At 43.4% G+C, this 272,949-nt stretch overlaps 3 protein-coding genes across 19 annotated transcripts; 1 reads left to right on the forward strand and 2 right to left on the reverse strand.

The window, feature by feature from the left end:
* Positions 1-2,665: 2,665 nt before the first annotated feature.
* Positions 2,666-42,450, forward strand: exoc7 (exocyst complex component 7). Of its 13 annotated transcripts, XM_072558947.1 has the most exons (22): positions 2,666-2,796; positions 14,337-14,402; positions 16,498-16,682; positions 18,078-18,183; positions 19,814-20,036; positions 21,831-21,998; positions 22,261-22,272; positions 23,933-24,025; positions 25,023-25,091; positions 28,113-28,258; positions 29,277-29,429; positions 32,685-32,783; positions 33,354-33,416; positions 33,909-33,975; positions 34,683-34,721; positions 36,080-36,145; positions 38,975-39,095; positions 39,560-39,655; positions 40,262-40,325; positions 40,983-41,024; positions 41,701-41,834; positions 42,241-42,450. In XM_072558947.1, exons 1-22 carry the CDS (start codon positions 2,737-2,739, stop codon positions 42,341-42,343), a joined length of 2,175 nt encoding a protein of 724 aa, XP_072415048.1. In that variant the 5' UTR covers positions 2,666-2,736; the 3' UTR covers positions 42,344-42,450. The 13 variants fall into 13 exon arrangements, with proteins under 13 accessions (XP_072415048.1, XP_072415050.1, XP_072415052.1 ...); XM_072558949.1 differs by lacking the exon at positions 34,683-34,721; XM_072558951.1 differs by lacking the exon at positions 25,023-25,091.
* Positions 42,451-43,060: 610 nt separating this feature from the next.
* On the reverse strand, positions 43,061-188,063 carry LOC140464153 (uncharacterized). Of its 5 annotated transcripts, none has more exons than XM_072558944.1 (49): positions 187,873-188,063; positions 179,291-179,535; positions 177,521-177,910; positions 172,376-172,600; positions 159,126-159,542; positions 154,637-155,289; positions 154,117-154,248; positions 153,637-153,834; positions 152,821-152,961; positions 148,429-148,689; positions 146,690-146,864; positions 145,230-145,396; positions 144,213-144,341; positions 137,089-137,270; positions 136,777-136,976; positions 133,525-133,758; positions 123,048-123,154; positions 121,234-121,434; positions 115,518-115,638; positions 114,149-114,365; positions 112,840-112,987; positions 111,966-112,143; positions 109,976-110,153; positions 106,305-106,431; positions 105,019-105,138; positions 100,841-100,991; positions 98,932-99,044; positions 97,380-97,533; positions 95,208-95,456; positions 93,823-94,032; positions 92,814-92,992; positions 91,422-91,611; positions 90,715-90,857; positions 89,861-90,045; positions 88,323-88,597; positions 86,483-86,699; positions 85,696-85,864; positions 79,759-79,885; positions 77,825-77,896; positions 76,922-77,104; positions 69,916-70,166; positions 65,981-66,126; positions 63,248-63,335; positions 60,778-60,898; positions 59,659-59,796; positions 57,249-57,365; positions 47,323-47,421; positions 46,024-46,153; positions 43,061-44,100 (listed from the first exon to the last, which is right to left on the reverse strand). In XM_072558944.1, exons 2-49 carry the CDS (start codon positions 179,520-179,522, stop codon positions 43,515-43,517), a joined length of 9,426 nt encoding a protein of 3,141 aa, XP_072415045.1. In that variant the 5' UTR covers positions 179,523-179,535; positions 187,873-188,063; the 3' UTR covers positions 43,061-43,514. The 5 variants fall into 5 exon arrangements, with proteins under 5 accessions (XP_072415045.1, XP_072415044.1, XP_072415042.1 ...); XM_072558943.1 differs by having other exon boundaries at positions 179,291-179,620; XM_072558941.1 differs by lacking the exon at positions 187,873-188,063 and adding an exon at positions 187,457-187,832 and having other exon boundaries at positions 179,291-179,620.
* A 39,874-nt stretch (positions 188,064-227,937) lies between these two features.
* LOC140464156 (sulfotransferase 2B1-like) lies at positions 227,938-263,326 on the reverse strand. The gene is made up of 6 exons (XM_072558961.1): positions 262,944-263,326; positions 258,199-258,407; positions 245,556-245,682; positions 244,982-245,076; positions 241,371-241,551; positions 227,938-229,684 (listed from the first exon to the last, which is right to left on the reverse strand). Exons 1-6 carry the CDS (start codon positions 263,083-263,085, stop codon positions 229,575-229,577), a joined length of 864 nt encoding a protein of 287 aa, XP_072415062.1. The 5' UTR covers positions 263,086-263,326; the 3' UTR covers positions 227,938-229,574.
* Positions 263,327-272,949: the final 9,623 nt, after the last annotated feature.

Genomic DNA, 272,949 nt, shown 5'->3' on the forward strand with positions numbered 1-272,949 from the left:
TAAAGCTACATTACTGAAAGTCAATCGTGTCAGTCCAAAACGTTTGTCTGATTTGAAGTAGCATTGAGAAACATTATTAAGGTCCTGGGGAGAGCCTGTGTAAATCATTTCTCAGTTTATTCGTCTTTTGAAATTGAAGAAGTGAGTAAAGACACTTTTTTTTTTGGCGGGGCGCTCTTTGATAACAGATGGAAAATGTTTTTTGCTGAAAATGAGCAACTTTAGATTGAACAATGGATCCCAGACACATTAAGACATTGGTAATTGCTGGAGAAACTTAGCAGGTTTAGCATCATTTGCTGAGACAGAAACAGAGTTAGTGTTTGGAGTGCAATACATTTCTTCAGAACTGAAGTGAGGTGGAAATGTCATAGGTTTCACACTGTAGAAAATGCTGAACTAAACTGAAGGGAAAGCTTGAGGGCAAAGGAGTGTTCCAGTCATGCCCAAGTCAAGATGGGGGAACAGAACTTAAATTCTGATTAGACATTTTATAACTACTGGACTCTCCATTTTGACCTGTACTTTCTTCCATCGTCTGTCTCTTATTTTCATGTTTTTGTGTCAGTTGGAGATGACCTTTATTCTACGATTAACATCTATTCCAAAGCAATGCTTCATCGCATCCCCGTAACCATTACCACTTCCTTTCCTTTTTGTTCAATGACACTTTTGATTCCTCTCCTCTTACTTTCTTAACATTTCCTTTTGTTCCATTTGCCTTGCTCACTTTTCAATAGAATAATACACCTCAGACTTCTACCTCTTCTTGGTTTCAAACAAGAATTGGACTTGAAATGTTAAGATGAGTTTTCCCAGCATTTTCTGTTTTCATTTCAGATCTCTTGCACCCACAGTTTTTGCTATTACACCAGGTTGGGGATCTTGATTTATCAGCTGGTGTTTTTAAAAATTCAATGGCTTCAAAGAAATTTTGGATTCTTAGATGGTTCCTCACTTGCTTTATTTTCTGGATATTCATTTTGCATTCTTTCAGACTTGCTTTTGTGTCATTGTTGTATCTTTTTTGCCGACCACAATGAAATTCCTCCTGAGTTGTTAAGAATTCAGACCTCTTCCAATTCGGGCCTTTTGAGCTGCTAGTTATTTATTGCTTAACCATTGGTGCCTTCAATTGACAGGACTATATAAGTATTATGATGTAGAAGGAGAGCATTGATGCATTGTGTCTACATGGATACCTCAAATGAGCGTCATTAAGCGCTGATCTTTTTCCCCATATCCTTGCACATTATTTCGATCCAAATAATCATCCAAAAACCAACTGAATGCCTCACTTGAACCTGCATCGACCACACTTTCAGGTAGCGATGACCCTTTGGGTGAAAATCATTATTTCTTAGTTTGCATTTGCAGCAGTTGACTGGGCCTTAACCTCTGGAATTTTCTTCCTAAACTTCTCCATGTCCTTTGTGATGCTTGTTAAATTTTATCTTTTTGACTCAGCCTATGGTCATCAGCTGACTGAATACCTCCTTACGTGTGTCTCGGTGTCAACTGTCTGCCCTTTTTTAAACTGGGGAAATGGTCTGGAAGGTTACACTATGGTGGAGAGGCTATGCAGCTGCAAATTGCTGTTGTTGAATACACAACCAGCAGCTCAGCCTGACACCTAAAGAGGGGCTATGACACGAAACGTGCAGTGCTGCCTGGCTTTCTGTATTCTTCCAACCTCCTGCTTGGAAGACTGAGAGGGGATCTGATTGAAACGTATAGGATTATGAAAGGATTGGACACTCTGGCAGGAGGAAACATATTTCCGCTGATGGGGGAGTGCCGAACCAGAGGACACAACTTAAAAATACGGGGTAGACCATTTAGGACAGAGATGAGGAGAAACTACTTCACCCAGAGAGTGGTGGCTGTGTGGAATGCTCTGCCCCAGAGGGCAGTGATTAGATTAGATTACTTAGATTAGATTACTTACAGCGTGGAAACAGGCCCTTCGGCCCAACAAGTCCACACCGCCCCGCCGAAGCGTAACCCACCCATACCCCTACATCTACATCTACATCTACCCCTTACCTAACACTACGGGCAATTTAGCATGGCCAATTCACCTGACCTGCACATCTTTTGGACTGTGGGAGGAAACCGGAGCACCCGGAGGAAACCCACGCAGACACGGGGAGAATGTGCAAACTCCACACAGTCAGTCGCCTGAGGCGGGAATTGAACCCGGGTCTCTGGCGCTGTGAGGCAGCAGTGCTAACCACTGTGCCACCGTGCCGCCCACAGTGGAGACCCAGTCTCTGGATTCATTTAAGAAAGAGTTGGATAGAGCTCTCAAAGATAGTGGAGTCAAGGGTTATGGAGATAAGGCAGGAACAGGATACTGATTGGGAATGATCAGCCATGATCATATTGAATGGCGGTGCAGGCTCGAAGGGCTGAATGGCCTACTCCTGCATCTATTGTCTACTTTGCATTCCAGCATCTGCAGTATTTTTTTTGTCTGTAACCAAACAGGTGATTATTTGACAAATTACAAAAGAATTGAGACTCCAAAATAAAACGTCTGATGACTTGGGACAGTTTTTTTCATCCTCCAAACGTTTTCCAGCTGAGGGGGTCAATCCTGGAGCCTCTTCCCTCCCAGCTCCTCGTCTCCATGGCGACAGGCCCCGCCCCTTTCCCCGGGGACGGATGTGACGCGGGGGAAGTGAGGCCCAACAAGGCCAGGGGCCTGTCTGGAAGTGGGGAGGGGGGCCCGAGATGATTCCGACGGAGGACGCGTCGGCCAGGAAGAGGCACATCGAGGAGAAGCTGCAGCAGGTAAACGGCGGGAAGTGAGTGAACTGGCGGATTGTCCTCACATTTCCCCCCACAGTGTTAACACAGCTGTTACCCTCGTGAAGACCGGAGAGGGAGAGGGGAGAAGGGGAGGAGAGGAGAGGAGAGGGGAGGGGAGGAGGAGAGGGGAGGGGAGGAGGAGAGGGGAGGAGGGGAGGGAGGGGAGGAGGAGAGGGGAGGAGGGGAGGGGAGGGGAGGGGAGGAGGGGAGGGGAGGAGGAGAGGGGAGGAGGGGAGGGGAGGGGAGGGGAGGGGAGGGGAGGGGAGAGGAGGAGGGGGGAGGGGAGGGGAGGGGAGAGGAGGGGGGAGGGGAGAGGAGGGGGGAGGGGAGAGGAGGGGGAGGAGAGGAGGAGGGGGGAGGAGAGGAGGAGGGGGGAGGGGAGAGGAGGGGGGAGGAGAGGAGGAGGGGGGGAGGGGAGAGGAGGGGGGAGGGGAGAGGAGGGGGGAGGAGAGGAGGAGGGGGGAGGGGAGAGGAGGGGGGAGGAGAGGAGGAGGGGGGAGGGGAGAGGAGGAGAGGAGGAGGGGGGAGGGGAGAGGAGGGAGGAGGAGGGGGGAGGGGAGAGGAGGGGAGAGGAGGGGGGAGGAGAGGAGGGGAGAGGAGGGGGGAGGAGAGGAGGGGAGGGGAGGGGGGAGGGGAGGAGGGGAGGGGGGAGGAGAGGAGGGGAGGGGAGGGGGGAGGGGAGGAGGGGAGGGGGGAGGGGAGGAGGGGAGGGGAGGGGAGGGGAGGAGGGGAGAGGAGGGGAGGAGGGGAGAGGAGGGGGGAGGGGAGGGGAGGAGGGGAGAGGAGGGGGGAGGGGAGGGGAGGAGGGGAGAGGAGGGGAGGAGGGGAGAGGAGGGGGGAGGGGAGGGGAGGAGGGGAGAGGAGGGGGGAGGGGAGGAGGGGAGGAGGGGAGGGGAGGGGAGGAGGGGAGAGGAGGGGGGAGGGGAGGAGGGGAGGAGAGGAGGGGGGAGGGGAGGAGGGGAGGGGGGGAGGGGAGGAGGGGAGGAGGGGAGGGGAGAGGGGGGGAGGGAGGAGGGGGAGGGGGGGAGGGGAGAGGAGGAGAGAGGAGGAGAGGAGAGAGGAGGGGGGGGGAGGGGGGAGAGGGGGGAGAGGGGAGAGGGGGGAGGGGGGAGAGGAGAGGGGAGAGGGGGGAGGGGAGAGGGGGGAGGGGGGAGGGGGAGAGGAGAGGGGAGAGGGGGAGGGGAGAGGGGGGAGGGGAGGGGGGAGGGAGGGGGGAGGAGGGGGAGGGGGAGAGGGGGGAGGGGAGAGGGGGGAGGGGAGAGGGGAGAGGGAGAGGGGAGAGGGGGAGGGGAGAGGGGAGAGGGGAGAGGGGGGGAGGGGAGAGGGGGGAGGGGAGAGGGGAGAGGGGGGAGGGGGGAGGGGGGAGAGGAGAGGGGAGAGGGGGGAGGGGAGAGGGGGGAGGGGGGAGGGGGGAGAGGAGAGGGGAGAGGGGAGGGGAGAGGGGGGAGGGGAGAGGGGAGAGGGGAGAGGGGGGAGGGGAGAGGGGGAGGGGAGAGGGGGGGAGGGGAGGGGGGAGAGGGGAGGGGGGGAGGGGAGAGGGGGGAGGGGAGAGGGGGGAGGGGAGAGGGGGAGGGGAGAGGGGGGAGGGGAGGGGAGAGGGGGGAGGGGAGGGGAGAGGGGGAGGGGAGGGGAGAGGGGGGAGGGGAGGGGAGAGGGGGGAGGGGAGGGGGGGTGGGGAGGGGAGAGGGGGAGGGGAGAGGGGGGAGGGGAGGGGGGGAGAGGGGAGAGGGGGGAGGGGGAGGGGAGAGGGGGGAGGGGGAGGGGAGAGGGGGGAGGGGAGGGGAGAGGGGGGGAGGGGAGGGGGGAGAGGAGAGGGGAGGAGAGGGGAGAGGGGGAGGGGAGAGGGGGGAGGGGAGGGGGGAGAGGAGAGGGGAGAGGGGGTGGGGGGTGAGGAGAGGGGGAGAGGGGAGGGGAGGGGGGAGAGGAGAGGGGAGAGGGGGAGGGGGGAGAGGAGAGGGGGAGTGGGGAGGGGAGGGGGGAGAGGAGAGGAGGAGAGGAGAGGGGAGAGGAGAGGAGGAGGGGGGAGGGGAGAGGAGAGGAGGAGGGGGGAGGGGAGAGGAGAGGGGAGAGGAGAGGGGGAGAGGGAGAGGGGGAGAGGAGAGGGGGAGAGGAGAGGAGGAGGGGGGAGGGGAGAGGAGAGGGGGGAGAGGAGAGGGGGAGAGGAGAGGAGGAGGGGGGAGGGGAGAGGAGAGGGGGAGAGGAGAGGAGGAGAGGGGGAGAGGAGAGGAGGAGAGGGGAGGGGAGAGGGGAGGGGAGAGGGGAGGGGGAGGGGAGAGGAGAGGAGAGGAGGAGGGGAGAGGGGAGGAGGAGAGGGGAGAGGGGAGGAGGGGAGAGGGGAGAGGGGAGGAGAGGGGAGGGGGGAGGGGAGAGGGGGAGAGGAGAGGAGGAGAGGAGAGGGGAGAGGAGAGGAGAGGGAGAGGAGAGGGGGAGAGGAGAGGAGGAGGGGGGAGGGAGAGGAGAGGGGAGAGGAGAGGAGGGGAGAGGAGAGGGGGAGAGGAGGGGAGAGGAGGGGGAGAGGAGGGGAGAGGAGGAGAGGGGAGGGGAGAGGAGGAGAGGGGAGGGGTGAGGAGGGGGAGAGGAGGGGGAGAGGAGGAGAGGGGAGGGGAGAGGAGGAGAGGGGAGGGGAGAGGAGGGGGAGAGGAGGGGAGAGGAGGAGAGGGGAGGGGAGAGGAGGAGAGGGGAGGGGAGAGGGGAGGGGAGAGGAGGGAGAGGGGAGGGGAGAGGAGGAGAGGGGAGGGGAGGGGAGAGGGGGAGAGGGGAGGGGAGAGGAGGAGAGGGGAGGGGAGGGGAGAGGAGAGGAGGAGAGGGGAGAGGAGAGGAGGAGAGGGGAGAGGGGGAGGGGAGAGGGGGAGGGGGGAGGGGAGAGGAGAGGAGGAGAGGGGAGGGGAGAGGAGAGGAGGAGAGGGGAGAGGAGAGGGGGAGAGGGGAGAGGGGAGGGGAGAGGAGAGGAGGAGAGGGGAGGGGAGAGGAGAGGAGGAGAGGGGAGGGGAGAGGGGAGGGGAGAGGGGAGAGGAGAGGAGGAGAGGGGAGGGGAGAGGGGAGGGGAGAGGAGAGGAGGAGAGGGGAGGGGAGGGGAGAGGGGAGGGGAGAGGAGAGGAGGAGAGGGGAGGGGAGGGAGAGAGGAGGAGAGGGGAGGGGAGAGGGTGGAGAGGGGAGAGGAGGGGAGAGGGAGAGGAGAGGAGAGGAGGGAGGGGAGAGGGGAGGGGAGGAGAGGAGGGGAGAGGGGAGAGGGGGGGAGGGGAGAGGGGAGGGGAGAGGGAGAGGAGGGGAGGGGAGAGGGGAGGGGAGAGGGGAGGGGAGAGGAGAGGGGGAGAGGGGAGAGGGGGAGAGGGGAGAGGAGAGGAGGGGAGGGGAGAGGGGGAGAGGAGAGGAGGAGAGGGGAGGGGAAAGGGGAGGAGAGAAGGGGAGGAGAGGGGAGGGGAGAAGGAGGGGAGGGGAGGAGAGGGGAGGGGAGAAGGAGGGGAGGAGAGGGGAGGGGAGAAGGAGGGGAGGGGAGAAGGAGGGGAGAAGGAGGGGAGGGAGAAGGAGGGGGAAGGAGGGGAGGGGAGAAGGAGGGGAGGGGAGGAGAGGGGAGGGGAGAAGGAGGGGAGGGGAGGGGAGAAGGAGGGAGGAGAGGGGAGGGGAGAAGGAGGGGAGGAGAGGGGAGGGGAGAAGGAGGGGAGGAGAGGGGAGGGGAGAGAAGGAGGGGAGGGGAGAAGGAGGGGAGAGAAGGGGAGGGGAGAAGGGGAGAAGGGGGGGGAGGGGGAGGAGAGGAGAGCAGAGGAGAAGGGAGGAGAAGGGGAGGAGAGAGCAGAGGAGAAGGGGAGGAGAAGGGGAGGGGGAGGAGAAGAGGGAGGAGGGGGAGGGGAGGAGAGGGAGGGGAGAGGGGAGAGGAGGAGGAGAGAGGAGAGGGGGAGGAGAGGGAAGGGGAGAAGGGGAGGGGAGGAGAGGAGAGGGGGGGAGGGAGGAGAGGAAGAGGGGGGAGGGGAGGAGAGGAGAGGGGGGGAGGGGAGAGAGAGGAGAGGGGAGAGGAGGGGAGAAGGAGGGGAGGGGAGAAGGAGGGGGAGGGAGAAGGAGGGGAGGGGAGAAGGAGGGAGGGGAGGAGAGGGAGGGAGAGGGAGAAGGAGGGGAGGGGAGAAGGAGGGGGAGGGAGAGGGGAGGGAAGGGAGAGGGGAGGAAGGAGGGGGAGGGGAGGGGAGAAGGAGGGGAGGAGAGGGGAGGGGAGAAGAGGAGAGGGAGCAGAGAGAGGGAGGAGAGCAGAGGAGAAGGGGAGGAGAGCAGAGGAGAAGGGGAGGAGAGCAGAGGAGAAGGGGAGGAGAGCAGAGGAGAAGGGGAGGAGAGCAGAGGAGAAGGGGAGGAGAGCAGAGGAGAAGGGGAGGAGAGCAGAGGAGAAGGGGAGGAGAGCAGGGGAGAAGGGGAGGAGAGCAGGAGGAGAAGGGGAGGAGAGCAGGGGAGAAGGGGAGGAGAGCAGGGGAGAAGGGGAGGAGAGCAGGGGAGAAGGGGAGGAGAGCAGGGGAGAAGGGGAGGAGAGCAGGGGAGAAGGGGAGGAGAGCAGGGGAGAAGGGGAGGAGAGCAGGGGAGAAGGGGAGGAGAGCGGAGGAGAAGGGGAGGGGAGAGGAGGGGAGAGGAGAGGAGAGGGGAGGGGAGAAGGAGGAGAGGGGAGGGGAGAAGGAGGAGAGGGGAGGAGAGGGGAGGGGAGGAGAGGGGAGGAGAGGGGGGGGAGAGGAGACGGGAGGAGAGGAGAGGGGGGGAGAATGGAGAGAAGTTGGGGGGAAAAGTGTTTAATCGAGCGCTTGTGGAAGGTTTAAACTAATATGGTGGGGGTGGGAAACTTCTGTAAGGAGTCAGAGAAGGAGGGAGCAAGGTCAAAATCTAAAGGTAGAAAAGGCAATAAGAAAAGTAATAGACAGACAGAGAAACCAAGGACAAAATTCAGACAGGGCTACTGGTAACATAGTTAAAAATCACACAACACCAGGTTATAGTCCAGCAGGTTTAAATGGAAGCACACTAGTCCAACACTGGCATCTCCAAATCATTGATAATATATATTGGGAGAGAGAGACCATCTGTGTTTAAAAAGACAAGCTTAAAGGGTTTGTGCCTTAAGATGTGGAACAGTACTGTGGATGAACTAGTCGTGCAGTTAGATGTAAGTGGGTTAGGTATAATTATTATGGAGGCATAACTGCAGGGTGACCAGGGATGGGAACTGAATGCCCTGGGGTATTCAGTATTTGGGAAGGGCAAAGTCAAAAGTGTTGTGCTCAAAAGCTCAGCAGATCAGGCAGCATCTGAGGAGCAGGAGAATCGATGTTTTGAGCATAAGCCCTTCATCAGGATTCTCCTGCTCCTCGGATGCTGCCTGACCTGCCGTGCTTTTCCAGCACCTAACTCTGATCTCCAGCATCTGCAGTCCTCACTTTCTCCTTTAGGAAGGACAGGAAAAAGGTGGTGGAGTGGCATTGCTGGTTAAAGAGAAATTAACACAATACTGAGATAGAATATTAGCTCTGACAATGTGAAGTCTGTATGGGTAAGAGTTGAGAAATGCCAAGAGACAAAAAACATTAGTAGGTGTCATAACTGGACCCCTGAACTGTAGTAGTGATGTTGGAAATGGCATTAAACAGGAAATTAGAGATGCATGTGATCAGGAAATATAGGTGATTATGGGTGTTTTTAATCTGGACATTGGGCAAATCAAATTAAGCACAGTGCTACAGAGGAGTGTATATTAGATTAGATTACTTAGTGTGGAAACAGGCCTTTCAGCTCAACAAGTCTACCCCGACCCTCCAAAGAGTAACCCACCCAGGTCCATTCCCCTACACCTAACAACACTATGGGCAATATAGCATGGCCAGTTCACCTAACCTGCACATTTTTTGGACTGTGGGAGGCACCTGGAGGAAACTCGCGCGGACACCGGGAGAATGTGCAAACTTCACACAGACAGTTGCCTGAGGTGGGAATTGAACCTGGGTCTCTGGCACTGTGAGGCAGTAGTGCTAACCACTTTGCCACCGTGCTGCCCATATGGGATGGTTTTCTTGACCAATATGTGGAGGAACCAACTAGAGAGCATCTTAGACTGTGTACTGTGTAATGAGAAGGGAATCACTGCCAATCCAGCTGTGCGAGACCCCTTGAGAATGAGCAACTGTAACATGATAGGACTTTTATAACAGAGCGTTTAGAAAGCAGTGGCAGGATCAGACAGAGTTAGCGTGGATGTATGAAGGGAAAATCATGCTTGACAAATCTGTTGGAAGTCTACAAAGATGTATTGAGTAAAGTTGACAAGGGGAGACAGCTGATGTGGTATGTTGGGACTTTCAGAATGCATTTGAGAGTCCCGTATAAGAGATTATTGTGCAAGATCCAAGCACGTGAGATTGGGGAAAGTGTAATGTGATGAAGAGAGAACTGGTTGGCAGAGAGGAATTAATGGGTCCTTTTCAAATTTGCAGGTAGTAATTAGTGAGGTGCCACAGGGATTGGTGCTGGGATTCCAGCTATTCACAATATATATTAATGATTTGGGTGAGAGAACAAAATGTAACAACTCAAAAGTTTGCAGATGAAACCAAATTGGGTGGGAGGGTGAGCAGAAGAGTATGCAGAGATCCTTCAGCATGATCTGGACAGGTTGGGTGAGTGGGCAAATCATTGGCAGATGCAGTATAATTTGGAGAAATGTGAGGTTATTCACTTTGCAAGCAAAAACAAGAAGGTAGGTTATTGCCTGATTGGCTGTAAATTGGGAGAGGGGAGTGTGCAGTGGGACCTGGGTGTCTGTGTGTACTAGTCGCTGAAGGTAAGCATGCAGGTGCAGCAGGCGGTAAAGGTGGCAAATGATATGTTGTCCTTCATTGAAAAGTTTCGAGTACAGGAGCAAGGATGTGTTGTTGCAGTTATACAGGGCCTAGGTGAGGCCACATCTCGTGTAGTGTGTGCAGTTTTGGTCTCCTTTTCTGGGAAGGATGATCTTGCTCTCGAGGGAGTGCAGTGAAGGTTTACCGCGCTGATTCCGGGGATGGCGGATTGACATATGAGAAGAGATTAACTGACTAAGTTAGGATTGTTTTTGCTGCAGTTCAAACAAATTAAAACATGAGACAATGAGAGTCCAGAGACAGTGTATTCCTGTTAGGGTGAACGGAAAGGCTGGTAGATGTAGGGAATGCTGGATGACTAGAGAAATTGAGATTTTGGTTTAGAAAAAGAAGGAAGCATGTGTCAGGTATAGGCAGCAGAGATTGAATGAATCTGTAGAAGAATATAAACTTGAGAGAAAGTAGGAGTATACTTGAGAGAAATCAGGAGGGTGAAAAGGGAACATGAGATATCTTTGGCAAATATGTTAAGAACAAAAGGGAGAGAATAGGGCCCCTCAGATCAGCAAGGCAGCCTGTGTGTCGAACTGCAGGAGGTGGAGGAGATATTAAACGAGTATTTTGCATCCGTGTTTCTTATGGAGAAGGATATGTAAGATGCAGAATGTGGGGAAATAGATAGTGGCACCTTGAAAAATGTCCATATTACAGAGAAGGAGGTGCTGGATGTCTTAAAACACATAAAGGTGGATAAATCCCCAGGACCTGATCAGGCATATCCTAGAACTCTGTGGAAGGTGATTGCTGGGTCCCTTGTTGAGATATTTGTATCATCGATATTCACAGGTGAGGAACCAAAAGACTGGAGGTTGGCTAATGTGGTGCCACTGTTTAAGAAAGCTGGTAAGGAAAAGCCAGGGAATTATAGACAGGTGACCAAGTTGTTGGAGGGAATCCTGAGGGACAGGATTTACATGTATTTGGAAAGGCAAGGATTGATTAGCGTCAGCATGGCTTTATGCTTGGGAAATCATGTCTCACAACTTGACTGAGTTTTTTGAAGAAGTAACAAAGAAGATTGATGTGGGCAGAGTGGTGGACATTCAGTAAGACATTCAACAAGGTTCCCCATGGGAGACTGGTTAGCAAGGCTAGATCTCATGGAATATGGGGAGAACTAGCCATTTGGATACAGAACTGGATTGAAGATAGAAAGGGTGGTGGTAGAGGATTGCCTTTCAGACCAGTGGAGTGCCACAAGGATCGGTGCGAGGTCCACTGCTTTTTGTCATTTTTTAAAAAAAAAAAATTTTTCCACAAATTTACAAAAGAAAACTTAAAAAAAAGACCCAAGTATAAACATTGGTAATACAGTTTAAATCTTAGATTTTGATTATCATTTATTTATCAAACAAGAAAACAGAAATACCAAGAGAAAAAAAAAACGAAACTCAACTAACTACTCATCTAACTTACAACTAACCAGAGGGTATCATTAAAATTCTTACATTGATCAAGAGAGAAAAAAAAATCCAACGGATAACACATAAATTGAGCAGTGATATACGTGCTCGGAATGTGTTACATCAGATTACAACAAAACCTGTATTTATGCAAAACATCCCGAGCATAGAGCATTCACAAAAATAAAAGCTCTTTATTATATTGATCTGAATGTACTAAAAAAAAACCATTTCTAAAAAATATGAAACGTATTTAAATGGAGATCTTCCCCCTTATTCCCAGGGGGCATCACTTCCTTTCCAAAAAACCCATCGTAACCTCTCCCAACCAGTGCTCCACCCTTGACCCAGGCACCCCACGATAGGATAAAGAAAATTCAAGTATACTACTGAACTAGAACTAACAGCGAGTACTCTATCCCCCACCCACACCAACACCTGGATATATTTGGTAATGTTAATATCATATATGAACATATATGACTATAAAATTACAGTCTCAGCAAATAATAATTAAATATATTAATACAAAATAACGGGAAAACAACCCCGCTCCCAAGGACAAAGATAAAATAAATTAAGGTAGCCACCTTACCCTCCCATCTACATTAAGTAGACCCCCTGGCCTATATAATATATATATATATATATATTTATACACACTCGCACACAAATACGTCCTTCTTCTCACCCCCTGGAGATAATATTAAACAGTACGATAATGAAAGGAAAAAAAAAGTGGAGGTAGACTGAGGCGGGGGTAGGACAAAACAACATTAGTTAACTCTTATAGTTTGTCTAAGTGAGTCCAAAAGTTCCTTGGCCTTCTCCGGTGATCCGAAGTTAAACACGGACCCTTCATGGCAAAGCGTAGTGTAGCTGGGTAACGCAAAGAGTATTGAATGTTTAAATCCCTTAAACACTACTTTGCTTCATCAAACGTCTTCCTCTTTCGAACCAAAGCTGGGGAAAAGTCCTGAAATAACATAATCTTGGATCCTTTATGAGTCACAGCTTGTGGATCTTTCCCGAGATTTCTGGAGGCTTCCAAAAGCATCACCTTATAGCTCTGCAGCCGGGACAGGACCTGGCGGGGGTGCTGGTTCGAGCAGGGCCCATTCTACCCTTACCTGGCCTGATCCAGTCTTCAGATTCAATAATTGGAAACCACTGTTCAAGGAACCTTGTAAGCTGGCCGCCTTCTTCCCGTTCGGGATGGCCCAGCAAACGAATATTTTTTCGACGACCTCGAGAATAGAGGTCGTCAGTGTGGTTCTCTAGGGTCCGGACTTGCTGCTCGAGAGTCTGGACCTGATCTACGGCTGATGCTGCAATGGCCTCGGAGGTCGCGGCCTTTAGCTCCGCCCCTCCGACTCAGCATTCAATTTCTTCCATGTCTCGGCCGTGCTTTTGTAATGTGGCCGAGAGTGAATTCCACTGACTTCGGGACTCTTCTATGAACGCATCGATCTTTGCGTCGAGTTTGGAAATTATTTCCGCGAGGCTCGCCACCGTAGGTAAGTCCCTCAGGGCGGTTGCGGACACCTCTGCTGCAGCTGGGGAGGGGCTGCTGCCTGCTGAGAACTGCAGGCTGTTTTTCACCCTAGTCATTTTTACAGGAGACTGAACTGTATAAATTTAGTACTAAACCACTAATTCCATTAAATAAAACTATTTTTAGTTGATTTAGTGAGTGTGGTGGGGGAGGGTGGCCCACTTTGCCTAGGTCTTGGGAGGAACACTATAGACTCAGACTTGCTGAGTCACTGCCATCTTGGATCTCCTGCTTTTTGTCATTTATATAAATGATTTGGATGTGAACATAGGATTTATAGTTAGTAAGTTTGCAGATAACACCAAAATTGGAGGTGTCGTGGACAGCGAAGAAGGTTACCTCCAATTACAACGGGATCTTGATCAGATGGGCCACTGGGCCGAAGATTGGCAAATAGGATTTAATTTAGATAAGTCTGAGGTGCTGCATTTTGGAAAGGCAAATCAGAGCAGGACTTATACACTTCATGGTAAGGTCCTAGAGAGTGTTGCTGAACAAAGAGAGCTTGGAGTGCAGGTTCATACTTTCCTTGAAAGTGGAGTCAGAGATAGATCAGATAGTGAAGAAAGCAGTTGGTATGCTTTCTTTTATTGGTAAGAGCGTTGAGTGTAGGAGCAGAGAGATCATGTTGTGGTTGTGCAGGGCATTGGTTAGGCCACTTTTGGAATATTGCATGCAATTCTGTTCTATTGGAACGATATTGTGAAACTTGATATGGTTCAGACAAGAATTACAAGGATGTTGCCAGGGTTGCAGGATTTGAGCTGAAGGGAGAGGCTGAATGGGCTGGGGCTGTTTTCTCTGGAGTGTTGGAGGCTGAGGGGTGAGCTTTATAGAGGCTCATAAGTCATGAGGGGGGGATGGGTAGGGTAAATAAACACCATCTTTTCCCTGGGGTGGGGGAGTCCAGAACTAGAGGGCATAGGTTTAGGGTGAGAGGGGAAAGATATAAAAAGGACTGAAGGGACAACTTTTTCACACACAGGGTGATACGTGTATGGAATGAGCTGTCAGAGGAAGTGCTGGAGGCTGGTGCAATTGCAACATTTAAAAGGCATCTGGATGCGTGTATGAATAGGAAGGATTTAGAGGGATGTGGGCCAAGTGTTGCGATTAGATTAGGATATCTGGTTGGCATGGATGAGTTTAACCAAAGCGTCTGTTTCTATGCTGTACATCCCTGACTGTCTGAATGAGGGGGGGAATCTCAGAGCCTTATAAAATCCTAACAGGACACGACAGGCTAGATGCAGGGAGGATATTTCCGATAGTGGGTGTGTCCAGAACGACCTACATACGATGTAGACCCATAGCCTAGAGGTCACCAGTCTGAGGATTCGGACTAGACCATTTAGGACTGAGATGAGGAGGCATTTCTTCATCCAAAGAGTGGTGAGTCTGTGAAACTCATTACCATAGGAAATAGTTGATGCCAAAACATTGAACGTATTTAAGAGGCAGCTAGATATAGCAGTTGGAGTGAATGGGATCAGAGGTTATGGGGAGAAAGCAGGATTAGGCTATTGAGTTAGACCATCAACCAAGATCATAGTGAAGGGTGGAGCAGGCTTGAAGGGCCAAATGGCCGCCTCCTGCTCCGATCTTCTATGTTTCTATTGCATTTACCATTAATCTGGAAGTGAAATGTCATTGATTAGATGCACATTTTCAACTTTTCATAAACAGGAGCAAGAAACCTTGTCATTCATAAGAGAAAGCTTGGAAAAAAGTGACCAACTGACAAAAAATATGGTAAGTCAATGTTTTGTACATTTGGAGCAGCATTATGCTGGTAGTGTGGTCAGTGACAGGGGTTTGGTGAGCTGTTAGAAAAAGTATCAGTACACTACAGAATCTGATTTTGTCATACCTCATGTATATGTGTGCTAAATGGCAGTGCAACACACTGACACATAGCCATTTCATAAGGAGAATCTCATGTGTGATCCTGGATTATCAGCGATGATGGTGTGAGTATTGCTGTTTGTCAACCTCCTGGGATAAGAAAGAAACTGGGGTTTGTAGAATCAGCTGTTTCCCTTATCCATCTGGGTGATAGAGACCAAGTGTTTGGAAAGTGCTGTTGAAAGAGGCTTAGTAGGTTGTCATGGTACATCTTCTAGGTAGTAAGCACTGTTATTATGTATCGTTAGTGGAGACAGTCAAAGTTGAAGGTGATGAGCTGGAGTATGAGTCAAGCAGCTGCTTGGTCCTGGATGGTGTTGAGATTCTTGATTGGTTTTTGGACGTATTCATCCAAGCAAGTGGGGAGTGTGCCATCATACTCTTGCCTTGGGCCTAGTAAATGATGGGCAGGTTAGTAGAGGTGATGGCCTAGCAGTGTCATTGCTGGACTATTAAACAAGAGACCCAGGTATTGTTCAGGGAACCCAAACTTGACCCTGCTGTGGCAGAAGGTGGAATTTGAATTCAGTGAAACCTGGAACTGAGAATCTAATGATGACCATGAATCCATTGTTGATTGTTGGGAAAAACCCATCTGGTGTCCTTTAGGGAAGGAAACTGTCATCCTTACCTGGGCTGGCCTACACGTGATCTAGGCGAAAGTGGGTACTGCAGACGCTGGAGATTCCTGATGAAGGGCTTTTACCCGAAATGATGATTTTCGTGCTCCTCGGATGCTGCCTGACCTGCTGTGCTTTAATCTTGACTACATACGATCTCGACCCATAGCAAAGTGGTTGACTCTGGGCCATTCGGGATGGGCAATAAATGCTGCCTTAACCAGTAACTCCCTCATAGAATCCCAATCCCTAACTACTATTTGTGCCTACAGGCATGACATGGGTAGTCCAGTTCAGCCTCTGGTTAATGGGAATCCCTAGAATGTTGATACTTGTTTCATTGCGGTAATGATAAAGGGAGATGGCTAGATTGTATCTTAGTGGAGTGCTTTATATGTAAATTTTTTTCTATTTTATCATCTTTTTTTTGCATAATAAACTTCTGTTGTTAAAACTAGATCTGCAGGATTTTGCACTTGTTTCAGGGACCATCTCGTTAGATCATAACCTTTTTTGTTCACAAGCCAAATCTCAGTCTGTATGCTTGAAGTATTTGTTTAACGTGTAAGAGATCATAGTCTTAGCAGATCATAGGACTGCTGTCTCATCAGAGAGACACAACTAGTGGTGATTTAACCTGAGGGTCAGCACATTTTGGGCAAGGGGAACATTTGAGAAGGAGAGTTCTTCATGGTATCCTTAGCTGGTGTGGAAATTGAACTCAAAATGTTGACATCACGACATTGCAAACAAAGTTGTCCAGCCAACTGACTTAGCTGACAATAATATTTATCCAGCAAGTAGAACTGGAAGAAAGGAAGGCATAACTTGGGATGTCATGGCTGGAATTATTTATGATACCATCAGGAATGAGCTAGAATAAACAAAGGAAGCTGGAAAGTGAGGAGAAAGAAAATGAAGTGTAGTGGACATAGAGTTTAGAAAATGTGAAATTAAAAGGAGAAAAAAAAAGTAGGGAAATGGAGTTAATAAAACTCTTCACTCCTAAAAGATAGAGAACTTAGACAACTTGAGTTGGCCAAAGAACAGTTTCAAGAAAAGAGGGAGGGAGGGTGATTCTGATTATAACAGAGTGATGTGCTTGGTGCCTAACTTTACTGAGGTGTTTTATCTCATAGATTCACAGACATTTACAGTGCAGAATGAGGCTATTTAGCCTATTATGACCACCCCAATCAACAAAGATCTGACCAACTTACTCCCATTCTCCTGTACTGTTAGCAGATATGCTGTATCCTGAGGGGGGAACTGAGAGAGACACACTGTTGCGTAACAGTAAAATCTTTACTCCCCCATTCCAGGTTTCCATCCTTTCATCGTTTGAAAGCCGACTGATGCAGTTGGAGAATTCCATCATTCCAGTCCACAAGCAGACAGAAAATCTGCAGCGCCTGCAGGACAATGTGGAAAAAACACTGTCTTGTTTGGATCATGTCATCAGCTATTACCATGTGGCTAAGGATACAGAGAAGATCATCAAAGAAGGGTGAGCAGGTTTGGAGCGAGAAAGTCAATTTCATTCACTGACTGTTCATGTTAGTCAACAACAAGTCCTTTATTTGCATTGTGCCTTAAATATATTAAAACTTCATGTCTGTGAAGAGCTTGAAGTTTGGCACTTAGCCAATGAAGGAGAAATCACAGGCAGTATTAGGTTGCATTTTAAGAAGGGCTCTAATTGATTTTTCTGGGGGGTTGGTGAATTACAAATATGAGGGCTTAGACAGCAAAGAGACATAGCTGCCAGTACAGTGGAGGCTGTTTCTTCTCCACTTGCCCATTGTATAATTGTTTCTGCTTTTGTCCATTGCCTTGTTCCTCCGGTTCCTGGCACCTTACTTAATGCCAGTGGAGCATTCCCACAAGGACTTCAATTATCCAAGTGTATTTTTTTATTTCTTTCTCTCACTTACTCTTCATCCCCCCCACCCTGTTGAATGATAGAGTTTGGGGGTTAAACTGTGGGCTTTCTCTGAAGACCTGAGGTACAGCCCTTGGGTGTTCTGAAGCATTTAATTGGAAGTATCCTATTGGCAGTCATCTCTGAATTATTTGAAACAAAATGTTTAAACATCAGATGACAGGTTTTTCATCATATATGTTGACTTTCTGAATTATGCAGTTATCACCTATTTCCTGGTTCCAGTCCTGAGATACGAGACCTGATGAGATGTATTTAAACTGTTGCAGTCCCTTTTGAAGTTCTCAATAGAATAAAGGGTTTCCTTTCTTCAAGTTTCTATCAGTGCCCATTGTCCCCTATTTCAGCAGCTCTGAATATACCCTTTCTGGTTCTGCTAATTAAAATCTGCATTTCTAGGTGAGGTTTGCTGATTTGAAATGGGATATGCTGGTTTGAATTTAACAAAATACTTTTGTTAAACTCCCCCATGGTCACATTGGGTGGTTGCTGAAAATGAATCCAGTTAAGTTTCTGTCAACAGGTGAAGATAATCTGTCTGCAGCTTGACCTTGAAAGCTTTGTTAAAATTGTTCCTACACGGCACAGCTGAATCTAACTGTTACAGCCATAATTTGATTATTCATCTACGTTGTGATTTTACTTGTCGTATTGTTTCTATAACTGCGGTTTGATTTTACTATGCAGTGTACATCCCATATGACCAGAGATGGGGAGGGAAGAACTAACATCGGGCAAATAATGCTGAATTTATTATGGTCATTTTCTGTGATATAATGCAATGTAAACATCGCTTGCCAGCTATGCTAGACTTTTTGTTTTCTGTACCTTGACCTTTTCAGTAATTTAGCCTTCATATTAAATATGGGTATGTTTTTGAGGGAAGTAATATTTAATCTTTCCAAGTTGCAAGTTTTGTTTATCTAATTTCTCTCTATCTCTCTCCTGTTGTTTGATCAGGCCTGCTGGAAGGCTGGAGGAGTATCTGAACTGTATGGCAAAAATTCAGAAAGCAGTGGAATACTTTCAGGACAACAATCCAGACAGCCCTGAACTAAATCGGGTGGTAGGTTGAAGAGGCAATTGAGTGCGCAATAAGTTGCGGGGGGAGGTTTAGCTTTTATTTTTCTTGGCAAAAGTAGAATAAGCCACTGAGAGCCTGAATCTCAGACATTTGAAAGAGCTGACAGTTTGGATCATAGGAGTGGACTATGAAGCAGATTCTGTTAGCTGGTTACTTTTAAAGGAACTCTTTAAAATCTACAACCATCAAGACTGGTGCACCATCAGTCAGAGGTTGTTTGTAACTGTGGTCCTTGTAAGTGTTGACTGTGTTCAAGAAGATCCATTAGAACAGGCCTCTAAAAATGTGTCTTGAGGAATGAAGAAACTTGAAGGGGTTCAGAAAAGACTTAGAAGGATGTTGCCAGGCTTGGAGGATTTGAGCTATAGGGAGAGGCTGAATAGGCCAGGGCTGATTTCCCTGTAGTGTTGGAGGCTGGGGGGTGACCTTAATAGAGGTTTATAATATCATGAAGAGCATGGATAGGATAAATAGACAAGGTCTTTCCCCTGGGGTGGGGGAGTCCAGAACTAGAGGGCATAGGTTTAGGTTGAGAGGGGAAAGATACAAAAGAGACTTCAGGGGTAACTTTTTCACACAGAAGGTGGTGTATGGAATGTATGGAATGAGCTGCCAGAGGAAGTGGTGGAGTCGAGTACAATTACAGTATTTAAAAGGTGTCTGGATGGGTATATGAATAGGAAGAGTTTAGAGCGATTATGGGCCAAATGTTGGCAAATGGGACTAGATTAGGTTAGGATATCTGGTCGGCATGGATGAGTTGGACCGATGGGTATGTTTCCGTGCTGTACATCTCTGTGACTCTCTATGATTCTAATTGATTAATCTAATACCACATCTCTGTGGAGAGGGGAGTGATGTAGCAACTTGTGATTATGCAAAACGTGACTGTCAATTATTTCATGTGAAATTCCCCTTTTTATTTGAAGTATTATTTAGCTGTAAATTCCAGTTCTGATCTATGTTGCACAGGTAAAATCCTGTTGGCAATTCCTTTATTTTGGGGTCATTCAGTAAATTTGTAAATGGAATAATAATGTATGGTGCAATGCAGGATATAGTTCAAAACAAATAGGATTCCTTTCCTGCTTTCTGCTCTGGTAACTCCACTTACCAGTTTATCACCCTGATTGCTCAAAGCACCACATCTTTACTGGAGACTAAGTGGTAAATTTGAAACTGGATCAAGTTTTGCTGTACTACTACCTGCAGTTCATTAAGAAGGGGACAGTCACTATCTAAACATTCATGTGAAAATTGACCATTTACAGTGAGGTAGCACAACTAACAGCATGTGGGTGTATAATTATCAGGGCCTTCAGGAGAAAAGGGAGCCATGGTGATGCTCTGTATGACAGGAGCATCAGTTTGGATCAGATCTGGGAATAGCATGATTCCAACACTAAATGAGAACAACAGATTGTTGAAATCTTTATTGCTGCTGTCTTTCAACTGGATACTATATGGAAATAGGAAGCTACCATTTTTCCAAAGCAGTTGAGATCCTCTCTTTGAAAGAAATTATGTTGAGGGTCAAGTTTGGACATAGCAGAAAGATTAGATATCTTTCCCATTCTTTGAGAAATATTTAACTCTGGTTCATGTTTTGCAGAAATTTCTTTTTGAGAAAGGCAAGGAATCTTTAGAGTCAGAGTTCAGAAATCTCCTGACCCGCCATTGCAAAGCAGTGTCACCTGTTGTCATACTGGACCTGATTGCTGGAGATGATGAGATCGAGACCACGGATGATACGGCGCTGAATCTTCTCCCTGAAAATATCCAGCGGGATTTGATCTGCATTTCAATGTGGCTTGTTGAATATGGAAGGAATCTTGGTAAAACGTGTGACCTATCTGTTTAAAAAGATGTAAAGCTACACTGTGTCCAGCCTTTGATTTCTCTCTGCAGGTTTGAGAGATTATTGTCAACTATGTTAATATTTTCTGTGAATAGTATCAAGGTATCCATGTGTATAGCTCCCAGAAACTTGCCACCCAGGTTGATAGGGTTGTTAAGCAGGTGAACAGCTTTTATTGGTAGAGGGGTTGAGTTTCGAAGCCATGAGGTCATGTTGCAGCTGTACAAAACTCTGGTATGGCTGCTCTTGGAGTATTGCATACAGTCCTGGTTGCCGCATTTTAGGAAGGGTGTGGGAGTATTGGAAAGGGTGCAGAGGAGATTTACTGGATGTTGCCTGGTATGGAGGGAAGGCCTTATGAAGAAAGACTGAGGGACTTGAGGCTGTTTTCAATGGAGAGGGTTAAGACGTGACTTAATGGAGACATACAGGATGATCAGAGGATTAGAAAGGGTGAACAGTGAGTGCCTTTTTCCTTGGATGGTGATGGCTAGCACGAGAGGACATAGCTTTAAATTGAGGGGTGGTAGATATAGGACAAGTGTTAGAGGTAGGTTCTTTACTCAGAGTAGTAAGGGTGTGGAACACACTACCTGTAACACTAAGGTAAAAACAATGACTGCAGATGCTGGAAACCAGATTCTGGATTAGTGGTGCTGGAAGAGCACAGCAGTTCAGGCAGCATCCAAATAGCTTCCTGTAACACTAGTAGACTCGCCAACTTTACAGACATTTAAATGGTCATTGGTAAAACATATATGGATGATAATGGAATAGTATAGGTTAGATGGGCTTCAGATTGGTTTCACAGGACGGCACAACATCAAGGGCCAAAGGGCCTGTACTGCACTGTAATGTTCTAAGGAGTAAATAGTGGGATTGGTGAGGTTTGATAAGGTATTAAATGAGCACATTGTCAAATGGTGAATTAAGAAAAAAAGAATTCCAGTACAGAATCTAGACAGTCTCTAAATAATTCATAATCACTCTGAATTAATTGTAGTTACACAGTTGTAGTGTAATGAAAAATATTGCTGTCAGTGTTTTTGTTGGGTTATTGTTTCGTGGGCATTGGTATTCGCTGATACTTGTCTTCCCTCATAGTTGCTCTATGTGTCTAGTTAGGCACCTCCATTAGCCAGTTGTACAGTTTATCTTATTTATCTTATTTTCATGAAATCTTCCTCTCTCTACTGCTGTCTATTTTTTATCCTGTCACCAAGTCACCCGTTACTTACAAGTGCACTGCTTTCTTTTGGATTTTCTTTTCATTTCTCTCAATCATTCCTTAATCTTCTGTTAGTCTTTATCACAACACTGCATTTCTTCCTTTTTCTATAATTCAGAAGTAACTAATTGCTTGTAAACTATTCAGGTTCCCAGTGTTTTGTTTTGAGTGTAAGTTTTTCATTTTTGCAATTGATTGAGAAACCCCCTGAGCTGGTGCTGCTGATTGGTTTGTGTAATTCTAACCTATTGGCATCTCAAGAGCATTATATTACAGTATCCCTTCAGCCAAACCAACTTACTGAAATTCTAAATGATTTATTGTGTGTCAGTGGTTTCAATGCTTGTATGGGCTACTCAAGGAATGGAGGTGTTCAGGAGCCATTTATACCTGATTTTCAAATGGATAAATTTGTCAAAACATCATGTGGTACAGTAAATTTTATATTTACTTTCAGATGTTGAAAGTTGAACAAAGGATGGGGTTGATTAATTACTTTGAATCTCTGTTTCAGTTGTGACTTGTATGTGTTGTTCCTTGCAGATTTTATGAACGTGTACTACCAAATCCGCTCTAATCAGTTAGATCGCACAATCAAAGGTCTGAAGGAACATTTCCGCAAGAACAGTTCATCTTCTGGTGTATTATATTCTCCTGCCATTCAGAACAAAAGAAAAGATACCCCCAGTAAAAAGGCCATCAAGAGACCAGGTCAGAACCTTGCTGTCATTTTTAAACTGTTGATGACTTGACCCAGTGTGTTTCTGTACAATCAGACACATTTGTTATAGAAGGATGATCCTTAAGGAAAAGCCTTTTTAGTGATTCCTTTCTAAAATGAGAAGCTGCAACTGCCAACAATTTAAGATTTTTACTTTCCTCATTTTAAAAAAAAACTCTTGTTCTTTTATATGCCACAACTAACTTCTTTTTTTTCTTAAATTTTCATTTTGGTTATGTTGATGAATGACAGTCTTCATCCCAGGTAAACCATGCTTGTATTTGTGCCCTTTTAAGCCTCGCCAGTCTCTGCCTGATCGATTGTTGTGACCACTGACTGTGGCACATTTTAAACTTTATCATAGACAGAAAGTTTGCCAGTTTGTCTTATTAAAAGCTTGTGTCTTGTGCAAAATGCTGCTGTACCATCTTTAACATACTTGACCTGACTAATTTATGAAGTTTGACACCATTTGGAATATTTAAAAAAAGTCGGAAAACTTTGGAAAAGTGAAGTTGGTTCAGGGAACTTTCTTTTGAGGGTGTTTTTCCACAGTTAACTAACTGGATCAGTTAGTTGTCTGTTTATACCTTAATTCTTTAGGTTGACTAAACAATATTGATGATATCCACAGCTGTTTGTGTGTGTCCATTGTTGTGGTGTCAGTCCGCTGACTGTAGTTGACAAGTTAACATTTACTACCTGCCAGAGGGGAGATGGTGGCATAGTCTGAATACCACTGGACTGGTAATTCAGAGACCCAACCCTGACTTAAACCCACGTTGGTGTAATGGGTTCAAACCCCACCACAGCAGCCAATGAAATTTAAATGTATCAATCCGGAATATGTTTGAAATGTTTGATCATGGTGACCCTGACACAAGCATTGATTGTGTTAAATCCATCTGCATTACTAATGAAATTTGCCTCCCCCCTGTTCTATACTATATTAATCATTAGAAGTGTGTAGGTTTTAATCCTACAAGACAATGGGTGGCCCAGCGTCAATCCTCATCTTGTCTTTTCTGACACTTCACCATTCAACATTTAAGCTAGCTACCATGTGCCAAGGGGGAGCTAATTGACATCCATGATAATACTGAAACACAATTAAAAGAGGTTGAAAATCTGAAATTAAAAAAAATACTGTTAAAGGTTTATTGAGCATCTATGGGGAGAAAAGCAAAAATTAATGTGTAGGTCTTTGACCTTTCACCAGGACTCAGGATGTATCCCAAATGTGAAACATTAACTCGGTTTCAAGGAAAACAACATCTGTAAATTTCCAGCGCCATTTTATTCCATAATAATTACTCCTATCTTGGTTGTCAATATCTTGTTAGCCTAGGTAATGTTTGGAAATTGGCATTGTTTTCAATTGAATGTTGAAATGTAGTGGAAAGAGGAGAACATGCATTAGGAATGATTTTGAATCCCACTTCTAATTTGGACTCCGATATATCAAGGAGCTGAAATCTGCTCACCAACTCTTTTAAATTTCTCCAAAGTTTTCTTTCTTCAAAATATTTGACTAATTGGTGCCTGAATTCTTTGGGTGGGGAGTAGGTTTGACTACACAGGTTTGAATTTCCAGTCAGTAAATAATTAAATAGAATGTTTGTTTGTTTTTATGGTTGAAGCTTACTTTGGTTTATGGTACTCCGATAAAGACATTTTTTTATATGAAATAAAAGCTAGCATAATCTATTTAATATTGTTAAACTTGTCTAACTTTATATGATTTGTTCTGTTTAAGCTTTTTATGTGTCTATGATTTAAGCTTTTTGTCTTTGCTTTAATTTCTGTCTTGGTGTGAGATTTACTAGTAAATACTCTATGACATAGCGTGGTGTTGGTGGCAGGGATCTGGTGTTCCACACTGATTTGCCTAGGTCTTGTCTTTTCTGCATCACCGTGGTAACAGGCACAATTCGTAAGGCTCAGAACCTTCTGAAACAATATTCTCAGCATGGGCTGGATGGCAAAAAGGGTGTTTCTAATCTCGCTCCCACTGAAGGTAATCATTCCCTTGTCCCTGGGTGCACTACTTTTGGCTTTTTCTTGCAAAGTCTTGCTTTGTAATTAACCACATCTGTTTTCATAAAAGCATTCTAAATCTTTTGCACCTTCTGCACATCTTGCCTAATCTGTGCCTCTGGTAGACTTTAGATGGGAGTTTGAATCTTGAGAAATATTTTTGTGACATTCAGGCTTGATCAGAGGTCTATTCTTTGTCAAGTCCCATCCAGAATATGAAAGGACACATACAAGTGAATAGTGAGGATTCCATTGCAGTAGTAGTGGATGATATTCTAGAACTGAATATTGTCTATCATTAGCAGCAGAGGATATTGAAAAATTGCATACTTTTTTATTGGTTCTATAATATCGATTGTACCAAAAAAACCTAATCTTTCTCCATTCACATGGAGGAAGATTATGTTCCAATTCATATCTCCCAGCATTGCATACTAAACTGATGTAATGAGCGTGACCAGTTTACATAGACAGTATCCATTATAAATGTACTTTTTAAAAAAATGGACAGGGTGAAGTTTAAAATTGGCAACACCTTGTGTTGCACATATAGCTGATTGTCACTCCATACACTGTCCTGATTCACCTGAAGACTACTCTAGTTTTGACTACTGATTCAACAATACAGATCACCTCGTGCAGAAAGTGCAAGTTGTGCTTTTTGGTGTAATGAGTCACAATTCACAAAATATAAGTAGGTTAGAGAAAGATCTGAAATGTTGCAAACATTGTTCCTGATTTGAGATCCTTCTGACTAAGTCCTGTATGAATTTTTATATATGATTTGAAAATTAAAACTGCATCATTCTGACTATTTAAGATTAAAGAATTGGTTTGTTTAGATTATACTCCTTTCTAAAGTCTGTCAGTGCATTTGAGGGTTTTCCTTTCTCCGAGTTTCCATATATGCCCATAGTCCGTCCTTTCAGCAGCTTTAGATCAACTGCTTCTGTTTCTGCTAATTGACATCTGACCAGGTCATGATCACGAGTTGCGAGGTAAACATCTCTCAGATACGCTGAATGAGAAGCATGGGCCTGCTGTGGGTAAGTTGCATATTTCTTTAAGAACAAAAAAAAGCAAACCTCCTTTGACTTTTTTTTTGTTGAACTTTTAACAAAGTTACAATTTCTGGCATGAAAATCACTTTCAGTTTTAATTGCTGAGTAATTTACCAGTCATACATACCTTTTTTCAAGTCTTGTCTTCTCCCTCATCATCTCTACATCTCTTCATGGCTGCTCAACTCTACCCTCTCTTCCCGCTCTCATTGAGTGGTGAGTGAAGAGGTTTCAGACTCTCTTCAAATATGCTTTATTCAGCAGACTAAATAGTGCGTTTGACAATGGGCAAGGAGTGTGATTACGTCCTGCCCTTTTTTAGCCTGTCACCACCAAATCCGTCTTGAATGGGTACACTTTATACAATGAGCCAGTGAGAGGTTCAAGTCTCCTTCCATGCCAATGTTGCGAAGCATTTTGATGTCACTCTAGCAGCAGTATAAAGTCTAGTACTCTCCTAATACTGCATCATCGATTGCCTTGGTGTTGCAAGATGTGATTTCAGTAATGTGTGTCTGGGGGATGGGCTGAGGCTTGATGATGTTTCCCTGGGCTGGAGAAACAGTAATTGGATTTCTTCAACAGGTTCTTACTTGCATTAAATTGCAAACTTTCGGGTTCTGACAGAGATGGGATATTCACTGGCTGTTACATTGAACTGATTTCTCAGCAGTTACTCATCATGTCGTCAGTATTTTCGGATAATGCTGTTTCGGAACTAAAAAGTAACTCAAACAAAGCACAGTGACTGTATCTAAGAATGACTGTTAGTATAACCGATGGTGTTCTATAGGTCTAGGCAGTGTCATTACTTGTACTATTGTAGTGCTGGTATCAATTACGCAGAGGTTTAAACTGCAAAGGCTACTGTTTCATTTTTCTTTCTCACCTGCCTTCCTGATCTTCCTCCACTGTACCTAAGATTTTACATGTTACTGTTAGGGATGGTTGAGTGGTGTTTAGTGCTGTGTTCTTTCTACTTTAGCTGTAGGTTAATGGACATTGGGAAAAGCTGCTGCAGGTGGTGTTTAAAGATCTGTTTTTGGCCTTTTATTTAGCTACCAGTATTAGTATTTAATTGTTCAGATTATTTCTCAATTCTCCTGTTATTGTCCTGCTTGAGAGAATATGGCAGAGTCCCTAGAGTATATAAGTGCAGAGAGAGGTCATAAAAGATATTAGGGGAGACTCTGAGCGCTATGCATTAAGTCTGATTAAGCCAGGGTTGTGGAGCAGAGATGGTTAAGAATGGGATCCAGATGAGCTGTGTAAAATTAAGGGGCATTGTTAGGATGGACACTTTTTCCGTAAGTTCAGGTTAAGAGATAGAGGGCTCAGAGGAGGAATTGCTTCACTAGAGCGTCTGATAAGGCAGATGAATAATAAACTTAACATTTTAGGCAGTGTTTAGATAGTCACTCACATTACCATGACTTCTAGAGTAATGGACCGAGAGCTGGAAAATGGAATTAGTGTAGGTAAATCTTTGTTGATCTGCATAGACGTGCCAGGCCAAATTGTGGCCTTTTGTGTTGTAAATATGAGTCTATGAGAGAGAGCGGTAGGAATATAGAGTCATACAGCATGGAAACAGATCCTTTGGTCCAACCAGTCCACGTTGAACATAGTCCCAAAGTGAACTAGTCCCACTTGCCTCCTGCTGACCCATATCCCTCCAAACTTTTCCCATCCATGTACTTATCTAGTGTCTTTTAAACATTGTAACCATGCCCACATCCTCCACCACTTCCTCAGCAAGGTGATTCCGCATGTGAACCATCCTCTGTAAAAAAATTTTGCTCCTCATATCTTTTTTTTTTAAATCTCTTCTTTCTCACCTTTTAAAAATATGTTTCTTGGTCTTGAAATCTCCCATCCTAGGAAAAGACACCTTAGTATTAACCGTATTACATACCTACACAGATCATTAAGCTTACTATGATTTTTATAATTTCAGAGTAATCTATTTCCCACCCTTTCAACATCAATCACTGTCTAAACTATATTTTGCCCTTGACTGAACAGGATAATCAGAATTGGGTGGCAGGCTGGAATGGCAGTCTCTCACAATTCATGCTATAATGTGAGAGTGTATCCTGGAGTTCTTGGGACCTCTCTCCCTATAGAATTTGTTCTCTAAAAATGGATGACACACAAATCAAGGCCTTCACTGAGAACTAAATTCACTGGAATTTTGCTTCTGAACCAGTTGGAATTCCAGTGGGGAAATTGGATGCCATTTTCTAATGATGCATTCTCATTAGTGTATGCGGGGAGTCTCTCATCCTAAATGCGAGGATGAATACCAGAACTGAATTGTCTTAAGTGTGTGTGGTCTGAATTACTTAAGATGTCATTGCCAAATTGATGAAATACAAGTGCCAAAGGAGATTGGGAATGGGGAACATAAATGAATTCTGTTTTTTCTTCAATGCTGCAGCTGATTTTTGTTTTCAGTTTTCAAATTTTGTTCTTTCGTAATGTGTGACGTGTCACTGAAACCTTTATTGTCTTGTCAGGTTTTGACATCACAGTATGTTTGACTTTAAAGCTTGGCATTCATTTGAATTGTAATTTTTTCTGAACATGACCAGCAAATGCATATATAAGTTCCATTTGAAAAGTGACAAATCTCTTTGTAGGTTCGAGCTCTCTAATGTTTTACTGCTGTGCTCATTGGGTATTAGCAATTAGCATTTCAGCCAGCATTCCCAACTCTAGCTTTCCCTACTTCCTGGTTCCAGTTTCCCTTTCTCGAATCTATGGTATTCCAATGTGGGAGAGTACACTGAACATTTTATCTTTAAGTTTTCAATCTGTTCCCTTCCTCAGGAAAACAGTCCACCAGCAGATTGTCTTCCAGTACTGCCACTACCATCCAGCTCTGGCTAAAGGAATAGTGAGCAACATGGGAAGAGTAAATTCAATGGGCTGAATGTCAAATTTGCAATGGGAATAACTCTGCATTCTGTCTTCCTGGAATCTTACTTTGCCCTATTTTCTCAGGGAAGGAGGACATGTTGGACAGTGAGATTGACTCTTACATTCACTGCGTCAGTGCCTTTGTAAAATTGGCCCAAATAGAGTACCAGTTATTGATGGGCATCATTCCTGAGCATCACCAGAAGAAAACATTTGACTCATTAATACAGGTGGGATTCTATTATGTTGTTAATGCTGATTAATGCTTTTTCTCTATTCAATTGTTTTGTTTTTGTTTAAATTCTGGTAAACTGGCAGAATCTGTTGTTCCCTTGGAGTTTGACAATTTGCTTTAACTTCGCTTGTAAAAACTGAAGTATTTTATTGATTGAAGCCTCTGAGTTAGTGAGGTTTGATGTGACATGGGGTTTGTGTGAATGCATCCAGTGTCCCAGATGGTGCCAGCAGCTAACTGTTGGGTGAGGGGATTGTGTGTTACATCTGGGTGTGGTTTAACTGACTTCTTTACATTTTGTGCATTGCAGCTGCATATCCATGATTACACAGAACACAACTGAACTAATCATCCCCAAGCCATTAGTGGGGCCACCTCCCCACACTTTTTTTTTTGTTTTTAAACCTCTCGAACTTTTTACATGATGAACAGAAAGTTGACACTCAGCAAATGATCATGAACACTTTCTGTTTTAGGGATACTTATTAATAGACAGCTGTTGTTGCAAGACACCAGGGCAAAATCTTCTGCTTTTCTGAAAAATAGCAAAATGAGATCCTTGATCTCCTCCTGAGAGGGCAGAAGTCTGTGATTTAACATTTCATGTGAGACACAGCACTCCCTCCATAGTGCACTACAGTTTCTGGAGTGGGCCTTGAGCTAGTAATTTTCTGGCACTGATCCATGGCTGAGTGTGTCTGAGACAAATACAGAAATTGCTGATGAAGGGTCACGTGACCCGAAAAGTTAACTCTGATTTCTATGTACAGATGCTGCCCAGACGTGCTGAGCTCTTCCAGCCACTTCTGTTTTTGTTTCTGATTCACAGCATCTGCAGTTCTTTTCGGTTTTAACCCTTGGATGATGTTACTTTCTTCTCCTACAAAAGGATGTAGCTGTCCTGTAAACAATTTTTTTTTCCAAAGTAATAGCATCTGCCTGTGATTATGAAGGATGACCATTTTCTTTTTGAATATTGGAGCCTATCATCTGTCTATCTCTTCCTGTTACAGGAAGCCCTGGATGGCCTTATGGTAGAGGGAGAGAATATTGTCTCCACAGCACGCCGTGCTATTATGCGACATGATTATTCTGCTGTCTTAACCATATTCCCTATCCTTAAGCACCTCAAACAGATGAAGCAGGAGTTTGATCAGGTTTTGCAGGTAAGTACAGCAATCTTGTCAAAAGGCTCAAAGGTGTGAGGATGGAGGCGTTAAACTATAGTATAGGATTGGTGTCTGTGAGACAGGGTGGACATTTGCACATACCGTCCAATGGAGCATCAAGGTTATCTAGATTCCTGGTGGACAGGGAAAAACCAGAGGGGCCATGGTTTGGGCCTTACCCTTGCCACCTGGCTGCAGGTGGAATGGAACTTGGAACAGAGCAGCCAGCTGTAAGCTAACAATCAAGAACCTATCTATCTCTGTCTTAAATATTCTCAAAGACCTGGCCTCCACAGCCTTCTGTGACAATGAAGTCCGTGAATTCACCACACTCTGGCTGAAGAAGTTTTTCCTCATCTCTGTTTTAAAGGGTCTTCCCTTTACTGTAAGGCTATTCCCTCAGGTCCTAATCTCTCCTGTTAATGGAAACCTCTTCCCAATGCGTGCTCTGTGTCCAGGTCATCCAACATTCTGTATGTTTCAATTAGATCCCCCCCCCCCCTCATCCTTCTAAACTTCAACTCTAGACCCAGAGTCCTCATTCCTCGTATGATAAGCTTTTCAATCCTGGGATCATTCTCATGAATCTCTTCTGAACATGTTCCAGGATCAGTACATCCTTCCTGAGTTATGGGGCCCAAAATTGCTCACAATATTCTAAATGTGGCCTGACCAGATCTTTTAAAGCTTCATAAGTACATCCCTGCTTCTATATTCAAGTTCTCTCAAAATAAATGCCAACATTGTATTTGCCTTCCTAACTACTGACTCGATCTGCAAGTTTACCTTAAGAGAATCCTGGATTAGGATTCCCAAGTCTCTTTGCAGTTCAGATTTCTGAATTTTTTCCCCACTTAGAAAATAGTGTATGCCTCTATTCTTCCTAAAGTGCATGACCTCTCACTTTCCCACATTGAGTTCCATCTACCTCTTCTTTGCCCACTCAGCTCAGCTCCTCAATACTACCTGTTGTTTCACCGATCTTTGTACCATCTGCAAACCTGGTCAGAATGCCTTCCGTTCCTTCATCCAGATCGTGAATGTATAAAGTGAAAAGTTGTGGTCCCAACACAACCTTGCGGAACACCGCTTGTCACTGGCTGCCATCCTGAGAAGGACCCTTTCATTCCCATTCTGTTTTCTGCCAGACAGCCAAGCTTCTATCCATGCTAGCACCTTGCCTCTGACACCATGGGCCATTATCTTACTCAGCAGCCTCATATGCAGCACCTTGTCAAAGTCCTTCTTGAAGTTCAGGTAGTTAACATCCATTTGCTCTCCTTGGTCTAACCTGCTTGTTACTTCCTCAAAGAATTCTAGCAGATTTGTCAGGCATGATCTCCCCTTGATGAAACCATGCTGATGTTGCCCTATTTTACCATACACTTCCAAGTATTCAGAAATCTCCTCCTTTGCAACAGACTCCAATCTCACCAGTGGCCGAGGTCAGGCTAATCGGCCTGTAATTTCCCATCTTTTGCCTTACTCCATTCTTAAACAAGGATGGTGATTTTCCAGTCCTATGGGACCTTCCCTGACTTAGTGATTTTTCAGTAATTCCTGAAAGATCACCATTAATGCCTCCACTATTTCTTCACCTATTGCCCTTAGAGCTCTGGGGTGTAGTCCATCTGGTCCAAGTGATTTATCTACCTCCAGGCCATTCAGTTTTTCTAGCACCTTCTCCTTGGTGATAGCCAATACACTCAGCTCTGCCCCTGCCAACTATCTTGAATTTGTGGAATGTTACTTGTCCTTCCAAGTAAGTAATTGTTCAGCTCCTCTTCAGTTTCTTTGATCCCAACTACTATTTCTCCAGCATCATTTTCCAGCAGCCCAATGCCCACTTTTACTTTTTATATATCTCAAGAAACTCTTGCAATCTTTTTTTTTATATTACTGGCTAGCTTACCCTCGTATTTAATCTTCTCCCTCTTTATTTCTTTTTTTAGTTGTCCTCTGTTGATCTTTGTAAGCTTCCCACTGCCCTTTGCCATATTATATGCTTTCTCTTTTGTTTTTATGCTTTACCTGACTTCCCTTGTCAGCCTTAGTTGTCTCATCCATCCTTTAGTATGCTCATCTTTCATGGAGATGAATTTTTGCTGTGTCTTGAATTACTTCCAGAAACTCCTGCCATTTCTGTTCCACTGTCTTTCCTGCTCTGCTACTCTCCCAGTCAATTCTGGTCAGTTCCTCCCTCATGCCTCTGTAGTTACCTTTATTCAACTGTAATACTGTTACACCTGATTCCAGCTTCTTCCCCCTTAAATTGCAAATGAATGTTATGGTCACTCCTAAGGGTTCCTTCACGTTCAGCTCCCTGATCAAGTCTCCCTCATTGCACAACACTAAATCTAGAAGTGGGTTCCACAACAAGTTGCTCTAAAAAGCCATGTTGTAGACGTTCCACAAATTCCTTTTCTTGTGATCCACTAACAGCCTGATTTTCCCAATCCACCTGCATATCAAATTCCCCATGATGGCTGTAACCTTGTCTTTCTTTCTCCTGGTGTACCTTGTGCCCCTGTTTAGAGGCCTGCAGCTAACTCCCATTATGGTTTATTCACCTCTGTGACTCCTCAACTCTACCCACACCGATTTCTATATCATTTGACCAAACATCGTTTTTTTTTGTTATTGGTTTAATTTCATTTACGAACAAGGCAACCCCACCCCTTTCTGCTCACCTGCCTGTCTTTTCGATAGGATGTATATCCTTGGATATTTAGCTCCCAATCCTGATCCCCTTGCAACTATGTCTCTGTGATACCCACCATGTCATACCTCCCAATTTTGATCTGTGCCACAAGCTAATTTACTTTATTTCGTATACTGTATGCATTCTGATACATAGCTTCAGTTCCTCTTCTCATTGTTATCCCTCTATCTGGTGTGCTTAAGTTTGATTTCTAATCCTTATTAAACACTCTGTCCTATTTTGTGTTCTGGAGGCTTTAGTAACCTCTCCTGAATTCTCCTTTTTCCATACTTTTCCATGCAGAAGTAATGATCCCACACTTCTGATACAAAGATTGGACAGCCAATGCCATTTGACAGTAAATACTGTCCAACTGGATGTCACCTTATGCCCAGCAACCAGCTTCCAACCAGTAAAGTTGGTCAGCTTAGGAAATGTCACTCAGAATTACACTTATTCTTCAATTTTTGGAAGGGTCAGAATTGAGGCTGAAACCTTTTACAGACAAATGTGCTTCTACAGATATTTTTAGCGATAATTGTGTCACACAGGGTACAGCGGCCAGCACCAAGAATAAGCTACCAGTTCTCATTACCTCCATGGAAACCACAGGAGCAAAAGCTTTGGAAGAGTTTGCAGATAGTATTAAGGTAGGTGATGAATCAGTGAAGTTTCATTCTCTTCTATAAGTTCAGCAATGTTTTACAATCTGTTAATTGTTAGTAACTTCTAGACTGTCAATCCGCAGCTAACAATTGCTGAAATTCTTTATTAATGTATTCTCATTGTGTCATGCTATCAGCTTTTCTTGACTGCCTATTTCTTCATATCTCTAACCAGTGGGATGGTGGCATCATAAACGCTAACTGTTTCTAGGTTGTGTAAGAGACCCCAGGTGGGTTTTCTGACAATGGAATTGACATACAGGTCTAAAAGCAATACATTTAGGAGCTAATGACATTCTTGTGGAGACTGGGCTTGTACAATTATTTGTACAATTACCACAAAGCCATTTGAAATCAATCACCTTTTTAAAAGCAGTTTGTATCTTAATCTCTTGCTGTATTTTATCATCTTTTGTTTCTGGCTTAAAAACATTTCTGCCTCAGATCAAAAAAAAATTGTCTTTTTGTTTAAAGATCAAACCTTAAACTCTATCATTCTGTGAAAATCTAGTGGTTGTAAGCAGTGATGTAGTTTCATTTCTCCTCATTCTACAGAATGATCCAGATAAAGAGTATAATATGCCCAAAGATGGAACTGTCCATGAACTGACCAGTAATGTACGTTGGTATGGCATTAAAAGTTTTTATATTGTCTTTATTACGTATGCTATTCTTGGTGTTTGGTGAACATCTAAAATTTGTGATTTTGATAAGGCGATATGATAGAACACTTGCCAATTGTTCAGCTGTTAATGACACGAATTCAGCATACTGTTCAGCCAAGTTATTCTGTGCTGGGTTCATTCCTCCTATGGATGTGCTGCACTTGGAAGAAAGAATTATCCAGTGATAGTGATACAAACCCCCCTTGGATTTCTGCTGTTATCAACATCTATATGCCTCCTGGTATAAGTAGGTGGATCAAGTTGAGATACCTTGCCCTTACCTGAATAATCATGGCAGCCAGACGCTAAAAGGAAGCTTGAGCCCATGGAACCAAAGCCCATTGGGAAGCCACCTTCAGGGGAGTAGATGGAAGGGAAAGTGAAGTCATTCTGTGTTTGCTGTGCACTGTTGTGAGGCACTAACAGCCACTGATTTCTCCTGCAGGCGATATTATTCCTTCAACAGCTGCTGGATTTTCAGGAAACAGCAAGTGCCATGTTAGCATCACAGGGTGAGTGTGTTTAAAGTTTTTTTTGTGGGGTGGGGGTGTGGTGAGGAGGTTGGAGGAAATGCTAGGGGTGTTGCTATTTTTTCCCTGCGTCATATTTTAGCCATCCACTGTGTCCATTCAAATGAATGACTTTGGTCTAAAGGAGTATCATCCAGTCACCCACTTGGTGACTGTTGCTTCCCAAGCTGCAATCTACTGACCTGGGAAAAGGCAGAGTGATTCTCTCATTGTCTCTGCTTTCCAGTCAGTAACTGGACAGTTCTTGTCTAAAAAAACAGTAGCTGATGCTGATGAATTTCAGTTTTCTAAGAGCTGTATTTCGAGTGAAATTAAAATCATTGTAAAGATTAAAATCCTACCCTCTCCAAATGGCTTAAAAGTTGGGTTCGTAAAATTCTGTTTTTTGTTGCTAATCTTACTAGCGTATTGAATTATTTGTCATGTATTTATTTTAGAACCCAGTTTAAAATTAAACATTTTTGTTGCCTTTCAGCTTTTGTTGCTTTTTAACTTCAAGTATTGGTTTGTTCCTGACACCTCCCCTCCTGCTTGTATCTGTTCCCCAACCACGCTATTCTACCTGTTTACCACCCTGCTGGTACTCTCTGCTTGACCTCCCTGTCTTGCTTAACTTTACTCTCTCTGAATTAATGAAGTTTTAATCCTTTTCACTTTTACACTTCTCTTCGCTGTGCTGTCACCTGTAGTTCTGGGGGACACTTACAATATTCCTTTAGATCCCAGAGGTGAGTTGATGGAATTCCAATCTGTCCATGTCTGATATTTCCCATCAGTTTATATTTTATTGGAATCAATGTTGTTTTAAACTATGTCCATTGCCTCATTTGTTAAGCAGCTTGTTCTCTCTAATTTACCACCCATGTAAAGCTGGTTGTGGTGGCAAATGGCTCAAGGTTTGAGGAAGATTTAATGCATACATTTCTGCAAATTAGGGCACTTGTTCCCACATTGGGTAACTGCTTGCTTCTTTTTATGCTGTTACTGGGGATTAATTACTCGACAGTGTTTCCAGAAGGCTATTGGCATCTATAAAGTGTAACGTGGCCCTTACAATCAGGAGGATCCCAGGTTTGATTCCACACTGTGCTGTGACAGGCACTGGTATAAGGGAAGGTAAAGCAAGATTGATAGTTAAATGTTTCCTAGAAGGGTCTTTGGCTGCGTGGCCACAACCAGGGTTGGATATATCTGCCCCTCAACCACTTGTGAGCAATGTCAGTGAATCAATACCACCCGTCGAACTCTGTCCCAAAGGGGTCCAGTTCCGCCTGGGGAATGTGAAGTGAACACGCATTTCCTTGTATTGTGGATTGCTATTTTTAATGCTTTTCCTGAATTCTCCTATCTCTTCCTCTTGAAATTGTTGTGCTGCTCCTAACTGGTCACAGATTTGCAGAGTGGATTTTTAAAATTTGGAACCCTGAACACAGCTTTGGGTAGGGGACTTATTGTGTCATCAGGGAGTTAAACAGGATGGAGGGCACTCTTCCTTTCGCTGGGCTATTGTTCCATGTCAGCAAGTAGTCTTTATCAAAAAATGTTACAGTGGGGCAGCACGGTGGCTCAGTGGTTAGCACTGCTGCCTCACAGTGCCAGGGACCTGGGTTTGATTCCCGCCTTGGCAACTGTTTGGAGTTTGCATATTCCCTCTGTGTCTGCTCCAATTTCCTCCCATCTTCCAAAGACGTGCAGGTTAGGTAAATTGGCCATCCTAAATTGTCCATGATGTTCAGGGTGTGTTGATTTAGGTGCATTAGTCAGGTGTAAAATGTAGAGTAATAGGGTTGGGAAAGGGTGGGACGCTCTTTGGAGGGTTGGTGTGGACTTGTTGGGCCAAAGAGCCTGTTTCCGCACTGTAGGGATTCTAGGATCTTATAAGTTGGGTGCAGTATGTCCCTGTGTGATCTTGTCTAGAAAATTGCGTGTGTGTGTTGGATTTTATTTTTGGGTGGTGGCAGGACTAGAATGGAGGAATTACTTTAAGAGAAGATTTCATTAATGTTTTAAATCATCATCCAAACAAAATATGCTATCAGAATGCATTTTGATTTTATCACTAAAACTGGAAATGGTTGACTTGCAGAAACTGGTTCCTCTACCAGCACCTACAACTTTGAGTTCAGTAGGCGGCTTCTCAGCAACTACATCTGTAAGTATCGCTTTTACAGTGAGGTTTCTCTGCCTTTTGCTTAAGTGTTTGAAAGATTTAAATTGCCTGGTCCATTGTTACATTTTACCAGAAATTTGGGACCCATAAATTGATAATCTGAGAGGTGTGGAAGAGTTTGTTTTTGTGGATGAGGGTGTGTACATATAATGTGTGTGCCATCTGATAATGGAAGTTAATAAATCTTTTATAAAAATGCAGTAGCTCCAACAATTTATTATCTGGTACTTTTGACTTGTGGCCTGAAAGTTCAGGCCACATGTTCCTGTTAACTTATGCCTGTCGACCTAACTTGTAGAAACAAAGGCAGAATCATGTGTTGCTCATAATATCGTCAATGCACCTACTTTTGGAAAACATTGTTCCATAAATTTACCTTGAACAAAGCAATTTAATGCCATAAAGGAATTTCACATGAACGCATTTTGTCTGTTAGCTGTTATCACTGGAAAATATCTAGGCATGAGACTGTGGGAGTTTATCTTTTGTGCGAAGAAACAGTTTCGTGTAAAATCATTGTCTGTGTTATGATAAATTGTCATGTGCAGTTTTGCATGTTTTGGAAATGGAATAGTTTTTATTTCATAACATCTAATAGAATTTAAATTTTTAAGTAATTAAGATAAAATAACCTTGAATTTAAGATCAGTCTCCGTAATGGGATCACAAGTCTATTGTTGATTGCTGTACAAACCAATCTCGCTCACTCCTGTTCCTTAGGAAATCCAATCTGTGGTTCTTACCCAGCCTGGAAGATAGTGGGGGACTGCAGATGCTGGAGAGGTCTGAGTTGATTATGTGTGTCACTGGAAAAAGCGCAGCAAATCGGGCAGCATCTGAGGAGCAAGAGAGTCAACATTTCGGGCTTAACCCTTCATCAGGACTTGTGACACACCAACTCTTCTGCTTCAGTTGCTGCCTGATCTGTGGCTTTACCCAGCGCCACAAGTTATTGTCCCTTACCCAGTCTGGCCTACATACTATTTCAGATCCATATCAATGTGGTTGATGAGAAAGGTGCTCATATCCCATGAATGAATTGTTAAAAAAGCTGCTTTAAGTTTGGTATCAGATATGCTGTATGTTTCTCACTGTGTGCACCTAGGGTTTTGATTATACAAATAATGGAAACTTGTTTTCCCCCACCTAATCATAGGCAACCTATTTGTATACTTTTAATTGCTGGTTAAGTTTTTGAGTTAATGTTGAGGTATTAAGAAGCTATTTACATATCCTGTATGAAGTTTATTTCCTGGTCTTGTTGATTTTATTGTATTCTGCCCAAATTATGAAACTTCCAGTTAAGTTTTTTTGGGGAGGTGCTTTAGTGTGGAACCTTGATATTTCCACTTCCCACATTATTTGCATGACTCAGTGTATGAATCACGTTTATAATTTAAAATTTAGATTGCAAGTCTCCAGTAAAAGATTCAAGGGGTATTTTAGCATGAGTGTGTGGGATGCTAGTGCCTTTTAACTTTCAATTAGTGCTGAATTCTCAGCAGCTTCATGTCATACCTTGCCTCTGCTGCAGTGTGGGTTGGGACTGTCTTGGTTTGCTTTTGTCTTCTGCTTGGCCTGTTGTTTAATCTTAGTCATTGTTGATTCTGACTTCTCCAGTATCTGCAGCCCCCACTATCTCCCAGGCTGAGTAAGGACCACAGATTGTCTTTCCTAAGGAACAATAGTATATTGCACAACACCAAGGTGTTCTAAAGCTTGCTGCAGTCAGTCAAGTTTTTTTTAAATGTGTAGCCAATATTGTGATGGAGATTCGGAAAACTTCTACAAATAATGATGAGGGAGGTGGTGGGTGTACAGTTGTGCAGCATGCAGGGTCTCAGGGCTTCTCGGTGTTCGCAGTCTGAGGGATAAGATTTGTGGCTTTGGTTTTCAGGCAGCAAGGAGGCAGGGGAGTGATCTAGATGTTTCCTCTTTCTTTTGGCTGTTTCTTTTACTTCTGTTTGTAATCCTGTCTTTCGTATACTGAAATGGCACTGGCAGATGGTGACTTTGTACATTTTTCACTGCTCTTGTATTCCTGTACTCACCTACGTATCACAATAAATTCTCAATCTAAATCTGAAAATGACCAGAAAATCTTTTTTTTATCATATTGGTTGATGGATGTTTCGAATAGTGCTATGAAGTTTCATCTCTGTTTGAAAGGGCAGATGTAGCTTTTCTCTCATCTGAGGGAGAACCCCTTCCTACAGTGCAGCACTCCACTGGAAGTGTCAGTCAAGACAGTGTGCAGGTTTCTGTAGGAGATTTGAGCTCCTGTCTGATTCAGGCAAGTGTTTGATCCACTTGAGCTACAGTGAATAAACCGCTCTTCTGTATTAACCTGACTTTGGAATTTAATTGACAGTTTGTTGATCTCTGTTAAATCATATTGGAAAAGGTATTGTGGAAACAGAAGGTAATTCAGCCCCTTGAGTTGTGTTTCTTGCATTCTTACCAGATTTGATCTGTGCCTGTACACAACTTGCTCCCCATCGCTCCATCTCCCAGAGATCTTTCTTGTACAGCCATCTCTGGTTCTCAGGATTAAAAATAAATAATTTGTGGGCCACTGTTGTGCTGATGGCCAGCTGGGATGAGAGAACTGGCCACTACTGTTAGATAATCCTGCCAGGACATCCCCCTGAGCCTCGGTGAGTCACCAACTGAAAATGAAAAAGAGTACCAGTGGGAAGCAGTAGAGAATAAAGACCAATCTCCTGAGGATATGCAGATAATTTGTTTTCAATAGAAATTTATTTCTGTACCTTCTTACTCCAATTTTAATACACTTCCTTCTCTCACTAGGCAAAATACTTGGCAACCTGCAGCTGAACCTGCACAGCAAGGCTAAGGTTTATGAGGACACTGCTTTGGGTGCAGTCTTCCTTCTCAATAACTTTAATTACATCCTGAAATCCTTGGAGAAGTAAGTTTGTGGTAATTACGTCTGGTGTTCTCGGACTGGCAAATTTAAAGCTGCAGAAGTGAAACAGAAAACAAGAACTTTTTTCTATTTTTGCTCTTTCTCTACTAGTAGAATGTTTTTCTTTTGAAATATTTCCCTTTTTACCATCGTACAAAGCTGTAGCCAAAATCAGTTTGTGAGCTGCTGCTAAACCATGATCCTATTCTGCACTGACCGCTGTCTGAGCCCTCCATTCTGGACTTCAGGCCGTTGTCTTGGTTGTAATGCATTAGACTGGATGTGTTCAAATGCCTGGAGGCAATATTGTTGTATTTTATAACTTTTCTATGTTGTGAAAGTGTCTTTTTTTAAGTTCCCAGCAGGATATAGTTGAAGAAATTAGCAAAAATTGTAGATTGGTGCAATTGGTTACTGGTTAAAAGCTGAGGTCAACCAGATTCCTCACTTTCGGTATGTTTGTTCAGGTCTGAATTAATCCAACTTGTAGCAGTAACACAGAAGAATGCAGACAAGACTTACAAGGCGCACATTGATGAGCAGCTCCAAATTTACCAGCGCAGGTAATCTTGTGTTTTGTGCTCTTCTGTCCTCCCAACTCTCTGAAGACAATCACCGTTCTGTAGACACCAACAAATCTTCTGTACCTTTGTCCTTTTTCTCCACATCTACAGGTAACTTGACTGAAGACCCCACAATGAAGCTTGATTCTGTCCCCACTTAATGTTGTGAATACATTACTTAATATATCAGAGATTTGAACTAAAAATCTAGAGACATGAATTCTGAATCAATCAGGCTAGTGAAAAATTTAAATTGTTAATCTGGAATTAAAAACTATATTGATAATAGTCAGTATGTAACTGTTAATTGAGAGAAGGACCTTTTTTTTGTTTGACTCTCCTTTCAAAAAGGAAATCTGTCCTTTGTGATTTTTGAATGAATGTGGTTGATTCTGAAAGATGGATCTTGATGTGGAGGAGCTTGTGCTGTAAGAATAATGTTCCTGAAGTGTTGGCATCTGCAGGAACAATGGCAGAAATGTGGAGGGTGGTGTGGGAATGGCTAGGAACATTCACTTCTTTTTTTTTCCTTATGAAATAGAGGGAGAATGGTGCTAATTATATAGCAGGGAACTATCTGCTTAACATGTAATCCTATTTTTACAGTTGGTTAAAGGTCACATCACCCGTAAATGAGATTAACATGCCTGTCTTGCAGTCGACAACAAAAGTAAGTGTTCCTGATATTTGTTAAATTTGTGTGAAACACTCCTTCCTTGTGCAGCTTTGCTGGGCTCAGTTTCTATGTTAACCATATGCAGCAGTGTCCTTCCAGGAACTCCACCCTAAAACATAACCACACCCTTTCCTCCTGATTGCCCTGGGGAGCAGATCCACGGGTTGTGAGCACTGTCTGCTACCTTGTTAACTTGGCTGTAACTTACACACGGGGCTTGGTGAGTCTGCCCAGTAAACCTGATCATATCTTCAAATCATCTGCAAACTGACTAGGATCACTGTAACAATCACATGTGGGAGCCTTGGCTGACCTTTGGTTTGTACCTTTATCTTTTTTAGCTTGGGGAGGCCTTGCTGCATCTGAACATAAACACAAGAGTTAGCCCCGATCTTGTTTCACTGTTTTTAGATTGTGGCTGATTTGTATTCAAACTTCATTTACCCGCTTTGGCTCTGTCACCTTTTGAGATAACTAACTTCATGTAAATTTATAAGTTAAACCTGGGATTTTTCTGGTCTGTATGGCAAAGTAATGAATTTGAATCTTGCCTCAATTGTAGGTCATAGTAATCAGCAATTTCTTTTTAGCAGTAGCAGGACCTCTCTGGTGAGTTATTGGTGTAATCCATTTTATTTTATCTTTTTTCAGTTAAAAGATAAGGAAAGACAAGCAATTAAAGACCGATTTAAGGTAAGAGACAATTGATGTGTAAGAATTTCCTCGAATGTGATGGTCTCTTCCTAAATGCACCTACACACCTATACCTCTGCACACCTACAGGCATGTCCTAACCCCCTTTGTGAAGTTCCTCACCTTTCACTTATGTAAATACTCCTGGAAAGGTAAAGATAGTTACCCATTTCTTCTCAACTTTATTCTGCTGTAACTGACGGTGTCTCTTTGCAATTTAAACCTTTTATACCTGACCTGAATTGTTTGCAACTGAAAGGACAGTGCTCCCTGTGGTTCATCTGGGCAGGCTGCACCGTCTGTTTCTGGACTGACTGCAGGATCACAGTGGTGATAACTCGTGCCCATTCAGGCATTTTGAGCAGTTTTATGAAATGCTTACTTAATTGCAACTGGAAATCCCTCCCTCTCCCTCCCTCTCTCTCCCTCTCACATTTAATATTAGAACCACAAATATCTTGGGAATAAACTTGAAAAGTGTTAAAACACTGCAGCGAGTGAGAACACCATACTTCTTGAATGAGATGAACATGTGTTTTGATGATTGTAAAACTGCTGAGGAATGGGTCTGTCCAGGTTCAGCACTGGACAGGCTTGGACTCAGTTTTCTAAGACTGCTGCTTTGCTATGAGAAAGCATTAATTCATTTCAAAGACAACTGATTTCTGTTTTGAAGGCATTTAACGATGGGCTGGAAGAACTGTGCAAAATCCAAAAATCCTGGGCCATTCCAGACAAAGAGCAAAGGGATAAAATCAGACATGCACAGAAGGAAAATGTAACTGGGGTCTATAAGAACTTTTGGCAGAGGTAAGAATTGTTTGTTGCATGTAAGGATGAGGTAAAAATAATCCATTCATAAAAATCAGATCAGGAACAATTTGTGTCTGAGGTTGTGAAAAATGATAGATCGATGCAATCCATCTGTTTTCTGGATTCCACTGTTAGCATGATCCAATATCCATGGTGTTCAACACTGGAATTGTGTCCATAGCTAAAGTCTGTATACAAATACCCTTCTGGGGTAAACCGCTTGGGAATAGCTTTGAGTAGAGAATGAATACTTTGTGTTTGAGAGATGAATGCTAATATGAGTTCATGCTTCTGAAATGATGATATTACATTCAGAAACAAAGCCTCATTGCCAGCTTTGGCACATTTGTTCTTGTACAAAACTTATCATTGCTGACTTGTTAATTGTTCATTAACTCTGCAGGTATTCAAATGTTCCCTTTACCAAGAATACTGAAAAATATATAAAATACAGAGTGGAACAGGTTGAAGATATGATTGAGAAACTCTTTGATACTTCAGCTTGAAGTCTGTACATTGCTTTATTCTGAAAGATTCATTTGCCAATTATATATTGTGAGGCTGTGTTTAAAAAAAACTGTATCCAAGTTGTATTAAAGATATGAAACACTAATTTTTATTTGTTGCTTTTAGTGATTCCTTTTATCCCCAAATATTTTCATAACTCTTCCAGAATTATCTCCTCACTAATCTTTAGTTCTGGATTCCAGTTTTCACAGTCTGAGTTGAAATTGGGATGTATATAAATTTTCCTCTATCCCTGCAGCTATCTTTGAATTTGAGAATGTGGGTAGTTTGAAAATTTAGAATTTGGGTCTCAGTAAAAGTGAAGTACAAAGTGCTGGAAATACTCAGCGGGGCTGGTGGCATCTCTGGAGTGAAACCAAATTAACATTTTGGATCTGTGACCTTTTGTTAGAATTAAAGGGTCACTGCTTTGAAATGTTAACTTGTGCTCTACACAGATGCTGCCTTATGGGAGTTTTCATGTATAGTGCTTTATCTGTATAAGTAAACCTGGAGCTGTCCAATAACCATTGGTGAACCCACTATCCTTTACTTATTCTGGCACCCTTTTGATTCCACTATCTTCACTATGTGGCGATCTTAACTGCCCTTGAAGGATTCAAGCAAAGAGCATCTTCTCTGCAAGCCTTTCTTAGATACAGAATTATTTAAATCTTTTTACAGATAGAATAAATTAAATCAAAATAAGTTAAGTTCTAAAATCAGTTTGGTCTCTTGATTGCAGAGAGGTGGAGGACAAAGTAATTTTAGAAAATAATCATGTAGTAGACAAGATTTTCATAGTGAACATATACTCTTTTATGCATTATTTGCTTAGGGGATGCATTTGGAAATGTATAAAAGCATTGATAAAAAATTAAGTATAAAAAGGACTTCCCAAATTATCCCATTAGTGCAATCTTAAACCTCAACCTCTTTCTTATCAGCTCATAATGAATAAAAATAAAAAAATGATAGACACTCAGCAGCTAACAATTTAGGTGTAACCTTCAAATCCTAAGAAGAGCATCACCTGAAATATTACCACTTTCCATTGCTGCTGAATATTCCTAACATCTACAGTATTTTCTAATTGTTGACATTGCTAATTTTCATAAAATGCAAAAAAGCAATAAACTTGACTAATCACCTCTAAAAATAGCATAGCATTTACACAAACAGAAACAATTCAAGTTGTTTGGCATGCAAACACTGTGCCAAGTTCTTAATTCGACACAGCTGAACATTCTGAGAGTCCCCTGCCTTGTACACTCTGTACAAGTGATAACGATCTTTGACCTTTAATGCCAAGTCCACTTCTTGAGCTGAGAGTTGGACAAAGTTCTTCTCAGCTTTGATTGTAGATTTAACTTCAATGAAGGTCTCCACCTGCTCATCATTCATGGAGGTGAATATGACCTTGAAATCATAGGGCAGACCGCTCTCCCCATTCTCGTTTGCCCACATAATGTCCCTGGGTTTGTGCTGGCTGTCACTCTCCTTCCAGTGTATGAGGAATGCATGGACCAGGCGCTCCCCCCATTCTCCAATGGCATAATTCTCGACCTTATCCTCGTTGAACACTACTGTCTGTGGTTTTTCCATCATGCCATGTATCAGCAGCTCCTCCAAGACATCCTCATGTGGCAGCTGTTTTGTCCATACTGGAACATCAAGGGGAATGGGTGGGCAGGGTGTGTTCATATCTGCTCCACTGAAGTGGTTGTTCTTAGTTACAGATACCACTGGTTGTTGACTGCTCAACAGAAACAAAAATAATTATTGTAAAACATGAGACTCATTCCTGCTCCCATTTCTCCCTCACATACAGTGCTGCCCTTGTACTTCTGGATGGCAGTGGTTGGAAGTTTGCAAGGTGCTATCCAAGGATCTTTGATGCACTGCAGAAGTATCTTTGTGGATGTGGCACCAATTAAGAAAGCTACTTTACTGGTAGATACTGTTTAGCTTCTTGAGCATTGTATGAGCTGCAGTCATCCATTCAAGTGGGGGGTATTCCATCACACTCCCGACTTATACATGTGGATGATGGGCAGTTTCAAGGAAGGATTCCTTACCACTTGTAGCTACAGTATTTGTATGGCTATTCTAGTGCAATCAGATCCCTAAGTCCCATCTTAACCCCCAGGGTGATAGACAATATCACACTAAAGTGGCTTACCTCCGTTATGTAACTTAGTATTAAGTCACATCGTGCCTTCTCTTGCCACTCACATTATCACATTTTACCACAGATGTTGTTTCCTAACTCTAAGAATGTTGAACTTAACATTGTAACCATCAATGCAGTTGATGCTAATATATTTGACAACAGATCAAAACCGGAACCAAAAACCCCTTCTGGTTCCCTCCATATTGCAAAGTTGAGCAAAGATAATAGCTTTGAAAGCAACAGCAAAGCTGTCAGAGAATGACTGAACAAGGGAGATATGGAGGGGAGTAATTCTTCTAATGGGCTGAATGGATCTGACAATGGGCATAGTTTGCTTTTAACTACTTGTATAAATGTTAATATTTAAACACAGTCTGTATTAGGTATTTGTGAAACAGCAGCATACCTGGTATCCTTAATCTCTATCACTGCTTCATCTGCAACCTCTGTTATATTAGGAGGCATGTGCCTGCCTCAGAAACTTCAAGTACTCTAATTAAAAATGTCAATCTCTCTCTTCACAGAGATGAATTACTGTTTGCTCTGAGCTGATACCTGATCAGTAATGGCTCAGCTTGCCTTTGTATCATCACAGTGCTTGAAATTTTGATTTGCTCAGTTATTGGAATTTGATCCTCTGGACCTGTGCAATGTAATTAAGGGATTGGTCTGGAGCGTTTTTGAAATGGCAAGTACGCTTGCAAGTTTCTGTTTGCAACAAGGTCGGTAACCAGAAGATACTTATAATGGACAAAAGAGCCAGTGCAGTAATGAGTCTTTTTGGCACATGATCGAGAGTAGTCTAGAGGATTGATGCTGAGATGCTCTTTTCCTTGGCTGCCGAAATAAGAAATAGGAGTCACTGTCTTGGGATAAGTGGCCAATCATTTAGGATTGAGAGAAGGCATATCTTCACAGAACGTTGACCGTTAAGAATCTTCAGCCTGAGACTACTGTGAATGTTCAACACCTGAGATTAATAGGTTTTTGAGCACTAAGGGAATAGGAGTGGGTGGGGATGGGGAGAAAAAGACGTGGGGTTGACACAGAAGTTAACCCTCCATTTAATCAAATGGTAATGGAGACTCAAGAGACCATGAGATCAATGACTGATTTTTCCTTCCTTCAGTCAGCAAACTATTGTGATTTGAGATGTGCTGCCTGAGAAGGCAGTGGAAGCAGATTCAACAGTAACTTGCAAAAGTTCAACAACATGAAAAACCTTTGGCAGGATTATGGGCTAAGTGTGACGAATTGAATAGCTCTTCCAAGAACTGACAGAGGTATGATTGGCTATACAACGTTTTTCTGTGTTGCTAAGATCCTATGACCAAGACAGCAGTTCCTTGATTTCTACTAGTCATATTCTCATTTAGCCTCTGAAAGCAGGCTTTAGATAGCTTGCCAATATCAAATATTCCCCATGATGAGCATCGTTAGGACAGGTTTTGTGCTACACTCAAACCGTACTCTGATTTTTCTGACTTTCAACTTGCAGTATGATACCTTGTGTGGTCACTTGTAGTAACAGGGGGTTGTCCCGGCGTTTGGTTTGCAGTAGATTCTCGGCAAGGAGGCTTGGACTGATTTGAATCTGTCTTCCACTCTGAAATTGATGCTGGATCAGTGCATTCTGCTGAGGACAAACATATGATTAGGCCTTTAAAATCACTTTAAGAGGTAAACAAAATAGTCCTCGCTGCAGCAGGCATTTATCAATTACAAAGCTGGAACTAGTGACTGATGAATGCTTTTTCAAAAAAAAGCCTTTAAATTTTCTTTGTCTTCTTCTGTACCACCACTTTCCATCCATTACTCAGAATTCAGGCACTCTCCTAAATGAACATCTCATCACTGATCTGCCACCAGTGACGTTTTAACTCCAGGAATTAGAATCAGACTCTGATCTGACTTTTGACTTTCGTTTTGTTTTTGTTTGTATCCTTGAAAATAACTTATTTCTCGGGAAAAAATATTCAGCCTCAAGTTTGGTTTCTGCTTTCCATATTTCAGTTTTTTATTTTCCAAAGTTACAAGTAGATCAGTCATTTTAGGTTGAGGAAAAAAAGAATAATTTATTCTAATCTCTTCTGAATTACATTATTTTGTATGCAGTAAGTTTTTATTGGTGATGAAAATATAAGGGAGCAGATTTTCAATATGCCCCAGTTTGGAAACTGTCTATTGCCCGTTTCTCCACACACACACACACACACACACACACACACACACACACACACACACACACATTCTCTCAATGAAATTACGTTTTCTATTTAAACTGACAAGGGCATTCTTGACCACTGTCATCCCTCAACCAATACTGTTTATCCATTTTATGATGTTGCTTTTCCTTGGAGCTTGCTGTCCAAAAATTATTCTCTCTGTTTCCTATAATACAAATGACCAGTTCAGAAGTACTTAATTGGTTGTGAAGTACAAAGGGCTTTTCTAAAAAAAGTATTTTATAATGAAGTGCAAGTTATTCCTTTCCTCATTTTATTTGATGGAAACATAAGTGTCTTTGGCACCTAGAAATGGTTTCATGGTCACAACAGAATGAAGAAATTGAACTACAGGTCGTTCTGCTATAACGTGCATTTTGTCAATGCAACTTCTCTGTAACGCAATTGACAAATTGGGGATGCTGTTTCTAAAGTACAAACTTTTTAAATGTGTGTTGGCTGTAATGCAATTACATCGCCAACACTTTATGCGCTGTTTCTAAAGCGCTATTTTTCTATAACGAGGGGTTGCACAAGAACGCAGCATCGCTTTATAGAAGAAGTGACTGGTTTGACTTACCTTTGGGAACGTGTTGGCTCTGACTGTTCTGCAATTCCTGATGGTGAGGAGGTTCCCCAGTGGCCTTGGTGCTTGTGCTTAGAGTCCTATGTTGGTCACCTAGATGAAATAAACTTTTTATTCATCATGCAGTGTTGAAGCTTCCAGAAAATAAAATTTTAAACAGCTGGTTAAATGGAAATGGCATTCGAGAGATAATCTTGGATATTGGGATAACTAGATATAAATGACGGCTGGGGTTAAATTTCCCCATCACCATCATCTCAGTTTGTTATGGTGGAGGAATCATGATATATTGCAAGGAGCACGAGTTTGAATTTAAAATTAAGTTTAGCTTCTGTTTGCTACAATATAATAGTGACGACACCTTCTGTTGATTGTAGTGGAGAGGCTTGTGTGTTCCAATAATTCTTGGAATGGTGCATTTGCGAGCTTTATTCTCCTGCCAGGGCCACCAATGGCAGGAAAGATCAAACTGCACTCCAAAATATTCTTGATGGAAGAACAGGTGAAAGACAACTGTGCACCTGATTGACTATAGCACATCAAGGCTTGATACATCACAGAAACCTGACCACTAACCCAAGAAGACTGTATAGACAATGAAGGTGCCCCAAGTTTCCCACCTTAAAGTCTTGCACAGGCTTCCATCAGGTTCTCTTTGACAGGCCCAGTAGCAATGTAAAACTGGCAACAGGGACATGGCGGTGAATCCTGGTCAGAGGCAACAGATGCACAAAGGTCTAACAGCTGCACCCATTGCTGAGCTGAAAAAATGTTTGCCCCAAAAATAAGCTGTCCCACTTTATTGTGGCTGGGGAGCCAAACTCTGCGATCATGACCTTCAGCATCAAAGAAAGTAAGCATTATGTTTTGAAACTTCCAGAAAGAAGAGCTGCAAATCAGGTCATGCAAGCTATGAAGACCACAAATGCCTCATTTCCCTCAGTGACAACTGTACATTCCTAGAGATGTGCAGCTGAAGGAACAAGAGGGATACACCACTAATGGAAAAGCAGGGCAGACTTGTTCCTATATGCATGGAGTTGGTTTTGTTATGCACAGTATGTTCTTGGCACACTGTCAGAACTCCCCACTTGTATAAACCTAAGGCTCATTATCACCACCTCTTGCTCAGCCATAATCAACATGCATCATTAGTGTTAATGACCCAATCCTTGACTAGCATGAAGAGACTAAAAAAGCATTCCATTCTGACCTTGGTAGAAGTTGATGCCATCCCAAAAGGAAAGATCATATTTCTTGAGAGATTCCAACACCCAGCAAGGAACCATTGAGCAAAGACTGGATGGGAAAAACCGATTCAGATGATGTCCCTATCCTGACAGTGTGCTTAGCAGTGGCTTCATTATAACCTACAGCATCTTTCGACAGAAGGACAAACTGAAAACGAATATCCTAGATCAAAGCACGGACACCTGGATTATGTTATTGTTCAAGTCAAAGATATGAGTGAGGTATCACCAATCTCTGAGGGGACTAATGCCTGTTGGACAGGTGACAAACATCTAACTTGCACCGAGACACCACAAAACCCAAAAGTCACAAGAGAATGAAGATCAATGGCTCAGCCTAAAGGGGCCCAACTGAAGAGAAATTCAAAGTGCAGCTTATGACCAATCCAGAAAATCTTTATTTTAAAATGGAGTTAGGAATATAAAGTCAGCTGTACTAGACCCCTGTCCCCCATTGCATGGAAATGCTACCAGCACTGGTTAAATGAAAACAATGCAGGAATATGCAACCTTCTAGAACTAAGTTTGTATCCTTCACTCTCTTACGTAACAAGAATTTATTACCTTTGCCTTGAAAAATATTCAGGAAAACTGATACCCACTGTCTTTTCGAGGACAGAGTTCCAAAAACTCTCAATTCTCTAACAGAACTTTTTTTGCCTGATCTCACTTTCTTAATTTATTGAAAAATTTTTACTCTTTACAAAAAAAAGTTATAAAAATAGAAAAAACAGCAAAGTAGAAATAATACCACATTATTATATCGCAGCAATGTTAGCAATAAACTACCTCTGACTATTCAAGATACAATCGTCTCATATTTACTTAACTTAACCCAAGTTAAAATGACCTCAAATTAAATGAAATAGTATTAAATTAAATTACAATCCAGTAAAATTAAATTCTATTACACTTACTCTACTCCACTTGCCACACCTCCACTGAAGCTCCTGTCACGGGAGCAACAGTTATTATACCCGAATTTACTAGGCCTCCTTCCCCACTGAGGTCCCCGGACCACCACACACTGTCCTTGCGGCTATATAAAGGCCCTAATCAGTATCGCCGATAGGTCCATATCTATTTAATTTAGAAATGACTGCCATGTCTTTTAAAATTGGTCTGTCCATGGTGCACCATATTCGTCAAATAATCTTGTGGGACGTGCTCCATCACAAGTCTTGTGCCATCCTACAAGACTTGGAGGTTTTTCTGATATCCAGTTCATTAGAATGTTCTTACTCGCACAGTGTGTAAGAATGTTAAATAACCTCTTCCTGTGCTCACCCAGAGAGGGCAGGTCCGGTAGCCCCAAAAGAAGGGATACCGGGTCCTTCTCAACTTCAATTCCCAGGACCTTCTCCAGCTCATTCACTAATGGACCTCAATATCCGTGAATCTTGTAGCAGGACCAAAAGCAATGTGTGAGGGTGCCTATGCTGATTTTACATTTGGGACGTTATAGAGAAGTCCTTTCGTAAACTTTGCTAAACTCTGTAGTGCCATATGGGCCCTGTGAAGGATCTTCATTTGCATAACTTCTGCTTTATTACATATTGAAATTTTCTTTACGTTCCCCCATATATCCTCCCACGTTTCCGATGAGATTTCTTCACCTAACTCCTGATTCGAGATCCCATGTAGTCTCTCCATATCCCCCAAGATGCTCCCTCTCTGCAGATGCTTTCTGGTACTAACCGAGGGAGTGCCTCCACATTGAAGCACATTAGTGAATGAGCTGGAGAAGATCTTGGGAATTGAAGCTGACTTGTAGGGCTTAGCCAAGGGCGTGGTGGTCTTCTGTATATAATCCCTAACCTGGAAATATTGGAAAAGGTTTCTGTTAGGATTCCCGAGTTTCTGACTTAATTGATTGAAAGGCATCAAGACCTCTCCCTCGAATAATTCTCCCAAATAGGAGATGCCCTTACACTCCCATGCTCTAAAGCCGGAGTCCATTGACTCCGGTCTAAATCCTGGGGCTCCCACTGATGTGCTGAATGGTCAAGTCTTAAGCAAATTGCCCTCACCCGGCCGCATTATCTTTCATGCTTTCACCGTATTTAAGATAATTGGGCTCTCGCAGTGCTCAGCCACAGATCTCATCTTGTCCATAAACAGTAAGTTGATGAGGGGACATCTAGCCTGTGAGATCTCAACATCAAGCCATGTCAACCTAGAGTCCTTACGCACCCAGTCCCCCACATATAACAGCAGGGCACCTATTCGGTAGCTCTAGATCTGGGAGGTCCATCACCCACCCACACATCCTGCGAAAGCTGCAGCTTGGTAAATTTAATTAGGGAGCACCTATGGCACCACATAAAGGATCCAAGCCTACTGGTAAACCACTGCAGCACCTGTCTGGAGAACAACAATGACAGCATCCTCATAGGATATAATAACCGTGGAAGAATGTTCATTTTAATATGGTAGCCCCTCCCATGCTGCAAGTCCTGCTTTATTCTCTCAAACAACTGTACAAAGTTAGCTCTATACAGCTGACGGAAGGTAGAGGTAATAAAAGTTCCCAGGTAGAGAAAACCTTTCTGTGACCACTGAAAAGGAAAGTGCATTCCATCCTCCAGCTTCAGTACTTCCACCAATCCCCCATGGACATGACTTCTGACTTTGCAAAATTTATCCTGTATCCTGTAAAACTGCTGAATAATTTAACTTGTTGTGTTAATCAGGGGCATGGACTTTTCTGGGTTAGCCAAAACAGAAGGACATCATCCGTATAAAGAATAATTTTGTGTGTGACTATTCCTTTGGTGCGACTATTCCAGGGTCCTTTTGGATGGCCTCCATCAATGGCTCGATTACCAAGGTAAACAGCAGCAGTAAGAAGGGATATCCCTATCTGCTGCCTCACCCCACACTGAAATTGCTCAATTTGACACCATTCGTGATAACCACTGTCTTGGGGTGTCTATATAACACAGCCACCCATCTGGCGAAGGCTCCCCCAGACCAAAGCGATCTAGATTAGCAAAGAGACACGACCATTCCACCTGATCAAAAGCCTTTTCTGCAACCAGGGAGGCCACCAAACCCGGAATCAATTACCGTTGACATACTTGCACTATGTTCAATACCCTCCTGATATTATTGGAAGAGCTGCAGTCCTTGATAAACCCAGTCTGGTCCTCTTTTACAATAATGGGCAACACCTTTGATAAAATGTTGAAGTCTACGTTCAACAAGGAGGTAGGTCTGTACAATGCGCAATCCTCGGTGTCTTTCCCTCTCTTTAAAATAAGGGAGATATTGGCCTCCCTAAGAGAGAGCAGAAGCAGTCCTATCTATACGAATGACTATACACCTCCAGCAGTGGTTCAGCTAACGTGTGTACAAACTCCTTGTAAAACTCACTCGGGAACCCATCTTGACGAGGTATCTTGCCACCTTGGAGCTGCCTTACTGCCTCTTGCACCTCTTGTAGCGTCAGAGGTGCATTTAAAAGGGAGGGCTGATCTGCATTTATACTGGGGAGGTCCAGATTTTCAAAAAATAATTTCATTCTTGCTACTCCTTCCCCACAGCCCTCCAACTGGTTTAACCCTACACAGAATTCCCGAAATCTGGCATATTGGCTCTGGCAAATCTGGTAGGTGGCATATTGGCTCTGTCGTTAGTGCTGCAGCCTCACAGTGCCAGGGACCCATTTCGATCCCTGCCTCGGGCAACTGTCTGTGTGGAGTTTGCACATTCTCCCTGTGTCTGTGTGGGTTTCCTCCCACAGTCCAAAGATGTGCAGATTAGGTGAATTGGCCAAGGTAAAATTGCCCATAGTATTCAGGGATGTGTCGGTTAGGTGCATTAGTTTGAGGCAAATGTAGAGTAGTGGTAGAAATGGGTCTGGGTGGGTTGTTGTGGACTTGTTGGGCCGAAGGGCCTGTTCCCCTCATGTAGGGATTCTATGATTAATTTTTTTCAGCTCGCGAGTGATGTTGCCAGTTCCCTCCCTAATATACATAATGGACTGCAGAGCACTTTTCTTCCTAGCCAGGTAAACCCGGTATCTACCTGGTTTATCCCCATATTCAAACAGCCTTTGCTTTGCAAAGGAGATCCCTCTCTTCACCGTTTGTGTGAGCACTGAATCCAGACCAGCCCGGAGAGCCATACCCCATTGTAACTTAACCACGGATGGTCTGTTATAATATGCCGACTCGGCTGCCTTCAGCCGGGCCTCAAGCATCCGCTGCTGCTCTTCTCCCTGTCTCCTTCTCGTTGTCGAGTATGAAATAATTAGACCCCTTACATACGCCTTGGTGGTCTCCCAGAGCACCGATGGATTACTGACTATACCCCAATTGCTGTCCCAAAAAAGCCCTGAACTCCCTTGTAATGTACTGTACAAAGTTACCATCCCTCAGCAGAAACAGATCCATACGTCAGTGCCATGTGTCTATTCCACTATCCATGGTCTTATACTGCCGCACGGTCCGAAATAGTTATGTCCTAATCCGACAGGTCAACACCAACTCCAAACAAACTGACGGAACAAAGAACATATCAATTCTTGTGTGGGTTGGAGTAAAAGGTAAAATCCCTCCCAGTAGGGTGGCGACACTTCAACATACCCACTAGCTCCAACTCCTGACACAAGTCCACTAATTGTTTAGACTGCAGAGGTATACCCGACAGACCCCTTGGCTTCCTGCCTATCCCAGGGTCCACAAGACAATTAAAGTCTCCTCCTATAATTGTACAGTACACCTCAAAAGCCATTAATTTAGAGACTAGGCCAACTAAACATTTGAGAGGATGCGCCGGGAGACAGTAAACGTTCAGGATGCCACACTCGTCTCCGTGTACCAGAGCCTTGAGAATGGTGAACCATCCATGTTCATCCTTGATTTGATCTATCACCTGAAATGGGAGGTTCCTTCATACCAGTATGGTCACTCCTCTGCTTTTGGAATTGAAGGAGGTGAAGAATACCCTATCGTATGCCCCCTGCTGTAACTTCAGATGTTCCCTATCGGTTAAATATGTCTCTTGCAATAGAGTGACGTCAATTCCTTTGCTTCTTAAGATTTGAAATCACCTTTTTCCTTTTAATGAGGGAATGGCTCCCATTTATATTCCAGGTGCACCACCTGAACAGATTGCTAGCCATGACCGCACACTACAGTCTGTGGACCGCTGAAAGGAAGAAGCTCATTCAATGTCCAAGTGGAAAAACACGCACTTTATCAAATCTAAAAACTAGTCTACAAACAGTACTAAAACTAAGAAACTAACCACTACTCCTAACTTGAACAAATAAACATAAAAAACCACAAATCTCCTGAGATCTCCCGCCCTTGCCCACAGGGGGCATTCACTCCCAACCTTACAGCCGTCCTGGCACCTTCTAGTCAAGGCCACACCCCAAACCCAGTCAATAGAAAGAAAACATGTTATTTACACTCCTGCAGGTTAACACTGGACGCCCTCCCCTCCCCCTCCATATCTCAACCTCACACATTTTTACACCAAAGAAGTAACCACCTCTCACCCCGAAAAACAGAACAGTAAAATAACAGATAATTACCAAACGGATACAATATGAAACAAACCAGGTTTAAAGCAAAGGCCTCTTAGGCCCAAGACCATGAAAGGGAAAAGAACAAAGAAAGAGAAGATTAAAAAAAAATTATGCCATTGTCCGCAAGCATCTTTTCCGCTTTTCCCCCTCAGCCCAAGTCTATTATTTCAGCGAGTTCACAAATTCTTTTGCTTTTTCCGCCGAGTCGAAGTTATAGACAGATCCCCCATAATTCAAACGTAGCAGTGTTGGGCACATCAGAGAATATTGAATTTTTAAGTCTCTTAATTTTTTTCTTAACATCATCAAAAATCTTCCTCTTCTTAATTACGGCCCCAGAAAAGTCTTGAAAAAACATTATTCTCGAACCCTTATGAACTAGGGGCTGTGAGTCTCTTCCCAGTCTTCTGGATGTTTCTATTATTAACTGCTTTTCTTTATAGTGCTGGAGTCCCAAGAGGACCAGGCGAGGGCACTGATCTGACCCGGACCTGTGCATCGCGATCTGGTGGGCCCGCTCCACACTCACCCGGCCCGACTCGATCTCCAGCCCCCGCAACTCCGGGAGCCACTTCTCAAGGAACTCGGCCACATTCTCAACTTCTTCGCGCTCCGGAAGACCCACTACAAGTTTTTTTGCCAACCTAGATTTTCAACGTCATCAACCGAGTCCAGCAAGGCCTGAAGCTAGCCCTCCAAGGTTTGGATCCATTCCTCTGAAGTCTCCAACACCACGGTCCTTTGCTTGACCGTTTCCATGTGTGTCGATCCAATAATTGGATCTCCCACTCATGCTTTTTCAGCATGGCAGAGATTTGAACTAGCACCGTTGCGATTTTTCCACGGAGTTTCGTGAACTCTGAGGGTAGATGCTGCTGCTTCCCCGAGCTCAAAGGCGCCACCATGGGAGTCAAAGCAGCAGCTGCAGGTGTACCCGACACAATTGGGGAGTACCCTGTCTGCTGTGCTCCTCTTGCTCCCTTTCCCTTGTTTGCCTTCATTTCAACTCCAAATCCAAATTAAAATGCTTCTAGGTGTTCTGCCTGCTTTACACTGACAAATTTTTCTTAGTGGGGGCTAATGAGGTGGGTAGCACACCACCTTGCCTGGGGTATGGCACAGAGCCCAACACAGCAGACTTTTCAGACTGCCGCCATCTTGAATCTCCCCGATCGCACTTTAAAATGGCTGACTCCTGATTAAATTTCCCGTAAGAGGAACTACTCTCCTCCACATCTGCCCTGTCATTCCCTTCCACATTTTTATATGTTTCAAACAATGAATGGAGTGATTATTAAATGGCCTCTGGCACACACGCACACAGGGCAATGACGTTAGGACAATTGTGATCCACATGTGACTGTGCATGTGCTACTGATGTCACCACTGTGTGCACTAAATGTGTGACTGCTGCATGCTCAACCTGATGCTGCAACTCGAGGGAAACAGCCATTCCAACAGCCTAATCCATAAGAGATAGCTGGTCATGGGGTGGGGGGGGGGGATTAGTGGAAGCTTCAGGCCCTGGCTAAGAAAGTATTGCTTCAGGCTTAAACTCGAATGGGCAGCAACATCCGTCACTTAAAAATGACACAAACTTTATATTTGTGCATGTGCGCTCCTTGCATCACCTGGTGGTAATGTCTTATACAATTCCTAGCCTCCAATTCTTCAATGTTTTGAAGCCAGTTCTAGGATCATCTGCAGTCCAAAGACAAGTAAATAAAGTCCCCTTCATTCACAGAATATCCTTTCAAAGAAAAATGACAATGTGGGGAAGAACATTTCTAACAGCTCCTCGATCACGAATCTGGTGGCAGCTGATTCTCTCTGTGCTATTCTCCTAGTCCCTGCACTAGAATCCATGGGTGTACCACCATCACTGGATAAGCTGCAACAAGCATTTAAATGGATGTAAAGCAACAAAGCTGCAGCTCTGATGGTATTCTGGCTGCAGTCTTCAAAGCTGGTTAGTGTTTACTCAAAACATAACTCCACACACTTATCCTGTGCAGCTGGGAGAAGCAAGAATTCTGTCCTGACCTCAGGAATGCGACTACAAGAACCACCTTCAAGAAGGGAGATAAATCATGTTGTTGAAACTATTGAGGCATTGCTTTTCTCTCCGCAGCAGGGAAAATCCCAACACACATTCTTCTGCATCACCTACATATCGTGGCTGAGAAAATCCTGCCAGGGACACTGTTTGACACAAATCCAAAAATAAATTGTGCAGGATAACAGCTGAAATCCTTTACTGTGTTCATCAACCTGACCAAAGCATTTCATTCAGTAAATCACAACATTCTGTGCATTGTTCTCCTGAGAAGTGGATATCCAAGAAACTTTTTCACAATCCTGCAACTACTTTTTAATGATCTGACTGCAACTGTCTGGAGTAGAAGACCTGAAATGACGTTTTTTGGTAGAGCTTCTTTTGCAGTTTAGTGATATTGAGACAAGCCTGTGATTTCATATGTGAGTCATCAATATAAAATGCAAGTTCTAATGTTACCACACTGGTTCCCTTAGATAATATCCTAAGGCACTCACAGTGGAGGTATAAAACAAAATTTGACACTTAATCAAAACATTTGGACAAGTATCCAAAAGCTCCGTTGGAATAGACAAATTTTAGAGGAGGGTTTGCAGGTAGAGAGGACTTGGGGAAGGAATGCTTAAAATATATTTCTGTCAATGGTGGGAATGATTAAAACTGGCCATATGCAAGAAACCCAAAAAGAAGGAGCATAGAGATCTGAGAGCTGTGGGTTACAAAGAAGGTTACAGCAATGCAGAACGGTGAGTCCATGAAAACAAGGATAATAAAAATTTTAAAGATTGAGCTATTGCTGGACCGGCTGATAATGAGCAGAGGATGTGGGTTGTGGATTGTCCAAAACAAAGACAGATCCCTATACTGAGGGACCCAACTAATAAAGCGTTTAACAAGAAAATTCTGGAAGAAAACCCTGGGAAGGATTGTATAGCTGCAAAGATTTAGTGCTTTGAGTCATGATGCATAGTAATTGGAGAGACTGGGGGGGGGGGGAGGGGGCAGGGGGATGGGTGGGAGGTACTTGCTGTTGGATGCTGTGCTCTCTCCTGTGTTATCCTAAGCTAAGACTCACCAGTGTGTGGAGGAGGATGATGATGCTGTAGGTGGTTACTGTCAGCCATGTTACCAGTAGAGCCTGAAGGGGGTGCAGGAGGCGGCCACATTCTCATGACAGCTTCTGCAGCTTTACCTGAGCAAAGCAAACAATCATTAGCAGTCTAATAATCTCTCCCCGCATCCCCCGCACAAAAAACATCCACGTTTACATCCATACCAAGCTGTACAAGGTAGTTATATATAATCTGGTGACTGATTAGATGACAGAGAGGGTGATGAAGTTAGCACTGCACTAGGGGAATCCCAAGGGGCTGATGTACAAGTGAGTCAAAAATAGTGAGTGGAAGAGCACAGACATACACCTGCGGCTCCTCACTCACTGAGCTCCCAGTCTAGCTCTGAGTGCAGCTGGAGATGAGTCCCATTGGGAACAGAGATACTCAAGAGAGTGCAACGTACAGCAAGCAATAGGAAGATCCAGGTTATAATGTTCATTAGCTGAAATATAATTTCTTCACTAGAGCTCATTACTCAAAGTAAAGCGATTGCACCCCCCCCAGTCTCAGCAAGGTCTAGAATCAATGTCAAGTATCACTAGCGTATTGATACAGTGCTACTTTCACAAGTTCATAGTCAGTGACCATCAATATTTACTCTCAGCTGACCTTTGGGTATGGGCAGAGACAGAATATTTCAGTTTCTGACCTCACCAGGCTGATGTGAGGCTGTGCTGCTGGTAGTGTTGAGGGGATTTGTACAGGTTTGCCTTCAAGTCAAAATTAGCTAAATGGTTCAGAGTGGGAAAGGGCTCTTGTTGTTTTATCAGGGTTGGAGAAAGTTGTACCAGGAACCTCCTCTCCAAAGATCAATGTCATCTTTAAGTGGATAAAGTTAGTCTAGATTCGCAATTTCTGATAAAATGCCACATCCTGTCCTTCATCTCTACAGATGGTGATTGACCTTCCTGCTGTGTGTGTTTTTTTCAGTTCAGGTTTGCTATTTAATAGTTTACACTATTCCAACATTGTGGAAAGGAGAAATCAGATATGATTAAAAACCTTCCTGAGTAGAATCACAACCTGCAGGGTTTAAACTAAAACATCCTCACACAACACTCAGCAAATGCAGTTCTCACCTGTTCTGTATTTCATCATATTATTGGCATCTACTGAAACAGTAATAATGATAAATGCAACGTATTGCATTTTGGTACAACAAACACAGGCAGGTCTTGTACAATTAATGGTAGAGCCTTGGGTAGTGTTGTAGAACAGAAAGAGACTTAGGGATTCAGGCACTTAATTCCTTGAACAGTGCATCACATGTAGACTGGGTGATTAGAAAGCCTTATTGCTTTGAGCACAGGAGTTGCAAAGTCACGTTGAGGTTGTACAGAATGTTACTGAGACATCTTCTGGAATAGCATGTCCAGTTCTGACCACCAGTTATAGAAAGGATATTGTTAAGCTGGAATGGGTTCAGAAGTGATTTACCAGGATGTTGCTGGGTATGGAAGGTTTGAGTTATAGAGAAAGTTTGATAGACTGGAACTTTTTTCACTGGAGTATAGGATGTCGAGAGGTGACCTTACATAAGTTTTTAAAATAATAAGAGGTATAGATAGAGTTCATGGTAGTTGTCTTTTCCCTAGGGTGGGGATTTCAAGACTAGGGGGGGCACATTTTTAAGGTGAGAGGAGAGAGATTTAAAAAAAGACAAGGGGGCAAACCTTTTACAGAGGGTGGTTCGCGTGTGGAATGAACTTGCTGAGGAAGTGGTGGATGTGGGTACAGTTACAATGTTCAAAAGACATTTGGATAAGGACATGAATACGAAAGGTTTGGAGGGATAGGGGCCTGAAGCAGGTAAGTGGGACTCGTTTTAGATTATGTTCGGCATGGACTGGTTGGACTGAAAAGTCTGTTTCCATGCTCTATAACTTAATGAACCCAGTTTCTCTTCAGATCCTATCTGACTTATTTTCATTCCAAGCTTTTTTGTCTGTTTTGTTTTTAATTTATAACAGTTCTTTTTAAAATCATAGCACAGGAGATGCTTTGGCCCACTGAATGATCCTGTGCTGACACTTTTGAAAGTGCTATCTTAATTAGTTTTACTCCCTGAACTCCTTCCCCATAGCCCAGCGATGTTCCTTTTGCAAGATTTGTATCCAGTTGTCTTTTGAGAGTTACCATTTAAGGGGTTTCTGCTGCCCTTTCAGCATCACATTTCCAGATGTAACGCTCATTAAATTCAACTTTTAAAAATTCAGGATTGAAGTGACAATAAATTGGTTGAATTTCAATCTTACTATCTGTTACACAGCATTGAAACTCACTCCTATTACTCAGCACAAAACCAAGTTACTGCAGTTCCTAAACGGGACATCTTTCCCCTGCACCCATATGAACACAGGCATTTCTTACTGGATGTTCCATCAGTGTAATTATGAAGGGATGCTTTGGGAGGCCAGCTTGCCAGAGTCTTCTCTCCATCAGTTTTGTTGTCTTTGCCCTCCAGGATTTCTTTACTGTTTTCCTTTTTGTCTTGTATTGGAATCGGTGCTATGTATATGAAAAAAATTGGAGAAAGTAGTCACTCAGTATGTACAGTTTGCAAGTTTTCATGTTAACCTCACTCTGTATTACTGATTCATACAGCTGGGAAGCCTGACAAACAATTCCCAAACCTTTTCTGGCAATACACAACTCAAAATGGTGCAGAAACAGTCCAAGATCATTCACCCTAACGTTCTGTTGGTCAGCTCATTGCATGGTAAAGCAAAGACCCAAATTCACCAGACTGTTCAGTGGGTGCTATTGGTGATGAGGATGAACCCTCTATTCCCCGGTGTTTGAATATCCGTCTGGGTCAACCCGAAACAGCCCATGCAACACAAGTAGTTCGGAACATGGTATAATGGAGTGAGAAACAAGTTCATTTGTGTGTTTAATTTGAGATTGTAGGTGCAAAAGGCAGTTAACATTTAGAAGCATAGTGCTGCACCAGCAAGGAGGGAGAACAATCCTTCCTTGGAGCTGGAGTCACATATATCCCAGCAACGGTTGCAGGATGGAAAAAAAATTATTGAGCTAATTTCAATCCCCTCAGGATTCATTAGTAGGTCCATCCACATTTGCCTGGCAGCTGTGCCTGACGGTGCATTTATTAAGCACTTGCCTGACTGTACCCCATGTGGATTTCAACCATTTCCCTAACAATGTCTTTGTATCTGTGGGACCTGTTAAAGAGGTGTTTGAAAAAAAAACAAATATATTCAAAAGAGAATGCTCACATTCAAATTACACCTTTAATGTAAGGATATGAAAGTACTTACTGGAGCTTAATCTACAAAATAGATACCCAGTCAAAAGATTTGGGATTTGCTCCAGTGTAATGTCACCACTGTCAAGTTTTGGTTTACAGGTTATTAAAGTTGTTCAAATGGTCAGACTGAATGATTTCTAGCCTAACTTAAAGCAAAACCTAACTGCCTGTCCCTTCCCTTAAGACAGATTCCAAGATTACCAAGCACTAAACAGTACCTGGAAGTCGTGGTGGTTCTGGTCTGATCTCCAAAGCCTTGGGAACTTCCCATTTCTCTTCATCTTCTGGCAATTCTTCAACACCCTCCTTCTGTAAAAACTTTTGCAGCGCAGGTTCATCCTGGGGATAGGGAAAGATTTGAAAAGGATGATCATGCATTCCACATAGCAGTGTTCAAACAGCACAGTACCTCAGTGGTTAGCACTGCTGCCTCACAGTGCCTGAGATGTGGGTTCAATTCCAGCTTTGGGCAACTGTCTGTGTGGAGTCTGCACATCCTCCCTGTGTCTGTGTGGGTTTCCACCCACAGTCTAAAGGTGTGTATGTTAGGTGGATTGGCTCTGCTAAGTTGCCCATAGTGTTCAGTGATGTGTAGGTTAGTGCATTAGTCAGGTGTAAATGTAAAAAGTAATAGGGTAGGGGAAATGGGTCTGGGTGGGCTACTCTTTGGAGGGTCAGTGTGGACTTGTTGGGCTGAAGCGCCCGTTTCCACACTGGAGGGAATCTGAACTGTTTAACCCTATCACGGGAATCTGCCAGCAATTTTGATACAATTGCTGTGTCCATTTTAGCACAACCATTTGTGTACATCTGTATGAGATTATCATATTACACAATGAATTAGGTGCGTCATCAGATTCCTGGTGCATATTTCTGATGCAAGGTTATCATCCTGCAACTTTAGCTTTGTTCCTTTCTCTACTGATACCGCCTGATTTGCTGTGTATTTTCTAACACCTACAACATTTCGTTCTTGCTGCAAAAAGTAATTTTCTCTTTGTCCTATCTCACTGTTAATCTTTTTCAAGGCCTGAGACTTCATTTTTAAAAATTCACTCATGGGATGTGGGCATTGTTGGCTGGTCCAGCATTTACTACCTGTCCCCAGTTGCCCCTAGAGAAGGTGGGGGTGAGCTATCTTCTGGAATCGTTGCAATTCATGTGCCATTGAATTGGTCCATATTTCTTGGCAAAGTGCTGCAGTAGACTGCGTTCTATATGATTCCTAGGGGACTTCACAGGATAGATGCAGACTCTTACACACAATCACACTCACAGATCCTCTCTCATACACATGCTCTCTTTCAGACACACAAACACACACCCTCTCAAAGACATATACGTCATCACACACACACACACACACACACACACAGATGTATGGGGTGAATTTGCATTTGCAGATTTGTATTTGCAGTTATGTCCTATTTTGTTCAAAAAGCACACAATCTGTAGGCAGTCAGTCCATGTGACATTTTATAAATTCCACTTTGGAAATAGAACCAGTCTGACTCAAGACTGGGATACAGACAGACTCTAGCCTCACACCTTTAATGCATTGTTTGAGCTGAGATATCACCTTGTTTTAAAATAAAACCTTAAGTTATCTCTTGGAAGACGTTCTGTGATTTACATATTAATTAATCGAAACCTGCAAACCCATTCTAAGTGATTAAAGATTTAACAGCAATCTAGGTTTGTTCAATACATCACATCAGTTGTCTGACACCATGATCTTTTGCTATAAATTCTGTGTCCTATGATCCTGCCCCACTAGCTACTTGACAAAGGAGCAGCGCTCTGAAAGCTTGTACTTCCAAATAAACCTGATGGACTATAACCTAATGTTATGTGATTTTTAACGTTTTCCATTCTGGAAGAGAATAGGATCAGCAGCATAACTTCTGAATCAGGGGTCGCACATTTAAGATAGAGATGAGGGGAATTTCTTCTCTCAGAGGTTAACGAATCTATTGGAATTCTTCATTTGTCAAGGCTGCGTCACTATGTACATTCAAACCCGAGATTGATTCTATTATTGATGAAAAATCTAAGATCATGGGGCAAAAGGCAGGAAAGTGGACATGTGGACTATCAGATCAGCCATCATTTCACTGAATGGTGGATCAGACTTGATAGGCCAAATGGCTTGCTTTTGCTCCTATATGTTATGGCTGACCAGGAAACTCTGTCCCTTTTACCACCTGCCATCAGATGCCAAAGCTGATAGTCCTCCTGATTGGCCATGTTATGAATGAGCAATCATAACAAACAAGTCCTGGCAATGGGATTTGGAATTTCTTGCCCGTAGATAAGGCAATATAGCACAGGAGTCAATTTCCTCACTCAGGATACCATGTTTATCATTTACACAACAGGCTCTTCTGTCTACTTTAATTTCTCCATTTCAGAATAATTCCTTAAAAGTTTGTTCAAATCAATTAGCTAAATTCATGTTGTAGTCAAGGCACATGGAAGCTTCAGCCAGATGATCTTTGGCTTGTGGTTCTGGAAATTCTATTGAAAGCTGCACCAAGGCTAAACAAATTGCCCAGTTATTAGGAGACTTGATTCCAATCTGGGTAATAATAGTTTATAAAACTGTAGAGAGAACCTCCAGGTGCAGTTCAGATTTTTTTCAAATTCTTAAAGTTGTTCTAGACATTATCTGAACATAGAAATAAATACCTCAAAGTAGGAGATGAGACTCTGAAGGAAATGTTCAAGTTCCTTTTGAAGTCCTCTTCTCTCATCACTAAAGAACTTTACAAACTCCCTGCAAAGACAAACAGACAAACGAAAACAAGATGATGGAGAGAAATTAACAAAGTTGTGCATTTCAAAGACTAGACTTAACCTGTGATATGAGTTCATGATCACCTGCTACATCACTTACTTCTAATTGAAAGCCCAAAGTGTTTTCATACAATAGCTGGAGCTCTTGAGTGGAACTCTGAATTAAAGGGTATCCTGATATTTCAGTATGATGATGCAGAAGTACCACCATGTCTTTCAGATGGAACATTAACCAAGGTTCCATGTGACCTTTCAAGTGAATGTAAAGATCCCACGGTCCCAAAGAGGAGTAGGTGAGTTTTCCCTGGTTAAATTAGATTCCCTACAATATGGAAACAGGCCATTCAGCCCAACAAGTCCACACCGACCCTTTGAAGAGTAACCCACCAAGACCCATTCCCTACTCTATATTTACCCCTGACTAAGCATCTAACACTATGGGCAATTTTAGCATGGCCAATTCACCTGACCTGCACATCTTTGGACTGTGGGAGGAAACCGGAGCACCCGGAGGAAACCCACGGAGACATGGGGAGAATGTGCAAACTCTGGACAGATAGTCACCCAAGGCTGGCCAATATTTATGCCTCAATCAGCATCGTCAAAAAAAATCATGTCATTTGCAAATCTGTGGGAGCTTGCCTTGTGCAAATTCCCACATTACAACGGTGACTGCATTTTTCAAGAAAAATATCTTATTATCTGTGAAAGACTGAAACACTCTGAGGTGGTAACTAGCACTATGGAAAAACAAGTTTTACATTTCTTTCCCTTTGTGTTACATACAGACAGAGTGGTTTTAAAGGCATTTAGCATTCTTGCTTTTATTGCTCAGTCCTTTAAGTACATCTTTGGACTGTGGGAGGAAACCCACGCAGACACAGGGGGAATGTGCAAACTCCATACAGACTGTTGCCCGGGACCCTGGTGCTATGAGGCGGCAGTGTTGACCACTGAGCCACCATGCCACCCTAATGAAGGTGCCCAGCATGGGCAGAAGCAGGCATTCAATTGCATTTGCAACCTCTTCTATCCACAGGCTCAGAGGCCTAGTGTAGCTGACTCAGCCAGGATCCTTTAACTCAGTGCATGCTGGTGGTCGTGCTTGGGATGTTCTTGCGTCCTTATGTCATTTGCAGGGTCTGGGTGTTACTGACACAGCCTTTGAGGCTAATGAAGGTCTGGGGGGGGCACACAATAAGCATAACCAGCTTTGCTTCTTCCCACAAATATCTTGAATAACTTGGCCACCGGGCTGCGGAATAGCATATGGAATTTAACTTAGATAAATGCGAGGAGTTGCATTTTGGCAGATCAAACCAGGGCAGGACTTACAGAGTCAATGGTAGGGCCTTGGAGAGATCTAGGGGTACAGATTCATTGCTCCTTGAAAGTGGAGTCACAAGTAGAGAGGGTGGGGGTGAAGAAAGCTTTCAGGATGCTTGCTATCATAGGTCAGATCTTTGAGTATAGCAGTTGGGATGTCTTGTTGCAGCTGTACAAGGCATTGTTGAGGCCACATTTGGAGTACTGAATGCAGTTCTGATTGCCCTACTAGAGAAAGGATGCTATTTAACTCGAAAGAGTGCAGAAAAAAATTACTAGGATGCTACCTGGACTGGATGGTTTGAGTTATAAGGAGAGGTTGGTGAGGCTGAGATTTTTATTTCCTGAAGCATACAAGGCTGAGGAGTGACCTTATAGAGGCATATAAAATCATGAGAGGCATAGGTAAGGTAGTTAAGCAATAGCTTTTCCCTGTGGTAGGGGAGTCTAAAACTAGAGGGCATAGGTTTAAGGTGAGAGGGGAGAGATGCAAAAGGATCCACAGCAGCAACTTGTTCACACAGAGGGTGGTGAGTGTCTGGAACAAGCTGCCAGAGATAGTGGAGGAGGTGAGTCAATCTTGTCATTTAAGAAAACATTTAGATAGGTACATGGATGGGATAAGTGTGGAGGGATATGGACCAAACATAGATAAATGGGACTAGATTAATTGTGAAAACTGGGTGGTATGGACAAGTTGGGCCAAAAGGCCTGCTTCCATGCTGTAGACCTCTATGACTCAGCAGGAGTTGGGGAAGCCTTGTTGAGGTTGTACAGGACACTGGTAAGGGCTCTTCTGGAGTACTGTGTCCAGTTTTGGTCACCCAGTTATAGGAAGGATATTATTCAGCTGGAGAGGGTTCAGAAAAGATTTACCAGGGTGTTGCTGGGTTTGGGAGCTTTGAGTTATGAAGAAAGGCTGGATAGGCTGGGACGTTTCTCTAGGATGGGAGATTTCAAGACTAAAGGACACAGGAGAGAGATTTAAAAAAGACATGAGGGCAAATAATTTTTACACAGAGGGTGGTTTGTGTTTGGAATAAACTTCCAGAAGAAGTGATAGATGCAGGTACAATTACAATGTTTTAAAGACATTTTTGATAAGTACATGAATTTGGAGGGATTTGGGCCAGGAGCAAGCAGGTGGGACTAGTTCAGAATGAGATTTTGTTCAGCATGGACTGGTTGGACTGAAGGGCCTTTTCCCATTCTCTATGACTATAAAGTGACATCCCTCGAAACCTGAGAACAACTTAATTTGAAAAACTTGCTTGTAGTTAAAAGGAGAATGCTGTTTACCTGCAGATATCTATGCGTGAAGTGATGTGATCCTTCTGGATGTAGAATTCCTTACTGCCCTTTAAGTGACAAACTATATTCTCATTTTCATACACAATGGAATCATCCGGCAAAGTTAATTTATAATGGAGATACAGTTTATTGACCTGGAGAGGCAAATGAACATTAAGGAAAGTCAAACAGCAGTTTTGATTCTCAACTGTCCCTACCTCCTCTACCTGAACCTGCCCCCAACCCCATTTCACAACTACAGTAATAGGCCTGAGGAATTGAAGTAGCAACCTGGTTTCATGCCTCTACTTCCACAGGATATTCTTATTAACAAATCCTATTTCTGAAAATGCCTCTGAATCACTGAGCTCAAAATGGGATAATAAAGAGTGGGACAACTCCACACCCTGTGCACTCAGGTGTCAGTGTTGAGAGTTTAATATGGGTAGTTATTGTGTCCCTGTAGACCAATTTTAAAAAAATTCTGCTTAACTTTGCACTGAGGAAATCCTCTATATGTGGCTCAGTCTCAATTCCATGACCACTTCCTAAATCTGGGCCTGCCCAAATAGTTTCCTGGAGTCGTTGGGGAGTTATACATTAACTCTGAACTCTAAACTCTGATATAGTCACCATCCCTCAAATGATAGAAATCTTGAAGATAGCAGCAGTAGACCATTCAACCCCTCGAGCCTTCTTCACCATTCAATATGATCGCGGCTGATGATTGATCTCAATACCCTGAATGAATGCTCTCCCCCTCTGCCATTTAATATATGGGGAGGTGACGCCTACTGGTAACATCACCAGATCAATAATCCAGAACCCCAGGTAATGTTCAGGGGATCTGAGTTCAAATCCTGTATGGTAGATGGTGGAATTTGACTTCAATTAAAAAAGAAATCTAGAATTAAGATTCTAATGATGACCATGAAGCCATTGTCAGTCCACTAATGTCTTTTAGGGAAAGAATTTGCTGTCCTTACACAGGACTCCAATTCCAAAACAATGTGGTTGTCACTGACCTACCCTCTGGGCAATTAGGAATGTGAAATAAGTGCCAAATCAGTCAGTGATATCCACATCGTGTGAATGAATTTAAAAATTTTATCGGGAGAAGAATTCTAATTATCTAAATAAATCAATGGGCAAAGCTTAACAAATCTCTCTAACCTCGTTTGTAACTGAAAGTAAATTTGTCAAGAAAGTGTCACTTTCCCCTCAGTCATTTTCACATGCACTAGACTCTTACAGGTGATAAAGCCAAACGCAAAGACCATTAAACCTTCAACTACACATCAAATTCATCTCAATGAAAGACAAATAAACTCTTCCATTGTGCGGTTTTCAAATTTGTCTATCATAGCTTCTCTTCTCTGCTCAATAATATGGGATTCAGAATGAATTACCATTTGCTGCCATCTAGTGCAGCAAAAGTGCTGCTAACACCTCGTCTAACTTAGCTACTGATTCTTCCTGAGGGCAGGCAGGATGGGATTGTGTTGGGTCTGTAAGAGGAGAAATGTTGCCAAAGAAAACCATTCTTGGCACACTGTGAAACTTAACAGCAAAGCTTTAGCATCTGAAGTAAGCCATGTATGGAATAACTCAGGTGGACCAGAAAGCTTTAATGCACTCTACAGCGATGCACCTTGATCCATATTTCAGAACAGCAGTCTCTACTATTCAAAGTTAACGTAGAACATAGAACAGTACAGGGTCTTCAGCCCTCAATGTTGTGCCAACATTTTATCCTACTCCAAGATTGGACTAATCTACATACCCTTCATTGTACTATCTTCCATATGCCTATCCAAGAGTCGCTTAAATGTCTCTAATGTATTTGACTCTACTACCAGTGCTGGCAGCGCATTACACACACACACCACTCTCTGTATAAGTACTGTTATTCTGTAAATCATGAAGGACAGAATCGATTTAATGCAATATACTAGCACCACCTCAAAGCTAGGCTGAGACTGTTCAAACCCAACATGATTTTAAGTAACTGTTAAGTTTTTGACTATGTTAAAAGGTGCTATGTAAATCCTAATGGTTGCTGTTAAAGGTACAAAGAGGACAGAACTTGTATCGCATTAATATGATGGGCTGCACATGGCTGGGGAGGTTTGACAGCAAAGCTGCTGGTGCTTTTTGTAACTTCCCTTTGATGTTGACACGGCCTCAGGGTATAGGGCACATGTAGATTACTGTAGAAACCCGAAAATGTAAACTATCATTCAGGACTCTAATACAGGCTGCAGAGCGAATACTGCTCCCTCCACCACCCCCAGTGGACAGTTATTGAAATCAGTGAGAATTTCAACTTTCTCACTTCCACATCACCTTCAGAAATGGTCGAAAAAATTATATCTTGTTCAAATATATACATCTAGACTTTTTAAACAAAGTGTGATGAAAATTGTTAAGTGGTCCTGAAGAAATAATTTTATAATCAAGCTGTTAAACTGAATAGTGTTTGGATACTAATTTTCAATTTTTTTTAAAAAGAAAAGGTTTTCCAGTAGATTTTAACTTGTACCTTCACCCAAAGTGATGTCTCCAGTTTTTACTCTGTCTGGGTGAAAAAAGTCTCCAAGTTAAATATTCTGTACTTAACTGCAAATTTTTGTTTCCTGTTTGAGTGTCAAAAATTCTTTATTATGACTGTCTACTTGGACAGGCTAATGGTGTTACTGCAACTCCATAGGGGGGACTCGCCAGTAAGGAAGTTGTAATATCACTGCCCACTAACAGTGGTAGAAGTCTCACCAGGCAGTAACCTCTGGGCTAATATATCAACTTGGATCAGAAGGATTTCATTAAGAAATGATTGAGTTTGGGTCCAACGGTCTGTTTTTATCCAATGGGAAAACAAACAAAATTTGTCCAAAACACCAACTTATCAGAGGCGAATCAAATCGATCTAGAAAGGTGTCTGTAAATAGATTATGATATTAAAGTCCAACTTCAGATGTGTGGATGATTTAAATGTTGTGGAAATTTTCTTTCTACAGCTACAGAAATCTGACTGTCACGGATAATCACTTGAAATTCTATATTTTACATTATTTAAAAATAGAGGCAGCTAGCAGGCATTCAGGCTAAAACCATCAAAGAAAAATAAAATACAACGAATGCTGGAAATCTGAAACATGCACAGAAAATGCTGCAGAAACTCAGTCGGCATTTATGAGGAGAAAAACGGAGTTAATGATTTGAGACCAGTACAACCCTTCTTCAGAATTGCTGGACTTGAAATGTTAACTCTGTTTTGCTCTCCATAGATGTGCTGAGTTTCTCCGGTATTTTCTGTGTTTGTTTCAGGGCTAAACCACGATGTGTTCGGGAAACAGCTAGATTTACTACACCAGAAATGTTTCAGACAGATGGATTAATTCAATGGGAAATATTTCCACCAGTAAGTACAGAAGGAAAAGTACCACCACAAGGGGGTGCACTGGGGCCAGCTTGGTGAGTTGTTGGCACTACCACCTCAATCGGTCATGATTTGGAGATGCTAGTGTTGGACTGGGGTGTACAGTTAAAAATCACACAACACCAGGTTATAGTCCAACAGGTTTAATTGGAAGCACACTAGCTTTCGGAGTCTGAGTTTGAGTCTTCCAAGACTTCATTATATAATGAAGGTTGGTATGTTGAGGGACTGATGCATGGGCCACGTTTTGAAGAAAATGCTGGACTGTAGACTCCAACTGCCTGTTGATGTGAATGCAAAAGATCCCCTGGCATGGTTAAGAAAGGGAATTCTCCTTGGTCTTGGTCAGCATCGCCCTTCAGGGGCAGGTCACTAGCTGTTCAATAAGGGTGTCATTCCTGTTTATTTGGAAATTGTGAATTTATAAAAAAGGAACTTCTGTGCTGCATTATAAACATTACAAGTATCACTACATGCATAAAATTCTAATAAATAGAATATTTACCTGTATGAAAATCATTGACTTAAGCCTTGCAGCAACGTTGCCACTTTGTAGATCTTCATAAATATGACTGAAATCATCGTGGTGGAACAGCCATCTCTGGATGAATGGAACCAGTGAATGGATAAAGTTTTGGACCTTTGGACAGAGGACGTAATTCTCAGTCTGGGCTTCCACAGTGATGCAGCTGGAGAGTGGCTTCACCCCACAGATCTCAAAAAATAAGTTGCGATCGTCTTCATTAAATCGAAACTCTAATGAAAGATATGATTACATTTTACATAATGTAGACCCAAACACCATTAAAATGTTTAAAGGTATTTTTTTTCAAGTTATCTCCTAATGGTGCTGACGTTTGATTTAGAAGGCCCTCCGATACCCTCCTTCAAGGTGGGCCACAATAGACTATAAGCAAGGTACTACTCCATGAGGTGGACAATCCAAGCAGTTTTCCACATTTTTCAGCAGATTAAAAAAAACACAGAAAGAGGGAGCAGAAAGCCTGACAGGTTTTAGTTTTCCTTTCTGGTCCTAGTGGTGCTGAGAGGAACCCAATCATAGTTAAAACGAAGCTTTGTGGATAGAACTTAGGAATATTAAGGGGCAGTCACTTTACTGAGAGTGTATTATAGGCCCCCAAAGAGTCAGCAGGAAACAGAGAAGCAAATACTTACAGAGGTGTGTAAGAGGGGATTTCAAAGATAAATTGAGATAGTCATAGTTCAAAGTTTGTGAGAACATTTGTAGCTTGGGTGCTCGTTGTTGTGGTTCTGTTCGCTGAGCTGGGAATTTGTTGCAGACGTTTTGTCCCTTGTCTAGGTGACATCCTCAGTACTTGGCAGCCTCCTGTGAAGCACTTCTGTGATGTTTCCTCCGGTATTTATAGCAGTTAGCTGGAGGAAACATCACAGAAGCGCTTCACAGGAGGCTCCCAAGCACTGAGGATGTCACCTAGACAGGGGATGAAACGTCTGCAACACAAATTCCCAACTCGGCGAACAGAACCATAGTCATAGTGTTAAGGGTTTAGAGGGATTGGATTTCTTGGAATGTATCCTGTGGAGCTTTTGTATCAATACGCAGAAGGCCCAACAAGGGATAGTGCAGGGCTGGACCTCGTTCTGGGCAAAGAAGCCGAACAAGTGTTCGATGTGGCACTGGGGAGATATTGTAGCAATTGTGACCACAACATGGTATGGTTGAAATTTGTTATGCACAAGGGAAAATACAGCTTGCAAAAGTCAGTTTTGGATTGGGAGAAGACAGATTTTATTAAAATAAAGCAGGATCCGGCCACTGTTAACTGGGAACAGCTCCGTGTGGGTCAGACTACAGTGGAGCAATAGGCGCGCATCCAAAAAGGAGCTGGGGAGAGTACAGGTTAAACATGTACCCTCTGGGGAAGTGGAGGAGCAATAAGTCCAGGGAACCTTGGATGTCTAGGACAATTCAGGACTGGAGAAGGAAAAAGAGTAGAGCTTTTAGAAAGTCCAAAGGGAGCTGCAGCCCTAGAGAAATATATAAAGTCCAAGAAGGAACTTCAGAAAGCAATTAGAAGAGCAAAAGGAGGGGCGGGAAAAAGGACTTTTGAACAAGATTAGGGAGAACCCGAAGATATTTTATCAATGCATTAAAGGGAAGAGGTTAACCAAGGGAAGAATACGGCCCATTAGGGGCCGGGGGGAAACCTGTGTGTGAAGTTGCAGGATATTGGAAGGGTGTTGAATGACTAATACTGTTCAGTCTTCATGCTAGCAAAGGAAAACATAGGTACAGAATTCCAGAAAGGGGACTGTGAGGAACTTGCACAGTATGACATAGGATATGGGGATCTTGGAGGCTTTATCAGGCTTAAAATCAGATAAATCCCTTGCCCAGATGAATTGCATCCTAGAGTGCTGTGGGAGGTGAGGCAAGAAACTGCAGGGGCTCTGACACAAATTTTTAATTCCTCTGAGTCCATGGGGTGAGTGCCAGAGGACTGGGGCATGGCAAATGTGATTCCACTTTTTAAGAAAGGTGATAGAGAGGAATCAGGAAAGTACAGACTTTTGAGTCGCATTATCAGTGGCAGGGAAACTACTAGAGAAAATCCTGAAGGGCTGAAGTAATACCTACTTGGAAAGCATGGGTTAACTAAGGATAGTCAGTATGGATTTGTCAGAGGGAGGTCATGCCTAACAAACTTGCTCGAATTTTTCAAAAATGTGATCAAGTGTGTGGATGATGTAAGTTCAGTTGATGTAGTTTATATGGATTTTAGCAAAGCCTTTGATAAGATACCACATGGGAGACTGACTGAGAAGGGTAAAGTATGTGGAATTGAGGGAAACTTGGCGAGACGGACCAGAAACTGGCTTAGTCATAGGACACAAAGGGTAGTAGTATCAGGCTTTTCGAGTGCCTGGAGGCTGGTGTCCAGTGATGTACCACAAAGATCAGAAGGAGCATGAGGGGAAGCATGTCCCTTGACTGTGCAACCTACTTTGGTGCAGCTGAATGTTGGTGGAGTGGACTGAAGGCTTGAAGCAGAGTGGGTCAGTTGTTGGATTGAGGCTAGAAGTGGCCAGTCAGACCATGTGTTTGCTGAGCTGCTGCTACTATGTAATATCAATCTGAAATTCTTTAGCGGACTGTAATGTCAATTCTTTAACTATGTTATAACAACCTTACGTATAATTTATTTTTAAACACTGTAAGTAATGCTCCTACTTTTCCTTTCATTCCTCTATGGGTCCAAGATTTGTACCTTAATACTTGTACCTAAGATGGCACCATTAGAGGCAGCCATTGTAAAACCTTTTCACTGTGCTCCTGTATTGCAGTACCCATGGACAATGAAGGATATTCTATTCTATTATTGTTAGTAATATACATAAATGATATTGGTGAAAATGTGGGGAACGTTAAGCAAGTTTGCAGATGACACCATGATTGGTTGGGGTTAATAGTGAAGAAGATGGTTGTAGATTACAGGAAGATATGGATGGGCTGGTCAGATAGGCAGAGTAGTGGCAGATGGTATTTAACCCTGATCATTGGAAGGTGATGCACTTTGGATGAAGAAACAATATGAGGGAGTATTTAAAGAAAGACAGGACACTGGGTAGCTCAGAGGAACAGAGGGATCTTGGGGTAATTCACTGATCCCTTAAGTTGGCATATGGGACACTTGTCTTCACCAGTTGTGGCGTACAAGAGCAAGGAGGTAATGTTGGAGTTGTACAGAGCATTGATTAGGCCACCGCTGGAGTACTGTCTGCAGTTCTGGTCACCTCACTACAGGAAGGAGATGATAGCACTCGAGGGGGTACAGAGGAGGTTCACCAAGCTGTTGGATGGAAAAGTTGAGCTATAAGGAGATACTAGATAGGCTTGGATTGTTTTGTTTACAGCTGAGAAGGCTGAGGGAAGAACATGATTGAAGTGTATAAGATTATAAAGGTGTACGGTCAGGATGAATAGAGAGCACCTTTCCCCCTGGGTTGAGGGGTCAATCAATGAGAGGCCATCGCTTTATGGTAAAGGTCGGCAGATTCAGAGGGGATCTAGGAAAAAAAATGTTTTCACTCAATGGGCGGTGGGAATCTGAAGTGCACTGCCTGGGAAGGTATTGGAAACTGGAAACCTTACAACCTTAAAAAAAACATTGATACAAGCATTTGTAATATCATAACATTCAAGTATATGGGGACAAATGCAGGATTAACATGCCTTTAGTGGTAGTTATGTCAGTGCAGACTTGATGGGCCGAAGGGCCTTGTCAGCAGTGTATGATTCTATGACTGTGACTCTATAATGGTGATCAGCCAGTTCAGTAAACAGGAGGCCTGACGTTGAATCCGAGTCAAGAGTGTGTTGCTGAAAAAGCACAGCAAGTCAGGCAGCATCCAAGCAGCAGGAGAATTGACATTTTGGGCAAAAACCCTTCACTCTTGGGATCTTTCTTGTAAACCTCCTCTGGAATCCCCCCAGAGCCAGCACATCCTTCCTACATACGGAGCCCAAAACTGCTCACAATATTCCAAATGCAGTTTGAACCAGACCTTTATACAGCATTAGTAGTACATCCCTACTCTTGTATTCTAGCCTTCTTGAAATGAATACTAACATTGCTGAAGGGCTTTTGCCCAAAACATCGATTTTCCTGCTCCTTGATGCTGTCGTTTCTAGCACCACACTCTTGACTCTAATCTCCAGCATCTGCAGTACCCACTTTCGCCTATATTGTATCCTATGTGAGTTCTGACACATCAGGCAACACATTTACTCATTGGGTAAATTAGATACATTTTTTCCCTACAATAACATTTATAGATTCAAACTAATTGTGCCACATTTTAGCATGTAAACCCTCTATAAACTCATTCTTTACCCTGATCAGCTATGCCTTTGATAAGATTCCTGACCCCTTACGGTTAACATGCAGGTTCAGTTGGCAGTTAAAAAGGCAAATGCAGTGTTAGCATTCATTTCAAGAGGGCTAGAATACAAGATGAGGGATTTACTGTTTCAAGCTCTGGTCAAACTGCGTTTGGAATATTGTGAGCAGTTTTGTGCTCCGTACATAGGAAGGATGTGCTGGCTCTGTTGGGGGGTGGGGGGGGGGGGGGTGGGGGGGTCCAGAGGGAGTTTACAAGAAAGATCCAGGAATGAAGGAGCAGTTGAGGTGTTGAGTTTAGAAGGATGAGGGAGAGTTTCATCAAAACCTCCAGAATAATGAGAGGCCTGGATAGAGTAGATATGGAGAACTTGTTTCACTCATAGGACCCAAGGTCACAGCCTCAGAGTTATGACCCTTTAGAACTGAGGTAATGAGGGCAGCATAGTAGCTCATTGTCAGTTTCTCAGGGTCTGTTTCCATGCTGTATATCTCTATGACTCTATGTATAATACATAAAAGGCCTGGCAAGCATTGAGGAGAAAGTGAGGACTGCAGATGCTGGAGATCAGAGTCAAAAAGAGTGGTGCTGGAAAAGCACAGCAGGTCAGGCAGCATCCGAGGAGCAGGAGAGTTGATGTTTCGAGCATAAGCTCTTCATCAGGAATGTGGGGGGGGGGGGGGGGGGCAAGGTGGCTGAGAGATAAATGGGAGGGGGTGGGGCTGAGAGGATGGTAGCTAGGAATGTGATTCATGGATGAAGGCGGGAGCGGAGAGGTGGGATGGGAGATGGACAGGTAAGACTGTTCAAGAGGGCGGTGCCGAGTTGGAGGGCTGGATCTGGGATAAGGCGGGGGCGGGAGGGGAGATGAGGAAACTGGTGAAATCAACTTTGATCCCATATAGTTGGATGGTACCAAGGCAGAAGATGAGGTGTTCTTCCTCGAGGCATCGGGTGGCTAGGATTTGGCAGTGGAGGAGGCCCAGAACTTGCATGTCCTTGGTGGAGTGGGAGGGGGAGTTGTAATGTTCTACAAGTTGGCGTCCTGTCTCCCCAGTGTAGAGGAGACCACATCGAGAGCAACAGATGCAGGAGATGAGGTGTTTGGAGGTGCAGGAAGATCTCTGCCAGATGTGGAAGGATCCTTTGAGGCCTTGGATGGAGGTGGGGGGGTCACCATTTTAGGGAAGGTGCTTAGAGTGGAGGGTGGGTTGGTAGGGGGCATGGACCAAATGAGGGAGTCGCAGAGGGAATGGGTCTCTGCAGAATGCTGAAAGGGGTGGGAAGGGAAATATATCTCTGTTGGTGGGGTCTAACTGTAGGTAGCAGAAGTGGCGGACGATAACTCCATATATCCAGAGGTTGGTGGGTGGAAAGCGAGAACTGGGGGTTCTGTCCTTGTTGCTGTTGGAGGGGTAGGATTCAAGGATGGAGGGGTGGGAAGTGGAGGAGATTCTCCTGGAGGGCATTGTTGACTACATGGGAGGGGAAATTATGGTCCTTGAAGTAGGAGTCTATTTGGTCCTCCTGGGAGCAGATGCGGCAAAGGCGGAGGAATTGGGAATAAGGGATAGCATTTTTATAGTGGGGGGGGGTGTAGTCCAGGTAGCTGGGGGAGTCCGTGGGTTTGAAGTAGATGTCCTGTCGCAGAGATATTCTCTGAAATGTTTCACAAGTTGGCATCCTGTCTCCCCAATGGTAAGCATTGAACCAGTCTCAGATCAAGAAAATGAACCAGTAAACTCAATGTTCAATAAAACCTCACAAAGCTCTTGTCTTGTTTAGAACACTTTTGCCTGGACTTCTTTTACCATCCAAGACTTTTTAAACTCATTTTATTGACACATATTTCCCACATTTAATATGATTCTGACTAGAAATTTTAATGGTTTTGTTTTCACATCTGCAGATACCAGAAACAAAAAGGCAAATACCAACCACCTTGAAGAAGCAATATCAGGTATCAGGGTAGGAGAATGGATGGGTGGTACTTCCGCCACTTTCGCTACCTACAGTTAGACCCCACCAACAGAGAATGGGTGGGTGGGTGGCACGGTGGCACAGTGGTTAGCACTGCTGCCTCACAGCATCAGAGGCCCGGGTTCAATTCCCGCCTCAGGCGACTCTCTGTGTGGAGTTTGCACATTCTCCCCGTGTCTGCGTGGGTTTCCTCCGGGTGCTCCGGTTTCCTCCCACAGTCCGAAGATGAGCAGGTTAGCTGAATTGGTCATGCTAAATTGCCCGTGGTGTTAGGTGAAGGGGTAAATGTAGGGGAATGGGTCTGGGTGGGTTGCTCTTCGGAGGGTCGGTGTGGACTTGTTGGGCCGAAGGGCCTGTTTCCATACTGTAAGTAATCTAATCACAAAACTGTACAGACAGTGCCTTAGGCAGCATCATTTAGCAAAGTTTCACAAAATTACTACTTTCTAAAGTCCCTTTGTGTAAAGCATAACAACACTGTATGAAATGACATATTCCACAGCACCTACTGGGTCACTCCTAGCCATCACTGCTCTTTGAACATTCCCCACATGCCTCTTTATTATTTCTGCTTCCATAGGCCGACCAGGAAAGCTTCACAAATCTAGGCAGCAAAGATGGACATACAACAGTGTTAACAGTGTTACCTTGCTTTCTTTTGGTCTTGGAGTTTGGCAGATTCCTCTCCGCTGCAGGCAGATTGAGCAAACACAGAGAATGTGCTTTAAAAATTCGCTCCAGTTGCTTATTGTCTGGTATCATAGGGGAGCTGGCCAGAGACACCCAACGATTATCCTTGGCTGGAAAGACTTTCTCATCCTTTAACATTCCTAGTTACAGAGACAAGAAAATAAGTCATGATTTGGAGATACCGGTGTTGAACTGGGGTGTACAAAATTAAAAATCACACAACACCAGGTTATAGTCCAACAGGTTTATTTGGAAGCACGAGCTTTCAGAGCACTGCTCCCCCATCAGGTGGTTGTGGAGCAGTGCTGCAAAAGCTAGTGCTTCCAAATTAACTTGTTGGACTGTAACCCTGGTGTTGTGTGATTTTTAACTAAGAAAGTATTTATTAGAAAAAAAGAACATAAGTTTCAATGATACTCATATAGACACTGCAGTAAAAAATAAAATAACTAAGGTTATGGGGGTCAACATTCAATAATTCCCAAATATTCCACCGAGTGGTAGAATGTAAGGCCTTTATTGGTATCCTATAGTGACAGAGGGATTTCTTAATAAGTATCTGAATTAAAGGAAGCTCTTAAAAGGACAGATAACTCCCTTGCAAGGTTTTGCATTCTGTAGGTACCAAATCCAATTGTACTGCAATGAGAATTGTGGTTCCATGGCAAGCTTACTCAGCAAAAGCTGTCCAGTGGGGTTAACATAACCTTATCTGTATTGAGAGATGTGCTCTCCCTAAACATATTTGGTTCAAGCATATCACATTATATAACAATAAGAACAGAAAATTCTGGAACTACTTAACAGCTCCAGAAGCATCTGTGGAGAAAATTACACTCACAAACACACAATGCCCTTACCTTTAAGTGTCTGGCAATAAGGATACTGTAGCTCCCAGTTGTCATCATTATCATAAATCTTGCATTTCTCGGCTGGGGGGATCAAAACAAAAAAAAAATCAGACTATTGGCTTGGAGGATATTAGGTAGCTGTTTCCACACCTGCACTTTTCTTTGACTATCTCAATTCCCTGTCACCAGCCTCCTATGTTCCTATCTCTGTAATCGTGAGGCTTACTGCCCATGTCCTAACTTTCACCAAGTCCCGTGCTCACTGACTTACACTGACTCCCCATTCAGAAAAGTCTCTCTTAAAATTTATTTCCTTGTTTTTAAAACACAGATACCCCTTGCCTGAGCTGAGAGCTTCCTTCAGATGGCTTTGTTCAGATCACTGCTTTGCTGCTGTCAAAGCTGCTGTAAACTTTAAAACTTCATTAACTCTTCAGGGATTGAAAGAATTAGTGACAATTCTTCTTGGAATAAACAGTTTCCCCAAAATTAAAGGAATGGGGAGAAACTGCTGGATAACCTACTGCCTTGTGAAAAATGGGCAATTAAAATGCCCAAAGAAGCAATGTCCTGAGGTGAAGGGGTTAATTGCAAGAAAGTTGTTGCAGTAACAAGGAACAGGGAAGCTACTGATAAGTAGGCAAGCTACAGACTCAATGACTGAAGAAGTATAATCAATGTTGTGGATGAACAGATCTAAAGGATCATCAATAATTTCACAAGACAGAAATGCACTTCAGGATTCATCAGTAGCAGAACTCTAGGCAACCACATTGAACAAGGATTGAACCTTAGACATGCAGAGACAGACACTGTTGTTTGGAATCAGAACTGGGTAAGAGCAAAGTTGGGTTGTGAGGTTTAACTTACTTGAGGGGTTTTGTTTTGGTTGCTACATACAATAAGTGCTTCAGTATTTGATTGTCAATGAGATTTCTTCATAAGTAGCTGAATTAAAGGTAGCTTCTTAAAGAGAAAGATAACTACTTTGCAAGGTTTTGCATTCTGAAGGCACCAAATCCAATTGTGCTGCATCCATGGCAATCCGAGTCAAATAGCTACTCAGATATAGATATCTATCACTGTCACAACTAATCCTCCACATGTGCAAATACACAAAACGATCAAAGCAAGAGACCCTGAACCACATGTAGAAGTAGCAACCTTGGTCACTTACTCTCTCTTGCATCCCACCCCTGCCATCCATGAAAAGTGAAGTCAGATTTGTGCTCCATTATAGCACCAAGGAGGTCTTGTGGCACAGCAATAGTGCTCCTGCGTCAGAGCCAGTAGCTCTGAGTTCAAGTCCCACCCCAGCAATTAATGGCCAAGGCATGGCTCATAACACTGCCAAACAGGTCAAGTGTCAAAGTGCAAGTCATTCCAACAAATGCCAATGACGGGTGGCAAGGAGCAGGGAAATTTCTCAGCAGCCAAGTGATGGAAAGCAAATTGGAGCCTCCACCATCACTATTCATAGCACCAAGTAATAAAGATGTTGCACACTGCCATAGCAACTCTGATTCCTTGGGAGATAATTCACTCAGTTGGCTGGACAACTCGTGTACATCACATTGATGCTGCTGACACATCTCTTTAAAGCCTCTTCAGGGCCTCCTTAACTGAGAACCTCTCCAACCTCTCAGTGCAACATTGAATGGAAATAGGGATGTCGGTAAATTGGCCTTGTAACAATATTTGATGATGCACACTCACTGGCATAATGTATTCAGCTTGAAAATGCACAGAAACTGAGGAGAACTCTAACATCATGACAGCAAAAGTACAGGCCTTCGTATCCTAAAATGGTTAGAGTCGTCATTGCAGTACAATGTAAGGCAAAATACAATTTAAGATGTAAACCATGATAAATATTTTCATTAATGGTTGCGTGAGATCTCTCCTCTGTGAGAGAAAATTTGAGATTCCCCAAAAAAACTTACCTAGAACCGCATAAATCACAGACACATCCTGTAGGATATCACTGCTGGGAAACGATACCTTACTGCATATCAGCACAAGCAGACTCACATAGTGTTTCATAGCTGGTATTTTCTCAACATCTAGAGTCTGACAATTGAATAAATAAATCAAGTTACAAATCTAGACTCAACAGCAAATATCATGTAAACAAGTACCATACACTCAAGATTAAAATGCTATCATATTGAAACACACAACTGGGCATTTCTCCACTGTGGCATTCCTGGTCCTCTAGCGGAGAGCTCTGGAATGTGAATTATGATATGGTCACTTGGGACATTATTCTTTTAAACAAATGAATAAATAGATCATAACCACTACTCGCATTTTCTCTAACAGTAGGAAAAAGGAACAGTTATGCTGTTGCCATGTACCCCTCACCTCAGTGAAATATCTGATATGTTTCTTATCTGTTATCATTCCCTTAATCTTTTGCCTTCATCATGTTTTGTCACGGAGATCATTTTTTTGCCTTCCACCTTATTACAGACCATTTTCCATTGTTCTTTCTTCTGCATTTCTCTACCTGAATTTTCTTAAAAGCTGATAAATCCCGCAATTCTTCCAGTTGAAAAACCTGGGGTGGGGTCTTTTTGTTTAGAATATGATGACGGGTATAAGGTCTCGGCTCTGCCCTCTGCAACTGGATCATCAGCTGCCTGACTCACAGACCGCATTCAGTGAAGGTAGACAATTGCACCTCCTCCACAATAATACAGGCGGCATGGTAGCACAGTGGTTAGCACTGCTGCCTCACAGCGCCAGCAGACCCGGGTTCAATTTCCGCGACTGACTGTGGAGTTTGCACATTCTCCCCGTGTCTGTGTGGGTTTCCTCCGGGTGCTCCGGTTTCCTCCCACAGTCCAAAAATGTGCAGGTCAGGTGAATTGACCACGCTAAATAGGTGAAGGGGTAGTGTTAGGTGAAGGGGTAATTGTAGGGGAATGGGTCTGGGTGGGTTGCGCTTTGGCGGGTCGGTGTGGACTTGTTGGGCCGAAGGGTCTGTTTCCACACTGTAAGTAATCTAATCTAATCTTAAAAAACTCTCAACACTGGCACCCTGCAAGGATGTGTTCTTAGTCCCATACTGTACTCCCTGAACACCCATGACTGTGTAGTCAAATTCCGTATGAATGCCATCTACAAGTTTGCTGATAACACAACCGTTGCAGGCTGGATATCAAAAATGAGTCAGAATACAGGAAGGAGATAAGAGTGCTTGGTGTCAAGGTGCAACGATGACAATCTCTTAGTCTCAGCAAAAGAACTGAGCATTGACCTCAGGAAGAAAGGAGGAGGACACAGCCCTACCTACATCAACGGAGTGAGGTGGAGAGGGTCGAGAGCATCAAGTTCTAGGAGTGGTGATAACCAACAATCTCTCCTGGACCTCCTACATAGATGTGACAGTCAAGAAGGCACATCAATGCCATAGGCAGCTTAGGAAATTTGGCACATTCATACGGACTCTCGCCAACATTTAAGAGGTGTTTGGATGGGTATATGAATAGGAAGGGTTTGGAGGGATATGGGCTGGGTGCTGGCAGGTGGGACTAGATTGGGTTGGGATATCTGGTCAGCATGGATTGGTTGGACCGAAGGGTCTGTTTCCTTGCTGTACATGTCTATGACTCCATGACTTTAAGTGCTTATTTTAACTGATGCTTTGGGATCATTGAGGATGAAGATATTTGTGGAGGCTCCTCCTCTGGTGAATTGTTTGATTGTCCACCAACATTCATGACTGGATGTGGCAGGATTATAAGGCGGAGATTTGATGTGTAGATTGTGGAATGGATCGATCCTTTCTACATATGCTGTTTGGCAGGTACGTAGTCCTGTTTGACAGCTTCGCCAGGTTGACACCTCATCTTCAGGTATACCTGCTGCTGCTCCTGGCATGCCCTCCTGCACTCTCCACTGAACCAGGGTTGATCCCCTGGCTGGATGGTAATGGTTGATTGGGAGATATGCCTGGCCATGAGGTTACAGATTGTGCTGGAGTACAATTCTGCTTCTGTTGATGGCCCACAGTGTCTCATGGATGCCCAGCATTGCTAAACCTGCTTAAAGTCTGTCCCGTGTAGCACAGTGATAGTGCCACACAACACGATGGAAGTTATTCTCAATGTGAAGGTGGGATCTTGTCTTTACAAGGACTGTGCGGTGGTCACTCTTAATGATATTGTCATGGACAGATCTGCAGCTGGCAAATCATTGAGGATGAGGGCAAGTACGTTTTTCCCTCTTGTTGGTTCCCTCACCACCTGCTGCAGACCCAATCTAGCAGCGATGTCTTTTAGGACCTGACCAGCTCGATCAGTTGTCTGCTGTTGAGCCACTCTTGTTGGTGGACATTGAAATCCCCCACCCAGAGGACATTTGTGTCCTTGCCATCCTCAGAGCTTCTTCCAAGTGTTGCTCAACATAGAGGAGTCCCCAGTCATCAACCAAGGGAGGATGGTAAACAGTAATCACCAGGAGGTATCCTTGTCCATAATTAACTTGAAGCAATGAGACTCTGCGTGGTCCGGAGTCAATGTTGAAGACTCCTCGGGCACCTCCCTCCCAACTGTATCCCATTGTGCCATCACCTCTGCTGAGCCTGTCCTGCCAGTGGGACAGGACATTTCCAGGGATGGTGATGGTGGGTGTCTGGGACATTGTCAGGTATGATTCCACAAGTGTGACTATGTCAGACTGTTGTTTGACAGCTCTCCCAGTATTGGCACTAGCCCCCAGATGTTAGTGAGGAGGACTTCACAGGATTGACAGGGCTGTTTCTGCTATTGTCTTTTCTGGTGCCAAGGTCAGTGTCAGGTGGCCTGTCCAGTTTTACACAACAGAGTGCCTTGCAAGGCCATTTCAGAGGCCACATTGCTGTGCATCTAGTGTCACATGTGGATAAAAACAGTGGGTTTTCTTCCCTAAAGAACATAGTAGACTTTTAATTTCAGACTCAAATTCCAAATTCCACCAGCTCCCCATGCAGGGATTCAAACCAGGTCCTCAGAGTGTTACCTGGGTGTCTCTATTACCAACCCAGTAGTACAATACTCCCATACCATCTCCGCCCCTGAATCAGGTAGAGTAGAAAATGAATAGAGAAAGATCAGGACATGTCATCGGAAAGAGCTGGATCACAGAGGGTAAAGGTCAGTGGGACAGGTGCTGTGAGTGTGGGTTGTAAAGAGTCAGATCTGGGAGCAGGAACATTTGAGTGAGGAGCCCTGGTTTGGAGATCGATTGGTGGGAGAATTGGGGGTTGGAAACAATGATTTTGAAATTAGATGGTCATGAGTTCTTGTAGCATAAAATGATTTTGTGAGATAGTAACTGCTAGATTGTCATTAAAAAGTCAGGAAAGGAGCCTCAGATCTCCATCCAGTCTGAGCTACCTACATTTAACAAGCCATTGCTTTCTCAGGACAAGTAGGGATCAGCATTAAATGTGGCTCTGCTGGCGTGGCATACAAATACAATGTGAAATAGTCCAAAACTAAATGACTGCAAATGGAAATCTGAAATGAAATTAGTGTATACTGGAACCACTCGGTGAGATGGGCAACATCTGTCAAGAGAGAGGTTGATAGAAGAAATGGATGATATGTCCCAGCTAGGGAGGGTGACACAAGGGGCAGATAGTCAGGCAGATTGGTGCCTGGGAGATTGACACCTTAGATTAGATTAGATTAGATTAGATTACTTACAGTGTGGAAACAGGCCCTTCGGCCCAACAAGTCCACACCGCCCCGCCGAAGCGTAACCCACCCATACCCCTACCCCTACATCTACATCTACATCTACCCCTTACCTAACACTACGGGCAATTTAGCATGGCCAATTCACCTGACCTGCACATCTTTGGACTGTGGGAGGAAACCGGAGCACCCGGAGGAAACCCACGCAGACACGGGGAGAACGTGCAAACTCCACACAGTCAGTCGCCTGAGGCGGGAATTGAACCCGGGTCTCAGGCGCTGTGAGACAGCAGTGCTAACCACTGTGCCACCGTGCCGCCCACCTTTAGGGGAATTATGCTCTTTTACCTCAACTTTGAGGCTCTTGAGTACTCAGTTAAGAAACAACTTCAGGACATCTCTGCATCACTGTCAGAATGAACTCTGTAGTTAGCAGGTAAGGCAGCCATCCTGACTGGTAAAACAGAGGGGTATGTCTGCTGGGTTGAGGGGCAAGGGTGGTGGAATTGATCTGCCCCGCATTTGGGTGATAGGGGTGGAGTGTCAGTTCAAAGCATCTCCCCTGTCAATGTTTCCAAACACGCCTGTCCCCACAAGCCTCCTCCTGTTATCTGCCCCTTCAGAGGGGACTTCTACTCTCTTGTGCTTTGTGATCTTTAGCTTGCTTCTCCACCATCAGCCACAGATGCTGAGTCTGACAAAGTGACTGCTTAGCCTCTGACAAAGGCAGAATACCGCAGATGGTAGAAATCTGAAACAAACGTGACAGAATCTGAGAAAACTCAGCAGGTCCGACAGCATCTGTGGAGAGAGAAACAGTGTGAGTTCTGAAGAAGGGTCAGTGGAGTCAAAATCTTAACTCGGTTTCTCCCAACACTGATTGCTGTCAGAGCTGCTGAGCTTTTCCAGTGCTCTCTGTCTGTTTCAGAATGCTTGCTGTTTTTTGGCTGGTAGGGCTTCACTGTCTAGGCATTGACCACAATGGAACATCCACCCACCAGGTGACCACTGAAGAGCCTCTGAGGCACATGATCCAGTGGACTTTCCCAGGCATTGTGGTAGTGGGAAGGTGTCATAGAGATGTACAGCATAGAAACAGACCCTTTGGTCCAACTCGTCCATGCCGACCAGATATCCCAACCCAATCTAGTCCCACCTGCCAGCACCCGGCCCATGTCCCTCCAAACCCTTCATATTCATATACCCATCCATATACCCATCCTTTTAAATATTGCAATTGTACCAGCCTCCACCACTTCCTCTGGCAGCTCATTCCATACACATACCACCCTCTGTGTGAAAAAGTTGTCCCTTTGGTCTCTTTTGTATCTTTCCCCTCTCACCCTAAACCTATGCCCTCTACTTCTGGACTCCACCACCCCAGGGAAAAGACTTTGCCTATTTATCCTATCCATGCCCCTCACAATTTTGTAAACCTCTATAAGGTCACCCCTCAGCCTCTGACGCTCCAGGGAAAACAGCCCCAGCCTGTTCAGCGTCTCCCTGTAACTCAGATCCTCCAACTATGGCAACATCCTTGTAAATCTTTTCTGAACCCTTTCAAGTTTCACAACATCTTTCCGACAGGAAGGAGACCAGAATTGCACGCAATATTCCAACAATGGCCTTGGCACTATACGCACATATGCTCAGTAGCAGCAGTGTGCCCTACACACAAGGTGCACTGCAAAAATTCACCAAGGCTCCTTTGACAGCACCTTCCAAACCTATAACCACTTCCATCTTGGTATTTTATGGCAGTTACATGGGAACACCAACACCTGCAAGTTCCTTTCACCATCCTGACTTGGAAATCTATCGCTGTTCCTTCACTGTCGTAGAGTCAAGATCCTGAATCTCCCTTCCTAATGGCATTGTGGGTACACCTACACTGAATGAACTGCAGCAGTTCAAGATGCCAGCTCACTACCATCTTCCCAAGGGCAATAAGGGAAAAGCAACAAATGTTGGCCCACCCAGCAAACGCTGCATCCCACAAATATTAAAAAAAAGAGTAATAAGCCTGAAGCCTAAGATAAACAGCTTCATTCCTCACCGTGGCTTGGTCCTAAACACTCCATCACCTCCCCCCCCCGCCAACCACACACACAATAATTTACATACTCAAATTCCTTGGCCATAAAAAGTTTAGAAAAGGCAGTGAACATAAATTGTCATGCATGGTTTTAGACATACCTTCTGAAATAGATCTCTCATATCGTCCCATTGATGGTAGAAAGGTGCAAGCAGATGAGGTCCATTTGTGTCCTGAATTTGATATTTATATCGTTGGAACATTCTAGTTGGATCACTCCAAAATACATCCTTCAAATGGTAGAAATTTCCAGAACAAATCGGTTCAGTGCTTCAAAAGAAAGTTGACTATTTACTCCAAATTGCACAGCCAATTTCAAAATGCACCCACCAATATGTACACAGCAAGTTTTCACCTGCTTAGTGAGGAGATAATCTTCCAACAATTTATTTTTGCCGAGAGACAACTATTGCCCATAACATGAAGAACTTCCTCCAAATAATGAAATGGGATCTTTTACACGTAGCTGAGAATTAGTGGGATTTTGAATCAACATCGTATCTGAAAGACAGCACCTTCAACAGCATCCCCCCGACCGCAAGCGAGTGCACATATACGGGCGTGCGCACACACACACACACACACACACACACACACACACACACACACACACACACACACACACACACACACACACACACAGCTGTAATCTCCTCTAACATGGAGTAACCTTTGCGGGTCATCATGGATATTTCCAGTTGTGGCCAAGTGACTGGAAGAAGACAAGCAAAATCCAAACTGGAATTCAGTGCAATGTGAAAATTAAAGATAGCAACAGAAGCTTAATCTGAACAAAAGGCTCTCAGAATGCCAACATTTTAGCAACCTCCACATCCCCCTGGTAGTTTAACAAGACACACATTTGAAAACCAGTAGGGTTGTGGATACCTGCTGGGTACAAACACGGCTGGGAAATGTTTGAACAGTTCTGTCAGCTGACTCCCACTGCAGTTCCTTGCCAAGTAAGCGTAAACTCTGTGTATGTGCTCAGCTGATGTCTGAAATTCTGCACCTTCCAAATCACCAGATCCACTCGTAGGCGTCTTCACACACCACGATTTGAAGTGGTTGATCATCATGTCCACAGAAATGGAGGTTTTAATACCTGAGAAAAGTAGAGAATATTGAGACACTCCACAGGGCAGACAGCGTTATTGGAGCAGAAGAGCATCTTGTCTTTTTAAAAGAAAAACACTTAGTCATAACAATACATTTATACAGGTCATGTAAAATGGGGAAAAAAACAGAAAATGCTGCATGTGTCCTGTTGAGAGAGAAAGAGTTGACATTTCAGTTCACAGATCTGAAACATTAACTCTAGTTTTTCTCACTACAAATGTCACCAAAACTGAAGAATGTTTCTATCATTTTCTGTTTTTATTTGATTTGCAGCATCCACAACATGTTTGCCTTTGTAAAGTATGGATTAGGTTAGACAACATAATGAACGCTGCTCCATTGAAACAGAAATGATGTTAGATTCTATCCTGCAGGTCAGAAAAGACAAAATCTGAAATTCAGATACTGTTTGCTGATTCTTCAAGAAATATAGGCCAAGTTATTAGCAATAATTTGCTGAATTGGCCCATCTGGTTATTTATTAAGGATCAAAGTTGGATAAGTTTGTCAGTATGAGAAAGAACCACAGACATATGGATGTTGTACTATTTGAAAAGACCGAATGACTGTAATCTGACCGACAAACATGAACACTCGCCAATACTAGAATCATACCAATGACCCAGTAAATCACTGCATTGCCGAAGCTTTACACTAACCACTTACATCACACATCCTTTTCTTATATTTTTCCTCCCCATGGGATGTAGGTGTTTTTGGCAAGTTCAACATTCGTTGCACATCTTCGACTGAATTGAGTGGTTTGCTAGTGCCATTTCAGAGGGCTATAGACAGGCAACCACATTGCTGCGAATCACATGGAAACCCAACTAGATGAAGGCAGAAGACTTCCTTCCCTGAACAGTTTAACAATAATGTACCGTGGCTGTCGCTGTCACCATCAGAGATTTGGCTTTACATTCCAGATCTTTAACTGATTTTAAAAGCGACTGGCTGTCATGACGGGTTTTTAAAGCAACGTTCCCAGATTAGATACCAGACTAGTCTAGTAACATTACCATATCACCAACAGAGTATCAATAGTAGACAGATTACCACAGTTCCCAATAGGTGCATTGTTATTTTAAGGGTGCTTTCAGGTTGGATGCGTATGCAGTGAGCTTAGTTAACTGCACATTTAAAAAGATGGTCAGACTATGCTGATGAATATTACTCTACTAGAAATTTGGGATGGTTTTGACTGGGACTTTCATTACAAGGGGAAAAGTGACAGCAGATATAGTCCCGTTGCTATATCAATTAAGGAATTCCATTCACTTAACCCCACTATTCCCATTTTACCAGTCTTAAACATGCTGGGTTTTGGGAGAGGCCAACTCATGGAATTGGTTGGAAATGCTAATCGCCCAACTATGCTCACCGTTAACACAAAAGTGTACTTTCCAACAAGAATACTGAACACTGATCAGGGACTTGAATCTTGGATGAGTTTCTGCTAATACCCCCAGCTGAACGTCATCTAACACAAGTGGTTGATAGCTTTTAATTTGCACCCATCAGTTACACACTAATCAATCAGAAAAGGCTGACCACAACCCCTTTTCAAAGATTCTACATGGTTAGTCAAAGGTTTTTCATTTGCACTTACCAGTAAAAGCAGCAAATGTGCTCTTTTCAAGAAGATCGCAAGATACATAGCTGACGCGGTTGGCTAATAATTCCATTAAATTGTTTGATCTCAGGTACACCTCACTAGGACGTAGATATGCTGTACAAAATCCTGCGCCATCCTCAGCTGGACTGTCGGTGGGTAACCATGACAGAGTTGCAAGATACATTGCAAAAGAAGAATGAATTTCGTTCTTTAGGATTTTATCCTGGCTGTTCAAGAGTCTAGCTGTGCAGTACTGAGACAACCTGCAACTGCAATAGAGAATTAACAGAAGTTAACTTTGAGAATATTGAAAATAGTTCACTGTGGAAGCCAGACACGTTCCTCCCCAGTAGGAATTACATTTAGATTAGATTAGTGTGGAAACAGGCCCTTCAGCCCAACAAGTCCACACCGACCCGTAACCCACCCAGACCCATTCTCCTACATTTACCCCTACACAACAAACTTCGGACAATTTGGCATGGTCAATTCACCTAACCTGCACATTTTTGTACTGTGGGAGGAAATCGGAGCACCTGGAGGAAACCCACGCAGACACAGGGAGAATGTGCAAACTCCACACAGTTAGTCGCTTGAGGCGGGAATTGAACCTGGGTCTGCTGGCTCTGTGAGGCAGCAGTGCTAACCACTGTGCCGCCCACTGTAGAAAAGAGATTCTTATTCCTCTCTTAAGCCTTATACAACAGCCTGACTGTTCATTAGAACTTCCATGAAAACATAAGGAAGAAAACAGAGACTTCATAGGATAACAGTGATAACAGATGAGAAACTCCCACTACCCTCAATATACATAATCGCGATGAATGTTCTTATTCATCAACTTGATTCATACTAAGTGGAACTTGTTACATGAACAGATGAGGCAAATATTTTCAATGTACTTACGGGGAAGTGAGATCACTGCATGAGGGAAAAAAAGAGAAGGTTTGATGGGGTTAAAAGGAGCAGAACAAAGTCTACTGCCTGTTTCAGGGCCTCAGGCTCAATGCAATGATGTATTGCCTGAGTTAATGCACAAATAATTTCTGATTTTGGCATAGAAATGTAACTCCAGTCCTCAGTGGGTTAGCACAGAATGTTCACAGCAGCAGGAGGAGCAGAGTGTGTTATCCTTGTGACTCTATAATGACTGGCTCCAGCTAGGCATTGAGGAGAAGGAATTCCCAAAGAAGGGTGACACAATTTGACTTGGCATTTCACACCACCCCTTCTCCAGGAAACAGGTTAGAAACGGAAAGACAGCAGAGACAAAAACAGAAATTGCTGGAAATGCTCAGCAGGTCTGGCAGCATCTATGGACAGAAATCAAAGTTAATGTTGTGAGTCCAGTGACCCTTCCTCAGAACCTGTTGTTTGCTCAACGTCCTACAACCTTGGGTGGGATAAAAGGAGGAAGAGAAAAAGAGGAGAAAGGAAGAAGCAAGCAATGGGGGGAGGAGGAAAGAAGTCAATTTTAAAAAGAAATCGAAGTTTGATTTAAATATCAGGCAAATCACACACAGTTAACTTACCCAGAGTCCCAGTTTCTGTCAAAAAGTTTGAGCAGGTTAATCCTTTGTTGGAATTTCATTTGATCAGACAGAACCTCTGTAGTCAAGAGGGTGTGAAGCTCTTCACAGACATAATCTTCTACAATATATGTATTATCTGCTGTGCTGGGCCACAATTCACAGATTTGTGCCCATGGGCTAGATACCTACAAACACGTAAAAGAAAAATTACTTAAGCTGGAAATTTTTAAAATCCATCAATATAACGCAACTTTAGCCTACATTGCTGATAAGAATCCACTTTCCCAGCTCTTCATTGTAGCAATACTCAGGCCCCTTGCCTGTCAGTGCTACAGTTCAGGGGCCAGGACTGGGACCAACCAGGAGAAAATGAGGACTGCAGATGCTGGAGATCAGAGTTGAGAGAGTGGTGCTGGAAAAGCACAGCAGGTCAGGCAGCATCCGAGGAGCAGGAGAATCAACGTTTCGGGTATAAGCCCTTCATCAGGATGTCAGATAAAATTCAAGTCGAGTCTCCTGCTCCTCGGATGCTGACTGACCTGCTGTGCTTTTCCAGCCCCGCACTCCCGACTGGGACAAACCAGTCAATATATCACCAGGATACAGCTTTACCTACTCAGTCATCAAGGAAGAGCTGACGAAGATTGCAAAGGGGTAGCGACTCACAAACAACAGCAGGAACAGTCAAAATGGACTGGGTGGGATGAAGGGAAGTGGTTTGTGTGGAGCTCAAACATTGTCACAGATCAAATGGGCTGAACAACCTGTTTCTGTAAATACACACTGTGTGTAAACTCTGTCAAGTTTGGGTACATAGCACAATTAAAATAAGATTAATAATAAGTTTAACTAACCAGTTCCTGTTTTGTAAAGGTACGTTTTTTCTTTTGAAAAACAAACAAATCCTGAACACCAAGGGAACTGAAATACATCCTCCATCCTTCAGAATCATTATCTGTCCGCAGGTAGCATGAGTCCAACAGTACCCAGTCAACACCTGAACATGCAAAAATATAATTACAACACATTGCAGAAACATAAGAGTTTTATGTCAACTTGTCACCACCCCTCACACTGTACAGATTTTGTTTAATGTTAAATAATGTCTCAAGAGATTTGTGCCCAATTGGAATTCCATTGCAATCCCCAATGAGCTGGGCTGGTTTTGTAGCAGCATTGTCAGATACTGACCACAAGGAGGCACCAAGCACCTCTTCATGCTGGGAAAAGGAGAGAAAGCAATTCCACCTCTCTGCTGCTAGCATACAGCCACTTCATAAGTCACCTGCCTGTCCCCTCTAGACAGACTAGAGGCAGCAAACGGACCACAAGGGAGACAGAAATGCATCGATTATATGAAAGATTCATTTATAACGTACTCAGCGCTAAGCCTAACAAGTCAAATTCACTGTTAACCAACACTGAATACAGAATTAATTTTATTATTCTATCTGACAGTTCAGAATCAACCTTGCGTAATGGCACTTATTTGCTGTAACACATCCCAGTATCTGATATCTATTTATTGTCCCCATTCACACCTTCCCAAGTTTGTTTTTACCTGGAAGGTCCACCGGTAAATTAATGGCATTCTTGTAGTTACATGTAAAGTTGACATTAACGTGTGCTGGACAGACAAATCCCTTGTTGGTAAGCACTGGAATGTAGGGTCTAAACTGCTGTAGCTCATTATCCTGACAGTGCATTTTGAGGAAGATGCTGTAGCTGACCACAACACCTTGAGACTTCTCCTGAAAAAGTCAATGATAAAGAGGGGAGGAGAAAAAAAATACATAACGTGAACAATCTGGAGGTTAAAACCAACATCAGATTTTGGGGCCAATAACACCAAAACGACATTCACCCCATTTCAGTAAAGATATACACTGTGTGAAAACATCCCTCAGGCCCCTATGATCAATCATCCAAATTACTGTCAAAATTACATCAAAATTACTGTCAAACTAAATTACTTTCATGATTTAGTTTGTTTCCAAGAATATTAAAACAACATACTTAGCAGCACCTTTCAGGTAATAATTAATTGCTTCACAAAGAGCTTAGAAAGGAAATCCAAAACAATGACCACCAATGTGACCAAACTCAGGAGTTACTCAAAAGACCAGAACTGGAGGAGCAGAGTTATCGGAAGGTTACAGATATAGGGAGGGGTGAGATCATAGATTGATGTGAAATAAGGTTATTTTAAAATTGAGATGTTGCTTAGGGAGCCAAAATAGGTCAACAAGGTTTGGATACAGGCATCAAAAGCTTTTGTGGAGTTTGAGTTTCTGGGAGGTGAGGCAGGCCATGGCTGTAATTGAAAAGCCAGGTCCAGAGGTATCAAAAATCTGGATGTAGGTGCACCAAGACAGGGAAGACTTGGGTCATATCACAGAGGTGAAATTAGGCAGCCTTGGTATGAGACAATATGTAATCAGAATCATATCTTAGAGTCAAACACAATACGTAGTGTGTTAACAGGATTTTTCAGCTTCACAAGAAATGCCAAGGACTCAGCTCATAGTAGAGCAGAAGACAATGGTTAGCATTGCTGCCTCACAGCACCAGGAACCCGGGTTCGATTCCAACCTCGGGCGACTATTTGTGTGGGGTTTGCACTTTCTCTCTGTGTCTGCGTGGGTTTGCTCCAGGTGCTCTGGTTTCCTCCCAGAGTCGAAAGATGTGTAGGTTAGCTGGATTGGCCATGCTAAATAGCCTATAGTGTCCAGGGATGTGCAGGCGAGGTGGGTTAGCCATGGGGAATGCGAGGTTACAGGATGGTGGGTGTTTTAGTGGGATGCTCTTCAGAGGGTTGGTGTGGACTTGATGGGCCAAATGGCCTGCTTCCACACTGTATGGATTCAAGGTTCTTCATTCAGTGATGAAAATATGACTCGCACAGCAGACACTTCTGCACTAAATGTGACAGCGTTGAATTGGAAAAATTTACCTTCCATTTTTGCTCCTTCAAGGTGGGTAGAATGTACTCGAACATGACTTTGTCTGGTTTAAGATAATAAACATCCATCCCTTCCAGAAGTTTGCGAATCTGCGAGTTACCCAAATTGTCAAGGCAGGTAAGCACATTGGGATGGATGGTCTTTAGATCCCGATATAGCTCCTGAATACCTAATTAGAAAAACAGAGAGCTGTGATTAAGATCAATTTTAAATTACAGACCACCTCAAAAGGAATGCACAGTATTACAGAGAAGACAGGGATCGGTGATTCTGAACTTACAACTCAACCTTACTTTAAAAGCTGTTGCCAAGTTTAAATGCACTCTCAGCCCTGGGAAAACAGAATTTAGTATCCTCAGGAGAAAGTGAGGACTGCAGATGCTGGGGATCAGTGCTTAAAAATGTGTTGCTGGAAAAGCGCAGCAGGTCAGGCAGCATCCAAGGAGCAGGAGAATCGACGTTTCGGGCATAAGCCCTTCTTCAGGAATGAGGAGGGTGTGCCTCAGTTTGGTAGTTCTAGGGCTGTAACAATGATAGTACCATATGAGGCACTTCGGCACAAGGTGAAGTTGGCTGACAGCCAATAAATTCTAAAATACACCTCAGCCACCTTTTAAGAGGATAGGTAGCCTGCTATTAAGCTGATGGCAAGGGCATTAGTGTGAACTGCCGGGCCAACAGAATATGTTCTGCATTTAGCAGACGCCATTTGAAGTGGAACAGCAGAGATCCTCAGGCTTAGCAGGAAGGGGACAAGAACAACAATTAACCCTTTACTGCGCTCGGTACCCTGCATCAAACAGTTAACTAATGGGTGTCACCCATCCCATCAAACCACTCTGGAGTCCTTTGCTATGGCATGGGCAGGAGTGGATTGAGAGAAATTGCAAACAGCAGCAGAACAATGTCTTGGTAAAACCGAGCTCTCTAAAGTGATACTCCATTAAGCCATGTCTTGGCATTAGATCTTTAATTTGGAGCAACACAAGCCATCCTCACCTTGCACGCGGTTTACAAATTGTTCATTCTCTTCATCGTAAAGAGGGAAAAATATGGCTTGACCTTTGAGTGACACCATCCTTCCATCAGCAAGAGGAATGATTGGGACTGATTTCAGATCATCCAAGAGTTGTTCAGTATTCCCATATTCTTGATCGAGGCTGCGATAGTTACACACCAGCAATTTTGCAATCTTTTTCATGTCATCATCTGAATTGTAAAAGAAAAATTTAAATCTGAAGTAAAATCAGAGTCAAGATTTACATTCTTCCACCCTCCCAAAACCTGATTTATCCCACATCATGGAAGAGGAAAACAGCAACTTTATATAACCAAGCTACTTCTAAACTTCTTAATTCTTCCTCTTTGAATTTTACAGAACCTTGAAGCTAAGGAGCTTCTTAGGTTCCCCAATGAAATTTATTTTCCTCAAAAAATAGCCATAAGTTCGACACATTTAAATTTTCTGAACTTTACTTCCTAAATGTGAAAACTTGCTGGTGGCCTGCACTTGGGTCTTGGCTTTTCACAATGGCAAGAGGTTACGAGACTTGTTTCATTAGATTTGTACAGCTTATGTGAATGAGCTAATTAAACACAATAACCATGGTAAACTATCCAGTCAAGTCCACAGAGAAACCCTTGTATCCAAGTACTTTATGTTTTTTTTAAAAGTAACTGGCAATTTATGTAAAAAGTACAAATTTCCACAAGTTATAAAACTATAGAATCATCATAATATTTGTGGTCAGTAACAGAATTTCCTCAAATCAGTGACAAAAGAGTTCAGCACATCCAGGATCATCAAAGCTGATAAAGATTCCACATTTTTCTTTAATCATTCACTGGGGGCTAGTGGCAAGGCCAGCATCTGTACCGCATCCCTAACTGCCCTTCAGCTCAGAGGACAATTAAGAGTCAACTACATTGCTGATAACCTAGAGTCACATAGAGGCCAGGGCTGGTAAGGGCAGTAGACATCCTTCTCCAAATAGACATTAATGGACCAGTTGGGTTTTTCTTACACAACAATTAACGGTGTCATGCCAGCATTACAGAACTTAGCTTTACGTTCCACATTTATTTCAGTGAATTTTTTTTTCTCTAGAAGACAAAGGTGCTGGCCTGGCATTCCCTCCAGACATACACCTTTGACCGCAGATCCGTTGCAATGTGTCTGTGGAAGCATGGAAAAGTAACTGAGGTGCATGCCGCAAAGTATCTCAGCAAATTGAAGGCAGCCTGAAAATGTCAGTAATTCGCTACCACGCTGTGATTTGCTAGTTGATATTGAATATAGTACAATGCACTATTGTTTTGGAGCTACAACTTCTGAGTAACTTGTGAAAATACAGTGCAACTAATAAAAAGGACAGGTTTATTACCATCGAAAGCAGAGTTAGTCTGTGTAAGTTCCTTTGCAATGGCTTTGGTGATTGCAATAATATCAGCACTGCTGAGTTTGTGTATCCCCAGGGCAGAGACCAGGGCAGGGTTGAGTGCAGACTGAAGAACTGGGTTCAGGTAAGCCAGATTCAGGTGTTTCTGAAGGAGCTCTGGGGTGATCACTTCTCGTAACAAGGCATCATGTGTTATCGCCGTTTGAGAAGGTAATCTGTATTCAGTCTTGCCATCTGCAACGACAAAAATGGAGAACACGGTTAACTTAATAAATACAGAGAGTGGCAAGCAGCCAGTCACTGGTTCCCCAAACCATGTAATGTTTGTCATGAACCCTCTTGTATAGGTTTACGAGTGATGTTTTATATCTACCCATTAAGCAATAGGAATTAATTTCAGATTGAAGGCAGTGCCTTTATTAATAACATTAAATCAATAAGAAATGGATAAATCAGGGAACCACAATGGATCTCATTTTGCCTGTAAGAACTGTTTACAGCTGTTCCTAGTTTCTAATTATCGAGTGTGGGAGGGAAACAGGAGGGAGGAGGGTTGGAAAAAGAAATGGCTTCCATTAGCTGCAAAGTGAACTTTGACCTAGATAGTGTGCTCTGGTTTGCAGGATATTAACAAATCCATCAGTCCTAAAATCAAACATTTAAACAAGTCAGGCTGGTCAGATAGGCTGAACAGTGACAAATGGAATTCAATCCTGAAAAGTGCGAGGTGATGCATTTAGGGAAGATTAAAAAGGCAAGGGAGTACACGATAATGGCTGGACCCTAGGAAGGACAGAGGATCAGAGAGACCGTGCTCTGCATATCCATAAATCCTTCAAAGTAGAAAGGCAGGAGGATGAAGGTGGTTAAAGCAGCAATGGGATGCTTCCCTTTGTTAATCAGGGTATTGAATACAAGAGTGAACAAATTATAACGGAGCTGTACAGAACATCAGTTAGGCCACAGCTGAAGTACAATGTGCAGTCTGGTAACCATGTGATAGGCAAAGTCACCATTGTCCCAGACCCCCATAGTCCTATTCTCCCATTAGTGGGAGACGGCTGGTGGTGATTGAACCTCAAGAGTCATCACAACAACTCAGGCAGGGAGTGAGCATGAGAAGGCAGGACTTCATGATAATCTCGTGGTTGCCACACTATAGGAAGGATGTGACTACACTGCAGGGATGCAGAGGAGATTCACCACCGTGTTCCATGGACCGGAGTGATTCGGCTATGAAGTGAGACTAAAACAGAAACTGCTGGTGAAACTCAGTAGGTCCAGCAGTATCTGCAGAGAGAAAGCAGAGTCAATGTTTCCAGTCTAGTGGCACTTCTTCAGAACTGTTCTGACAAACCCATTTCTGATGCAGACTCACTGGAAGCGTTAACTCTGTTTTCTCTCCTCGGATACTGCCAGACCTGCTGAATTTCTCCAGTTATTTCTACTTTTGTTTCAGATTTCCATCATTTGCAGTTCTTTGTTTTATTCTAAATAGACTAGAGTTGTTTCCCTTTGAGCAGGGAAGGCTGAAGGTCAACTGATGGAGGTACACAAAGTTCTGAGGGACGTAGACAGGGTAGATAGGGAGAAACATTTCCCCTTAGTATATGTATCAACAATCACGGGGTACAGTTTTAAGTTAAGGGGCAGGAGGTTTAGAGGGGATTTGAGGGCAAAATATTTTCACCCAGAATGTGTCTGGGTACCTGGAATTCACTGCCTGAAAGAGTGGTGGAAGCAGGAACTCTCAAGATATTTAAGAACCGTTCTGATGAGCACTTTGTACAGTATACAAGGCTATACTCAAGTGCTGGAATGGCAGCAGAATAGATGGATATTTGGTGACTGGCACCAACACAATGGGCTGAAGGGCCTCTTTTCATGCTGTAAAAGCTCCGACTCTGAAGGATTTTCTAGAAAACAGCATTGCTATTTGTACCCGAGCTCTTTTCATCTTTCAAGTGTATTTATTCCAAATGTGGCATGAAGCGATATTTTTAATCCATTTCAGTCAGTTCACAAGGATCAGCTGCACAAATTAATTTTAAAAACCACTATTCAATCACACCGTTTCCATGGGAAGCTCTCCTTGAATCTTAATAAGGTATTAATTCAACGTACAGACTGAATATATGCATGAAGAAATCTCCCTACCTTTGTCTTCTATTGTGGGTAAACAGGTCTGTGCTTTAAGGAGCTGAATAATCTGCCCGGCAACAGGTTGAAAGAAATCTAAAATCTCATCCGGTAGTGGAAGAAACTGCAGAAATTGGCAGAGACCTTCTAGTCCTTTAAAATTCGGATGGTTCTGTTTAGAACATTAACAAAAAATGGTGTAACCACATTGGAACCAATCTAAGTTACCAGCAGAAATAAAATAAAAATCTTCTGGCGAATACTTATTCAATATACTTTAGTACACATGAATCAACATAACATCAGCCATTAAAAAGAATACACATTTAAATCCCACATACTTTCATTCATTAGCCCAAGGGCAGATCCACAAACACACCTAGAATCACCAAATCAAGTGAAATCCCTCTTAATCTGAAGATACCACCTTACAGAATCACACAACGTTATGGGACAGAGGGAAGCCATTCAGCCATGCACACGATCTCTCAGTATTTAACTCAATTTCCTGGTTTTTCCCTATAACACTGAACATTAATTTTTAAAATAGAAACATCAAACGCCCTCTTGAATATCTCAATTGAACACGCCAAAGGTTTCTCACCTCTTACAAAACAATTTCACTCATTGATTTTTCTTTGCAGGCTTGCACTTACAAAACTATACTGTGAGTTAATTTTAAAATATACCAAAATCAAAGATGATGTAACATTTTGTATAAAGGCATGATGAGAGATATAAATGTGCTTTAAGAAGTAATTGTATCTCAGTTTTAATTCATAAAGATTTAATTAATAAAAAAATTGATATATCTGGGTAATCAAGAGGAAGTGATTCAGATTTGAGTTTCCTTGTTAGTGCTCAATGTCAGTATCAGTTCAGGTAACATGTGTCTTCAGTTGTGCTTAACCAGGATAACACGATATTTCACAGCAGCCATATTTGTGGCTCCTCTTGGCTACATCCACTTCATGTGTAATTATGACAATCACTCCTGGGATAGAGAATCATACACAGTACTACTCCAGAAACTAAACAACAAAACATAAGTGGTACCATGGGAGTGCTGTGTTGTCAAATGTGCTGCCTTTCAGATGAGATAATGGACCAAGAGCAGGTCTACACACAGTTGGGTGATGCAAAAGATTCCATTGCATGAAGAGCAAGGAACCTCCTCCTGAGTCTTGGTCAAGAGTTAACTCTCAAACAACATCAGTATATTATCTGGTCATTATCACATGGTTGTGTATTTGCATAGAACCCTTCCAGAGAGCACATTACAGGTTATGAAATATCTTTGGGATGTCATGGAGGTTTCAGAAAGTGGATATAAGTGTAAAGTCTTTTGTTTGCATTGAATTTTATGACTACAAAAAAAAAACTAGACTTATACTAAACAAACACCACGTAGCCTGTCCCCCTGTAAAGGCATTGGACTAGTTTGGGCTAACTCAAACCTAGTACCATGAGTATCTATTTATTTTCAATATAAAGTTCATCAGTTTCAAATTTCAACATTTTAAGTCTAAACACTACGCTATTTAAAAAACCAAAAAAATTCAGTAATTACTTTGAATGTTTCCATCGCTTCCAGAAGCAACTGTGGGATTTCACAACGCAGCCACTGATTCCACAAACTGTCACGGTCAATATCTTCACGGGAGGAAGGAATATCAAAGTCACCTGGGATAAAGAAAGAGAAAGATTTTTCAAAGTTTTAAAAACCTTACAAGGCCAAACAATAGAAATTGGTGGAGCCAGTCACACTGTAGTCTCCAATCTGAAATCATTGATCACTCTGAATGATGAGATGGTCCCTCTTAGTTATGCAGACTCCTTTAGTAATTCACATCAGGCCACATGCACTTTAACAGACAGGATGCACAAGACAGAAAGAAAACTGGTCACATTAGGATAATGGTAAGTTATTCATTTTAGAGAAAAAGTATATTTTCTCTCCTCACCACCCTCAGCCTCCTGTATCACACTACAGCTAACCAGCCAGGCATAATACAAGCAGTATCTGAAAATAACCTAAAAACAACTCTGTCTCTAAGGCAGCTTGGAGTGGTCTAGGTTTCTCCATTGTGGAAACCAGTGTGGTATTACTTACAAATGGTAATAATGGTATTACTTACAAAGTACCAACTCTAAACACTAGCTTTAAAACAACTGATCAAAATCTAATCTAATTTGGAATTATAAACATTCTGTACTTGGTTATTAAAATCAGTTTTGGTTTATCTACTTGCATTTAGAAATAGAAACACCAATGTTTATGGAGTTGTTTAGGGATCAGTGATTTACAATCAATTTATGAGGATTCTCAGTCCCAAAACTTTCTTTTTTTGAGGCATTCCTTTCCAATCTTGGAAAATTGTCTCTTAAAACGTTCATTTCTGATGAAGGGCTTTTGCCTGAAACGTCTATTTTCCTGCTCCTTGGATGCTGCCTGACCTGCTGTGCTTTTCCAGCACCGCTCTAATCGAGACTCTGATCTCCAGCATCTGCAGTCCTCACTTTTGCCTCTTAAAATGTACTGTCAATGATACTATTATAGTTAATACTAGTTCAATCTGGGCATAGATTTATTTCACTGATTCAGTCTCTATGTACAGATATCACTTGAATCTGTTTCCTCCTCAACAATAGCAACAGTTAAAGATTTCACACCAATCACTGAAGGAATGTCTCAGTTGGTTACACAAAGTCAGATCACAGTTTCAGGACTTGAAAACAGTCTAGGCTGGAACCTCAATGCATTACTGAAACAACGCTGCATTATTGGAGATGGTAGATATTGACGAGATGTTAAACTGATCAGCTGAACATAAAGTATCTCATGACATGCTGGAGAAGCAGTAGGGGAATTATCCTGGCTAAGTCCCTCTGCACTGAAAACAGATTAATCAAGCATTCAGCTCACTAGCTATTTGTAGTCTGGATGTGTATAACAGTGATAGCATCTCAGATATAACTCACTGGCTGGGAAATACTTGTGTATTACCCATTAAAAGATTTTGTAAGCAAAAATGATTTAATTCTTTCCAAGCCACTTGCAAATGTAACCTGTCAGGGCTTTTAAAATGTGTTCCCTAGAGACAGATTGTGCTCACTTTTCCTGTAAGATAGACCTACAATAGAATTCAAATCTGGATTTGTATAAGCCAGTTTGAGACTTTAAAGATGTATCGATAAATTCACCAAGCCTTCGCTCTTGACGAGGAGGTCTATAGTGATATCTGGTTGGCATGGATGAGTTGAACCAAAGGGTCTGTTTCCATCTCTATGACTTTATGAATGAAGATCAAAAATAGAGATGTGAAACTAAAGTCTCTCCCTTTAGTTTTGGAATCTCTTTGAGTGTAGTATCAATGAATTTGCTCCATAAATTCTGTGGCATCTTAAATGGATGCTTTAGGAGACATGGGAAAACTCTGGCAGATAAGCCTTGGTAAAAATTAAAATGAAACAAATACCTTGTATTATAAAGCGGAAACCGAAGCTCCTGAGAGGTAAAAAGGCAAACACAGGCTGTTTCTCTGGCAGGCATCTAACAGCCAGTTTCTGCTTCTCTGTGTTAAGTTTGAAGGCAAGAGCCAACTCAGTCAGTTCCACATTGTCTTTAATCTGCAAACATACAAGATTCAATTTCAAAGCATTGAGAGATATTTCTATGTAAGTGTGTGAACAGGAAAGGTTTGGAGGCATAGGGGCCAGGAGCAGGCAGGTAGAACTAGTTTAGTTTGGGACTATGGTTGGCATAGACTGGTTGGACCGAAGGATCTGTTCCCATTCTGCATGACCCTGCTTCACTTTAAAATTGCTTCATTCAATAGGACTCTACAAACAGTATACTCTGCTTCCTCAGTCTTGTGTTCCAACAGGAAATGGACTCCATTACTGCACAGTAAGTTTCCAAATACTTCCCAGTTTTGACCCAAGCTGAAAGATCAGCTTCCAGATCTCCAAAGTCTTCCACTCTTTCCAGTGGGACAGATACTAACCTCTAACAAATATGAAGGTAGGCTAGCCAGTAATATTAGAAATAATAGTAAAAGTTTCTTTCAGTACATAAGAAACAAACGACAGGCAAAAGTAGACATTGGGCCACTTCAAACTGATGCAGGGAGCCTAGTGATGGGAGATAAGGAAATAGCAGGAGAACTTAACAAGTACTTTGCGTCAGTTTTCACAGTGGAAGACATGAGTAATATCCCAAAAATTAAAGGGTGTCACGGGGCTGAGTTGAGTATGGTTGCCATTACGAAAGAGATAGTGCTAGAAAAGTTAAAAAGTCTTAAAATTGATAAATCTCCTGGCCCCGATGGGATACACCCTAGAGTTCTGAGAGAGGTTGCTGAGGAAATAGCAGAGGCATTGGTTGAGATCTTTCAAGAGTCACTGGAGTCAGGAAAGGTCCCGGATGATTGGAAGATGGCTGTAGTAACCCCCTTGTTCAAGAAAGGATCAAGGCAAAAGATGGAAAATTATAGGCCAATCAGCTTAACCTCGGTTGTTGGTAAAATTCTAGAATCCATCATTAAGGATGAGGTTTCTAAATTCTTGGAAGAGCAGAGTCTGATTAGAACAAGTCAACATGGATTTAGTAAAGGGAGGTCATGCCTGACAAACCTGTTGGAATTTTTTGAAGAGGTAACAAGTAGGTTAGACCAGGGGAACCCAGTGGATGTGGTCTATCTGGACTTTCAAAAGGCCTTTGATAAGTTGCCACACGGGAGACTGCTGAGCAAGGTGAGGGCCCATGGTGTTCGAGGTGAGCTGCTGGGATGGATTGAGGATTGGCTATCTAACAGAAGGCAGAGAGTTGGGATAAAAGGTTCTTTTTCAGAATGGCAGCCGGTGACGAGCGGTGTCCCGCAGGGTTCGGTGCTGGGGCCACAGCTGTTCGCATTATATATTAATGATTTGGATGAGGGAACCGGGGGCATTCTAGCGAAGTTTGCCGATGATACAAAGTTAGGTAGACAGGCAGGTAGTACTGAGGAAGTGGGGAGGCTACAGAAGGATCTAGACAGGTTGGGAGAGTGGTCCAGGAAATGGCTGATGGAATTTAACGTGAGCAAGTGCGAGGTCTTGCACTTTGGCAAAAAGAATATAGGAATGGACTACTTTCTAAATGGTGAGAAACTTAATAAAGCCAAAGCACAAAGGGATCTGGGAGTGCTAGTCGAGGATTCTCTAAAGGTAAACATGCAGGTTGAGTCTGTGATTAAGAAAGCGAATGCAATGTTGTCTCTTATCTCAAGAGGGTTGGAATATAAAAGCAGAGATTTACTACTAAGACTTTATAAAGCTCTGGTTAGGCCCCATTTGGAGTACTGTGTCCAGTTTTGGTCCCCACACCTCAGGAAGGACATACTGGCACTGGAACGTGTCCAGCGGAGATTCACACGGATGATCCCTGGAATGACAGGTCTAGCATATGAGGAACGGCTGAGGATACTGGGATTGTATTCGTTGGAGTTTAGAAGATTAAGGGGAGATCTAATAGAGATGTACAAAATAATACATGGCTTTGAAAAGGTGGATGCTAGAAAATTGTTTCTGTTAGGCGAGGAGACTAGGACCCGTGGACACAGCCTTAGAATTAGAGGGGGTCATTTCAGAACGGAAATGCGGAGACATTTCTTCAGCCAGAGAGTGGTGGGCCTGTGGAATTCATTGCCACGGAGTGCAGTGGAAGCCGGGACGCTAAATGTCTTCAAGGCCGAGATTGATAGGTTCTTGTTGTCTAGAGGAATTAAGGGCTACGGGGAGAACGCTGGCAAGTGGAGCTGAAATGCGCATCAGCCATGATTGAATGGCGGAGTGGACTCGATGGGCCGAATGGCCTTACTTCCACTCCTATGTCTTATGGTCTTATGGTCTAACTGAACTTTGCCCAGGTAATAAAAACTGAGATTTCAAAATGCAGAGCATAAGATAGTGAAAGTAGATTTGAAACCACCATCTCCTACACTGTACATTTGCAAAATAATTATTTACAACTAATGCAATTAGCAAAATCTGTATACAGAGATAGGGCATTCCAGGATAGCCAGTAGTTAGGAGAAAGTGAGGACTACAGATGCTGGAGATCTGAGTCACAAAGTGTGGTGCTGGAAAAGCACAGATGGTCAGGCAGCATCTAGGAACAGGAGTCAATGTTTCAAGCATAAACCCTTCATCAGGAATCCTTGAAACATCGACTCTCTTGCTCCTCAGATACTACCTGACCGGCTGTGCTTTTCCAGCACCACACTCTTTGACTCTTACAGCCAATAGTTAACTGATCTGTTGGCACAGATTGCATTGCTTCTCATTGTCAAATGCAGAACCACAGCGTCCACCACCTTTTCCATACTACTGGTGCTAATAGATTTACTGGCTATGTGTGTTGGCCAAGTAAAACCAAAGGGTTAAATAAGAAGCACAGTTTTAAAAACCCACCAACTCCCCACTAAACAAGTGCCTTTGATATGTGTTGTCCGATTCTGGGCCCCACATCTCAGGAAGGACATGCTGGTACTGGAACATGCCGAGTGGAGATTCATATGGATGATCCCTGGAATGGTAGACCTAACATGTGATGAACAGCTGAGCATCTTGGGATTATATTCATTACAGTTTAGAAGATTGAGGGGAGATCTAATAGAAACTTACAAGATAATGCATAGCTTAGAAAGGGTGGATGCTGGGAAATTGTTTCCGTCAGGCAGGGATACTAGGACCCATGGGCACAGCCTTAAAATCAGAGGGGGTCAATTTAGAATGGAAATGAGGAGACATTTCTTCAGCCAGAGAGTGGTGGGCCTGTGGAATTCATTGCCACTGAGCGCAGTGGAGGCCGGGACATTAAATGTCTTCAAGCAGAGATTGATAAATTCTTGATCTCGCAAGGAATTAAGGGATACGGGGAGAGTGCGGGGAAGTGGAGTTGAAATGCCCATCAGCCATGATTAAATGACAGAGTGGACTCAATGGGCTAATTGGCCTGACTTCCGCAATTATGTCTTAAGGTGTTATCAGCTACAACCAGAATCTCATCACCAAGGTAAAAACACTGCTATCTGGCCCAACGTCAGATACATATAGACTACACCCCACCTTAATAAAAAGCAGGAAAGTAATGTTACAAAGTACTCCTCACAAAGAAGAGCGTCAATTCAAAGTTTGGGAGAAGATTTGTAGCTCAAATGTTGTTGTGGTTCTGTTCGCCGAGCTGGGAATTCGTGTTGCAGACGTTTCGTCCCCTGTCTAGGTGACATCCTCAGTGCTTGGGAGCCTCCTGTGAAGTGCTTCTGTGATCTTTCCTCCACCATTTGGAGGAACTGACAACCTGAAGTGGCAGATTCAAACCACTACAAATGCCGGAGGAAAGATCACAGAAGCGCTTCACAGGAGGCTCCCAAGCACTGAGGATGTCATCTAGACAGGGGACGAAACGTTTGCAACACAAATTCCCAGCTTGGTGAACAGAACCACAACAAAGAGCGTCAATTCTTTATTAGCTGTTATCACTGTACACAGATTTATTTAGGATGTCTGGTCAGCACGGATGAGTTGGACAGTAGGGTCTGTTTCCATGCTGTATATTTCTATGAATCCATGACATGGCAGGGCAGGTCAAATTGCTTAAATGTGAATAACTTGCCTTCCTTGCATCTAGAATCTTCTTGATCACCAGCCATCGATCAGTTCCAGTTTTATGTTTCACCTCCAGTATGTTATTGTTGAAATCTTGACGACTCACCCAGAGATCCTGGGCTTTTACCTGGTCAGAACACATTGTTTTTCAGCAAGGCATGGGTTAAGGGACTGGAAAAGCAAACTCAATGGGCTAATGGCTTATGCCTAATTCCTACATTTCTAGAAGGGAATTACGTTCATCAAACATATTAAACTTCTTTCAGGATGAAATGAACAGTGTGGGTGTTTAAGGTTAATGGGTTAAAGAATGGGTTAAAGAAAAAACAATTGATGGAATCCGAAAGACATTTGATAAGTGTCACATAAAACAGATACTGTGCAAGGTACCAGCCCATGCTCTTGGGGTTAGGACATTATATATATACTTAATTTGTTCATGGGATGAGGGCATCACTGGCTGGGCCAGCATTTGTAGCCCATCCCCAATTGCCCTGGAGGCAGTTAAAAAGTGTCTACATTGCTGTGAGTCTGTAGTTACATGTAGGCTAGATGTCGTGATGGTAGATTCCTTCACTGAAGAACATCAGTGGGCTCTTACAACTAACCAATTATATAATTGATTAGTGGTAAGAACCCACTGATATCTGGAATGAGTAGGTTGTCTTATGAGGAATAGTTGGACAGGCTAGGCTTGTTTCCACTGGAGTTTACACAAGTTTGGGGTTGAAACATCGAAGTGTATCAGATCCTGATGGCCTTGACAAGGTGGACATGGAAAGGATGGTTCCTCTTAGGAATCAGTCCTGAATGAGGGGAACTGTTTTCAAATGAGAGGTCAGAGTGTTTTTCACTTGGAGGTTGTGCAACTTTGGAACTGACTCTGTCAGGTGGTGGTGAATGCAGGGTTATTAAATATTTTTAAGACAGAGTTGTATTGATTCTTATTAGGCAGGAGAATCAAGTGTTCTTGGTTTTTAGGTGTTTTAAATTCCACATTCCCAAATACTGAACAGCTGCAATCTTATCAAATTGTGAAGCAGCCTGCTCCTGTCTTGTATTTTGCATGCAATGTGTTTTATGTGGCTTGTAATGAATGTGTTTTATATGTTTGTGTGTAAGGTGTTTTGGATTCAGTCACATTTATAGCAAAATCTTATCCATAACAAGCTCCACTTTAAAACTCTTACCGACCATGTCAATTGATAAAGAAATTGTCTCTACATTTATAGCCATTTACTGTCCTAAATTTATATTCACCAATAAATGTTGTACTGGCATTACACTGCTCACCTTGTTAATGACTGTAATGGAACGAAGTCTGTGGAGAAAAAGCAGCAACGATGGGTCTATGTCATGGAATAGATTCTGCGCTTGTTGGTTCTGTGACTTTAATGGCAGGACTATCTTTGTTGTCCATCTGAGGAATTAGAATTGTGCAAAAAAATCTCAATGAATCCAGAACATTGTTCAGTGTGTCACAACAGACAAACAGTCAGAAATTCTCTAATCTCCATTGTTAAGACAACAAGCAGACAGGCCAATAGTTCCCAGGCCTTTGTGAATGACCATAATCAGTCATGTGGAGATTTGCATATGGAGAGACTTCCCCTGCCTCTCTGCTGCCTCCCCCATCCAATGCAAACCTCAACCCAGGAACTAATCAGCTTCTGATTAGCGTCTTCCCAAAACAGCGCAACTCAAAATTCCCAATCTCCACTATGTGGTTTAAAGGATACAAAGCAACTCCCCCAACTCCAAGAGAACAATATCATGTTCAGACACTGTCTTTATGATAATTACACCTCAGTAAAATCTAGACGACTGAGTTATTTATTTCATTCTTTGTAGGGGATTGCTCTTCGGAGGGTGGGTGTGGATTGGATAGGCCAAAAGGCCTGCTTCCACACTGTAGGGATGCTATGAATGATTCGACTGAGAGATCATCGTATGCAGATTAGCTGCCACATTTCTTGCATTAAAACACTAATTCGACTGAACTACAAACTAATTAGTTGTAATGCACTCTGGGATATCCAGATCAATTTTCTTTATCTTGACTTTAATGAGATTTGGAACACTTTCTCTTGGTTGCATCAGAGATATCCTGTTTCCCAAATATTCCACAAACTCATTACTTTCATTCACTGTATGTTTTTCAATCTTTCTTCCTTAAGAATTGCCCTCCTTTTTTGGCTTTCCTGGATCCATCATGTGCAGCTTCCTCCTAATGTTGATCAAATCTGTCAACATCCTTGCTCAGGACATTGCTCATGAGTTTACAACAGTAACAACATAGCACTATAATTTATTCACCTGTACTAAATTATCTTCATTTTTCCTCATTAGCAGAGTTTAGAAGTTGATATCTTGGAGTCCTGACCATACACTTAACATTGAACAACTAAGTTCTTTTAACTTTCATCCATCCACAGTTTCCAAATTCCTGACATGTTACTAGAACTAGGGGTGATGATGTGGAGGTGTTTGGATTGGACTGGGGTTGACAAAGTTAAAAACCACCCAACACCAGGTTATAGTCCAACAGGTTTATTTGAAAGCACTAGCTTTTGGAGCACTGCTCCTTCATTAGGTAGCTCGTGGAGTAGGATCATATGACACAAAATTATAGCAAAAGATCAGTGTCATACACTGATGCGATATATTAAACAAATCTAGATTGCTGTTACATCTTTCATCGTTTAGAATCGGTTGCAGGTTTTGATTCATTAATATGTAAATCACAGAACTTTTTGCAAGTTATATTCCTGAGATTTATGAAAAATAGGTGACATCTCAGTTCAGACAATGCTTTAAAGGTATGAAGTTCGGGTCTGTATGTATTCCAATCTTGAGTCAAACTAGTTCTATTTCCAAAGTAGGAATTTATAAAATGTCACATGAATTTTAAAAAATATTGACTGCCTACAGATTGTGTACTTTTCAAACAAAATAGAACATATCTGCAAATACAATTCTACAAATGCAAATTCACCCCATGGACATATATGTGCCTGTGCACGAGTGAGAGAGAGGGAGAGAGAGAGGGAGAGAGTGCATGTGTGCTTATGTGTGTGAGAATGTGCATGTGCGCATGCACGTGAGAATTTGTGTGTGTGCACATGCGTGTTTGATAGAGTGTGTGTGTTGAGTGTGATGGAGTATATGCCCGCTTAGGGGGTGTATGCATGGGTGTAAGTGTGGGGGGATGTGTGTGTGTGCCTGAGATAGAGCATTTGCATGAGAGAGGGTCTGCATGAGTGTATGAGTATGTAAGAGTGTGTGTATGTGTGCATGCGTGTGAGTGCATGTGTGAAAGTGCATACTTTAATGGAGTCAGCTGTAGTGTGATATGAACACAAGGTCCCAGTTGAGACAGTCCTCATCCTTTGCTTGGCCACTCTGTGGTGTTACGTATCCTGAAGTCTGACTTGGAGGTCACCTGAAGATCCGAGGTCAAATGCTCCCAACCACTGAAGTGTTCCCCAACTGCGAGGGAACATCGCTGTCTGGCGATTGTTGCGCAGTGTCCAATCACCCGTTGTCGTAGCATCCGCTTGGTCTCGTCCTTGGGGCATCCTTGCCTGTAGCGTATCAGATAGACAACGTTGGCTAAGTCACATGAGTACCTACCACATACATGGTGGGTGGTGTCCCCATGTGTATTGGTGGTATCCATGTCGACACTCTAACATGTCTTGCAGTGGTTACCATGACAGGGCTGTATGGTGTTGTGGTTGATGTTGTCCTGAAGGTTGGGCCGTTTGCTGTGAACAACGGTCTGTTTAAGGTTTGATGATTGTTTAAAGGCAAGAAGTGGAAGCATAGGGAAGGTCTTGGCGAGATGCTCATCCTCATCGATAATGTGTTGCAGGCTGCAAAGAACATGGTGTGGTTTCTCTGCTCCTGGGAAGTACTGGACAACGAAGGAGACCTTATTGGTCACATCCCATGTCTCTCTCCTGAGGAGGTCAGTACAGTTACTCGCTGTGACACATCGGAACAAGCGATTGATGAGTTGAAACATCATACCCTGTTCTTATGAGGGCATCCTTCAGCACCTTCAGGTGTCTGTCTCATTCCTCCTCATCTGAACAGGTGCTGTGTATGTGTTGGGATTGTCCCTTACATGTACGCACACACACACACACACAAAGGTCTATGTGTGAATTTGCAGATACAGTCTCTTTTTGTTCAAAAAGTACACAATCTGTTGGCGGTCATTATTTTTTATAATCCATGAGACATTTTATAAATTCCTTCTTTGGAAACAGAACCGGTCTGACTCAAGATTGGAATACATACAGACTCGAACCTCACAGCTTTATCTGAGCTGAGATGTCACCTTTTCTTATATACCCTTAAACTACTTAGGAATATGACTTGAAAGAAATTCTGTGATTTACATATCAATGAATCAAAACCTGCAACCCATCATAACAAAAAAGACTTAACAGCAATCTAGATTTGTTCAATATATCGCATCAGAGTATGACACTCCAATGTTTTGCTATAAATTCTGTGTCATATGATCCTACTCCACTAGCGACCTGATGAAGGAGCAGCGCTCCAATAAACCTTTTGAACTTTAACCTGGTGTTGCGTGATTTAGAACTAGGGGCGTAGCCTCAAAATAAAGTGCAGCAGATTTGGAACGGAGTTGAGGGGGAACTTCTTCACCTAATGGTTGAGAGTCTGAAACAATCCCGACCCAGTGAAGCAGTTGAGGTTACCTCATTGAATGCTTTTAAGGCAAAGACAGATATATTTTTGAACAGTAAAGAAATTAAAGATTATAGTAAGTGGAGCTGAGCCCATGAAAAGATTGAATGGCAGAGCAGGCTTGAGGAGCCAGATGATCTACTCCTGCTCCTGGTTCTCATGTTCTCAAGCTGTTATTTAAGGGAAACAGATTTTTAAAAAAAATCACAACTGATCTTTGGATCCCAAGTAGTAAATATTACCTTATTTTCTCAGCTTCTGTTCCCATTAAGTTGACAGGCCTTGTATCATCAATCCAGTGAGGAAGGATGTATCCCATTGGACCACTATGCTTGTTAAAGCATATGTGAAAACCATTAGAGTGAATCTCTGGGGTGTCTGTGACTTTGAAAACAGATTTAAATCCGATACCTTTCTGACCTGAAGAAATAAAAATTAAAACAGGAACTTGTTCAGAGATCATTTCAATTGAGGGAGAATTACAGGGTAAACAAGTATAGATGGAATGTAACAAACAGATGACTGAGGTTAAACTGCTGTAGTCAGACTGAAATAAGTCATACCAGCTACATGTACCAGATGCGAACAATATTCCTGCAATTAAATGGAGGGCAAATAAACCAATCCCATTGTTTCTATCTATATAAGCGGGAAGACCAGAAAAACAAAAATTGAACACAATTATTCCGACAAAATACTGAATATAAAGGAATAGGTCACAAATATGTAAACTCGTCGCAATACAGGCCAACGCACTGTCTCAGTAAAAACCCTGAATCTGGGGTGGGTGGGAAACAGAATGATTTAGGACTTGGGGGAAAAACAAAAAAATGGTTCGTAAATTGGTTGATTCTTAGAACATAGAACATAGAACATTACAGCGCAGTACAGGCCCTTCGGCCCTCGATGTTGCGCCGATCAAAGCACCCCTAACCTACACTAAGCCACTATCCTGCATATACCTATCCAATGCCCGCTTAAATACCCATAAAGAGGGAGAGTCCACTACTGCTACTGGCAGGGCATTCCATGAACTTACGACTCGCTGAGTGAAGAACCTACCCCTAACATCAGTCCTATATCTACCCCCCCTTTTGTTAGTTATTTAACAAAAAGTTCAGTATTTGTGGACTAGATGCACATGAGTACTACATCAGTTCTTGTTCCTTGAAGAGCAGAATCATAGAACTGTACAATGTAGAAGAGGCCCTTCAGCTCATCAGGTCTGCACTGAGAAAATCTACACTAATTCCACAGTCCAGCACTTGGCCCCTAGCCTTGAATGTTAATGTATTTCAAGTGCTCATCTAAATATTTTCTAAAGGTTTGAGTTTCCTGCCTCAACTACCCTCCCAGGCAGTGCAATCCAGATTACCACCATTGTCTGGATGAACAAATGGTATGCTTGCCTTTATTGGTCAGTGCATCGAGTTGGGAGGTCATGTTGCAGCTATACAGGACGTTTGGAATACTGTGTGTAATTCTGGTCTCCCTCCTTTCAGAAGGATATTGTGAAATTTGAAAAGGTTCAGAAAAGGTTTACAAGGATGTTGCCAGGGTTGGAGGGTTTGAGCTACAGGGAGAGGCTGAACAGGCTGGGGCTGTTTTCCCTGGAGCGTCGGAGGCTGAGGGGTGACCTTATAGAGGTTTATAAAATCATGAGGAGCATAGACAAGATCATTTCCCTAGAGTGGGGGAGTCCAAAAGCAGAGGGCATAGGTTTAAGGTGAGAGGGGAAATATTTAAAAACAACCAGAGAGGCAACATTTTCATGCAGAGGGTGGTGCATGTATGGAACGTGCTACCAGAGGAAGTGGTGCAGGCTGGTACTACACTTAAAAGGCAGCTGGATGGGTATATTAATAGGAAGGGTTGAGAGGGATATGGGCCAAGTGTTGGCAAATGGGACTAGATTTATCTACAACATCTGGTCTGCATGGATGAGTTGGACCGAAAGGTCTGTTTCCGTGCTGTACATCTCTATGTCTCTAAAAAAAAAATTCCTCAAATCCTCTCCAAATATTCTGCCTTTCACCTTAGAACTATGCCCCTTCATTCAATCTTACTGCGCTTTGATTCTTCTTTAGTGCTTATTAACACCTATATTCAGCATTCCAACTGACTGTTTCATTAGCTGTGTGCAATGCATCATTTTGTATTTTTTGGTTTCGGCTGCATTCAAAACCATTTGCCAAACATCAGTCAGGACCACTCCAGTCCACAAGTTCCTACCTATGTAGCCATACTCATGTTTCCCTTTGGTACTGCAGCCAACATCACAAATTGCTCGGATATGCTTCTCCTGAAAACCACATTCGTTATTCAGGAGAATGATGCATTCCTTTTCCACCACAAACAGCAGGCTGGGAGAACCATCACTGGAAGGTGGGTAGCTGTTATCATCCGCATTCTAGGAAGAAATGGGAGACACAGTTGAAACGTTTTCATTCCAAAATACAGGTTGCTCTGTGTTAAACCAACATTACTTGTCAAAATTTAATCCAAAGCATGCGATTCAGAGCAAAATGCTGGATAATCTTTTGAGGGAATTATCAAGCAAGTGGGAATGTTATTTCAAACTGCTTTCTACGTACCTCCTGAGGATGATCACTATACAGAATAGAGACTTGGGAGACAGTTACTTAATCACAACCCTCATTCATGTGAATGTAATGACTGGAGTCAGCTGGATCTCTGACTATGAGATCCCTGGCTGGGGTTGTTGACTTGGTCCAACCGGAGGACCTTGGTTGACTGATATAAACAGGAGATTCAGATGGTCTCCTCATGATAGGGCCTGGCTCTGAATTGGCTGCTCACAGCCCATGTACTGTGCACAAATAAATGAAAGATGACTTGGTGATGGGATATTGGCCTCTGCACAGTTAATTCAGTGAGAGTGTGTTGTAGAAACATAGGGCAAAGGTGAGGTAGGAGTTGGTGGGGGCAAGGACAGTGACAGCTGAAATAGGGGAAGGCAGTAATTTTGAGAGATGAAATTTTAATTATTTACAGTTATTTTGGTAAGGAATAGTTCTTCTACAAATAAACATCAACTCTGGAGTGACTAAACAGGAAACCGACCAAGTGAACTGGTATATCTTACCTGTATCAATTCCAAGACAAAATGTGTATCTTTACTGTACAACTCTGTGGACAAGCGTTCAAGGCTTCTACCCAATCGATTCTGGTGAACTTCCATCAACTTCTTCCCCTCATCATTTAGTTCAATCCCAATGCCAAATTCATTTTTCCTAAGCAATGTGCATAAATAATTAAAATTACTCATTCATTAATTCAGTGCTTCAAAAGTCAGGACTTAAATCTGGGGATGAAACTGCAGCCCTAGAGTTTTTAACCCGTTATCACCTCACAAGGAATTAAGGGATACAGGGAGAGTGCGGGTAAGTGGCGCTGAAATGCCCATCAGCCATGATTGAACGGCAGAGTGGACTCAATGGGCCGAATGGCCTTACTTCCACTCCTATTTCTTATGGTCTAATAATTATTCAAGATTGAGAGGAAATTCTGAAAGGGACACAGATCCTATAACCTCTTGCTCCTAACTTGGAAGGATCTTGTGATATGTCTATGCAATGATCTCAGAGGGGTTGAGCTACGGCTCCATTTGTTCTGGAGTTTGAGGGGAGGGGATGAAGCAGAATAGAAACTTGGACACACAAGGAGATATGCAGAACGTCCCACAGAAGGAGAGAAGTAGATAAATGTCAAAGTGCTGTTTTGTTCAATGTCCCCACCACAGACACTGGTTTACCATTGAACATAACGGCTGACTTTAACATGGGAAATTATGTCAAAGAGGCAAAATCATCAATCGCCCACAACACATCATTCCTGTTGTAGTTTCCATTGACTTCAATTAGAAATTAAATTGGCGAGTGGCAATTTGGAGCTCATTGGTTACTCCCACTGGTTAGCTTGCTTTCAGTTGTACAGATCTCTTCATTTTGCCGATTATTCTGGGTACTGAAGTTTTGTCACTATAGAGCAGGCACATACAATAAGCTTTGTTGCTTGAGAGGCCGAACCAGAGGACACAGAATCTCTCATTTCAATTCACCGGCTTTAATTACTTTAACCAGGGCAGAGAATGGTGAGGAATTAGCTGATAAAGGTTTTTCAAACCTGGAAATTAAATATTTAGGGATATTTTAATCCGTTTTCTTTGCTATTGCCTCCATTCCCCGTTTCATTTAGACCCTTAAGTCTGCCTCCCTTAACATGGGGTTGGGACAAGGAATTGATTTCTCATTTGTGAGCTTTTTCTTTTGCCAACTTATCTCCTACCAAGTCCCACACACAGTCCTGAGCAGTAACTATCTTAAATTACAATCAATCCCACTTCTACAGCAGCACTCATAATTTTACTTTAGTGTCATCGAATACATACAGACCTGATGCTCTCAATGATGTTTCTGCATACACTCTCTTCCTCATTGGCAATGCCAGCTGAACATTGCTCCTTATTTGTTACATCACTCGAAGCTGGTGCAGCACTGTTTATGGTCATGATGTCACTGCTGTGGTCAGACACTTTCTCGTCACTTGGTGGTTGGTCACTCACTTCATCTGCAAGCACAAACTTCTCACTTTCCTGATCCACTTCATCATCTGTGAGGTTTAGAAAAAAAACACAAACCCAATTTAAGAATTGCAGTATGTTCTAGTCCTTCGTTGGCTGTTCTTTCAGCTCCCCCTCAAATTAGTCTGGGACGGGATTCTGCAGGTGGTTTGATGCCAATCATACAGATCTCACCGGGAAGAGGATAGGGTCACTACTACAGCCTGAAGCTGGGCATGAGCTGGCTATTTGACTTCTGCGTCACCACAGCCAAGTTCAATCCTACCTCCTGCTGACCTTTACACCTATTAGCTATCAGCTAGGAGACACTGAATAGTGATTAAATTGGGGCCTTTGTGGCACAATGGTAGTGCCCCAACCACTGAGCTAGGAAGCCTGGGTTTAAGTCTCACCTGCTCCAGAGGGTGTGTCATAACATCTCTGAACTAGTCGATTAGAAAACACCACTGAGTGCTCCAACTAATCTTGGAACACTTGAGGGAACTCTGGTTGAACACATTCAGGGATCTTGTGGTGGAGCAGTAGTGCCCCTACCTCTGACACAGGAGACCTGGGAAAAGCCAGAGGTGTGTATTACCATCTGTGAACAGGTTGATTAGAAAGTATGGACAATGATTAAATTGAGGCTTTTGTGGGTGCAATGGGAGTGTTCCTTCCAGCCCCAGAGGTGTGTAAGAACATCTCTGGTTAGAAAATATCCGGGCAATGATTAAGGGAACAGCACTCCCTTCTGGTGCAGGAATACTCAATCCAGTTGCACCAATACCACCCACATAAAAACCAGAAATAAACGTCACTTTACACTGGATGAGAGGAAAAGCCAATGCAATTTATATTTTATAAAAGAAAGAGACAATGTTAATTTGTTAACAGTACTTGGAATAAATAATAAATAACTTGGAAAAATAGTCTCACCATGGACTCCTAGTGGGACCCAAGGAACAAGGATGACTCAATTGAAATATGAGCCGGGCAAGATATCTACATAAAATAAAACTGACTGGCTGCCTTCTACCCAGGATTTGTTTTCGGCAGTATTTTCACTCCTAATGTTTATACAATGACTTCTGCTAGAAACTGTGCACGTTCAATGGTGTTCAGAGCTAAGCTTATGGTAGAACACAGTAATAAAATGTATGTTGCAATGCCTTCAGAAGACATAGCTTTAAAATGTGTCTTACCTGAACTGATTGATGCACTTTTGCATTCTGAATTAGACTCAGACTTGGCCACATCGGAATCTTCAGTTTCACTCAGGCCTGCAAGCGAAGACCCACTGCTCACCAATACAGAGTCCACTGCCTGCATCACAAATTACACTCTTCATTAGAATTCATTTTCGTTCTCCTAAAAGTGAGCCAAAATTCCTCTGCAACTTTGGTTGTATTTTCTGACACATGGCAATATTTTAAACTACCATGACCAAGAATGTTGGATGACTCTTATACAGTAAATCCACGATATGGGATATGCAATTAAAGGTCTCATCAATCTATCAAGGTTCAATACAGGCAATTAGCTCCATCGAACAATTTTTTCCAGTGATTCCACAGATCTTTAAAAAAATGGCTCCATTTCTGATCCCATCTTGCTGATAAGGAAGGGGGTAATGGGGTATGACCACATGAGGAAAATCCTAAATCAGCAGCAGAGTGAGCTGCTGTCAGCACTGAGTTCAAAATCAGGCCAAATTTTCACTACAACAGGCTTTAACCTGCAGGGTGGAAGTCAGCATTTTGACACTTGACACTATGTTTGAATTGGTAAAAACACCGCTGAAGCCAAACGCCAACTCGAGGACACCTCTTCCTCCTGCCCCATCTCCCAGACCATACAGAGCCTCATCACCTCAGGAGATCTCCCACCCACAGCTTCCAACCTCAGTGCAGGAACCCCGCACTGCCCGGTTCTACCTCCTTCCCAAGATCCACAAGCCTGACCACCCTGGCTGACCCATTGTCTCAGCATGCTCCTGCCCCACTGAACTCATCTCTACCTACCTCGACACTGTCCTATCCCCCCTAGTCCAGGAACTCCCCACATACGTTCAAGACACCACCCACGCCCTCCACCTCCTCCAAGACTTCCGTTTCCCCGGCCCCCAAAGCCTCATCTTCACCATGGATATCCAATCCCTCTACACTTCCATTCGCCATGACCAGGGCCTCCAGACGTTTTTTCCTCTCCAGACGTCCCCAACAGTACCCTTCCACCGACACTCTCATTCGTTTGGCCGAACTGGTCCTCACCCTTAACAATTTCTCCTTTGAATCCTCCCACTTCCTCCAGATCAAAGGGGTAGCCATGGGCACACGTATGGGCCCCAGCTATGCCTGTCTCTTTGTTGGCTACGTAGAGCAGTTGATCTTCCGTAATTACACCGGCTCCACTCCTCACCTCTTCCTCCGCTACATTGATGACTGCATTGGCGTCACCACGTGCTCCCGCGAGGAGGTTGAGCAATTCATCAATTTCACCAACACATTCCACCCTGACCTTAAATTTACCTGGACCATCTCTGACACCTCCCTCCCCTTCCTGGACCTCTCCATCTCCATTAATGACGACTGACTTGATACTGACTTTTATTTTTTACAAACCCACCGACTCCCACAGCTACCTGGATTACACCTCTTCCCACCCTACCTCTTGCAAAAATTCCCAATTCCTCCACCTCCGCTATATCTGCTTCCAGGAAGACCAGTTCCACCACAGAACACACTAGATGGCCTCCTTCTTTAAGAGACCGCAATTTCCCTTCCCACGTGGTTAAAGATGCCCTTCAACGCATCTCGTCCACATCTCGTACCTTCACCCTCAGACCCCACCCCTCCAACCGTAACATGGACAGAACGCCCCTGGTGCTCACCTTCCACCCTACCAACCTTCACATAAACCAAATCACCTGCCGACATTTCCGCCACCTCCAAAAAGACCCCACCACCAGGGATATATTTCCCTCCCCACCCCTTTCCACCTTCCGCAAAGACTGTTCCCTCCGTGACTACCTGGTCAGGTCCACGCCCCCCTACAACCTACCCTCCCATCCTGGCACTTTCCCCTGCCACCACAGGAACTGTAAAACCTGTTCCCACACCTCCTCCCTCACTCTATCCAAGGCCCTAAAGGAGCCTTCCACATCCAAAGTTTCACCTGCACATCCATTAATATCATTTATTGCATCCGTTGCTCCTGATGCGGTCTCCTCTACATTGGGGAGACTGGGCGCCTCCTACAGAGTGCTTTAGGGAACATCTCCGAGACACCCGCACCAATCAACCACACCGCCCTGTGGCACAATATTTCAACTCCCCCTCCCACTCTGCCGAGGACATGGAGGTCCTGGGCCTCCTTCGCTGCTCCCTCACCACCAGACGCCTGGAGGAAGAACACCTCACCGTCCGCCTCGGAACACTTCAACTCCAGGGCATCAATGTGGACTTCAACAGTTTCCTCATTTCCCCTTCCCCCACCTCACCCTAGTTCTAAACTTCCAGCTCAGTACTGTCCCCATGACTTGTCCGGACTTGTCCTGCCTGCCTATCTCCTTTTCCACCTATCCACTCCACCCTCTCCTCCCTGACCTATCACCTTCATCCCCTCCCCCACTCACCTATTGTACTCTATGCTACTTTCTCCCCACCCCCACCCTCCTCTAGCTTATCTCTCCACGCTTTAGGCTCTCTGCCTTTATTCCTGATGAAGGGCTTTTGCCCGAAACGTCGATTTCGCTGCTCCTTGGATGTTGCCTGAACTGCTGTGCTCTTCCGGCACCACTAATCTAGAACTATGTTTAAATTCATTGCCCTTTAAAAGTTGCCTATGTCATTGAGACTTGAAAATAATCTGTTCCAGCACTGTTTGTTGACATCACTCTAAGGACTATTGTTATTGTCATTTTTAAGATTTGGCTCCTTTATGATAATCTCATCAGGGGATTCTATGTTCAGTCTGATTAATAGCTCAAAGAGATTATTATTGAAAGATTAGTGATCTATGATGTGGGGTTATGAATACAAGTCTGTTTGTTTTTGTAAATAATGATTAATTTGAGGACTTAAACATTTTAAATAAGCTTTCATGAATGGCAATATTTAGTTTACATAATCAAAACGGTAATCAATATTTAAACCTATGCTTTTTTAACCTCAATAAGAATTCCCAAGGTCTGCACATGGTAATTACTGAGTGCATTAGTATGGAGGGTGCAAGGATATAAGGTTGGCATGAACAGGCATGGGAATTGGTGGTGTAACAGCTTGAGACCCTACTCAGCAAAACAACTGGGACAAATCCCAGAAAATCAAGATGGGCCTTTTAAGCAGCTTTTGCCTCAGCAGTCTTTTTGGCTGCCTCGAATCTGCAACTGGCTCAAACATACCTTCCTGCAAGGTAAATCGAGTCTGACAGACTGAGGCAGGAAGGTTTGCATATCAAACATCCAGCCCCTTGTCTCTGTTCATGTTGAATAACCTCTCTGCAAGATACACTCAAGATTCAGCCGACGGGCAGGTGAAACTTTATAAAGGGTTCTTCAGGAGTTACCAGCAACTGGCCTTAAGCCCAAAAATAGAGTGTCAATCAGGAGGACTGCTGTTCAACCAAGTATTTGGTGAATCTGTCAGGCAGTTACCCCCACTGTAGAATAGATTTCAGATACAATCAAGTGGTTCGTCATTAAAGAAGTCTCAAACTGAAGTCTGTAATGAGGGTTTGTTATTCAATAAAAATAATATCATGGAATCTTGCTGGAAATCAATTTTTTAAAACATTTTTGAAATACACAATAGTACAAAGAACATAGTACAATTCAGCACAGAAACGGTCCTCGATGTTGCGCCAACCTGTGAATTAGTCTAAGCCCACCCCCCTACACTATCCCATCATCATCCATGTACTCATCCAAGGACTGTTTAAATGCCCCTAATGTGGCTGAGTTAACTACACTGGCAGACAGGGCATTCCACGCCCTTACCACTCTCTGAGTTAAAGAACCTTCCTCTGACATTTGTCTTAAATCTATCACCACTTAATTTGTAGCTATGCCCCCTTGTACAAGCTGACATCATCATCCTCGGAAAAATACTCTCACTGTCCACACTATCTATAATCCTCTGACCATCTTGTATGTCTCTATCAAATCCCCTCTTAGCTGTTTTCTCTCCAATGAGAACAGACCCAAATCCCTCAGCCTTTCCTCATAAGAGCTTCCCTTCAGACCAGGCAACATCCTGGTAAATCTCCTCTGCACCTTTTCCAATGCTTCCACATCCTTCCTTTAATGGGGCGACCAGAACTGCACACAATATTCCAAGTGAGGCCACACTAGTGTTTTGTATAGTTGCAGCATGACATCCTAGCTACATAACTCAATACCTCTACCAATAAAATCAAACACACCTTCTCAACAACACTGTCAACCAGTGTGGCAACTTTCAGGGATCTATGTACATGGACTCCAAAATCCCTCTGCACATCCATAATACCAAGAATCTTTTCAATGACCAGTATTCTGCCTTCCTGTTATTCGTCCCAAAGTGAATAATCTCACATTTATCGGCATTGAACTTCATTTGCCACCTCTCAGCCCAATTCTGCAGTTTATCCAAATCCTCCTGCAACCTGCAACATTCTTCCACACTGTCCACTACTTCACGACTTTAGTGTCATCTGCAAATCTACTAACCCATCCACCTATGCCTGCGTCCAAGTCATTTATAAAAATGACTAACAGCAGTGGTCCGAAAACAGATCCTTGTGGCACACCACTAGTAACCAGACTCCAGGCTGAATATTTCCCATCAATCACCACTCGCTGCCTTCTTACAGAAAACTAGTTTCTAATCCAAACTGCTGAATCACTCTCAATCCCAAGCCTCCGCATTTTCTCCAACACCCTACCATGTAGAACCTTATCATGTACACCACGTCAACTGCCTTCCCTCATCCCCATGGTTGATCACCTTCTCAAAAAACTCCATCAGGTTTGAGAGACATGACCTGCCCTTGACGAAACCATGTTAACTATCTCCAATCAAACTGTTGCTTGCTAGATGATTATAAACCTTATCTCTTATAACCATTTCCAAAACTTTTCCTACAACAGAAGTAAGGCTCACTGGTCTATAATTACCTGAGTCATCTTTACTGCCCTCTTGAACAAGGGCAGAACATTTGCAATCCTCCAGTCCTCTGGTACTAAACCTGTAGACAATGACAACTCAAAGATCAAAGCCAAAGACTCCAATATCTCCTCCCTAGCTTCCGAGAGAATCCTCGGATAAATCCCATCCAGCCCAGGGAACTTGTCTACTTTCACTCCTTCGAGAATTGATAACACCACGTCCTTACTAAACTCGATCCTTTCTAGTCTAATATCCTGTATCTTATTCTTCTCCTCCACAATATTCTCCTTTTCCTGAGTGAAAACAGATGAGAAATATTCAATTAGCACCTCTCCAATTTCCACAGGGTCCACACATAACTTCCCACTTCTGTCTTTGATGGATCCTATTCCTATCCTAGTCATCCTTTTATCCCTCACATACCTCTAAAAAGCTTTAGGGTTCTTCTCTATATACCTGCTAAAGTCTGCTCATGTCCCCTCCTTGCTCTTCTTAACTCTCTTTAAATCCTTCTTGGCTAATCTGTAGCTGTCCATCGCCTCATCTGAACCATCACGTCTCAACATCACATAAGCCTCCTTCTTCCGCTTAACAAGATTTGCAGTTTCTCTTGTAAACCACGGTAGTAATCCATGAAGATCTGAAACATGACACATTTTCCTCTGGTTCCCTAAATCAGAATGGATTTCGCTTATATGCTAATCTATTTCTATCACTTTATTTTTAATTAAAAACATACAAGAATTCAGCCATTGACATTGCTAGGATTCACCTTTGTGGCTTTTGATGTAAGCTTTGAGAGTTTTGCTGGATCCAGTTTGATTTGATAGTCCTTCATCCATTCTGTGATGCCCAGAAGAATTCCCAGTTCATGTAATCGATTCAGATACCTGGAGGAGGATCTCGCTGCTTGAAGCAGAAGTTCTTTTGATTCAGATTGTCCAATCACTCTTGAAAATGGCTCCAGGAATATCTGCAATTTACAGTGTTTCCAGTATTTTATTGGCTACGCTTCAGATTCTATTTTCATTTTATAAACCTTTGACTGAATGAATTTCATAATTACAGATGATTAATATTATTATGTTATAAGCAGCAGTGCAGATAGAGAAATAGCTGCTTCTGACAAAGGCAGAAATCGTCTTGTGTAAAAGTGAAGCTAGAATAAAACTATTAAGATTCTAGTCTTCTCCTAATCGAAGGGGTTTGGAGAGATCTGTCTCCACCTTAAAAATGGCCTGCGTTTCTATCTGTTTTATCATTGCTGCCAAGGGAGCACAATGTGTTAGGTACGGAAGGGGTCATGTGTATGGTAAAGCCAACAGTGTCACAATTGTATGTGACAGGCAGCATAGACCAGTGGATCTTGACCTGTAATTTGAGCGGATCTTTACACATGATTGTTCGTACCTCGTTTTGAGACAAACTGACATAGCCTCCAGAAATGACTTTGATTGTTGCATCCACTATAAACATAATTTACCTTACGAACATTTTCAGTACAAGAGGAGTGAAAATTAAAACAATAAAGTTTTTAAAAAGTAGATATGAATCTCCACTTAATCTTTAACATCCCGCTTGCAGTACCTCATAAAAAAAAATATGAATCCTCCAAGGAGACTATTTCAATTTCAGTAATAAATAAAATCAAGGTCCATAGGACACAGATTCACCAGTACTAATTATCTCCTCTCTTTCACAAAAACAGGGAACAGAATAGTGAGGAGAAGCAAAGCTGGACTGACTTTCTGCCCATTAATGTGCTGATACAACATTATTGTCATAGGACATCAGCCATGATGTGGAGGTGCCAGTGTTGGACTGGGGTGGACAAACTCAGAAGTCACACTATACCAAGTTAGAGTCCAACAGGTATATTTAAAATCATAAGCTTTTGGGGCATTGTGATTTCAAATAAACCTGTTGGACTATAACCTGGCGTCGTGTGACTTCTGACTTAGGACATCAGTGAGGATGGAGGGGGGTAGGTGTGAGGGCAGTAGGTGGGGAATCATCATATCACAGCTCCACAAGTCTAATCAGAGTACAATCAAAATTACTACAGGTACTTCATTACATTGCCACTTTTTAAACTTTTTGCTTAAAGTTTATACAGGGCAGAAAAAAGCACAAAGCAAATAAATTTTGAGTGAATGAACTCCCACTAATTTCTCTCCAGCCAATGCAACAAAAACGGGCATGATGAGTGATTCCAAAGCTGGTCTTTAAGCCTTATGGCTGTGGTACTGAAGCACACAGAGCAGAGGATCTCAGGTTTGCTGCTCCTTGATTTACAAGGGGACAGCAAGAAGGATGTTATAACTAGTCTCAGCTGCAGAATCACTAACAATAAATGAGAACAGAAGCTGGCGATGTACTGTGGTCAAAAAACTATGCACACTCTCAATTTAGGCCTATGAAGACTGATCACTTGGGCATTTCGACAGATCTACTTTGCAAACATTACCATTCATGCAAACAATAAATGAATGTTGTACACAACAATTTACAATCAAAAGTTAATTATTGCATCAATTCTGTGATTTTACATTATTAAAGCATTACAAGCCAAGAACAGCAGGCTACCTTCTGTAGGAGCAATTTGCAGAGTCTCACTGGAATTCTGATTAAACAATCAAGAATGAAATTGGTGGATAGATGCGAAGTTAAACCTTCAGTTTTCAAGACGTTTGCTGTTAAATAAAAATACAAAACATGTTGGAGTTGAGAAAGTAAATAGCAGAAATCAATGTTGTAATCACATTCTGAAAACAAAGTCCTTTATACTTTCTCAAAATTACGTGAAGTCTATCTGCTGTTAAGTCAGCTTTTGCGCCATGAGTGAGGCAATAGCCTAGTGGTGTTATTACTAGACTGTTAATACAGAGACCCAGATAATGTTCGGAGGACCTGGGTATGAATCTCATTATGGCAGATGGTGGAAGCTGAATTCAAACAGTATCTGCAACTAAGAGTCTAATGGTGACCATGAATTCATTGCCAATTGTTGGAAAAATCCTAATATCCTTTAGGGAAAGAAGCTGCCATCTTTTACCTGGTCTGGCCTACGTGTGACTTCAGACTCACAGCAACATGGTTGACGCTTAACTGCCCTCTAGGCAATTAGGGGTGAGCAATAAATGCTGCCTACCCAGCGACACTCTCATCCCGTAAATTAATGAAGAAATATCAGTGGGTAGAAAGATTTGGATGCTCCCGACTTATGAACACTCATACTTAATGAGTGAGATCCCCTATTAATATTGGTTTTAAGAGTCTGACATGCAAACATTCGCTCATACTTAAGAGACGGCCATTTTAAATTGTAAAGTATCTTGTTCTGACTTGCATGCAAATCAACATTTTATGAAAGAAGCGATGAGTATGAAGACATATTTTGTTCAGAAACCAGAGACTATAAAGTGGTTCGGAATGCTCTGAGTTTTCTTAAGACAAGCGCATTTTAAAAAAGTTGTTGGCAAGGTGGTCATCTTTACTGGAGATTTGAGTATTTTTTTGCGGGTAGTTCGAAGACAAGATATCCAGCTAAGAATCTGTAACCTTTCAATATTAATCCTAAAACATGAAGATGGAAATGCAGAATTTCAACAATGTTGAGACAAGTATTGTACAAGTATTGTAAGTTCTGTTTCATCACAGCTTGAGTCAAAGGATTTACGTTTTGTTCCAGGACTTGCTCATAGATTCGTAGATAGTTTACAGCACAGCGGATGTTATTTGATCCATCAGGTCTATGCCTGTTACCTGTAAGGCAGAGTCAGCTAGTCTTTCTCCCCGCCCATTTACCAGTTCCGTTTTGAAGCTACACTTGAACATGCCTCTGCTGGATCCTCAGATGTTGCATTCTAGATACAAACCACTGGCTGCATTTTTAAGACGAAATATCTTCCTGCTGTTACCTTTGGTGATTTTGCCAATTACTTTAACAGATTGCCTTGAGTGTTTGGGGTTTTTGCCAATAGCAGTAGTTTCTCCCTATTAACTCTGTTTAGACACAGAGTTAAGATTCCTGTTCAGGAGTTGCAGACTATCAAAATAGGTGGGCATGAACTCTAAGTCTTCAAGCAGATCATTAAGCTGCAGTTTTGTTACATTCATATGATCCATGACATCCTTCCTAAAGTGTATACTTGGATCTGAACACTGTACTCTAGTTGATGTTCGTTATGGTTGATCATAACTTTGTTTTTGTACTTTCTGACTCTTTATAAAGCCAGCATCACCTATGCCTTATGAACGGCTTTCGCCACCCGCCCCGCCATCAGTAATACAATCCTGAAACAATACACTGCTTTCTTAATAGTTGGTATGTTGGAATGTTTTTTGAAACAGGTCTCTATTATAAGCACAGCATCATACTCTCACATAGCTACTTGCAACTTATTGACCACACACACACACACACAAAACTTGACTTAAACCTAACTATGTTCCCTCTTATTCTGAACGCAACAAATATCTTAATAATTCTTAGTCTAATACCATCTGTGTCACCCAACTTTTTATTTACTTTGTTTTTCCTTCTTCTTGTTATCTTCAAGTTCACAACCCTAATCAAATTAGATTAAACCTCCCTCAATAGCCTAAATAAACCAATCCCCAAAGGATATTTTCCCATAGCTGTTCAGATGCAAGCCGAGAGAAAGCTCCAAAATGGGTTCTACTGTCCCAGGAATCTAAAGCATCTCCAGCTATGTATTTGTTTTATCCAATCCTGATATTTCTACACTCAATGGTGTGTGACAATGGGAGTAACCATTACTGTCTCTCAGGTCCTGCTTGCTTATTTCTTTCTTAGCTCCCTAAAATCTGCCTTCGGAACGTCATATCTCTTTCTGCCAGTCATTGGAACCATGGCAAAACACAGCTACTGGTGGAGCACACTCTCCCCTTCAAATGCTTGGTACCCAAATTATTGAATTCTGCACAGTATTGGTTTCCCAGTCTTCCTTCTGCGCAGCTGTGCCATTGTGTAACTCATTTGATGATCCACTGTAATAATGAGAAAATGATGGATTGTCCAAATGTACACAACAAATCAAGGCTCCATTTCTCGTTCAAGCTAATGCTGAAGTTACTAAGGAATGGTCAGAAAAGAAAGAGCTTTCCCTGTACCCCAAACAAAACCACTAAGTAGGTGAGCCGATTATTCATTTGCTGGTGCACGCAAAATACGTGTCACATTTGCCTGTACATCAACAATCACTGTATTTCAAAGAAACCATGCTTTTGATGGGATGGGTTAGCTCAGTTGGCTGGACAGGTAGTTTGCGATACAGAGTGATGCCAACAGTGTGAGCTCAGTTTCCATAATTGCTGGGGTAACCATGAAGGTGTTTCCTTCTCAACCTCTGCCTTTTGCCTGAGACATGGTGGTCCTCAGGTTAAACTAGCACCAATTGTTTCTGTTGAATGAAAGAGCAGCTGTATGATTCACTGGGACTACAGCAAACTTACCTTTGTTTATAGAAATGTAAGTGCTGCTACTCTTCAAAAGTGAAATATCATTGGTCTGTATCAAACTTGTGGAATTTCATTTTGTAAATTAATTTTGTATGTTACATATAATTTCATTAATTCTGCTATAGCTCCTACATTTTGGAAGGTTGCAAAAAAAAACTCGACTGTTTAGGAAAGAAGGAAAAAAAACTACAGACCTGTTAGCCTGACATCTGCAGATAAAATACTAGAATCTATTATAGAGCATGTTATTACTAGATACTTTGAAAATAATTGCTTGCTTGGACAGAATCAACATATATTTACGAAGTGGAAAACCTGAGAGGTTTTGTGTTTGAGTTTCCAGTAAAGTGGATCAGGGGAAATCGATAAGTTATGGTGCATTTGGATTTTCAAATTTGATGGAAATCCACACAGGAGGTCAGTAAACAAAATCAAAGTGCATGAAATGGGGGTAGTATACTAGCATGGACTGAGGATTGGTTAAGAAACAAAGCAGAGAAAGCAAAAAGTAGGGGCAGTATGGTGGCTCAGTGGTTAGCACTACTGCCTCACAGTGCCAGGGATGCAGGTTCGACTTCTGCCTCGGGTGACTGTCTGTGTGGAGTTTGCCCATTCTCCCCATGCGTGCGTGGGTTTCCTCTGGTGCTCTGTTTCCTCCCACGGTCCAACAATGTACAGGTCAGATGAATTGGCCATGCTAAATTGCCCATAGTGTTAGGTGCATTAGTTAGAGGGAAATAGGTCTGGGTGAGTTACTCTTTGGAGGGTTGGTGTGGACTTGTTGGGCTGAATGGCCTGTTTCAACACTGTAGATAATCTAATCTAAAAGAAAACTCACAAATGTACTCAGGATTGGAACTTGTTCTTAACCTGGAGACTGCCTGTGCAACAGATTCTAGATGATTGACATTAGCATTTTGGAATGAAGATGCAGAGGGCTGCTGCATGAATTGTGAGGGAAGGTACAGTGCAGAGGAACATTCAGTCCCTTTATTCATCATCCAATTATTGCAACATAAAACTTAAATACACATCAAACCTCAACATACCAAAATCTCTTGGAAGCACAAAATTACTGTTGGAATGCAGTAACCTAAAGAACCTGCCGTTCTGTATCACAAACATTAACAGAAATTAGATGAAGGTGTTACGTTTGGGAGTAGTAGGAGCAGAATGGTGTCTAGGAGAATAGAGTCATAGAGTCATAGAGATGTCCAGCATGGAAACAGACCCTTTGGTCCAACCCGTCCATGCCGACCAGATATCCCAACCCTATTTAGTCCCACCTGCCAGCACCCAGCCCATAGCCCTCCAAACCCTTCCTATTCATATACCCATCCAAATGCCTCTTAAATGTTGCAATTGTACCAGCCTCCACCAGTTCCTCTGGCAGCTCATTCTATACATGTACCTACCTCTGTGTGTAAAAGGTGCCCCTTACGTCCCTTCTTTATCTTGCCCCTCTCACCCTAAACCTATGCCCTCTAGTTCTGGACTCCCCCACCCCAGGGAAAAAACTTTGTCTATTTATCCTATCCATGCCCCTCATAATTTCGTAAACCTCTACAAAGGTCACCCCTCAACCTCCGACGCTCAAGGGAAAACAGCCCCAGCCTGTTCAGCCTCTCCCTGTAGCTCAGATCCTCCAACCCTGGCAACATCCTTGTAAATCTTTTCTGAACCCTTTCAAGTGTCACAACATCTTTCCGATAGGAAGGAGACCAGAATTGCACGCAGTATTCCAACAGTGGCCTAACCAATGTCCTGTACAACTACAACATGACCTTCCAACTCCTGTACTCAACACTCTGACCAATAAAAGAAAGCATACCAAACGCATTCTTCACTGGGTAAAAACAAGGACTGCAGATGCTGGAAACCAGATTCTGGATTAGTGGTGCTGGAAGAGCACAGCAGTTCAGGCAGCATCCGAGGAGCAGTAAAATCGACGTTTCGGGCAAAAGCCCTTCATCAGGAATACAGGCAGAAGGGTGGAAAGATAAGTAGGAGGAGGGTGGGGGTGGGGAGAAAGTAGAATAGGGTACAATAGGTGAGTGGGGGAGGGGGTGGAGGTGATAATTCGGTGGGGGGGGGGGAGTGGAGTGGATAGGTAGAAAAGAAGATAGGCAGGTAGGACAAATTATGGGGACAGTGCTGAGCTAGAAGTTGGGAACTAGGGTGAGGTGGGGGAAGGGGAAATAAGGAAACTGCCTTCTTCACTATCCTATCTATCTGCGACGCCACTTTCAGGAGCTACGAACCTGCACTCCAAGGTCTCTTTGTTCAGCAACACTCCCTAGGACCTTACCATTAAGTGTATAAGTCCTGCCCTGATTTGCTTTCCCAAAATGCAGCACCTCACATTTATCTGAATTAAACTCCATCTGCCACTTCTCAGCCCATTGGCCCATCTGGCCAAGATCCAGTTGTAATCTGAGGTAACCCTCTTCGCTGTCCACTACACCTCCAATTTTGCTATCATCTGCAAACTTACTAACTGTACCTCTTATGCTCGCATCCAAAACATTTATGTAAATGACAAAAGGTAGAGGACCCAGCACCGATCCTTGTGGCCATTCCACTGGTCACAGGCCTCCAGTCTGAAAAACAACCCTCCACCACCACCACCCTCTGTCTTCTACCTTTGAGCCACTTCTGTATCCAAATGGCTAGTTCTCCCTTTAGTCCATGAGATCTAACCTTGCTAATCAGTCTCCCATGGGGAACCTTGTCGAACACCTCACTGAAGTCCATATTGATCACATCTACTGCTCTGCCCTCATCAATCCTCTTTGTTACTTCTTCAAAAAACTCAATCAAGTTTGGGAGACATGATTTCCCACGCACAAAGCCATGTTGACTATCCCTATTCAGTCCTTGCCTTTCCAAATACATGTACATCCTGTCCCTCAGGGTTCCCTCCAACAACTTGCCCACCACCGACGTCAGGCTAAGTGGTCTTTAGTTCCCTGGCTTGTCTTTACCACCCTTCTTAAACAGTGGCACCACGTTTGCCAACCTCCAGTCTTCCTGCACCTCACCTGTGACTATCGATGAATCAAATATCTCAGTAAGAGGCCCAGCAATCACTTCTCTAGCTTCCCACAGAGTTCTAGGGTACACCTGATCAGATCCTGGGGATTTATCCACCTTTAGCCATTTCAAGACATCCAGCACTTCTTCCTCTGTAATATGGACATTTTGCAAGGTGTCACCATCTATTTCGCTACTTTCTATATCTTCCATATCCTTTTCCACAGTAAATACTGATGCTAAATACTCGTTTAGTATCTTCCCCATTTTCTGCGACTCCACACAAAGGCTGCCTTGCTGATCTTTGAGGGGCCCTATTCTCTCCCTAGTTATCCTTTTGTCCTTAACCCTTTGGATTCTCCCTAACTCTATTTTTCAAAGCTATTTCATGTCCCCTTTTTGCCCTCCTGATTTCCCTCTTAAGTATACTCCTACTGCCTTTATACTCTAAGGATTCACTCGATCTATCCTGTCTATACCTTACACATGCTTCCTTCTTTTTCTGAACCAAACTCTCAATTTCTTTAGTCATCCAGCATTCCCTATACCTACCAGCTTTCCCTTTCACCCTGACAGGAATATACTTTCTTTGGACTCTCGTTATCTCATTTCTGAAGGCTTCCCATTTTCCAGCCGTCAAAATTGGCCTTTCTCCAATTTAGAACTTCCACTTTTAGATCTGGTCTATCCTTTTCCATCACTATTTAAAATGGAAAGCATCCATGAATAATACAGTTCAACATCGACTCAGTTTAATGTTTCATTCAATTCTCTGATGGCAAAGTCTGAAATCTCCAAGTTGTTTCTAGATCTAGGAGTTTCTAACCAATCAAATCCCAGACAAATTTATTTTCCTGAATGAAAAGTTTCCCATTTGCACATGTTGATTTCTCCTGCATCATGTCAGGACAAGACCAGATCTGTTGTAAAGTAAAATTCTACTGAAACGGACTTGCGTAGGTATATAATCCATAATTTCATAGGAGAAGACCATTCAGCCCTCAATCCATGTCCTCCATTCTATTATTCAATGGCTGATCTGTTACTCAACTCGACTTGCCCACCATTTCCCTCCAGCTCTTTCCAAGGATTCAAGCTACTGAGATCCTTTGTGGGCTGCTGCCATTTTGAGGGCAGATTTTCCAAATTGTCAGGTATAGTTTTTGGAGCTAAAGTGATCAATGGATATGGGGTGAAAACAAGAACACGGTACAGAGTTGAATGATCAGCCATGATCATACTGAATGGCAAAGCAGCCTCAAAGGGCTCAATGGCCTACTGCTATGCCTATTTTCTATATTTGTATGTTTTAATTGATCAGCAGAATTTGTACTGAAGAGCGGATTCTTATAATCAACATGGAAGAAAGCTTTTTGCTTTATTAGTCCAAGCTTGATTCAAAATTTGACAGTCAAACTTTATAAGTTGGTATAGCTGACATGGACTAGTAATCCAGAAGACTGCACATTCCTGCTTTGAGTCTTGTAGATTTTGGACAGGCTTTGGGAAGCCAGGAGATGAGTTACTTGCTACAGGATATGTCGTCTCAGAGCTACTTTTGTAGTCACAATACTGCACAGCTTGTCTAGTTCAGTTTCATATCAATGGTAACACCTAGGATGTTGATAATGGAGGATTTAGTGATAGTGATGCAATTGAATGTTAATGGGCAATGGTTAGATTCTCTTTTGTTGGAGATTGTATTTAGACCACCCAACCGATCACATTTAGACACGGAATGCTACAGTATCTTGAGGATGAACAATGTGCAATCATCAGTTCTGACTTTGTGATGGAGGGAAGGTCTTTGATGAAGCAGCTGAAACGGTTCGGACTAGGACACTATCCTGAGGAAATCCTGCAGAGGTCTCCTGGAGCTGAGTTGACTGACCTCCAATAGCCACAACCATCTTCCTTCAACAAATAAAGAGTTTTTTCCAAGTTCCATTCCAGTCTGTTTTTGCTAAAACTCATTCACACTCAGTTAAATGAGGGCTTAATGTCAAGGGGAGTCATTTGTGGAATTCAGCTCTTTTGCCAATGTTGGAACCAAGGCTGTATTGAGGTTGGGAGCTGAGTGACTCTGGTGGAACCCGACCTGGTCATTGCTGAGCAGGTGCTACTTGAGAGCACGTTTGCTGACACCTTCCATCACTTTACATACTAACAAAATCTGGAAATGAATTTGTAATGATGCCTTTGGAGCTATTGTTGATTGTTATAGAAAAAAAAATCTGTTTCACTAATGTCTGTTAGCAAAGGAAATCTGCCATCTCACCTGATCTGGTCTACGTGTGATAATAGACAATAGACAATAGATGCAGGAGTAGGCCATTCAGCCCTTCGAGCCTGCACTGCCATTCAATATGATCATGGCTGATCATTCCCAATCAGTATCCTGTTCCAGCCTTATCTCCATAACCCTTGTGATTCCAGACCCACAGCAATGAGGTTGACAAGCAAGCCACTCAGTTCAAGGACTTATTACAGCAGGGCATCAAATGCAGGGATAGTCACATCCAAATAAGAATTAAATATTTGATATCTTGCTTTGATAATGTGACCTTGAATTATAAATAGATTGTAAAGACTGTGTCTTTTTATTGTTGAGCTTTTTAAAATTGTGGACTGAAATGAGGAACAATTATTTTAGAAACCGATGTTTTAAACGATGGCTTCATGTTTTGAAAAACAAGTCACTGACCCTCATAGCAAGCAGTGTTTAATCAGCTGCTGGAACAAGCTGAAACTGAAGGAGCTGCAGAAGAATGGGAGCCGAGGAGTTCTATATTCAGATACAGCTGGGTGGCATCAAAAGTTCATTGGTCTATGGACTAGTGACCAATTACCAATGACAAAGGACTTTGCCTGCCAACACTGTTTCTCAGAAAAATTAACAGCTTGGACTGGGAACAAGATAGAGGAAGAGATTTGATCTAAGCAGCACAGGAGATGTGTCTCAATTCTGTACAGATTAAACCCATGTTAAAGCTCAAGAAAACCAGGTCATCTTTTCTTCAGCAGTTGGAATGAGTTGTTGCTTTCAACTGATACGTTGGAGACCTTTTAGTCCGTGATCGAGCAATCTCATGTCCCTTACAAACCCAAAGAAGTATCTGAAAAAAGACTGAAACGCAACATTCTAACCAGCATAAGAATTATCTCAGCATCCTGTGAATAGGAACCACTGAACACCCTCCCAGGTTTCCTTCAACCAAACCTATTTTTCCATGTGTGGTTAAGGAAATTAGCGTTCTAATTTGTAATGTTGGATGCTGACTGTTTATAACTGTTACCTCATTTGGTTACCTCATTCCGTTAGAGTCTCATTATTTGTAAGAAATAGCAATTCTTGTTCTGGACAGAAACCTGCCTTTATTGATCAGTGCATTGAATACAGGTGTTGGGAGTTCATGTTGCAGCTGCATAGGGCATCGGTTTGGCTACTTTTGAAATACAGCATCCAATTCTGGCGTTCTTCCTATTGGAAGGATGTTGTGAAACTTGAAAGGATTCAGAAAAGATTTATAATTATACTGCCAGGGTTGGAGAGTTTGAGCTATAGGGAGAGGCTGAATAGGCTGGGGCTGTTTTCCCTTAAGTGTTGGAGGTTGAGGGGTGACCTTCTAGATGTTTACAAAATCAAGAGGGGCCTGGATAGGGTGAATAGCCAAGGTCTTTACCCCAAAGTACCAGAGTCCAAAACCAGAGGGCACAGGATTAAGGTGAGAGGGAAGAGATTTAAAAAGGATCTAAGGGACAACTTTTTCACACAAAGTGAATGGAACGTGTATGGAATGAGCTGCCAGAGGAAGTGGTGGACACTGGTACAATGACAACATTTAAAAGGGATCTGGATGGGTATATGAATAGGTAGAGTTTAGAGGGATATGGGCCAAATTCTCATCCAAATGGAACATGATGAATTTAGGATATCTGGTTGGCATGGACGGGTTGGACAGAAGGGTTTGTTTCCGTGCTGTACATCTCTATGACTCTAAATCCTATCCACGCTTTGTCAGCCTAGATCTGAAAATCAAATAAATTGGGGAGTTTTGTGACTTATTTTAAAACCTTTAACTTTTGTGACAGCTCCGAGTCAAGCGGAGCTTTAATTTCAGCGCACTACCACAGTGAGACATGATAAAGTTTTGAATCATGCACTCCATTTCTAGCCTAAATGGAAATGTCTTCGGCACATGCTAGTTTTAAGCTTAATTTTGTTTAGCTCTGTTGTTACTCTGATTTTTTTTTAAACCCGTGGAAGTCAATGAATAGCCTGTATGTACTTTAGTAGGGCCATAAAGAAATGCGGGTGCGAGGAAAATATCACATGGCAACTATAAACCAAGAACATCTGAACTTGGGACATAACGTGGCACATCAGAGTTTGAAAGAAAATCATGTTCAGACTTACTTGCTCCTAAAGCAATCATCTTAATATGAGAAATGAGACAATACATCGGAAGTACTCAGTGTACATTGAACAGTTTATCGGCAGTAAAATTTTAAATTTGAGTGCGCTGCTGAACCAAAGCAACCTCACCTTCTAATCCTCCACACGCTGCCAGAGCAGTTTCCACATGATTAGCTAGTAATGCCAAGGGAGCATTCCTTAATCCATCTGCGACCACAATGGAAACCAAATGCCCTGCTGTCCCTACAGGGTCATGTAAGGTGACGGCTCGAGCAAAGAGTTCAGGGTTTGTTTCTGTGGTGAGTCGCAGCAGTACACCTGGTTTTATTTCTATGGCAACCAGGTCATTGAGCACAGCTGAACCTGCAAAAGAAAGTGCATTCTCAATGTCTTAGTTCCTAATTAGCTTCATGCGTAATTTACTTCCAAATGCAGTCACCATGCAGAGATACAACAACCATTTCATGCATGGTATGATCTGACTGTAGTGCAATGAATAAACAGTTAATTTGCTTTAAGTGCTGTTGGTGGAGAAGGACTTTGACTAGGGCAAAGGTAAATTGCCTCATTGATTCATAGAGTTAGAGAGCTTGGAAACACACCCTTCAGTCCAATTAGTCCATGCCAACCATGTTCCCAAACTAGTCTCACCTGCCTGCGTTTGGCCTATATACCTTCAAACGTTTCTTATTCATGTACTTATCCAAATGTCTTCTAAATGTTATAACTGTACCTGCATCCACCCACTTCCTCTGGCAGTTTGTTCCACACACGAATCAGCCTCTGCATAGAGAAGTGGTCCCTCATGTCTTTTTTAAAAACCTTCTCCACTCACTTTAAAACTATGCCCCCTAGTTTTGAACTCTCTTGCCCTAGGAAAAAGACCCTTAATATTCACCTTATCAATGCCCCTCACGATTTTATAAAAATCTATAAGGTCACTCCTCAATCCCCTGTGCTCCAGTGAAGAAAATCCCAGCCTATCCAGGCTAGTTTTATAACTCAAACCCTCCATTCCCGGCAACATTCCTGGTAAATCTTTTCTGAACCTTCTCCAATCTAATAATATTCTTCCTATGACAGGGCAACCAGAAAGGCACACAATATTTCAGAAGAGGCCTCACCAACATTCTGTACAACCTCAACATGACATTCAAACTGCTGGGAGAAAGTGAGGACTGCAGATGCTGGAGATCAGAGCTGAAAATGTGTTGCTGGAAAAGCGCAGCAGGTCAGGCAGCATCCAAGGAGCAGGAGAATCGACGTTTCGGGCATCAGCCCTTCTTCAGGATTCCTGAAGAAGGGCTTATGCCCGAAACGTTGATTCTCCTGTTCCTTGGATGCTGCCTGACCTGCTGCGCTTTTCCAGCAACACATTTTCAATTCAAACTGCTGTACTAAAAGGTCTAAGCATGAAGGCAAATGTGCTAAACACCTTCTTAACTGTGACATAAATTTCAAAGACTTATATACCTGAACTCCTAGATCTCTCTATTCTACAACACTCTCCAGGGCCCTATTGTTAACTGTATAAATCCTGCCCTTATTTGTTTTACTATAATGCCATACCCCACATTTATCCAAATTAAACTTCATCTGCGGTTCCCCAGTTCAGTGACCAATTCATCAACATCTGTTTCTAATCTTAGATGAACTTCTTCACTGCCCACTATATCACCAATGTTGGTGAAATCCACAAATATACTAACCCTGCTTTCTATATTCTCATCCAAATCATTTACATAAACAACAAACAAAAATGGATCTAGTACTGATCCCTTTGGAATACAGTTGGTCACAGGCCTCCAGTATGAAAAACAACCCTCCACCACCACCCTCCATCTCCTACTGTCAAGCCAACTTTGTATCCAATTGGCAAGCTCACCCTGAATCCCACGTGATCCAACTTTACGAATTAGCCTACCATGTGAAACTTTATCAAAGGCTTTACTGAAGTCCATGTAGACAACATTTACAGCTCTGCCCTCATCAATATTTTTGGTTATTTCCTCAAAACACTCAATCAGGTTTGTGAGATATGATTTCCCACGCACAAAGCCACGCTGACTATCCCTAATCAGACCTTCAGGTTAGTGCCACAGTAGCTTCAATGTCTGTGCCAAACAGTGGATAGGCAGACAGATTCTCAGTGCTTTAGATTCTTTCAGCAGGATACTGAATTCAAATTTGATTATATGCTGCATGATGTTGACAAGAAGTGCATAAAAAGACAAACTGGCATTACTATTTCCATTTTAAAGAAGAACTTTGCCAAAGATTAATCAAACAGAAAATAAATTATATCAATGGAATCATAAAAACAGAGACTGCAAGAAAGTTCATTGAACGCAATTAATCAAACCAAGATGACTGAAGCTTCTTAAAGATGTTAATACAGCTCACTAACAAACAGCAGAAATCTGCATTTCCTTCGCCAAAAACAAAATTCACATCAGTGAGAAAGCCAGTTTGTAGCAACCCAATCTTATACATGATGTGGAGGTGCCAGTGTTGGACTGGGGTGGACAAAGTTAAAAATCACACGACACCGGGTTATTGTCCAACAGGTTTATTTGGAAACAGTAGCTTTCAGAGCACTGCTCCTTCCGCAGGTAGCTAGTAGAGTAGGATCATAGGACACAGAATTTATAGAAAAAGATCATAGTGTCATACAACTGATGCGATATCTTGAACAAACCTAGATTGCTGTTAAGTCTTTCATCTTTTAGAATGGATTGCAGGTTTCGATTCATGGGCAACATGGTACCGTGAAATTACATGAGAATATGAAGGAGCCTGATGACTAAGCAACACGCGCTGAAGTCTCGGAGAACCAAGTTGGGCCTTCTAAACAGCCTGCTTTGGCAATACCCACTTCCAAACTGCCTCTGGAGGCAGCAAGCTTAAACTCGACCATGCTCCTGCCCCACAGCAAAATAGTGCATCAGGAGATTTTGCAACCAGCATCCTGCCTCCAAGATGAAAATTGCAAACTCAATTCCCTTCTCCCCAGATGCCGCCTGACCTTTCAGCTTTTTAAATGTTTTTCCAATCAGGAATAGCAAGATAAATAATATGACCTTGCAAGGAGTTTAGTGCGGATTAGAAAACTCCAGCATTGTGATATAAATTGATGCATTACCTCACAGCATTCACCCTTACTATAATTCCCCTTGCAACTGAAAAGAGTTGAGTTGTGAGCACCAATCGTTTTGACTATCAGGTATGCCCCAAACATCTAAGGGTACAATAATTCCTCAAAGAGAACATTAACATTTAGTCAAACAGAGATGGTGTTCTGGCTCAATGCTCACAATTATATCATAATCAGAAACAGAGAAAAACTGAATAGCTTTTAAATACAATTAAAGAAGTACCTACTTTCCAAACTAAGGTGAGCTGCTTTCTTGCCACAATGCCTTTTGATGAAGTCCTTGAGTGAGCCGTGCTGTGCTTCAAATATCGTTTCCCATTGTGACCATTCTGCAAGATCTTCCAACAAAGGAGCATTCAACAGACATGACAAAGCCTGTTCCTGACTCAGATCCCCAAGGAGCCCGACAGAACTGCTATTGCTATGACTTTAAAGACAAAATTATTATTTCTTTATTTATCAAAGCCAAATAATATTTCTTAAAGAAGAGGTCACAGCAATTCTTTGGGCACAATAAACTTCATTTCCCAGGACCTCACCTGAATTCTTCAAAAAATAGTGCAGTTTCATACAGCACCATGCTTTGTAGGTTGTTATGTTCAGTGTGTGACTTGGTTTGGTGTTGCACCATCTTCACTATACTGGACACTGTCCTGTATCCAAGTTCCTTGATAGCTCTCACACGAAACTGCTTACACAGTGCAACCTCGATTGCTGGAAACTGAAGTCAGAGAATGGATATGCCCATTAGATCCCGGACATAATAAACTGGCTCAAGGTGTTTCACGTGAGCAGTATAAAACAGTATTCGACAAGAGTCACACAAGTGGCATTAACCCAGATAGACAACTAGACTTGTAACCTCAGGATATGCCCAAATAGCATTAAGAAGTTAACTGCTAATGGTCACCACTAACCAGGCTATTCAGAAAACTTCAATATTTTGCACAATTTTATCAAGATTCAGATGGATAAGAATGGAAACCAGAAAATGAATAACAGAAAGCAAACATAAAAAGGACTAAAGACAAACTAATTTATGAAACAAATTACTGATTATAAATCTAACAAGAACCGTAACATTAAAAATCAGGGCCTGCCACTAAACTTCTGTTTGCCAAGATCAAAGTTGTCTTATAAAAAGTTCTCTTGCTAAAACTTCTCAAGTTAATGCATCACTTTGTGATTGGTGGGAGTGGGCGACTTCACCAAAGTGTACACTTGGGAATGACCAGCCATTAGAAGCCTCTGACATTTGGCCGACTTTCTCAAGAGCAGCAGAAGCACCAAAAACTTTTACATATGTTTATGCCATTTATAATGCATTTTTAACATTGTACAATGGCCCAAGGTGTTTTACAGAAGTATTTGAAACTAAGTTGTCACTGAGCAACATAAAGTGATAACAAAAGCTTGTTCCAACAGATTTTCAGCAGCGTCTTATAACACCTCATCTTCTGCCTGGGCAACCCAAAGCCTGGAGGATTCAACATTGAGTTCTCCAATTTTAAATAACCTCCCTTCCCATCACTTGACTCCCTTCCCAGCTCCTCCCCCTCCCACTGATCCTTCCTGGAAGCCACTAACTGGATTCATTCCTCCCATTGACCAACCAGGTCATACCCTCTACCCTCAGGTTGATTTTTTTTTGTTAACCCTCCTCTGACGTTAAATCTGTGCACCTGGTTATTGATCTCTCTTTTATCTGTGACCCTCATAATCTCGTATACCACTATCAGTTCCTCATTCAACCTTCACTGTTTCACAAAAAACCATTCCAGCCTATACAATCTTTCTGCATAGCTCAGACCCTCCAGTCAGGCAACATCCTCTTGCAACATGTATGTATGAAGTGAGGGAAGCCATTAGCGTCCCTCCTGATTACACTTGCAAGAAGTGCACCCATCTCCAGCTCCTCCAAGACCGTGTTAGGGAACTGGAGCTGGAGTTGGATGAACTGCGGATCATTCGGGAGGCAGAGGTGGTCATAGATCAGAGCTTTAGGGAAGTAGTTACTCCGAAAGTTATAGAGAGATGAGTGGACACTGAGGGGGAGTGGGAGGAAGCAGCCAGTGCAGGGACCCCCTGCGGTCATTCCCCTCAAGAACAAGTATACCGTTTTGGATACTTGTGGGGGGGATGACTTACCAGGGGTAAGCAACGAGGTTCAGGCCTCTGGCACGGAGCCTGTCCCCGTTGCTCAGAAGGGAAGGGTGGAGAAAGGTAGAGCGATAGTTATTGGGGACTCAATAGTGAGGGGCACAGATAGGCGGTTTTGCAGGGGCGACAGAGACTCACGATTGGTATGTTGCCTCCCAGGTGCAAGGGTACGTGATGTCTCTGATCGTGTTTTCCGGGTCCTCAAGGGGGAGGGAGGGCAGCCCAAGATCGTGGTCCACGTTGGCACCAACGACATAGGTAGGAAGAGGGGTGAGGATGTTAGACAGGCTTTCAGGGAGCTAGGTTGGAAGCTCAGAGCTAGAACGAACAGAGTCGTTGTCTCTGGTTTGTTACCCGTGCCACGTGATAGAGAGTCGAGGAATAGGGAGAGAGAAGAGTTAAATGCGTGGCTACAGGGATGGTGCAGGAGGGAGGGATTTCGGTACTTGGATAACTGGGGTTCTTTCTGAGGAAGGTGGGACCTCTATAAACAGGATGGTCTACACCTGAACCTGAGGGGCACCAGTATCCTTGGGGGGAGGTTTGCTAGTGCTCTTTGGGAGGGTTTAAACTAACTCTGCAGGGGCATGGGAACCTGGACTGTAGCTTTAGGGTACAGGACCTTGAGTGTAGGGAGGTTAGGAACATGGCATTGATCTCGAAGGAGGGTGCCTGTAAACAGGAAGGTGGCTTGAAGTGTGTATACTTCAATGCCAGAATAATAAGAAATAAGGTAGGTGAGCTTTCAGCGTGGGTTGGTACCTGGGACTTCGATGTTGTGGCCATTACAGAGACGTGGGTAGAACAGGGACAGGAATAGCTGTTGCAGGTTCCAGGGTTTAAATGTTTTGGTAGGGTCAGAGATGGGGGTAAAAGAGGGGGAGGTGTGGCATTGCTTGTCAAGGATAGTATTACAGCAGGAGAAAGGGTGATGGAGGAAGACTTGCCATCTGAGGTTGTGTGGGCGGAGGTTAGAAATAGGAAAGGTGAGGTCACCCGGTTAGGAGTTTTCTACAGGCTTCCTAATAGTCTGAGAGAAGTAGAGGAAAGTATTGCGAGGATGATTCAGGAGAAGAGTGAAAGTAGCAGGGTGGTTGTTATGGGGGACTTTAACTTCCCAGATATTGACTGTTAAAGCTATAGCTCGAGTTCGTTAGATGGGTCGGTGTTTGTCCAGTGTGTGCAGGAGGGTTTCCTGACACAATATGTAGACAGGCCAACAAGAGGTGAGGCCATACTGGATTTGGTTCTAGGTAATGTACCAGGCCAGGTGTTAGACTTGGAGGTAGGTGAGCACTTCGGGGGCAGTGACCACAACTCGGTGACTTTTACTCTAGTGATGGAGAGGGATAAGTGTGCACTGCAGGGCAACAGGTATAGCTGGGGCAGGGAAATTATGATGCAGTGAGGCATGACTTAGGATGCGTGGATTGGAAAAATAGGCTTCAAGGGAAGAACACAAATGATATGTGGAGATTGTTCAAGGAACAGCTAATGGGTGTCCTTGATAAGTATGTACCAGTCAGGCAGGGAGTAAAGGGTCTTGTGAGGGAGCCGTGGTTTAACAAGGAATTGGAATCCCTTGTGAAAGGGAAGAGGGCGGCCTATGTAAAGATGAGGCGTGAAGGTTCAATTGGGGCGATTGAGAGTTATAAGGTAGCCAGGAAGGATCTGAAGAGAGAGCTAAGAGCAGCAAGGAGGGGACATGAAAAGTCCTTAGTTGGTAGGATTAGGGAAAACCCAAAGGCTTTCTATAGGTATGTCAGGAATAAAAGGATGACTAGGGTAGGTATCGGTCCAGTCAAGGATAGTAGTGGGAAGTTGTGTGTGGAGGCAGAGGAGATTGGTGAGACACTAAATCAATACTTTTCGTCAGTATTCACTCAGGAACAGGACACTGTTGCTGATGTGAATATTGAGTCACAAGTGATTAGAATGGATGGCCTTGAGGTACGTGAGGAAGAGGTCTGGGGAATACTGGAAAGGATGAAAATAGATAAGTCCCCTGGGCCTGATGGCATTTATCCTAGGATCCTCTGGGAAGCTAGGGAGGAGATAGCGGAGCCATTGGCCTTGATTTTTATGTTTTCGTTGTCTTCGGGAATAGTGCCAGAAGACTGGAGGATAGCGAATGTGGTCCCCTTGTTCAAGAAGGGGAGCAGGGATAGCCCGAGTAACTATAGGCCAGTGAGTCTCACTTCTGTTGTGGGCAAAGTCTTAGAGAGAATTGTAAGGGATAGGATTTATGAACATCTGGATAGGAAAAATGTGATCAAGGATAGTCAGCATGGTTTTGTGAAGGGCAGGTCGTGCCTCACAAACCTTATTGAATTCTTTGAGAAGGTGACCAAGGAAGTGGACGAGGGTAAAGCAGTAGATGTGGTGTATATGGATTTTAGCAAGGCGTTCGATAAGGTACCCCATGGCAGGCTAATGCAAAAACTACGGAGGTATGGCATTGAGGGTGCATTAGAGGTTTGGATTAGGAATTGGCTGGCTGGAAGGAGACAGAGGGTAGTAGTTGATGGTATAGGTTCATCTTGGAGTGCAGTTACTAGCGGTGTTCCACAAGGATCTGTTTTGGGACCATTGCTGTTTGTCATTTTGATAAATGACCTGGAGGAGGGGCTTGAAGGCTGGGTGAGCAAGTTTGCGGATGACACGAAAGTCGGTGGAGTTGTGGACAGCGAAGAAGGATGTGGCAGGTTACAGCGCGATATAGATAAGTTGCAGAGCTGGGCAGAAAGGTGGCAAATGGAATTCAATGTAGCTAAGTGTGAAGTCATTCACTTTGGTAAGAGTAACAAGAAGATGGATTACTGGGCTAATGGTAGACTACTTGGTAGTGTGGATGAGCAGAGGGATCTTGGTGTCCATGTACACAGATCTTTGAAAGTTGCCACCCAGGTAAATAGTGCTGTGAAGAAGGCATATGGTGTACTGGGCTTTATTGGTAGAGGAATTGAGTTCCGGAGTCCTGAGGTCATGTTGCAGTTGTATAAGACTCTGGTGCGGCCTCATCTGGAGTATTGTGTGCAGTTTTGGTCGCCATACTATAGGAAGGATGTGGAGGCACTGGAACGAGTGCAGAGGAGTTTTACCAGAATGTTGCCTGGTATGGTAGGAAGATCGTATGAGGAAAGGCTGAGGCACCTGGGACTTTTCTCATTGGAGAAAAGAAGGTTTAGGGGAGATTTGATAGAGGTGTACAAGATGATGAGGGGTTTAGATAGGGTTGACAGTGAGAACATTTTTCCGCGTATGGAGTCAGCTGTTACTAGGGGACACAGCTTTAAATTAAGGGGTGGTAGGTATAGGACAGATGTTAGGGGTAGATTTTTTACTCAGCAGGTTGTGAGTTCATGGAATGCCCTGCCAGTAGCAGTGGTGGACTCTCCCTCTTTATGGTCATTTAAGCAGGCATTGGATAGGCATATGGAGGTTATCGGGCTAGTGTAGGTTAGGTAGGCTTCGGTCGGCGCAACATCGAGGGCTGAAGGGCCTGTACTGCGCTGTATTTTTCTATGTTCTATGTTCTGTCCTGATAAATCTCCTCTGCACCCTCTCTAGTACAGTCACATCCTTCCAATAATGCAATGCATTACTCCAACTACGACCATCCAGTCCTCGCATAACCACCCTGCTCACAAAATGTGGTGCTGGAAAGCTCTTCATCAGAGCTTCTGCTTGAAATGTCAACTCTCCTGATCCTCGGATGCTGCCTGACTGGCTGTGCTTTTCCAGCATCACACTCTTCAACTCTAATCTCTAGCATCTCTAGTCCTCACTTTCTCCCTGCATCCTATATGCCTTCTTAACCATCTTATCTGCGTGTTCTTCTACCTTCAGGAACCTAAGGACATGTACACCAAGGTCCCTCTGACCTTCAGTACGCCCCAAGGTCCTAACATTCATAGTACCCAGTACCTTCTCTTGTTAGCCCTTTCCAAGCCTCACACTTTCAGGGTTGAATTCTATTTGCCACTGTTCTGGCTCAGCTGACCAGTCTGTCAATGTCCTCTTGCAGTTTATGGCCATCCTGCTCACTATTTACTCCCCTGTTGACTTCTGTGTCATCTATGAACATCTTGATCATGCTCTCTACAACTATGTCCAAATTAGTAATGTACATCACAAACAGCACAAAGCCCTGTGGAGCTCCACCAAAAATAGGCTTCCTGGTCACAGAAACATCCTTCTACCATCACCCTCAGTTTCCTGCCGCTCAGCCAATTTTAAATCCAATATTTCCCTCTGCCTTGGATTGCACGGACTCTGTTTTTGACATCTGCAGTCATTGTTTTTACCTCTGTTTTTGACCAGTCTGTCATGAGGGTCCTTATCAAAAACCTTGTTAAAGTTCAGGCAGACTCTCATCAACACTCCTGGTCACCACCTCCAAAAAGAATCAATCAAGTTTGTCAAACAAGATCTTCTCTAAACAAATTGACTCTGACAATCCACAAATACTCTGTGCCTCTCCAAATGCAGATATACTCAGCCCTGGAACTCCCCTTCCAATAGCACTCCGGGTGTCCCTACACTACACAGGCTGCATTCATTGTGGAGTACAGCACCTCATCACCTTTTCAAACACAATTAGGGACGGGCCAAAAACACTGGCCTAGCAGTGACACCCACATCCCTTAAATGAGTGGGGGTGATCACTGTGGTTTGAAGGCATGGGTAGCAGGATTTTGGATGACCACAAGTTTAGGGAAAGTTGAATGTGAGTGGGTGGCTCAGAGTTAACTGAGTAGCTAAGGCAAAAGGTAATAAAAAGGCATGGGCAAGGATTTTAAATGTTGCACTGAGGCACAGAGAGAGTTAGGCACTGCATAGAAGGTGGAAAAAAATAGCCAATGGGATGGCACAAATATATGTGGGCAGCTCTTATTTCAGGGTGACCTAGAGGAGAATCCAATTCACCTCCTGGTGATTGCCATGGAGAGGGATGGTATTGGAGGCCTTCAGTGGAGTATTGTCTTCCTGATGTTTAGCTGGAAGAAATTTCCACTTGTCCAGTACCTAACGTAGACCAAGCAACCTGACAGCTCAGAAACATTAAGGTGGTTGAGGTAAGTGGTGGTGAATCAGAGCTGGTTGTTGTCAGTATACATGTATCGCTTCATTCTGCACTGTAGGGATCCTATGATTCTCTGCTGGAACTGAGACAGTTTTGAGATCTTGCTCCTGAACAGCAGCCTGTAGATGGCACACTGGACAGCATCAAGGAACAGTCATTGTGGGGGTGCGGGGGGGTGTCAATGGTGTAATGGGAATTAGAAGAAAAGTCTCTGTCAAGTGATCTGCAATTATGTAAATTAGAATGAAATCATCTGAATAAAATTCTTGAGAAATGTAATACACTGGGAACGTCATTACTATGAATTGTGCCCATCATACTGTGCCTTCCATACTGTTTACATTATTCTGTAACATGTCAAACATATTGTATCTCTGTTCCCCCATGCCAGTGCCACCTTTCAGCAGGCTTGCTTACCATGGAATCCCCCAGGGTCCCACATTGCCTGATGAACTCACATACATCTTGATGACTTGGTCGGAATCCACACATTCCAGTATCTTGTGGATATAGAAACAAACTTCCCCCAGCAGTTTCTTCCAGCAGCTGCGTTACAAAACAAAACTTCACTCCTGTGCATTAGGAATCTTTCACTTTTCAGCAAGCTGTTCAAGAGCAAACCCACCCGTTTGACAATCAAACGCTGGTTCAATTGTTTCATATAATAGTTTGTACACAAAATTCAAATTAATATTGTAAAACTTGTAGATCGACAAATAAACTCCATTATTGATCCTAATTTGCATAAGAAAGCATATCTAGCAGGATGTTGAAGACAAATTATCAAGAGGAACACTAATGAGAGGCCACAAAACGGTGGTCAGCAGGGTTCATTTGTATATCGTGAAAGCATGACTCCCAGTAACCTGAAAAGTGAGGTCGTGTTCTTGCTAAGCACAGCAACCAATCCTTGTGTAGTATGGAACTACAGTCCCAGGCATCTCTCTCCATTCACAGGAGTCAATTACAGTTTGAAGGTAACTATTCCCCAGTTGTAGGGGTGAGGAAGCCAGCCTCCATGGTCTACCACAGCCAGTACAGGGACTGAACTCACACTGTTGACTTTATTCTACACCACACTCTTACCATTTAGTGAGTAGAGTTCACCAACCTCTAATTAATCTTTATAGATTTAATGGAAAGGGACTGTTAATAAAAAAACTACAACAGAGCTTCCTTTTCTGAGAGTTTTGTTTTAGACATCTACATGCACAAATGAAAAATTAACATTACTATTTAGTTTTCAAAACCTTTGAAAAACAAATAGTCAATAAACACTTAGTGGAAGCTAGACAGACAAATGATATAGTACAATGTCCTTTCATCTAGGTGAAGCAAGGTCAATTGTGGCCCAATGATTAAATGTACTTTAAGCTTTTCCCAACTTTCACTAAAACAAGTGCAAAACGCATCTTAAATAAAGCACGCATTTACCTGAGAGTGTTTCAGCAGATATTCAAGGTAAGTACCATGTCCCATGTCAACAAAGCCTTTCAATTTGAAGTGATCGACTAATCTTTTCTCCAGTTTGCATAAATAGACAAGATTCAAGTACCCAGTCACAGTGGAGAGGCTCTTTTCCAAATATTCTCTTACAGATCCTAAAGGCAAAGACAGATGTACAGAGTAATAAACTTAGCAACAAAATGCTCATCAAAAATGAGTCTTCGAAGGCTCAGTGTGAACTTGTTGGGCCGAATGGCCTGTTTCCACACTATAGGGATTCTATGAAAGAAAATAATAATGGGCTATCAGGCAAATAGAAAAGTACAATAACTCAAAGAAATTGTGCATTGTGCCACAAATGATTGAACCCTGGGGTTTCACCATTTTCCAGTTACTGCATCATTAAAGCATTGTATAAAACTGGGGAGAGAGGAACCTCAGAAGATTCAGCCCTAAATATATAAATTTGGACAAATTGACTAATTTCAAAGTAGCAGGATGAGCAAGATCATCCCTATTGCGATGAAGAGAAGCATAAGTGGGAAGAAATAGACATAAAAGCTTTAAACATGATGAAAAACTTTGGAATTATTACTCTGCCAAAGTTACTACATAATTGCAAGATATTGTTGACAAAAGCAGGCAATTCACTATGGTAACAATCCACCAAGTGGAATTCAAACAGAAAACTGAAGAAACGCAGCAGTTCTGGCAGCAACTGTAGTGAGGGAAACAGAGTCAATGTTTGAAATCCGGTATGATTCTTTCTCCACAGATGCTGTCATCAACTAGCCACCAGGATACATGAACATCAACTAGCCACAAAACGACATGATCCTCTCTCACTAGTATTCTCACATACAGATAAGGAAGGACACCACTTTGACTGGGACAACTCATCCATTGTAGGACAAGCCAAACAGAGACATGCATGAGAATTCCTAGAAGCATGGCATTCCAACCGGAACTCTATCAACAAACACATCGAGTTAGACCCCATCTACAACTCCCTGAGAAAAAGAACAGGAAATGACATCACCACAGGAAATGACATCACCAACCCAAAGAACTCCTAACACATAAATAGAAATCAGGAATCATCAACAGTGCTTCACCTGGAGGCCCACTGAAGATATTACCTAGCAGGGTGGCGAAATGTCTGGAATTGAACCTTCCAACTCAGCGAGCAAACCTCCATCCAGATGCTATCTGATCCACTGCGTTTCTTTAGCACTCTCTGTGTTTCTCTCAGATTTTCAGCATCCACAGTATTTTGCTTTAATTTGAGCAGAATCTCAATGCTCTGTTTGCTTTAACAATAAATTCCTTCTCAATTACAATGAAGTAACATATATTTTTGGTTAATACTTTCTTTGATATGATTTATAGTGAATTATAAAATCAGGACCTCTCCGTTTGCTTCAATAGGCGTGCAAAACAAAACCTACCTTCACTAGGAAGAGGAGTTTCATTGTCCCTCCCTCTATTTACAGCTGTCTTATTTGTTTTTTCTTTCGCCACCAGGTCTTCAGGTACTTCCAGGGAACCACAGCAAATGGCTAACTGAAAGAGTGCTCGTGCCAGACGATCTTCTCCTATCTTGATCAGGAAGTCCTGAACATGCTGGAAGAGGAGAATCCAAGAGAATTATTAGGTGAGTCAGAGTCAACACCATTCAGATATTTCATCTACAATATATTTTCTGTAAGCACTGAGATGTTACATGAAACTAAAAGTAGAGACCAGAGGATCACCTAGGAGAAATTACTCCTCTCAAAGTGTCATGAATCTGTGGAATTCACTCCCCTGGAGTGCAGTGGATGCTGGGATATTGTGTAAATTAAAGGAGGGGTTAGACAATTTTTGATCAGTAATGGTTGAAGGGTTATGGAGAGTGGGCAAGAAAGTGGAGATCGGCCCTGGTCATATTAAATGGCAAAACAGGTTTGAGGGGCTGAACTGCCTACGCCTGCTCCTAGTTCTTTGTGTTCTTATCATTTTTTTTGAAAAAAACAGTACATGCAATTACTAGTTTAAAAATAAGAATGTCGATAAAATTACAGCTGAAGGCAGCCCCAAGGATGATTATTATTGACAAATTCCACTGCACAAATAGGTCAAGTTATGCAAGGAGACCTAGTCAAGTATGTTGAAGATTCTGAGTCAGTTTACGCCTGTCATGACAGTGATAAAACTGGACTATTGATTTTTCAAATTCCATAATGCGATTTTAATATCTGGGACCTAAATGCATCAAAATGGTTTTAAAAATAGGAAAAAAATCACTGACTGCAAATGGAAACACCAATCAGTTGACCACATATACCTGTGAAACTAATGTGAAAAAAAGCAGACCTAAAATTAACATGTTTTAGCAAAGGAAACTGAATTTAGTCCATTGTGAAGAAACTCTCCTCCTATTTTGCTTTACATGTGAGCAATAAACGTTTCACATATTGGAGATCAAAGGCATTGCCTGTGATTATTATCTTGGAAACAAATAATTCACACACTGGAATGTATATACTGGATATATTTCAGGGCGACGCTTCTGACAGAACAGGAAAAAGTAAATTTGTGACTGAAACGAACCGGAGAAAACATTTTCTCAACCTTTTAAGAAGAAAACAAGTGATGACATAAGCTGAAGACAAATATCGGAATACTAAGAACTCAAAGGACAACTGAAATATCCATTACAGCTGAGTGTCAATTTAAACAAATATGGTTTCAGGTTAAAATTTTCACACCTCAAGTATCGAATATTCTTTCATGTTCCTTTTGAAATGGTCACCATTGCTTTTCAACTTTGTACACGTAACACACAAGTTTGCCATCGTATCTTTATTACATTTCTCAGGGTGAGTGGATAATAAACTCATTCTTTCACTCAGGATAACTTTGTAATTAACTCCTTATTATTTCTGGTGAACCAGTTAAATATATTTTAATTTGAGGTATAGCCTAGTGCTACAATAAAATCTTTGTTGTGGACAATTGAGGAAGCTGAAAAATGGGGAGCTGATTCACCCCTCCTAGCCCTGTCGTAATATGCACAACAAACACACATTTTGCTCATCTCCTCCCCAGTGTGATTCTTGCATAGCCAACAAACACCAATCATTATTATGCTCTTGCTTCATACAGCAAATCAGAATTTCAATGTTGTCAAACCAAAATTGCCTACCTTAGTCATTCTATTACTGAAGACTTCCTTTGCATTGATGAACACCTGAAGGATTGCATCTGCTGCTGTCATAGAGACATATTGCTTCCGGAGATCCAGAGATCCACTGGTAGAATACAGCTGTGGTCCACCAAAGGGGTCCATCAGATTTTTCTTCACCTTGTTGAAACGATTATCTACTTCCTCCTCTATTTCCTTCTGAACTCGATTCTTTGCCTTGTCTATAGCAGTTCGTTCTGTGCTTGAAACCTTCCCCAGAGTCTATTCAACGGGATTTCAACAAAAATTAATTCATTCTTAAAAGTTTCATTGACATTTCCTCCCCCACCTCCTATCTTTCACAGCAACAGATTGCCCCCCCAGTTGACAATGCAGAATCTAAATTTGCTCTGCTTCCAGTTCATACATCAGCTACCAGCAACAAGCAGTATAGCGGCTCAGTGTTAGCATTACTGCCTCACAGTGCTAGGGACTTGTGTCGGATTCCACCCTCGGATGATTTGTCTGTGCAGAGCTGGAAAATTCTCCTTTCACCGATTGCCAAAGGAGACCTGTTGCTTTTAAAACTATGTTACATTTTGACCAGCAGAGACAATTGGGAATACACAGTAGGTCCCCCCATCAACCGGGCAGAGAGGTGGGGTTAACAAAAAAAAGCTCAACGGTTGTGGGTCAAAAAGCCTTTGATACAGTCAGGAAATTAGCAGGAAAGGCTAAACAAGTTGGGGTTTTTGTTGTTAGCAAAAAGTGAAGATTTAGAGGAGGCCTGTTAGTGGTCTTTCAAATTAAGGACAGATTGGATGGGGTAAATGTATGAGGAGAGCATGTCAAAAGGTGGAAAGTACCCAAGGGTTATAAATACAGGGCAGTTACAAATAAATTCAATACAAAAATATTGAGATATTAGCGTTCTCAGAATGGTTACAATGTGGAATGCTGCCACAGCAAATGGTTGATGCAAATAGTATTACGACTTATTTAATTTCCTTTGAAAGCATGAGAGAACAGAGAATAGAAAGATATGCTGAGCAGTGGACTCAGATGGAGGAGAAGCTGTGAGCAATATAAATATCAAAACAATTTTGTTTGTATTAATTACGTAGGCATGAGGATAGTTTAGACCCTAATTAACTGGGCAGAAAGATTAAAAAGGTAGGACAGTCAATGAACAGCAGCAGACATTTGGGAAGCAGAAACACAATCAATATGGTTTTGCAATGGGTAGTTCATGTTTGATCATTCGCATGAGTTAGAACATGGTACACAGAACATAGAACATAGAACAATACAGGCCCTTTGGCCCTCGATGTTGCGCCAACCTGTGAAATATTATCAGCTCGTCCCCCTACACTATCCCAAAATCAACCATGTGCTTATCTAAGGATTGTTTAAATCTCCCTAATGTGGCTGAGTTAACTACATTAGCAGGTAGTGCATTCCATGCCCTTACCACTCTCTGTGTAAAGAACCTGCCTCTGACATCTGTCTTAATTTGTAGTTATGCCCCCTCATACGCGCTGACATCATCATCCTAGGAAAAAGTCTTTCACTGTCTACCCTATCTCATCCTCTGATCATCTTGTATGTCTCTATCAAATCCCCCCTTAGCCTTCTTCTTTCCAACATAGAACAGTACGGCACAGTACAGGCCCTTCAGCCCTCGATGTTGTGCCAACCTTTTATCCTACTCTAAGATCAAACTAACCTACATACCTTCATTGTACTAACTTCCATGTGTCTATCCAAGAGTCGCTTAAATGTCCCCAATGTAATTGAGTTCTTCAAAGATGTAACAAGCAAAGTGGATAATGGGGTTCTGTAGAAAGGCATTTGATATGTTGGCAAATGAAAGATTATTACATAAGGTAAGATCATATGGGATTAGAACTTGGATGCAGAATTGGCTAACCAACAGAGAGCAGAGAGTCAGGATAAATGGATCTTTTTCTGGTTGGCAAGATGTAAATGGTGGTGTGCCACAAGGTTTGGTGATCAGGTTTCAGCTTTTTATGATTTATTTTAATAACTTGGATGCAGGGATAGAATGTAATGTAGCCATGTTTGCAGATGGCCCTGAAATAGGTGGGAAAATAAGTTGCAAAGAATGAATAAGAATTTTACAAATGGATATAGATAGGTTAGGTCAATGAGCCAAAATTTGCCAGATGGAATTTAACATGGATAAATATGAAGTTATTCACTTTGGTCAGAAGAATAAAAAGGCAAATTATCCTCTATACAGAGGGAAACTACAAAATGCTTAAGTGTAGAGGGATTTGACTGTCCTCATGCATACATCACAGAAACTTAATATGCAGGTGCAGCAGGTAAATAAAGAAGGGCAAATACAATTTTAGCCTTTATTGCTAAAGGAAATGGAGTATAAAAAGTAGTGAATTGTTGCTGCAGTTGTACATTGCATTAGTGAGACGGTATCAGGAGAATGCATACAGTTTTGGTCCCCATATTTAAGGAGGGATGTAATTACATTGAAGGCAATCCCACAGGACTTCATTAGATCGATTCCAGAGATGAAGGGTTGTCTTATGAAGACAGATTGAGCAGTTTCAATCTATACTCTTGAGTGCTTAAAAGAGAGGAGATCTAATTGAGGTATATAAGATGCTAAAGGGTATTAACAAAGTAGACATAGAGAAGACGCTCCCTCATGTGGGACAATCTAGAATGAGGGGTCATAGTTTTATTACGAGGGTAATTGATTTAAAACAAAGATGAAGAGGAATTACTTGTCTTGAAGGGTCATGAATCTCTGGAATTCACTCCCCAGAGTGCGATGGATGCTGGGACATTGTGTAAATTTAAGGAGAAAGACCCCTAATATTCATGTGTTTCAATAAGGTCATCTCTCATTCTGTTAAACTCCAAATGAGTACAGGAACAAACTACTCAACTTCTCCTTAGAAGACTGTCCCTCCATACCCAAGGTCAACCTGGCAAATGTTTTCTAGACTGTCTTCAACGCCAGTGCTTTTTCCTTCGATAAGGGAATGAAAACTGTATTCCAGCTGGGGACCAACTAGAACCTTGTATAGTTTTAGCAAGTTATCCTTATTTCTAAACCGCATTCCCTTTGAAATAAAGCTACCGCTCCATTTGCCTTCTCTATTACCTACTGAATTCGGTATGCTAGCCTTTTGTGATTAATATATGAGGACCTCTGTGCTGTAGCTATCTGTGATCTTTACTGATTTAAATAACATACAGTCCCAACAAAATTGCTTGTCTCTTGTTTTCCTACATTATATTCCATCAGCTAATTTTTTGCCCACTCACTTAACCTGTCAACTCTGTGCCATCCTCATTATTTGCTTTCCCACCTATTTTTATGTCATCTGGAAAGTTGAATGACTGTATGTTCACTTCCCTTATGCACATTATTAACACACATTGTAAACACTTGTGGCCTCAAGCATTGATCCCTATGGCACCACTGGTTACATATTTTCATCTTGAAAATGTGCCCTTTATCCAAAGTCTCAGTCTTCTATTAGTTAGCCAATCCTCTATCCAAGTTAACATACTACCTCCATCAGCATGGGCTTTTAACTTATTAAATGGCTTTATCATCAAATTTGTTTTAGCAGTCCAAATCTACTACACCTATTGGTTCCATATTATCTATCTTGCTTGTTACCTCTTCAAAGAATTCCAACAAGTTTGTCCAGTTACTAGGTGCTAGTCAGATTCCGTCTTGTTGAAGATGGTCATTGTCTGACACTTGTGTGGCACAAATGCTACTTGCTACTTATTAGCCTCAGCCTAAATGCTGTCCAGATCTTGCTGCATTTGGACATGGACTACTTCAGTACATGAGGTGCTGTAAATGATGCTGAACATCAGCAAACATTTCCACTCTCTTCTTATGATGGACAGAAGATTAGCTGGGCCAAGTGGCTATTTGTAAACTGTATTGTTTCCTGTGATTCTGACAAAGAGTCATCAGAGGCATAGAGTCATGGAGTCATACAGCACAGAAATATGTCCTTCCGTCCAACCAGTCCACGGTGAACATAATCCCAAATTAAACTAGTCCCATCTGCCTGCATTTGGCCCATATTCCTCCAAACATTTATTATTCATGCATTTATCCAAAATGTCTTTTAAAGGTTGGAACTGTACCTGCACCCACCATTTTCTCTGGAAGTTCATTCCAGACACACCAACCACTCTCTGTGTCAAAAAGTTGTCCCTGATGTCTATTTTAAATCTTTCTCCTATATATACTAAGTCTTGAAATCCCATACCCTATGGAAATGACACCTTCATTTTTATTTATTCATTTTGTGTGATATTAGAGTTGCTGGCTAGTCATCAATTATTTATTACTAGCCAAAATGAGAACATCTATAAAATGAAGTAAAAGCTACTTACTGATATTAGAAGCCCAATGCTAGTAATCCTGATTCCAAGCGCATATGGCGAGTCACAGTCATATTGGTCTGCTAAATATTTTATGAAGTCAGCCAAATCTATTCGTTGTGCTTTGCTGGATTTTCTATATGCACGGATACTCTGGAGGGAAAAGTAAAGCATGAATATCTGCAAATATTTATTATGACAATGATAATGAAAATGACAAGAACAAACAATAACTAGGAAGGAAACAAGGTAACAAATATGTCAAGCAAAAGATTCTGAATTTTTACAAGTAGATTTTCACACCACGACACTCCTTACTCAAAGAGATAATAACAGGTATAATTGGGATAATTGATATAGGCAGAAACTAGCAATTTAAATACTTGAAGTACACAATCCCTCATCTGTGCCGGATTAGTTGACCTCAGGTAGAGGAGAGAATGGAGCTGGATAGTCTCTGCACATTTTCCTGTAGATTGAAGAAAGGAATGAGTTTGGAGGAAGGAGAAACACCAGTGGGGTGTTGTGATGTACAAGAAAGGTAACAGCAACATGAGAATTCTGTAAGAAAATTCTCTTAGTGGCAAGCAGTGCACCGCTCAAGTTAACAAATCAACAATTCATGGGTTTCAAGATCCTATAAATATATCATCTCCATGAAGCAAATATTTACCCAATTTGTTCTGTTATCAATCATAAATGTTTACACAGATACTAAGCTCCAAAAATGCATTGCTTGACTTAAATAAAAATGTTCTTTGGCTTTATATGAAGGATGAAAGTCTCATCCTATTCATAAACGCATTCTAAACATGCAACATACTATACCTGTAAAATATCCACGGTTTCAATTTCAAATATATCCTCATCCTTCAAAGACTCAGGCACTTTGAATAACCTGTGCACAAGAGGCTGTTTGCATAAAGGGCCAAGTCTCAGATCTTCAAAGTTTGGCTTGTTTTTCAGTGCTCCCAAGCACTGATTCAGCTCATAAAGCGTACAGACACTCCGCATAGTTTCAAAAGCCTTAAAAAAAAAGAAATTGGCCAGCATTAACCATCTGCATTGCAAAACAGAACCTTGCCTTACATTAGGGCAGAACAAAAATACAGGGTCAACTTAAAGTAGGATGTAATGTAATGATTAAATGAAGCCAAGACTGATAAAAGTTTGTTAATTCCAATCAGTATTTCTAGGGGAAAAGAAAGTATTTCTAGGCTGAAAGCAGAGAGGGTAGGGTGAGCAAAAATTACACCCTGCTGGAGCTCCATCCCAATTCCTTTGCGTCCACAAACAATTCCCACTTACTTCAATGAAAATGGTGACTTCACGTTGTGTCTGACGAAGCTCTTGAACCGCAGAGAGTTGTCTGACAGGTGACCAGATGCCAATGTCTTTCATGTTTTGCACCCGAAAATGTCTGCAAACTCTATCCAATACCTGTATATAAAAATAGAGAGGAACACAAATCAATTAGTTGTAAGAAGCTAGCTAGTTGCTGGGATCAGGCATAGAGGAATACCATATTTAATGTTGACTTGTACTTTATCTTTCTCAGGCATATGTTTCAGATCTATGTTTATTTTGTTTTAAAATTTGTACTTCTACATGATGGAAGCATTATACAAGCACAAAAAGTCACGTTTGATATCTCTTGACTCCACAAATAGCAGAGCAGGTGCAAGAGGCCATATGGCTTACTTCTACCTGTACATCTTATGTTCACATGTATGTGTGTCTGTGGGAATTAAAAATAGACTACTCCTCCCACAGCGCAAACAAAATTTGTTTCTCCCAAGTCCTTTCTTTAATTTATTAGAGCACATACCTTTTTTTCAGTGACCTGTTCTCTGTCAGCAGCTAAAGCACGAATAAACTCTTCAGTTTGCTGATTCACTTCTTCCACATCAATGTTCCTATTTCTGTGGTACATTACAGGTTCTGAGGTTAATGTGTCTGCTAACTGCATCACAGAACGATGTTCCTCTCTTACATATCGATGGTAGTTTTGGGTAAATTGGTCCTTTGATCTCATCTTCCTCAATTCCTCCTCTTTCAGCTTTTTCAGTTCTTCTTTTGATACTTTTGTGTCCAATGCAGGGAAGTCATCTGAAGACACTGTTGTCAGGGCAGGGGAAGCTGAACGTGATCGTAGATTAACTGAAGCAGTCATCTTTTGATTAAGTGTGTAAGGTTCAGTTGGTTGCGCTGTTGTATTTTGTACCTGCCTGGGATTGATAGCAGTTGCAGGTGCATAACATTTCCTTGAAGTTTCTTCTGTCTGGCAACTTTTTGGTTTTGCACAGCCTCCACTTTTCTCAGGATCATCGTCTGAAGATGATGTCGACAATGCTGGTGAAACTGTTTGACGTTCTGTGAAACCAAATGTTGCTACTTGTGGCAATGGAAAACGATTCAACGGTGCAGAATAGAACATGCCACTCATTGGTGTTATATTTTGTCCATACATTGCGCCAGGAGCTATGCATAGGGTTAAACAAATGAGATTAAAGAACATTAGCCTGACATACATTTCTACAATCAATTAATCATTGTAATAATAGACTTGACTTTGATCATAAGGCACTGGTTATTATTTATGGTTAATATATTATTTCAGCAAAAACAATTATTGAAGAAAGGACAGAGAAAAGGAAGGAAAGCAAGTGTAAAAGAAAGGTTGGTGTGGGAGAAACAAAAACATTGGCTTAGATGAGGCAAGATAACTCAAAAGATGTAATAAGTCATCATACACTTTGCTGCCCACTTTCAACGACATGTATTGGAGATCCAGAAGTTTGACAACATTAATTATGCTGGTCTGTGTTCATTGACAGTTTGATAGTTCTGCAGTCTAACAGCATAGAAAAGTCAAAAAATTCTACCCTGATGGCCCAATTTGCACACAGTGAGCTCCTTCAACCAGCAATGTGATGTTCATGTAAGGATAACTATTGGGATAGGACATTGGGAAGATGTTGCTTCTGAGCTTCAAAATAGTAGCATACTGGATTTTTGTGTTCAAATTCTGAAGTGGAACGTGAACCCAGAATCTTGTGACTCAGATGTGAGCAAGTGACACAGTTGACACCTAAAATAAAAACGTAAATTATATAAAGAGGCAAATTTATTCTGATGGTTTTAATACAGATCACTGAGGGAGACAGCGTTGCTTTGAAAATGTGCACTTTTTACCAACATGGTGTAGTCTGGAGCTATGGATAATGATGGTAAAGGCTCCAATTTCTCTTCACCACATGGCTGACCCGGAATTCGACCCGCCCTTACAAGGGACTCTCATTGGAAGGATTTCCAAGTTGACTACTCAATCATGTTCTGAACACACCTTCCTTTGTGATCAAGATTTGGGATGGAACTCAGAGCTTTTGGTTCAGAAGCAGGGATGCTATTCTCTGAACCATAATATTACCAACGATCTGGGAGTTCAAACACACAAATCACTTTTAAAAAGTAGCAACACAAGTAAATAAAGCCACAAAAAAGTAACCAAGCATGTAATGAAGGGAGGATAAATAAAAACAGGAAAATCCTGTCGAAACTCAGCAGGTTTTGCAGCATCTATAAAGAGGTGCAGAATTAACATTTTGAGAGTGAAATGACAATGCTTCATAATTGGACAACTGGAACTTCAGTCCTGAAAAAGGGTGCTATCAGACTTAAAAGGTTCTCTCAGTTTCTCTTTCTCCACAGACGCTGTTTCTCCAGTACTTTGTTCTTATTTCTGGTTTACAGCTTCCCTTGCATTTTGCTTTTGCAGGGCACTGGGGCTTCACTCCAGAAGGTACTGATGTAAAAATCAGAAAATTCATTGCAGTTTCTTGACTGGTTCACATGTGGAGTATGCTGTACAACTGAGGGGCTTGTTTCTTAAGCCTCATAGGAGGAGGGTGTGTGCTATAAGTAGCATTGCCAGTCACTTTGCCAGATCTGGGTTCCATTATGCCCTGAAGCTATCTTTTCACATCTTGTGTGTTAAGGCCATTCGCAATCACAAATGCCAGTTAAAGGGGGCCAACTGGGATATCTTGTTGACATGGCACTGTGGGAGAAACCCACTGCTTCATTTAATTTTATAAGCCCCGAACACCGTCTTCTTCACCAAAAATAGAAATTGCTGGAAAAGCTCAGCAGGTCCGGCAGCATCTGTGCAGAGAAATCAGAGTCAACGTTTCGGGTCTGGTGATCCTTCATCAGAACTCAGATCTGCATCTGCAGTTCTTTCGGTTCCCATCTTCTCGAAAGCCACCACAGACTGCCTGGTAGGAGTTCTCCCTGTTGGGTGGTAACCTAGCTGCAAAAGCTATTAATTAGTTGAAAAGGTTGGAGTGAGAACGTCTCCATTTTGAAATACTGCATGGTCTCTGATTGGTCCTGAGCTTTGAGAGCCCATTCATCTTCCATAACTGGACACTAAGCCTCCACGATGGCCACTAAAGAGCTGCCCCTGAGAAACTCATGACAAGTGGGCAGCACAAGTGGTTGGCACTGCTGCCTCACAGCACCAGGGTCCCAGGTTCAATTCCAGCCTCGGGTGACTGTCTGTGTGGAGTTTGCACATTCTCCCTGTGTCTGTGTGGGTTTCCTCCCATAGTCCAAAGATGTGCAGGTCAGGTGAATTGACCATGCTAAATTGCCAAGCGTGCTAGGTGCAATAGTCAGAGGGAGACAGGACTGGCTGGGTTACTCTTCAGAGGGTTGGTGTGGACTTGTTGGGCCGAAGGGCCTGTTTCCACACTGTAGGGAATCTAATCTAATCTAAAGTAACATGACGTGGGCTTCTCATCCAGATTTCTGTGCAATTGTGAGATTTAGAAACTTGCAGGGGAAGTCCTGCATTTGGTCATTGCAGTAAAACAAAGCAGGGCCGAAAAGTACAACAACTGACTCCAAAAATGTGAGAAGCGATGTAATTGGCTGCCTTTAGAAAAGCTGGAGGAATGACCTGACAGTGATTCTGACTCAGAGGCATGGATCGACTGTAATGTCAAGATCAGAGTGATGCTGGAAAAACACAGCAGGTCAGGCAACATCCGAGGAGCAGGAAAATCGACGTTTCAGGCAAAAGCCCTTCATCAGGAATACAGGCAGAGTGCCTGCAGGGTGGAGAGACAAGTGAGAGGAGGGTGGGGGTGGGGAGAAAGTAGCATAGAGTACAATAGGTGAATGGAGGTGATAGGTCAGGGAGGAGGGCGGGGGAAGGTAGCAAAGAATACAATGGGTGAATGGGGGTAGGGATGAAGGTGATAGGTCAGAGAGGAGGGTGGAGTGGATAGGTGGAAAGGAAGATAGGGTCCAACCTGCCTATCCAAAAGAGAAAATGCTGGAAAATCTCAGCAGGTCTGGCAGCATCTGTAAGGAGAGAACTGAGCTGGTGTTTCTCGCCTAACTGACCCTTTGTCACAAGGAGCTTTGACAAAGGGTCAGTTAGAATCGAAACGTCAGCTCTTTTCTCTCCTTACAGAACCTGCCAGACCTGCTGAGATTTTCCAACATTTTCTTTTTTGGTTTCAGTTTCCAGCATCTGCAGTAATTTGCATTTGTCCTACCTGCCTATCTTCCTTTCTACCTATCCACTTCACCCTCCTGTCTGACCTATCACCTTCATTCCCACCCCCATTCACCCATTGCACTCTTTGCTACCTTCCCCCACCCTTCTCCCTGACCTATCACCTCCATCCCCACCCTCATTCACCTACTGTACTGTATGCTACTTTCTCCCCACCCCCACCCTCCTCTCATTTATCTCTCCACCCTGCAGGCACTCTGCCTCTTTTCCTGATGAAGGGCTTTTGCCCGAAACGTCAATTTTCCTGCTCCTCGGATGCTGCCTGACCTGCTGTGCTTTTCCAGCACCACTCTAATCTTGACTCTCACCTCCAGCATCTACAGTACCCACTTTCGTCCATCTATAAAGTATCACATCCTCAAATATGCAACAAATAATCACTTGTAAACCCAATATGAAATTCAGGGGAAAACATCTTGAACGGAGAGTGGTGAGATTGTGGAACTCGCTATCACAGAGAGCAGCTGAAGTGAAATAGCTCAGATGGATTTAAGGAAAATGTAGATTAACTATGTAAGACAGGGAGGAATAAGAATGGGGCTAAGTAAAGTGTAGGAGGGGATTGGTGTGCAGCATTGTTAAGGAGATAGCTTGAAAAAAAAATCAGTTTGGTTAATTCAACACTGTTGTATGGAAATCTGGCTTCAATGCCATAATGAAAGCAGCACGTTATTCCCCTCATTCATATGGGGAATTTTCAATCCAGATTAGTGATTTAAAAATAAAATACCTTGTGGCAATTGAGCATGTGGATCCTCTAATCCAGAATCTGGTTTCCAGCATCTGCAGTCATTGTTTTTACCATGTGGATATATACATTGACTTGCAAAGTTTCTGTTTATGATTTCCATACTTGGTAAGGGGGCAGGAACTGGGTTTGATCCTTTGTTGTCTTCTGTTTTTATTACTCCAGATGGTTGTGCGGGTTTCAGTTTGATTATGTTTTTTCCGGATGTTCGGACAATGTCCACCACATCAGCCATGGATCTGATGAGCTCACTTATGGAGCCGAATCCATAAGATTTTGTTCTGAGGTTGCAACGATTTTTCTTGTTGTACATCTCACATAGTTTTGCTTCAGGAATGCCATTTGGCTCAGTTCGCAAGAGATCCAGAATCTCAGCCCGAAGTTTCTCCATTAATTTGACTAGAGAAATATAATGATGGACAATTTAAAATATAAAATGATGTACATAAATAATTTATTAATATTTACATAATAAAAATGACATCGAGAGAGAAATTTTATAAAAGTCATTTGCACTATTCTTGCGTATTTTCCAATAGCTGGTTCCATAGAATCAGAGCAAATTACAATTTTGACAATTGAAATGCATCTGGATAGATTTATAAATAGGAATGGTTTAGAGGGATATGGGCCAAATGTTGGCAAATGGGACTAGATTAATTTAGAATATCTGGTCGGCATGGATGAGTTGGACTGAAGGGTCTGTTTCTGCGCTGTACATCCAAATGACTTCATTACTGGAAATATTCAAGGAGGTGATGACCACCAGAAATTATGAACACATGTCAGGATCAACAGCCACAATAAAATGCAGTTACTAAACATCAGCAGCTTTGAACTTACAGCAATAGCAATATTCTACTTGTTTTGCCTGCACAGGTAGGGTTTCTGTAAATGGGACAGAAGGCATATCACTTCTTACAGATCAGCAAACATTTGATTAGATTACTTACAGTGTGGAAACAGGCCCTTCGGCCCAACAAGTCCACACCGACCCTCCAAAGAGCAACCCACCCAGACCCATTCCCCTACATTTACCCCTTCACCCAACACTTTGGGCAATTTAGCGTGGCCAATTCACCTAGCCTGCGCATCTTTAGACTGTGGGAGGAAACCGGAGCACTCGGAGGAAACCCATGCAGACACGGAGAGAACATGCAAACTCCACACAGACAGTTGCCCGAGGTGGGAGTTGAACCCAGGTCTCTAGCGCTGTGAGGCAGCAGTGTTAATCACTGTGTCGCCCAGGTTGCTAGCCTTCATATATTATAATGGGATATATAATACTTTTAATGGGAAACCATATGCAAATAGATCTGTCACATTTTGTCATAGTACCAGTCACTCAATATTTATTTCCTCCATAAAATCCATTAATCTATTAAATTTCATGTCCAAAATAAGACTTATAAACCAGGTTAAAATTCCAAGAAATTACAATTCTAGCATAAAATCCATAATGAAAACCATCTGTTTCATTCCAGCTCATTTGCATATCATATTTTCCATTACGTATACTAATTGCATGTTTCAGGATCCCATTATTATATAGGTGAAGAAATTTCTTCTGAATTCCCTCCTGGATTTCTTGATGATTACCGTACCTAGTTGGCTCTAATTATGCTCCTGCCCACAAGAAGTAACATGACTTCTGCATTTGCTCAAACAAAACCTTCAGTCGTGATAAATAGGTTTCTGTTCAGCTTTCTTTTACCAAGGCAGAGAAAGAAAACCAATGGATACCAATAAGCTTTATTTCAGACAAATAATTTTGGTAAATGCCATATTCTAGATATTTTCTAATTAAACTATTCAGTGATGTTATTACAAACTTCTGAAATATGTGGGACTTGAACTCAAGTCACCCAGCTCTGAGGTAGGGACATTACCATTGTGTCACAAGGAACTATGTCAAGTTCTGTTGTAACCTACTTACATACATGACATCTTTGCGAATGGGATGGATTCAAGCTAGTCACTGTTGGATGTTTTGATCAAACCCTTGAAACCACTAACATGGCATTTTCAGCTTCCATTCCAATTCACCCAATATCCACTAGGGGCTGATTTCAGAAGCCATCCTGCTTTGGATCTAAATAGCAATCTCAGAGTTTACTACATTTAAAAAATGTCCCATTCATAAAATGTCCCATTCAAAACATCTGAACCACCTCAAGATACAACACAGGAATACTATCTGCCAAGCTGTGGAAACAGCATACTATTGACAAGGTTAGGTGATCCTACAGCCAACAGAGCAGATCTTTACTCTGCAGTTCTGCCACAGCCAATCATGGACAATTAAAAAACCAAGAGGAAGAGGCAGCTCCACAAATATCCCCATCTTAATGAGGAGATGCCCATCACATCAATGCAAAAGACAAGACTGAAGCATTTGCATCCACTTTCAATGTCCATCTTGGTCTCCTCCCAAGGTCCTCAGCATCATAGATGCCAGGTTTTGGTTAATTCAATTAATTCCATAGAACATAAATCAAAGTATAGGCTTAATATACTGAAAAATATGGGCCCTGACAACATTCTGGCAGTAACATTGAAGATTTGTGCTCCAAGACTAGCTATGACTCTTGACAAACTGTTCCAGTACAGCTACCTAGTAATGCAGAAAATTACACAGTACACAAAAATCAGGACAAATCAAAACTCACCAATTACCACTCCATCAAACTACTCTTAGTTATCAGTGAAATGTTGGAAGGGGTGGATGACCTTGCACCAAGTAGTATTTGCTCAGCAATAACCTGTTCAATTCTACCAGGCTACTTGGCTCCTAACCTTTTTTTAAAGTCTTAGTAAAACATGGACATAGCTGAATTCCAGAGATGAGGTGAGAGTGACTGTCCTTGACATTAAGGCAGCATTTGTCAGAGTATTGCATTAAAGAGCCTTGGCAAAACTAATCAAGGGCATCAGGGGAAAATTCTCTGCTGGTTGGAGTCATACCCAGCTCATAGAAAGACGATTGTAGTTGTTGGAGGTCAGTCATCTCAGTTCCAGGACATTTTTGCAGGAGTTCCTCAGGATAGTGTCCCGAGCCCAACCATCTTCAGCTGCTTCATCAATGACCGCCCCGCTATCATACGGTCAGAAGTGTGTTCACTGATGATTGCACAATGTTCAGCACATTCATGACTCCTAAGTTACTGATGCCTGCTTTTATATACGGGACACTTGGGAAATGTCCAAGCTTGGAGTGATAAGTGGCAAATAACATTCACACAAAACTAGTGCCAGGCAACAAACATCTCTAACAAGACAACCTAACCATCTCCCCATGACATACAAGGGCATTACCATCACTGAACATCTTCTAAACATCTTGGGCATTGCTACTGACCAGGAATGGAACTGGACCAGCCATATGACTGCTCTGACTATAACAGCAGGACACAGGCTAGGATTTCCACAGTACGTTACTCAATTCCTGACTTGTCTGTTCACCATCAATCAACACCAGAAAGGTTTGCAAAGATAGGTGCAGCTCAAACGAAACTCAAAGAAGCTCCACACCATCCAGCACAAAGCAGCCTGGTAGACTGTCACCACTTTCAACATTCACTCCCTTTACACTGATACACAGTGACAGAAGTGTATACTATCTCAAGCAGGTTTGTCAAACAGATGGGCCACATTTGCTTTGCTGAGGGGTCCTTTGTAACCTTATGAGTGTGTCATTGTTCGAAACACAGGTACAAGTGAAAGATTTTGAAGTGACCTGCTCCTCCAGTAAGAGGCATGCATCCCACCATAGGGGAGTCATGGAATCATATCATCCCTACAGTGTGGAAGCAGGTCATTTAGCCCACTGAGTCCACATTTACCCTCCAAATACCATTCCACCCACCTCCCTATCCTATCCCTATAACACAGCCTTTCCCACTGCTTATCCACCTAGCTTGAACATCCCTGGACACGATGGGCAGTTTAGCATGGTTGTGACAGTAGTGCTGACTGTGGGTTGTGAGGGTGGGGGGGGGATCAGGCAGCAGATGGTGAGCTCTTCACACTAGTCTCCCCAGGAGCAGAGGCTGAGTTACAGATGGAGAAGATAGAAGTAGATGGACTGTTGGTTAACGAGCAAGATATCAGGGGCAGGTTAGAATGCAGACTTGAGGCCACAATCAGATCAGCCATGATGTTATTGAAGGCTCAAAGGACAAAATAGCCTACTCCTGTTCCTAATATGTGTTCACATGATGCAAAAGGAGTAAACTACTGGAGCAGCAAGGCTCTTACCAACCAAGGTATCTATGTCCATAGCATGCTGTGACTTCGAACAACATTTTTTCATTTAAATATGCATTTGGTTAACAACCTAACAACCGAGAGATTTAAAAGCAGGTTTGGGCAATATTACTGGGCCACACGTGCAGTCATGTGACTGGATTAGCTTCTACATTGCACACATTGTGGTTAATAAATAACATAATTAAATCATGGTCCAGTCTGTTCTCTCAGATAGACATTCTCTCATTTGTCCTACTGTTACAACTGAGAGCTTGTTCTGTGCAAATTGGCTGCTGTATTTCCTATATTGCTAGCTTCAAAATACATCACTTGCTGTAGAGTATTTTCAATGTGCAACCCAACCTTTATTTTCCAAAATTTTTTTTTCAGAATAATCATTCACAGGATATAGCTATCCACCAGCAAGCTAGTTTTTATTATTCATCTCCCGTTGCCCTTGAGAAGATGGTGGTGACTAACCTTTCTAAACTACAATAATTATTTGGATTATAGCTTCTGGTGACATTCTGGGCTCACTAGGTTGCTTCAGGGGGTAGGTTTGTGGCTTTAGAGTCAGACCAAGGAAGTATGAAATTATTGACAAGTTTCCTGGCTGTCCTCCAACAGTTTCATGGTTGTCACTTCAAACTATTCCTTTTATTCCAGATTAATTCAAATTTTCATAACTGCCAAAGATTGTCATTTGAACTCATTAGTCCGAGCTTCTCTCCATTATTTTATAATGTACTATAGCCACTCTGCGACCAAACCTGGCAGAAAAACTAATTTAAATGCCGCAGGACAGGAAAAAAAAGAAAAGATTTGCTGATGAGCAAAGTCTTGGGGAAATAGGTCAAGCACTTTAACGGAATATGGAAGAAGTGGCACATAGTTCTCTGAGCCTCAATTACTTGTGTATCCTTTCTCTGATAAGACTGCTAGACCTTTTTCACAACCTTCTCCCTTGTCCCCTCTACCATCAGATCCAAGGACTCAATTTTCAAACTTCCCCTCAACTAATCCTGAAAGCCCTTCCAAGCACTGATAAAGCATTAGAAACTGACATCCCTCTTTAATTCTCCCAGATTCTAGGATCCACTACTATTTTTCAGGACCATGAGACTTTCTGAGAATTCTACTTGAATTTCAAACTAATTATGGCAAAACTACAAAATTTTACGCATCAATATAATTGTTACAATATAGAACTAGAGATTGTGCTGAATAAATAATGTTTTATTCAACATTCAAATCAATGAAGAAACAATTATGAACCTGGCAGCTATACTCGATCAAAGATTAACTGCAAGACATTCAAAAAAACTCCTTTGACGCAGAACAGAAAATCTGTCCTAGGATGCTGGCACACTGATTCACATGATGTGAATAGCCAAACAAGGAATAATTTAAGTAGGGAGATTGGACATTCCCACAGGCAAGGATGAAAAGAAAAATGATGAAGTTATTCCTGAGCCTGCTCTCCCACAACCTTTAGCAGTAGATTCTATAGCCTGCATTGGCTGTGTTCAGGGGAACAGAAGAGTGTTACCCACTCAGTGCAGAGGTCTGAGACATAGACTTGAATTCTACACAGGACAGAACGTACAGAAACCTTTTCCTCATATCAATTTTCAGAAGTAGAGTCATTTCACACAAAGGAAAAGTATAATCCTGAGTCTCCAATGGAATTGATTTGTTCATTATTGTCAGAGAGATAAACTAAACATTGGTACCAACAGAAAAGTGTCACTGCAATGATCTGAAAGAACACAGTTGTTTCCCAAAATTGGCAAGAAATAGTTTTAATTAAATCACTAAGACATTAGTGCCTATTAAAATCACCAAAAGTATAGCATTAACAATAGCAGTTCTGACTTACCATGTAACTGGAGTACAAACTCAGTCAGCCAAGTGTATGGGACTCAGCAAACCCAAAGCCGATTTTGCACACACCCCAGGAACCTGTTTACAATGCTTCCTCCCTTTAAAAATATAGTCTTATCTTTCCTTGTATTATAACAGCTACAAATCTCTTACCCAATGGAAACATTACAGTGTGATGATGAAATGAAACTGAAACTGATCAGATATCAGGAATAGAAAAGAACTTGAGAGAGCCGGAAATGAAGATTTTAAAAGAAACAGAATACAGTACAATTCTGAAATCATTTACTTCTGAAACAATTTACATTTAATTGCATTCTGTGGACAGACACATGATTTTTTTTCAAGATATACAGCTAAGGAGCCTACTTGGTTTATAGATTGTCTCAACCGAGATGGTAAATAAGGTTGTTTGACATAATGATTGTGATCCATTACCTTAAATAAAGTGCTTTCAGGGAGCAATTACATCACAGATTGGCTACAGACAGCAGATTTCTTTTCCTAAAGAATTGAAGTGAATCAGATTGTCATAAAGCAACAATCCAGTGCCTTCAGTAGTTTCGAAACTACTGTATCTTTGTATTCCAGTTTCATTCAATTAATTGAATTTAAATGCCCCAGTGGCTGTGATCGAGTTGAAACTAATTTCTCCACATTGTTAATGCACGGCTCTGAATCAGGAGTTCAGACTAGCTACCATTCTGTAACTGTCCTTAGTTAATTTCGACACATCTTTAAATGCCTGTATCAGTGGTTAAATAGATTGCTACTAAAGGGGTCTTGTGGTTGTAGTATTGTCCCTACCTCTGCACCAGAAAGTCCAGGTTCAACTTCTACCTGTTCCATTATTATGGAATGTTCGTATGCAAATGGAGGATGCAAAAGTTCAATGCAAACATGAACAGCTAGGCAGGCCCATTCCCATTAGTAAAGCCAACTTTACATATTTCCTGAGTGTATTGCTGCTAGCCAGACAGATGTTAAGATCAGCACAACACAGTGCAAAGTAGACATTTTGTTGCAGAAATGTATTTCTTAAATTCCTCCCTCTATTAAAATACTGAATCAATTTGAAGCAAGTCTGTGGATATTGGTTATTTTGTGCGTGAACAATGAATCTGCAGATTTCACAATTTATTTTCACTTTCAATTTCCCTTTAAACTCTCCAGTACAAGTTTGACAATAAACATTCCTCAAAATCACATGACACTGCTTCCATGAGGTAAAAACAATGACTGCAGATGCTGGAAACCAGATTCTGGATTAGTGGTGCTGGAAGAGCACAGCAATTCAGGCAGCATACTGCTTCCATGAGTCTGCTGACATACAGTAGATATAGAGCTGAATGGCTAGCAATCAGTTAGTTATGAAAATACCTAAGTGGAACTGGGTTCTGGTTATCGATTACTCTAATCCACAACACACCCTGAACAGTAATGCCAAATCACACCCTTGATCTCTCAGAATCTTGGAGAAACTATTTTTAATCTCATGATTTTCTTGTCACAAAATGCGATTCTATAAATACATGAATGACAAAAGGGTAACTAGGAAGAGAATAGGACCCATTATAGATCAGCAAGGCCATTTATGCATGGAACCGCAGGAGATGAGGAAGATACTAAGCAAGTATTTTACATCAGTACTTACTGTGGGAAAAATATGAAAGATAGCAAACATGGGAAAATAAATAGCGACATCTTGAACAAAGTCCATATTTCAAAGGAGGAAGGTCTGGATGTCTTAAAACGCATCAAAATGGATAAATCCCTGGGATTTGATCAGGTACCCTAGGAAGTTAGGGAAGAGATTTGTATCATTGCCAAGATATTTGTATCATTGATGACCACAGGCGATGTGCTGGAGGGCAGGAGGTTGACTAATGTGGTGCCACTATTTAAGAAGGGTGGTAAAGGAACTATAGACCGGTGAGCCTGACATTGGTGATGGGCAAGTTGTTGGAGGGAATTCTGAGGGACAGGATGTACATGTATTTGGAAAGGCAAGAACTGATTAGGGATAATCAACATGGCTTTGTGCGTGGGAAATCATGTCTCACAAACTTGATTGAGTTTTTTTTGAAGAAGTAACAAAGACGATTGATGAGGGCAGAGCAGTAGATGTGATCTATATGGACTTCAGTAAGGCGTACGACAAAGTTCCTCATGGTAGACTAGTTAACAAGGTTAGATCATGTGGAATACAGGGAGAACTAGCCATTTGGATACAGAACTGGTTCAAAGATAGAAGACAGAGGGTGGTGGTGGAGGGTTGCTTTTTAGACCGGAGGCCTGTCACTAGTGGAGTGCCACAAGGATTGGTGCTGGGTCCACAGCTTTTTATCATTTATTTAAATGATTTGGATGTAAATATATGAGATATGGTTAGTAAATTTGCAGATGATCCCAAAATTGAAGAAGCAGTGGATAGTGGAGAAGGTTACCTCAGATTATAATGGGATCTTGATCAGATGGATCAAGGGGTGGCAGATGGAGTTTAATTTAGGTAAATGTGAGGGGCTGCATTTTGGAAAAGCAAATCAGGGCAGGACTTATACATTTAATGGTAAGGTTGTGTTGCTGAACAAAGAGACCTTGCAGTGCAGGTTCATAGTTCCTTGAAAGTAGAGTTACAGGTAGGTAGGATAATGAAGAAGGCATTTGGTATGCTTTCCTTTATTGTCATTGAGCATAATAGTTGAGGGGTCATGCTGCAGCTGGCAAGGACATTGGTTAGGACATTTTTGGAATATTGTGTGCAATTCTGGTCTCCCTGCCATAGGAAGGATGTTGTGAAACTTGAAAAGGGTTCAGAAAAGATTTACAAGGATTTTGCCAGGGTTGGAAGGTTGGCTATCATTCTGTTACTGTCCTCTCAGTTAATTTCGACATGCAATTTATTTGCTTATCTCAGTGGTTAAATAGATTGGTACTAAAGGGGTCTTGTGGCTGTAGTACTGTTCCTACCTCTGCACTAGAAAGTCCAGGTTCAAGATCCATCTGTCCCATTATTATGGAATGTTCATGTACTAATGGAGATATTAATGCAAACATAAGCAGCTGTGGGCCCACTCCTATTAATAAAGTCCACCTTATATATTACCTGAGTGTATTGCTACTAGCCAGACAGATATTGAGATCAGCGCAACACTAAAGTCAGTGCAAAGTAGCTATTTAGAACATAGAACATAGAACAATACAGCACAGAACAGGCCCTTCGGCCCACGATGTTGTGCCGAACTTCTAACCTAGATTAAGCACCCATCCATGTACCTATCCAAATGCCGCTTAAAGGTCGCCAATGATTCTGACTCTACCACTCCCACGGGCAGCGCATTCCATGCCCCCACCACTCTCTGGGTAAAGAACCCACCCCTGACATCTCCCCTATACCTTCCACCCTTCACCTTAAATTTATGTCCCCTTGTAACACTCTGTTGTACCCGGGGAAAAAGTTTCTGACTGTCTACTCTATCTATTCCTCTGATCATCTTATAAACCTCTATCAAGTCACCCCTCATCCTTCGCCGTTCCAACGAGAAAAGGCCGAGAACTCTCAGCCTATCCACGTACGACCTACTCTCCATTCCAGGCAACATCCTGGTAAATCTTCTCTGCACCCTCTCCAAAGCTTCCTCATCTTTCCTAAAGTGAGGTGATCAGAACTGCACACAGTACTCCAACTGTGGCCTAACCAAAGTCCTGTACAGCTGCAACATCACTTCACGACTCTTGAATTCAATCCCTCTGCTAACGAACGATAATACTCCATAGGCCTTCTTACAAACTCTATCCACCTGAGTGGCAACCTTCAAAGATCTATGAACATAGATCCCAAGATCCCTCTGCTCCTCCACCTTACTAAGAACCCTACCATTAACCCTGTATTCCGCATTCTTATTTGTTCTTCCAAAATGGACAACCTCACACTTGGCAGGGTTGAACTCCATCTGCCACTCCTCAGCCCAGCTCTGTTTCAGAAATATATCTCTTAAATTTCTCCCATTACTAAAGCACTGAATAAATTTGAAATGATGAATGTGGATACTGAAACACACAAAAACAAAAATAACCGGACAAACTCAGCAGCTCTGGCAGCATTTATGGAAAGAAAACAGAGTTAACATTTCAAGTTTAGTAACTCTTCTTCAAAACTGTGGGTATTGGTTCTTCTGTACCTGAACAATAAATCATTTTCAATTTCCCTTTAAACCTGAGTACAGGTTTCACAAACAACATTTCTCAAAATTGCATCATGTTGCTTCCAACACAGAAAAAAAACTGCTGCTTTTTAGATACAGAAGTGACTGGCTAGCAATCACAGTTAGTTACTAGAATATGTGGGCAGAACCGGATTCAGGTTAGTCATTCCTTTAATTAACAACACACTCTAAAATGTAAATGCCGAATCATACCTTTGTCTCTCAAAATCTTGAAGAAGCTATTCCCAATCTCATGAGATTTTGAGACATTTTTTCAACCTCAGCTCTTTAACCAAGATTTTGATCCTCTGTTCTATATTTAGATTAGATTTTTTAAAAGGTTTCCTGCAGTGTGGAAACAGGCCCTTCAGCCCAATAAGTTCACATCGATCCTCCGATGAATAACCCACCCAGACCCATTCCCCTACATTTACCCCTGACTAATGCACCTAACACTATGGGCAATTTAGCATGGCCAGCTCACGTAACCTGCATATCTTTGAATTGTGGGAGGAAACCGGAGCACCCGGAATAGTCATTGAAAATTCACGTTGGGCACTGGAGAGTTTTATTAAAAACAAGGCTTCCTGTAAATCACATGACTGGTGATAACTGCTGGCTTTGATCTAGACCCTGCAGGGACAGTTATGAACAGAGACTGGCTTGGAGAGGTTCTTGCTTGCTCTGATTCAGTTGGAAGGCTGCCTGTGAATAACCAGATGCACAACTAATACCTCCCATTTCTGAAAAGAAAACCTTACTGAGTTCAAGGCTAAATCTACTTCTTCTTTTAAAAGAGTAATTGAAAGGACAATGCAAGGTTGCATATCCCGAGCAAGCAGTGTCTGCCAGATTTCAGATTACTGTGCATGATTAGAGACATCACCACCTGTCAGCTAATGTTTAGCAACAGAATTGGAATCACTTTATTCTTGATCTTCAGAGTTATGGGTTATTACTTCAAGAATAATTTATTGGCCAATTTTTTTTTCAGAAATCCAATCATTCTGGCAAAATCTATATGCTTCCCCTTCTTTTCCCAAAAGAGAGAGAGAATGTGTGTGTGCATGCATGCACATGCGTGTTCGTTTAGAGGGATAAGCGTGTATGCTTCTTTATTACTGTCTGTGTTGAGCAATTATTACAGCTTTAATGTTTCGTTTTGATAGTAAACCAATAATTGCGTTCATTAAGAAATTCAGATGATAGATCTTGTTGTTCAAAACCTAATGTAGTTAAGTATTAAATTGGCCATCACATTAATGGAGAACACGATTGTTATTAGATGTTATGAGCAGTGGAGTAGTGGGACTAAAGTCACAGTGCAAACAGAGATATGAATAAACTTACACCCTGGCTTATCATATAACCAGTTCCAAAATCAACATGGACACACTGTCAGTGTTTTAGGGCAAGCCATGTCCTTTCTATGTGAAGACTGCATAGAGAGGAGACAATGGCGCACTGGTATTATCATTAGACTATTAACCCAGGAACTCAGTGAATACTCTGGGGACCTGGGTTAGAAATTCTTCCACAACAGATGGTGGAATTTCAAATCAATGAAACACAGCATGGATTTAAGAATCTACTGATGACCATGAAACCACTGTTAATTGTTGGGAAAATACATCTGGCATCACTAACGGCCTCCAGGGAAGGAAATCTGCCATCCTTACCTGCTATGACCTATATGTGAATCCAGACCCACAGCTATTTGGTTGACTCTCTCTGAAATGGCCGAGCAAGCCTCTCAGTTTAAAGGAAGCGGGGGACATTAGAGAAATGTTGGCCAGCCAGTGACTCTCACATCCCACAAGTCAATAAAAAAAGGTACAAAATCATGTCGACAGTTGATTGAGTAAACAAGGAGAATGTGTTAGTGGTGGACACAAGGGAAATTATACTAAATGTTTAGCCTTTTCAAAGAGCTGACATGGATACAATGGGCTGAATGGCTTTGTTTTGTGTTATGACTGGGGCCACCAATAACAGTGTAGAAAGGGAAGCAGGGGATAGAACACTGGGAGAAGTTAGACACTAATCTTCACCACTATCATACTGACTTTGGTTTTGCAAATTATTTGTTTGGTTGAAGAAAGCAATATTTCATTCTGCTGGTGAATAAAAATGCTTGGCTTTATTTTAAACTATGTGTAGCATTCAGGATTAAATGAAGAACCATAGAAACTATACAGCATCAAAGCCATTCAGCCCATTTCATCCATGCTGACCCAAACGCACCCAGATGCACTTTCTAATTCCATGTTCCTGTACATGGTCACAGCCCTGCAAGGTGCAGATCCAGGACTCAGGTAGCGAATTCCAGACACCCACCACAATCTGCTTAAAAAACATTTTTCTTCACATCCCCTCTAGTCCTTTTGCCACTTAGCTTGATCTATGACCCTAGTTTTTGGCCTCTATCAAGGGAAATGGGCTCCCCCTTTCTCCTCTATCTCTACCCCTCACCATTTTGTAAACCTCAATCAGGTCACCCTTAGCCTTCTCTGTTCCAAGGAAAACAACTCCAACCTCTCCAATCTCTCCTCAGAGGGACAGTTCTCCAGCCCTGGCAGTATTTTAGTAAATCTTCTCTGCACTCTCTCCAGAATAATAGCATCCTTCCTGTATTGTGATGACCAGAACATCTCACAATACTCCAAGTGTGGCCTCAGCAGTGTCTTATATAGTTTCATCATTATATCCCTACTTTTGTATTCTGTACCTCTGCCAAGGAACAACAGCATTCCATATGCCTTCTTTACCTATACTGCTAGCTTCAGGGGAGGACATATGCTTCATGTTTCATCCTCATTTCTTTTTATTCACAGACCATTACCACAAAGTACTCTTTAAATTGAGAAACGCAACTATTTTGTTGTTAAATCATACCTGCTGCAAGCTCGTTCTCAAAAACAAGAGCATACGTTCCTGAATGTTGCACAAACAGCTTATTCTTCATCAGTTTAAGTGCACGTTGGAGAGATCCAGAGTCTATATTCAAGGGCCTTTCATAAGCCGTCTTGTATGCCTTCCTTATTCGTCGCACTGGAATGCCTTTGGATTTATCTTTAATCAGGTTTAGAATTTCTTCCTGAAGCACCAATAAATCATTACCTAATAGAAAGCACATAGTGTTAAAACTTTTGGGGTTCGTGGATAATGGGGCTCAAAATACATAGGTGGGTCACAAAGCCTCTAAATAGAACATTCAGTCCACTGGAGTCTAACAGCACAAATATGGGAGAGAATTAGTCTGTGATTGAGGGAGCAGTGAGCAATTAGGAATAGTGATAGCACTGAGGAAGTCACCAAGGGAGCTAGCTTTGGTTGAGGGGGAAAGTAGCTGAGGCATTAGAAGGCTGCAGCTGAAGAAATGGGATACAGGAGAGCTAAAAATGTGGTAATGATTTAAACAAAATCTGCAATAGAGTTGGGAAGGTGAGGGGGAAATAGGAAAGGGCAAGAGAACAGTTTTAAAAGATATCAACAAAAGAAATATTTAGAGTCAAAAAGTATGGCACTGGAAAAGCACAGCTGGTCAGGCAGCATCAAATCAGCAGGATAGTCAACATTTTGAGCATAAGCTCTGCATCAGGAATGTGATACTTATGCCCGAAACGTCGACTCTCCTGCTCCTCGGATGCTGCCTGGCCGGCTATGCTTTTCCAGCACCACACCTTTTGACTCTGATCTCTGGCATCTGTAGTCCTCACTCTCTCCTAAAAGAAATATTTAGCTAACCGGGCGCAGAGAAAACGTGAAATTGCTGAGGTAACGAATTAATTGCAAATAAGTGTGGAGTGAGTGAGTTTTGAGAAGATTTGTAGTTCATGTTGAGGTTCTGGGTGTAGGTTTGCTCACTGAGCTGGAAGGTTCATCTCCAGACATTTCATCACGGTACTAGGTAACATCTTCAATGGGCCTCCAAGCGAAGCACTGCTGATGATTCCTGCTTTTTAATTTATTATTCTATAATAAATAGAAAGCAGGAATTATCAGCAGTGCTTTGACCAGAGGCCCACTGAAGATGTTACCCAGTAGGGTGACAAAACGTCTGGAAATGAACCTTCCAGCTCAGCGAGCAAACCTACATCCAAATGTGGAACTGCTCATTTAAAGCTGCATAATTTCAAAATCTGCTGTAAAAAGTGGAAAACGTATTGAAATCCATTGTAATGAAAACAGTGCATCAATTGCTATATTTAAATCAGAGATTGAGATCTTATATGTAGTAGGGTGAAGGATCAATTAGCTTTGACAGCTGGTTTGAGATGCAGTGATGCCAAGAGCATGGATTCAATTCCCACACCGGCTGAGGTTACCCTGAAACACTCTCCTTCTCAACATCTCCCTTCATCTGAGGCATGATGACACTCAGGTTTAACCACACTCTCTCTCTAATGAGAGAGCAGCCCTGTGATCCAGTAAAACTATGGCAACTTCACCCTACCTTATATGCAATAAAATAGTAGTAACTGCGACATTAAAATATTCCAGTTTTGTGTGTGTTCAACAGAAAAGCATTAGCTGTGATCTCACCAGACTGCAGGTGTGTATAAGGGATGATGGGATTTTATGTGTCGAAGTCTGTATTAGTTAATCTTTTATAAAAGCCACTTTGTTTGTTGCTATTTTGCTGTTGCTTTGTCTCAATATCAATGTGTGGAGCCTTGGAAATTAATACTTTCCCTGTGTGTTGTGACTTTGTTTGATGAAGCGTTTGACAATTAAGGATATTGGTCAATTTTTAAAATTCTACTTGTGTGTGAATCCAAGAACCCTTGAAAATATCAAGAACTCAAGAAAAATCAGCTCTTGCTGTAAAACTGGAAAGCCTATGTTAAATATGTTCTCCACTTGTTTTGCAAAGTCATAAGAAACACACAATGTTCAACCCAAAATGTTCATCCTAAAAACACAAGAAGTACTTGTATGAAAATATAGTATCTAAAGAAGTCATAGACTGCACAGGTTAGTTCAGCAAGACTAAACAATTCAATCCTGCCAGTTACATAATCTTGATAATTCTGTGTGTAGAAACATCAGAACAGCACACACAAGTTAATCCACAATTTAAGAGGGGAAACTAGCTCACTGTGCTATATGATTTAACTAATCTCCCCCCAAGATATCCAAAACAATTCCATCAGCTTCCAACTAAACAATAATGATCTGTTTGCCACTATCTGTGTGTGTGTGTCTCAGTCTCCCTCTGTATGTGTCAATCTCTGTGTGTGTGTGCGCGTGTTTGTGTCAATCTCTGTGTGCGTGTGTGTACGTTTGCGTGTGTGTGTGTGTATACGTGTGCTGTCTTTGATTTGATGGTCCAAAGATAATTACATGGAAGTCAGAGTCATTCTGGATATTTGTACAACAAATGGTATGGATGCTGTCTCATCCATTGGCTGTTCAAACATTCATCTCTATTCCTCCCCTTACTCTCTGAAACAAACTGGATGGAGCTAAGTGTCAAACTGCACCATCTCAATTCTCTGTACAATACTGCCCTCTATCTCTTTAGTGTCTGGGCCATATTGTGTTCTAGGTAAAAACAATGACTGCAGATGCTGGAAACCAGAGTCTAGATTAGAGTGGTGCTGGAAAAGCACAGCAGTTCAGGCAGACATCCAAGGAGCAGTAAAATCGACATTCCTGATGAAGGGCTTTTGCCCGAAATGTCGATTTTACTGCTCCTCAGATATCTGCCTGAACTGCTGTGCTTTTCCAGCACCACTCTAATCTAGACCCCACATATTGTGTTCTATACATTTGTCCAATTATGTCAAAGTGCTAGAATGTATACGAGTGAAGACACAGTGAGAACACCCTTCCTTGTGTTATGAAGCAAATACCGCTGGGTTTAGTGGGATGGATGAAGGATAGAGATTTCCTAAGATACAATGGGTCTTTAGCAATCGTACAGCATCTGACATTTCCAGGAGCATCATCAAGTCTGGGGTACTATAGCAGGGTACGCATGCAGTAATGGTAAGCACTCCCCGAAGTGAGATTGCAACCTCTTAGAGTTATAGAATCATCGAAGGCAGCAACAGGTCACACCAAGGTTTTTATCTGTGATCTTCTACAGTGTTTTAACAAACATCAAAGTAAGCTGATAGGCCAGAGAAATACAGACAATTGGAGTAGATGTAGGCCTTTCAACACGACCTTGGCTGATAATCCAACTCAGGCCCCTGTTCCTGCTTTTGCCCATACCCTTTGATTCATTTAGCCTGAAGAACTAGATCCACTTCCTTCTTGAAAACACTCGATGTTTTGTCTACATCCACTTTCTGTATCAGACAATTCCATAGGCTCACCACAATCCAAGTGAAAAAAATTTCTCCTCATCTCAGTCATAGCGTCATAGAGATGTACAGCAGGAAAACAGACCCTTCGGTCCAACCCGTCCATGCCGACCAGATATCCCAACCCAATCTAGTCCCACCTGCCAGCACCCGGCCCATATCCCTCCAAACCCTTCCTATTCATATACCCATCCAAATGCCTCTTAAATGTTGCAATTGTACCTGCCTCCACCACTTCCTCTGGCACTTCATTCCATACACGTACCACCCTCCGTGTGAAAAGGTTGCCCCTTAAGTCCCTTCTATATCTTTCCCATCACACCCTAAACCCACGCCCTCTAGTTCTAGACTCCCCTACCCCAGGGAAAACTTTGCCTATTTAACCTATCCATGCCCCTCATCATTTTGTAAACCTCTATAATGCCCCCCCTCAGCCTCTGACGCTCCAGGGAAAACAGCCCCAGCCTGTTCAGCCTCTCCCTGTAGCTCAGATCCTCCAACCCTGGCAACATCCTTGTAAATCTTTTCTGAACCCTTTCAAGTTTCACAACATCTTTCCGATAGGATGGAGACCAGAATTGCACACAATATTCCAATAGTGGCCTAACTAGTGTCCTGTACAGCCGCAACATGACCTCCCAACTACGGCACTCAATACTCTGACCAATAAAGGAAAGCATACCAAACGCCTTCTTCACTATCCTATCTACCTGCGACTCCACTTTCAAGGAGCTATGGACCTATACTCCAAGGTCTCTTTGTTCAGCAACACTCCCTAGGACCTTACCATTAAGTGTATAAGTCCTGCCCTGATTTGCTTTCCCAAAATGCAGCACCTCGCATTTATCTGAATTAAACTCCATCTGACACTTCTCAGCCCATTGGCCCATCTGGTCCAGATCCTGTTGTAATCTGAGGTAACCCTCTTCGCTGTCCACTACACCTCCAATTTTGGTGTCATCTGCAAACTTACTAACTGTACCTCTTTTGCTCGCATCCAAATCATTTATGTAAATGACAAAAGGTAGAGGACCCAGCACCGATCCTTGTGGCATTCCACTGGTCACAGGCCTCCAGTCTGAGAAACAACCCTCCACCACCACCCTCTGCCTTCTACCTTTGAGCCACTTCTGTATCCAAATGGCTAGCTCTCCCTTTAGTCTGTGAGGTCTAACCTTGCTAATCAGTCTCCCATGGGGAACCTTGTCGAACGCCTTACTGAAGTCCATATATAGGGACCAAAACTATTCACAGTATTTCAGTTGTGATCTAACTCATGCCTTGTATAGCTTTAAATTTTCTATTTTCATACTCCATTCTGTTTGTGATAAAGGCCAATAATCCATCTGCCTTCCCTATTACGCGGTGACCTTGTAAGGGAGCATTTTGTGATTTATTCATGAGGACTCCCAAATCGCACTGGGTCCTAACTTTCTGTGGCCCTATTTAAAAAAGAACAGGAAGTGCTCCTGGGTTCCTGGCTAACTTGCCTTCAGAAAGCACATCACCAATATGGGATCAACTGGTTAGCCACATCATTGCTAGTTGTGGGACATCGCCATACACAATTCGACTGCATTACAGTAAACATACCTCAAAAGGAATCCACTTGTTGTGAAGTACATTATAATGGCTTGAGGATCAAAGAAGGTACTATACAAATCTGAGTTAATTCCACTCCTAAAATGTTTTATCCATCGAAGTATGTAAAATTTGATTTGATTACCTGTAGGCACCTTTTGTTGCAATGGTGGCTGTGCCAAAGAAGGTTTATTCCCTGGTTTGCAATCACGCTTAGTTTCTCCCTGGATCAATGTCTGAGTTTCAGAAGAACCAAAAGATGTCTCAGGAATCTGAAGGATCCTCTCTTGCATTTTTCTTGTGTACTTTCGAGATTTGGTTTTGATGGTAAACCCTTTGTTAGTGGGTATTAGACACAGAATGTCATTCATTGATTCCAACATGGCTTGTACTGTTGGAAATTTGTAGTCTGCAGCATTCAAATGCTTCTTGTATTGTCTTTTATAAAGCTTCTGTAACTTATGTAGAGTAATGCCTTCAGGGTAACAACAAAAGAGCCTCATCAATTCATCCTTCAATCTCGCTTCCTTGTTCACTGTGTAAAAGAAAGACCTCATCAGGAAGAAATGCAGTAACACCCAATTTAAACACTGCTTTCCAAAGTTTTTAAATTACTGAGAATAGAAGATCACCATCTCGCATTAAAAAAATGAAACAAAGCCCTTTTCCACAGTTCGCGGAGTTTACTTTAAATCTGCTTATTATTTCCATGACAACGGGCTTAAAACACCTTACAATCCATACACCATGTTCCTTCCAATGACCACACACATCAGGGTCTGATCTGCAAAAAAAAAACACAACCTAAACCAACAGCATCTATGGCTTAATAAATAAACAAAAGAACTGCAGATGCTGGAAATCAGAAGGAAAAACAGAACTTGCTGGAAAGGTTCAGCAGGTCTGGCAGCACCTGTGGAGAGAAGCACAGTTAATGTTTCAGGTTCAGTGACCCCTCCTCAGAGCTAACAGCAGCTAGGAAAGTGTCAGTTTATATGCAGAAAAGAGGAGGGGGGGGGGGGAAGATGGGGTAAAGAGTAAATGGTAGATGGAGATAGAACCCAAAGAAAGAGAAGAACAGTTGGACAAGCAAAAGAATAGCTAATGATCAGGCTGGGACAGTGAATAGCTGTTAATGGGGGCTGTTCATGGCTAACAATGGGTTGTGTGTAATAGCAGACCTTGTGCTAACAAGCTCTGGTTTGTGGATAGTGGGGTTAGGGCATGGGAGAACTCAGGACCAAAAATTGGTGAAGTCAATATTGAATCCAGAAGATTCCTGATGAAGGGTTCCTGCCCGAAACGTCGATTTTCCTGTTCCTTGAGCAGGTCACAGCTGCTTGACCTGCTGTGCTTTTCCAGCACCACTCTAATCTTGACTCTAATCTCCAGCATCTGCAGTCCTCACTTTTGCCCAGAAGATTTACAGAGTTCCCAATTGGAAAATGAGGTGCTGTTCTTCCAGCTTGCGCTGAGCTGTTCTGGAGCACTGCAGCAAACCTGAGACAGAAGTGCTGGCCAGGAAGCACAGTGGTGTGTTGAAGTGGCAGGCAACTGGAAGCACAGGGTATCTTTTGTGGAGAGAGCATAGGTTCAAGAAGCCAATTTATCACCACTTTCAAGGATGACTAAGGATGGGGAACAAATGGCAGATTAGCCAGGGAGGTCCACATTCCAAGAACACATCAGAGAAAACAGGGCATGCAAAGTATTGAAGAATTTCATCTTCATGTCTGGATCATCTCAGTTTGTATCAACATGCTGTTTCACTTTTGTTTTCCTGTGAGGGAAGCATCTGTCCTACTCCAATCTTCCTAAATTGCGTAACAGAAAGATCTCAAACTGAATACCATGCAGCCACATTCTTAACCTGAGATTATTGTTGTTTCTCAATAACAATCATATGATCTCTTACCCTGATGCTGATTTGGAATCCGCATTTGGTTGTAAGACAGATTAACCAGAGGCAACTTTTCCAACATGCTGCTGGAAGGGCAGCTGCACTCTGCTGATCCTTTCCCACTTGCTGACTTAATAATGACCTTTCGTCCATCATAGTCCAATTGAACCACATCCTTCATGTGCTCCAGGAGACCTGATGTGGAGTGAAACCCATAATCTGACAACTTGAATGGTGTCTTGTACATCTGCTGGTATAGGCTGGATAATTGAGATAAAGGAAAGCCTTCAGGGTGAGCATGGCATAGTCCAATTATTTGTTGTTGCAGCAAATCCATTTTGTCAACTGCAAGAAAATCAAGTTTTTAAGTTATTAGTATTTCTTCAGTTAATTTGCCAATCAGGTACTGGAATCTCCTTCCCAAATATACTGGATTAACATGGCTACTATTTGGTCTGTTGTTCTTATATTCACAAATCAAGATATAGAAACCTAAAGTCATTATACTGAGAGTCATTCAGCACAGATACAGTCCCATCGATCCAACCAGAATCCCAAACTAAACTAGTTCAATCAGTCTGCACTTGACCCCTATCCCTCCAAATATTTCTTAATCATGTACTTACCTGAATGTCTTTCAAACTGCACCCAAATCCAGCACTTTTTCTGCTTTACATTCCATACACAAAGCACTCTCTGTGTCAAAAAAATGCCCTTCACGTCTTTTACAAATCTTTCTCCTCTCACCTTAAAAGTATGCCCTTTGGTCTTGAAATCTTGGTCAGTGATATTTTAATTTAATTTGAATTTGATTTAATTAGAATTTAATTTTAACATTAGGAAATTTAACATTAACAAAAGAAAAATATGCGTCTGTTTATCGACTGTTGGGAAATGTTTTCAATCTTATCTAATGTCTGAAATAACAGGAACACCCATTTTATGCCTCTGTTGTCCCATACTAAAGAAACAAGATACAAAAACGTTTAACTTTTTAAAGAAAAATATGGTGTAAAAACTCAGAAACAAGGCATGACCTGTGGTCAAAATGAGGCACAATTAATGGGCTTCTTTAAATTGTAACAAAATTTCCATTAATTCTGCTTAATGTTAAATGTACCAATAAACTTAATACAACAGAACATAATCAGCCCGAACTTTCACCTACATAAATGATGGCTAGGCTTAACTTTATTTATTAGCTTCCAAACAATTTCCAAGAGATTTTCCAGGATGTTGCATGGGCTGGAGTGTTTCAGTATGAAGGGAGAAGTTTTCCTTACAGCAAAGGAGACTGAGGTGGAGGAACATGACTGAGATGTATAAAATTATATGGGGCATAAACAAGGTTGACAGGAAGAAACCTTTCCCCTTGATGGAGGGGTTAATGACCCGGGCAGGGCAGAGATTTGAGGTAAGGGGGAGGAGGTTTAGTAGAGAGTTGAGGAAATCCTTTTCACCCAGAGAGTGGTGAGAATCTGGAACTCACTGCCTGTAAGAATGTAAACCCTCACAACATTTATGAAGTATTTAGAAAGGATGCAACAGAGATTTGCCAGGATGCTGTCTGGATTAGAGAGTATGAACTATAAGGTCAGGCAAGAAAAACTTGGGTTGTTTTCTCTGGAGTGGCAGAGACTGAGAGGAGACTTGATATAAAATTATCAGATGCATAGATGGTGTTGACAGTCAGAATCTTTTTCCCAGAGTTGAAATGGCTAGAACTAGGGGGGCATGCGTTTAAAGGTGAGAGGGGAAAGTTCAAAGGAGATGTGAGGGGCAGGTTTTTAACGCAGACAGTGGTAGGAGTTTGGAACATGCTGTCAGGGGTGGTGGTGGAGACAGATACGATAGGCAGAAATGGGTACTGCAGATGCTGGAGATTGGAGTGGAGCTGGAGAAGCACAGCAGGTCAGGCAGCATCTGAGGAGCAGGAAAATCGACGTTTCGGGCAAAAGCCCTTCATCAGATACGATAGGCACATTTAAGAGACTTTTGGATAAGCAGATAAATATGCAAGGAATGGAGGGAAATGGATCAAGGGCAGGCAAAAGAGATAGTTTAATTTGGCCTCACCTACAACACATGGTGGGCCGAAGGGTCCATTCCTGTGCTGTATAGTTTGCATTGGCAAAGCAAACAGGCTGTAAGCTAAGAGCTGTTAGGTTAATAGCATTAATATTATAGATTTGTAGGTGGTTGTTTATGATCAGCGTGAATGTGATGGGCCAAAGGGCCTTTTCCTGTGTTGTAGATCTCTCTGACTTTATGACAACCTCCTACCTCATTGTTACTTGGATGAAAAACAGGAACCTGAAATCTCCAGTTTTAATATAACTGAAATTACTACAAAGCTAAGTATCCTTCCAACACTGTTGTGTCTTCAAAAAAACAAATGGAATAGCACATTTAGCTTCAAAATAAGAATTTGGGAGTGCTAGAATACAACAATCTGTATTTGTAGAGCATATGCAATGTGACAATATGTTCTAAGATATCTCAAAGGAATGTAATCAAACAAATACTGACACTGCGCCATACTGGAATATTAGAATAGCTGCTGCTTTGTGGGAAATCTGAAATTTAAAAAACTGAAAATGTTTGAGATACTGAGGTCAGACAGCATCTGCGGACACAGAAACTAAGTCAGACCTCTCTGTTCCAACTAAGGTCAGTGCAAGATCAAGGGACAGAACCTCATCTTTCAATTAGGCATTTTATAATCTCCTGAACCAGACTCAATGTTTAACTTAACAATTTGAGATCATAAGCACTGTCACAATTCTTCAGGGGCAGCTTGGATAATCATCTAATCCCTACAATGTGAAAACAGGCCATACACTGAAGAACATCCTACCCAGACCTACCCATCTTACCCTATCCCCATAACCCTGCATTTCCCATGGCTAACCCACCTAGCCTGCACATCCCTAGACACGGTGGGCAATTTAACATGGCCAATCCATCTAAACTGCACATCTTTGGACTTTGAGAGGAAATTGTAGCATCCAAAGAATACCCGTGCAGACATGGGGAGAATGTGCAAACAGACAGTCGCCCAAGGGTGGAATTAGGTCCCTGGCACGTGAGGGAGCAGTGCTAACTATTGAGCCACCGTGGTTCTGCTATTCCCATTTACACCTTCCCAAGACCCACATTTTGTTTCTTTGTTTTCCCCTTCACCAGTTCCTTCACTGTCATCTCTTATCATTTAATTTCTCCTGTCTGCTCCCACATTAAAGACTTACCTTTTCTTTATTCCTCCATTGCTGCTTTCCCTTTACTTGCTTAAGACCTATTATGTCTTTAAATGTTTCCAAGTCAGCCATAAACTCATCAACAACTCATAACATTTCTGGGTCAATGAACAATTTTTAAAAAGGAGAGGTCTACAAATGCAACAGTTTCGGAAGGAAATTCCATTGTCAACAGACTGAGCAGCTAAAGTCACTTTTGATGGAAATCAGGATTTTAAAAGAAGACAAAATTGAGGTGGAGTTGGGGTGATACAATACTGACCCCTGACAGTATTGGGTAAATGAACCTGGCCTAAATAAATTCATGTTGCAGTGCACATACACAATGTTTTTCTGACAAGGCCTAGGAATGACATTCTCAGTCAGGGAAAGCAAGAGGAAAGAAGATAAACAGGCAGCTGTGCCAGCCTCTTGGTAACCACATCATGCTGTTAGGAATGAATAGAAGAAGTAAGTTAAGAAAATATGAGTTTATTGCAACAATATGATTAACGTAAGGCAGACAATGGAAAAGGACTGAAGGAAGGGCGATATGTTCAGCCTAGTAGCATGAAAGCAGCGATACTGACAAGAACAGAGCTCCAGCTACAGTCTTGGCTTTGACCTGAAAATCAGGAATATTGGTAACAGTAAGAATGGTTTGTTAGTGAATCCAGAAGTTATTACATCCAAACAGAATGCAGAACATAGACTGCGATCAGACCATAGACGTTCCCAAAACAAAAGCAAAGTACTGCAGATTCTGGAGATCAGAAACCAACTCAGCAGTTCAAGTATTATCTCTGGAGAGGGAACATGTTGAGTTCAATAAGACGCAGAAGTAAATAAGGCTGGAAAGTGATGAGTTTTAATCTGCAGTAGAACAGGAGGAGGGGGAGTGAAATAAGTCTGCAGAAGTCAGTATCTCGTTACCAAATCACCCTTTATTTACACATGCATAGTGGGATGGCTCCCTCAGAGACAGCTCTGAGAGAGAACAGAACCTCTGAAACTCCTGTTTATATCTTTCAGCCAGTGAGATATTAAAGAGTTAATTTGCTCTGCTGACCTGCAAGAAATTGAAAGCCCGGGGGTTATGAACTGAATTTATCGTTGCGTGTACTGAGGCACAGTGAAAAGCTTTGTCTTGCAAGCAATGCAGGCAGATCACAATTAAGTTGCATAGATAGTAAATAATGGGTAAACAGTGGCAAAAACAAAAACACAGGCACAGGCGAATGTTAAGAGTTTGAGAGTCCGTTCAGTAATCTAACAACAGTCAGGTAGAAACTGTTCTGAAACCGGGTGGTGTGTGTGTTCAGGTTTCTGTACCTTCTCCCCGATGGTAGAGGTTGTAGAAAAGCATTGCCAGGGTGGGATGGATCTTTGAGAATGTTGGCGGCCTTTCCTTGACAGCGGGCCTGGGAGATGGATTCTATAGATGGGAGGTTGGCCTTGGTGATTGTCTGGGTCGAGTTCACCACTCTCTGTAACCGTCTCTGATCTTGAATGGTACAGTTGCCATACCAGGTACATCCAGACAGAATGCTCTCGATGGTGCACCTATAAAAGTTGGCAAGGGTATTCACCGTCATGCCAAATTTTCTCAGTTGCCTGAGGAAGAAGAGATGTTGTTGGGCCTTTGTATCCAGTGCATCCACATGAAGAGTCCAAGAAAGCTTGTTGTAGATGTTTACCTATTATTTACTTATCTATGCTACTTAACTCTGTGATCTGCCTGTATTGCTCGCAAGACAAAGCTTTTCAATGTGCCTTGGTACACGGGACAATAAATTCAATTCAATTCATCGTTCCCTATTCAAAATCAACCTGAACATTGCAATTCAAATTCTGACCACACTCTACTCGTACAACAAAATATAATTTGCACCCGGTCTTGCCAATAAGGAATAATTTACATTATATTATCTCTGGAAATGCTGTGATGACTACATTGTGTCTGGAGTGGCATGTGATTGTGGGGGGAACGGCTGAGGGTTGTCTTGTGGGTATTACTGACGGTGATGTAAAGATATTATATAAAGGAAGAACTTTGTTCAGAGAGACCTCTCGACATTCTTCACAAAAACTTGTGAAGTGTTAAGAGTTTGTCCACAGCTTTAACTGTTTCTGCTTAATAAAATTTTGTTGTTGTTCACAGAAGTTGACATATTGCAGTTGCATCAGGTGTGTGAGAATCACAAGAAAATCAACGTCACACCAGGAGTCCCTGATTGGATCAGGGTAACAGCCCCAGTCAGGGAAGTTACTATGAGATTCACCAGGCTGACCTCGTTATAATCACTACATCCCTCGTTCTCTAGGTCTGGGGATATAGGCCTGTTCTTTTTCTTCTAACCTTTCCTGGGGCGCTTTTGCACCGTGTCTAGGTCCTCCAACTCTGTCTCAGATACAGGTGGCATGCACCAGAACATAGCCCACCTCTCGTATCTGCAGCATTTTGAAAGAAACTCGTCCCTTTCCCCAGGCAGGAAGGCATCAAGGCGGTGACATCCACATGTCTATCGCGGACTCCGAGGTTTGTTCGATGTTAGACAGAAAGGGAGAACCCATGGATTCTGACAACCCTTCTTGCTGTTCTGAGGGGCTGGGTATATTTTGGATGCTGCCTGAACTGCTGTGCTCTTCCAGCACCACTAATCCAGTATTTGGTTTTCAGCATCTGCAGTCATTGTTTTTACCTTATATTTTGCTCCTGCCCTGTTTGCGAGTTTGCAGCTTTCATGTGGTCCACCTGCTTTTTAACCTGGTGCAGAGTATTCACCACATTAGCAACACTGCTGGAGTTATCCCTGAAAATGCATGAGGGACGGCCTGACAATCAAATAGAAACCAGGACAGTTTGGTATCTAGTAAAGCTGAAGGCTGTTTCTTTAAGCCAGCCTTCAAAGTTTGGACTGCTCTTTCCACCAGACAACTGGATGATAGATGGTATGGAGCTGTCCTTACATGTTGAATACCATTCCACTTTAGGATATGCTTGATTTCCCTGCTGATAAACAATGGCCCATTGTCTGTGATCAACACTTCTGGGAGTCTGTATATTGCAAAAGATGCATGCAACTTTTCTATCACCATCCCCATGTTTGATGAATGAACTCAATGCACCGTCCAACCACTTTGAGTGGGCTTCCACAATGTCTATGAACATTGAGCCCATGAAAGGGCTGGCATAGTCAACATGTAACCAACTGGAGGATTTACCTGACCATCCCTGTGAACGTGGGGAAGCTGCTGATGGTACGTTTTATCCTTGTTGGCACTCTGTGCACTGCCCCACAAACATGGCTATGTCTGCATTCAGGGTAAAAACAATGACTGCAGATGCTGAAAACCAAATACTGGATTAGTGGTGCTAGAAGAGCACAGCAGTTCAGGCAGCATCCAACGAGCAGCGAAATCGACGTTTCGGGCAAAAGCCCTTCATCAGGAATAAAGGCAGTGAGCCTGAAGCGTGGAGAGATAAGCTAGAGGAGGGTGGGGGTGGGGAGAAAGTAGCATAGAGTACAATAGGTGAGTGGGAGAGGGGATGAAGGTGATAGGTCAAGGAGGAGAGGGTGGAGTGGATAGGTGGAAAAGAAGATAGGCAGGTCGGACAAGTCCGGACAAGTCAAGGAGACAGTGCTGAGCTGGAAGTTTGAAACTAGGATGAGGTGGGGGAAGGGGAAATGAGGAAACTGTTGAAGTCCACATTGATGCCCTGGGGTTGAAGTGTTCCGAGGTGGAAGATGAGGCGTTCTTCCTCCAGGCGTCTGGTGGTGAGGGAGCGGCATTGAAGGAGGCCCCGGACCTCCATGTCCTCAGCAGAGTGGGAGGGGGAGTTGAAATGTTGGCCCACGGGGTGGTGTGGTTGATTGGTGCGGGTGTCCCGGAGATGTTCCCTAAAGCGCTCTGCTAGGAGGCGCCCAGACTCTCCAATGTAGAGGAGACCACATCGGGAGCAACGGATACAATAAATGATATTAGTGGATGTGCAGGTGAAACTTTGATGGATGTGGAAGGCTCCTTTAGGGCCTTCGAGAGAGGTGAGGGAGGAGGTGGAGTCGAACCCAGGTTCCTAGCACTGTGGGGGTAGATCTTGGAAAATCTTCTCCAGCTTCTGCTGAAAGATTGCTCAGGCTCATGATACCCCAAAGGCAGTCTGGTATATTAGTACAAAGTATTATGGGTATTAATTGTAGCATACTTTTGGGAATCCCCATCTATCAGTAATTAAAGATACACACATGGCTCCTGATGAAGGGCTTTTGCCCGAAACGTTGATTTTCCTGCTCCTCGGATGCTTCCTGATCTGCTGTGCTTTTCCAGCACCACTCTAATCTAGACACATGACACATGCAGGGCAGCAACCCCTCCAGCTTTGATTAGAAGTCTTCTTTGCAAGGGATTGGGTATTTATCCACCTGTGAGAAGGCAAATGGAGCTGAGGCCGGAGGAGATCAGCCAGGTTCGGATTAAACGGTGGGCTCGAGGGGCTGAATGGCCGATTCCTGCTCTTAGTTTTATGTTAAAAACAAGGAATGTAAGGGAAGCAGTTCGACTGAAATGGGGGTGGTTGGAGACGAGAGGTCGTGATACAACCTAAAGGAACACGTCCAACTCGGACTGGTAACCCGAGGCATGACTACATCAGGGCTAGACTTTACAGTTTGCATTTTACAAAAAGGGAGGAAGCGGGAGAACACGTGCTGCAAAAACTAAAAGCTGTAGAGCGATTACTCAGAGGCCAGTTCACCCGAGAGAAGCACAAGACAAAGAAAGGCACGATAAGAAACGTGAGCGATGTTCCAGACCCAGAGAATGTGACAGTAATTAACCCTGGAGGAGAGAGGGACACACTTCAGCGGCCTCGGACTCTAGTGAAAGGACAACTGAACACGGGGCTGGCAATGTGGGCAACAATCCTGCCCCACAAAACACTGACCTGTTTGCTCTCCACAGAAACACTGAGGTACAACATTCATCTATTGTCAGGCATTCAGCGGGAGGTTTTAGGTTAACATTCTGGCCAGAAGTTTGTGGATTGTTGGGTGTGAACAATGAGAGACCCGGCCTTTCACAGGAACAGTGCAGAAAACAAGTCAATCCGTTGTGAGAGTTCAAGTGGCAAGAGTGAGGAGCTGCTGGGCATACGTGCAGATAAGAATTGCAATCTTTTCCAGGGATTTCCCCCAGCCCTTAAACCCTGATCCCCTTTACAATGAAAAACAGCCCAGCGCACACGTTAGTCACTCAAGGAGCAACAGCCACGCCAATTCCATCGAGATCCATTTCAGAGTAAATGCTGAACTCATTCCTGATGAGATCTCGGGATCTTTGGCAGACATTAATGAAACGCACCTTCCATGAGCCCGCTCTGATCTTGTAACCAGGCAACACCGCTCTCTGCAGCCACTTGAATTTGAACCGTGAAGTGTTTGCCAGTCCCTGCCCTACGTGACTCCGCTGAGTGCACACTGCCGCCGTGGTCTGTGGAACACGCAGACGGTACGCTTTTCAAAGGAAGGAACTGGGTTCGCGCACACTTAGCTACAATCCCGCCCCTCAGCTGAGTCACTGAGCCCGGTCACCTCCCGTCATGTTTTGAGAAAATCAGCTTTCAATCCAATTCTTGCAAATCTATCATTTGGACCTGTGGTGTTTACACAGAGACTGAACTGAGCGAGTAGCTTCCTCTGGGTCCTAATCCACCCCTGCTCTGAGTTTGGAGAAGGTGAGGGCTGCAGACGCTGGCGATCAGAGTCGAGAGTGTGGTGCTGGAAAAGCACAGCAGGTCAGGCAGCATCTGGAGGGAGAAAGCAGAGTTAAGGATTCGGGTCCAGCAACCCCTTTCTTCAGAATTTGGCGGAGCCGGTGTTGGGCAGGGGTGTCCAAAGTTAAAAATTACCCAACACCAGGTTATAGTCCAACAGGTTTATTTGGAAACGCTAGCTTTTGGAGCACTGCTCCTTTATCTCCAAAAAATTGTGCTTCCAATTAAACCTTTGGATTATAACCTGGTGTTGAGTGATTTTTAACCTTCTTCAGAATGCATTTTAGTGACAAAACGTTTTATATGTGGGTTGGTGAGAGGAGGAAACAATGGATGAAGATGAATTTTGGGCACAATATGGCATTGAATCCTTCTTCAATCACCTCCGTCCCCATGCCTATTTCTTTGGAAAAGAGTCCTTTCCCTGTCCCACAGACCCCTTCACTCACCTCTAACACTCCCTCCACCTGGACGCCTCCCTTTGGCTGTTGACATGCAGTCACCTGTTCATAGAGAAGTGTCTTTCTCTGCCCCCCCCCCCCCCCCCCCCTCACCAATTCCAACCTATCTCCCTCTGGAATTACTGCACTCCGTGCTCTCAGATCCAATCCTAATTCTATCATTAAACCTGCTGTCAAGGGAGGTGCTGGTGCTGTTGTTGTCTGGCTGACTGACCTCTCCATTGCAGGGGCCGAGTGCCAGCTCTTGAATACCTCCTCCTATCTCCCCCAGGACCATGACCACACCATGGAACACCAGGAACCGTGTCCACATTGGTACTAACCACATTCCATCTGGTAATCTTCCCCCACTGCGTCCAAGTTCATCATCTCCCAACGCTGCACAGCACACTTCAACCTCCTTCCCAAAATCCACAAACTGAACTGCCGAGTTAGACCCATTGTTTCTGCCTGCTCCTGGACCACAGAACTCATCTCTTCCCACCTTATGTTTTTCTCCTCTTGTCTATGTCCCCCATTCCTCTGACACTTTACATCAATTTCAGAATTTCCAGTTTTTGGGCTCCAGCTGCCTCCTCTTTGTCATGGAGGTGCAACCCGTTTTGCACGTCCATCCCCCATCAGGATGGTCTCAGGGCTCTCCATTTATTCTTGGAACAAAGACTTGGACCGTTCCCCATTCAACACTATCTCCTCTGCCTGGCAGAGCTTGTACTCACTCTGAATAACTTTGTTAATTCCTCTCACTTCCTTCAGCTGAAAGGGGGGGAAGGGGTGTGGCCATGGGTACCCACATGGGTCCCAGTGACACCTGTCTCTTTGTGGGGTACCATGGAACATTCCTCGTTCCAGTGCTATTCTGGCCCCACCCACATTTGATTTGATTTATTATTGTCACATTGACCGAGGTACAGTGAAAAACATTGTTTTGCATGCTGTTCAGATAAATCATAACTTTCATAAGTACATCAGGGTAATAGAACAATAGAATATAGTGTTACAGCTACCTAGAAAGATCAACTCTAATGTATGAGAGATCAGTTCATAAGTCTGATAACAGCAGGGAAGAAGCTGTTCTTAAATCTGTCGGTATGTGTTTTCAAATATTTGTATCTTCTGCCTGATGGAAGAGGGTGGGGTCTTTGATTATGTTGGCTGCTTCTCTCTAGGCAGAGGGAAGTGTAGACAGGAGCCAGTGACATCATCAGTGCTCTTTTCCTCTCTCCTGGAAAAATTGATCAGTTTCGCTTCCAATTTCTAACCTCCTCTCACCTTCACCTGGTCAATCTCTGACTCATTCCTTCCTTTCCTCAACATCTGTTACCATATCTGGGAATAGGCTGGCCACCAATCTCCATTACAAACCCATTGACTCCCAGAGTTTTCTTGACTATATATCGTCTATACCTTAGAAAGTATCCTGTCTGGGTGTGGCACAGTGTGGTATGGCAACTGCTTTTCCCAAGACCACAATAAACTACAGAGTCATGAACACAGTCCGGTTTATCACAAACCAGCCTTTCATCCATTTTTGGAAATTGAGAAACAAATTTGCAAGGAGATTTCAATTATATGTAAGGATAATAGGGTGGTTACGGTAGGGGATTTTAACTTTGCAAACATAGACTTGGACTGCCATGGTGTTAAGGGTTTAGATCGAGGGAAAATTGTTAATTGCGTACAAGAAAATTTTCTGATTCAGTATGCAGATGTATCTACTAAAGAAGGTGCAAACTTGACCTACTCTTGGGAGATAAAGCAGGGCAGGTGACTGAGGTGTCAGTGGGGGACACTTTGGGGCCAGCGACCATAATTCTATTAGCTTTAAAATAGTGAAGGAAAAGGATAGACCAGATCTAAAAGTTGAAGTTCTAAATTGGTGGAAGGTCAATTTTGATGGTATTAGGCAAGAACTTTCAAAAGCTGATTGGAGGCAGATGTTCACAGGTAAAGGGACGGCTGGAAAATGGGAAGCCTTCAGAAATGAGATAATGAGAATCCAGAGAAAGTATATTCCTGTCAGGGTGAAAGAAAAGGCTGGTAGGTATAGGGAATGCTGGATGACTAAAGAAATTGACGTTTAGGTTTAGAAAAATACGAAAGCATATGTCAGATACAGACAGGTTAGATCGAGTGAATCCTTAGAAGAGTATAAAGAAAGTAGGAGTATACTTCAGAGGGAAATCAGGAGGGCAAAACGGGGACATGAGATAGCTTTGGCAAATAGAATTAAGGCGAATCCAAAGGGGTTTTACAAATACAATAAGGACAAAAGGGTAACTAGGGAGAGAATAGGGCCCCTCAAAGATCAGCAAGGCGGCCTTTGTGTGGAGCCACAGAAAATGGGGGAGATACTAAATGAGTATTTTGCATCAAGTGTTGACTGTGGAGAAGGACATGGAAGACACAGAATGTAGGGAGACAGATGGTGACACCTTGAAAAATGTCCATATTACAGAGGAGGAAGTGCTGGACGTCTTGAAATGCATAATAGTGGATAAATCCCCAGGACCTGATCAGGTGTACCCTAGAACTCTGTGGGAAGCTAAGGGCATTGGGACATGCTCCATTGCTCAATTTCTACTGGATTGCACCATGTGATCATCAAGATACTGAGTAAATGGCCAGTAGGGCCTTTCACTCCTTCAACGTTCAGTTGGTCTCTGAAATTCCCAGAATGTTGTGTTTCCAGGTGGGGACCAGGAGGAATAATTAAAACAGCAAAAGCTTATGTGTTCCTGTCACTGAGTGTTCTGCTTGCCCAGCAACGGCAAGTAACCAATCTACATAATGAAACGAACAAGCGTGGGCTAAACAAGCCCACTGCAGGACTACATCGCAGTATACAGACAGCCAACTGAGCACCAAGGAGAAAGTGAGGACTGCAGATGCTGGAGATCAGAGCTGAAAATGTGTTGCTGGAAAAGCGCAGCAGGTCAGGCAGCATCCAAGGAGCAGGAGAATCGACGTTTCGGGCATGAGCCCTTCTTCAGGAATCATTTTCAGCAACTGAGCACCAAGCCTGGAAATGGCTTGCTGGTGGCTGGTCTCAAAGGGCCTGTGGTGTCCTGTTTTAACCTTTCCCACTCACCCCCTGATCCTGCTATTGTGCAGGATATTCTCCTACATGTGATGTCCTGGGGACTGTGGCCAGAGATTTTTTTTTACATAGATATATAATTAATCTCTTTGGAGATGACCCAAGATTGAGGTACCCTTGTTCCCAGCTGACAGAGGTAGGGTCCTTCATTCTCAGACTGAAAGCTCTCTGTGTGAGTCTGCAGTGTTTGGTATCTGCCTGCTGTCCTCATTGGACCTGGAGCCACCCACGGGTGTCTCTCGGAGTATCTCCTCGGTGGGCACCTTAGCAGGCAGACTTTTGTCAGGAAATGATTCCAAGTTTATTTTGTTCATTTATGGGATGAGAGTGTAGCTCTAGGTCAGCATTTATTGCCCATCTCTCATTGCCCACAGGGTGGTTAAGAGCCAACCCATACCGCTAAGGGTCTGGAGTTACATGTAGGTCAGACCAGGTAAGAATGACAGATTTCCTTCCCGAAAGGACATAAGTGAACCAATTGGGTTTATCCTGAGAGTTGGCATTGGATTCATGGTCACATTAGAGTCTGAATTACAGATGTTTTTTCTCAGCACTGAGACATCCATGAAGTGCAGGGAAGTGGCTTGGACTGGCGAGTGGTCTTGAAGATCTCACCTGGATGGCATCAACATCAGGCAGGTTTCAGTTGAGTGCTGCTAACCCAGAAGGACTGCATGCTCTGAAACTTGCCTGTGTGAATGCTTCTATTGATGATGTTACCTTTAATAGGTTCATTATTGCCACGCGTAATGATGTTAGAGTCATAGAGTCATGGAGATGTACAGCATGGAAACAGACCCTTCGGTCCAACCCGTCCATGCCGACCAGATATCCCAACCCAATCTAGTCCCACCTGCCAGCACCCGGCCCATATCCCTCCAAACCCTTCCTATTCATATACCCATCCAAATGCCTTTTAAATGTTGCAATTGTACCAGCCTCCACCACATCCTCTGGCAGCTCATTCCATATACGTACCACCCTCTGTGTGAAAAGGTTGCCCCTTAGATCTCTTTTATATCTTTCCCCTCTCACCCTAAACCTATGCCCTCTAGTTCTGGACTCCCCAACCCCAGGGAAAAGACTTTGCCTATTTATCCTATCCATGCCCCTCATAATTTTGTAAATCTCTATAAGGTCACCCATCAGCCTCTGATGCTCCAGGGAAAACAGCCCCAGCCTGTTCAGCCTCTCCCTGTAGCTCAAATCCTCCAACCCTAGCAACATCCTTGTAAATCTTTTCTGAACCCTTTCAAGTTTCACAACATCTTTCCGATAGGAAGGAGACCAGAATTGCATGCAATATTCCAACAGTTGCCTAACCAATGTCCTGTACAGCCGCAACATGATCTCCCAACTCCTGTACTCAATACTCTGACCAATAAAGGAAAGCATACCAAACGCCTTCTTCACTATCCTATATACCTGTGACTCCACTTTCAAGGAGCTATGAACTGCACTCCAAGGTCTCTTTGTTCAGCAACACTCCCTAGGACCTTACCATTAAGTGTATAAGTCCTGCCCTGATTTGCTTTCCCAAAATGCAGCACCTCACATTTATTTAAATTAAACTCCACCTGCCACTTCTCAGCCTATTGGCCCATCTGATCAAGATCCTGTTGTAATCTGAGGTAACCCTCTTAGCTGTCCACTAAACCTCCAATTTTGGTGTCATCTGCAAACTTACTAACTGTACCTCTTATGCTCGCATCCAAATCATTTATGTAAATGACAAAAAGTAGAGGGCCCAGCACCGATCCTTGTGGCACTCCACTGGTCACAGGCCTCCAGTCTGAAAAACAACCCTCCACCACCACCCTGTGTCTTCTACCTTTGAGCCAGTTCTGTATCCAAATGGCGAGTTCTCCCTGTATTCCGTGAGATCTAACCTTGCTAATCAGTCTCCCATGGGGAACCTTGTCGAACGCCTTACTGAAGTCCATATAGATCACATCTACTGCTCTGCCCTCATTAATCCTCTACGTTACTTCATCAAAAAACTCAATCAAGTTTGTGAGACATGATTTCCCACGCACAAAGCCATGTTGACTATCCCGAATCACTCCTTGCCTTTCCAAATACATGTGCATCCTGTCCCTCAGGATTCCCTCCAACAACTTGCCCACCACCGATGTCAGGCTTAATAGTCTTTAGTTCCCTGGCTTGTCCTGACCACCCTTCTTAAACAGTGGCACCACATTTGCCAACCTGCAGTCTTCCGGCACCTCACCTGTGACTATCGATGATACAAATATCTCAGCAAGAGGCCCAGCAATCACTTCTCTAGCTTCCCACAGAGTTCTCGGGTACACCTGATCAGGTCCTGGGGATTTTTTTTTAGATTAGATTACTTACAGTGTGGAAACAGGCCCTTCGGCCCAACAAGTCCACACCGCCCCGCCGAAGCGCAACCCACCCATACCCCTACATCTACCCCTTACCTAACACTACGGGCAATTTAGCATGGCCAATTCACCTAACCTGCACATCTTTGGACTGTGGGAGGAAACCAGAGCACCCGGAGGAAACCCACGCAGACACGGGGAGAATGTGCAAACTCCACACAGTCAGTCGCCTGAGGCAGGAATTGAACCCAGGGCTCTGGCGCTGGGTTCAATTTATCCACCTTTAACCGTTTCAAGACATCCAGCACTTCCTCCTCTGTAATCTGGACATTTTGCAAGATGTCCAGACTTTGCAAGATGTCACCATCTATTTCCCTACAGTCTATATCTTCCATATCCTTTTCCACAGTAAATACTGATGCAAAATATTCATTTAGTGTTTCCCCCATTTTCTGTGGCTCCACACAAAGGCCGCCTTGCTGATCTTTGAGGGGCCCTATTCTATCCCTAGTTACCCTTTTGTCCTTAATATATTTGTAAAACCCCTTTGGATTCTCCTTAATTCTATATGCCAAAGCTATCTCATGTCCCCGCTTTGCCCTCCTGATTTCCCTCTTAAGTATACTCCTACTTTCTTTATACTCTTCTAAGGATTCACTCGATCTATCCTGTCTGTACCTGACATATGCTTCCTTCTTTTTCTTAACCAAACCCTCAATTTCTTTAGTCATCCAACCTTTCCCTTAAACTACCAACCTTTCCTTTCACCCTAACAGGAATATACTTTTTCTGGATTCTTGTTATCTCATTTCTGAAGGCTTCCCATTTTCCAGCCGTCCCTTTACCTGTGAACATCTGCCTCCAATCAGCTTTTGAAAGTTCTTGCCTAATACCGTCAAAATTGGCCTTTCTCCAATTTAGAACTTCAACTTTTAGATCTGGTCTATCCTTTTCCATCACAATTTTAAAACGAGTAGAATTATGGTCACTGGCCCCAAAGTGCTTCCCCACTGACACCTTAGTCACCTGCCCTGCCTTATTTCCCAAGAGTAGGTCAAGTTTTGCACCTTCTCTAGTAGGTACATCCACATACTGAATCAGAAAATTGTCTTGTACACACTTAAGAAATTCCTCTCCCTCTAAATCTTTAACACTATGGCAGTCCCAGTCAATGTTTGGAAAGATAAAATCCCCTATCATAACCACCCTATTATAGAACATAGAACAATACAGCACAGAACAGGCCCTTCGGCCCACGATGTTGTGCCAAACATTTGTCCTAGCTTAAGCACCTATCCATGTACCTATCCAATTGCTGCATAAAGGTCACCAATGATTCTGACTCTGCCACTCCCACAGGCAGCGCATTCCATGCCCCCACCACTCTCTGGGTAAAGAACCTACCCCTGACATCCCCCTTATACCTTCCACCCTTCACCTTAAATTTATGTCCCCTTGTAACACTCTGTTGTACCCGGGGAAAAAGTCTCTGACTGTCTATCTATTCCCCTGATCATCTTATTCTTACAGATAGCTGAGATCTCCTTACAAATTTGTTTCTCAATTTCCCTCTGACTATTGGAGGGTCTATAATACAATTTAGTCATTCTAATTTAGGTGCAATCCGTCCTTCTTGTAGAAGTCACTTCTACCCTAACAGAGATTCCAATGATCCAAAATGAATCCTTCTACCATACACCAGCTCCTCAGCCATGCATTCATCTGCTCTATCCTCCTATTCCTGTCCTCACTAGTTCGTAGCACTGGGAGTAATCCAGATATTACTACCCTTGAGGACCTCCTTTTTAAAATTCTACCTAACTCTCTGTAATCTCCCTTCAGAGTCTTAACCTTTTCCCTTCCAATGTCGTTGGTTCCAATGTGGACAATGACCCCCTGCTGACCCCTCTCCCCCGTGAGAACATTCTGCACCCTCTCTGAGACATCCTTGATCCTGGCACCAGGGAAACAACACACCATTCTGCTTTTTCTCTGCTGGCCACAGAAATGTCTGTCTGTACCTCTGACTACAGAATCCCCTAACACAATTGATCTCTTGGAAGCCGACGTACCCCTCGTTGCATTCGAGCCAGTCTCAATATCAGAAACTTGGCTGTTTTTGCTACGTTCCTCTGAGAATCCATCACCCCTACATTTTCCAAAACAGCATACCTGTTTGAAATGGGTATATCCACAAAAGACTCCTGCTCTAGCTGCCTATCTCTCTTACCCTTCCTGGAGTTAACCCATCTATGTGACTGTGTCTGAGACTTTCCCCCCTTCCTATAACTGCCATCCATCACATACTGTTGCTGTTGCAAATTCCTCATCGATTCTATTTGTCTCTCCAACTGATCCACTCAATCTGATAAGATTTGCATCCAACAGCATTTATGGCAGATATAATCCACAGTAACCCTTAAACTCTCTTTAAACTCCCACATCTGACAAGAAGTACATATCACTGCAAAGGCCATATTTGCTCCTTCACAATCTACAGACCCAGAAAATAACACCATCTGTCTCACTGCCCATCTACATTTTTGAGCTTTTTTCTTATATAAGGACCACATCTTTTTATTTCGTGTTTTTCAAAACTGTTCATTGAAATGAGAAAGAACAGCTTTGAAAATCAGTTTTTGAAAAGCAAGTAATCCAACACCTGACGTGGCAAGCATTGTAACCAACTGTTTGAACAAGCAGTAATTGAAACAAACAGAAAATGCTGGAGAAACTCAGCAGGTCTGGCAGCAGCATCTGTGGTGAGAGAAATGGAGTTAATGTGTAGAGTCCGATATGACTTTTAATCAGAACTGAAGTCCAGTTCAGAACTCCCGTTCTCAAAAATTCATATTGGACTCAATTCATTAACTCTAATCCTCTTGCTACAGATGCTGCCAGACCTGCTGAACGTCATCAACATTCTCTGTGTTTACTTTAGATTCCCAGCATTCACAGTATTTTCCTTTTAGTTAAGTTTCCTCATTTAAAGTCTGAGTTTCAGATGATTTGGAACTGGGGGCATATAGAGTCATAATGACCTACAGCACAGAGACAATCCCTTTTAAACTGGTCCAGACCAATCAAAGCGTCCACCCACGTTAACCCCGTGTCCCTGCACGTAGCCCAGATCCTCCTAAACCTTTCCAAGTCATGCATTGTCCAAATGTCTTTTAAATGTTGTTAATGTACCCGCCTCAACTACTTCCACTGGCAGCCCATTCCATATTTGTACCACCCTCTGTGTAAAAAGGTTGCCCCTCAGGTTCCCTTTTATTCTTTCCCCTCTAACCTTAAACTGATGCCCCCTAGTCCTCGATTCCCCAACCCTAGGAAAAAGACTGAGTGCATTCACCCTGTCCATGCCTCTCATTATCTTATACACTTCTATAAGATCTCCCCTCAGTCTCCTACACTCTAAAGAAAAAAGTACTAGCTTGTCCAACCAATCAGCGGACTGTGCCACAACACACTGCAGCACCCAGGAGCTACAAACAGCAGAACAAAAATACCTATACAGCGTATTCAGGAAAAAATGAGTACCCAATAAACACAGTCTGCTGATTTCTCAACAACAAACCCCAACAAGCAGACACAACGCACCCAAAAACTCTAGCCACATTACCATACATCAAAGACATCTCTGAAATGACTTCCAGACTATTCAGACCCCTTGGCATCATGGTAGCCCACAAACCTACCAATACACTTAAACAGCAGCTAATGAACCTAAAGGACCCTACACAAACGACCAGCAAAACAATTGTCATTTACAAAATACCATGCAAGGACTGTAACAAACACTACATCAGACAAACAGGTGAAAAACTAGCCACTGGGATACATGAACACCAACTAGCCACCAAAAGACATGACCCAGTAGCACTAGTATCCTCACACACAGACGAAGAATACCACTTTGACTGGGAGAAAGAGAGGACTGCAGATGCTGGAGATCAGAGTTGAGAGTGTAGTACTGGAAAAACAGAGAAGGTCAGGCAGCATCTGAGGAGCAGGAGAATCAACATTTCAGGCATAAGCCCTTCTTCAGGAATGAGGCTTATGGGCTGGGGGAGCTGAGAGTGGGGTTGGGGGGGTAAGGTAGCTGAGAATGGAGGTGAGGGAGAAGATGACAGGGTCGGAGAAGAGGGTGGAGTGGATAGATGAGAAGGTTTTAGATTAGATTGCCTACAGTATGGAAACAGGCCCTTTGGCCCAACAAGTCCATACCTACCCGTCAAAGAGTAACCCATTTCCCCTCTGACTAGGGCACCTAACACTATGAGCAATTCAGCATGACTAATTCACCTGACCTGCACACCTTTGGACTGTGGGAGGAAACCGGAGCACCCGGAGGAAACCCATGCAGACACGGGGAGAATGTGCAAACTCTACACAGACAGTCGCCCAAGGCTGGAATTGAACCTGGGTTCCTGACGCTGTGAGGCAGCAGTGCTAACCATTGAGCCACCATGCCACCCTCCAGCACAAGGTGATGCACAGGTCAGGAGGGCAGTGCTGAGTTGGAGGCTAGTGACTGGGATAATGTGGGAGAGGGGAAATGAGGAAACTCTTAAAATGCACATTGATCCCGTGTGGTTGCAGGGTCCCAAGGTGGAAGATGAGGTGTTCTTCCTCCAGGCATCGGGTGGTTAGGGTTTGGCGATGGAGGAGGCCCAGGACCTGCATGTTCTTGACGGAGTGCGAGGGGAAGTTGAAGTGATCAACCACGGGCGGTGGGGTTGGTTGGTGTGAGTGTCTCAGAGATGTTCTCTGAAACGATCCACAAGTAGGCATCTAATCTCCCCAATATAAAGAAGACCACATCGGGAGCAACGGATGCGGTAGATGACATTGGTAGAGGTACAGGTAAATTTCTGATGGATGTGGAAGGATCCTTTGGGCCCTTCGACGGATGTGAGGGGAGTGGTGTGGGCGCAGGTTTTGCACTTTCTGCAGTGACGGGGGAATGTGCCAGGAGTGGGGTGTGGGCTGGTGGGGGGATGTGGACCTGACGAGGGAGTCATGGAGGGAATGGTCTCTCTGAAACACTGATCAGGGTGGGGAGAGAAATATATCTCTCGTGGTGGGGTCCGTTTGTAGGTGGCGGAGGATGGTGCGATGTATCTGGAGGTTGGTGGGGTGGATGTGAGGCCCAGTGGGGCTCTGTCCTTGTTGCGTTCAAAGGGGTGGGGTTCTAGGGCGGTGGTGCAGGAAGTGGAGGAGATGTGCTGGAGGGCATCGTCGAGCACATGGGAAGGGAAATTGCGATGTTGGAAGAAGGAGGCCATCTGGGATTTTCTAAAGTGGAATTGGTCATCCTGGGAACAGATGCAATGGAGGCAGAGGAATTGGGAATAAGGGATGGCATTTTTACAGGAGGTAGGGTGGGAGGAGGTGTAGTCTAGGTAGCTGTGGGAGTTGGTGGGTTTGTAGTGGATGTCTGTGGTTAGTCAGTTGCCGGAGATGGAGATGGAGAGGTCCAGGAAGGGGAGGGAAGGGTCTGAGATGGTCCAGGTGAATTTGAGGTTGTGGTGAAAGGTGTTGGTGAAGTTGATGAACTGTTCAACCTCCTCATGGGAGCACGAAGTGGCGCCGTTACAGTCATCAACGTAGCGGAGGAACAGTTGGGGGTGGTGCTGGTGTAACTGCGGAAGATGGACTGTCCCATGTACCTGACAAAGAGGCAGGCATAGCTGGGTCCCATGCGGGTGCCCATGGCTACCCCTTTGGTTTGGGAGGATTGGAAGGAGAAGTTGTTGAGGGTGAGGACCAGTTCAGCCAGGCAGATAAGGGTGTCGGTGGAAAGGTACTGGTTGGGACAGATTGAGAGGAAGAAATGAAGAGCTTGGAGACCTTCATCGTGATGGATGCATGTGCACAGGCACTGGATGTCCATGATGAATATGAGGCGTAGGGGGCTGGGAAAACATAAATCTTGGAGGTGGTGAAGGATGTGGGTGGCGCCAACTCACAGACACCTCCTCCTACTGCCCCGTCGATCACGACCTCACCTCCTATCACCAAGCCATCATCTCCCTGACCGTCCACAACCTCATCACCTCTGGGGATCTCCCATCCACTGCCTCCAACCTCATTGTCCGTGTACCTCATACTGCCCAGTGCTAGCTCCTACTGAAGATTCACAAACCTGACTACCCCAGTCGGCCCATTGTCTCAGCCTGCTCCTGCCCCACTGAACTCATCTCTGCATACCTTGACACTGTCCTGTCCCCTTAGTCCAGGAATGCCCCACCTATGTTTGGGACACCACCCACGTCTTTCACCTCCTCCAAGATAGATACTGCCTGACCTGCTGTGCTTTTCCAGCATCACACTCTCAACACCACTTTGACTGGGACAACACAACCATCGTGGGACATGCTAAAAAGAGACATGCACAGGAATTCCTAGATGCCTGGCATTCTATCAATAAACTCTATCAATAAACACAATGATTTGGACCCCATCTACCATCCGCTGAGGAAAAGAACTGGGTAAGATATCCACCCACCTTAAGAAACCAAGACACATAAGTAGATAGTGGGACATAACACCAGCACTTCACCAGAGGCTCACTGATGATGTTACCTAGTATGGTGACAAAATGTCTGAAAACAAACCTTCCAGCTCAGCGAGCAACCCTATAACCAGATCCATACAGACTCTGTCCACTGCCCTGTGCTCATTAGATTCCCTACAGTGTGGAAACAGGCCCTTCAGCCCAACAAGTCCACACCGACCCTCCAAAGAGTAACCCACCCAGACCCATTTCCCTACACTGTATTTACCCCTAACACTATGGGCAATTTAGCATGGCCAATTCACCTGACCTGCACATCTTTGGACTGTGGGAGGAAACTGGAGCAAACCCACACGGACAGGGGGAGAATGTGCAAACTCCACACAGCCAGTTACCCAAGGCAAGGGAATTGAACCCAGGTCTCTAGCACTGTGAGGCAGCAGTCCTAACCACTGGGCCATTGTGCTGCCCCAGTCAACCTTACTGGTCTCTTCATCAAAGAACTCATGTTGACTACTCCTAATCAAACCCTGTCTTTCCAAATGCATGTCTACCTTGTCCCTCACAATCTTTTCAAGTAACTTAAACCACAGATGTTAGGCTTATTGGTGTTGAGTACCCTGGCTTTTCTCTGCAGCCCTTCTTGAACAAGGGTGCAACATTCACCACCTTCCAGTCTTCTGGGACCTCACCCATGGCTAATGATGATGCAAAAATATCAGCCAGGACCCCTGCAATTTCTTTAATAGCCAGTTGCAGTGTTCTTGGATATACCCGATCAAGACCAGGAGATTTATCCACCTTCCTACATTCTAATACATCCAACACCTCCTCTATTATGATATGGACCTGCCCCCAAGACATCACTACTAACTTCCCCAAGTTCTCAAGTCTTTCTCTATGGTAAACATAGAGGAGAAATATTCACTGAAAATCTCAACAGTCTCCTGCGATTCAACACATAGATGTCCACTTTCGTCCTTGAGGGGTGCTATTCTCTCTCTAGTTATTCTTTTTCCTTTAATATTCTTAAAGCATCTCTTTGGTTTGCCCCTAATCTTCTCAGCCAAGCCTATCTCATGGCCCCTTTTTGGCCCTTCTGATTTCCTTCTTCAGTAAACTCCTGTATTCCACAGATTCCCTTGATCCCAGCTGCCTGTACCTGAACCATGCTTCCTTTATTCTGGTCAAAGTCTCCATTTCCCTTATCATCCATTATTCCTTATTCCCGCCAACCTTCCTCTTCATCCTAACAGGAACATAGAGACCTTGAACTCTAGCTATCTCACTTTTAAAGGTCTCCCACTTACCAGAGTTCTCCTTGCCTGCAAACAAACTACTCAAATCAATCCCTGCAAGCAAAAGAGGAAATGCTGGAAAATCTCAGCAGGTCTGGCAGCATCTGTAAGGAGAGAAAATTTCTTGATTGTCTCTCTTTCTCTCACTCTCCACTCTCTCATCACCTTTTTCCTCTCGTCTTCCCCCTTTGCCACCCTCTCCCCTGTTTTCCATTTTGTTTCTGCTTCACCCATTTCCCCCCCCATCCCCCACATATGTTGTCACATAGCCCTGGCTTCAGCCTTGGTCATTCACAGCTCCTAGTCTCCCTATAATCTCTCTATGTACTGTCATTATCACCTCTTTATTGCTACCTTTGCTTCTGTAGCCATGACTCACCTTCTCTCAGCCTAGTATAAATACCTCCCTATTTCTCCCTTTTTTTTAGCTTTGACAAAGGGTTAGTTAGACTCGAAATGTCAGCTCTTTTCTCTCCTTACAGATGCTGCCAGACCTGCTGAGATTTTCCAGCATTTTCTCTTTTGGTTTCAACATCCGCAGTAATTTGCTTTTAACCCCTGCAAACTCCTGATAATTCCATCAAAATTCACTTTGCTCCAATTTAGAATTTGAACCTGTGAACCAGTTTTGTCCCTCTCAATAACTGTTTAAAAATTAATAGAACTATGGTCATTTGTCCCAAAGTGCTCTCCTACTGTCATCATCTGTCTTGCCCTATTTCCCTAGAGTAGGTTGAGTTTTGCCCTTTCCTGAGTAGGAACCATCTATAAACTGCTTGAGGAGACTTTCCTGAACACACTGAACAAATTCGATCCCATCTAAGCACTCAATACTCTGGCAGTCTCAGTCTATGTTAGGAAAATTAGAATCCCCGATTATGACATCCCTATTGCTCCTGCAAGTCTCCCCAGTCTCCCTGCATATTTGTTCCTCTAATTCTCATTGACTATTTGGGGGCCTATAATACAACCACAATAATGTCACCATCCCCTTCTTATTTCTCAGCTCCACCCACAAAGCCTAACTGGATGTTTGTTGTAAAAACAACACTAGTGAGAGAAATCTGCCATTCTTACCTACATGATATATTACCTTCCTGAGTTTATTAAGACTCCTGTTGTGTGACTGACTGCACTCCATCTTCTTTCATCAGCTCCTGCCAGTTTGCTATGTGTTCAGATATATGAAGTAAGAAAGGAGCTCATGTTTTTGATCAAGCCAAGGAAACTTTTCAACTCTTTTACCTCTTGGGGTTTTCATCCTCAATGATAGTTTTATTTTATTTGGCTCATTCTGTCCAATATGTACACCATTCTGAAGAACTGGCACGCCATTGCTTTCATAATCTATCTGTCTGCATTTAACTTAGAGTCATGGAGATGTACAGCACAGAAACAGACCCTTCAGTCCAACCTGTCCATGCCGACCAGATATCCCAACCCAATCTAGTCCCACTTGCCAGCACCCGGCCCATATCCCTCCAAACACTTCCTATTCATATACCCGTCCAAATGCCTTTTAAATGTTGCAATTGTACCAACCTCCACCACTTCCTCTGGCAGCTCATTCCATACATGTACCACCCTCTGCGTGAAAAAGTTGCCCCTTATGTGCCTTTTATATCTTTCCCCTCTCACCCTAAACCTATGCCCTCTAGTTCTGGACTCCCGACCCCAGGGAAAAGATTTTGTCTATTTACCCTATCCATGCCCCTCATAATTTTGTAAACCTCTATAAGGTCACCCCTCAGCCTCCGACGATCCAGGGAAAACAGCCCCAGCCTGTTCAGCCTCTCCCCATAGTTCAAATCCTCCAACCCTGGCAACATCCTTGTAAATCTTTTCTGAACCCTCTCAAGTTTCACAACATCAAGGGAGGCAAGAGAGGAGGGGGAATGGCGTTTTTGATAAGGGATAGCATTACAGCTGTACTGAGGGAGGATATTTCTGGAAGCCAATCCAGGGAAGTTATTTGGGTGGAACTGAGAAATAAGAAAGGGATGATCACCTTATTGGGACTGTATTATAGACCCCTAATAGTCCGAGGGAAATTGAGAAACAAACTTGTAAGGAGATCTCAGTTATCTGGAAGAATAATAGGATGATTATGGTAGGGGATTTTAACTTTCCAAACATAGATTAGGACTGCCACAGTGTTAAGGGTTTAGATGGAGAGGAATTTGTTAAGTGTGTGCAAGTAAAAATTAATAATATACATCATTGTCATGCAAACTCAACATTGATTCACATGCAGCTTACATTATGTGAATATCAACCTTTGTGTTTGTGGTAAACTGGCAAGATGAAAAGCAGAAGTAAAAAACAGAAAATGCTCATGCAGCATCTGTGAAGAGTTTCAGGAAAATGACTTTGGACAAATTTTAAATGGCCATTAGCTAAAATATTAACTCTTCCTGACCTGAGATTTCTCAGCATTTTCTGTTTACACGGTATTTCAGATTTTTAGTCACTGAACGACTTGGTTGAAGATGGATGCCAGAGTGTTTTCTTTGGCTGTTATGTGATTTAGTTGTCTAGTTAATGCTTCCTGTTTCCTGATAAGTGACTTGGTGCCATTGATAAAAAAAACACATGATTTCAACATCATGAAGTACCCTGCAACATTATATGGGAAAACATGAGATTAACCAGTTAGAAAATCTGATCCAAGCTTGCAGAAGAAAGAAAATAAATGGACAATAAGCAGTTTCAATGGAACATGGCCAAGGCAGGCAGCACCAACCATGTTCTGGATGGACAGCTGACATGGATTGCCTAGTCTCCCCACTGAGAAAAATGCCACCTAATCATACCTTGATCCCAGCTTTCTGATTCTCTCCATGGCTTTTGGAAATTGCAAAGGAGTGTTTTGGAATTCACGGGATTATACATTTACTGTGTATTTAAAATTCTTTGAGTACGTGTTATCAGTAAATGGATTGGTCTGTGCTATTTTTTCTTCATTTCTTTTATTTGATAAACTTCTGTTTTATTGTTGAAAGAAAATTACAAAATTGTGTGCATGTGTCAATGAGAGACAATCTTGTTAAAATCAAAACAAAACATAATCCATCAAATCAATTTAATGTTGTCAATACCAGGTACAACACACAGCTGATTGATACAACTAGGTAAAAACAATGACTGCAGATGCTGGAAACCAGATTCTGGATTAGTGGTGCTGGAAGAGCACAGCAGTTCAGGCAGCATCCGATGAACAGTAAAATCGACGTTTCGAGCAAAAGCCCTTCATCAGGAATCGCAACTGATGAACGTCATGCTTTCACAGAACCATGGTACTGATCTGAAGTGGCAAGAGCTGAATGGAAAATAGCAACTTACCACCTCTTGCCAGCATAATCACTGTGACAGGAAACACAAACAACATAGTAAAGTTCAAAGGGAACAGGCTGGTCTGATACTCCACGTGCAAGATCTTTCCGAGAACCAAAATAATTAATACTCTCCAAACTATCTGAAAAATCAGATGACTTTCAACTCTCCCATTAACCAGCACATCTGCAAATTTTCTCCATTTCTCAACTCCCTTCAAAGTGACATCCAGAAAACCTATCAGAGTTCGGTCAATGTGCAGTGATGAGTGGTCAGCAAAGATCTCCAATCATAGTCTCCCTTCCTGTGGTGCTCCTCCCACCCTCAATTCTGACTCTGGAGATTGGAAAATGCAAGGCACCTGATTGGAGGAGCTGAGCAGTGAGTTTGGGAAAGACAATTTGTGATTGGAGGAGCTCAAACCTTTATTTGATACAAATGTTCATGGAAATTTATATAAAGTATTATTTTCTTCCGTACTCAATTACTAAATAAGAGTGCTGAATAAAACCTCTCAGTTATTTTGAGGAATTTAGTTTTACTTCTCTATAATCTACCAAAAATAATGTAACATCAATTTTTGTATTCCATAGTAGCAGTTTTGTTCAGTGGCGGAGGCAGCCAGACTACAGGCAAAATAAATGGAGAGACAATTAGAGTTTTATCTGAGTGCCATCCACCTCTCCTGAAAAAAAATTGTATAGAGATATCAGGTGGGGACAGGATCTGATTTCATTAAAACGTACTCCCTTTGTTGAATAGCCTGAAACTCATTATTCAATGAAATAACTTGCATTTATATACCACCTTTCACAATCTCAGGACATCCCAACCTAAATTAAATTCCATGTTCACGAGTGAAATATAAGTTGGTCACTGGAGAAATTACACTTACGTGATGAATTGAAGAGCAGGTGTTTCTGTCAGGAAAGATAAACATATAAAATTCAAAGAAAATCCAGTACAATTCGCACTTTGCTTTCTATACCCTGAAATAATGTATTTTTGCTTTAGAATGTACAGAAGAATTTTGGCATCAAGTGACACAAGATTTGCAATGCAATGAGAGCTTATTCTGCAGTAACAATCAAGATCATGTGTACTGTAACCATGGAAGCTGTTCACAGTTAGCAAGTGATGTTACTAGTGTCAGACCTCATTATCTGTAAATTAAAGGGAGGATTCCTTACATCCATGGAATATCTGTTTCCAGTTAAAATGAGAAGCATTACTTGGCAATTTTAAAAGAAGATAACATATGTAAGGTTTAGGAAACTGAAGACAGATAGGGCCCAGGATGAATCCAAAGATAGCAGGAAAGTCCTCAAAAAAGTAATTAGAAAGGCTAAAAGGGGCCATGAAATATCAACCAGGATTAGGGAATAGTTAACGAATAATTTGCATGGGTATTCACAAAGGAGAAGGAATTGGTGGATGGTGAGTCTCCAGAGGAGTGTGTTCATATTCAGGAGCATGTCAATATAAAAAATGGTGGTGGGTATTTTAAAGTACCCATTAAGATAGATAAGCCGCCAGGATCCAATGGGATATGCTGGTTCATTTTCCAAGGTAACACTTGACCAATCAGAGTCTACCTATCTGGTTTAACATTTAAATGAAACTTGACAGTTTACCATAAATCATCATTAGTCTCCATGAATCATCATTAGTCTCAATGCTAACACCTCTACTTGGAAACCAACCAGCACCTTCTTATGCAATGTAAATGTTGTTTTTCTTTCTTACTGGGATGCCTCTGAAGAATGGGGTAGCACGGTGGTTAGCCCTGCTGCCTCACAGCTCTAGGCTCCCAGGTTCCATTCCAGCCTCGGGTAACTATCTGTGTGGAGTTTGCACATTCTCCCTGTGTCTGCGTGGGTTTCCTCTCACGGTCCAAAGATGTGTAAGTCAGGTGAATTGGCTATTCTAAATTAGGTGTTAGGTGCATTATTCGGAGGGGAAATGGGTCTGGGTGGGTTACTCTTCAGAGTGGACTTGTTTGACTGTAGGGAATCTATCTGCCTATCCCAGAATGTTGAGGGAGGCAGGTGAGCAAATTGCTGGGACTTGTACGAAATCCTTGTATCCTCTTTAGTCACAGGAGAGGTCCCAGAGGACTGGAGAATAGCCAACATTGTAACATTTATTAAAGAAGGGCAGCAGGGATAATCCCGGAAATTCATCTCAATGGTAAAGAAATTATTGGTTTTGTACAGGGAAGGTTGTTTCTCACAAACTTGATTGAGTTTCCTTGAGGTAGCAACAAAGACGATTCAAGAGGTAAAGGTGGTAGATGTTGTCTATCTGGACTTTAGCAAGACCTTTGACAATGTCCCTCATGACTGGCTGATACAAAATGTGAAGTCACTTGGGATCCACAGTGAACTGGTAAGATGGATACAGAACTAACTTAGTCAGAGAAGATGAAGAGGAGCAATGGAAGGGTCTATGTATGGACCACAGATGGGGAATAGGGAGGTACGGACCGTGGACAGGGAATAGAGGGATATGGACCATGGACGGGGAATAGGGAAATACGGACCATGGACAGGGAATAGGGTGGTACGGACCATGGATGGGGAATAGGGGGGTACGGACCATGGACAGGGAATAGAGGGATACAGACCATGGACAGGGAATAGAGGGATACAGACCATGGACAGGGAATAGGGAGGTACGGACCATGGACAGGGAATATGGAGGTACGGACCATGGACTGCGAATAGGGAGGTATGGACCATGGACAGGGAATAGAGGGATATGGACCATGGACGGGGAATAGGGAGGTACGAACCATGGACAATGAATAGAGGAATACGGACCATGGACGGGGAATAGGGAGGTACGGACCGTGGACAGGGAATAGAGGGATACGGACCATGGACAGGGAATAGGGAGGTATGCACCATGGATGGGGAATAGGGAGGTACGGGCCAGGGACGGGGAAGAAGGGGATACGGACCATAGACGGGGAATAGAGAGATGCAGACCATGGATGGGGAATAAGGGGATATGGTCCATGGACAGGGAATAGAGGGATATGAACCATAGACGGGCAATAGGGAGGTACGGACCATGGACAGGGAATGGGGCGTCTGGACCATGGACAGGGAATAGAAGGATACAGACCATGGACAGGGAATAGAGGGAGATGGACCATGGACAGGGAATAGGGAAGTACGGACCATGGACAGGGAATAGGGGGGTACGGACCATGGACAGGGAATAGAGGGATACAGACCATGAACGGGGAATAGAGGGATACGGTCCATGGATGGGGAAATATGGAGTGCGGACCATGGACAGGGAATAGGGATGTACGGACCATGGATGGAGAATAGGGGGATATGGACTATGGACAGGGAATGGGGGTTATGGACCATAGATGAGGAAGGGGGATACGGACCATGGACAGGGAATAGGGAGGTATGGACCATGGACGGGGAATAAGGGGGTATAGACCATGGACAGGCAATAGAGGGATATGGACCATAGACGGGCAATAGGGAGGGACAGACCATGGACAGGGAATAGGGGGGTACAGACCACGGACGGGGAATAGGGGAATACGGACCATAGACAGGGAATAGAGGGATACGGACCATGGACGGGGAATAGGGAGGTACGGACCATGGACAGGGAATAGGGGGGTACAGACCATAGACGGGGAATAGGGAGGTACGGACCATGGATGGGGAATAGGGGGGTACGGACCATGGACAGGGAATAGGGAGGTATGGACTATGGACGGGGAATAGGGAGGAACGGACCACGGATGGGGAATAGGAGGGTACGGACCATAGATGGGGAATAGAGGGATATGGACCATGGACAGGGAATAGAGGGATATGGATCACAGACGGGGAATAGGGAGGTACGGACCATGGACAGGGAATACGGGGGTACGGACCATGGACGGGGAATAGAGAGGTGTGGACTATGGACGGGGAATAAGGGGGTACGAACCATGGACGGGGAATAGAGGTACGGACATGGACAGGGAATAGGGGGTACGGACCATGGATGGGGAATAGGGGGGTACGGATCATGGACAGGGAATAGGGAGGTATGGACCATGAATGGGGAATAGGGGGATACGGACCATAGACGGGGAATAGAGGTACGGACCATGGATGGGGAATAGGGGGGTACGGACCATGGACAGGGAATAGGGAGGTACGGACCATGAATGGGGAATAGGGGGGTACGGATCATGGACAGGGAATAGGGAGGTATGGACCATGAATGGGGAATAGGGGGATACGGACCATAGACGGGGAATAGGCAGGTATGGACCATGTAGAGGCCAAAGGTTTTTAGTTTTGAATGGCATCACGTACCAACACAGTCTCGGTGGGCCTGTTCCTGTGCTATATTGTTATTTGTCCTTTGTTAAGCTTTATGACCAATTTCAAAAACTTACACAAACTTTGGTGTTAGAGACTTTGTCCCATCACTTAATATGGCAGATAGATTCTAAACTGCAGAGATGGAATCCATCCAGTTAACCCCACTCCTGAAGATGGGAGGATGTAACGTGTTCATCATCTGTGAATAAAAACTAATGGTCAGATTTCAATTAATCTTAGCCCAATGTTTTGGATCCAGATCTGAAATTTCTGAAAGATTCATTATTATTGATTTGCCTTTTTAAAAGATGGTCATAGGTTAGATTAAAATCTAATGGATGTTCTCAAATACTGTGTTGGAATCTGTCACAGCGATAACGATCTGAGTGGATTCACACAGCCTGTTGGATATGGGTTGGAATAAAGTGAGATGGAAACTCTTAACAAAAATATTCATTTTGTCTGCTTTGTAGATACAGAGCATCAAGGGAAAAGCTTGGGACATCAGATAGAGCTATGTAATTGCAATAAAAATGAGTTAAAGCAGCAGGGCCAAGGTATTTGCTCTACTGAGCACCTTCTTCACTCACTGGTTTATGTGACTCGGGTAGAGTTTAGATGCCTCAAAGCCAAAGAGAAGTAATGTAAGAATTAGCATTTGTATTTACATTGTTGTTGCTGTTATATTGTAAAGTGGTTACACTATTTGGTACTAGTTTTTAATTTTGTGCAAAACAAACCTAAAAACGTTTTTAAAAAAAGGTTCAGCACTTGGTAGACTTTGATCTGTGTTGGTATGAACACCATCCTCTCATGAAAGCTTATGGATGAGCCTGCAAAATGATGTGCTTGCCGTGGACCAATGTTAAAAACCACACCACTCCAGGTTATAGTCCAACAGGTTTATTTGGAAGCACTAGCTTTCAGAGCACTGCTCCTTCATCAAGTGGTACAACGGAGTATACCGTTGTATGACACAGAATTAATAGAAACAGTTTACAGTGTGATGCAATTCAAATATTGAAAAAGACCTGGATTGTTTGTTAAGTCTCTCATCTTTTAGAATGACCGTGTTGGTTTCAGTTCTTTCATATGTAAATCCCAGAACTTTATTTAAAGTTACATTCTCAAGTGAACTTTAAGAATAGAACGTAGAACATAGAAAAGTACAGCACAGAACAGGCCCTTTGGCCCACGATGTTGTGCCGAGGTTTAATCCTAATGTAAAATATAATAACTTAACCTACGCACCCCTCAACTCTCTGCTCTCCATGTGCATGTCCAGCAGTCGCTTAAATGTCCCCAATGACTCTGCTTCCACCACCACAGCTGGTAACACCTTCCATGCATTCACAACTCTCTGTGTAAAGAACCTACCTCTGACGTCCCCTCTATACCTTTCCCCTAATATCTTAAAACTGTGACCCCTCATTCCAATCAATTCTGCCCTGGGGAAAAGTCTCTGGCTATTGACTCTATCTATTCCTCTCATTATCTTGATTTGGTGATGCCGGTGTTGGACTGGAGTGTACAAAGTTAAAAATCACACAACACCAGATTATAGTCCAACAGGTTTAATTGGAAGCACACTAGCTTTCGGAGCGACACTTCTTTATCAGGTGATAGTGGAGGGCTCGATTGTAACACAGAATTTATAGCAAAAATTTGCAGTGTGATGTAACTGAAATTATACATTGAAAAATTGATTGTCTGTTAAGCCTTTCATCTGTTAGAATACAGTGATAGATTCACTTTTTTCATATGTTGTATACTTCAATCAGTCTCCTCTCTTCCTCCTTCTCTCCAGAGAGAAAAGTCCGAGCTTATTCAACCTTTCTTCATAAGGCAAGCCCTCCAGTCCAGGCAGCATCCTGGGAAACCTTCTTGGCATCCTCTCCAAAGCCTCTATATCTTTCCTATATAGGTGCCATGTCAGCTCAGATAATACATTGAAAGGTGAGGTTAAAGTCTGTCTGTCTGTGTCCCAATGTTCAGATTGATTCTATTTCTAAAAACAGGGATTTACAGAATCTTATATGGATTCATGCAGTTTAGGGTGTAGGTTTGCTCGCTGAGCTGTAGGTTTGATATCCAGGTTTCATTACCTGGCTAGGTAACATCATCAGTGGTGACCTCCAAGTGAAGCGAAGCTGTTGTCTCCTGCTTTCTATTTATATGTTTGTCCTGGATGGGGTTCCTGGGGTTTGTGGTGATGTCATTTCCTGTTCATTTTCTGAGGGGTTGATAGATGGCATCTAGATCTATGTGGTTGTTTATGGCGTTGTGGTTGGAGTGCCAGGCCTCTAGGAATTCTCTGGCATGTCTTTGCTTATCCTGTCCCAGGAGAGATGTGTTGTCCCAGTCGAAATGGTGGTTTTTTCATCCGTGTGTAGGGCTACGAGGGAGAGAGGGTCGTGTCTTTTTGTGGCTAGCTGGTGTTCATGTATCCTGGTGGCTAACTTTCTTCCTGTTTGTCCTACGTAGTGTTTGTGGCAGTCCTTGCATGGAATTTTGTAGATGACGTTGGTTTTGTCCAGGGGTTGTACTGGGTCTTTTAAGGTTGTTAGTTTTTGTTTGAGAGTGTTGGTGGGTTTGTGTGCTACTAGGATTCCGAGGGGTCTCAGTAGTCTGGCTGTCATTTCTGAAACTTCTTTGATTTATGGTAAGGTGGTTAGGGTTTCTGGCTGTGTTTGGTCTGCTTGTCGTGGTTTGTTCCTGAGGAATCTGCGGACTGTATTTTTTGAGTATCCGTTCTTCTTGAATACGTTGTATCGGTGGTTCTCCTCTGTTTTCCAAAGTTCGTCTGTGCTGCAGTGTGATGTTGCTCGTTGGAATAATGTTCTGATACAGCTTCATTTGTGTGTGTTGGGATGGTTGGTGGTGTAGTTAAGTATTTAAGGAGAAAGTGAGAACTGCAGATGCTGGAGATCAGAGCTGAAAATGTGTTGCTGGAAAAGTGCAGCAGGTCAGGCAGCATCCAAGGAACAGGAGAATCGACGTTTCGGGCATAAGCCCTTCTTCAGGAATGAGGAAAGTGTGTCCATCAGGCCGCCTACTTGGTAGGGAGGAGGGACTTGGGGGAGGGGCGTTGGAAATGCGATAGGTGGAAGGAGATCAAGGTGAGGGTGATAGGCTGGAGTGGGGTGGGGTCGGAGAGGTCAGGAAGAAGATTTCAGGTTAGGAAGGCGGTGCTGAGTTCGAGGGATTTGACTGAGACAAGGTGGGGGGAGGGGAAATGAGGAAACTGGAGAAATCTGAGTTCATCCCTTGGGGTTGGAGGGTTCCTAGGCAGAAGATGAGGCGCTCTTCCTCCAACCGTCGTGTTACTATGGTCTGGCGATGGAGGAGTCCAAGGACCTGCATGTCGTTGGTGGAGTGGGAGGGGGAGTTGAAGTGTTGAGCCACGGGGTGGTTGGGTTGGTTGGTCCGGGTGTCCCAGAGGTGTTCTCTGAAACGTTCCGCTAGTAGGCGGCCTGTCTCCCCAATATAGAGGAGGCCACATCGGGTGCAGTGGATGCAATAAATGATGTGTGTGGGGTGAATTTGTATTTCAGAATTGCATTTTATTTTGCTCAAAAACTGCATGAATTTTTGCAACGTTTGTGAAGGTTTGTAGCTCAGGTTGAGGTTGGGTGTAGGTTTGCTCGCTGAGCTGTAGGTTTGATATCCAGACATTTCATTACCTGGCTAGGTAACATCACAAACTTATGTGTGTGTGTGTGTGTGCGTGTGTGTGTGTGGGGGAGGGGGTTGGGTGGCGTGAGTATCTGTGAGAGAGTGTGTGTATATGTGTGAGTGTAAAGGGGTACAAGTCTATGTGAGAGAGTGCATGTGTGGGTGTGAGTGTGGGGTATGTGTGTGTGAGCGTATGAGACAGTTTGTTATGATAGAAGGTCTTCATGAGTGTATGGGTCAGTAGGAGTGTGTGTTTGTGTGTGCACTTGTGTGCATGTGTGTGAGAGAGTATGTAGTGCAGTGTGTAGTGTGACATGAACCCAAGGTCCCAGGTGAGACCATCCCCATGGGTACTGAACTTGGCTATCAGCCTCTGCTCAGCCATTTTGTCAGGTAATTTCATCACCCATTTTGGTGGTGTTGTTGAGAATGCTCCGAAAACAGCAGAACCTCTGAATTAAGTTGAGGGATCATAGAATCACACAGTACAGAAGAGGCCGTTTGACCCATTGAGTCTGTACTCCCATAAATACACTAAATATACCGGAGTCCCACTTTCCTGCAGTAGGGCATAGCCTTGACTATTATGACTATTATGACACTTCAAATGCCCATCAAAGTAGTTTTTAAAGGTTGTGATATGACCTGCCTCAACTACCCTCCCAGGCAGTGCATTCCAAAACTGACCACCCGGCTGAAAAAGGTCTTCCTCAAGTGCCCTCTAAACTTCATCTTGAAAGTATGGACCCTTGTTATTGATCCTTCAACAAAGGGGAACAGCTTATTTCTATCCACTCTACCCATGCCTGAGATATCTTATATGCCTTTATGAGATCCACCCTCAAGCTTCTGTGCTCCAGAGAAAACAATTGAAGATTATCTAGCCTCTTGTCGTAGCTAAGGTGAACATCTTGGTGAATCTCCACAGCAATTACATCTTATCTATAGTAGCAAGTAGTGACCAGAACAGCACCCAGTACTCCAGCTGTGGCCTGACAAAAGTCCCAGTACAAACTGCACTGATAATTGTGACAAGGTCCTGGAGTTTGTGGCCAAGAGCAGTCTGTCTTGTTGCAAGGTTGAAGCATTCAGAGGCTTGGGCATTGCCATCAACAATCAGCTGATGTCTCTGAAGCATGTGATATGATAGTTGTTGGCAAACGAAACTTTACCTTAGTAGCTGTTCTGTGATCTTTGCATGAGCCTTGAGCCTTTGTAATTAAAGAGGTTATTGTCTGCCCTGAACAAAATGTGTATTCCTACATCAAGGCAATTGAGTGTGTAAAACAACATGGCTGACAAGCACATGGGAAACAGAATTGAAGCATTGCATAGTCATGATTGGCATCATTGATAATAGAAAAGGCATCTGATATGGTCAAGTTTTGTTTTTCTTTTCATGTGATCTCCACACTCCCGTTTATTTTTTTTATTTTTTTTAAATTTTCTTCTTTTTTTACCCCCCACATTACCGCCTAACTGGGGTAGTGCTTATTTTTCCCCAGAACCCATGGTTTGTGTGCGTGTAGATGTGAGACACAGTGAAAGACACAAAGTGCACCAATCTTTATTCAATTTCCACCACCAGGAAGACATGAAAAACACCCAAGTGGCCAGGGACAAGCACTGCCCTTCACATCAAAGGGCAATGCTGTGCGAGCAAAACAGTGAAGGGGAGGGTAGGGACTAAATCAAAATAGAGTTGGACGGGGAAATAATACACTCCACTCCCTGCGGCGCCCACCTCTCCCTGAACGACTCCAGGGTGTTGGTGGACACCGCGTGCTCCTTCTCCAAGGACACCCGGGCTCTAACGTAACCCCGGAAGAGGGGCAGGCAGTCGGCCCTAATGACCCCGTCCACGGCCCGCTGCCTGGACCTGTTGATGGCCAGTTTGGCCAGGCCCAGGAGCAGATCCACGAGGAGGTCTTCGAACCTGCCCTCCCTCCTCCGTACCGGGTGCCCGAAGATCAGGAGCGTGGGACTGAAGTGCAACCAAAAGCAGAGGAGGAGGTTTTTAAGAAAATCAAAAAGGGTGTGCAAACGCCCACACCCAATATATACATGGTCCACGGACTCCACAGCGCCACAGAACAAGCAGTTGGGCTGGGAGTCCGTGAACCACCGCAATCTGCGGTTGCAGGGGACTGCTGCGTGCAGCACCCTCCACCCCAGATCCCCGAGAGAAAGGGGGAGGACTCCCGCGTAGAGAGCCCTCCACTGGGGATCCCTACCGCCCGGTGGCAAATGGGCACGCCAAGGCGTGTCCGGACGGTGGATGAGGGAGGAGAGGTGGACGGTGTGCAGCAGCAGTCTATTTTTTTTTTTTTTAAAAGGGGAAACACCCAAGTGGGCAGTGACAAGCACTGCCCTTCAAATCACAGGGCAATGCTGTGTGAGCAAAACAGTGAAGGGGAGGGTAGGGACTAAATCAAAATAGAGTTGGAGGGAGAAATGATGCACTCCACTCCCTGCGGTGCCCACCTCTCCCTGAACGACTCCAGGGTGTCGGTGGACACCACGTGCTCCTTCTCCAAGGACACCCGGGCTCTAACGTAACCCCGGAAGAGGGGCAGGCAGTCGGCCCTAATGACCCCGTCCACGGCCCGCTGCCTGGACCTGTTGATGGCCAGTTTGGCCAGGCCCAGGAGCAGACCCACGAGGAGGTCCTCGGACCTGCCCTCCCTCCTCCGTACCGGGTGCCCGAAGATCAGGAGCGTGGGACTGAAGTGCAGCCAGAAACAGAGGAGAAGGTTTCTGAGAAAATCAAAAAGGGTGTGCAAACGCCCACACCCAATATATACATGGTCCACGGACTCCACAGCGCCACAGAACAAGCAGTTGGGCTGGGAGTCCGTGAACCACCGCAATCTGCGGTTGCAGGGGACTGCTGCGTGCAGCACCCTCCACCCCAGATCCCCGAGAGAAAGGGGGAGGACTCCCGCGTAGAGAGACCTCCACTGGGGATCCCTACCGCCCGGTGGCAAATGGGCACGCCAAGGCGTGTCCGGGCGGTGGATGAGGGAGAAGAGGTGGACGGTGTGCAGCAGCAGTCGATACAGGGCCCTCCTTTTTATATCCCTGAAAGTAACAAAATTAAAATTCCGGAGGCGGCTCAGGTTGTGGGGCACAGGCTCCCGCGGGAAGTACGGGACCTTGGGGCAAATGTGAAATTCCGTCCGGGCCGGGGTAAGCGTGGACGGGATCCCACCGCACACCTGAGCGTCCAACTGGTGCACTACGTCGGGTCCGAGCACCGCCGTTTTAAGGCGTCGGATGGCGATGGCCACGTACCGGACGTCTACCGCTGCCCTGCTCGCTATGTCCTGCGGCAGCGTCCAGCCCAGGCCCCCGGCACCCAGCACGTCCCCGACCCTGGTCGCCCTCGCCGCCACGGCCCTCCCCTCCGACAGCCACTCGAACCCGCGAGTACGGAGGTGCGAATTCCTGAGCAACGGCTCCCTGACGACAGCCGCTACTCCAGCCGGAGGGTAGGCGCGACGCGATTCGACCATGTTCCAGACAGTGATCAGGTCCTGGTAAAAGACAGGCAGCACCTTGAGGGCGACCTCCAAACCGTCGCGGTCGACAAACAAGAGCTGCGTGTCGTAGTTGAGGTTACACACCTGGTGGAAAAAATACATCACCAGGGCGCACCACCTAGGAGGAGGCTCGACGTAAAGGTATCACCGCAAGGTCTGGAGGCGGAACGTCGCGACCTGGGTGCGGACGCACACCAGCGACTGACCGCCCTCCTCAATAGGGAGACTCAGAACCTGCGCGGCGACCCAGTGCATCTTTTTGTCCCAGAAGAAGTCGACCAACGTTCTCTGGATGTCAGCGACAAAGCCAGGAGGGACCAAAGTGACCAGCCGGTACCACAGCATGGCGGCCACCAGCTGGTTTATGACCAGCACTCGGCTCCTGTAAGATAGCACTCGGAGCAGCCCTGTCCAGCGGCCTAGGCGAGCCGAGACTTTGGCCTCCAGCTCCTGCCAGTTGGCCGGCCAGGATTCCTCAGAGGGGCTGAGGTAGACCCCCAGGTAGAGGAGATGGGTGGTACTCCAGCTGAACCCCCGTAACTCCTCCAGCAGAGAGTCCACCTGCCACGGACCGACCAGTAGTCCAGAGCATTGGCCCAGTTGATCCTGGCGGAAGACGCCGCCGAGTACACGGCCTGGCACTCGCGCATCCTCCCCAGGTCAGCCGGGATGGTGAAAGTGAGGAGCACATCGTCGGCGTAGACCAAGAGGACCACCCCCATGCCCGCGCCATGCAGAACCAGCCCCGACAACCTCCTCCAAGAGGCGCAGGAATGGCTCCATGCACAGGGAATACAGCTGGCCGTCATCGGCCAGCAGCACAAGGAGCTTCTGACGGATGCCACGCCTTTTTTCCAGCGAGTAGAAGAAGGGGGAGCCGCGGTCCAGGTCCTGGAGGAGCTGGATCCGCGACCTCACGTACGCGCCCTGAGCCCCGATGAGCTGCAAGTCCCGGAGCGCGGCCTTCTTCTCTTCGTACACCCCGCGCAGGGCCGGGTCCGCGTCGGGCTGACCGAGGCGTGACTCCAGGTCGAGCATCTCCCTCTCCAACTCCACGATCCTGGATTTCCGCCTCTTGGTCGACCCCCTCGCGTACCCCTGACAGAAGACGCGGACGTGAGCCTTGCCCATGTCCCACCATAGCCTCAGGGAGGGGAAGCTTCCCCGCTTCCTTCTCCAGCCGGCCCAGAAACGACGAAACAAGTCCTGGACCCGTTCGTCCTCCAGCAGCAGGTTGTTAAAGTGCCAGTACGCGGAGCCGAGCCTGGCGCCGAACGGAAGGAGTTCCGCCCACACCAGGTGATGGTCCGTGCATGACACCTGCCGCGTGGAGGCCTTCGGAAAACAGGAGGCGTACGCCCACGAAACGTACAGGCGGTCAATTCTGGACGCTCCGACCCCAGGCCTCACGAAGGTGAAGGCGATGGAGTCGGGATGGAGATTCCGCCAGACGTCCACCAGGTCGAAGGACTTGACCAAGTCCCTCAACCTCTTCCCCGACGCGCAGCCAGTGCAGGTACCGCCGTGGTCCCTGCCCTCGAGGACGCAGTTAAAATCTCCCCCGAGGACGACGCACTGGTTCTCATCAATGGAAGCGAGATGAGCGGACAGTTCTTCGAAGAAGCTCGCTTGCCTCGGCCCGGCCAGGGGATGCTCACCAAGTGAAGCACCGCGCCCCCCAGCCGAACCGTCAGGTGAAGCAAACGGCCTGGCACTGGCTCCCTGACCCCCAAGATCTCCGGCTAAAAATGCGGGGCCAACAGGATAGCCACCCCGCCAGATCTGCGGGTGAGGTGACTCATGTAGACCCCCCCCCTCGCCACTCCAGGAGCCAGGTGGCTTTGTCTCCCGGGGTAGTGTGGGTTTCTTGCAGGAAGCACACCACATACCTCCCGTCCCGAAGGACCGAGAGGGTCTGGAATCTGCGCTGTGACTCCCTGCTGCCGTTGATGTTGAGGCTGGCTATAGTCGTCTCCATGTCGGAAGCGTTGTGCAACCACCACCAGGACAGTTAAAAAACCTATATACACATTTACAGGGAGGACGAGGGAGGGGCACAGAAGTCCCTCGCCCTCACCAGGAGTGCCCCCAGGAAGTTCCTGACTCGCTTTCGCTCATTGACATCGAGCCCAGGCGCCTGGCGAGCAGCGTGGGCCGACCAGTAAACTCTTTCAAACTAGCTCCAGTGGTCGAGCGGCAGTTGGGCTCTATCCCGGCGACTCAGAGTTTCCTCGACAAATTCCCAGAGCTCCTCAAGGGGGATGAGGGAGAGATCGGTGGGGGGGCAGCTGGGACTCAAAAATGTCACTGCAGACTGAGTCCGCGTCATCCCCGGTGTCCGCCACCGATCCCGAACCCTCCTCCGGGAGGTCACCCTCGGTCACCAACCCCTCCCCCACCGAGAGGATGGGGGCTGGTCCGGCACCGCCAACCAGCCTCGAACCCCCAGCGACCCCACCCTCAGGGTCACCAGCAGTACCTTCCTCAGCGCACCCCTTCCCGGAACGCCCCGAGTTCGGGTCATCGGGCGGCAGAGGCTCGAGGCCCTGCTCCTCTCCCGACACCGGGACACCCGGCTCCTCGGGGAAAAGGTCCTCCCCCAGGGCCAAGGCCCCCGGAAAAACACAGCCTGGGAGGGAGGAGCGTGGATAACACCTTCCTCCCCTCCACAACCCAGCAGAGGGCCCTCCGTCATCGCCCACACCATGGCCCATGTGGTTATTACAGTCCTCCCCAGGAGCTGGAGGAGTCGAGGCAGCAGGAGGCCCTGCTGTAGCCCCAGGGGGTTTGGGTAGGTCGGGCCACGGTGCGGGACAGTCGACAGGCACCGTCGGCTCGTCCCCTGGAGAGGAGCAGGACCTCTGGTACGCTGCTGGAGTGTCTCTCCCCTCCAAGGGCCGGCACCTCTTCCCCAGAGAGACGGGGGAATTTATGGGCCTTCCCCTCCCTGCCCACCTTGGTGGTCATGAGGCCCGAGGTCCCTTCCCCCCCCAGCCTTTCCCGGAATACGATTGGCTGGGGGAAGACAGGGGGCGTGGCCAGGGTGGGGAGGGTCAGCTGTGTCACTTCCTGCCCTGCCCCTGGTTTAACAGGTGACGGTGGGCAGGGTGGGGCAGGGGCCCAGAGACACGGTTGCTGCAGGAGGTTGGGCAGCAGTGGTTCCCCCCAGGTTAGTGCCAGGGTGTGGTGGGTCTCAGGCGCCCCCAGGCCAGGCGTTGCAGTGCCAGGGTTAGACATCGAAGCCCTGGGGTTTCTCTATCGGGGTGGGGGGTGGATGTGGGGTCTGTGGGGCCAAGATCAGGTACGGGTTTGGGGGTCAGGGTTCCCGTGCCGGGGCGACGCTGGCACGGCCGCAGGGGCATTGTGGTGCTGGGGTGGGGCAGGTCGTGGGCTAGGTGTCAGGGAAGGGGATAGGGTGGTCTCCCCATGGGCAGGCCTGACGTATCACGTCTTTTTGAGCGCCCTCTGGCCAGCCGACGCTCACCCCCCCTCCCTGCCAGAGGCTGGAGCATTGGAAGCCTCCAGTGCCGGGGCTTGTGGTATTGACTTCGGGGGAGGGGGAGTGGGTGCGGCGGCACCACCATCAGCCGTTGGCGTGGGCTGGGCAGCCTTCTGGGTGGGGCAGTTTTTTCTTATGTGCCACACCTCACAGCACAGGTGGCACCGCACGCCGTCCGCTGTCCGCCGTCCGCCGTCCACCGTCCAGAAGACGCGGTAGGCCGCACCCTCGTGGAGGAGGGTGAAAGAGCCCTCGTTGACCTCCTCCCTGGCCAGGCAAATAAACACATGGCATCGGTAGGAGTATATGTGTCGGAGGGCGGGATCCTTAGGACCGAGCAGGAGCGGTTGGACACCCGACCGGATCTCTCCCAAGGTGTTCAGGTGGGGGAAAAGGAGCTCGCTGGCAATGAAGGGCGGGACGTTGGAGATCACGACCCTCTGGGCCGTAACCTCCAGAGGGTCGACGGGTAAGTGTGTCCCGCCCACAGTGAGCCCCCTCTCCACAGCCAGGTGGACCGCCTGCTCGGTCTTAAGGAAAAAGACGGCCTTCCCGTACATCCGGGCCTCAGCGACGATGGCCAGTGGGCCGACCACACTAGCCATGGCCTTGCTGCAGGCCTCAATGGACATATTGGGGTGGGGATAGGCCTTGACCCCCAGGCGTTTAGTTAAGTGCCTGAAGGGGGTCGTGGTTGCAGCCGGGGTTGGAGCAGCTGACCCTAAGTACCCAAACCCAAGAGAGAAATCATTTGTGCTTACTCCAGAAGTGAGGCGGAAATGACCTTTTCATCCCAACAGCGGGACTTACCCGATTCTGGGGTAAGTGACAATGAAAACATCCCAAATTTCTGGCTTCCTTCTGAGTGGTCGCACAGGGGCTCAGTGGTTAGCACTGCTGCCACTCAGCAGCAGGGATCCAGGCTCAACTCCATCCTCAGGCCACTGTCTGTGTGGAGTTTCATATTCTTCTGTGTCTGTGTGGGTTTCCTACCACAGTTCAAAGGTGTGTAGGTTAGGTCGATTCTCCTGCTCCTTGGGTGAGATGAGGAGGGAGGTGTGGGTGCTGGTTTTGCACTTGCACTGCAAAACAAAATTGCACTTTATGCAGTGACAACAGAAAAAAATATAAGAAAAAATAGAAGTGCAAAACCTGCACCCACACCTCCCCCTTCACCTTTGTCAAAAGCTCCAAAGCATCCTTCCACATCCGAGAGAAATTTACGTCCACCTCCACCAATGTCATCTCCTGTATCCATTGCACCTGATGTGGTCTCCTCTACATCGGGGAGACAGGATGTCCACTTGTAGATCATTTTAGAGAACATCTGTGGGACACCTGCACCAACCAACCCCACTGCCCCATGGCTGAACACTTCAACTCCCCCTCCCACTCCACCAAGGACATGCAGATCCTGGGCCTCCTCCATCGCCAAACCCTCATCACCCGACGCCTGGAGGAAGAACGTCTCATCTTTTGCCTTGGGACCCTGCAACCACACGGGATCAATGTGGTTTTCAACGGTTTCCTCATTTCCCCTCTCCCCACCTTCTGCCAATCCTGAGCCTCCAACTCGGAACCACTCTCTTGACCTGTCCATTGTCTTTCCCATCTAACTACTCCACCCTCCTATCACCTTCTCTCCCATCTTCATCCATCTATGGCATTCTCAGCTACCCTCCCCTAGAACCACCTCCTTCCCAGTTATCTCTCAGGCCCCTGGCCCATAAGCTTCATTCCTGATGAAGGGCCTATGCCCGAAACATCAATTCTCCTGCTCCTCGGATGCTGCCTGACCTGCTGTGCTTTTCCAGCAACACAGTCTCGACTATGATCTCCAGAATCTGCAATCTTTGCTTTCTCCTAGTAAATTTAACACATTTTTAAATAATTTAAGAAGCTGCTCTCTCTACAGTACCTCTCTCAGAAAGATGCTCTGTCAGCAGCTGACATTGGCGCATTTGCAGAATGGCATGAGGACTGGCACCAACATCCCACACATGTAGATACCAGTGTATGCACAGAACAACATGGACATTGGTGCATGCACAGAGTGGCGCAGAGATTTCGGTGCATTCGCAAAACAAAATGTATAAACCAATCCCTGCTGGAATTACACTTTTGCCAACAGATGTAAGTGTTCTCCAAAATACCGTTCCCTAATTCTTCAGTGGCGTTATGGCCAAATTATGCTGCCGAAACGCGCATTACCTCAGAACTACCTGTAAATATATAAACATAAACTATATGAATAGATCAGATCTGCTCACATGCTCGTGGAGGTAATGATAATTTTCAATCTAATTTTTTATTTGTTAGTTGCTGTGTACTCTGAGTTGAATTAATTTGGTAGTAAATAATATTTTCATCATTTAAGTACAAATTCCACGACCATTTTTTAATTGAAATTGATCCCAAATTGTTCAGATTCTGAGCAAGAAATGATACAGTAGCCAAGGCCACCTCTCAGCAGTTGATAACATCTGAAACTGCACCCGAGACTCTGGCATAACTGACCATCCTGACATATCCAATACCATACTCCAACTTCAAAACGGATAATCCTTGCCTGAGTTTGATAGTCCGACAAGTAATTAGAATGTTTCAGAACAAACTCTTAATGCAAACAACTAACAAATACAGACATCAATGATGCCAGAAGATAGTATTCAATCGAGTTATGCTAATAGTCACCTTCCTAGGGTTAGGATTTTAGATTATACTGAATTTTTGTTCTTAATCACCACAGTTATTACTGCATCCTCAGGACTGTTATCCTTGACTTATTCAATTTCCCATGATCTTAGGAATTAGCCTTTCATGAAAGATCATGCAGGTCACAGCTGGTAGTCATAACTTAGTGATATTATGGCTACTGTATTAATCCAGAAATTCAGCTAATGTTCTGGGGGCCTGGGTTTGCATCATGCTACAACAGATTAGATTAGATTCCCTACAGTGTCGAAATAGGCTCTTGGGCCCAACAAATCCACACCGACCCTCCGAAGAGTAACCCACCCAGACTCCTTTCCTGACATTTACCCCTGCCTAATGCACCTAACACTACGGGCAATTTAGCATGGCCAATTCACCTGACCTGCACATCTTTGGACTGTGGGAGGAAACCGGAGCACCCGGAGGAAACCCACGCAGACACAGGGAGAACGTGCAAACTCCACACAGACAGTTACCTGAGGTTAGAATTGAACCTGGGTCGCTGGTGCTGTGAGGTAGCAGTGCTAACCACTAAACCACCGTGCTGCCCAATGTTGGAATTTGATTTCAATTAAAATATTTGGAATTAAGAACCAACTACAGGTAATTGATGGGAAAACCCATCTTTCTCATTAATGTCCTTCAGGGGAGGAAGCTGCTGAAAATGGGTTGCTGGAAAAGCGCAGCGGGTCAGGCAGCATCCAAGGAGCAGGACAATCGACGTTTCGGGCATAAGCCCTTCTTCAGGAATTCAGGCTTATGCCCGAAACGTCGATTCTCCTGTTCCTTGGATGCTGCCTGACCTGCCGCGCTTTTCCAGCAACACATTTTCAGCTCTGATCTCCAGCATCTGCAGTCCTCACTTTCTCCTCTTCAGGGGAGGAAGTCTGCCATCCTCCCGTGGTCTAGCTTAGATGTGACTCCAGACTCTCAGCAATGCGTTTGACTCTCAACTGCCCTCTGAAATAGCCTAGCAAGCCATTCGATTGTATCATCCATTATGAAGCCTCAAAAATGAAATGAAACTGGACGGGCCACCCAAAAATCAACTCCTGCAACAGAATAGACAACAGCAGAAACTCTAGTTACTAACATCTGGGGGTTCATACCAAAATTGGAAGAGCTGTCTCATAGACTAGTCAAGCACCAGCCTGAGTCAGTCATACTTACAGAATCATACCTCACTGTCAATGTCCCAGACACTACCATCACCATCCCTGGATATATCCTGTCCCATCAGCAGAACAGACTCAGCAGAGGTGGCGACACAGTGGTATATACTTGGGAGGGAGTTGTCAGAGTCCGTTACATCAACCACAGATGTCATGGCTTCAGGTTAAACAATGGGCAAGAAAACCTGCTGATGGATCAGTACTCTTCCATGTTGAACAACACTTGGAGGAAGCACAAATGCACTCTGGGTGGGGATTTCAACGTCCACAATCAAGAGTGGCTCAGCAGCTGCTGATCGAGGTTGGTCTTGTCCTAAAGGACACAGTTGCTAGATGAAATCTTTGGCAGGTGGTGAGGGAACCAACAAGAAGCAAAAAACTACTTGAACTCATTCTTAAGAATCTGCCAGCTGCAGATGTATCTGTTCATGACAATATCAGTGGGAGTGACCACCACCCAGGCCTTGTAGAGACGAAGTCTCACATTCATATTGAGAACAGCCTCCATTGTGTCGTGTGGCACTATCCCCTTGCTAAATGATTTAGACCAAACAGATTTAGCAACTCACGACTGGGCATCCATGAGGTGCTGTGGGTCTTTACCAGCTGCAGAATTGTGCTCCAGGAGGGCATGCCAAGAGCAGCATCAGGGAAACTTGAAAATGAGGTGTCAATCTGGTGAAGTGACCAAACAGGACTACTTGCGTGCCAAACAGCATAAGCAGCAAGTAATAGACAGCTACGCCATCCCAAAACCAACGGATCAGGTCTAAATTCTGCAGTCCTGCCAATGTAAATGGTTGTGGACAACTAAACAACTTATTGGATGAGGCTCCATAGAGCCCAATTCATCAGTGCAAATGATAAGGCTGGGTCATTCATAGCAACCTTCAGCCAGAAATATCAAATGGATGATCCAGCTTGGCCTCCTCCACTGGTCCCCAGCGTTACAGATACCAGTCTCCAGCCAATGCGATTCACTCCACGTGATATCAAGAAACGATTGGAGGCACAGGATACTATAAAGGCTATGGGCCCTAACAGCATTCCAGCAATAGTTCTGAAGACTTGTGTTCCAGAACTTGCTGCTTCCCTAGCCAAGCTGTTCCAGGACATTTACAACACTGGCATCTACCCAATAATGTGGAAAACTCTAGAGGTATGCCCTGGATGTAGGTTTGCTCACTGAGCTGCAAGGTTCATTTTCAGATGTTTTGTCACCGTACTAGGTAACATCATCAATCAGCCTCCAGATGAAGCACTGGTGGAATAGTGTTTTGGTTTCCTTGGGTTGGTGACATCATTTCCTGTGATGATGTCATTTCTTGTTCTTTTTCTTAGTGGGTGGGAGATGGGGTCTAACTCAATGTGTTTGTTGATAGTGTTCCGGTTGGAATGCCATGCTTCTAGGAATTCTCGTGTGTGTCTTTGTTTGGCTTGTTCTAGGATGGATGTGTTGTCCCAGTCGATATGGTGTCCTTCCTCATCTGTATGTGAGGATACTAGTGAGAGAGGGTCATGTCTTTTTGGGGCTAGTTGGTGTTCATGTATCCTGGTGGCTAGTTTTCTGTCTGTTTGTCCAGTGTAGTGTTTGTTACAATTCTTGCACAGTATTTTGTAAATGAATTAGTTTTGTTTGTCTGTATTGGGTCCTTCAAGTTTATGAGCTGCTGTTTTAGCGTGTTGGTGGGTTTGTGGGCTACCATGATGCCAAGGGGTCTGAGGAGTCTGGCAGTCATTGCGGAGATGTCTTTGATGTAGGGGAGAGTGGCTAGGGTTTCTGGATGTGTTTTGTCTGCTTGTTTGGGTTTGTTGCTGAGAAATCAGCAGACTGTTCATTGGGTTAAAAAAAACAGGACAAATCCAACCTGGCCAGTTATCTGGGATCAGTTTGCTCTCGATTGTCAGTAAAATGATGGAAGGAATCAACAATGTTATCAAGCAGCATTGCTCAGCAATAACCTGCTTAGCGATGTCCAGTTTGGAGTCTGCCAGAGTCACTCAGTTCCTGGTCTCATTACAGCTTTGATTCAAAAGAGTTGAGGGGAGATGAGGGGAGAGCGACAGCCCAGTGATACCAAGGATGCATTCGGTGGAGTGTGACATTAAGGAACGCTAGCAAAACTGGAATTAATGGGTATCAAGGGGCAAACTCTCTGCTGGTTGGGATTATACCTGGCACAGAAGTTGGTCGTAGTTGTTGGAGGTCAGTCATCTCAGCTCCAGGACATCCCTGCAAGTGTTCCTCAGGGTAAAGTCCTAGGCCCAACAATCTTCTGCTGCTTCATTAATGATCTTCCCTCTATATCATAAGGTCAGAGGTGGGGGTGTTCACCAATGATTGCACAATGTCCAGCACCATTTGCAAAACCTCACATACTGATGCAGCCCATGTTCAAATGCAGCAAGATTTGGACACAATCCAGGCTTGGGCCAACAAATGACAAATAACATTTGCGCCACACAAATGCCAGGCAATGACCATCTCCAATATGAGATAATCGAAACACTGCCCCTTGATATTTACACTATCAACATCCTGGGGAGTATCACTGACCAGAAACTCAGCTGGACTCATCACAAATGCAGTGGCTCCAAAAGTAGGTCAGAAGCTAGGAATACTGCAGGAACACCACAAGTTCTCCTCAAAGTCACTCACCAACTTGACTTGGAAATATATGGCTGTTCCTTCACTGTTACTGGGTCAAAATCCTGGAATTCCACCCCTAAAGGACATTGTGGGTCAACCCACAACTTGGACTGCATCGATTTAAGGCAACTCAATACCACCTTCTCAAGGGCAATTAGGGACAGGAAATAAATGCTCGCCAATGTCGATGTCCCACAAGTGAAGAAAAAAGAAGCTTTATTTGGATACTATTATCAACTTGTACATTGGGATTACATATACCCACGCTAAACTGGTTGTTCTCAATTGAAGTGCTGAGTCAATCAGAAAAACTAAGAATAGAGCTCTTAATCAGAAGTCTAACATGTGGGAGGCATCGTTCATTCTTATATTTCCCTGATGAATAAGTGTATACACTGCTCTTACTACACTTTGTTAAAGATTCCTGTTCTACAAATTTAACCTTAAGTGCTATGGTGTGTGAGATACTGTATTCTTGGTCCCTTCACTAACCCACTCACAAGTGCTTTACGTCTATCATTCGTAAGAGCTTTACTAAGCCACTCACAAGCGAACACCACGTTCCCATTTCATTCATAACTCCCTACTATAATATGGTTTCATTCATTCATTCAAAAAACCACTGTTCTGTATTATATTTTACTACATTAAGATAGCCCAAATTTAAAACAACCCTTTCTAATCAAGACAACCCTTTCAAACTCATTACTGCATTTTCACACCGAGCTACCTCTGAGTAGGTGTCAAAATCACAAATAACACCATCACCATCAAGTCTCCACAAAACATTATCATATTAAATTAGCCCTTGCCAAACGTCTCTAGGACCTGAAACGTCAAACGGTTTCCCCAGTTAGTACGTACTTGTTGAATACCTTTTATCAGGTCCACTATCCCCTGAATGAACAAAACAGCACTTCCATGAAATTGCATGAATGGAATGAAACTCACACCACAAATAGTAAACAAATCTCACAATCCAGTTGCCATCTTTAACTTTAATATCCTTTATTCTTTTATTAAGTATAGGTACAATTTCTAACTTATTTAGAGCATACAGGCCTGATATTTTTACTAACATTTACGAATTAAAAGTCAAAAGGACTGACACCTCTTAATTATGCAAGCAGACCAGACAGACACTGTTAATCCCATCAGAAGTAGCAGTCAGCACGTTTTAACTCATCTCCCGTCCTCCAGCACCGAAGCCCCTCAAACCTTTGTGTACTGTAGATTAAAAAAAATGCAACTCCATAGTAATGGAATTTTAATATATGCAAGAACTGTGTATAAAGGGGCTCTTGTAAGAGCTATATTTTGGGATTCCGTTGAATCTGTGCACTTGTGGTTGCTGAATAAAAGAGGCTATTTTTGCCACTCAGTTTTGATCATTATTTGAACACGATCCCACAAAGTCAACGTCCAACCTGCTGATCATGGGATCTTTCATGGTAACTTGAATCTGACATTGTACAAGCATTTCAGCATGAGATTAAATGTCTCATTTTTATTTTAGTTACCTCTTTTGCTTTGTTGTAGGAAACACCCATTGGCTAAAGTGAACCAGGTGAGTTGAGACAAGCAATGTTAGGGCCATATTTTCTGGCCATATGAAGTAAACTGAAGAAGGCTGTATCATCACAATCATTAAGAGTCTAACGATGACCATGAATCCATTGTTGATTGTCAGAAAAATCCATCTGGTTCACTAATGTCCTTCAGAGAAGGAAACTACCATCCTTACCTGGTCTGGCCTACATGTGACTCCAGACCCCCAGCAATGTGGTTGACTCCAAACTGCCCTCTGACCAATTAGGGATGGGCAATAAATATGGATAGGCTAGCAACACCCACATCCCATCAATGAATTTTTTAAAAACTCAGCATTGTAGACCACGAATCTCTTTTGGTGTCTCAATGAAGTTCAGAGCATTATTCTGGACATGGTAGGAATAAGTGACTTAATACCACAGGATATGTTTTGTTTAAACAATAATATACAATGAATAAAATAAAAGAAGGGTTAGGGTCAGCAGGAAGGGAAGTACAAGGCTCGAAGGAGATACAGCAATCAGATTTAGTAAGTTGAGAGACAGGTCAGGCTGGAACATGACAGAAAGCAAGTAATTTGCATTTATTTCAATACAAGAGGGCTGACAGGTAAGGCTGATGAACTCAGGGCATGGATAGGTATATGGGACTGGAATATTTTAGCCATTTCAGAAACATGGCTTTAGGCGAGATAGAGGTGGTGGAAGGAGGGGAGAGTGTCCACCCCAGTCCAACACTGGCACCTCCAAATCACCCATACAAGGTTTAGTTGGCACATGTCTCATCAGAGTTGAAGAATGCGGTGCTGGAAAAGCCAACCAGCATCTGGGGAGCAGGAGAGTCAATGCTTCAAACATACACTCTTCATTGGCTGTGCTTTTCCAGCACCATACTCTTCAACTTTGATCTCCAGCATCTGTAGTCCTCACTTTCTCCCCGTCTCTCATCAGCACAGGGAGTCTTACACTAATATTAGGCAGGATTAGAAAATACACTAAGTTAAACAGAATTATGATTTAGAAGCATTGATATTGAAAGTTAAGAAGCTTACAATTCTAAACTTCAATTCTTACATCTTCAGTCTTTGTAAAATGGGAAGTTTATTCCTTTCATTTCTTGGGTGTACACGGAATTAAAATGTTCAGTCTGCGCTGTGGTGAAATGGGTCTTCCAGTCTCCAGAGATGCCTGTAACAAAATGAATTCCATTTACAACACATTCCTTTCAAACAAAAAGGAGATTGCATTTATACACTGTCAGAACCTCTGGATATCCCAGAACATTTAACAATATTTAATCGGATGCAAGTGTAATGCAGGAAGTATAAAATCCAATTTGTATACCACAAGCTTCCGTTAAGAACATTGTGATAATTAACAATTTCTTTTAAAATAGAGATGTTTGCCAAAGCATGAAAAGGGCCAAGACGCCAAGGAAAAAAGCCTTTTCTCATTGAGACCATCAGAACCTCCAGCTGAGATGGCCTTGTGTTAAGCCAAGTGAGCCTTGGCTTAACATTGTCAGTTCATGTCCAACGTGTATCATTTACTATTAATTTCAAGTTGCCCTGGAGAAGGTTGTAGCAAGCTGCCTTCAACTGCTACAGTCCGTTTGGTGTGGGTACCAGTGTAACAATGCTGTTAGGGAGGTCCAGGAGTTTGACCCAGTGACAATAAAGGAGCAATATATTTGCAAGTCAGAATTATGATTTACATATGTTTTAATACTATTTAGTTTGGAGTTCATATTTTTGAATATCGAACCAGTAGCATATGGTATTTCTATGTGGAGTCATACATTAAATGATTCATTTGTAATTATTTCTGTGACCATTGTAACTTCTTTTAAAATAATTTGAGAAAGAAGGTCTCCAAGAATGAATGGATTTTTGTTTACACTGAAATGTAAGGAAACAGAAATAGGCACTAAAACTGTAGCAGTACAGTCAGTTCTGCTATAACGCGCACTTCTTCCAATAACTCGTCAATCACGTTGAAGTCTTAGACATTATTGGTAGAACGTGAAGTTTCCTGACCTGTATTGGCTGTAACATGATTGCAGACCTATTAGTTTAAATGGTGCAGCTTTGCACAATTTCCTTATAACGCAAGAACAGAACTATGGCGTTATCTCAGAACCAACTGTAGTACAAAGAAAACATGGTCCTGAGAATATATTAAGGAAGGAGAAATGGCTTCCAACAGTCACATTATTTTTTGAATATCCACCAAAGAAATCTGGAGATTCGTTGTATCTCAAAATGAAAGGCATTTGCTTATGCTTTGAGTGAAGGAGGAAAGCCAATAAAGATATTGAGTGATACTGGAGCAGGTCAGTCACTGATGTTGGCTAATGATACTATTTTGACTTCCAGAGGGATTAACAAAGGGGAAATATTAACTGTGGGTATACATGGAGATTACAAACCAGTTCCATTTTACATAGTTGAACTAAAGAGTAATGTAGTAAATGAATATGTCGTAGTGAAACAAATTCCTATTGAAGGAATTGACTTTATTTTGGGAACTAATATTGCAGATTTAAAAATATTGGTAACACCAAGATGGTAAAACAACCAGTGAAAGTAAAAGAAACTAAAATCTTACAAAAAGGAACATCCTGGATTGTTTTCTGACACTGTTGTGACAAATCTTAGGCCCATAGAATTAGACAGGAAGAAAATGAGTCCATTTATTAAATTGTTATGGGATACAAGTTGAAAATGTAACTAAAAATGAGAATGAAGAGAATAGGGATGATATATTTAACCTGTTTTCTTTACAAATGGATTTGGAATCGAAAGAGTTACATAAACAGATTACTTTGAATCAGAAGAAATACCTAATGTTATCATTTAAAGTATTCATTTGGAAATGGAGACCACCTGAAATAACAACTGATGATTTATGGACAGTGGTCCATCAGCTGCTAGTTCTGAGTATCCTAATGATCTATTACAAGTTACTCATGAAATTCAAATGGCAGGTGACTCAATATTTTAATCTAAGACTTTAAGCATATTCATTGCCAAATTTACATAAGGTTGTAGTCAGACGTGGAAAAAGTGGGATCTGCAGATTCTGGAGATCAGAGTCGAGAGTGTGGTGCTGGAAAAGCACAGCAGGTCAGGCAGCATCCGAGGAGCAGGAGAATCAACATTTCGGGCATAAGTCCTTCATCAGGATTCCTGATGAAGGGTTATGCCCAAAACATCTATTCACCTGCTGTGCTTTTCCAGCACCATACTCTCAACTATAGTCAAATGTGCCAAACACGTCAGGTAGTGGGAGAACCACAAACTTCAAATAAACCTATGTTTTAAATTCCACTACCAGGTTTAGAAAGCAACTACTTAGCAGGATCTTAATAGACTTTGTGTACCCATTTGACTGAACTATTTGATCAACCACAAAAAAAAATCAATTTGGTTATAAATTTGGTAAAGCACCAAACTGATGACCAAGAATCCATCAGTGATTGTTGGAAAAGATTGTTGGAAAAACCATCTGGTTCACAAATGTCCTTCAGGGAGAGAAACTACCACTCTTACCTGGTCTAGCCAATATGTGGCTCCAGAACCACAGCAAATGATTGATTTACACCATCAGCCAATTCTTGATCAACAGTAAAGCACCTGCTCAGTGACACTTAATTCTCACCTCCTGACCTCACTACAACCTTGGTTCAAACATGGACAAAAGAGCTGAGTTCCAGAGGGGAGGTAAGTTTGACAGCCCTTGACATCAAGGTCACATTCAACCACGTGTGGCATGGAGGAGCTCTAGAAAAACTGGAGAGTCAACGGGCAAGAGAAGGCCAACTCTCCGCTGGTTGGAGTCATGTCTGGTACTTAGGCAGGTGGTTGTTGTTGGTGGTCAATCATCTCAGCTTCAGGACTTCTCTGCAAGAGTTCATCAGGAGATGCCAGTGTTGGACTGGGGTGTACAAAGTTAAAAATCACACAACACCAGGTTATAGTCCAACCGGTTTAATTGGAAGCACACTAGCTTTCAATTAAACCTGTTGGACTATAACCTAGTGTTGTGTGATTTTTAACTTTGTACACCCCAGTCCAACACCAGCACCTCCAAATCTGTGCAGACTGTCACAGCTAGCCTGTTTTCTCCTCCAGTGATATCACTTGCAATAAACTGTTTGTCAATTTCACTTCAAGCTGTGTTTTGTGATCTCTAACCTATTGGGCAAATTTCTCCGACAATTTGTGAGACCTCAGATTCTGAAGTTGGCCAAGTTCAAATGCAACAAGATCTGGACAATAACCTAGACTTGGGCTGACAGGTACCAAATAACATTCGTGCCACACAATTCCCAGTCTATGACCATTAGCAATAAGAGATAATCTAACCACCGCCCCTTGACATTCAATGGTATTACCACTGAAATCCGCATTGTCAATGTCCTTGGGGGTTACCACTTCAGGAGTGAAATGGAAAACCCCCACCAGCCTGCATGATTGAGCTCCAATAACACTCAAAAATCTTGACACCACCCAGGACAAAACAAATGTAGTGAGGTCAGGAGGGGAGAACTAGGTGTCACTGAGCAGGTGCTGTTTGATAGCATTGCTGATGGCACCACAACCACAAGCACCCACTACCAACACATAGTAGCAGCAGTGTGTACTATCTTAAAGACACACTGCAGAAATTCGCCGCAGATTTTTACATACTACCTTCTAAACCCACAACCACTTCCATACACAAGGACAAGGGCAGCTGATATGTGGGAACACCACCCCATGCAAGTTCCCCTCAAAGCCACTCACCATCCTGACTTGAAAATCTATCACTGTTCTTTCACTTTTGTTGAGTGAAAATCCTGGAATTAGCGAGTTTTGAGAAGATTTGTAGCTCAGGTTGAGGTTCTGGATGTAGGTTTGTTCGCTGAGCTGGAAGGTTAGTTTTCAGACATTTTGTCATCATACTAGGTAATGTCTTCAGTGAGCCTCTGAATGAAGCACTGGTGGTACAACCTGCTTTCTATTTATATGTTTGGGTTTCCTTTGGTGAGTGACGTCATTTTCTGTAGTGACATCATTTCCTATGGTGATGTTATTTCCTGATTTTTTTCTCTCATGGGGTGGTAAATGGGATCCATGTCAATGTGTTGGTGTATTGGATCCCATTTACCAAACTCTGAGAAAAAACAACAGGAAATGACATCACCATAGGAAATAACATCACCATAGGAAATGACATCACTAACCCTAGGAAGCTCAAACATATAAACAGAAAGCAGGCTACACCACCAGTGCTTCATTCGGAGGCTCACTGATGATGTTACCTGGTATGGTGACGAAACATCTGGAAACAAATCTTCCAGCTCAGCAAGCAAACCTACATCCAGTCCTGGAATTCTCGCCCTTTGGGTATTTTGGGTCAACCTTATGCACTTGGACTTAGCAGGTTAAGAAGGCAGCTCACCACCACCTGAATGGCAACTAGGAATGGGCAATAGATGTTGGCCAGCCAGCAGTACTCTCATCCCACAAGAAAATTAAAATGAGTGAATTTGACAAGGCAAATATGATTTCTCTGTTCCACACTGGGACAAGGCCAATTCACTTCTAGAGAAGTAAAATTATGGGCTATTTTGGATTTTTCTTTGCCTAGGACAAAATGTGAAATTTGTGTTGTGTTAGCATGAGAGGATTTTATGTCAAGTTTGTTTTGAATTTGAACACTGTCTTTGCATTTTTAATAGAGTTGATCAAAAAAGGCATACCATGTGAAGGGCAGCTAAAGTGTCAATGTACCTTTGAAATTCTGAAAGCTGGGGTGACAATCACACTGATTTTAGCTGTGCTTCACTGGGAGAAGTCACTGGGAGAAGTCTGTTGATGCGACAGTGTGGGGCAGTTTTACTGCAAAATAAGATAGGGATTGAACAGCTTGTCAGCTATTTTTCAAAGAGACTGATTACGAGTCAACAAACACTTTCAACTGCTAGTTCTACGTCATTTTGTAATAAACAACAGGGTGGAAGAAGCCATTATTTATAGTGCCCACAATTTTTTGATTTTCTTAAAAAAGTGCAGGACAAGAACTTAGTTACTTCAAAGGTTTTTAATTTGATGAGTAATGACAATGCATTTTGAAGATAGGTTTTCATTCTGGGTTGGAGATGAAATGCAATATACTTAAATAGTTACTTCTGAGTTTTAGTTTTTGAATTGATGGTGTATGGAGTGTTTGGTCTATCTGAAGAGGTTTAATGATTAACTTGTAAGTATTTATGCCACAGTGACTTCTTTTAAAATGTTTGCGAGGAAAAGCTTCCAAGAATTCATTGTTTGTTGTTTACAGTGGGAAGTTTATGAGCACAAAGTGCACCATGAAGTATATTAGTTTTTCTGATGGAAGGTTCTGAACTTTAAGCCGAGGCAGTACTTCCCATTGGGTGATAAGAAACCTTTCAATTTTAGTTTGGGGCAGCTCTGCATGGCTGTCAGCTGAAGCTGGGTGTGTAAAGTAGTTACTCCAGAGAAATAGAGAAAAGATAGTTTAGATTTGTTACAAATAGTTTACTTCAGAGTAAGTAAATTAGTCATAGTTCCAGGCAAGAAGTGTTTGACTAAAATCTTGAAGGGCTTATTTGAAGCTGATAAAGTTAAGTTTTGGTGTTTTAAGATTCCAAACAGAGGCGACTGGATTCTCCAGGACCTAAAGTCACAATTAAATGAACCCTGTAAGAGGTGCTAAAGGAGATTCTCTTTGGTGTATATCCTGTAAAGGGGTACTCTTAGGATCTGTAAGAGTGTGTTTTAATGGTATTGTGTCCAACTGGATGTTTCTAATTCTTCAAATTTGTGTTATAGATAAATAGTTGGTTGATTCTATTTTATCTTCATTTATTTTGCAATAATAAACTTGCTTTATTGATGGACCTAAACCGCAATATTGTGGGCTTGTGCTTCAGTGAGAGATCACCTTGTTAAAAGCAAAAACAAAACTGATCCATCAAGTCAGATTTCAGTCGGGGATCTGAATTGTCCAGTAACATCATCAGCTGGGATCCTAACAGGATGATTCATTACTTAATGGAGTACTTGTGGCATTCTTACGTACCTGCTGCCCTTGATCTTCTAGATTGCAGTGACTGTGAGTTTCTAATGCAGGAACAGATCCCAAAGGAATACAACAATGTGTTTATAGGGTTACGATGTCTTCAATGGAACAACCTGGAAAGCTGGGAGTATGTGCTGATCCAAGTAAAACTCTGAAGAGATCTCACTACTCCAATCAAAGGGATTTGGCATCAATAGTCACTAACCTAGATTCAAAGCAGAGTTAGCGCAAAGTGAAGCTAGATGAAAGCAGCAGCTTTCTGGCTACTGTTCGAATAATGCAGATAGTTTTGTATGCCTTTTGATATTTCCAAAGCTCTAGAGGGGTATCAATGCAAACAGCATGAGATAGTTGGTGAACATTCCAAAGTGGAAATTACAGTGGATGGAATGAGAGTTATGGTTGTGGATACTACAATGGAAGAAACCATTGCTAATTGTAATTAAAATCTAGTGTGATTGATAATTGAAACTGACCAGATAAGTCTAAACAAGAAAACAAACTAGTTTAAAAATGCCCAAATTCATGTATATAGGTCACACACTGACAGCAAAAGATCTAATCCCAATGTGAAAAGGTGACAGCTAAAACAGTAATGCTGTGACCTACAGATACAAGAGCACTGCAAAGATGTATTAGAGTCATCAACTGCAGAACTTTGCAAAACTCTTTCCCAGTTTGTCTGAGTGTGAACCATTGCACCAACTCATTGCCAAGGACATGCAGTGGAATTGGGACACAGAAGTGGTATTCACTCAAATTGAGCAACTAATGACAGCAACTCCAGCACTGAAATATTCTGCGATAAATGAAGATTTGTTCCTGTTGCATCACTCTAGTGAGGTAGGACTTGGAACATCCCTAATTCAACGGGGACAATTGGTTGCATTTGCACCCAGGGCATGAATGCAGATTGTATGATGCTGTGCTCGTGTTGCAAAGAAGTCTTTCACTATAGTTTCCACTCTGGGAAGATCACTGACTATCTGAAACTGTCTGTGTGGATTGTCCTCTGGATTTGTGGAAATGTTAAATGGCATACCGAACCATTTGCATCACTCAAACCATGTCCAGGATGAAGTTGGAAAGTTGCCAGTACCATCCAGCTTCATTCAGCCAGCAAGCATCCTTGCCTGTCGGCTATGTATTTGCCCTTGCATGTTGTACTGAATTATTTTGATTGGTTTTGCTGGTGAACATTTTCACCACAACTTACTTGCAAGCAATAAAGACAAATTATATATAATATGGGAAAGTGTGAAGTTGTTCATTTTGGAGGTAGAACAGAAAATACAGGGTATTACTTAAATGGAGATTGACTATGTAATTCTGAGTTACAGAGGGATTTATGTGTTCAAGTTCATGAGTCACAAGAAGTTAGTATGGAAGTACAACATGTAAGGAGGTTAATGGGATGCTATGCTTTATTGCAATAGAAATTGAACACAAGAGTAAGGATGTTATGCTTCAGTCATATGGGGCATTGGTGAGACCATATCACAAATAATATTTACACTTTCGGTCTCTGTATTTAAGGTAAGGGTTTAAATGCACGAGAAGCAATTAGACGGGGTTTTCTTGGTTGATACTTGCAATGAGAAAATTGTTTTATAAGGAAAGGTTGCACAGACTGGGCCTTTTTCCACTGGGGAAAAAAACAATGACTGCAGATGCTGGAAACCAGAGTCTAGATTAGAGTGGTGCTGGAAAAGCACAACAGGTCAGGCAGTATCCGAGGAGCAGGAAAATCGATGTTTCGGGCAAAAGGCCTTCATCAGGTATACAGCTGGGGCTTTTTACACTGGGGCTTAGAAGAGTGGAGAGGTGACTTGACTGAAGTATATTAGACCTTGAAAGGTCTTGGCAAAGTGGACCTGGAAAGAATGCTTTCTCTTGTTCATCAGTCCTGAACTAGGGGCACTGTTTTAAAATTAGAGATCACCCTTTCAAGACTGAGATAAGAAGTTTGTTTCTCTGAAAATTGCTTGATTTTGGAATTCTCTACCTCAGAAAGCAGTGGAGGCGAGGTCATTGAATACATTTAAGACAAGGATAGATAGATTGTTCTAAGATGGGAGAATCATGTGTTATTGGTGTAGGTGGGTATGTTAATGTGAAATGCATGGACCTAATTCAGCCATGATCTTATTGAACGGCAGAGCTGGCTTGACGGACCTAATGGTCTATTTCTACTTGTATTGTGTATGTTTTTATAAAGTGACAGTTGAGTCTGACCATAAACCATGGAAGCATTTTCTCAAGCTACTACTATCTGCTCAAAGTTTGGGAGAAGATTTGTAGCTCGGGTGCTCGTTGTTGTGGTTCTGTTCGCTGAGCTGGGAATTTGTCTTGCAAACGTTTTGTCCCCTGTCTAGGTGACATCCTCAGTGCTTGGGAGCCTCCTGAGATGTTTCCTCCGGCATTTATAGTGGCCTGTCTCTGCCGCTAACCAACTAGCCACGAAACGACACGACCAGCTATCCTTGGTAGCCCCACACGCAGATGACAAGCAACATGAATTCGACTGGGACAATACTACTATTATAGGGCAAGCCAAACAGAGAACAGCCAGGGAATTCCTAGAGGCATGGCACTCATCCACAGACTCTATCAACAAACATATTGACCTGGACCCAATATATCGGCCACTACAGCGGACAGCTGGAACTGACAACCGGAAGCGGCAGAGACAAGCCACTATAAATGCCGGAGGAAACAGCACAGAATGCGCTTCACAGGAGGCTCCCAAGCACTGAGGATGTCACCTAGACGGGGGACGAAATGTTTGCAAGACAAATTCCCAGCTCGGCGAACAGAACCACAACAACTACTATCTGCTCCAAACCTTCTGCAAATAACATTCTTTGGTTACGGAGACACCATCTGGCTGTGACATACAAGCAAGGGAAACAGGTGTTCATCAGTGACATACCATCAAGAGCAGCACACCCCATGAAGAAAGTCGAGTATGTTATGACAGTGTGGAATCTTCTAGCTTCAATATGAAGCAGAAGCTCAATGTGCTCTTGCAGTCATTTGTCAACCCAGAAGTGACATTTGAATCTAACAGAGTCTTACTCAAATAAACTAAACTACTCAACAAGATGCAGCTATCCAAATGTTGCAAGAAGTAGCAGTGATGAAAGGATGGTTTGAAATCTTTAGGTTCATTCTGATGGTCATGTGAGCATTTTGGACAAAAAAAAGACAGGTCAAGATGGCATATTGTACAAAGGACAGAGAGTCATTTTCCCTGAGTAGCTGAGAGATTCGATTGGATTCCCTGCAGTGTGAAAACAGGCCGTTTGGCCCAACAAGTCCACACCAACCCTCTGGAGAGTAACCCACCCAGACTCATTTCCCTACATTTAACCCTGACTAATACACCGAACACTATGGGCAATTTAGCATGTCCAATTCACCTAATCTGCACATTTTTTTGGACTGCGGGAGGAAACCAGAGCACCCGGAGGAAATCCACACAGATACAAGAGAATGTGCAAACTCCACACAGACAGTCGTCTGAGGCAGGAATCAAACCCAAGTCCTTGGCGCTGTGAGGCAGCAGTGCTAACCACTGAGCCACTGTGCCACCCGTTAAGATGTTAAGAGAGATGTTAAAATGCATTCATGCAATAACCAAGGAATTGAGAAGTGTCTGAGAAAGACAAGAAAAGTGCTCTATTGGCCAAAACCAATTCCTTGACCATATCAGCCATAGCTGTGCTTGTATTGAAAACCAACCCATTTAATCTGTAGAACTGCTGATGAAACATGATATTCCAGACAGACCACTGATGAAGCTGGGAGTAGATCTCTTAAATCTTGCAGGATTTGATTATCTTGTCATCAACACAGACTACTATTTTGACTACAACAATAACTGGTGAGATTATAGAAAGCCTGAAAGCACACTTTAGTTGTTGTAAAACTCCAGACATTGTGAAGAATGACAATGACCCACAGTTCATGAATGACAAATTCAGCTACTTCATAACGGATTGAGAAATTCAACACTATGCATCATTTCCATGCTATTTCGTATCAAATGGAAAGGCTGAGGCAGCAGTTAAAATCAAAAAAAGGCATCAAAGAAATTGAGCAAATCGAACACAGGTGTATATAAGGCAATTCTCACATGGGAAAACAACTACTAATACTAATGTCACACCACACCCAAAACTACTCTTCCAGTAGCTATTAAGCCAGGAGTAGTGACAAGCACAAATGAAAAATTTAACAAAAAAAGCAGAAAACAAAAATTTCACTTTAACAAAATTGCCAAATCAATGCCGGAGTTGAGCACTGGAAGGCCGGACAGAACCTTCAATGTTCTAAACAAAAGTCAACACAGATGACAATTTGGGAGATGTATAGGGCAGTTAGCAGCTTGATCATGAGTGTCAGAGGTGAACAACCAGATACACTTTCCCAAATGCCAAATTGGAGAAGTTTGCTATTAATGTACACAACCAGTCGAGACAATGTGAAATCACAGACTACAGATCAGTTGCAGAGGTGCACAGCATCTCAGCAACGGATATGGTTCAACAACAGTTACTGGAGTAGCAATTGATAAGGGAACCATACTCTCTGGAGAAGGAATACGACCGCGATGAGCAACTAATGACAATATACACTTGTACTATTAAGAGACTGACATGATTCAAGGACTGTGCAATGCATTTGCAGAAGCTGTTAAAAATAAACTGCTAATGCAAGAAAATAGTTGTGTCTATAATGAGTAACTCAGGTAACTCAGCATAGGTGAAAACGTATGCAATATGTTTCTAAGGAAAGGGGGATTTTTGGATAGAAATGCAATAATGCATTAAATTGCCTCATGGGACCTCTACCAAGAGGCATTCACTGCAGACATGCATCTTAGATTAGATTACTTACAGTGTGGAAACAGGCCCTTCGGCCCAACAAGTCCACACTGACCCTCCAAAGAGCAACCCAACCAGACCCATTCCCCTACATCTACCCCTTCACCTAACACTACAGGCAATTTAGCATGGCCAATTCACCTAACCTGCACATCTTTGGACTGTGGGAGAAAACCGGTGCACCCGGAGGAAACCTACACAGACACGGGGAGAATGTGCAAACTCCACACAGACAGTTGCCTGAGGTGGGAATTGAACCTGAGTCTCTGGCATTGTGAGGCAGCAGTGCTAACCACTGAGCCACCGTGCCACCCAATTTAATAAAGACACAGTATAAATATTATTCTCGTGAGCTCTTAACAGCAGAGGCTCCAATTTTTGTTCATTACAGGGCTGACTAGGATTCCCTCCTGCATATGTTGCACTCAACATATTTAGCCATAATATGAATAAATCTTCCTTGGCCTCAAGGAAAACATGAACTCAGAACATCTGTCTCAGAGACAGGGACATAACTCACTGTACTGAAAGATTTCTTTATATTGGTTGTAATGAGGAAATCTTATTTGCTCAATGCTATTTAATTTAAATTTGCACTTCTCAAGAACACAACTAAAATGTTAAGTGAGGAGTTAGTGCACGATCATGTACTGCACCAAGACTAACACATGCTTAACTGAAGGTAGCCATTCTTGAACAACATTATTTACACAGAGGGCAGCAGAGGAAGCACAATTTTTTTTTAAAAATCAAAAAGTAAACCAACTGAAACATGAGAAATAAAAAGTCTGCCATTTCTCAGTAACTCAGAAATAGCAGACCATGAAACCATTAAACCTAGCATCATAGTTTTAAATAAGTCTTCAGATGTACAAAAAGAATCCTATCCAAGTTACCTTTTCGTAAAAAGTTGCTTTTCTTTTGATCCATCAGTTCGTCTGGCACAAAGCTGTAGTTGGACATTTTGTTTTGCTTCATGTTGTTGAATTTGGTTTGGGTCACAATTCTCTCAATGGCATCATCACTGAGTGGCTTTCCCAGAAATTCTTTAAGTTTCAACAAAGCACTTCGCATATCCTGAAAATAAATGTTTTTGTCCTTTATTAATTAGATAAAAGGTCTTTTTTTTTCTTTTCACATTGTAATCAGCATTACTATCAACTGTCCAATGCATTCAGCGAGGTGGATTAAATATGCTTATTAGATATCCAAAGGATTTATAGCAATTAAATAAGACACAAGGGTAAATAGTTGAAACTTTTTTTAAAATCAATGTCAAGCTGATCTCAATTCTAAAATCTCGGATATTTTCATGGTATTTCATGAGCAAAATAAAAGAAAATCAACAAGCATTTAAGTAAAAACAAAAGAAAAATTATAGAGTGCATTACTGGATTTGAAATGGTAAGTGAAAAAGTAAGTACCTTCAGAATAGTTTTCACATTCTATGTTTTGCATTGGATTGAACACTCATTCAGTCCACAGGTAAGGCCAAAATAACAGTTATGGATATTGACAGCAAGCTGGTCTATTTACTTACACTTTCTCTGTAAAATTCCCTGATAGCAGGACTGAGTGTCTGAGGACCCAAACTGCCACAGCTTTAACTAATTTTATGTGCCCTGTGTAAGGTAGTAAAATTCTCCCCTCTATCATTAGACCATGACATATCTACATCACATCATCCTAATATGTACTCCCCGTGTCTGTTCTAATATAGCAGCTTTCAAGGTCTCATTACCCACTTGTTTGTAGCTCAGTGTTTAACGATAAATATTTGTTCATTTTAAAATCCAATCTAAGGATATATTCCTTACAATTATTTAATGCAATTTTCCTGTGCACATGATGTCCCTACTGACATAATAATTCAAATGTACCTTATATTCCAAACAAAAGTAAATAAATTTATCCCCATAAATTCTTTCACATTTAGTTGTTATTTCCCCCCCTCAGCCTGCATGAAAGCAATAAAATGTGATATTCTGAGACTCTACATGCAATTACTTGTAGCATTCAGAGCCAGAGAAAATGAAAGTAGGGCCAAAAGACAAAGTTGACAGCAATGTGCAACACTTCAAGAAAGGACAACAAAGAGGGTGGCATGGTGGCTCAGAGGTTAGCACTACTGCCTCACAGCACCAGGGACCCAGGTTCGGTCTGAGCCTTAGGCCACCCTGTCTGTGTGGAGTTTACACATTCTCCCTGTGTCTGCATGGGTTTCCTCTGGGTGCTCCGGTTTCCTGTCACAATCCAAAAATGTGTAAATTAGGTGGATTAGGTGAAAGCGAGGACTGCAGATGCTGGAGATTGGAGTCGAGAGTGTGTTGCTGGAAAAGCACAGCAGGTCAGGCAGCATCCGAGGAGCAGGAGAATTGTCGTTTCGGGCAAAAGCCCTTCATCTGGAAGTTAGGTGGATTGCCCATGCTAAATTACCCATAGTATTCAGGGATATGTAAGTGAGCTATGTTGGCTGTATTGGGTTGCAAGGATGGTGTAGGGGGTTAGGTCTGGGTAATATGCACTTTGGAGGGTCAATGTGGACTTGTTGGGCCAAATGGCCTGTTTCCATTCTGCGGGGATTCCTCAAAAGAGAGTGCAATAAGACAAGAAATTGAAGAGTGAGTAAAAGATCAAGAATCTTTAGAGAAGTCTTCATTTGTATCTTGAGTCACCCAGAATATGACATTGGCAAAACATCAGAATATTGTGTTGCAAAAAGTTGAAGATACCTTCACTGTATTGCCCAAACAACAAAGTAAGATTGCCAGCATTAAGTGTGTAAATAGCAGAATGTTCTTCTAGTGAGAACAACAAAATCAAAATACGTTCCGAAGAACATCAGAAAATATAACAGCTGAGTATGATTGCCAGAAATCTTCCCATTTTGGCTCAGGAAAGAAAGAATGAATCAGTCTATTGCGAAATATTTAAATATTTTCAACAACCACTGTATATTCTCAATGTTACTGTGTATTTTCAGAGTTCTGCAGTTTTTTTGTCTGTACTAATTGTGACACTTTAAGTATTTATTTCATAAGTTTGGGATAAAAACGTGTAGTGAAGCAGACTTGATTCGGGAGCTTAAGCTGAACAAACTCCTAGGAGGCAGTGACCATAATATGATATAATTCACCCAGCAATTTGAGGGAGAAGCTAGAATCAGATGTAACAGTACTACAGGCTTTTGCCCGAAACATTGATATTCCTGCTCCTCAGATGCTGCCTGATCTGCTGTGCTTTTCCAGCACTACTCCAATCTTGAATCTAACCTCCAGCATCTGCAGTACCCACTTCTGCCCTGTAACAGTATTACAATTGAGAAAAGAGAGGAATGATCTCGCCAGAGTTGATTGGAAGGGGAGCCTAGCAGTGGAGCAGCAATAGCAGAAATTTCTGGAGTTAATTTGAGATGCACAGAAGAAATTGATCCCCAGGAAAAAGAAGCATACTTAGGAGAGGTAACCAAAGGAAGTCAGGGACAGCACAAAAGCAAAAGGAAAAGCAGACACTGTGGTGGAGATTAATAAGAAGGCAGAGGATTAGGAAGCCTTTAAAAACCAGCAGAGGATAACTTAAATAAAAAATCAGTAAGGGGCCAGGGAGAAAAGATGTAATACGAGAGTAAGCTAGATATTAATATAAAAAAGCTTGCAAGAGAATGGGCAAAGAAGTGGCAGATAGAATACACTGCGTGAAAGTATGAGGTTATGCACATTGGTAGAAAGAGTAGAGGCGTAAACTATTTTCTAAATGGGGAAAGGCTTCAGAAATCTGAAACATAAAGAGATCTAGGAATTCTAGTTCAGGTGTCTGTTAAGGTTAGCGTTCAAGTTCACTTGACAGTTAGGAAGGCAAGTGCAACATCAGCTTTCAGGGTGAGAATACAAGAACAGAGATGTACAGCTGAGACTGCAGCAGGCTCTAGTCAGACCGCATTTGGAATATGGAGAGAGGTTTTGGCCCTGTATCTAAGGAAGGATATGCTGACCTTGGGAGCGAGTCAAGAGAATATTTACAAGAATGACCCTGGGAACAAAGGACTTGTCAATGTAAGGAATGGTTGAGGACTCTGAGTTTCAGATGGAGTTTTGAAGGATGAGGGGCACGTGATTGAAACTCGCAGAATACTGAGAGGCCTGAACAGAATAGACGTGGAGAAGTTTTCCACTTGAAGGAGTGACTAGGAACCAAGGGCACAGCCTCAGAGTGAAGAGATGATTCTTTAGGACGAAGATGAGGAGGAATTTCTTCAGCCAAAGAAATCTGCGTTAATCTGCAGAATTTATTGCCACAGAAGGTTGTAGAGACCAAGTCATTGAGTGTATTTAGGACAGAGATAGATAGGTTCTTCATTAGTAAGAGGATCAATGATTATGGGGAGAAGGCAGGAGAATGGGATTGAGAAATATATCACCCACGATCGAATGCTGGAGCAGGATTGATGGATGGAATGGTCTATTTCAGTGGCAAAACTATAAACAAACAAAACAAATTGTTCACATACCTGCAATAGATCTTCATACGTTAGAAACAAAATGTTATCCTGATCCTTTCTTGGCCACCAACTCTTAATGTGATCAAACCAGGAACCGAACATTACTTTATGAGGGGAAGAAACAGACAAATAAGTGTTCGACATACAAAAAAAATTAAGAATCATTAGCTACATCAAGCAAAACACCAGTTTGTTGTCAAAACTCTTAAACCACTTGAGAATTTCAGTTTTAGACTAGCTTCAGGTGAATAGCAAACTTGAGTTTACCAATCCACCCAGCTACCCTGTTTGACTTCATTTAAAAGGTTGAAGACAGACTTTTGTAATTGAAACAATGTTGAAACTGAGACATGCATCATTGCACATTATATAGGAATAGCATAGCTTCTATTTATAGACATGACATGATGTGAACTCAATTGGCCAAATGGCCTCCTGGTTGTAATAACTCTGACATAAATTTTGTTCTCAATATTAGCTGTTAAAATTTCACCAAACTTAAAGCCACCAAATCTTTCCTTAACTAAATATATATTCTCCTTTCATTGAAAATGATAATTAATTAATGGCTGAAGAAAATTACCCTTTCCTTCCAGGAATTTGTCAATGAACTCCTCAAAGGTGCCTGGGTTCTCCAAAAATGAGGCCATATCGTGATAGTGAAAGGAAGAAACAAGGGCATCCTTTGGATTTCGGGACACATAGACAACCTACAAAAAGGCACAAAGTATCCTTAATATATTCAATTTCAAGAAAATATCTCACTTAGACCGTTGCATGTATATTGATTCAATTCAATGTAGGAGGTGGTCACTAAAATGGACACAGTTATGTCATGATTTCATGGAAGACTTGCAACCGAGAGCTTGTGAGGTCAAATGCAACCATTTCAAGTGAACGTGATTTGGTGATTGTGTGCTGACACCTAAACACAAACAATGTGTTTCCAATGCCAAATATGGCTGGTGGAGATAGCTCCAGCAATCTGCGCTTGCACGTACACAAGTTCTGAAGAAGGGTCACTGGACCTGAAACATTAACTCTACTTTCTCTCTTCAGATGCAGTCACATGTGCTGAGTCTTTTCTAGCAATTTCTGATTTCACTCAAGTACTATTCCTGGGCTACATGTTGTAAGAGGTTTTTTTTTTGCTCCCATTGAACGATTGGATTACGGGGAGAGTTTTAGGTGAAGTTAGCTTTTAGACTCTGTTCCCAGAATACCGTTCTCAATTCCTGACATTAACCAAACCTCAAGTGGACCTCAAGTGCAAAGTATTAGCGGAGGGCAAAGGGCTCACCATTCATCAATAGCCATACCATTGAGAGAAAGCAGAAACTGATCACAAGAGGCTATCACTACATGATGTTGCCATTCTAAAGAATTCTAGAGAAGTTACCAAGCATATTTTCGCAGGATTTCAGAGAGAGTAACAGAATATTAAAGTGTGGAAAAAAGTCCCTTTGGCCCATCATGTCTTCATTGGCCATTAAGCACCTATCTAAAACAAAAATAGAAGTTGTTGGAGAAACTCAGCAGGTCAGGAACATCTGTGGGGAGAAAGTAGAATTAATGTAGAGTCTGGTGACCCTTCATCAGAACTGACAGCAACTGGGGAAAACCTTCAGCATTTATGCTGGAGCCAAAGTGGTGGGGGAGCAATAAGCAGATAGGTGGAGATGGAGCCCAGAGAGATAAACAAGGAACTTATGGATGGCAGACCAGGACAGAAGAAAAGCTGAATAAATTATTTAAGAAACACCTGGATGAAAATATGAATCATTTTTCATACTAACTTTCTTTCCTACCTTTGTGCCATTAATAAATTTAACCACAATCCCATTGGTCTTTTCATGTAGATCATTTATACAAATGTAAAAACTTGAGGCCCCAAAACTGACTTCTGCGGACATCACTTATGTCATCCTGCTAACATTCAAAAGACACGCTTGTCCCTACTGTCTGTTTCCTGTTAATAAGACAATCTTATATCCATGCTAATATGTTACTGTACATCTTAAGCTTTTACATTTTGCAAGAACTTTTGATGTAGCACCTTACCAAGTACCCAGATGGCCTCCTTCTTCAAAGACCGCAATTTCCCCCCCAGATGTGATCGACGCGCCCTCCACTGCATCTCCTCCACTTCCTGCTCCTCCACCCTTGAGCCCCGCCCCTCTAACCGCCACCAGGACAGAACCCCACTGGTCCTCACCTACCACCCCACCAACCTCCATATACATCGTATCATCCGCCGTCATTTCCGCCACCTCCAAACGGACCCCACCACCAGGGATATATTTCCCTCCCCTCCCCTATCAGCATTCCGAAAAGACCACTCCCTCCGTGACTCCCTCATTCAGGTCCACACCCCCCACCAACCCAACCTCCACTCCCAGCACCTTCCCCTGCAGCTGCAAGAAATGCAAAACTTGCGCCCACACCTCCCCCCTTACTTCCCTCCAAGGCTCCAAGGGATCCTTCTATATCTGCCACAAATTCACCTGCACCTCCACACACATCATTTACTGCATCCACTGCATCCACTGCACCCAATGTGGCCTCCTCTATACTGGGGAGACAGGCTGCCTACTTGCGGAACGTTTCAGAGAACACCTCTGGGACACCCGGACCAACCAACCCAACCACCCCGTGGCTCAACACTTCAACCCCCCCTCCCACTCCCCCAAGGACATGCAGGTCCTTGGACTCCTCCATCGCCAGACCATAGTAACACGACGGTTGGAGGAAGAACGCCTCATCTTCTGCCTAGGAACCCTCCAACCACAAGGGATGAACTCAGATTTCTCCAGTTTCCTCATTTCCCCTCCCCCCACCTTGTCTCAGTCAAATCCCTCGAACTCAGCACCGCCTTCCTAACCTGCAATCTTCTTCCTGACCTCTCCGCCCCCACCCCCACTCCAGCCTATCACCCTCACCTTGACCTCCTTCCACCTATCGCATTTCCAACGCCCCTCCCCCAAGTCCCTCCTCCCTACCTTTTATCTTAGCCTGCTTGGCACACTCTCCTCATTCCTGAAGAAGGGCTCATGCCCGAAACGTCGATTCTCCTGCTCCTTGGATGCTGCCTGACCTGCTGCGCTTTTCCAGCAACACATTCTCTGCTCTGATCTCCAGCATCTGCAGTCCTCACTTTCTCCTCCTACGTACAGACCATGACCAGGACACCAGTATCTACAGCAAATCCAAAGCCTCCTGAAACAGTTCACCCTCTGGGTCCTCCACTCCACGCTCGCAGCCATGCACCACCACCTACTCTCCCTGCAATCAGCCCTACCCCAGCTCAGGGCCACATTCTCCCAGACCTTCAAAGGACCTCTGCTGTTCTTCATCCTGCGAAGTATCCACACACTCAACAAACACTTTTCCTCCAGCTTATTAGGCATCAAGGAACAGAAGTACATCAAACGTACCTGCACTTAGCTCCAAACTCTGATAACTCGCCTGGACGAAGAACCCCTCATCTTCTGCCTTAGTACCCTCCAAGCACATGGCAACAATGTTGATTTTGCCTGTTTCCTCATTTCCCTTTCCCCCACCTTATTCCAGATCCAACCCTCCTACTCGGCACCGTCCTCTTGAACTGCCCTATCTGTCCATCTTCCTTCTCCCCATCCACTCCACCCTATCACCATCACCCTCCTACCTTCATCCACCAATCGCATTCCTAGCTAACATCCCCCAGCCCCATGCCCAACCCCCAATTTATCTCTCAGCCCCCTTCCCTCAGCACATTCCTGATGAAAGGCTTATGCCCAAACATCTACTCTCCTGCTCCTTGGATACTGCCTGACTGCCTGTGCTTTTCCAGTGCCACACGTTTTCATTCTGGAAATCCAAGTCTAACACATCCACTGGTTCTCCTTAATCAACAGCATAAGTTACTTCTTCAAAAAACTTCAACAAATTATTTAAACATGATTTCCCTTTGACAAGGTCATGTTGGCTTGCATGATTATAACAGGGCACTTGGATGAGTTCAAGGTAGGTTCTAACATTTTCCCCATGACCATTGTTAAGCTAACTGGCCTGTGGTTTCCTGCTTTCTGCCTCCCTCCCTTGTTAAATAAAGGAATTCCATTAACTGAAGAAACCATTCCCTAGCTACCTCTTTAAAGACCCTCGGATGGAGCCAGGACCTGAGGACGTTTTAACTCACGGTTTTGTTTTAATAGATATTTTTATTGGAAATTTACCATTTTTACAAGTTTACAAAAATAAAAATTTCTCAAGTACAAACATTGATATGCAATTAAATCTTAAATAAATAATAACCAAAATTGAACAAAAGAAAAGAAAAATACAGAGAGAAAAAAAACAAAACTCAACTAACTACTAATCTAACCTACAACTAACCAGAGCGTATATTTAAGTCTCTTACATTATTCAAATAAGAGAAAGAGGAAAAAAAAACAAAAAAACAACGGATAACACAGAAATTGGATAGTGAGATACATACTCGGAATGTGTTAACATCAAATGTAACAAAACCCGTATTCGTGCAGGATTCCTCTCCCAAGGGGCCCCGGACCAGCCAGATCCGCAATCTCAATTAAATAAAAGCCCTTGTTAGGATGATCGAGATATCTGTATTTATATAATTCAAGAAGGGCTGCCATAGTTTATGGAATAATGCGGTCTTTTGGTGCACCATATTTGTAAGGAAGTCAAGGGGAATACATTCCATAATTAATCTGTGCCAATGTGAAAGTCCAGGGGGGCCCTCAGCCACCCAGTTTACCAAAATATTTTTCCTTGCACAGAAAGAGAGAATAGAAAATAGTCTCTTCCCGTGCGTATCCAGGGAGGGTAAGTTCAAAAAGCCCAAAAGGAGAGATACAGGGTCCACTTTAATTTCCATTCCTAAAATTTCTGTCAGGGCCCTTGCTACTTTAGTCCAATATCTACGGATCTTATGACAGGTCCATAAGCAATGTACAAGAGTGCCCACCTCTATTTTATATTTGGGACACATTGGAGATGCTCCTGCCTTAAATTTTGCCAACCGGTCCAGTGCTATATGGGCCCTATGAAGTATCTTCAGCTGGATAGCCTGAGTTCTGTTACAGATGGTGATTCTTCTGGCATTTTCCAAAATGTCATTCCACATTTCTAAACAGATTTCTAATCCCAAATCCTGATCCCATGTTTTAAGCAGATTGTCCATATCTCCCGATACTTCATCATGTAATAAATGATAAATAGTACTGACGGAAGATACCCCCATTGGCCATAGCACTCTATGTTCTCTATCTGATTTATAAAGACTATCTAATAACATAGTCTTCTTCTGTATGTAATCTCGAATTTGGAAGTATGGAAAGAGGTCTCCATTAGGTAATCCAAATTTCTGACGCATCTGTTCAAAAGACATCAGGACCCCTTCTTTAAACAGATCCCCTAGAAATGAGATACCCCTGGATTTCCAGAGTTTGAAAGTGGCATCTGTAAGCCCCCGGTTGAAATCCTCATGCTCCCACTATCGGAGCATAGGGGGATGTTTTATGAGAGTTGCCCTCATTTTGCTGCTTATATTCCAAGCTTTAATTGTGTTTGGTATTATAGGGTTTTTACAGTGGTCCGTAATGATTTTCCTCTTGTCTGAAAATAAAAGGTTAATAAGTGGGCATTTTACTTAAGAAGCCTCGATGTCCAGCCAGATTGATTGCGGGTCAGACAAGACCCAATCAGCTCTGTAACTTAATAGGGAACTTAACTAGCAGACTAAAATCTGGGAAATCAATCCTCCCCTTGCTGGTGGAAGCTGTAGCTTCTTCAGCTTAATGAGGGGCCGTCTATGATTCCAGATAAAGGAGCCCACCCAGCCATATAATTTACGTAGTGCCAGCCTCGGCAGCATTACCAGAAGCCTTCTCATAGGGTATAGGAGACGGGGCAGGACATTCATTGTAATTAGTGCTATTCTACCCAGCCAGGAAATTGGAAGGTCTCCCCATCGCTGGAGATCCTGCCTTATCCTTTCCAGTAAATGCACAAAGTTAGCCTTGTATAACTGACCAAATACTGGGGTAATAAAAATGCCTAAATATAAGAAACCCTCCAGGGACCAACGAAAGGGAAAATGGGATCCGTCCACTAAGTGGGGTATCATAGCAAGGCCACCTATTGGCATAGCCTCCGATTTTAAGAAATTAATTTATAGCCTGAGAATGCACTAAATGTATTAATAACTTGGATTAAGTGAGGCATGGACAGAGGATTACTGAGGAATAGAAGAACATCATCTGCATAAAGGGTAATTTTATGTTTACCTGTACCAATCCTCGGGGCCGTTATATTAGGGTCAGCCCGTATAGCTTCTGCTAGTGGTTCAATTATTAGCGTAAATAACAATGGCGAGAGAGGACATCCCTGACGGCAGCCCCTACCCACACTGAAGCTATCCGAACCTAATCCATTGGTAACCACAACTGCTTTGGGATCACTATACAATGTTCAGACCCATTTGGTAAACACCTTTCCAACGCCAACCCTTTCCAATGTGTAAAACAAATATGACCATTCAACCCTATCAAATGCCTTTTCCACGTCTAATGAGACTACTACTCCTGGTATCTTTCCCTGATGGCAGGCTTGAATCATATTCAAAACCCTTCTACTGTTATTGGATGATCTATGGCCCTTAATAAACCCCGTCTGATCCTCCTTTATATGTGGCAATACCCTTTCTAGCCTCAACGCTGATGTTTTAGAAAGGATTTTAAAATCTACATTTAGCAAGGATATTGGTCTGTATGATGCGCAATCTTCTGGATCCGTTCCTTTTTTAAGGATAAGAGAAATATTTGCCTCTTTCAGTGAAGGCGGGAGACAGCCCTGACTGTATGCAGAGTTATTCATGTCCATAAGTGGACCAGAGCTGAAAATGTGTTGCTGGAAAAGCGCAGCAGGTCAGGCAGCATCCAAGGAGCAGGAGAATTGACGTTTCGGGCATGAGCCCTTCTTCAGGAATGAGGAAAGTGTGCCAAGCAGGCTAAGATAAAAGGTAGGGAGGAGGGACTTGGGGGAGGGGCGTTGGAAATGCGATAGGTGGAAGGAGGTTAAGGTGAGGGTGATAGGCCGGAGTGGGGTGGGGTGGAGAGGTCAGGAAGAAGATTGCAAGTTAGGAAGGTGGTGCTGAGTTCGAGGGTTGGGACTGAGACAAGGTGAGGGGAGGGGAAAGGAGGAAACTGGAGAAATCTGTGTTCATCCCTTGTGGTTGGAGGGTTCCTAGGCGGAAGATGAGGCGCTCTTCCTCCAGCCGTCATGTTGCTATGGTCTGGTGATGGAGGAGTCCAAGGACCTGCATGTCCTTGGTGGAGTGGGAGGGGAGTTGAAGTGTTGAGCCACAGAGTGGTTGGGTTGGTTGGTCCGGGTGTCCCAGAGGTGTTCTCTGAAACGTTCCACAAGTAGGCGGCCTGTCTCCCCAATATAGAGGAGGCCACATCGGGTGCAGCGGATGCAGTAAACGATGTGTGTGGAGGTGCAGGTGAATTTGTGGCGGATATGGAAGGATCCCTTGGGGCCTTGGAGGGAAGTAAGGGGGGGGGGGGGGGGGGGGGAAGGTGTGGGCGCAAGTTTTGCATTTCTTTCGGTTGCAGAGGAAGGTGCCGGGAGTGGAGGTTGGGTTGGTGGGGGGTGTGGACCTGACGAGGGAGTCAGTATCTGCAGTCCTCACTTTCTCCTATAAGTGGACCAGCCAATATTCCTGTAAAGTCTTTATAGAATTCAGCTTGAAAACCATCTGGGCCAGGTGCCTTACCGCTCTGAAGTTGCCTGATTGCGTCAAGTATTTCTTGGACTATTAGGGGAGCATTTATGACCGATACCTGTTCGGAGTTAGGTCCGGAAAGATCAAATTTTTAAAAAAGATAGCATCCTCCTAGTTCTGTCTTCACAATCCTGCGATTTATATAAATCAAAATAAAATTTTCTAAAGATTGTGTTAATCCTTTTATGATCATGAGTCAAAATACCCGTGCTTTCCTTGATCGACGTGATAGTTTGAGGGGCCTTCTTTTTGCAAGAAATGCTAAGTATCTACCCGGTTTGTCGCCAAATTCATATAACCTTTGTTTTGCAAATAATATTTCTCTCTTAGCAGTTTGGGTAAGTGTAGTGTTTAGAGCTGTCCTAATCCTTTGTAATTTGATAATAGAAGGTCTGTCGGCGTATGCTGTTTCAGCTGTTTTTAAGCGAGCTTCGAGCAGACGCTGTTGTTCTCCCTTTAATTTTTTTCTGGGTCGCTGAGTAGGAGATGATCAAACCTCGCGCGTAAGCTTTGATGGTCTCCCACATCACTGATGGGTTGCTAGCCGTACCTAAATTAACTTATTAAAAAAGTTTTAAATTCTTGAGAGAAGTACTTTACAAATTTACTATCTTTCATCAGGAAGGGGTCCATACGCCAATGCTGAGGGGATGTCCCGTTGTTCCTTGCCTTGGTTTCTATATATACAGCAGTGTGATCAGAAATTGTTATACTACCTATTTTACAGGATGATATGGAATTTAAAAAAATCGTGGGGACAAAAAACATATCAATTCTCGTATGATATTTATGTGGATTAGAGTAAAAAGAAAAATCTCTGCCCTGTGGATGAAGACATCTCCATACATCGATTAATCCTAATTCTTTGTTTAGATCCACCAATTGTCTAGATTTGGGAGATACTCCTGCAGTACTCTTGGGAATCCTATCTATTTCCGGATCCATAATACAATTAAAGTCTCCCCCTATAATTGTATGACAGGCACCGAGAGCCATCAATTTTGAGAAGGCTTCCATTATAAATTTAAAAGGATGTGCTGGGGGACAATACAAATTTAAAATCCCATATCCTCTCCATTTATAAGGGCGGCACGGTGGCACAGTGGTTAGCACTGCTGCCTCACAGCGCCAGAGATCCGGGTTCAGTTCCCGCCTCAGGCGACTGACTGTGTGGAGTTTGCACGTTCTCCCCGTGTCTGCGTGGGTTTCCTCCAGGTGCTCCGGTTTCCTCCCACAGTCCAAAGATGTGCAGGTCAGGTGAATTGGCCATGCTAAGTTGCCTGTAGTGTTAGGTAAGGGGTAAATGTAGGGGTATGGGTGGGTTGTGCTTTGGCGGGGCGGTGTGGACTTGTTGGGCCGAAGGGCCTGTTTCCACACTATAAGTAATCTAATCTAATCAACATTAACTAGACCCCTCCCCACCCCCCAAGATAATATTAAACAGTAAGGTAAAAAAAGGGGGGTATATAAACCAGAGTGGGGGGAAGACAAACCAACATCCATTGTCTCTTACGAAATATTTAAGGGAGTCCAAAAGTTCCTTGGCCTTTTCTGGCGATCCGAAGTTATACATGGACCCTTCATGGTTAAAGCGTAGTGTCGCTGGGTAGCGTATGGAGTAGTGAATATTTAAGTCCCTTAAAACACTTCTTCGCCTCATTGAGTGCCTTCCTCTTTCGGACCAGAGCTGGGGAAAAGTCCTGGAATAACATGATCTTGGATCCTTTATAGATCATGGCTTGGGAATCTTTTCCAAGATTTCTAGAGGCTTCTGAGAGTATCTGCCTCTCCTTGTAGCTCTGCAGCCGTAACAGGACCGGGCGGGGACGCTGGTTCGAACCGGGCCCGCGTATTGCAACCCAGTAGGCCCATTCTACCCTTACCTGGCCTGATCCAGCTTCCAGATTTAAAAGCTGTGGAAGCCACTGTTCAAGGAACACTGTAAGCTGGCCTTCCTCTTCCCATTCGGGAAGGCCCAGCAAATGAATATTTTTTCTGATTTGTTTTTATATTCTTGGTTAACTTTCTCTTGTACTCTAACTTTTTGTTGAATATTAATATTTCAATAAAAGCGTCGATCTTCGCATCGAATTTGGAGATTATTTCCACGAGGCTCGCCACCATAGATAAGTCCCCCAGGGCAGCTGCGGACGCTCTGCTGCAGCTGGAGAGGGTGGGGGAGGGGTTCCTGCTTGCTGAGAGCTGCGGGCTCCCTTCCCTTTAGTCATTTTTATTGGAAATTAAATTGTTTAAATTCAATACTAAACAACTAATTACATGAAGTAAAAGCTATATTAAATGATTTGGTGAGTGTGGTGGGGGCGGGTGACCCATTTTGCCCAAGTCTTGGGGGAAGCACTGTAGACTCAGACTTGCTGGGTCGCCGCCATCTTGGATCCCCCTCTAACTCACGGTTTGAATAATTTACTCAGTACTGCTTCCCTGTAATTAGAATTTTCAAGTTCCTCCTTCCCTTTCAATTCCTGATTTCCAGCTTTTTTCAAGATGCGGTTTGTATCCTCTCTAGTGAAGTCTGCGGCAAAATATCTGTTCAATTTGTCCACCATCTCTTTATCCTACTTTACTGACTCTTCAGGCGCACTTTCTTTTGGACCAACACTTACTTTCTTTTTTTAAAAAAGAATCAGTAGAAATATTTCTAATTTGTTTTTATATTCTTGGTTAACTTTCTCTTGTACTCTAACTTTTTGTTGAGTATTAATGTTTTAGTTATTCTTTACTTTTTTGAATATGCTGTCCAATTTTCTGACCTGCCATCTGTCTTTGCACAATTCAATGTCTTTTCTTTGAGTCTGATACTACCTTTGACTTTTTTAGTTAATGGATAGTGTAAATATATGGCTTACTTGTAAGTATATGGCTGGCTGCCACTGTAAATATACTCGGCATTCGGAAGCCTTTGGGGACGCTCTGTTACGCGCGCGCGCGCAAAACAAGGTCGCGTGGGGTCGAACATCTGGGAACGCAAGGAGGCGGAGAATGGAGTCAGACTAACAACCAACCAGAAGATAATCCCACCTCAGTGACTGCATGATGTTTTTACTATATAAAAAGACTGGGTCAGGGAAACACTGTATAGTTTGTCAGGGACAGAAAGGTCTAGACCCAGAGCTCTGTATGCTTTATCCACTTACTGCTAAAATAAACTTAAAAGTGTGAGACCGAATATCTTCTCCTATTGCTTCATTTAAAGAATACACAGGACTTGGCTCACACATAGAAGGAAGTAAGTTAGTAGATTGAGCTAGAGTCCGACAATAGCAGGTCTGCACTTAGTTGTTGGAAAGAATCTATTTTGCGTTTTCAGGAATATCCTTTCAAATGATTGCCACTGCATCTCTAGTGATCTATCTCTTAACTTTCATTTCCAGCTCACTGTTTCTATTGGGATCAAGCCTCCAAGATACACTGAAAACATTTTTACATAATGGAAAATAGATATAGCAGCCATGATGGAATATTGTAAAATTTTATACAGAACCACACGGATATCTGAGTATCAAGATTAGATGCCCCCCACAGTGAACATAATTAGGAGCTGTACTCCTATAACTAACTGCACTCTTGACAATCATGATTCTGTATCACCACAAAAACCCTACTGCAGATGGCTCTTCATAGTACAGAACTCATATCGTCTTCATGCCAGAAATTCTGAGCAATGATTCAAATCCTCCATGATGAGTTCAAGCTTCATTATCCCTGCAATTTAGGCTATCCAATCGTGGGACTCTAACTTGGAGTTAACTTATTTCAGATAGCCAAAGCCAGCACTAATGACTTTGAGAGACACAAGAAACAGTATAGCAGTAAAACACATCTACAATAGTAGTCCAGAACTTATGAAATCAATTTACTATTCTTGTAGCTCGTGATCCTTTCATCATGTAAGCATGCTGAATGATAGCATAGAGGTGCTTTGGTTTCAAGTGTTAAAAAAGAAAGTGTACACTGCAGAACCATCCAAAAGAACCAGACAGTTAATGCAGTCTAATTTTTCTGACTACTGATTTCAGACTTCATGAAGCATACAAAACAGTATGCACAATACAAGGTTTCAGTTAATTCCTTAACATAGTGGCATATGACAAGGAGTACTTTCAGGTGATGATCTTTTTGAGTACTTCAGAAATCATAAATTTTACTCTAGTCAAATTTTAAGTATCACTTACTGTTCTAATGGATACTGTAACCTTCTTGGTAAACAAGGTCTTCATCACCACTGATTCTCCATAAGGTCCAGAGAACCTTCTATATTCTGGTGGATTAACTAGTCACTGCTAATAGTAAACACTGTCTCCTCTTTAAGCTTCCTCCATTTATGCTCTGCAATGTTGGTATACATATTCTCGCTATCACAAAACTGATCTGTCAACAAACAGGAGACAGTGAGATCTGCAGATGCTGGAGATCAGAGTTGAGAGTGTGTTGCTGAAAAATGTACAGCAGGTCAGGCGGCATCCGAGGAGCAGGAAAATTGACGTTTCAGGTCAGAACCCTTCATCAGGAACGAATGTCAACAAACACTCAATTACGGAACGTCTGAATTTCCAGACAATGCTTTACATTCCAAGTACCTCTATGGCTGTGAAATGTTCACTACTTCAGTTCCTCATCAAGGCAAACATCCAGTCCAGTAGACCCAGTGCTCCACGGTTTGTTGGAGGTACTACATTTCAAATGAGACACTTAACTAAGGCCCTGTCTGTCCTCTCGGGTAAATGTACAACTTCCTATCACACTATCTCAAAGAGTAAGCAAGTTAAATACAGAATTAGAAAAAAATGCTGGAAATATTCCAATCAGACAGCATTTGTGCAGAGAAACTGAGTTAATATTCCAGGCCATCATAACCTTTATCAGATGAAGCATTAATCTGGTTTTCCTGCACAGATACTATCTGATTTGGTAACCGTTTCCAATATTTCCTGTTTATATTTCACATCTACACGACTTTGCTTTTGTGTTGGAACTACTTTCAGTGTCCTGGCCAATATTTATGACTCAACATCATAAAAACAGAATATCTATCCTGTAACACCATCTTTAGTCAATTCTGCTGCACCCCCTCCTTTATCATTGCTGAAAACTTGATAGCAAGAAATATTAGGAATATATTCCTAGCCTTATTTGAGCCATGACTTTAATATAACCATCTAGGAGAAAGTGAGGACAGCAGATGCTTTAATGTAACCATGTCATATATAGTAATTTTTACTTGCTAGTCACCAGCCCTTTAGTTCAACTATGGATATTGACTTAAAATTTCCTTCTTCATTTTGTTTTCCTCAATGTAGTATTTGGAAGCTTTTGGGGTATTTCTATTTTTATTATTGTTTATATCCATCTGTCCTCTAATTTCATTTCTGTTTCTATCAGTTCTACTTTTAGAAGAAAAAAAATAATACTTCACCTTTGCTTTTGATGTATAGAAGGACTTTGGCATCATATGATAAGTCAGATGTGTTGTAATAAGCCGGGGTGATGGTCTGTTTTCCAACAGTGATTTACCAGTCTTTTGCTCTAACCATGGAACACGTTGCCAGTTTGGGATAGTGTGCACTGGTGTCAGATCCCCGTTGCTGTAAACTAAAGGCAATATTTCTTGCAGCCAAGTGGTACCTGTTCATATAAAATTGTACATGTTATTTGAATGTAAAAGACAAAAAAAGAAGCACTTCTGTTGTTTCATGCAAGAAAACATGGTATAACAAAAAGGCCATTCAATTCAAGCCTGTTCCTTTTATACATCATGGCTCTTTCCCATCATTTGTTTGCCTGAAATAAAGCATTACACAATTGCTCTATGTTCGGTGAAGCAAAACTCTTATCGACAAAAACTAAAGTTGAATATTGCAGTGGCAAAATAATATCAGTTATATTTTGTGTGCTACAAGCAGCACAGTAAGGATTAATATCCAAAATTCACATAGCACAACAACAAGAACAACCAGGCTACCTGAGTATGAGCTGAAAAATGTGTTGCTGGAAAAGCACAGCAGGTCAGGCAGCATCCAAGGAGCAGGAGAATCGACGTTTTGGGCATAAGCCCTTCTTCAGGAATGAGGAGGGTGTGCCAAGCAGGCTAAGATAAAAGGTAGGGAGGAGGGACTTGGGGGAGGGGCGTTGGGAATGCAATAGGTGGAAGGAGGTTAAGGTGAGGGTGATAGGCCGGAGAGGGGGTGGGGGTGGAGATGTCAGGAAGAAGATTGCAGGTTAGGAAGGTGGTGCTGAGTTCGAGGGATTTGACTGAGACAAGGTGGGGGGAGGGGAAATGAGGAAACTGGAGAAATCTGCATTTATCCCTTGTGGTTGGAGGGTTCCTAGGCGGAAGATGAGGCGTTCTTCCTCCAGCCGTCGTGTTGCCATGGTCTGGCGATGGAGGATGCAAAGTACCTGCATGTCCTTGGTGGAGTGGGAGGGAGAGTTGAAGTGTTGAGCCACGGGGAGGTTGGGTTGGTTGGTGCGGGTGTCCCAGAGGTGTTCTCTGAAACGTTCCGCAAGTAGGCGGCCTGTCTCCCCATTGTATAGGAGGCCACATCGGGTGCAGCGGATGCAGTAAATGATTTGTGTGGAGGTGCAGGTGAATTTGTGATGGATATGGAAGGATCTCTTGGGGCCTTAGAGGGAAGTAAGGGGGGAGGTGTGGGCACAAGTTTTGCATTTCTTGCGATTGTAGGGGAAGGTGCCGGGAGTGGAGGTTGGGTTGGTGGGGGGTGTGGACCTGACGAGGGAGTCACGGAGGGAGTGGTCTTTCTGGAATGCTGATAGGGGAGGGGAGGGAAATATATCCCTGGTGGTGGGGTCCGTTTGGAGGTGGCGGAAATGACGAAATACCTGAGTATGACATTGTTTCAACAGACAGGAGACATTTAAAGTGTAATAATATCTGATATTATGCCATAACGTGATTACCAATTTATGTTGCATAGCACATTTACATTTCTGTCAGCTCTGCTGTGTGTGGCTGAGCTGTACAGAGCAAATGGGATATGTGGCAAGTTGGGTGATTTCACTTAAATTGTCCGACAATCTCTTCCTGTGTAACTTTAGCAGAGAAAGATAAAAATCAATTGCTTTTTATCAATACTATCAGGACCTGCTACAGAGGAGATGTACCATGGAAGTCAGTTGTGTATAGAGACTTAGAGTTGACATTGTTCTCCTTGGAGTAAAAATGGTTATGTGAAGATTTTAATGACTTTTTAAAACTATAGGGGTTTGGTACAGTAGGTAAAATAACTGTTTTCTGGATTAGTGGTGCTGGAAGAGCACAGCAGTTCAGTCAGCATCCAAGTAGCTTCGAAATTGACGTTTCAGGCAAAAGCCCTTCATCAGGAATAAAGGCAGTGAGCCTGGAGCGTGGAGAGATAAGCTAGAGGAGGGTGGGGGTGGGGAGAGAGTAGCATAGAGTACAATGGGTGAGTGGGGGAGGAGATGAAGGTGATAGGTCAGGGATGAGAGGGTGGAGTGGATAGGTGGAAAAGAAGATAGGCAGGTAGGACAAGTCCGGACAAGTCAAGAGGACAGTTACTGAGCTGGAAGTTTAGAACTAGGGTGAGGTGGGGGAAGGGGAAATGAGGAAACTGTTGAAGTCCACATTATGCCCTGGGGTTGAAGTGTTCCGAGGCGGAAGATGAGGCGTTCTTCCTCCAGGCGTCTGGTGGTGAGGGAGCAGCGGTGAAGGAGGCCCCGGACCTCCATGTCCTCAGCAGAGTGGGAGGGGGAGTTGAAATGTTGGGCCATGGGACGGTGCGGTTGATTGGTGCGGGTGTCCCAGAGATGTTCCCTAAAGCGCTCTGCTAGGAGGCACCCAGTCTCCCCAATGTAGAGGAGACTGCATCAGGAGCAACGGATACAATAAATGATATTGGTGGATGTGCAGGTAAAACTTTGATGGATGTGGAAGGCTCCTTTAGGGCCTTGGATAGAGGTGAGGGAGGAGGTGTGGGCGCAGGTTTTACAGTTCCTGCGGTGGCAGGGGAAAGTGCCAGGATGGGAGGGTGGGTTGTTTGGGGGCGTGGACCTGACCAGGTAGTCTTTGCAGAAAGCGGAAAGGGGTGGGGAGGGAAATATATCCCTGGTAGTGGGGTCTGTTTGGAGGTGGCGGAAATGTCGGCGGATGAATGTTTTCACTGGCAGAAGAACTGGTAATCAGGACTCAAATTTGAATGTGATAAAAGTTCCAAAGGGAAAATTAAGAAATGTATTTTCCACTCACAGACTTGATTAGAATGAATTGTCTAAACGTTTGGTGAATGCCAATTTTCAAAGATATATTTTTAAGGGAAAAATTGGATGGTGATGAGGCAAGGGAGCTGAATTATTCAGTCCTTTTTCAGTATAAGGTCAAATCACTGAAAAAGAGGTGAAAATAGATTTTATAGAAGTTTTCAAAATTATGAGAAGTCTGCGCAGAGCGGCTAGGGATAAACTTACCACTTGTAAATGGATGGAGAACCAAAGGGGACAGTTTTAGAGTGCTTGCAAAAGAAAGAAATGTGAGGCCAGAGAAAAATAACTTGAACATACATTGCCTGGCAGTGTCATGGGGGTATGTTTAACTGAGGCATTCAAGAGGGCAAAGTTTCTGTTTAAAATAATTATCTAGGGGAAAAGGCAGGAGATTGAAGGCAGGTTAGACAGCTCAGAGAGTTAGTACAGACAATAACGAGCCAAATATCCTCCTTCTGCACCGTAATAAATCTATTATTCTGTGTAATCTGCTTTGTGTTTTTTCAACTTTGATATGGGGGGGGGGGGGGGGGAACAAAGAGTGCAGGAAATAAAACAGGTATTCTAGCTGATTTGAGCAACTGGATATTCAACTAAACATGTTGCAATCTTCAAACAAATCCAAAGTAACAGCAGTCCACAGATGATGTGACACCAGCTGTGTCCAAAAATGAAATTTCTTCTTTTGATTAAACTTTATGGTTAAAGTATCCGAAGTTGACATTCTAAGTTTCAGTTCGTGGTTGAAGTGCTACCCCTTTGTCAGGTCATCCATGACAAAAAGCAATCAACTAAAAAATCAATTCCCTCACTGAAGATCTATAAATGTTGGTGTATGGGAATATGGACTTTAGGAAAATGAGAAAAAAGACCAAGATTGGACCCAAGAGAAAGATATATAGATTAAATTACTTAGAGTGTGGAAACAGGCCCTTCGGTCGAACAAGTCCACACCGACCCTCCGAAGAGCAACCCACCCAGACCCATTCCCCTACATTTACCCCTTCACCTCACACTACGGGCAATTTAGCATGGCCAATTCAGCTAACCTGCACATCTTTGGACTGTGGGAGGAAACTGGAACACCCAGAGGAAACCCACACAGACACTGGGAGGATGTGCAAACTCCACACAGACAGTTGCCCGAGGTGGGAATTGAACTTGCGTCTCTGGTGCTGTAAGGCAGCAATGCTAACCACTGTGCCACCCCCTAATAATATACCTTAATCTTTAGGTTTTGGAACAACAATCAGGTAATACTTTGTATATAATATTCCAAAATTAGTAACTGGAACTTAATCCACACAATATTCTTTCCTTCCTCGTTTTTGTTATATGCCTCTGTGTGGAGTTTGCACATTCTCCCCGTGTCTGTGTGGGTTTCCTCTGGGTGCTCCGGTTTCCTCCCACAGTCCAAAGATGTGCAGGTCAGGTGTATTGGCCAGGCTAAACTATCCGTAGTGTGAGCTGAAGGGGTAAATGTAGGGGAATGGGTCTGGGTGGGTTGCTCTTCGGTGGGTCGGTGTGGACTTGTTGGGCCGAAGGGCCTGCTTCCACACTGTAAGGAATCTAATTTAATCAAAGAATCCCTACAGTGGGGAAAGAGGCCATTTGGCCCATCGCGTCACACGGACCCTCCAAACAGCATCCCACCCAGATCTACACCCCAAATCCCCATAACCTCATCAATGGCCAATACACAGACTCTGCACGGACGGTCAGTGGAATCGAACCCGGCTCCCTGGCGCTGGAGCCACTCAGACACCGGACCGCCCGTCCTTTATGAAAAACTTCGCAGCTGCAAAAGGCTTTCACTTTAGAATTCCTGACTGTACCCAAACCCAGAGAGTGAAGGAAAACGACAGGACGGCGATAACGAACACTGAGTGGAAATAATCTCGCCGCAGTCTGTTTGGGAATTACCTGATTTGGGGTAAGTGACAATGAAAACATCATCATCCCGAACCTGGAATTCCTCCCGGGCGTATCTCAGGCTTGCTTCCGTGTGAACATGGCTGGGCCATAACAGCCCCTCAAACACAATGTTCAGTTGCGCCTCACTCATTTCTTGTTCTTCCGACAAGGTACAGGGAGACCTTTGTGAATACCGCTGCCCTAACTTCTCTCACTAGTCCCCCGCCGTTAAGTTCTGTTTCCTGCTCTTTAAATTGACGCAAGCGGTGCGTTTAACCAGCGGTAAACTCACGCGAAATCGTATTCAGCATTGGGCTGTTCTGGGAAGGGGTCACTGAACTCGAAATGTTAACTCTTTTTTGTTCTCTCTCCAGAGATGTTGTTAGACTTGCTGGTTTTGTTTCAGCAGGAGATTGCTCTACACTGAGCGCCACATTATTCTTGCAACAGTAAATCAAGTGCCCAGCTCAGGAGGGGGGGATTCTTACAGACACAAATGGACCATCTAAACCAACAGACATACAAATGACAATTTAAACCGTATTTCCTTATATATTAGCCAAAGTGATTCATTGTATTTAATTCCTAATTTTGTAAAATGAGAAACAAAACTATTTTCTGATCCACCTATTCAAAGATGCTCTGGAGTAGGGAGTAAATCGAGTCAAGATTAGAGTGGTGCTGGAAAAGCACAGCAGGTCAGGCAGCATCTGAGGAGCAGGAAAATCGACGTTTCAGGCCCTTCATCAGGAATCCTTTTGCCCGAAACGTCGATTTTCCTGCTCCTCAGATGCTGCCTGACCTTTTCCAGCACCACTCTAATCTTGACTCTGATCTCCAGCATCTACTGTCCTCACTTTCACCTAGGTAGTACTTGAACCCAGGCTTCCAATCTCAGAGGTAGGATACTACCACAACATTCTAATTTTTTGCTGGTTAAAATAGTGACAAACTCATGTTTCTACAGTTTATATAGTTACAAGCATTCCTTCAGTTAATTTTCAATGGAAATTGTTTATAACGTAAAAATATGTGTATGAGTAACGTGTGTGGAATCATCCCCAAAATAATATTGCATACACTCAAGTATACGTCAATCTCATGTATAAGTCTATCCCTTATTTTGGCAAAAATCTTGTATTTTCCATATATCTTGTGTATAAGTCGACCATACTATATCACATTATAAACCACTTATGAAGGGAACTACAAAGGTTCCCATTAACCCACTTAAATGAAACTGCATTCATTCGTTCATACCAGTAACTCTACTCATTGCTCTTTGGTTCCTACGTAGCATTCCTACATTGCATTCATTCATTCAGTCGTAATTCTACTTACTGCACTTCAGAGCAGTCTAACTTGGCATCAACCTCCTGCTGTTTCCCTTAAATCATTATTTTAAATAGAAACAATGCCCTCTTGAATGCCTCAATTAAACAAACCTCCATCACACTTCCAGGCAATGTGTTCCATATCCTAACTATTCATTGTATTCATATTGGCCTCACATTTGTTTCTTTTGCAGACATTCCTCACTGTCCCCGAACTGGCTTCTATTCCTGATGAAGGGCTTTTGCCCGAAACGTCAATTTCGCTGCTCGTTGGATGCTGCCTGAACTGCTGTGCTCTTCCAGCACCACTAATCCAGTATTTGGTTTTCAGCATCTGCAGTCATTGTTTTTACCTTACTACGGCACATTTTGATTCATTCTTTCATTCAGACCGAGACTAAGGCTATCGTTCCTTATTGCACTTTGTTCACTAGCCATCCAAAAGTTAACATCATTAAAAAGTTAATCATTTTAATTGTGTCATTATATCTGAGTAAAAGTGTTAGCTACACATATCTTTAATTATTTGACAAATTTGTTAATGTTGTTGAGATTCATAACGTACGAGAGTAACTGGGACAGAAACAGAAGAATTTGGTGGGAAAGTTCGAGGTGCTTACACATTCAGGATTTAATAAATGTTTCGTTTTGAGTATGCCATTATACCAAGCCATGACCATGTTGAACAATGTGACTTTGCAGGATTTCAATGAATCTATGACATGTTAAATTTTCACACCAGTCTCTTGCTTTTGTTTGGCAATTACCTTTCCCATAATTCATTGTGTTTTTCCTCTTTACCTGGGATTAGTTGAGCGATCAAATCAACTTTTGCTAATCATACGGTATTTCAAACTGCAGCATGAATTTCAGCCCATCAAAACTTGTGCCCATATCGAACTTCTAAATTGAACCTTTGAAAATAGTCATAAAAATTTGATCTATGCATGAGTATATACGGTACGTGCAGCTGAAATGGCGTTTCATTCAGTCTGGGACTAGGTACCAATTTCTGTTGGCAGCATTTAATTTAGTCATATATAGCAGATAGAGGAAAAAGTTTGAGTTTTATCTATTGTCACATGTACCAAGATACAGTGAAGAGTGTTGTTTTGTGTGCTATACAGGCAGATTGTATTATACAAAGTGCATCAGGGTAGCAGAACAGAGTGTAAATACAGTGTTACAGCTACAGAGAAAGTGTAGAGAGAGATAGGTCGACATTAACATTTGAAAGGTCCTTTCATAAGTCTGATAACAAGGGGAAAGTAGCTATTCTTGAATCTTTTCATAAGTGTAATCAAATTTTTATATCTCCCGCCTGATGGAAGAGGGTGTAACCGGGGTGGGAGGGGTCTTTGATTATGTTGGTTGCTTTCTGAGGCTGAGGGAAGTGTAGACAGAGTCAATGGGCAGGCTGATTTACATGATGAAGTAGGCAGTGTTCACAACTCTCTGTAGTTTCTTATAGTCCTGGGAAGAGCAGTTGCTGTACCACACTGATGCATCCTGATGGAATGCTTTCTGTGGTGCGTGAATAAAAATTGGTAAGAGTCTTTACATACATGCTGAATTTCCTTAGCCTCCTGAGGACTTAGAGGAGGAAGTGAGGACTGCAGATGCTGGAGAGTCAGAGTCAAAAAGCGTGGCGTTGGAAAAGCACAGCAGGTTAGACAGAGTCTGAAGAGCAGGAGAATCGACGTTCCAGGCATAAGCCCTTCATCAGGAATGTGGGGAATGGGGGTCAGGGGAAGGGGGATGAGAGATAAATAGGAGGAGGATGGGGCTGGGAGAAAGGTGGGTGGGAGGGGGTGATGGTGATTGGTGGAGGAGACAGGTGGGAAGGGAGGGGAGATGAGGAAACTGGTGAAATTGATGTTGATGCCGTGTGCCTAGAGGGTCCCAGGGCAGAAGATGAGACGTTCTTCCTCCAAGTGTCAGGTGGCTAGGATTTGGTGGTGGAGGAGGCCCAGGACTTACTGAGTGGGGCTTGCAGGACTCCTTGGTGGAGTGGGAGGGGCAATGAAGTGGTCGGCCACAGAGTGGTGGGGTTATTTGGTGCGTGTGTCCCAGAGGTGTGCTCTGAAACGATCCGCGAGTTGGCGTCTTGTCTTCCCAATGTAGAGGTGACCACATCGTGAGCAATGGACACAGTAGATGAGGTGGGTGAATGTGCAGGAAAATCTCTGCCAGATTTGGAAGGATTCTTTCGGGGCGTTGGATGGAGGGGGGATGTGTGGGCGCAGGTTTTACACCTCATGCGGTGGCAAGGGAAGGTGCGGGTGTGGAGGGTGGGTTGGTGGGGGCCTAACGAAGGAGTTACAGAGGGAATGATCTCTGTGGAATGCTGATAAGGGTGGGCAGGGAAATATACCTCTGGTGGTGGGGTCTGACTAGGTAGTGGAAATAGTCATAGAGTCATAAAGATGTACAGCATGGAAACAGATCCTTCGGTCCAACCTGTCCATGCCGACCAGATATCCCAACCCAATCTAGTCCCACTTACCAGCACCCGGCCCATATCCCTCCAAGCCCTTCCTATTCGTATACCCATCCAGATGCCTTTTAAATGTTGCAATTGTACTAGCCTCCACCACTTCCTCTAGCAGCTCATTCCATACATGTACCACCCTTTGCAAGAAAAAGTTGCCCCTTAGGTCTCTTTTATATCTTTCCGCTCTCACCCTAAACCTGTGCCCTCTAGTTCTGGACTCCCTGACCCCAGGGAAAATACTTTGTCTATTTATCCTATCCATGCCCCTCATAATTTTATAAACCTCTATAAGGTCACCCCTCAGCCTCCGACGCTCCAGGGAAAACAGCCACAGCCTGTTCAGCCTCTCCCTGTAGCTCAGGTCCTCCAACCCTGGCAACATCCTTGTAAATCTTTTCTGAACCCTTTCAAGTTTCACAACATCTTTCCGATAAGAAGGAGACCAGAATTGCACACAATATTCCAACAGTGGCCTAACCAATGTCCTGTACAGCCGCAACATGACTTCCCAACTCCTGTACTCAATACTCTGACCAATAAAGGAAAGCATACCAAACACCTTCTTCACTATCCTATCTACCTGCGACTCCACTTTCAAGGAGCTATGAACCTGCACTCCAAGGTCTCTTTGTTCAGCAACACTCCCTTTTGTTCAGCAACACTCCCTAGGACCTTACCATTAAGTATATAAGTCCTACTCAGATTTGCTTCCCCAAAATGCAGCACCTCGCATTTACCTAAATTAAACTCCATCTGCCACTTCTCAGCCCATTGACCCATCTGGTCCAGAACCTGTTGTAATCTGAGGTAACCCTCTTCGCTGTCCACTACACCTCCAATTTTGGTGTCATCTGCAAACTTACTAACTGTACCTCTTATGCTCGCATCCAAATCATTTATGTAAATGACAAAAAGTAGAGGGCCCAGCACCGGTCCTTGTGGCACTCCACTGGTCACAGGCCTCCAGTCTGAAAAACAACCCTCCACCACCACCCTATGTCTTCTACCTTTGAGCCAGTTCTGTATCCAAATGGCTTGTTCTCTCTGTATTCCATGAGATCTAGCCTTGCTAATCAGTCTCCCATGGGGAACCTTGTCAAACGCCTTACTGAAGTCCATATAGATCACATCTACTGCTCTGCCCTCATCAATCCTCTTTGTTACTTCTTCAAAAAATTTGATTAAGCTTGAGAGACATGATTTCCCACGCACAAAGCCATGTTGACTATCCCTAAACAGTCCTTGCCTTTCCAAATACATGTACATCCTGTCCCTCAGGATTCCCTCCAACAACTTGCCCACCACCGATGTCAGACTCACAGGTCTATAGTTCCCTGGCTTGTCTTTACCGCCCTTCTTAAACAGTGGCACCATGTTTGCCAACCTCCAATCTTCCGGCACCTCACCTGTGACTATCGATGATACAAGTATCTCAGCAAGAGGCCCAGCAATCACTTCTCTAGCTTCCCACAGAGTTCTCAGGTACACCTAATCAGGTCTTGAGGATTTATCCACCTTTAACTGTTTCAAGACATCCAGCACTTCCTCCTCTGTAATCTGGACATTTTGCAAGATGTCACCATCAATTTCCCTACAGTCTATTTCTTCCATATCCTTTTCCACAGTAAATACTGATGCAAAATATTCATTTAGTATCTCCCCGCCTTGCTGATCTTTGAGGAGCCCTATTCTCTCCCTAGTTACCCTTTTGTCCTTAATATATTTGTAAAACACCTTTGGATTCTCTTTAATTCTATTTGCCAAAGCTATCTCATGTCCCCGTTCTGCCCTCCTGATTTCCCTCTTAAGTATACTCCTACTTTCTTTATACTCTTCTAAGGATTCACTTGATCTATCCTGTCTATACCTGGCATATGCTTCCTTCTTTTTCTTAACCAAACCCTCAATTTCTTTAGTCATCCAGCATTCCGTATACCTACCAGCCTTCCCTTTCACCCTGACAGGAATATACTTTCTCTGGATTCTTGTTATCTCATTTCTGAAGGCTTCCCATTTTCCAGCCGTCCCTTTACCTGCAAACATCTGCCTCCAATCAGCTTTTGAAAGTTCTTGCCTAATACCATCAAAATTGGCCTTTCTCCAATTTAGAACTTCAACTTTTAGATCTGGTCTATCCTTTTCCATCATTATTTTAAATCGAATAGAATTATGGTCGCTGGCCCCAAAGTGCTCCCCCACTGACACCTCAGTCACCTGCCCTGCCTTATTTCCCAAGAGTAGGTCAGGTTTTGCACCTTCTCTAGTAGGTACATCCACATACTGAATCAGAAAATTGTCTCGTACACACTTAAGAAATTCCTCTCCATCTAAATCTTTAACACTATGGCAGTGCCAGTCGATGTTTGGAAAGTTAAAATCCCCTACCATAACTACCCTATTATTCTTACAGATAGCTGAGATCTCCTTACGAGTTTGTTTCTCAATTTCCCTCTGACTTTTGGGGAGTCTATAATACAATCCCAATAAGGTGATCATCCCTTTCTTATTTCTCAGTTCCACCCAAATAACTTCCCTGGGTGTGTTTCCAGGAATATCCTCCCTCAGCACAGCTGTAATGCTATCCCTTATAAAAAATACCACTCCCCCTCCTCTCTTGCCTCCCTTTCTATCCTTCCTGTAGCATTTATATCCTGGAACATTAAGCTGCCAGTCCTGCCCATCCCTGAGCCATGTTTCCGTAATTGCTATGATATCCCAGTCCCATGTTCCTAACCATGCCCTGAGTTCATCTGTCTTCCCTGTTAGGCCCCTTGCATTGAAATAAATGCAGTTTAATTTATTAGTCCTACCTTGTCCCTGCCTGCCCTGACTGTTTGACTCACTTCTGTTCTCAGCTGTACCCATCTCAGATCTACTCTTTCCTCACTATCTCCCTGGGTCCCACCCCCCCAAGCAGTTCTAGCAAATTTCCTTGCCAATATATTAGTCCCCTTCCAATTTAGGTGCAATCCTTCCTTCTTGTACAGGTCACTTCTACCCTAAAAGAGATTCCAATGATCCAAAGATGTGAATCCTTCTCCCATACACCAGCTCCTCAGCCATGCATTCATCTGCTCTATCCTCCCATTCCTGCTCTCACTAGCTCGTAGCACTGGGAGTAATCCAGATATTACTACCCTTGAGGACCTTCTTTTTAAATTTCTGCCTATCTCTCTGTAATCTCCCTTCAGAATCTCAACCTTTTCCCTTCCAACGTTGTTGGTTCCAATGTGGACAATGACCTCTTGCTGGCTCTTCTCCCCTGTGAGAACATTCTGCACCCTCTCTGAGACATCCTTGATCCTGGCACCAGGGAAACAACACACCATTCTGCTTTTTCTCTGCTGGCTACAGAAACGTCTGTCTGTCCCTGACTACAGAATCCCCTAACACAATTGATCTCTTGGAAGCTGATGTACCCCTTGTTGCATTAGAGCCAGTCTCAATACCAGAAACTTGGCTGTTCGTGCTACATTCCCCTGAGAATCCATCACCCCCTACATTTTCCAAAGCAGCATATCTGTTTGAAATGGGTATATCCACAAAAGACTCTGCACTAGCTGCCTACCTCTCCTACCCTTCCTGGAGTTAACCCATCTATGTGACTGTATCTGAGACATTCCCCCCTTCCTATAGCTGCCATCCATCATATACTGTTGCTGTTGCAAATTTCTCATCGCTTCTATCTGTCTGTCCAACTGATCCACTCGATCTGATAAGATTCGCATCCAACAGCATTTATGACAGATATAATCAGCAGTAACCCTTAAACTCGCTTTAAACTCTCACATCTGACAAGAAGTACATATCACTGCAAAGGTTATTTTTGCTCCTTTACAATCTACAGACCCAGAAAATAACACCGTCTTATTCCTCTACAAACACTGTCCCAGGTTAAATTAATAGCTATGACTTAAATTTTAAGTTTAGTCAAGAGACTTATCTCCAGAAACATATAATCAAGAAAGAGTCCACTGTACTCACTACTGCAGCCTTTCTCTTGGACAGACTCCAAACAACAATTAACTTATCTGATTCTGTGCGGTGAACTTCGCCCAACAGTTCCTCCAAGATTAGTTGTGAATTTCACTGTTTGTTAATTTTCCCAGATGCACTCTGATGTCCAGCGATACACAAATTCAAACAGCAAAGGCCGTAACTGTGCAGGTTCTCTCTCTCTCCCCTGTGCTTCCTTTGTCTGCCCTTCTCCCTTTTAAACTGCTGTTGTTTTGACTTTTTCTCCAAAGTTCCAAAACAATGCAACCGCATGTAAAACAGTAGTTGCTGCTCCTGGAATTTGAGAAAATCACCTCCAACACCTAAAATACCTCAAAAAAAGGAGCAGCTCTTACAGCCAGAAATTTTTCCCGTCCTCCAAATGGTTGGGGAATAAGGCCTTGTACCCGGAGGTTGGTGGGGTTGAAGGTGAGGACAGTGGGGAGGGGGGTGGGGGTGGGGGGTTCTATCCTTCTTGTGATTGGAGGGGTGGGGTTCAAGGGAGAAGGAGCGGGAAGTGGAGGAGATGCTCTGGAGAGCACTGGTGACCACATGGGAGGGGAAATTTCAGTCCTTGAAATAGGAGGCCATCTGGGATGTTCTAGAGTGGAATTGGTCCACCTGGGAGCAGATACAGTGGAGGTGGAGGAATTAGGAGTAAGGGATAAAATCTTTACAGGAGGGGGTTGGGACGATGTGTAGTCCAGGCAGCTGTTGGATGATTTGAAAAAGATGTCTGTATTGAGTCAGCCACTGGAAATGGAGATGGAGAGATCAAGGACAGGGAGGGAGGTGTCTGAGATGGTCCAGGTGAACTTGATTAGATTACTTACAGTGTGGAAACAGGCCCTTCGGCCCAACAGGTCCACACTGACCCGCCGAAGCGCATCCCACCCATACCCCCAACCTAACACTACGGGCAATTTAACATGGCCAATTCACCTGCCCTGCACATCTTTGGACTGTGGGAGGAAACCGGAGCACCCGGAGGAAACCCACGCAGACACGGGGAGAACGTGCAAACTCTACACAGTCAGTCGCCTGAGGCGGGAATTGAACCCGGGTCTCTGGCACTGTGAGGCAGCAGTGCTAACCATTGAGCCACCGTGCCACCCTGAGGTCAGGGTGGAAGGTTTTGGAGATGTTGATGAACTGTTCAACCTCCTCATGGGAGCATGAAGTGGTGCTGATACAGTCATCAATGTAGCGGACGAGAAAATGGGGAATGGTGCCAGTGTAACTACAGAAGATGGACTGTTCCATGTAGCAACGAAGAGACGGGCATAGCTGTGGCCCATGCGGGTGCCCATGGCTACCCCTTTGGATTGGAGGAAGTGGGAGAATTTGAAGGAGAAGTTTTTGAGGGTGTTGGTTCAGCCAATCAAATGAGTGTGTCAGTGGAGGGATACTGGTTGGGTTGGTGGGAGAAGAAGAAACAAAGGGCTTGGAGGCCTTCATCATGGCCCAGAAAAACAAAAGTCATGGAGGAGGTGGAGGGTGTAGGTGGTGACCCAAATGAATGTGAGGAGTTCCTGGACCAAGGGGGACAGAACGGTGTCAAGATATGAGGAGATACATTCAGTGGGGCAGGAGCAGGCAGAGACGATGACGATAGGTCAATTGGGGCAGTCGGGTTTGTGGATTTTGGGTAAGATTTAGAATCAGGCGGTCCAGCCTTCTGGGAATACGAGGTTGGAAGTTGTGGATGAGAGATCCTCTGAGGTGATGAGGTTGTGGATGGTCTGGAAGATAATGGTTTGATGATGGGAGGTGAGGTCTTGGTCGAGGGGGCAGTAGCAGGAAGTGTCTGCGAGTTGGCGCCTGGCTTCAGCGAATTAGAGGTTGGTGCGCCAAATTACCACTGTGCCCCCCCCCCCCATTGTCTGCAGGTTTGCTAGTGAGGTTGGGGCTGGAGTAGAGAGCTGCGCGTTGCAAGGGTGAGAGGTTAGAGTGGGTGAGAAGGGTGGACAGGTTGAGGTGGTCAGTGTCATGGCGGCAGTTAGAGATGAAGAGATCGAGGGCAGGTATCAGACAGCATGGGGTGTCCAAGTGGATGGAGTATGTTGGAGGTAGGAGAAGGGGTCCTCGGGTGATGGGTGGGAGTGCTGATGGAAAATATAAGCATGGAAGTGGTGGAAGAAAAATTCGATGTTGCAATGCATGGGGAATTCATTGAATTAGAGGCTTTTGT

The sequence above is a fragment of the Chiloscyllium punctatum genome, chromosome 39 (assembly GCF_047496795.1).
Source record: "Chiloscyllium punctatum isolate Juve2018m chromosome 39, sChiPun1.3, whole genome shotgun sequence".
Classification (NCBI taxonomy): Eukaryota; Metazoa; Chordata; class Chondrichthyes; order Orectolobiformes; family Hemiscylliidae; genus Chiloscyllium; species Chiloscyllium punctatum.

Excerpts from the sequence above, each read along its gene's own strand:
- exoc7 (XM_072558947.1), top strand. The coding sequence starts at position 2,737 with ATGATTCCGACGGAGGACGCGTCGGCCAGGAAGAGGCACATCGAGGAG. Across the intron at positions 18,184-19,813 it reads GCCCTGAACTAAATCGGGTG|AAATTTCTTTTTGAGAAAGG; the intron begins GTAGGTTGAAGA and ends CATGTTTTGCAG. Across the intron at positions 29,430-32,684 it reads AGTTTGATCAGGTTTTGCAG|GGTACAGCGGCCAGCACCAA; the intron begins GTAAGTACAGCA and ends TGTGTCACACAG.
- LOC140464153 (XM_072558941.1), bottom strand. The coding sequence starts at position 187,496 with ATGAATGTTGTACCTCAGTGTTTCTGTGGAGAGCAAACAG. Across the intron at positions 92,993-93,822 it reads ATTTGTAAACCGCGTGCAAG|GTATTCAGGAGCTATATCGG; the intron begins GTGAGGATGGCT and ends TTTTCTAATTAG. Across the intron at positions 90,046-90,714 it reads CCTTTACAAAACAGGAACTG|GTATCTAGCCCATGGGCACA; the intron begins GTTAGTTAAACT and ends ACGTGTTTGTAG.
- LOC140464156 (XM_072558961.1), bottom strand. The coding sequence starts at position 263,085 with ATGAGTGAGGCGCAACTGAACATTGTGTTTGAGGGGCTGTTATGGCCC. Across the intron at positions 245,683-258,198 it reads TCTATACATCAAAAGCAAAG|GTTGTCTATGTGTCCCGAAA; the intron begins GTGAAGTATTAT and ends GCCTTTTTGTAG. Across the intron at positions 245,077-245,555 it reads CAAATTCCTGGAAGGAAAGG|TAATGTTCGGTTCCTGGTTT; the intron begins GTAATTTTCTTC and ends CCCCTCATAAAG.